Consider the following 288,358-nt stretch of genomic DNA (forward strand, 5'->3'; position numbering starts at 1 on the left):
AGTCCTGTCCAACTCTTTGTGACCCCGTGGACTGCAGCATACCAAGCTCCTCTGTCCTTCACTATCTCCCAGAGTTTGCTCAAATTCATGTCCTTTGAGTCAGTGATACTATCTGACCATCTCATTCTCTGTGGCTCCCTTCTTCTTTTGCCTTCAATCTTTCCCAGCATCAGGGTCTTTCCAATGAGTTAACTCTTCACCTCAGGTGGCCAAAGTGTTGGAGCTTCAACTTCAGCATCAGTCCTTCCAGTGATTATTCAGGGTTGATTTCCTTTAGGATTGACTGGTTTCACCCTCTATGAGTCAAAGGGACTCTCAGCAGTCTTCTCCAGCACCACAATTTGAATTTGAGAGTAGAGGGTAGCAGAATTTAAACTCCCAAGTGATACTAAAGCAATTGGAACAACTAAAGTTTGAGAACCATCATATACTAAGGAGCTAAGAATAGGAAAGAGAGAGGGAGAGAAGTGGTAGGAAGAGGAAAAAGGAGAGAAAGAAATTGAATTATTTGACAGTAGGAATTTAAAGTGCTATTCCATTCAAAATTTGTTGAGTACTTACTATTTGTAAAATATTGAGCTGTACTTTACAGGGTTACAAATATGAAAGATAAATAAAACATTATTTTTTCCCTGAAAGGAAAGATCTCCTTTGATATAATGCATGTCTTATCTTTAATACCTTTTCTAATACATATAATAATGCCATTCACTGATCAATTCATACTTGTTTAGTAGTCAGACTTGATCTGGTGTGTATTGTAATTCATCATGTATAAGCCACTCACAATTTTTTACCTAATCTTTAAAACAAAGACCCATGCTGTCTAATTTAGAATGTTTATGATTTTGTGGTTTCAAATGAATCAAGGGAAATATCTATCTAAAACTATTGGAAGCTATAGTATTTCATAGGACATAAGGAAGCATTTACTGCTTGTATTGTACTTGGCTAAACTCAAATTTACTTTACCCACTTAAATTATTATAGACAACCTATTGCATTGATTGTTAAACATTTATAAAAATATAAATAATTATGCATTTTTGAATATTGTGTTTGGGAGTTTTCTAAGTGAGGACAGTAGATATATAAAATGTAAGTCATATTCAGAAACTGATACGAGTTTTCTTAAGTAGAACCTATCCTGACAATTCATGTGCAACTCAGTGAATCTCTAGTGGGACATTCAGGTCACTCCCTCCTTAATACAAATTATTTTCAAAGTAGTTTTTAACCTTGACTGGTATCTTAAAAATTATTTTAAAACGAGGTACATAGTTTCATTAATAATCTGTAATGTTTTTCCACTACAAACCCTGTTTTCCTTTATATGCAGGAGTCATGCTCCAGTTTTATATATAAGAATATTAAATTAAGACAATATGAATACATTTTTTTATTTCATAAAAGTTCTCCACAGTGACTCAAAGGCATAGATCTCCCTCAGTAATGATGGGAAAATTAGGGACATGTTCCCTTTTGTATAGTACTTTGGGGAGTCAGATTTCACTATGAAAAAAGAGCACATATGTTTAATAAACTTTTTTTTTAATTGGGGTAGAGTTGTGGGGTAGGTGGATGAAATGCTGAGAAACACATGGAAGAATTAATTGAAAATATCAATCAATTATGCCTGGAAAATCCCATGGATGGAGGAGCCTAGTGGGCTACAGTCTATGGGGTCGCTAAGAGTCGGATACGACTGAGCGACTTCACTTTCACTTTTCCCTTTCATGCACTGGAGAAGGAAATGGCAACCCACTCCAGTGTTCTTGCCTGGAGAATCCCAGGGACGGCGGAGCCTGGTGGGCTGCCGTCTATGGGGTCGCACAGAGTCGGACACAACTGAAGCGACTTAGCAGCAGCAGCATGACCTGGATTAACATATTTGTAAGGTGTTTTTTCTTTTTTTTTTTCCTGCCCCAGAGAGAAAATGAGCACTTTTGGTAAAGTCATTACGAAATGAATAGCAAATGGTTTTTAATTATATACCATTTGTACATCTGCAAGTAATTACCTAGAAATTGCTACCTGGGTGACAGTGGTTGATAGAAAGCTACCAGGCAAGGAAAACATCTGAGTAATGAATACAAGAGCTTCAGCTGCGTGAAGACAGCAAACCAGAGCTGGGAATGCACCAGCACTCACATTTGAGGGGTGAGGTTTCCTGGCTTCCAAATCTTTGGGGTGTCCAGTTGCCAATGAAAGTCCCTAATTCAAAGTCTCTAATTAAGATGAGTTTTCCTTGAGAGTCTTCTTTTTTTTTTTTTTTAATAAATTTATTTATTTTAGTTGGGGGCTAATTACTTTACAATATTGTAATAGTTTTTGCCATACATTGACATGAATCAGCCATGGGTTTACATGTGTTCCCCTTCCCGGACCCCCCACCCACCTCCCTCCCCATCCCATCCTTCTGGATCATCCCATTGCCCCGACCCTGAGCCCTTGTCACATGCATCGAACATGGAATGGTGCTCTGTTTCACATACGACAATACACATGTCTCAATGCCATTCTCCCAGAACGTCCCACCCTCACCTTCTCCCTCAGAGTCCATAAAAATTGTTCCATGCATCTGTGTCTCTTATTCTGTCTCGCATATAGGGTTATCGTTACCATCTTTCAAATTCCATATATATGCATTAGTATACTGTATTGTTGTTTTTCTTTCTGGCTTACTTCACTCTGTATAATGGGCTCCAGTTTCATCCATCTCAGTAGAACCGATTCAAATGTATTTTTTTTAATGGCTGAGTAATATTCCATTGTGTATATGTACCACAGCTTCCTTATCCATTCGCCTGCTGATGGACATCTAGGTTGCTTCCATGTCCTGGCTATTGTAAACAGTGCTGCGATGAACATTGGGGTACACGCGTCTCTTTCAATTCTGGTTTCCTCGGTGTATATGCCCAGCAGTGGGATTGCTGGGTCATATGGCAGTTCTATTCCCAGTTTTTTAAGGAATCTCCACACTGTTCTCCATAGTGGCTGTACTAGTTTGCATTCCCACCAACAGTGTAAGAGGGTTCCCTTTTCTCCACACCCTCTCCAGCATTTATTGCTTGTAGACTTTTGGATAGCAGCCATTCTGACTGGTGTGAAATGATACCTCATTGTGGTTTTGATTTGCATTTCTCTAATAATGAGTGATGTTGAGCATCTTTTCATGTGTTTGTTAGCCATCTGTATGTCTTCTTTGGAGAAATGTCTGTTTAGTTCTTTGGCCCATTTTTTGATTGGGTCGTTTATTTTTCGGGAATTCAGCTGCAGAAGTTGCTTGTATATTTTTGAGATTAATTGTTTGTCTGTTGCTTCATTTGCTATTATTTTCTCCCATTCTGAAGGCTGTCTTTTCACCTTGTTTATAGTTTCCTTTGTTGTGCAAAAGCTTTTAATTTTAATTAGGTCCCATTTGTTTATTTTTGCTTTTATTTCCAATATTCTGGGAGGTGGGTCATGGAGGATCCTGCTGTGATTTATGTCGGAGAGTGTTTTGCCTATGTTTTCCTCTAGGAGTTTTATTGTTTCTGGTCTTACGTTTAGATCTTTAATCCATTTTGAGTTTATTTTTGTGTACGGTGTTAGGAAGTGTTCTAGTTTCATTCTTTTACAAGTGGTTGACCAGTTTTCCCAGCACCACTTGTTAAAGAGATTGTCTTTTCTCCATTGTATATTCTTGCCTCCTTTGTCGAAGATAAGGTGTCCATATGTGCGTGGGTTTATCTCTGGGCTTTCTATTTTGTTCCATTGATCTATATTTCTATCTTTGTGCCAATACCATACTGTCTTGATGACTGTGGCTTTGTAGTAGAGCCTGAAGTCAGGCAGGTTGATTCCTCCAGTTCCATTCTTCTTCCTCAAGATTGCTTTGGCTATTCGAGGTTTCTTATATTTCCATACAAATTGTGAGATGATTTGTTCTAGTTCTGTGAAAAATACCATTGGTAGCTTGATAGGGATTGCATTGAATCTGTAGATTGCTTTGGGTAGAATACTCATTTTCACTATATTAATTCTTCCAATCCATGAACACGGTATATTTCTCCATCTGTTTGTGTCCTCTTTGATTTCTTTCATCAGTGTTTTATAGTTTTCTATATATAAGTCTTTTGTTTCTTTAGGTAGATATATTCCTAAGTATTTTATTCTTTTTGATGCAATGGTGAATGGTATTGTTTCCTTAATTTCTCTTTCTGTTTTCTCATTATTGGAGTATAGGAATGCAAGGGATTTCTGTGTGTTAATTTTATATCCTGCAACTTTACTATATTCATTGATCAACTCTAGTAATTTTCTAGTAGAGTCTTTAGGGTTTTCTATGTAGAGGATCATGTCATCTGCAAACAGTGAGAGTTTTACTTCTTCTTTTCCTATCTGTATTCCTTTTATTTCTTTTTCAGCTCTGATTGCTGTGGCCAAAACTTCCAAAACTATGTTGAATAGTAGTGGTGAAAGTGGGCATCCTTGCCTTGTTCCTGACTTTAGGGGAAATGCTTTCAATTTTTCACCATTGAGGATAATGTTTGCTGTGGGTTTGTCATATATAGCTTTTATTATGTTGAGATATGTTCCTTCTATTCCTGCTTTCTGGAGGGTTTTAATCATAAATGGATGCTGAATTTTGTCAAAGGCTTTTTCTGCATCTATTGAGATAACCATATGGTTTTTTTCTTTCAATTTGTTAATGTGGTGTATTACATTGATTGATTTGCGGATGTTAAAAAAACCTTGCATTCCTGGGATAAAGCCCACTTGGTCATGATGTATGATCTTTTTAATATGATGTTGGATTCTGTTTGCTAGAATTTTATTAAGGATTTTTGCATCTATGTTCATCAGTGATATTGGCCTGTAGTTTTCCTTTTTTGTGACATCTTTGTCTGGTTTTGGAATTAGGGTGATGGTGGCGTCATAGAATGAGTTTGGAAGTTTACCATCTTCTGCAATTTTCTGGAAGAGTTTGAGTAGGATAGGTGTTAGCTCTTCTCTAAATTTTTGGTAGAATTCCGCTGTGAAGCCGTCTGGTCCTGGGCTTTTGTTTGCTGGAAGATTTCTGATTACAGTTTCGATTTCCGTGCTTGTGATGGGTCTGTTAAGATCTTCTATTTCTTCCTGGTTCAGTTTTGGAAAGTTATACTTTTCTAAGAATTTGTCCATTTCTTCCAAGTTGTCCATTTTATTGGCATATAGCTGTTGGTAGTAGTCTCTTATGATCCTTTGTATTTCTGTGGAGTCTGTTGTGATCTCTCCATTTTCATTTCTAATTTTGTTGATCTGATTCTTCTCCCTTTGTTTCTTGATGAGTCTGGCTAATGGCTTATCAATTTTGTTTATCTTCTCGAAAAACCAGCTTTTAGTTTTGTTGATTTTTGCTATGGTCTCTTTTGTTTCTTTTGCATTTATTTCTGCCCTAATTTTTAAGATTTCTTTCCTTCTACTGACCCTGGGGTTTTTCATTTCTTCCTTCTCTAGTTGCTTTAGGTGTAGAGTTAGTTGATTTATTTGATTTTTTTCTTGTTTCTTGAGGTACGCCTGTATTGCTATGAACCTTCCCCTTAGTATTGCTTTTACAGTGTCCCATAGGTTTTGGGTTGTTGTGTTTTCATTTTCATTCGTTTCTATGCATAATTTTATTTCTTTCTTGATTTCTTCTGTGATTTGTTGGTTATTCAGAAGCGTGTTGTTTAGCCTCCATATGTTGGAACTTTTAATAGTTTTTTTCCTGTAATTGAGGTCTAATCTTACTGCATTGTGGTCAGAGAAGATGGCTGGGATGATTTCAATTTTTTTGAATTTACCAAGGCTAGATTTATGGCCCAGGATGTGATCTATCCTGGAGAAAGTTCCATGTGCACTTGAGAAAAAGGTAAAATTGATTGTTTTGGGGTGCAAAGTCCTGTAAATATCAATTAAATCTAATTTGTCTATTGTATCATTTAAAGTTTGTGTTTCCTTGTTAATTTTCTGTTTAGTTGATCTATCCATATGCGTGAGTGGAGTATTAAAGTCTCCCACTATTATTGTGTTATTGTTAATTTCCCCTTTCATACTTGTTAGTATTTGCCTTATATATTGTGGTGCTCCTATGTTGGGTGCATATATATTTATGATTGTTACGTCTTCTTCTTGAATTGATCCTTTGATCTTTATGTAGTGTCCTTCTTTGTCCCTTTTCACATCCTTTATTTTAAAGTCTATTTTATCTGAAATGAGTATTGCGACTCCTGCTTTCTTTTGGTCTCCGTTTGCATGGAATATGTTTTTCCATCCTTTCACTTCCAGCCTGTGTGTGTCCCTAGTTTTGAGGTGGGTCTCTTGTAGACAGCATATATAGGGGTCTTGTTTTTGTATCCATTCAGCAACCCTTTGTCTTTTGGTTGGGGCATTCAACCCATTTACATTTAAGGTAATTATTGATAAGTATGATCCCGTTGCCATTTACTTTGTTGTTTTGAGTTCGTGTTGAAACATCCTTTCTGTGTTTCCTGTTTAGAGAAGATCCTTTAGCATTTGCTGGAGAGCTGGTTTGGTGGTGCTGAATTCCCTCAGCTCTTGCTTGTCTGTAAAGCTTTTGAATTCTCCTTCATATCTGAATGAGATCCTTGCTGGGTACAGTAATCTGGGTTGTAGATTATTCTCTTTCATTACTTTAAGTATGTCCTGCCATTCCCTTCTAGCCTGAAGGGTTTCTATTGAAAGATCAGCTGTTATCCTTATGGGGATCCCCTTGTGTGTTATTTGTTGTTTTCCCCTTGCTGCTTTTAATATTTGTTCTTTGTGTTTGATCTTTGTTAATTTGATTAATATGTGTCTTGGGGTGTTTCGCCTTGGGTTTATCCTGTTTGGAACTCTCTGGGTTTCTTGGACTTCTGTGACTATTTCTTTCCTCAATTTAGGGAAATTCTCAACTATTATCTCCTCGAGTATTTTTTCATGGCCTTTCCTTTTATCTTCTTCTTCTGGGACTCCTATGATTCGAATGTTGGGGCGTTTCATATTGTCCCAGAGGTCCCGGAGGTTTTCCTCATTTCTTTTGATTCTTTTTTCTTTTTTCCTCTCTGCTTCGTTTATTTCCATCATTCTATCTTCTACCTCACTTATCCTATCTTCTGCCTCCGTTATTCTACTGTTGGTTCCCTCCAGAGTGTCTTTTATCTCCTTTATTTCATTATTCATTCTATATTGATTCCTTTTTATTTCTTCTAAGTCCTTGATAAACATTTCTTGCATCTTCTCAATCTTTGTCTCCAGGCTATTTATCTGTAACTCCATTTTGCTTTCAAGATTTTGGATCATTTTTATTATCCTTATTCTAAATTCTTTTTCAGATAGATTCCCTATCTCCTCCTCTTTTGTTTGGCTTTGTGGGCATTTCTCATTTTCCTTTACTTGCTGAGTATTTCTCTGCCTTTTCATCTTGTTTAGATTGCTGTGTTAGGCGTGGCCCTTCTGTATTCTGGTAGTATGAAGTTCCTCTTTGTTGTGGAGGTTCCTCACTGTGGTTGGGGTTGGACAGGTGGCTTGTCAAGGTTTCCTGGTTGGGGGAGCTTGTGTCGGTGTTCTGGTGGGTGGAGCTGGATTTCTGCTCTCTAGAGTGTAATGGAGTGACCAGTATTAATTTTTGAGATGTCTATGGATTTGGTGTGCCTCTGGGCAGCCTGTATATTGATGCTCAGGTCTATGTTCCTGCGTTGCTGGAGAATTTGCGTGGTTATGTCTTGCTCTGGAACTTATTGTCTCTTGGGTGGAGCTTGGTTTCAGTGAATTTATGGAGGCTATTGGATGGTCTCTTATTAATTAATGTTTCCCCTGGCTTTCAGTCTTATTCTTGCAGTAGCCTCAAGACTTCTCCTTCCATACAGCCTCAATAATAAAACTTTTAGGTTAATGGTGAAAAGATTCTCCACAGTGAGGGATACCCAGAAAGGTTCACTGAGTTACATGGAGAGATGAGGTGGGGGGGGTGGGTTGAGGTGACCAGGAGGGGAAGAGGGGAATTCAAATGTGGAGAGAGCAATCTAGCCAGTAAGCACTTCCCTCTGTGCTTTCCACAGTTTGGAACACTCAGAGTGATTCACAGAGATACATAGAGAGGGGGGAGGAAGGTAACAGAGGTGAGCATGAGTAGCAAGGGAGGAATTAAGAGGGGAGAGAGAGATCTGGGCAGTATCCTGTTCCTGAAGTGTTCTCCGGTACCCAGAACACCCTCAGAGATTCACAGAATTGGGTTGAGAAGAGAAGGAGGAGGGTGGGAGATAGAGGTTCCCTGGGGGAGAAGAAAGAGCATCAATAGGGGGAGAGAGTGATCAGGCCAGTGATCACACTCCTGAGTAAAAATGGTTCCTAAAGATTGGGTTCTTAAATGTACAAAGTTGATATCAAATATGTAAAACAAAGATTAAAAATCTAGAGTAGAGGTTAGACTCTTATAAAACTTACAATCTAAAAAAAAAAAAAAAAAGGAAACAGTGTAAAAAGAAAAAAAACAGTAAAACAGTAAAAAAAAGAAACAGTAAAAAAATGTAGAACAGGAAAAAAACATTAAAAAAAAAGAAAACACAAAAGGTATAAGATATATGTATGTAGTTTGCTTCAAAAATAGGTTGTTTTTTTTTTTTGCAAGTTAATAGTGGGTTATGAAAATGAAAGTTAAAGGTGTAATAGAGGACTTGAAGAAAAAGGAAAGAAGAGAAAAAAAATTTTTTTTAATTAAAAAAAAATTAAAAAAAAAAAATAATAATAGTAAAAAACATATATATCCCGGACTTTCTCTGGAGCTGTTGTGAGCAGTGTGGGATCTGCTCAGTTTTAGATAGATCCTTATTCCTGCTTATACTTTTCAAGATCTATAGGTCCTTTTTAATGCAGTCGGTATTAACTACAGGGATCTTAATCTGTTGGCCTGTCCCTTCCAAAGCGCTTCCCTCTGTTTATTTGGCTTCTGTTTGGAGATCTCTTCAGTATCTAATTTCCGCCCTGCAACAAAGCGGTGGAGGTGATCTCTTTAGGTTCGCTTGTTCAATCGTGCTGTGGGGAGGAAGGAACACTGCAATTCTGGCGTGTGTGTGCTAAGCTCGCAGTGTCTCGGCCGCACTGGGTTCGCCCCCGCTCACGGCGTGTGTGCTTTCCCCGTCTACCCTGCTCAGGCTTCAGGTTACTCGGCCGGGGAACGGGCCCTGAGCTGCGTGCACTTCCCAGGTCTAAGCCGCTCAGGTTCAGGCTCCCGGTTACTCCACAAAGGCGCAGACTCGGTTTCGCCCGCGGCTTGTGCCGTTCCCGGTCGGAGCTGCCCAGGCGGCCAGGAGTTTGGCGAGGGCGCTGTCCCCTGTTGGGGCGGTGCGGCTTATCGCCTCCCTGGTCCCCGCCTCGGTTTACGGGCGCGCCCGGCTCCGGTGTGCTTTGTGTCGGTTCTGGGGAGCTGGTCTCTGGCTGCGACCCTCCCGGCGGCTGTCGACCCTCCGGGATCTCAGGCAGTCTTTGCTTAGAAACTGGGAGCCTGTTTGCAGTTTGGTAGGGGGTGCCCTCTCTGGAGCCGAGTTTGCCCCTTTCCGGCTCTGGCGGGCCCCGCCTGCCCGCTGTGTCCCGCGGGGGATGGGGCGGTCCGCAGCCGGCTAGCTCTCCTCTGGTATCGCTCAGTCCTTTGTTCTGTGAGCGGGCCGGCAGTGCCTTAGAGTTGGGCTTTTCGCGGGATAGTTCTCTCTCGCGCGCTGTCCCACAGTTTAGGTTACTATCTCACGTTAGCTCCCTCAGATTGCCCTCGGGGCACTCGGGCCCGGTCCTTACCCTAGGCAATGCCGCCCGCTCCTCTCCGTTCAGCCCCCACTTGCTGGTGGCGGATGATGCGAGCGTCTGGGGTTCTTTGCTGGGAGTTACTTTAGGCACGTAATCTGTGGATTTTATTTATTTTTTCCTCCCAGTTATGTTGCCCTCCGAGATAAAAAATCCTCCCCCACACCCGCCGGTGAGAGGGTTTCCTGGTGCTTGGAAATTCCTCCTCTTTTACGACTCCCTCCCCGGGACGGGTCTCCGTCCCTAACTCTTTTGTCTCTCTTTTTATCTTTTATAATTTCTCCTACCTCTTTTGAAGATAATGCGCAGTTTTTGTGAAAGCCTGACGTCCTCAGCCAGCCTTCAGAAGTAGTTTTGTGAAGTTTGGTCAGCGTTCAGATGTTCTTTCGATAAATCTGTGGAGGAGAGAGTGGTCTCCCAGTCCTATTCCTCCGCCATCTTAGCCCCGCCTCTAGTCGAGAGTCTTCTTAAATGTAGGCCCTTTGCTCTTCTTATAGGGGCTTTATACCTTCTTAGGTAAGGGCTTCCTAGAGGGCACTAGTGGTAAAGAACTCGCCTGCCAGTGGAGGAGACATAAGAGACATGGGTTCAATCCTTGGGTTGGAAAATCCCCTGGAGGAGGGCATGCAACCCACTCCAGTGTTCTTGCCTGGACAATGCTAAGGACAGAGGAGCCTGGCAGGCTACTGTCCATAGATTCCCTAAGAGTCGGACAGGACTGATGCCACTTAGCGTGCACACACCCTCTTAGGTCATTCTAATTTTTGTGTTTGCTTGCTCAGTAGGAGAAAGGTGCTAGCTCTAACCTCAGAACATTCTTGTGTATTGACAAAGATTCTGAGAGAATCAAACAGCAATTTCCTTTACATGATGTAACCCTAGTGGGCAAGATTTGTGCCCTAGTAGTTGTTGTTCAGTCACTCAGTCCTGTCCAACTCTTTGCATCTCATGGACTGCAGCATGCAGTGCTGTCCTTCACCAACTCCTGGAGCTTGTTCAAACTCATATCCATCTAGTTGGTGATGCCATCCAACCATTTTGTCCTCTGTCATCCCCTTCTCCTCCTGCCTTCAGTCTTTCCTAGCATCAGGGTCTTCTCTAATGAGTCAGTTCTTCACATCAGGTTGCTAAAGTATTGGAGCTTCACTTCAGAATCATTCCTTTCAATGAATATTCAGGACTGACTTCCTTTAGGATTGACTCCTTTGATCTCCTTGCAGTCCAAAGGACTCTCAAGAGTCTTCTCCAACACCACAGATCAAAAGCATCATTTCTTCGATGCTTAGCCTTCTTTATGGTCCAACTCTCAGGTACATACATGACTACTGGAAAAAACATAGCTTTGGCTAGACGGACCTCTGTTGGCAAAGTAATGTCTCTGCTTTTTAATATGCTGTCTATTGTGCCCTAGTAGGTTGAATCTTAAGGAAACTAACTTAAGCCTTTTAGTCTGTTGTGAAAACCAACTTACGTCTTAGTTTTTTTTTTAGAGAAGTTGTAAGATGACAAAATTATGGCACATTTTCATATGAAAAGTACCCTCCAGGGTTAGAGGTGGCTGCAGATTTAGCTGGAGACATCTGGGCAGCATTAAGTATTTAAGGGGTTGCAGATTCAGCCCCCCAAGACTGCAGACATACATTATTTGTCTGGAATGGTGTTCTTCCTTTTTTAAGTTGAATTTGAGTATCTTTGGTTGGTGCATGGCAGCTGTTTGCCACAATTCTGAAACTTCCTATGTACTACTTTTTCCTTGGCCTACTTCACATCTACTGAAGGCAGTTGTCTGTGTTCCTAGTTTAATACTGTGAGTACTGGTGAGACTTCCTTTCTAGAGGCTGGAATATCTCACATAAATAGGGAAAGGAAAGATATTTATTAGTTAAACTGCTAGAGCCAAGCTCTCAGGGAAACAGTAATCAGTAACCACACAGAAGGCTGGCTGAATATCAAAGGAGGTATGGAGAGCATTGATGGTGCAGGTCAGAAACCAGGCCTGAAGGACAAGGGGTCAAGGTTATAAATCAAGGCCATGAGGCCAAAATGTTGGCCGAGTGCATGGACAACAGATGCAGGGACTAGAGGAACTAGTTAGAGGAACTAGCTGAAACAGTGGTTAGGGCCAGGTCGCTAAACAAATCTTGTAGCTAGTAGTCATTCATGCTGTTTTTCCTGTTTTCTTTTTGTTGTTGTTTTCTATTTTTTTTCTGTTCAAATAATAGCACTTGAGGATAGCCTTAGAAAGAAGGGGAAAAGCACTAAGACCTTTTTCTACAGGCTGACTTATTTTTCACCTACCCATCCTTTTCTTATGATTATTTACTTCTGATTTCTACTCTTTTGATTTTTATTAGTATTTTTAAAACTCACTTTCTAATTCCTGATTTTTTCCCTGGATCTTGAGAGTTGATTATTGATATGTCTCCCACACTGCCTCCTAGCCTAGAAGACATGTTGCCTATCTTTGCTTGCTCAAAAAAGCATTAAGCACTATACCCTTTATATTACTGTTTCTTCCTATCATCATCTCAGGAAGTAGGAACATGTACCCATTTTACAGATGACAAGACAATCTCTGAGAACTGTAATTTTATAGATAGCCTATAAATAATTTTTATAGTTATTATAAAAGGCCCAGAGTGATACACCTCCTAACTTGAACTCTCATCTTCTGTCTCCAAAGTTGTAATCATTCTCAGGTAGGCTCCTGATTTTATTTGCTCTTCAAGAGCAAATTGATTATTCCACTACTCTAAAGTATGAATGTATCTGTCTATTATAGAACTTCACATTTTGCAATAGCTCTGATTTACTGCAGGCTGCATCCTCCACTACACTGTGAAAAACTTAAAGATAGTGGATCTGCCTGCAATGCAGGAGACCTGGGTTTGATCCCTGGGTCAGAAAGAGCTGCTTGAGAAGGGAATGGTTACCCACTTTGGTATTCTTTCCTGGAAAATCCCATGGACAGAGGAGCCTGGTGGGCTACTGTCCATGGGATTGCAAAGAGTTGGACTTGACTGAGTGATTAACACTTTCACTTTCATACTGGGTAAAGTTCTGGTTACTGAGTAGGGGATTAATTATTGAGCAGATAATGAATGAAATCATTCATAGCTTTTTAATCTATGTATTTAATTAACTCAATCAACAGAAGGAGCCTGGCCTTGGGACCCAGGCCTTATTTGGTTTATTTTAGGCACATGTCACCTGAGGTTGTTACTTTTCTTCTCGTTGGTGTTCATGATCTGAGCAAATCCAGACAGAAGTAATAAGCAGAGCTGCAATCAGAATTTGGACTGTCTGATTACATGTCTTGTGTTGCATGCAATACAGGTTAACATCTAGGATATGATCAAAGCATATGTAAATAATAAATACTGATTATCGTTTTTCCTACTTGCTCTAAATCAGTGGTACTGCTCTGTTTAACATTTGTTTAATCAAGCACTAAATTTTTGGAAATCTTTTTCTACATTGAAATATTTAACTGGATATTAATTTACAATTCTTCTCTTGTTTTTTAAAATGTAGAGGGCATCATTATCTCTGTTTAGTTTCTGATGTTGGAAATGACTATCCAAGCAATATATGTAGAACAGATGGTACAGTGGAAATAGTTCTAGACTAGGTGAAAGCAGGACAGGAGAGTTAGTGATGGAGATCAGAGGCCAGAAGACTGAGCCCCACTGTTACTCAATATCTATTTAACCCCTACTGTGTGCTGGGCATCCTATCAGCTGATGGTTGCACAAAGATGAATGAAGTGAGATCCTAAGCAGCTCACAATTTACTAGAGGAAGCAGATCAGTAAACAAGTGGTAATAATATAGAAAATGTATAAATTCATATATACAGAGAAGTAAAAGCAGAGGGATAAGCAGAGGAAAAAAAGAGAGGGAGTGAAAGAGCCAAGGAAAGAATTATTTTCCAACTGGAGCAGTAACTCTTGAGCAGAGGAGTCACTTTACTCCTTTCTCTAGTCTGCTTACCTGCTACATCAGTGTTTCCTAAACTTCAGTGATTTTTGGTACCATCTTCATATTTTAGATAGATCTAAGGACCGCTTTCATGCTATTTGTTTCCTCTCAATAGACTTTAAATTAGTTGACCTTTTTTTTTTAATAAATGTACATTTTTTTAAACAGCAATGTCTATGAAATCACAAGCTAAAATAGCTATTTCTTCTTGGCATATCTAGTTTGAATTTGATGAAACTCCCCACCCCAACTAAGAATAATAACTCTTTGAGTCTTTTACCTCAGCGAACTGAATTAATACACATACAAAACAAATACAATACATTCCTCTTAAAATCAACTTGTAAAGTAGTGTATTACTACCTAAAAACATCCTGTGTTCCACCACTGACACCAGAGCCATCATGATTTAGAAAATTCTAGACAAGTTGTTTCTTTTGGAGTCCCTTCTGTCCTTAGTATATTTTCTCTAAAAGTTTTGTTAGCAAAATAGGTGTATCTTCTTATTATCTGTCAGGTAATTCAAATTCACAGAGACCTGAAGGGCCAGATGAATTTTGGATTTCCCCTAAGACTTTGCTAATGTCAAAAAGGTTGAGACCAATGATCAAAAGTCATAGTGGAGCATCCTCTTCTTGCCTGGAGGAGTTTGGAAAGTTACAGATCTAGAAAAGAGGAGATCAATTTCTGAACATGTTTATTCAAAGGAGGGTGGAATAACATATTCCCATCCTTACATCACACTAGTTTTTTTTTTTTTAACTGAAAACTAGTTCCTGTCATAAATATAAATACTGAATTAAAGAGGACTAGGAGGCATTAAAGTGAAAAGCAGAAAAATTCTATTGAGATTTTGAGAAAAAGAATTATTTTATAATTTGTTTATTTATGATACAATAATGTTTTATTGTTTAAAATTCCAAAAAAGAAATTATGATAGCATATAATCTAGAAATAAGCTATAGACCTTTTTAGGGAAATTAAAAGAAAAATATATTTCTACCAATGGAAAAAATAGCAATAATTGTCATATTTATTGTATCATGTTGATATTTTCCCTTACTGACATCATAAACTTATTTTTCTTGCTATCTTATTTTCTGAAACTAAGACCCATTTCATTGTGATTTTCATAGGAGAGATAATGTGAGGTGGCTGTGTGTATTTTAAACATATTCAATATTATGATTGAAGATTGTTAAAGAATCACTAGCCTTATTTTGTAATATGAAGGTATATTTTTTAAAAAAGGAATAATACACATTTTTTTATGTTTATCAAAAAAGAGTTGTTGGTTTTGTTGTTTAGTTGCTAAGTCATGTCTGACTCTTTGCAACCCTGTGGACCCTAGCCTGCCAGGCGCCTCTGTCCGTGAGATTTTCTGGGCAAGAATACTGAAGCAGGTTGCAATTTCATTCTCAACGGGATCTTCCCAACCCAGGGACCAAACCTGTGTCCCTGCATTGGCAGGCAAATTCTTTACCACTGAGCACCAGGGAGCCCATCAAAAAGGATACAGGGTAAAAATTTATAATCTCAAAAGTAACTATGAAGGCAGCTACGTTTTTAATGAATCTTTATTCAGAGATATTAACCATCATAATTGACCTTTCATATCATCCTCAGCAAAACAATATTTCTGAGCCCCTGTGTCACTTTCAGACTTCAACTGACTTATTTAAAAACATATTGGGGCACTGTTTGGGGATGAATCTTGTCCCCCAAAAGATCTATTCAAATCATGACTACCGGTACCTCAGAATGTGATCTTATTTAAAAATAGGGACATTGATCACTTAGGTTAACTGATTAATTAGATGTAACTAAAGTTCTAAGTTAAGGTGAGGTCATACTGAAGTGGAGTGGGCCCTTAATCCAATATGACCGCTGCTAAATCACTTCAGTCGTGTCCGACTCTGTGCGACCCCATAGACGGCAGCCCACCAGGCTCCCCCGTCCCTGGGATTCTCCAGGCAAGAACACTGGAGTGGGTTGCCATTTCCTTCTCCAGTGCATGAAAGTGAAAAGAGAAAGTGAAGTTGCTCAGTTGTTTCCGACTCTTAGCGACCCCATGGTCTGCAGCCGGCCAGGCTCCTCCGTCCATGAGATTTTCCAGGCAAGAGTACTGGAGTGGGGTGCCATTGCCTTCTCCAATATGACTACTGTCCTTAAAAGACACAGAGAAACATGGGGAGAACATTGTGAGATGATGGAGACAGAGACTGAAGGGCTGAAAGCCAAGAACCAGCAAGGACTGTCAGAAAACCACCAGAAATCTAGGGAGAAGATCCTCCTCTACAGGTATCTTGGGGAGCATGGCCCTGCTGACACCTTGATCTCAGACTTCCAGCCTCCATAAGTATGAGACATTAAATTTCTGTTTTTTAACATACCCGGTTTGCCATAATATGTTAGGGCAACCCTTGGAAACTGATATAGGTACGAACAATGTATTCAGGAACAGTTGTGGATATTTGAAATCAGTCGACAATGCAAACTAAGATTTCTGCCCTGGTGGGGTTTCTATTCTCCAACAGGAAAAACAAGTAAATTGGACAGTATGTTAGGTAGTAATAAATTTTGGTATTGCAAAGTAGAGGTGGATGGAAGGGGAAGGAAAGAATGCTACAGTGAAAAGAGTGGCTATATGTAAATGTAACACTTGTGCAAAATGTGAAAGTGTAAAAATATTTGGGAAAAAACACTCCCAGGAGCAGGAAGCCCTGAATGCAAAGGCTTAGGGCTGAAACTTGTCCATTCTATTGGAGGAACAGCCAAGAATCATACTGTCTGGACTGAGCAAGAGAAAGAATAAAGGAGCTAAGGTTAGGGCAGTAGCTGGGGAACCAGTGTTCCAGAACCTGGTGTGGCTTTATGTGAAATGAACTGGGAAGCCATGGAAGGTTAAATCAGGGTCATGATGTGACCTGACCTACTTTTTAAGAGAATCACAGTGTCTGTGTTCACAACTGATGAAAAAGGATAAAGATAGGAAACAGAGGACCAATTCTCAGTCTCTTTAAACAATCTAGACAAGAGACCATGCTTAGTCCAAGGTGGTGACAGGGAGGGATAAACAATGGTTGGAGTATAGGGAGCCAGCAAGATTTCCTGATCAGGGAACCACTGATCTTTTTACTGTCTTCACAATTTTGCCTTTTCCAGAATGTCGTATAGTCAGATAGTAACATTTTGAAAAAGAAACTTTTGAAAAACTGACTTTTTTCACTTAGTAATATGCACTTAAAGTTCCTCTGTGTCTTTTCAGGATTTGATAGCTCATTTCTTTTTAGCACTGAATAATATTCCATTGTTTGAATGTCCCATAGTCCATTTACTCTTTCACCTATTGAATGACATCATGATCACTTCCAAATTTTGGCAATTAAGAATAAAGCAACTATAAACACCCATGTTTAAGTTTTTGTGTAAACTTCTGTTTTCAGCTCGTTTGTGTAAATGCCAGGCAGCATGGTTGCTGGATATAGCAAGAGAATGTATTGTAAGAAATATTTCTCTTATTTTATAAGAATCTACCAAACTGTCTCCCAAAGTGGTTTTGATGTTTTTCATTTCTACTATCAATAAATGAAGATTTCTGTTGCTCAACATCCATACTCTATGTAAGTGTTTCAGAGTTGGGCCATTTTAATTTGTGTGTGTTATCTCATTTTAACTCACATTTCCTGAATGACATGTGATATGTAGCATAATTTCATATGCTTTTCTGCCATCTGTATATCTTCCTTGAGCTTCCCAGGTGGCACTAGTAGTAAAGAACCCACCTGACGTAGGTTTGCTCCTTGGTTTGAGCAGATCCCCTGGGGGAGGAAATGGCAACCTACTCCAGTATCTTACCCGGAGAATTCCGTGGACAGAGAAGCCTGGCGGGCTACAGTCCACAGGGTCGCAAAGAGTCAGACATGATTAAAGTGACTTAACATGCACGTGTATCTTCTTTGATGAGATGTGTATTGAGATCTTTGGCCCATTTTTAAAATCATATTGCTAATGTTCAGTTTTGAGTTTTTGTCTGTTGTGAATAACAGTTCATTATCAGATGTGCCTTTTGAAAATTTTCCTCTCAGTCTGTGGTTTGTCTTTTCATTCTCTTAACATTGTCTTTCAGAGTTTTTTGTTTTAATGAATTCCAGCTTATCTCTTATTTCTTTCATGGATCTTACCTTTGGTGTTATATCTAAAAACTCAGCACCTTACCAAAACTCATCTAGGATTTACCCTATGTTATCTTCTAGGAGTCTTATAGATTGCTATTTTACATTTAGGTTTTTTATCCATTTTGAGTTAATTTTCATCAGTGTGTTTAGGTTCTTTTTTTCCCCCCATGTGGTTGTCTACTTGTTCCAAAACCATTTGCTGAAAAGACTGTAGCTTCGCTGTCTTGACTTGACTCTTTTGTCAAAGAACCATTGGGTTTATTGATGTGAGTCTATTTCTGAGTTCCATGTTCTGTCCCAGTGACCTGTTCTTTTGCCAGTATCAAGCTGTCTTGATGACCGTAGCTTTACAGTAAGTCTCAAAGTTGGTAGCATCAGTTTTCCGACTTTGTTCTTCTTCAGTATCACGTTGGCTGTTCTGGGTCTTTTGCCTCTTCATATAAACTTTAGAATTGTTTTGTTGATATACAGAAAGTAATTTGCTGGGATTTTGATTGTGATTGCATTGAACCTATAGATTAAATAGGAGAGAACTGAAATCTTGATAATATTGATTCTTTCTATCCACAAACATGGACTCATTCTTCATTCAATTAATTTTTTGATTTTACACATCAGAATTTTGTAGTTTTTTCATATAACTCTTATACATATTTTGTTGGATTTATACCTAAACATTTCATTTTGGGGGATGCTGAATATAAATGGCATTATGCTTTTAATTTCAAATTCTACTTGTTCATTGCTGGCCTATAGGAAAGTGATTGACCTTTGTAAATTAATGTTGTATCCTGCAATCTTGCTATAATTGTTTATTAGTTCCAGTAATTTTTTGTTTGCTCTCATTTCGTTAAAATTTTCTGTATATGATTATGTTAACTGTCAACAAAGACAGTTTATTCATTTCTAATCTGTATACATTTTATTCCCTTTTATCATCTTATTGCATTAGCTACAGTTTTCAATATGATGTTGAAAACAAGTGGTGAGAAGGGACGTCTTTTCCTTGTACATGATCTTAGATGGAAAACTTCAAGTTCCTCACCATTATGTGAGTTATACAGCGTTTTTACAGATAGTGCTTATGAATCTGAGAAAATTTCCCTCTATATCTGGTTAACTGAGAGTATTTTATTGGGTATTGGATTTTGTCATGTACTTTTTCTCCATTGTTGGTATGACCTATGATTTTTGCTAGGGAGGGCGTTGTTTTGATGGATTACATTAATTGATATTCAAGTATTGAACCAGCCTTGCCTACCTCAGAAAAATCCCACTTGTTCTTGGTGTATAATTCTTTTTACAAATTGTTTGGTTTTATTTGCTAATATTTTGTCAAAGATTTTGCATGCTTGTTCACAAGAGAGGTTCATCTGAAGTTTCCTTTTCTTGTAATATGTTTGTCTGGTTTTGGTATTAGAGTAATGCTGGCCTCATAGAATGAGTTAGGAGTAGTCCCTCTGTTTCTAAAATCCCTCCCTTTAATGTTATTCTTTTGCTTTATTTTACTCCAATCATTAATCTTTTTTCCCCCCTCCTTTTCCTTTTACGGCCTTTCTTTTTCTTTGGCTTCAATTTTCATGTATTTTTCCTCCCTCTATCCTTTCCTCCTTCCTTTTTTCATTCTTTCTACCTATGTTACTCTTAACTTCATGGTTTTTAACTAACTAGTTTTTAACTGGGGCAGTCCATCCCATGGAGGTGGCCACACCCAGAAAAAGAAAGCTTAGTTTTCTATTTCCTTGAACATTACAGGTGTGGTCCACGTCAGAGGGATGTAGTTTGGCTGCTAGATGTATATTAAAACCAGTGGTTATGCTCCTTTAAGACAAATTGGCACCATGGAATTTGCTTCTCAAAGATTTAGATTCCCTTTCCAAAATAAACCCATGTGCTATTGTGCTTAGTCACTCAGTTGTGTCCGACTCTTCGCAACCCCATGGACTATAGCCCACCAGGCTCCTCTGTCCTTGGGGATTCTCCAGGCAAGAATACTGGAGTGGGTCGAGATGCTCTCCTTCAGGGGATCTTCCCAACCCAGGAATGGAACCCATGTCTCCCACATTGCAGGTGGTTTATTTATAATCTGAGCCACCAGAGAAAAGACCAAAATAAACACACAGGTGACCTAAAATTAATTATAACATATTAGCTGTTTTGATGAGCTTTAATATTGAATATGTCCATGTATATATAGATGATTTTAGAAAGGTAAGTGTCCCCCTACCCCATATCTCTCTATGTGGCAGGGTAAAAATAGTCACTAATGAAGATACATCTATTTGCTGTCAACTGTAGAAGAGTTGCTTTTAAGCTGGTGAGGTTATTTGACCAGAATATGTTTTGCTGGCATGGTTTTATACCCTGGCAGGATGTATATCATATGCCTTAAGAGTTTTCATCCTTTATGTCAAGGAGAGTGCTCTCTGCATGAATACAGAGTCACACTCTGATAATCTTTTTAGTTTGTATTTATTCTATTCAGCTCAAGGCTGAATTAATTTTCTCTAAACAGCAGGAGGAATGAAAGTGTCATTGGGGTCCTAGCTGGATCCACTGACAAAGGGATGAATTGCTTCCCTATGGACCATTCTCTCCTGTAAATATGTCCATGGAACATTCCTCACCATCTATGGAAATACCCAGGCCATATTTAATTGTAGTACTTGGGCAACATTGAGGGATTCCAAGAGATTATTTCAGAGTTAGAGTTTATTAGTGTATCAGTTAATCTATTAGTGCATAATAAGTAATCTCAAAATTTAGCAATATAAGCATTTGTTATCTCATAGTTTTTGTTGATGAAGAATCCAGCAGCTGAACTGTTTTCTAGCTGCGATTTCTCAAGTTACAGTCATTTCAAGGCCTCACAGGGCCTGGAGCATCCTCTATCAAAGTAGCTCATTCATATGGTAAGTGAATGGTGCTGGCTTTTGGCAGGAGGCCTCAGTTCCTCTCTGTGGAGCTCTCCACGGGGCTGCTTAAATGCCCACTTATATGGTTACTAGCTTCACCCACAGAGGGTGAGCCAAGAGAAAAAGCACGGCTGAGGCTGTAGTTTCTTGTATAACCTTGCCTCTGACACCACACACTCATTTCTGTAATATACTGTTAGTTAGCCTATATCATCCGTATTCAAAGAGGCAGAGGCCTAACCAAGGGCATGAGTATAAGGTGGGTGACTTACTGAGGACCCTGACTGCAACTGTCTACCTATGTAGTTATAGGATATACTAGATTGAGGAAGAAATCTCAATTAGCCTTTATTTTACAGCATGGTAGAGTAGTCCCTGAGCTGGCAGGCTCTCAAAATTAAACTGATGGAAACAGGATCTGTGACACTGTAACGAACCTTTTTTCTCCTGCAGATCTTTGAACAGATGACTTATATGTTCTTTGCTTGCCATTTTTAAAAACTAAGAACAATATTTGGTCTGTTAGGAGACTTTCATGGTGTCACCAAAGCAAAATATACTCCCTCTGTTTTTTGTTTTTGTTTTTTTAATAATACCCTTTGATAGTGCTTATTATGATTTGCACTTACCGTTTATTATGATTGTGTTGTGGTTGCGTTTACCTCTATCAAGCCGCCATACCTAAAGCCATTGGCTTTGATAAAAGGTGACAGTATCATTGACTACTGAGTTAATCAGGTTTGATATTGCATGTCCCTTTCTGCCCCATGTATACACAATGAACAATTGATCTGTCAAACATAATACTGAGCTTTTCATTAAAAAGCAATGGTGTATAAGATGTCAAGCTAAAATATGCCGATAGAGCTTAATTGTTTCCATCAGATACTTTGTGTCTCTTTAGTTAAATTAATTGTGCACCACAGACACCCCAAAAAGTTAGCCTCCAGCTTTGAAATTTAATGCTTCAGTGATTCAGGGGGGTTCAGCTCAAATCAGTGCATTATCAGTATGCTAGTTTTCTGCACAAAAACAATTTGTTTTCTTTTCACTTTTAGGACAAACTATGGAATACAACCCAATTCCATTCATTTAGTGCACATAATATTTCAACCATGCTCAATTCTGACAACCAATTTCAGCCTAAAACAAAACAGAGAAAATGGCTGCTTTAAAAAAAATCAATCTTCTTTCTCTCACAAAATATATGGAAGGAAAGTGGAATGTTCAATTCTAACTTTGAGTTGACAGGCCTGAATCATACATTTTGAGGAGTTATTTTTAAAAAAGCAGTAATGTCACTACTCTACTGCATGAGTGGCCTTTGTGAAGGCTGCTGAATGACTGAGGAGAATTTAAAACATTGAGAAAGTGCAAAGCATGTGGTTTCTCTAATTAATTTTCTAAGAAAGCAAACAGTGATCTTGGTCTTTATCTTACATTTAATGCTTGAAGGCATTAGATTCTTTTGTTCTTGATTTTCCCATCTCCCTAACAATATGCCTAGGCATGAAGGGGTCCCACAAAAGTCACATAACCTTGAAGGATGTTATTTCCCAAGAAATATGTGTGGTACACCTACATGCCTATTCTTGAGATTATAGAATGGAAAGTTAGAGCAAGTCTTAATGTGAGGGAGGGGAGCTTAAACCATGTAAATCTGTAAAGATACAGATATTAGGGGCTACATATTTATCTTCATCAATAATGTTAATAGGCTACAACAGTACCCTGTTAATTCCTTAATTGCTCGTTTATATAAATGACTTTATATTCCTGCTGGTATTTTGTGTATTATATGCACATTTGATTTCATAGGGATTAAGTCCCTAATTGGAGAAGGAAATGGCAACCCACTCCAGTATTCTTGCCTGGAGAATCCTAGGGACGGCGGAGCCTGGTGGGCTCCCGTCTATGGGGTCGCACAGAGTCGGACACGACTGAGGCGACTTAGCAGCAGCAGCAGCAAGTCCCTAATATTATTGCTTTCCCCTCTGTGTCATAGATTGGATTGTGTTCTCACTCCAAAATTCATATGTTGAAGTTCTAACCCTCAATACTGCAGAATGGAACTGTATTTGGAGATAGGATCTTTATAGAGGTCATTAAGTTAAAATAGGTCATTTGGATAGGCCCCAGTCCAGGATTATTTGGGTCATGAAGATCTTTTTTGTACAGTTCTTCTGTGTATTCTTGCCACCTCTTCTTAATATCTTCTGCTTCTGTTAGGTCCATACCATTTCTGTCCTTTATCGAGCCTATCTTTGCATGAAATGTTCCTTTGGTATCTCTAATTTTCTTGAAGAGGTCTCTAGTCTTTCCCAATCTGTTGTTTTCCTCTATTTGTTTGCACTGATCGCTGAGGAAGGCTTTCTTATCTCTCCTTGTTATTCTTTGGAACTCTGCATTCAGATGAGAATATCTTTCCTTTTCTCCTTTGCTTTTCGCTTCTCTTCTCTTCCCAGCTATCTGTAAGGCCTCCTCAGACAGCCATTTTGCTTTTTTGCATTTCTTTTCCATGGGGATTTTCTTGATCCCTGTCTCTTGTACAATGTCACGAACCTCTGTCCATAGTTCATCAGGCACTCTGTCTATCAGGTCTAGTCCCTTAAATCTATTTCTCACTTCCACTGTATACTCATAAGGGATTTGATCTAGGTCATACCTGAATGGTCTAGTGGTTTTCCCTACTTTCTTCAATTTAAGTATGAATTTGGCAATAAGCAGTTCATGATCCGAGCCACAGTCTGCTCCCAGTCTTGTTTTTGCTGACTGTATAGAGCTTCTCCATCTTTGGCTGCAAAGAATATAATCAATCTGATTTCGGTGTTGACCATCTGGTGATGTCCATGTGTAGAGTCTTCTCTTGTGTTGTTGGAATAGGGTGTTTACTATTACCAGTGCGTTCTCGTGGCAAAACTCTATTAGCCTTTTCCCTGCTTCATTCTGTACTCCAAGGCCAAACTTGCCTGTTACGCCAGGTGTTTCTTGACTTCCTACTTTTGCATTCCAGTCCCCTATAATGAAAAGGACATATTTTTTGGGTGTTATTTCTAGAAGGTCTTGTAGGTCTTCATAGAACCGTTCAACTTCAGCTTCTTCGGCGTTACTGGTCGAGGCATAGACTTGGATTACCGTGATATTGAATGGTTTGCCTTGGAAACGAACAGAGATCATTCTGTCGTTTTTGAGATTGCATCCAAGTACTGCATTTCAGACTCTTTTGTTGACCATGATGGCAAGAATACACAGAAGAACTGTACATAAAAGGTCTTCACGACCCAGATAATCACGATGGTGTGATCACTCACCTAGAGCCAGACATCCTGGAATGTGAAGTCAAGTGGGCCTTAGAAAGCATCACTACGAACAAAGCTAGTGGAGGTGATGGAATTCCAGTTGAGCTATTTCAAATCCTCAAAGGTGATGCTGTGAAAGTGCTGCACTCGATATGCCAGCAAATTTGGAAAACTCAGCAATGGCCACAGGACTGGAAAAGGTCAGTTTTCGTTCCAATCCCAAAGAAAGGCAATGCCAAAGAATGCTCAAACTACCGCACAATTGCACTCATCTCACATGCTAGTAAAGTAATGCTCAAAATTCTCCAAGCCAGGCTTCAGCAATACGTGAACCGTGAACTTCCAGATGTTCAAGCTGGTTTTAGAAAAGGCAGAGGAACCAGAGATCAAATTGCCAATATCTGCTGGATCATCAAAAAAGCAAGAGAGTTCCAGAAAAACATCTATTTCTGCTTTATTGACTATGCCAAAGTCTTTGACTGTGTGGATCACAATAAACTGTGGAAAATTCTGAAAGAGATGGGAATACCAGACCATCTGACCTGTCTCTTGAGAAACCTGTATGCAGGTCAGGAAGCAACAGTTAGAACTGGACATGGAACAACAGACTGGTTCCAGATAGGAAAAGGAGTATGTCAAGGCTGTATATTGTCACCCTGCTTATTTAACTTATATGCAGAGTACATCATGAGAAATGCTGGGCTGGAAGAAACACAAGCTGGAATCAAGATTGCTGGGAGAAATATCAATAACCTCAGATATGCGGATGACACCACCCTTATGGCAGAAATTGAAGAAGAACTAAAGAGCCTCTTGATGAAGGTGAAGGAGGAGAGTGAAAAAGTTGGCTTAAAGCTCAACGTTTAGAAAACTAAGATCATGGCATCTGGTCCCATCACTCCATGGGAAATAGATGGGGAAACAGTGTCAGACTTTACGTTTTTGGGCTCCAGAATCACTGCTGATGGTGACTGCAGCCATGAAATTAAGACGCTTACTACTTGGAAGGAAGGTTATGGCCAACCTAGATAGCATGTTTAAAAGCAGAGACATTACTTTGCCAACAAAAGTCCGTCTAGTCCAGGCTATGGTTTTTCCAGTGGTCATGTATGGATGTGAGAGTTGGACGGTGAAGAAAGCTGAGCGCCGCAGAATTGATGCTTTTGAACTGTGGTGTTGGAGAAGACTCTTGAAAGTCCCTTGGACTGCAAGGAGATCCAATCAATCCATCCTAAAAGAGATCAATCCTGGATGTTCATTGGAAGGTCTGATGTTGAAGCTGAAGCTCCAATACTTTGGCCACCTCATGTGAAGGGTTGACTCATTGGAAAAGACCCTAATGCTGGGTAGGATTGGGGGCGGGAGGAGAAGGGGACGACAGAGGATGAGATGGTTGGATGGCATCACCGACTCGATGAACATGGGTTTGGGTAGACTCCGGGAGTTGGTGATGGACAGAGAGGCCTGGCGTGCTGCAATTCATGGGGTCGCAGAGAGTCGGACACGACTGAGCGACTGAACTGAACTGAATTGAATCCAGGATTGGTGGTGTCCTTATAAGAGGAGGAAATGTTGACACAGACATGTCTAGAGGGAAGGTTTGAAGACTCAGGTTGAGGATGGTAATCTGTAAGCCAAGGAGAGAGAGGTCTTCTTCATCATCTTCTCTCATGGTCCTCAGAAGGTACTAACCCTACTGTTGCTTTGATCTTGATCTTCTAGCCTCCAGAACTGTGGGGAAATAAATTTCTGTTGGTTAAGCCATTCAGTGTGTGGCTTTGTCATGGCAGTTTTAATACTTTGTCACGGCAGCCCTAACAAAACAATGTACTGTGTTTTTAAACCTCTGCATTCTCTCAGACAAAAATTCTAGTGTATTTAGTACATTCTTCAGATTCATCTGCCTCCTTATGCAAGCATCTTTACCAACCTTTGTCTCACACATTTTTACCATTCTTGTATTTGCAGTGTTAAGACAGGGAAACGCAGTCTCCAAAACTCGCAAATTTTCCAAAGAGTATGACCAATCATAATTTTTAGCAGAAAAGTAGTTTGTAGTCCAAATGGTTTTATAATCTAAAGGAAATCCATAGTATGGCAATGGTGGTATCTACTCGATATATTTTATCTGCAGGGTGTAACAGTTTCTGCCTGGCTACTGCACATCATACTCTATGCATGTCAGTATTCTTGGTATGAAGTGGGGAATTGAAGGCATGGGATAATCTTTCAGGTCAGAGAGTTTTAGATGCAAAGACCTCTCCAATAGCACCAAGATATTTATCTAACTCCTTTGGATCTCAATTTTTTCATATGTAAATAATCAGCATGATAAAACCTATCATGTAGAGACTTTTCAGGTATTAAGTGTAATGACCACAAGTGTATTTAGATTAGTTCAGTTTGGGCACATAGTAGGATGCTCACTACATGTCTTCCTTGTTCTTGTGTCCATGTGTAGGACAGTAAAATTCACATGTCATTTTTCTGCTGTTATTATCCCTAACTGGTCAATGTCTGTATTTTGATGTGATAATGTTGTCCTATCCCTATTTTACCCTGAGGTTATCTTGTTGAGAAATATCTTACTTTTGATTACCACCATGCCTCCCAGGTGGTGCTAGCGGTAAAGATAAAGAATCTATTTGTCAATTCAGGAGACCTAGGTTCAATCCCTGGGTGGGGAAGAGACCCTGGAGAAGGAAATGACACCCCACTCCAGTATTCTTGCCTGGGAAATCCCATAGACAGAGGAGCCTGGCAGGCTACAGTCCATAGGTTTGCAAAGAGTCAGACACAACTGAGCAACTGAGCACATGCACACACATATCTTGTTAGGAAAATCATCTTCCTTTTGATTACATATTGGTCTAGTTTTTCAGGATCACTTTTAAATCTAGTCCTGTTTTATTTACTATTCATAAATTTTCTGGTCTTCAAACAACTCTAAATTAATGAGTATATTCTTTAGTTGTTATTTTAATCTTTTGATTAAAAATGGACATACAGGCAATCTTTATTTTGTTCAGACCATGTTAACTAAAACTCATGCAAAATTAAGAATTGGTCAAAAACGTATTTCATTTACTATAGTGCTGGTGCTATGCAAAGGGAGGGCTATCTGTAACTCTATGGGAAAAACCAAAAGGATACACCTCTATTTATTTCACTCTATAGAGATCACCCAGTTGATAATATCAATGTGCCTGATTCAAGCATAAACACCTCAGACATTTTTAAGTATGTTTTTGATCAAAATGTATTTTTCTCAACATTGAGAGTTGTGTATTTCTCTTTTATTTAATGATTTCTCCTACCCATTCCTTTTCATCCTCCTGATCTTCCTGCATATCTCAAAGCTTAAATTAAACATAATCTTGTAGAAGTTTTTTCTTTAATTCAAGAAAATCCAAGAAAACCAGCTTATCTCTCATCTGTCTTCCCAGTACTTTGTGTATCTCTTAAAATGGATAAAACAGATAGCCTTTGGCTAGGTCAGTGGTAAGACTAAATTTTGACTGTCAGAAAGCACCACCCTCTACCAGTCTACCTGCTCTGCAGTGAACCAACTTCAATTGCTACCTTCTTGGACTGTATTTTAGCTGTCACATACTGTTTAGAAATGCAGAAAGATTCCCAGCCATATGCCTTGATGTTCTTTGAGAACCAGGGACTCTGTGGAAATGTATTAGCACCAAGTAGATAAGATATATGCAGACTTAATGGACGCAAACCTATTATATGAATGTGTTATGTTACATGGCAAAAAAGAATTTGAGTTGCTCACCAGCTGACCTTAAAATAAGGATATTTTCCTGGAACAACTGTGTGGGTCCAGTGTCATCACAAGAGTCCTAAAAAGTGAAAGAGGGAGACCAAAGAAAAGGTTGGCATGATGTGATATAGGAAGAACTCACCCCACCATTTCTGGCTTCAAAGATGGCAGCAGATGGCAATCCAAAGAAGACAGCCAGCCACTCAAAGCAAGAAAATCAAAGAAAGGGATTCTCCCGTGGAGCCTCCAGAAAAGAATGCAGTCTTGTTGACACTTTTATTTCAGTCTAGTGAAACCCACATTAGACTTCTGACCTATAGCATCCTAAGAAACAGATTTGTGTTGATTGAAACCATTGAAGTCGTGATGATTAGGTTTAGGTACAGCAGTAATAGAAAACTAATACATCTACTAATTACTGTTCTCAAGTCATGTGTTTCGTAAAAAGAAAACTCCCTTAATCAGCACCAGTCCTCAGGGCTGTGTTGAAAGTGTCGTGTCCTGTATACATGAAGTTTCAAGACTAATGTTGTACTGCACTCCCAAATCAAGTACCATGATTTGGAAATTATGAAGTTGTTACGTCTTGGGATTTCCTTTCTCTGAGTTCCCACATCTGGATGACCAAGGCCCCAGTCCACCATTCAAATAATACTTTCCTTAGCTACTCATGCGTGATTTTAATTCCCCCCCAAACTTGTCCAAAGTGCTGGTTTTAATGTTGAAAGCATGTCTTATTCTTTCTATATAGTTTCCTGCCGAAAGAGGAGATACTGGAAAGCAGGAAACTTCCTGGGCAGCATTTCTAGGTCAGCAGAGGAGTAGTATCATCTGGCTGGGAGAGGCCTCTCTCCACTTCCACCCACCCGTGGCCACTCTCCTCTGACCCTTGTGAGTTGATGGTGATGGAGGCAGGGGTTCGGTAACTATCTTTGTTTACATACAGGAACAACCTTGTTATATTTTTGGTGGGGAAGTGGGTATCTCTGTTTCCATGTGGAAACTAATTTGTAGTGGGTTTTAAAGTCAGTAAAATAAGCATTTTAAAAGGGTGTCTTAAAAATAGAGTGTTTTAAGACCAGGTGTATTGATCACACCAGGAAGCTTTTGGCCATGGCCCAGGGCAGCCCAGGATGTGGGACTGAATCACGTAAGGACTCTGTTCTAAAATTCACTTGCCTCATTTACTGCCTTTTACTCATTGACTTTGGGAAAGAGCCTGGAGCACCCTAGGAAAGCTTACTCACCCTCTGAGCCATATAGCTAGCCTTGAACAGTATGACATTCTAAACACAGCACAGACCAACAGAGTCAATGAGGACCTGTGGAACCTGTAATTTTTGACAAATGTGTCTGCAGTGAACCAGATGGCCTTGTCCCCTGGAGGGGTTGATGTTCATGTTTATGACACGCCTGGTCCCTTGCTCTCTTAAGGTTCTGAGCCCTAGGCAGATGGTGTTTCCTCATTTCAATCAGAACTACATTTGCCTTCCAGGGATCAGCCCACCTGAAAACCCACCAAAGAAGTCTTAATATTCTGTCCCCAGAAACATTCTTGTGTCCTTTCAAATTTAAAGAATGCTAAAGGTACAACACTTAGACAACGCTTACTGGATTATGATGTTCATTTGCACTGGGAATGTTCTGACACAACTGGAGATCTGGAGAGATGTAAATGGACAGCTTTGAGGTTTCCAGAATAACTGATTGAAGTGAAAGCTGTTTCCACTCAACTCCTTTACTTTTCTTGAGTTTATCTTCCAATCTCTTTGTCCTTTAGTGATTTTCAAAGGAACTGCATGAATTTGTCTAAATTTAGTATGGCAAAAGGAATATCAAAGTATATCTTAATTTCTTGAGACCAAATAACATACAGTTTCTATTTTTCAAAGGCATTCCATTTTGGGTTTATTTTAACCACAGCTAACATATGAAAATCTGTACTGAAATAAAAGATAAAAGAGGGCTATTAGTCACTGTTAAAAAAGAAATCTAGTAGCAAATACACCTTCAGTTTAATTTGATTTGCTAAATTCCATTTCTTTCTGATATTTGAAGAGAAATGCTTTTGTGATAAACAAGATTGAGGGGCATTGCCATTTATTGTTGGATTGCAAAGATTAAGCATTTTACTCTGAAATCGCAAAACTATTGAGTAAAATTTCCAGTTCCCAAAATGATTAGTTAGGTGTGTAAACTTGAGCAGATTACTTGACCTCCTTTTTCCTTTGGTTTCTTTGTTTAGAAATAGAGGCAGCAAGAATGACTATTTATAAATAGAGGCATTCTATCTTATAGGATGAGTGTGTGTGTGTATGTGTGTGTATATATATATATATATATAATCACTTGGCACACTGTCTAGCATAGAATAAGAGCATTAAAAAATAGCTATCATCAATGTCATTATCACTTAAAATTGGAATGAAAAGTTACCTACTCTTACACTCTTAAGTTTCTGGGCAAGTTATTTGACTTGAGGCAAAGGAAGACGCTACTTCTGTACTGTAGGAATAGATGATTTCATTAGCCACAACTATGCAGTGTCATAGAAGATATATAATTATAAAAGTAATACAGTTTACTTAGATAACTGACTTCACTAAAATTTTCTTTTCACCAAATAATTATTGTGAAGCTGAAAAACTAAACATTGATGATTAGTGAACCAAAATATGCTCTTTGGTCTCCTACAACTGCACACAAGTCTACTCAAGTTTCAGCCTAAAATCACATGTAAATTACTTAATTTCACTTTTTAAGTTATACAAGACTATCACATAAATAGACTAAGTTCTTTTCAGCATTTCAGGGACATAAATTGCCTAAATGTGCAAATTCTTAGAATCAATTGAGATAATTACAAATACTATAATGTTGATTTTATTAAATCCTTTTACTCTTGAATTATGTCTTTTTTGAGATTGAAAGATATATTCCTAGTCAGAAACACCATTGCCATGTATGTTATCTGGGGCTCTTTTCAATCATTACTACTTAATTCTAATTTACTTAGGGTTGGACCATAAATGGCCACTCAGCCAATTTCTTTTCCATTAATTATGGTTTTATCTAGTGATTTTAGCTCAATTGACAGGGTACTGGAGCAGCAGATGTCATGGGCTGCAAAATTTTTAAGAAGGGGGTTGGCCTCTTTTATATAATGTAATTCCTGATTTATTCTCAGTCTCCAACCAGGTAAATCATTTGACTGGATTTTTCATTTTCTTCTTTCTTGAGGTCTTGCATTTTCTCTTCTTTCTCTCTCTCTTCTTTTTCTATCAAATATCTTACAGATATTCAAAATACCTGAATGAACTGCAATAATCTCTATGGCTTTATCTAACTTGCAGATGCAACTCCACTCCAAGGTCATTTTGCTGACACAGTGGAGGGATTCAAAACAGAATTTGGAAAACTAAAGAAACGGTAAAAGTTAGTAAATAAATGCCCAAATAAGTTTATTCGTCCATATAATGAGGGGTGATAAAGGATTTTTTACAGCTCTTTGGCAGTACCAACAGAGAGACTTGATCATGATTCTCTTAAGGATTGTTAAAGTTGTTTTTTCCTGAAAATAAATATAGTAAATGCAACTGCCAAAAAGAAAAGGTAATTGAAGCTTAATAGATATGTAGATGCAAGGGTACACTTACCATTCATAGAAAGACATTATTTCTTATCCATTAATAGATTTCATAAACATTGAAATAATTGAAACCCAGTGATTAGTTCCCCACTGAATCTTTTTATTCATTTATTCAATTAGGAATTAATTTAAAGCCCCTTATATGAACTAAGTATTATATATTAATTGATTCTTACTCTTACTTCTTCATACTAAATATATCAATTTAAAAGAGTATATACATTCACAAATCAAAATCAGCAAGATGAGTAAACTACAACCAATTGTAGAATCAGCAGTAAATGATCAAATATGTTTAAAAATATATTCTAAATAATGAGAACAATTATACAGAATTTCTTTAAATGATTGTACTTGATTATCCTTGTTTTACATATCTGTGCATCTTTATATTAAAAGTAGAAACACATACCAATATACATATAACCACATACATACAGAGTGAGCCTTTAATTCACCTTATTTTTTTATTTTAAGCCTGTATCACTCTGATTATCACAGTGTCACAAAGTCTTATCTACACTATGGTATAGATTATGGCAGCAAATTCATTGTACTATGCAGAGGATACTGTGGTGAACAAGATGCAGTTATCAGGGAGATCTAGTTAGAAAGAAGGGCATGCATGCAATTATGAAACAGTTTAATGCTGTTACAAAGGCATGGGCTATATATATAGCAGAGTCAGAGCTGGGTGAGAGCCACTCTGTTTATGGTAAAGAGTGAACTTTCCAACAGAAGAGCTATTGAAACCAAGGACTGAAGCGTGACCAAGAAAGAGCCTGTCAAGTGATCAGTGGACAGGTTGGAGAATCATATTCCAAACAGAAAAATAACATACAAAATCATTGAGACATTCTACAAAAAATATAGAGCTAGTGCCTTGTCTGTGGTAAGCTTATAGTTGGGTGTGGGAAAAGGGGCATAAATAAATTAGTAAGCTAATTAACTAAGGGTGATTTTCCATAGTAAGAAATGCCATAAACAAAATAAAATATGTGATATGAAGTTACTGTGAGCACAGCCAACATATGCTGGTGTGGTCAAGGAAAGCTTCTCTAATAGAGTGACAATCAAAACCTCCATAAATGGAAACCACCCATGCATATACATGAAGGGAAAGCTACAAGAAGGTTCCAAGTGCAGAGTCCCTAAAGCAGAAATGAGCTTGGCTCATTTGAGGATCAGAAAGAAGATCAGTTTTGTTGGTGTGATTTGAATGGGAGAATGGAAAGAGGAGGACAGAGAGTAGGTGAGAGTCAGATCATATGGAGCTTTATAGATCAAGGATGGAGTATGGATTTTTTTTTTTAATTCCTAGTTTAGCCACTGGTGAATCATGCAAAGGACTGGCATGATAATTATGCTTTTAAAATTCACTTTGAGGGGAATCAAGTGGAGAATATCTTTAGGAGGTGAGAAGGAAGAAAGAAGAGGATCTTGCTTAGGGCCAGAAAAATATAATGGTAGTTTGAGTTGGACTGGTAGAGGCTAGAAACATTTTGGGCACTTTAAGTGCTTTTTTTTTTTTTTTCATTTTATTTATTTATTTATTTATTTATTTTATAAATTTATTTATTTTAGTTGGGGGCTAATTACTTTACAATATTGTAATAGTTTTTGCCATACATTGACATGAATCAGCCATGGGTTTACATGTGTTCCCCTTCCTGGACCCCCCACCCACCTCCCTCCCCATCCCATCCCTCTGGGTCATCCCATTGCCCCGGCCCTGAGCCCTTGTCTCATGCATCGAACATGGAATGGTGTTCTGTTTCACATATGATAATATACATGTTTCAATGCTATTCTCCCAGAACGTCCCACCCTCACCTTCTCCCTCAGAGTCCATAAAATTGTTCTATGCATCTGTGTCTCTTATTCTGTCTCGCTTATTATAAGCGGATTTTTATATATTAGATATATGTGGAGATGAAGGTCAGTTTGGATAAATTGCCAGAGTCTAGGCCATATATTTATTTTTTTAATGGTATGGATATTGAAATTTATTATTTTGGCAGTATGGAAATATAATGTGTCTTAAGGAGAAAATAAGAGCATAGCATGATAAGGTTTGGATTTTATAACATCATTCAGGCTGCAATGTAAAGAAAGAATTATGAGGAGGGAGACTGGAGCCAGAGAGAAAGACCAGAGAGAACCCTATGGCACTGGAGCCTGAGAAATATTGAGAGTTTGAACTGAGGATCTGTGGTAGGCATAAAGTAGAAGGGTTAGCTTTAAAATAATATAGAATCGGGGTTGGTTGGTGAGTGAGTGGATGCTGGGCAAAAAGAAAAAATAAGAACTACGTGATGGAACCTGGTATTTGTTCTGTTTGTTTAATATTACTAATTGAATGAGTGACAGCAAAATTAAATAGACTTGAAAAAAACTCAGAAGGGGGCTCAGGTCTGAGGTGTTAATATGATGAGTTTGGGATCTCTTGGGACGTCCTAAGGGAGATGTGCATTAGCCAGTAGACAAGCAAGGAAACATAATTCAAGGCTGGGAATAAGGGATATTTCTAGATTTGAGAAGGAACCTGGGAACAAGTGCTCTCATTGGGAATGGATGGAGCATATGATAGTCTGGAGGGAGTCTACTCAGATACCAAATCTTGAAGAATAGCCCACAATCCTGTAAAAAAAAAAAAAAAATGTATTGCATTGCCCAAAACATTTGTTTGGATTTTTCCATTGCATCTTATGAAAAAACTCAAACGAACTTTTTGGCCAACCCAATAGTATGAGAACATGCAAGGTGTAAGTGTTCTTCCAGTATTTGGGCAAGAATGTAGGCAGGACTGAAAATTAAGATGAACCTTAAAAGTTGATAGTTCAGAAAGTTTGGAAAGCATTGGTCAAAACTTAGATTGTTCCAGTCAATGACCCAAATACAAAAATACAAAAGGTTTTGTATGTTGATATTGAGTCAGCCTCTTGTCTCAACCTGATAACTTTTATATTGTTTACAAGCTTTAGGAAGGAAGCAGTACCTTGACATGACCAGGCCAAGCCCTCCCAGCAGACTGAATCGGAGGACCTGGTTAGCAGAGAGTAAAAGAATGAAGAAAGGCAGTTTCAGTAGTTCTGTTTAGATTCATATTTTTTAATGTGATGTCAAGGACCACCTAAAACAGCATCACTAGAAATTTCTGTTTAAAAAAAAAAAGTATGCTCCTGAATCCCACCCACATCTATTCAAAATCTCTAGGAATGAGGTTTTATTTCCTTTGTAATCAAGTCATATATTTAGTACTCTCTAGAACCTGCTTTGAGTTTGCCCCTGGTTTTAATAGGTTAGCTCAAAATTCTGATTTCTAAAAGTCAAATCTATCTGGAACAATACACCTTTTTTTTTTTATTTTGCCAGAAGAAATATTAGCTTTATTAGCTTAGTTTCCTGTCCATAATCTCTGGTATCCTAGAAAAACAAGTGGCATAAGAAGAAACTGGACCCAAGGACCAAAACCAAAAGATAAACCAAGAAATAGAAGTGGATCCTTAGGAGACTTAGATGAACAATTCACCTTTTGTAGGTAAGTGAGGAAAGTTAGCATAGCAGTCAGTGTGGCCAGACAAAGTCTGCTCAAAATAGTTACTGACCCCACACCTAAAAACCAGAACCATGCTAGTAAAATTCGAACCCTAGGTATTACTTTATGTAAGAAGCACCTGAGGAAGGCAGTGGAGAAGTCTGCGCTGTCCTTCTCCACAGCTCTGCCATTCAAGCTGCTTATTGTTCTTATATTTTGCTCATGAATTTTCTAGTGTTTTTGTTTGCATATTAAAAAAATCAGTATATTTATGGTACTAAATATAGTCTGTGCTGCTGCTGCTGCTAACTCACTTCAGTCGTGTCCGACTCTGTGCAACCCCATAGATGGCAGCCCACCAGGCTCCCCTGTCCCTGGGATTCTCCAGGCAAGAACACTGGAGTGGGTTGCCATTTCCTTCTCCAATGCATGAAAGTGAAAAGTGAAAGTGAAGTCGCTCAGTCGTGTCCGATTCTTCGCGACCCCATGGAATGTAGCCTACCAGGCTCCTCCGCCCATGGGATTTTCCAGGCAAGAGTACTGGAGTGGGGTGCCATTGCCTTCTCCAATATAGTCTGTGGTACCTATTAAGTACTTAATACATGATAGCTGCCATCACTTCTTTCATGTTGTTATTGTTATTTGTGTTTTTTTCCCCTCAGGGGAAGCTGTGAAATTGGAAAGTAATTTAAGAAACCTCTGAAATTAAGGTATCATGCAATCATGCAAATAATATATCATAGTTATAATAGAAACTTCATTTAAAAATCGCTCTCGATTGTGTTTCCCTTTCTAAGAAAGGAAATTATAGATAAAAGATTGTAGAGCACTGAAACATAATTTTCCAAAAAAAGTGTATTAATTTCAAAATGTTTTATCTGTTTTAACATGGGGAAAGGAAGGAATATTCAAAATAGGATCTCAGAGACACCAGAAAATTCTCTAAGGTGTCCCTATCCTCACAGAGAAGCTGAGCTCAAAGATGGGCAATTATATGACAGGGATGTCGAAATCAAGACTTGGAGAATGTTGACAGTGAAATGATAATCCAGGCCTGGGGCTGCAGGGGTGGTGCAGTTTAATCAAATACATCAACCTCATAAATTCTGATATGTTCTGAGATCACTGTCCCCTGAAGAGAAGTCTAATAAACGCACCATAATGTGTCTTCCAGAAATTGTAATGTGGCTCTCTTTAATAGAAAATGGTCTAGGAGGATATTTGCACTTGGATGGGAAACTGTTAGAAGAGACAGAGAGAAAGTGAAAATCCATAAATTGGATGAGTTACAGGGCCCCAAGGGTGCATGAATGAAAAAGAACCAGTGTACAGATGGGGCGATTTTACAAATATTTAATGTGTTCAGTTAAACCTTTCTAACTAAAAAAAAAATCTCAGCTCTTCTTTGAGGGGGTGGAGGGGAGATGAGGCATTGTCTAAGCAAAGCATAGAGAAGAAAACCAGTGCCTTTAAGAAATAGACTCTGACATGTTAGTGAGGTGACTTGCTCACTGTTGCGTCCCCATCCTCTAGAACATTGATAAGCCCCTGGTCAAATCTGACTTGCTGCCTGCTTTTTCAAATAAAGTTTTATTGGAACCAGCCACTCTCATTCTTTAATGTATTGCCTAGAGCTGGTTTCACTCTATAGCTGCAAAGTTGAGTAGTTGCAACAGAGATGGTATGACTTGCAAAGCTTAAAATATTTATTATCCAGCACCTTACAGTGAAAGTTTTCTGATCTTGTATACAGCCTGGCATAGAGTAAGAGTTCAGTAACTCTTGAAAAGTATACTAGCTACTTTCCTTAGGCAAGCTGATTTCATCTCCCTAAGACCCAGTTTTCCTCAATGCTAAAATGGACATAATTATACCTACCTTAGGAAATCTTTGTCTGTTCTAATATGCTGTTTAGAATATGGTTTATGGATAAAAATAGTATTTCATTCTTCCTCCTCTTATCCCTTCACTTAATGGTGGCAGGTGCTGTTTTAGTCTAGAATAGTCAGTGGCATGCTAACTGCTAGTTTGACAGCTTTCTAGATTTCCAGCCATATAGAAATAATTTACTCTCACAACTGAATCAGTAGTTTATAATTATCTATGATTGTCCTGAATCAAGATGCAGTTTCTTCTTTTTTTCTTGCCCTAGTCTTTCTCTCTTTTTAAGCTAAATGTTTGTTTTCCCATGTATCATATGTCTTATTTTTATATTTACCACACAGAGTCTAGGACTTCCCAGGTGGCTCAGTGGTAAACAATCTGTCTGCAATGCAGGAAACATGGGTTCAGTCCCTGGGTCAGCAATATCCCCTGGAGAAGGAAATTGCAAACCACTGCAGTATTCCTGCCTGGAAAATCCCATGGAGAGAGGAGCCTGACAGTCTTCAGTCCATGGGGTCAGAAAGAGTTGGATACAACTTAGTAACTGAACAGAAAGGAGTCTAATTCATTTCTTCTGAAAGACACAATGTCATAAACGTCTATAATATCTAGATGTCTTGCTGTTGAAGCAATGGAAATAACAGTATTTTTTTTTTTTGAAGAAAATTCCCTCAACCTTTTATTTTTGGTCACCCCCCTTCCCAATCTGCTCAGAGAAGGAAAACTCTAACTGGATGAATACAGTAGACCTGGACAGAGCCCAGGTGAGGTGTGGATTATGAAGGAACCAATCAAAAGGGAAGTTTGCTCCCTTTAATAAAGTCTATGGGCTGAAGGGAAGTGACCTCTGATGGCAGGGTTTGTTGGCGTAGCCCTCACCTCAACTTTCTGAGAGAAGCCTGGCTTTCTTCCTGTGCCGTATCATGAAGCAGGCCCTCTTCCTAGAAAGGTGCACTGAGACACTCATGAGCAATATTTTATAAAGATGGTGTAGGTGGAATGGCTTTACACTCACCCCTCATCATGAGTCAGTTGATGCAATGTGTCATTAGACACTACTTTTCCCCTCAAACTCCTCAGATCCAGTCCGCAGGCTCCTGGTGCTAGCAGACCTTCGCCAAACAGTCTCTCTACCTCCTCAGCTACCATTTCCTGCTTCTGAATCAGCCTGGAGCTCAGTCATTCTTCATTTCTTTACAATATCTTGGTCTTTTCCCATCTTGTAGATCCTTACCTCATACCTCCAGCTTCTCCTTAGTACTGTCATAAGTAAGGACTCCATTGAGGGTGAAGATGTGGTTTTTCTAAGCAAACAAAAGACTGTCCCCTGATTAGGTTCCATCTTTCTCACAGTAATTCAGGGCTATAGATAATCTTAATAACCAAAGCTTTGTTGTTCTTTCCTGGCTCAAAGCCAAGTGGAGGCAGCTTTGTTGGGCTTTCTTTTTTTTTGTTTTTCTTATTTTCATCCCAGAGGGGTAGGTAATAGGGATGGGAGGATTTCAAAACCTTCACACATATTTTACGTAGCTAAGACTTTAGCAACATTTCAAGTTAAATGAGACAATCTTTATCCCAGAAAACGGGACAACTCTTGAAAGCAATAGTAGAAATAAAAATGTAGTTTTAATAGCTGTCACCATTTATTGAGTCAGTAGATGTCTTCTGTTACATATACAGGAAGTGTTAGTAAAATTAATTTTGAGACAATTATGATTTACTTAAATATTTGCCCATTAGAATTAATCTGAACACTTGGAAAATTTTAATATTATACTGTAAAATGTAAATATCAATTGAACTACTGTGATCATAGATGGATTTACAGTATAACAAAACAGCCTATCGTCATTTGAAACTCTGTGAGGTATAGACCATTGTGTTAAACAGTGAGCAGAAAATGAGAGCTGGACTGTTAGGAAAGTAGTGACAGTGAAGCAGCATGTTGGTAGAAACAAACGACAAACTGTCACTATTTTCTAATGACAATTTTATATTTGGGGATTTGTTGAGCCAGCAAGGAATCTAGGGTACCTCCTTGGTGCCTCAGCACAGGTTGTTCTGGAAAGCAGGAGGTTTCGAGTCGTCCCTGCAGCTGCCTCATTTCCCATGGGTTCTTGAGGATTCTGTCATCAAGCAACTGGGCCAGGATTGAAACTCATCACTGAGTACAGTGGCCAGCACATAGTGGGTTCTCAATAAGTATTTTCCTAAGGAATAGGTAATACAAGTATTCAAAATTGAAACCTTAAGGTCTTTTACTTCCATTGTACAATTGTACACATATTTAAGTTTTCAGTTTCATAGTCCTAAAAGTCATGTGGGCTTCCCTGGTGGCTAAGACAGTAAAGAAGTTGCCTGCAATGCAGGAGATCTGGGTTGGATCCCTGGGTCAGGAAGATCCCCTGGAGAAGGAAATGGCTACCCATTCCAGTATTCTTGCCTGGAGAATCCCCTGGACAGAGGAGCCTGGTGGATTGCAGTCCATGGGGTTGCAAAGAGTGAAACACGACTGAGCAACTAACATTTTCACTTTCAAAGACATGAACCTTGAAGACAGATGACCTAGGCCTAATTCCCTATCCCAGCATTTATAGTTATTCAGGGAAAAGTTGATTACCTACTTGTGCCTCAGTTGACACATCTGTAAAATGAGGATAACTATAATATCTACACCATGGGATTGTGGTGAAGAGGCAATGAGACGGTATGTGGTAAATACTTAAAAATAGTTTTGAACCCATGAAAGTGAAAGTGTTAGTCTCTCAGTCATGTCCAACTCTCTGACTCCATGGACTGTAGCCCGCCAGGCTCCTATCTCCATGGGATTTTTCTCTATGGACAGAATACTGGAGTGGGTAAGCTATTCCCTTCTCCAGGGAATCTTCTCAACCCAGGGATCGAACCCAGGTCTCCTGCATTGCAGGTGGATTATTTACTGGCTGAGTGAGACATCAGGGAAGCCCCCATAGTAAGACCCAAAATGATATCATTATATCCTGTCTCTAACCCACATTATGAAGGTATTAATCAGAATAGGATAGGCTATACTATGTCCCAAATTAGCCCTGAAGTTTCTTACAGCAACAGAAATTCAATTCTCATTCATGGCTGGTATACAGTGTTGGTCAGTGGGGATCTGATTTCTATACAATCACCAGTGAACCCAGGCTGATGACTTTTTATCCACTTTGAAACAGCACAATTTAGACCATGTCGCTTCTTCTCATCTAGACAAGAAGGAGTTTGCTGAAAAGTCTCACACCAGTAATTAAATACTTTGGCCTGGAAATAGCATGTCTTACTTCTGCTCACAGCCCGATGGCCAGAGTTAGTTGCATCTCCTGTCTGCTTGTCCTGGGCACCCTTATGAATATTCATTGAGCACATTGGTCAATATCATTGCTGCAGTGAATAAATTCCCTAATGTTACTGTGTTTAGATCTGTTTCTGATCTCTTAAGAATCATGTCTTTTTCACCTTTATGTCTACAAGGCCTAAGTACTATTCACAATAGGTGCCCAAAAAATGTTAATGAAAGAAAGAAGGAAGAAGGAGTCATGCTGAATCTTTGAGAATTCAGCAGCTGAAGGAAGTTCTGTGCAATAGTTAGGAAATTGAAAAACAAAATAACAACAGAAAAAACCTGCACCTTTTAGAAGAATTGATTGATCTTATAAAATGGGCTCACCTTATCTAAGGAGAAAACTCAGAGGGTGAATACTGTTAACTAACATTTGATGTGCTTGACTCAGGAATAATTTATTCAATAAACCAAGATGCATCTAGAAGCAGATGAGTAGAGCACTGTTTTATTTTTTTCTGTAATTGAAGCTAAAGATCATCCTCTGAATATTCATTACACTCAGATTAATGTTGTATTATTTTTCTTTCTGTTCTTGTTCAATTTCACTTAAGACTCTTTTGTTCCATAAATGGATCACCCTTCAAAACCTGAAATTGTCTCATACAAAAAGCCTGAGTTAGATATTATTTTTACTCTTCCTGTCTTACTTTTGTAAGAGAAGATGAGCAGAAATGTAGAGATGGAGAGAATTAAGTAGGAATTGAAATACTGGTCTAATATGAATCTCAGATATGTTAGCTGAGCTAGATAGCTCCTTACTCAAAAACTAAAATCTATTTAGAACAGAGTCAAAATAAAATTATTTAGAATCTATAACTTCTAATTTGACTTTATTTCCCTTGCCCACTTATTTGTAAACTTAGGAAACTGTCATATAGTTGGTGGAACACCTACTATACAATGTAGATAGAAGAGTAGATAGAGAGTAGATAGAAGGAAAAAAGGAAATTAAGAGTTATAAACCCTACTCTGTATGAATATGGTACATAAAGGGATATTGGTGAAAACAAAGCTGCTTGATCTAAATTACCTGGGTTTGTGTTCGAATTTTCATGCTTATTAGCCATGTTACCCTATGCAGCTTCCCTAGGCACTTTCTGCCTCAGTTTATTTATCTCTAAAATAGGGAAAGCAATAATGCTTATCTCAGTGTTAAATGATGGTTCAATAAGTTATAAAATCGAGAGTGTTTATTTAAGCTTTTGGTACATAGTGATCAGTAAGTGTTTGCTAAAAATACTGAATGCTTAACCATGTGGTTTATATGGGTTATTACATTTTTTAATCCAGATTTTGAAGACTGGGCATTTGACTCAAGATCACACTGTTTTGAAAATGTGATTGGCAAAATTAAAATCCCATGTCAGTTCCAAAGCCTTCGTTCCTTCTGATCTGCCAGGGACCTTGGTGCTAAGAAGGGCAAGAAGGAAGTCAGAAGTATTGGCTTCTGGAACCTTATCTTTTTTTAGGTAAACTAGTTTTAAAGTAGATTTAGGTTCACAGCAAAATTGAGGGAGAGGTACAGAGAGCATAGATCCTTTACCTCCACACACATACAACTTCCTCTACTATCAAAATCCCCCACCGGAGTAGTATGTTTGTTACAATTGATGAACCTGCATCAACACATCCTTATCACCCAAAGTCCCTAGTTAACATTATGATTCACTCTAGACTCTATACCCTCTATGAGTTTGGACAAATGTGTAATGACATGTATCCATCATTATGATATCATACAGGGTATTTTCACTGCCCTAAAAGTCCCCTGTGCTCTACATACTCATCTTCCACCCCTAGCAACCAATGGCAACCACTCGTTTTTTAATTTAATTTAATTTTTTACTGTGTAGTTTTCCTTTTCCAGAGTGTTATATAGTTGGAAGCTTATACAGTAGTAGCCTTATCAAATTGTCTTTCCCTTAGTAATATATATTTTCATTTCTTTCATGTCTTTTTGTGGTGTAATAACTCATTTCTTTTTAGCACTGAAAATATTCCGTTGTCTTAATGTACCAGTCTATTTATCCATTCATCTACTGAAGGACATCTTGGTTGCTTCCAAATCTGGGCAAATATGAATAAAACATATAAACATCCATGTGCAAGTGGACATAAATTTTCAGTTTACTGGATCATATGATAAGAATATGTTTAGTTTTGCAAGAAACTGCCAAACTGTCTTCCAAAGTGGCTGTACCATTTTGCATTCCCAACAGCAATGAATGTAAGTTTCTGTTGCTCTAAGACTTTGCCAGTAATTGGTGTTGTCAGTGTTTTAGATTTTGACTGGCTAATTGATGTGTAGTAATATCTCATTTTTGTTTTAATTAGTAATTCCCTGGTAACTTAGACAGTATAGAATCTGTCTGCAATGTGATAGACTTGGGTTCGATACCCGGATCAAGAAGATCCCCTACAGAAGGGAATGGCTATCCACTCCAGTATTCTTGCCTGGAGAATTCCATGGAGAGAGGAGTCTGGCGGGCTACAATCCATGGGGTTGCAAAGAGTCAGACACAACTGAGCGACTAACACACACTTTCCCTAATGACATATGATGTGGGACATCTTTTCATATACCCTTTTGCCTTTTATTATTTTAAAATTCTACTTCCAAACCTTTGTGGAGACTGTCTTTTGTGGGACAGTGCACATTTTTGTGACTTTCTACCATTTATTTGCTTCTCTTTCATGACATTATTCTGAAAACTTCCTGGGGGAAAAAACATACCTTCTCAACAATTCCAGGTGTCAGATGGAGTTGATTAGGTCTCTTCCCCTATTCTGGAAGTGAGCAAAAAAGAGAAGCCTGGCCAATCAGAGGATTCAGTCCTCTGATCACAGTAATTGCTTCAAGAATAGACACTTGCCTCTTGCAGTCAATGACACATGATGAAACTTACATTAATGGTGTCAGGAAAACAGGTTCTGTTTCCTGCTGAACTTAAACTGGGAGAATATAAGTTTAAAGCTGCCACAGTCAATTTGCCACCATGAAATGAGAGGGAGAAAAATACTTGAGCTCATTTATTCCAGCAATGGCATCTGACAAGTTTATCCAGTGGTTTATGGTACTTTGACTCTCATTCTTGCCTTGATTCTTACCTTTTGTTTACATGCCGATCTTCCCATCAAACCAGTATACTATACGAAATGCAACCAGTCAATTTCTTTTCTAGTTGGATAGCTAGTTTGTTACTGTGGTGTGCAAGTAAAGTCATCTGCAGAAAGGCATGTGAAATACCACATTGCAACTTGTCTCTAATTTAGAGGAGAACTAGTCTCCTTAGAAGATATCTGACAGTTGCCACACTTGCTGAATAGAACACTATTCAGTGTGGAGCATTTGACCAAAAACAATGGACTCCAATTTTTGTGTTACTATAGACATATTTTTCTGCATTCAGCCTTTGATTTTATTCTAGTTGCCCAGCTGGTGAGATAGTTTTATAAGTGATAAGCCCTGAAGGACATAGCTAATGAATGTTTCATTAGCAGAATACTAGACAAAAGTAGGCATCCTTGCTAATGCCATAGTTCTTGAGACTGAAAAAAAAATATCCTTAGTTTAAACTTTATTAACATGAACTGTTGCAGAAGACATTCTGTCTGGACAGTTTCCTCCAGGATAGTCTCTTGGCTAGCCTGGCTGGGCATAGAGGAGACAGACAGTTCTCATTTCATTAGGTATTTATGCAATGGTGATCATGGTAGCAGCCAACTTATTACAAAACAGGCTGTATCAAATTATTCTGAGTCAATGAGGCTCCTGTGACAAGATACTCCAGGGAGAAATTGGGACTAGGGTAAGAACTTTTAGATGAAAGCATGTATTGTTACTCTGTGGAAGAGGGAAGCCAAGAAGCCCCTTTTAATTTTCCCTAAAGTCCAAACTCTACCGTATTTGAGTTCCCCAAAGAGTCTCTATTCTGCTGCCGGGAGTGTTGAAAAAAAATGAGTTTCTTCTTTATTAACAGTAAACAGTGTGCCAAGGGTATCGGATACTCATTAGGGAATGAAGTATTGAATCATGATCATGGTGATACTGTGCAGTATGATTTTGCTGACCTTCCTGTTTGGACCTAGATTTTACTTTCCAAGGACAAATTCACCATTTCCATTGCAGCTTCCTTTCAGCTAAAGAGAATCTCATGACTGTTACCACATAGTTCATGCTGAAGCCATTTGTGAGCAGTGATTGTCAGAGTGATAAGGATATGTTGTATTTATCTCCTCATATTGGCCCTTTCTCTTTCATATACTGAGTTAGTGACTCTCAACACTAGTCACCCATTAGAATTGGCTTGCAACCAGGACACCAGTATTGTTTTAAGATCTCACCTGTGGGATGCTAGTAGCATCTAACACTGGGCACCACTAATCTGTAGGCATGCTACCTATAGCACTAGACAATATTATTAAACATTTACTGTTAGTTTTGCTAATCAGTTTTCAGAGTTATCAGTACAATTATTTTACTATGGGCAACTTCTTACAGCTATGATTATGTTTCAATTTAAGATCACGATATCTTATCACTCACTGGTCTCAAGGAGACACATAAGCCACACGGCAGGTTCATGATCATGCACATCCTTATTCTGAAGTTGTACTTGTAGTGTGTACACTGAGAGGTACTCTGCCATGAAAGCTTTATAGCTTAGAGTCTGCAGAATGCTTAAGTCTGAAAGTTATTGCTAACAAGATTCTCTTAATTAAGTGAAACATAGAGATATATATAGTCTTAAAATAGTAAACCTGTCCAAATATGAGAGCCTGCTTCATAAGTCAGAGCTAGAGGAGCAAAAACAAATTTGGAAGTGGGGACACGATGAAGACCTGGACATGAATATAATTCCAGCAAGGAACCATGAGATTGTAAGCTGTTTACCATTTATGAGGAACTGTCAGGTAGATCAGACTGTAAATTTAGAAAATTAGTTTAAAAAGCACAAAGTGTTGTGTAGGCAAAAATATATTGAAGGGTTTTTAAAGTATATTAGTGAAAGCAATATACTTGTTATAAATATTGTCTTGCCCTAGACACACTTAGGATTGTGCATTTGTGTTCTAATGTCCTACTACCTCTAAGTGTGTAAAGAGAGATCAAGTATAATTATAGGTCTGTGACTTTAGGCATTTTCAAGCCCAAATCTTCATTAAATGTAGGTATGTCATTTGGAACATTGAAAAACTAGCTAACCAACCTCGAATAGAAGAGGAAGAAGAACTCTAAGACCTCGCTATGACATTATAAAGCACAGTCTGGTAGGACAATAAGGAATTCTGTGCAATATACATGGATCAATAATCTACAAGTTTCCTTGTACCTAAGTGAATGTTATAATGAGATGTACTCAACTCTGGAAGCCACTCAGCATTGATCCCATCTGGTGAAACTTGTTTCTTTCCCAGTATTTGCCCAGACTATGCATATGATTAACTCCTTCTAATATTTGCATATTTATGATGTTCCAAAATTATACGTTATTTTATGTGAATGTGATCCCAATTTCCAGTTAAATTCTGAACACCATGAGAGCAGAAACGGTACACTTTCTTGTTCTAATTACTCTCCTTTCCTCTTCAAATAATTGGCACCTATTATTGTGATTGCGGAGAAGGCAATGGCACCCCACTCCAGTACTCTTGCCTGGAAAATCTGATGGACGGAGGAGCCTGGTAGGCTACAGTCCATGCGGTCTCACAGAGTCGGACACAACTGAATCGACTTAGCAGCAGCAGCAGCAATTGTAATTGACTTGCCTTTTAATTCTGTTTATGGTTAATCCTTGTGAGCAAAATTTTAAATTTGTATCCAGACACTTCTATTGATTTTTAATCTCATGATTTCTTCTATTATCAATACTTTTAAGTTTATGTAGCATTTTTCATTCCTATCGTCAAACAAAATATTCACCCATTATTTTGTGCTGTTCTAATTGATTGATTGATTGCATTTTACTGTTCCTCCTTCTCCTCCTTAATTCTCCTGATCTCCTCATTATAATTTCTAACATTGGTTTACATTTACTAAAGCTTCACTCTCTGCCAGATCACCGACTCTGCAGGTTGATACAAGTATCGTTCTCATAAAGGATAAACTTTGCTCAAGGTCATGAAGTAATTAATCAGATGTTTTCCAATCCAGAACTTTTGCTCAGAGCAATTATATTTTTCTTGCTTGTTGTTTTTACTGTTGTCAATGGAATTATCTTGCAACCTTGACTGATAGCTCATTAAAACTATATTGAATTGTTTTTTTCCCACATCTGTAGAATAGTAGGTAGTATGGTAGCATCCCAACACACGGTGTAGCTGTGAGGATTCCATAATGCAGCACACACACAGCACAGAATACAGTTTTGTTCATAGAGCAAATGTAACTGCCTTCACATTCTGTCTATGAAGTTACTTTAAATCACAGGAAACTTGGCCTCCTCTCTTTCAAGTTACTGTGTTATCTCCCTTTCAAGTGGCCCATAAGCCTTGTTTCCTATCCTTCAACAGAGCAGGTACCTGTAGGCTCCAAGATATATCCAGTCAGAAAATTGTCGGGTGATAGATTTTTTTAAAGTGTTTTTGAATACAAATCCTGGGGTTGACATATATGCACTATTGATACTGCATGTAAAATAGGTAACTAATGAGAACCTACTGTACAGCACAGGGAACTCTACTCAGTGTTCTGTGATGGCCTGTATGGAAAGGAAATCCAAAAAAAGAGGGGATATATGTACATGTATAGCTGATTCACTTTGCTGTACAGTAGAAACTAACACAACATGGGAAAGCAACTATCCTCCAATAAAAATTAAAAAAAAAATAAAAACTTCCTGTGTTACCTTGACAACACTAGAAGAAAACGATTCTTCACCTTGAAAGAGCAGCCTCAGTCAGGGCTCACTTTGTTAAAATTCCTTGCATTGTTTCTCTTTTTGTTGACATGGTATTAATGCTGCTGTGAAACAAGAATTTTCAAAATCTCCACGACTCAGAGAATTGGACAAATTGCCCTGTTTCAGGTCTTGGCATAGTTCCACTTAAGGACATGTGTCTGCCTTGATGTGTCAAAAAATAACCTCTTCAGCCAGGCTTGGAAACTCTCACCAGCTGGCTCAAGTGTGTTGTGGGGCAGTGGGAAATATGACCTGGCATGGGGATTGGAACAGATCGGCAGTGCTGAAGGGAACAGCAGGAGAATGTAATGATCGTTTTATGAGGATGAGGTTAGCCATGTTTGTGCCAGTTCTGGAGCCCATACTGTCAAGAGTGCTACAGAACAGCAACCTCTGAATGGAAAATTCTAATTAAGGTTAAGAAAAGAACAGGACACTGACAGATTGTCAGCATACAAACCTGGAGCCCAGACCACAAAACCACCGCAGGCTCCCACTCTTTTTTTGCCCTTTGAAAGTGAAGTCGCTCAGTTGTATCCGATGCTTTGTGACCCCATGGACTGTAGCCTACCAGGCTCCTCCGTCCAGGCAAGAATACTGGAGTGGGTTGCCGTTTCCTTCTTCAGGAGATCTTCCCCACCCAGGGATCGAACCCAGGTCTCCCTCATTGTAGACAGACGCTTTACCATCTGAGCCACCAGGGAAGTCTTTTGCCCTTTGATAGGTAATAAATGCATCATGTTTTTAGTTCCTGCAATTTTAGGGTAAAGTTAATCAGTATGGGCATACAGCCTAATGATGGCTACATGAGTTAAAAAATCTGTTCTTGAATTTATAGTTTCAATGTGTTTATACAAACACCCATTTGTTCCTTGCCTCCGTAACTATAGAATAGCAGGGCTTTTTTTTTTTTTTTTACTTTATAAAAATAGCAAAAAATATTTAAATTGCAAGATGAATATAGGCAGTGTAGCATTTTAGAGAAGGATTAAAAAGTATTGGAGAGGGATTGGGCATGACTGCTCAGAACTCCTGGGATCTTATAATATGGAGATTTCAGTCAACTCAAGTATTTTTCCTTCCTATTCATCTCATTTCAGTTGCCATCCCTGCAACCATGAGATTGTCTCTTTGAAAAGAAACTTGGAAGCTCCATAGCCATGGATTAGCTTATCTTCCTTCTCCATCTCAAATACTGAAAAAAAAAGTCTGACTTTTAGTCAGCTCTTTCAGTAGTTTCTTTTTTCTGGACTCTTAAACAGACATGAAAACTATTAATTGTGCCTGCATGTTTGTTTTGCTATAATTATACATTTTTCAATGAAATGTAAAATTGAAGATTCAACTCTGTGCCTTATAAAAAAGAGGAACTCAAGGGATGAGGTCAGACTCAGGAATTCCTAGAAAGCAGATAATCATGAACAAAATTATCGAGAGCTCTGTTCAATAGAAGTCAACAAACCTAAGTTTTATTTCTTTTTTGCCGCTAGTGATTATCAATCCTAACATATATATCTAGCCCTTTTAAAATCATTCAATCATTCAATCATTATTCAATTAATCATTCAATCAATCATTATTCTCCATTGTCTAAGGAAAACCAGTGAAACTAAAGTGAAAAACTAAAACTTAGCATGTTTTACAGTAGAATACAATACCTGGCCACAGTGGTTCTGAGCTAAGCAGTACTCAATAGGATAGTGGGATAATTATTTTATTGAATGCTATTTCTCTTTATGTACCTTCAGATGTTATGACCTGCTGTTGAAATAAGGATAGGGACCAATTTTCTTTGTAAGTGTAGTTTTGTTGATACAGTAGTCCAAAGATGTTATGTAGTTCCCTTCTCTACAAAACAATAAACTAATAACCTCACTAGATGCATTGAAGAGAGCCATATCCTGTTGGGATTACATATTAGTAGAACTTGAAAGCTATGGCAGACCATGCAATTTAAGGTTGTTTTGAATTTCTGCATTTCTGTGTCATGCAAGTTGAGTATATGGTCACATAAATTCTCGAAACCTTTTCTCTTCCATCCCTCTTTCCTTTTCTTCTTTAATTTTTTCTTTCCTTCCTTCCTTAATATGGGATGTTTGTCAACAGGGCCAGCCTCATGGGTGTGCAGTCTGTGTCCAAGATTAGAAGAGGCTAGTACTTGTTTTAATGCACTGTTGTTGCTGTCTGGAAATTATAAATGCTTTTTAAACACGATACCCTGCAATTTCATTCTGTCATGGGCCCAGCAAGCTCTGTAGCTATTTCTGCTTACCAAATCAAGTTTGAACCATCTTATTGACAAACAATTGTTTACTTGGTAGCCATTCCTTTTCTCCCACTCCACCCCTCTGTGAAATACATTAGAACAGGGTTTTGTTCCTTTTCCAACTAGATTGACTACAGTCACTCCTCCTTTAATTCATTTGGCACGTGGAACCAGTGCAAAATCTCAATATATATTTTTTTTATCACTTTAATACTCAGAAAATCTCAATAAAATTGAGTTTAAATTTTGCCTGATCAGCAAACAGTAATCTTTTGCTACATTCTGATTAATCCTTTCTTAATTCCTGCTGCTCTTCCTAGTTTTATTTCTAGTCAGTGGAGCATTATCAATTCACTAAAACGTGAATATGTTATAAAATATCTTACATTTTTATTATCTTTAAGAAATCAACTTATTCAATTTGTCAACTGTTTAACAAATATTTATTAAACACGCACTCTTTGACAAATACTTCACTGGTGGCTCAGACAGTAGAGTCTGCCCGCGATACAGGAGACCTGGGTTCGATCCCTGGGTCAGGAAGATCCCCTGGAGAATGGAATGGCTACCCACTCCAGCATTCTTGCCTGGAGAATTCCTTGGACAGAGGAGCCTGGCTAGCTATAATCCATGGGGTTTCAAAGAGTCAGACATACTGAGAGACTAACATCATCTATCATGCTAGAAACAGCAGCAATGAAACGGAGAATAAAGCATCTTTGGCCCCTATCCTCATGTAATTCACAGTTTAGAATAGGATAGAGATATTTAATAAGTAATTACCTACTTGTTAAAGAGATCTTCACATAAAATAATTAGGAATTATGGGAGAGAACTAAAGGGAACCTAATTGCCTTCTTTCCTTCAATGATTAAAGTCTCATACATAGTTCAAAATCCAGATAAATGGCTCCTTCTTGCATGTAGCTTCTTGTTACTTCTCTCCCTTGCTTACAGTATGTACAGTCTGCTTATCTAGTTCAATCCCTTTTCATTAATATTTTATTTTTTGTTTCCTCAATTAGTGTGTAGTTTAGATTAAGCCTCATGTGCTTTTTGGTCCTTCAAGACTCAGAGCAGCTATTACCTTCTCTGTAACCCTTGCCTAGCTTTCCTTGCCACCCTGAATGCTATATATTTGTGCATTAATTCTACTGGAGACCATTTTTAGTCTCATTCTCAGTGCTAGCATAGCACTAGATCCAACATCTCTGATTGGATAAAAAGATGCTCAACAGCTTCTGCAGGGATGAAAAAATGATCAGTTCTATTAAGTCTTCTATGCTGATTATGAATTTAAAGTTTAGGAATATTCCAAATTATGATTGCCAAATTTTGATATTACAGGTATCTGTTATTATAATTTACAAACAAAAAGTAAGAGTATTCCTGTAAGTACAAAACATCATTCTTGGCTAGATATTTGACAATATTTCCTAGGGACTAGGCAAGTTTCAATGATAATTATTGCATAATGTATTTTAATTTTCTTTCATTACCAGATTATTTTTCTAGAGTACCTCTACTAAAGCTGCTTTGGTAGGTGGTTACATTTAGGATTACAGCTCTCTGTAAGTGAAGATATAAAAATTTGAAATATTCTGCATATTTGAAATCTAGGTAATTCATTGTCTAATATAAGGCTTGAGATATTTAGTGTTCTTTTTCTGCCTTACCTGGGTGGGTTTTACATATCATGGAATATCAGAGAAAAAGGAGATAAAGCCCTAATGCCCAATCAGCCTCAGAAATTTTCCTCTTCCCTTTATGGTTTGAGAGTTGCCATGACTGAGAGAGAAAGGAAGATTAGGGACAACTTATTGGGAATTAAATGTTTTTAGATAATTTGCTTCACCATGCCAGACTTTGATATTGTAATTACCTGCCACCGTTAGCATGGTAGATACACACTGTAGATAAATAAGACTTTAGGAGGGTGGTGTAGAGAGAGGGTTCTTAGTTTCCTTAAAATTAAATATTGAGTTGGCCAAAAAAGTTCATTCAAGCTTTCTTGAAACATTTTATGGAAAAACCCAAGCAAACTTTTTGGCCAACCCAATAGATAATCAGTAATTTTTTTTTCGTTGGTAGAGATTGGCAGTTATCTACCTAAATTTTATTTGGTATTCTTTTTATATCAGAAAATAGAAATAATGTTGATAATTGTTCATTTGAATGAGAAAAAATCTCTTAGCTAAGATATACTAGCTATCTTTAAATATTCAAGGGCAGTCACAAGGAATAGTAATTTGACTTACACAGTTTGACATCAAAAAGGAAAACTGATTAATGAATACAGAAAACAGGAAATTAGATTTCAAGACAATGCAAACAACGAAGTTTTAGAAGTCAAACCCACAAAAATGGAATGTAGTTGTCTGACAAAGTAGTAAGAAAGGCAATGCCAAAGAATACTCAAACTACCACACAATTACACTCATCTCACACGCTAGTAAAGTAATGCTCAAAATTCTCCAAGCCAGGCTTCAACAATACGTGAACCGTGAACTTCCAGATGTTCAAGCTGGTTTTAGAAAAGGCAGAGGAACCAGAGATCAAATTACCAACATCCGCTGGATCATCAAAAAAGCAAGAGAGTTGCAGAAAAACATCTATTTCTGCTTTATTGACTATGCCAAAGACTTTGACTGTGTGGATCACAATAAACTGTGGAAAATTCTGAAAGAGATGGGAATACTAGACCACCTGACCTGCCGCTTGAGAAACCTGTTTGCAGGTCAGGAAGCAACAGTTAGAACTGGACGTGGAACAACAGACTGGTTCCAAATAGGAAAAGGAGTACGCCAAGGCTGTATATTGTCATTCTATGTAGAGTAAATCATGAGAAATGCTGGGCTGGATGAAACATAAGCTGGAATCAAGATTGCTGGGAGAAATATCAATAACCTCAGATATGCAGATGACACCACCCTTATGGCAGAAAGTGAAGAACTAAAGAGCCTCTTGATGAAAGTGAAAGAGGAGAGTGAAAAAGTTGGCTTAAAGCTCAACATTCAGAAAACTAAGAGCATGGCATCCAGTACCATCACTTCATGGCAGATAGAGAAACAGTGGAAACAGTGGCAGACTTAATTTTGGGGGGCTCGAAAATCACTGCAGATGGTGATTGCAGCCATGAATATAAAAGACGCCTACTCCTTGGAAGAAAAGCTATGACCAACCTAGACAGCATATTAAAAAGCAGAGACATTACTTTGCCAACAAAGGTCCGTCTAGTCAAGGCTATGGTTTTTACAGTAGTCATGTATGGATGTGAGAGTTGGGCTATAAAGAAAGCTGAGCACCGAATAATTGATGCTTTTGAACTGTGGTGTTGGAGAAGACTCTTGAGAGCCCCTTGGACTGCAAGGAGATCCAACCAGTCCATCCTAAAGGAAATCAGTCCTGAATATTCATAGGAAAGCCTGATGTTGAAGCTGAAACTCCAATACTTTGGCCACCTGATGCAAAGAGCTGACTCATTGGAAAAGACCCTGATGTTGGGAAAGATTAAAGCAGGAGGAGAAGGGGACGACAGAGGACGAGATGGTTGGATGGCATCACGGACTCAATGGACATGAGTTTGAGTAAACTCCAGGAGTTGGTGATGGACAGGGAGTCCTGGCGTGCTGCGGTGCATGGGGTCGCAAAGTTTCAGACACGACTGAGTGACTGAACTGAACTGAACTTGCCCCATACTGAAAAGTTTCAAATATTGGTTATGTGAACTTTTACTTAGGTTAGATGTACACTCTTTGGGAAAAGCATGCGTTGTTACTATTTAATAACATTTCCTCACACCCTAATACCTAATGGCTTTTGTACAATTTCTCAAAGTAGTGAGGTCATTGTTTCTGTGAGCCTGTCAAGCAGAATGATGCTCTAGATCGTTTCTGTAGTAGTCAATACTAGACCTGGAGCAAGATAGGTTTGTCTTAGTACAGATTACATGTGATGGTTTGGAGATCTCTGTTGAAGAATAACCACTCTTACCTGTTAGCCATTATTAAGATTGTGTTTTTTTGTTGTTGTTACTTTTAGGGCAGATATTGCTCCCCAAACGTCTAACTCTCCAGTTCCTCAGCTGAGTCTGCTGCCCCCACTGAGGACAAATCAATGTCTTTTTAGCTCCCAGATTGATACCTGGATGTAGGAATAAAGTGGGATGATTTAAAACAAGAGAACTGATTGATCCTAAAAGTGCACTTTCTGGTCTAAGTGTGTTTTTGTGTTGTATTTATGGTCCTTCTGATAGCCCCATGAGATAGGTTAGGAATTATCTTATTTTAATCTGAAAAAACCTGAGAATCAGGGTGCTTTTGTGAAATTTACAAGGTCACTCATAACCGATAGTGCAAGGTTTAAAGTCCTCTGTACTTAGTGGGTTAATCCCAGGCTTGTTCTAAGATTTAACAGTTTAGGTAGTAAGAAGACAAGCCATATTGTACTATCTTTAATTGGAGTAAATGCCTTAGTTGCTTAATGCGGATACAAAGTAATGCTTGGTAGGTAAAGGTCTTGGTACCAATTCCAACATCCCCACACATCCATGCAATTCTGTGATACCAGCTGGATGTCCTAAAGTTTAACTCAATTCTGACATGGTCTACCTTAAGATAGAGTATAAGTACATGCTCAGATGCTAAGTTGTGTCTGACTCTTTGAGACCCCATGGACTGTAGCCTGGCAGGCTCTTCTGTCCATGCAATTTCCCAGGCAAGAATACTGGAGTGGTTGCCATTTCCTTCTCCAGGAGATCTTCCTGACCCAGGGATTGAACCCAGGTTTCCTGCACTGCAGGCAGATTCTTTACCACTGAACCACCTATGAAGCCCAACCTCCTCCTTGGTTTTGATTAATTTTTTAGAGCAGCTCACAGAAGGCAGAGAAACATTTTACTTACTAGATCACCAATTCATTATAAAAGGACATAACTCAGAGATAGATAGAAAAGATGTATAAGGCAAAGTTTAAAAAAACTAAGATCATGGCATCTGGCTGCATCATTTCAAGGCAAATAGATGGGGAAAAAATGGAAACAGTGACAGACTTTATTTTCTTGGGCTCCAAAATCACTGTGGACGGTGACTGGAGCCGTGAAAGTAAAAGATGCTTGCTCCTTGAAAGGAAAGCTATGACAAATCTAGACAGCATATTAAAAAGCAGAGATGTTAGTTTGCCAATAAAGTCTGTATAGGCAAAACTATGGTTTTTCCAGTAGTTATGTACAGATGTGAGAGTTCGACCATAAAAAAGGCTGAGTGCCAAAGCACTCAAAAAGCTGACAGTCAAAAGGCTGATGCTTCTGAGTTGTGCTAGAGGAGACTCTTGAGAGTTTCTTGGACTGCCAGGAGGTCAAAGTAGTCAATCCTAAAGGGAATCAGCCCTGAGCTGATTCAACCAGTCAACTCTGTTGAATGAACCAATGGCCACCTGATACATAGTAAAAGTGAAAGTCACTCGGTAGTGTCCGACTCTTTGCCACCCATGGATTATGACCCGCCAGGTTCCTCTGTCCATGGAATTCTCCAGGCAAGAATATTGGACTGGGTTGCCATTTCCTTCTCCAGGGGATCTTCCCCACCCAGGGATCAAACTTGCATCTCCTGCACTGCAGGCAAACCCTTTATCATCTGAGCCACCAGGGAAGAAGGCACCTGATATATAAGAGCCGACTTATTGGAAGAGGCCCTGATCCTGGGAAAGATTGAAGGCAAAAGGAGAAGGGGTGGTGGAGGATGAGATGGTTACAGTATCACTAACTCAGTGGACATAAATCTGAGCAAACTCTGGGAGATAGTGGAGGACAGAGGAGCCTGCTGTACTGCAGCCCGTGGGGTGGCAAAGAGTTGGGCATGACTCAGGGACTGAACAGCAACCACAAAGCAAAGATCGTGAAAAGGGTCTTGGGGCTCCTGTGCTTTTCCAGAGCACTGCTAGGCCCCAACCTTCATGTGTTCACCAACCCAGAAGCTCTTTGAACCTTGTCCTTTTGGGTTTTTGTGAAGACTTCATTACATATTCATGATAGATTAAATCTGTGGGCATTAGTGATTAAATAAGCTTCCATCCTCTCTCCCTTCTTTAAAGTTGAGAGCTGAGACTGAAATTGTCAGTCCTCTAATCATGTGATTTGTCCTCCTGGCAACCAGCCCTCAATCTTAGGTGCAGTCCCCAGATAACCTCCTTAACATAACAAAAGACCCCTTGATTGCTCTCACCATTTGTGGAATTCAGAGGGTTTTAGGAGCTCTTGCCTATGGGGAAAAGGGGACAAAGACCAACTATATACTTCTTATTGTAAATCACAATATCACAGTGACAGTTTCAAGTTGAGCCAAAGGATACATTTGTTGATGAGTAAATATTTGACTCCTGATTAGTGAGAATAAGACTACAGCTTTTGCTTTTTGTTGTAAATAATGATGCTAAACATACCTCTTGGGAACTACTACTTGAAAATAATGATACTGAAACTTGATAGCTTATACTCATTAACAAATAGCTTGTGTAAATGATGGTTGCTTGTTTTCTATATTAAGGAAGAATCCAAGGATTATTTTAAAATCAGGAGAATCACATTTTTATATGGTGACTTTAAAGCTAGGTGTATTTTCTCTTCAATCCTAAAGAAATGTTACCAAAGTGGCTAATGCTTTACAAAGCTCCATAGTATCAGTTTTTTTGAGCCTTCTCTCTGTTCTTCTGTTAAGCATTTCCAATAAGTTGATTAGTATCAAAGGCGAGATCTCATATCTTGAAGGTGTTCTTTTTAGAGGCCATTTAATTAGTTCCTGTCACAACTACTTTAGACATTTTTTTCATCTCTCCCTATCAGTTCCATGATCTCAATGCTGTTTCTAACTCTTATCAGCTTCTTACTCACATACTCACTCAAAGCGAAACACCAGGAGATGTAAGCATATAGAATGATTTATGCATATATGATACATTTTGGAACTTCTGCTTTCATTCTTTTATTCATTTATTTATTCGACATTTATGTTCTGAGCACCTGTGTGACCAAGCAGGACCCTACATGGTCTCCCAGGACAGGCCTTCCCCCATATCCTCTGCTTTAGCTCCTCTCTGAAATACCTATATGGATATTAATAATATTATTTGATGCAAATGTCCTGAGTTGTTTTGCAGATGTGAACCCCACCCCCAGCCCCAACCTCCCACCTGGAAGAATTAATTAGTGGCCATGAGCACATAGCCCCAGACATCCTGGAGCCTTTGAACTGATAACCCCTGTGATACCACCCTGATGCCTCACCATCAGCTAATCAGAGAATGCAGCACAAGCAGATCAGAGGCCCTGCAACCTCCACCCCCACCCAACCAGCTCTTTAAAAATGTTTTGCAAAAATGCTTTGGGGAGCACAAGGCTTTTGAGGTCAGGAGCCACCTCATCTCTTTGTATGACCTTGCAATAACCTTTCTCTGCTTCAGACTCCTATGTTTCAGTTCATTTGGCCTCACTATGCCTTGGGAACATGAACTTGAGTTAGCACCTATAATGAGTCAGACACCGGATGTATAGAGATAAATGAAAGCGACTATTCCTCTTCTCATGCTACACATAATCTAAAATGAATAAAGACATTATACAAATAAATATTTAAATATTAACAATTGGAATTTTGTTTTAACTATCACTGAATGAAAGTTTGAAATTTGGTGTGCCCAAACAAACCAAAATGTTGGAGTTTGGAGCAGCAAAATGTTGATTGCAAGGCCAAGTAAGAAGAATGGGTCATGCTCAAAACCACCAAACTCCCAGATGGTTTTGAGAGAGAAGTTTTTATAGGGAAAATTTGGAGTGAGGGCTGCAGGGTATGTGACTTTCTTGACTGGCTGGCACTGCAGATGGTGACTGCAGCCCTGAAATTAAAAGACGCTTACTCCTTGGAAGTAAAGCTATGACCAACGTAGACAGCATATTAAAAAGCAGACACATTACTCTGCCAACAAAGGTCTGTCTAGTCAAAGCTATGGTTTTTCCAGTAGTCATGTATGGATGTGAGAGTTGGACTATAAAGAAAGCTGAGTGCCAAAGAATTGATGCTTTTGAACTCTGTGATGTTAGAGAAGATTCTTGAGAGTCTCTTGGACTGCAAGGAGATCAAACCAGTCCATCCAAAAGGAAATCAGTCCTGAATATTCATTGGAAGGATTGATGCTGAAGCTGAAGCTCCACATTTGGCCACCTGGTGTGAAGAACTGACTTACTGGAAAGGACCCTGATAATGGGAAAGATTGAAGGTGGGAGGAGAAGGGGATGACAGACAATGAGATGGTTGGAAGGCCTCACTGACGCGATGGACATGAGTTTGAGTAAGCTCCTGGAGTTGGTGATGGGCAGGGAGGCCTGGCGTACTGCAGTCGATGGGGTCCCAAAGAACTGGATATGACAGAGTGATGAACTGAACTGAACTGAGGTAACAGGGAGGTGCTCCAGGAATCCTGTGTTCAGCCTGAAGTTACCATCCTGTACCTGCTGAGGTGAGAACCTTAGTTCCTGCAGAACTCAAAGACCTTGTTGTATATATTTCTTCAGGAGGAACCAGGACGCTGTCCAAAGGCTGCACTATTGTTTCTTAACTGGTCCTCCCTTGTTTGTGTGTTGGCTCCCTACCCTGATTAGCAACTATTTGAATCTACCCTTTTAATTTGAATTTCCCAGGGAAAGTCAATGAGGCTGAATGAAGCTTATTTGCTACAAACCAGCAATGCTACACAAAGGCTTTTGTGCCCAGGGGGGCCCCATAGGGTCCTGCTGGGTTTCACTGCAAATAAATACTACAGAATGCTGATAGAATTGATCAAGTTCTTACCTTCCCCATCTTAGTCCCATCTTTTACACAAGGGAGACATTGATACTGACCTCACTGCAGAGATGTGACAAAATGTGAGTGAATGATGCAATGCGAGTGAATACTAGTACAGTGTCACAAATGTGCATTATCTTTAATCAATGCTTTTGTTATCCATAAATTTAAGGATCAGTTTCTCTGCTTCACCAAAAAGCTGAAGACCCTCTTTAAGGATAAATGTTAAATTTACCAGTAAGTATTCATTGGTAATCATTTGATTAAATCAAAATCACGGTCCATTGCAGTATTTCAAAGTGACATTCATTCGTCATATTTCTTTCTTATGTGTTTCTATTCCATTGTTTCAAAGTTTTGCTCTCCCTCCAACACCCTCATTTCATAAAAATAACAGTCAGTAAATTAAGCTTATTGAAAGTTCATTTTATGATTTTGGGAATAATGGACTTTACACACTTTATTATGTATTCAAGCACAGTTGTTTTTATGGGAAAGGCTTCCTGTAATATATGGGTACTGATGAGTTTTCAAGTGCATTCTCCATTTTTCCTGACAGCTTATCTACCATGATTTGTAAAGAGCAAAGAGGAAGCTTCAGATTTATTGGGGCCATTGGTTCCCATTCTTATAATACAGTGAAATATAGTACAATTCATTTCAATTATTTATTTTTCATTTCAGTTGTATAAGTGTTATTTATTTTATGTTATAAGGGCAGTTTCTGTCTTGATAATCAACTTTTAAAGTGAAAATTAGTTTCATATGTAATTGGAATCAGCTAAGAAAGCCCTGATTATTCCGTTTATTCAAGAAGCCCAGTGGGTAAGATCTGTTCCTGGGTAAGGTAAGGTTCTCCTCTGACTTGGAGGTGAGCACATAGCATACTCTCTTTGCACATCAGTTTCCTCATCCCTCACAAGGAATGTAGATGAGAATAGCAACTACCTTGCAGCCTTGTTGTGAGACATGTCAGTTAATATGAGGAGAATACTTGCCTAGTGACTGTGAAACCTTGTACCTCTGAGTGGGACTTGAACCCACGTTCTGCAACTCACACTCAGCCTGAAACCACACTGGGACTTGAACCCACAGTTTTAAATTAGAATTATTCACCTGGTGACTGGACTTACTGAGGCTCAGACTCTTTGTGTCTCAGCACAGAAGGAATTCAATGAGAGGCAAAGTGATAGGCAAGAAGTAGATTTACTAATATAGGAAGCTTGTGAGAGATGAAGGCTGGCAGGTGAGGGGGCTCTGCCCCAAGGATTAAGTGGGCTACTTTTTTATAATCAGAGGAAAGTGTGGGAGGAGGAAAAGATTGTCTTCTTCCTCATTCTTCAATTGGTGTCAGACTCACATCACGGGCTCCTCCTTCGTATAGAGCAGGATGGTATCTGACCATATGAGGTCAAACTAGGACTGTCATAGCTCTTGTTCAAATCAACAGAAGGTGGTAGCATTTTTTTCTTTCACTTAATAATCTGAGGCATATCTCATGCTTTTATTTATGTCTTTATTGTTAAGCACACCTGCTTCATTTCAGGATGAAATGAGCCATCATTAACTTGCAGTTGTCTACCAAAGTTCCCTAGGTTTCCCTCTCTATAATCCCCTACCAGGACTTCTACAACCACCTGTATAAATTTCCTATTCTGTCCCTATCACCTGGTACATGGTAAGCAATCAGTGCACATTTGTGATTACTTTTGTGTATTCCAGAAATATTTATGAAGCACCTATATTTGCCAAGTCCTTTGCTAAGTGTAAGGAATCACTATGTTAAGCTTTTTTTTCTTCAATAGCTGTTTCTACCCTTGAGCTACTTTCCTTCTCCATGCCTGTTTGTTTTCTCCTTAAAAATGAAGTAAAATGAAACTCAGTCAATCATAGGAAATGGTCAGGCTTGCTTGGAAAAAGTAATGCATCTTGCTCTGCTACAAAAGTTCAGACTGCTCAATACATGATTTTATCTTTCCTTCAAATCCTGCCTCTCTTTCTCATCACTAGCATTCTTACCTTTTTTAAAAGTTTTTATTTTATTCCTTCCAACTTGTTATCCCTGCAGTGAAGTGTAGTGGAAAGAAATCAAGCTTTGAAGGCTGACAGTCCTATGAATGAATCTAGGATTCTCCCTTGAGTAGTTGCGTGATCTGGAACAAGGCACAGTCTCTGAGCCTAAGCCTTGTATTTTCTAAATTGAGCAGAAGGTCAGGTAATTGCTCATTTTGTGGATCAGTAATAATGGTAGGTGCTCAATAAATGGTGTTTATTGTTAATTCAGGTAATTTGCTGTCTAAATTATATAAATTGTCACTTCAACACATTCTGTCTTGTCATTTTATGAAAATTTCTTCATGTATGTATAATGGTTTGGATTTTAAGTTTCCATTATGGCATGTGAGGGAGAAGGCAATGGCACCCCACTCCAGTACTCTTGCCTGGAAAATCCCATGGACAGAGGAGCCTGGTGGGCTGCAGTCCATGGGGTCTCGAAGAGTCGGACATGACTGAGCGACTTCACTTTCACTTTTCACTTTCATGCCTTGGAGAAGGAAATGGCAACCCACTCCGGTGTGCTTGCCTGGAGAATCCCAGGGACGGGAGAGCCTGGTGGGCTGCCGTCTGTGGGGTCGCACAGAGTTGGACACGACTGAAGCGACTTAGTAGCAGCAGCAGCAGTATGGCATGTGAATTCTTCATGACTAGAATAATTTGGGGTAACTGCATGGTATAATTCATGTTGACGTGAGTTGTCCTCAATGAATTAAAAAAATAAAATACAAGCCTATTATGTCTTTTAAAATTGATTTTATTTTTAAAGGAAAGCAAACTTTTTAGGCCTAACATCTAAACACTCTAGAAGGAAAGGTAGTACATGCATGCTCAGTTGTGTCTGACTCTCTGAGATCCCATGGACTGTAGCCTGCCAGACTCCTCTGCCCATGAGTTTATCCTGGTAATAATACTGGGATGGGTTACCTTTCCTTCTCCAGAGGGGCTTCCAGATCTAGAGATTGAACCTGAGTCCCCTGCAGTTCCTGCATTAGCAGACAGATTCTTTACTACTGAGCTACCTGGGAAGCCCAGAAGGAAAAGAACACTCATTTAAATTTACTCTTACTGAAATCTAAGTGATAAGTGAAAAGTGAAAGTAATGACTTATTCTCCAACTGTCTACTAACAATGGGTGGGCTAGGCAGATTGCTCAGTGGTAAACCCTTATTTATTTATTTGTATAAATCATATATTATTTTCATCATTGTAAGTCTAATGACTGGCCAGCTATCTGCCAGGCATCACAGATATTCTGGTGATAGGAGGATGACTGAGACATATTTTGTGTTTGTTAATGTTCCAGTGAAGGAAAAAAATAGAAATTTAACACCACAAAAATCAAACTACAATGAAATACTTAAGGAAATTTTCAGTGTCATGCCAGCACAATGTTTGTCTCTCTAAAGTTCATAAAATCAAATTGTTCACCCATTCTATTCCTTTCTCAATTCTTCTGTTTGGAGCTCAAAAGAAATGGGTAAAATAAAACCATTTTTATGATGGACTTTGTTCAGTTTTTAGCCATGAACATTTATCTTTTATGTGTAAGTTCGTATTAGAATTGCATTAAAATAGTGCACCATAATTTTAAATGCTAATGTTAAAATGGTTTCCTTAATATAATTTATTTTATGAAAGGCCAAGGATATATTCCTGGCATTGTACTGCATACTAGTTCCTATGATTATGACTGTTCTCACCTTAATAGCTACCAGTTATTGAATACTTATTATAGGTCAGGTCCCGGCATAACCATTTTATATATATTGCCTTATTTAAGGATCTCTTCTACTGTATAAAGTAGATATTTTACCTTATTTTACCCATGAGGATACTGAGGCACAGAAAACTTAAGTAAAATTTTCCAAAGTCACAAAGCTAGAAAATAGTTAAGTTGCCATTTGAACTCAGACTTTTACACTGCAGATTTATTAAACTCTGAAATTGTTGGCCATTCTTGCTGCTGTACAGCCTTTAATGAGCATGTTTATAAATTGTTCAGTGTTTGATTTATGAACTCAGTTTTTAAAGATGATGGGTGTGCATTGCAAATTCACTTTTGGCTGTTCTGAGGGCAGTTTTTCTTCAAAGGGAAAGGTCTTCAAAGGTGTAAAGAAAATACCACTGACATGTACATGAGTCTGATTTCACAGGTGAGTTTTCTTTTCCTACTTAGAACTGGGGCAGTTATAGCTTCTTAGTTAAGGGCCTTACTTAGGACAATTTCTAGTGTCGTAAGTAGTCCTCAACATTACTCCAATTTCTCTGAAATTATGGAGAAAGGCCAATGAGGATCTTTGAAACTAAGAATACTGTTATCTGGGGAAGGATGCACACATTAATGTTAAGGTATTTGATCCTTCCTCTTCTCATCCTTCCCCAGAGACCACTGTCATCATGTTTGAGTGGCTGTTGAAATCTCAGTTATCTCATGGGCATTATATACCAGGGGCATTATATACTATTTGCATTCTTTGTATCATGTATTCATTGTTTATTTATAAGGTGGATACATGGATTTATGTTGGAAATGTTTTCTTTGAAAATGCATCTCTGTAGAGAAATATTTTCATTAAACAAATAGGAAATTATTATTCTAATATTTATACAACAATTCCAGGCAACAGAAATTTTCAGACTACTATTTTTGTGCTATTCTTGGTGTATAATATATTCAGCAATGAGTAAATTATATTCATTTTTCTGTGCAGTTGGAGTGGGAAAGGCAATGATATGATACTATTATCATTTGTAGTCTAAATCATGTACATTTCCATTAGTGAACCAGTAAATTTAGGTACTGAAATCACCAACTTTCCTGTCTGGTAACCTACTAAACACCTGAAACTAATGCCACATTGTACATCAACTGTACTCCAATAAAATTTTAAAATAAATAAATGTAAAAAATCGCCAACTTGTACAATCCTACATCTTATATTCTCAAGTTCCCATCTTATTAAATTACTCATTCCACTTCAGAATAATAAAAGAGACGAAATACACGGTATTTACTTTCTGGTCACTGGGTCATAAACATAGAGTGACTGTGGAGAGTGACCAAGGCTATTCACCACATAGGCAGTAGAGCTCCAAAGTTTGGGTGTCATATTATCCAGTGCTTCTTAAACACTTTTGATTATCATCTAGTAAGAAAAGAAAGTGGAAGTCACTCAGTCGTGTCTGACTCTTTGTGACCCCGTCAACTAAATGGTGCATGGAATTCTACAGGCCAGAATACCAGAGCGAGTAGCTGTTTCCTTCTCCAGGGGATCCTTCCAACCCAGGGTTCAAACGCAGGTCTCCCACACTGCAGGTGGATTCTTTACCAACTGAGCCATCAGGGAATATATTTCACTATAATCTAGCCTATGTATGCACGTACAGTCACAGATAGACATATACACATATACACACTAACAGTAATGAAATTTTTCAAAAATAACCTTTATCTTTACTTTGTGTAATGTGCTCTGATAGTATCCGGTCTATCCCATTCCATTCTAATTCCACTCTTTCTCTTTTTAATTCTCATCCTGACTCTTCATTAAAATGATTTCATGATGCATTAATGGATCAGGACCTGAAGTTTAAAAAATACTATTTGTAAATGGTGGGCAATTCTAAGAGGTGAATAAACAGGAGAATGTTATAATCATTTAAGATGGACAGACTGAACTGAAGGAGGCAGTTCTCCAAGAGAGATGATGAGCGTCTGAACAAACCAATACAAATAATAATGATAGTCAACATTTATTGAAGAATTTCTTGTTGAGTGCCCTATGAAAATCTTAGATTTGAGTGCATTCTATTATTTTACCAGTTAAATCCTTAAACAACTATTTATATTTGTTATGTTATTTATTATTATTATTGTTTTACAAATTTAAGAGCTGAGACTTTGAAAATATTCTCAAGTTCCTATAGTTTGTGTTTAGCAAAGCCAGAATTTGATTGTAGATTTACATGACCAGGCCCAAGCTCTTATACGTTTCATTCCTCTCTCTTTTTCTCTCAAAAATATTTTGTATTTTATTGTGCAAAGTTCAGTACATTTTGTTATGAATCAATGATGTACACCCAAAGAAATGTTTTCAGTCTCTTCCAGATTTCTCGGGAGAGGGGTCATGGAATTTTTCTAACAAGAGAGGTATTTCAAATTTAGAACTGTGAATTAGTCAAGTTGTCGATTCAGGTTCTCAAATCACAGATTAAACCTCCTGCAAGCCTACTGTTATGCCATTCCACCAAGGTGCTTATTTCTGTTTGTTTAAAAATATAATAATGTTTCACTTAAACATTTCACAAACAGGTATCATTTTCTCTGCAGGTATATAGTTAATGTCATCATGCAGGGTGACAGTGCAGAAAATAAAATGCAGAAAATAAATTGAACATGTACTAGTGTTTCTAAATTGAGCTCCAGTTGAGTGTCAGTTCTCATGGATAAACTCTCAGCATACTCATTGAACTTGGTCATTTGCTCCTGAAATGGGTGACATGTCCTTCCAAAAGCATAAATGTTACCAGATTTCCTTTGCTCTCTCCTTCCATACTCAGGGAAGGAAATTGAATTTCTGTGTACCATATCTTTAATGGCCCCTCCTGACAGTGTGTAAATGGCCCCTTGCTGACACAGTGGCTGAGTTGATTTTCTAGAGGAAAGGAAAAGCATGTTGGGAGTTTACCATCCTTTATAGAATAATATTTTTTAAATGTGTCCTTGGCAATTGTGAGATGAGGAGTTTGTGGGAATGCTGAGAATGATCACTTTTTAAACACTTGTTTATATTTCACATGAGGCATTTTGCATAATTACCCAGAGGAGAGTGCCTATTTGATGACATGCTAGGCTAAATGTCATTTTTATTCAGTAACATTTATTACTTTATCTTTAAAAAATAAGCGCTAGCTAATATTAAACATTCCCATCAAGAAATAATTCTTCATTTCATAGAGAGTGACTTTAAAAAATATCTTGAACAGAACTTCCTTATTCAATAGAGGCTGGTTTTGGAATAAGACATCTAGAGTTAAATGTAGTCTTTCTTGCCTGTAAATTGTATAACCTTGGATGTGGTGTTTAAATTTTCTGAACTGAAGTGTCTTTACTTGCAACATAGGGAATAATACTCAAAGGCAGTACTGTGGATGTTAAGTGAGATAAATAAGGCCTAAAAGAGTTCCTGGCTCAAGATCAAGCCTCAATAAAGATTCATTGCCTTTTCTTTTCAAACATTATGAACTAATATATTGAGAACTCTTGTAGTTTTTAAGTTACCTAAATAAAATTTCATGATAAAAAGATATTGCCACTTTACCACATCAATAAAAATATATTATTATAGCATAGATTGGGGCTCTTATTATTATAATTGGGAGTGATATATTTAATAGTGTAATAGTTGAGGTCAGTTTGATACTTCTTATGGTAAAATGTAATGGCTCTCAACTTATCTAAGTGTTCCTGTGTCAAAAACTATGAGTTTTATTGGATGGTGTCCCAGTTAACTAAAAAAATTATTTTTCAAAAGTAATTTTACTGTGCTATATACTCTTGTTCTGCTACATGAATCACGATAGATGGAAACATTTAGTTAAATTTTTATCTCTAGACTGAAAAGCAGTTTACGGATAATAATAATAGAATGTCATTGTATTCAACATGCGTTGACTTATCCATTGACTTTGAGAATACAGAAGTATCAATAGAGTTTGCACTCAATATGTTTCAAGGGTTTTCAGCAATGAAAAGCAGGGTTGTTGAGTGTAGTTAATTCTAGCCGGTTACTGCATCTGGAATTTTGAATGTGGAATATATGATAAAAAAATAACCATGGAAGGATAAACAAATACATGAGTGAATATATGTAATTCAATCACAAAAGAAATTAATAGGCTGCATAGCAAGCAATTTACAAATACAATATGAATAAATAAGCTTAAATCAATATTTAACGTGGTGCAAAGGAATCTGAATGAGAGTAAGGCATGGGAAAGATGCAAATGATATTCTTAATATATTCTTTGGAGATGAAATCAATTTAATGTGTCAGCGTTTACCCGAGGTAGTTTTATTTCTTTTGGACACATTGCCGGCTCATCTTGTGTTTATGTAATGCTCAGATGGCACTGTGGCTTTAAGTGTGTTTTTCTGTATTCTCAGAAAATATAAGACATTGTGTTCTGGCTTAGTGGGGAAGCTGTCATAAGTAGCAAAGCAGAGCACTGGATTTTCATGTGTCTTGGGTTTCCATCTCGTAAATAGATTTTATATGAAATAGTCTTAAATCAGTTCATCCCTCAGGATCTCTGATATAGATCTGTTTAAGTTGAAGAAGGAAGAAATGCTAAAAATGTGTAGCCTTCTAGGAGCAGAAACAAATGTTAATAAGTAGTAGCATTTATTTATTGATTCAGTAAGTCATTCCACAATTTACTGAGCACCTGCAATAGGCAAAATAGTAATATTCTCAAGTCAGTATTCAAGGTAAACATAATTTAAGAAGGTGCAATATTACAGACACAGAGATCACCTCTGAATTAATTCATTGTGGACTGTATCATCCCAATGCTGGAAAAAGCTAGCTGCTGTTTCTTTGAATACAAGGTGAAGTCATTGGCTTGACCTTCAGTGATAAGAGGTAGGGAAAAAAAGGATTAAAGACTAGGACCATACTCGAAACTGGAAGACACTCACATTCTGTGAGGTCCCAGAAGTTGACATGAGCAAGAAGTCGAGTTACCTCCCTCTCTCTTGTTCAATTCCTCTTGGTCATTCATCTAATGAGAAGGATGGTGTGTTGAAGCATCTGCCATATTTAAATCCTTTCATTTTGCTGTCTTACTTTCTGGCTCTTCCTCTTTTCTTTTTCTTTCTTTCCTCTTTGATTTTCTTACTCATATATGTATATGCATGTGTGTGTATGAGTGTGTGTATATATTTATGTATAATATACACACACACACACACAAATATATATAAAATTGCATGACCACATATCATTAAGGGTCTTGAAGTCTACACAATCTTTATGAATTGACATTTGACTTTCCTTCTCAGAGTCAAGGGTTTTCCAGATGTGGCCAACTGCTTGAAGTCCCAAGGTAACAACCAGCAAAGCACATACAAGGAACAAGTTAACACCTTCTAGCTAAAGTGGTTTTGCTTGTGTGTGATGCAGGTTATGACTAGAATAAGTTGACATTAGTTATGGTGTAGAATTTATTAACCTAAAGAAAAAATAGGTAAAACCACAGTAGGTATATAGCTGATTAAATTTTAATGAAGTTAAACATAAAACTAATATTTTAGAGGAAAAGTATGCTCAATAAACAATAAATTCTATTGCTATTATCAAAATCATTAAATGATAATAGAACAGTCTTAGAGTAAAAAATAAAATACATTGATATTTTAATTAACCTAATTAAATCTTCAGTGGTTAAAACATGAAGTATTTCAATTGAGTATAATCTCTGAAGAAATTAGCATATTAATGTAAGATTATTATCCTCATAGCACAATTATTATTATTCAAGAGCTAGAGAAAATGTATTATTGAAGAAAGTAAGAATTCAATAAAATGAATAATAAAAATTAAATAACTTATAAAAATTTTTAAGTTTTATTAATTACTAGTCAGAGACTAGTATATCTCTGACATATATTTTCAGAAATAACTTTCAGCGGAATTTCAAATAATTCCGACTGTGTTAAGCAATTTTTAGAACTTTGGTTTTAGTCAGTGTGCAAGCCTGGTCTAATGTTTCTACTTTGGTGTTCACAATTTTTCAAGGATTTTAGATTATTTCCAATCAGAGGACATCCATAACTTACACCAGTAGGCCAGTTCTTATAAGAGACAAACTCAAAAATTTCAATGACTTAACCAAATAGAAGTTCATTTTCTTGCTTGTTTATGGATAAAAAGTTTACTCAGTTAAATAGCTTTCCTCCAAGTGGTAGCTCAGGGATTCCAGCCTCTTCTGTCTTGTGGCTCCACCAACTTCAGAAGGTGAATTGTCAAGGCCATTCTACAGGTCACCTGCACTGGAAGGTCTCATGCAGGAGATTTTCATGGGCCTTTCTAAAAGTGGCATACATCATATCTGTACATATTTCTTTGGCCAGAATTCAGTAATGTGGTCACTTCTAGAAGTCTCGTAAATGAATGCTAGCTTCATGCACAAAAGAAAGAAAAGGCAGAACAATAAATCTAGGAACTCTTCAACTGTAATCTCTTTTGGAAATGACAAATTGTGTATATAATAGAAAACTTAACGTACACCTAAATAACTACTAAGAAGTAAGCTGTAGGAAAAAAAAAGGAAAGAAAAGATAAAGCAAGGTATTAGACATTATTCTCTTTCAATAGATGGATTGTTTGGAGAGTATAAGAAACTACAAGGAGATAGGTTTCCTTCTTAGGTTCATGAAAATCTAACCTGTAATATAGAAAATCTTGACTTTAATTCAAGACAAAATAGTGATGTTGTCCTAAACTTTGTAAGACTTCCAAATCATCTTGGACTCTTAATTCAGTAAGTGTTAGGTTTCTGACCTGTCATGTACTTGTTCATGTGACTCCTAATTTAAGCCCCGTGGCTGCCAAACCATCACCTCCATGACTTACCTCCTGCAGTCAGTTTGGGGGCAATACCAGCTCCACCAGCAGTGCAAGACTAAGTGTTTATTAAAGTCTTATCTGCAAAGAATAAGTGAAATTATTCTAGAACATATGTAGACAAACTTTTTAAATCGTCATATTTAATACCATAAATTGCATCATTCCATTAGTTCATGAATAGTGTTACTTAAAGCAATGGTATATAGAGTGAATTAATATAAAATAGATTTAAAGAAAGTTTTTAGGTTAACAATTCTAGAGATAATTCACAAAACTCTCAGAAATGACACACATCTAAGACAGAAATACTAAAAATGCTGAAATAAGGGGAACACAGAAAGAAGAGAATGGATAGGCTGGGCCTAAGGATTCATTCTGCTTTAGAGACAATTTTTTTCTGATTCCCTCCTCAAATCTAGTCTCATCTATTAGTCTCCATTTGTTTTATTTAGTTCCTAAAGTATATATTTTGCCTTTCAACTCCTGGTTTAAGTGTTCACCTTCAATAACTAATGATACTCTCCTTCAAATCATATTGCTTCTTTAATTTTTCAACTCTGACTATGATTACAGAATTTTATTTCATTTATAGGCCCATTTAAATTGAATTCTACCAAGTGTATAAGCATTCTGTTCCCTCAAAAGAAGTAAAACTACCTTCTTTTCAAATGACCATGAAACATAGGCAATACAAACCAGTTTGAAAGCTACCAAAAAACCTCAGTCAATTATTTAAGCATATAAATAATATAGAGACCATTCTCTGGTCTCCATGTAATAAAGATAGAAATTAAAATGAAAACTGGAAAGCAAGATGTCAGTATAACCTAGAGATTTCAAAATCCTTTTTAAAGACACATTGATCAAAATGGAAATGAAAACAGAAGTGTAAACTTCTAATAAATCATAATTTTAGTGGAGGTGATGGAATTCCAGTTGAGCTACTTTAAATCCTAAAAGATGATGCTGTGAAAGTGCTGCACTCAATATGCCAGCAAATTTGGAAAACTCAGCAGTGGATACAGGACTGGAAAAGATCAGTTTTCATTCCAATCCCAAAGAAAGGCAATGCCAAAGAATGCTCAAACTGCCACACAATTGCACTCATCTCACACTCTAGTAAAGTAATGCTCAAAATTCTCCAAGCCAAGCTTCAGCAATACGTGAATGGTTAACTTCCAGATGTTCAAGCTGGTTTTAGAAAAGGCAGAGGAACCAGAGATCAAATTGACAACATCTGTTAGATCATCAAAAAAGCAAGCGAGTTCCAGAAAAACATCTATTTCTGCTTTATTGACTATGCCAAAGTCTTTGACTGTGTGGATCACAATAAACTGTGGAAAATTCTGAAAGAGATGGGAATACCAGTCCACCTGACCTGTCTCTTGAGAAGCCTGTATGCAGGTCAGGAAGCAACAGTTAGAACTGGACATGGAACAACAGACTGGTTCCAAATAGGAAAAGGAGTATGTCAAGGCTGTATATTGTCACCCTGCTTATTTAACTTATATGCAGAGTACATCATGCAAAATGCTTGGCTGGATGAAGCACAAGCTGGAATCAAGATTGCCGGGAGAAATATTAATAACCTCAGATATGCAGATGACACCACCCTTATGGCAGAAAATGAAACAGAACTAAGGAGCCTCTTGATGAGAGTGAAAGAGGAGAATGAAAAAGTTGGCTTAAAGCTCTAACATTCAGAAAACTAAGATCATGGCATCTGGCCCTATCACTTCATGGCAAATAAATGGGGAAACAGTGGAAACAGTGGCTGAATTCATTTTGGGGGGCTCCAAAATCACTGTAGATGGTGATTGCAGCCATGAAATTAAAAGATGCTTACTCCTTGGAAGAAAAGTTATGACCAATCTAGACAGCATATTAAAAAGCAGAGACATTACTTTGCCAACAAGGTTCCGTCTAGTCAAGGCTATGGTTTTTCCAGTGGTCATGTATGGATGTGAGAGTTGGACTGTAAAGAAAGCTGAGTGCTGAAGAATTGATGCTTTTGAACTGTGGTGTTGGAGAAGACTCTTGAGAGTCCCTTGGACTGCAAGGAGATCCAACCAGTCCATCCTAAAGGAGATTAGTCCTGAGTGTTCATTGGTAGGACTGATGTTGAAGCTGAAACTCCAATACTTTGGCCACCTCATGCGAAGAGCTGACTCATTTGAAAAGACCCTGATGCTGGGAAAGATTGAGGACAGGAGGAGAAGGGGACGGCAGAGGATGAGATGGTTGGATGGCATCACCAACTCAGTGAACACAAGTTTGGGTAATCCCGAGAGTTGGTGATGGACAGGGAGGCCTGGTGTGCTGCAGTCCATGGAGTCTCAAAGAGTTGGACACAACTGAACAACTGAACTGAACTGACTGAAAGACACTAAATGAAAATTTTCATCAAATCTAAGACAACATCCATTGTGGTATGCATAGTTATTTTATGATCATTAAGAAGAAAGTTTCTGCCGATAGGCTACGACAACTCTTGTTTTTTTTAATGCCTTAGAATATTTCTTCTACTATACACCGAGTGCATTACTTAAAAGAAAAATGAAGTGAAAATAAGTGAAAGTGTTAGTCATTAAGTCATGTCTGACTCTTTGCAACCCCATGGACTGTAGCCCACCAGACTCCTCTGTCCTTGGGGTTTCTCCAAGCAAGAATACTGGAATGGGTTGCCACATTTTCCTCCGGGGGACCTTCCTGACCCATGGAGCGAACCCAGGTCTCTTACACTGCAGGCAGATTGTTTACCATCTGATCCACTAGGAGAGTGGTCCACGATTTTCTGTTGAATTGTCCTCTGATTCACTGGCATATTTTACAGTACTGCTTTCTTGATCTTCCCAGAAAGTGTCCGTAGAATATTTTCAATTGAAAAAAAAAAAGAAGATATTCAAAACAGGAACTAAACTCAGTTCTTACACACCAGTAATGCACATAACTCAACTGGAGTGATACCAGGAGGAACATCATGACCCACGCTGTGTAGGCTCTGAGAGTAGCCACTGTTTCAAAACTGTAGCCTGGCTGACATCCACTGGAATCTGATCAAAGTGAAGCTTAGTGTACTAATAGATGCATATATACATCTTTTGGTGAGGGCTTCTCTTGGTTCTAGGAAGTGTTACAAATTGAAATAACCTTGAAAAGTATGTCTCAGAATTGATGAGAATAGATTTAGATATTATGGGGCCCAACTAAGGCACTGCACCAGGTAAGTTCGTAGGCTTAAATACTTAATTCATTTAATTTTTACATTTTATTATTTTAAGTATCTAGGCTCAAACTGCTAAAAAAATGAACCTAAGAATAAAGATGGAATTTAATAGAAAAACTCAGCAATCAATGCTTTTAGAAATCAGAAAAACAGAAGAACAAATATAAATACAAAAGATAATTCCTTGGGAAAAATAAATACATATATATATATTATATAAACTACTTAAGGAAGGAAAAAGGGTGACATGAAGGCAGAAAATAAAAAATAATAAGGGAGCAATAGCAATAGATAAAGGAGAAATGAAAAGAAATTCAGTTTCCCTCAATAGTTAAGTAGGGATAATTAATTCATGCTAATCCATGGGACTTCAGTGGATTAGAGTTAATATATTTAAAGCTGCTGATCCTGTGCCTGGCACATAGGAGACATTCAGATCATGGCAAATACTGCTGCTGCTGGAGATGTAAATTCTGATGCCAGTATCACTGTTCTACTGCTCTTGTTGCTAGTACTACCACTGCTAGTATTTATTACTACTGTTGACTGTCCATAGTATTATTGCCCAGCTAAACAATGGTGATAATAATAATTTGTCCAGGATGTCCTTGGAACATTTGAGGTGGATACCTGACCCAGCTGGAGACGTCAGGAAAGGTTTGTTAGAGAGAAGAGGACCAAATTGAGTTTTGAAGTGCAGCTAAGAAATGGAGGGAATGAAATGAGAAAAGCAAATGCATAAAGTCACATTAGAATAAGAAATCTTGGTGGATTCATACATTTTTCAATACTGTTGTTTTATAAAATATGCATGTGGGCTTAAAAGGAGGATGATAAGAAATGAAGTGAATGCATGAATTGAGATGCATGTATATTAAAATATTAAGACTCATTTTGGCAAAATTATCTTATTATGGTTTTTTTTTGGCTTAATCTACATGATATTCTATACAGAATTTGAAAACGATTTGCCCTGGCTTCATGCTTTAAATTCCTTTTGCCCTAGAATTTGCATACATTATAGGATAAATAAAAGAGACCATGGTAAATTTACTTTAAACTTTTCAGGCAGAACAAACCAAGGTTTGCTGATGTATTAAAAAAAAAAAAAAAAGAAACACATAAGCATCAAATTTTGTTAAAAAAAGAGATTCAAACTGGTCATAGCCCCAAAAGTACCCCATCATAGCCCCAAAACACATACTTGTCAGAAATTTTCACAATGCACAGACTCTTTTAGAAATAGATGAAATTATTTTTGAGTACAAGTGTGTGCTTTTAAGTAATCTGGCTGTTTCAAATAGAAGAATCTCCAGCAATCAAGATGTGAGTTATAGCAATTTGTTATTGTAGTTACTAACTTAGGAAGTTTTAGATTAAAATTCTCTTTCTACATCTATAATATATATGTATCTTTATATATCTAAAATATCTTTATTTTAGGAAAGTTACTTTACATCTCCAGGATTCAGTTTCTATGTTAATAAAATAGTACACCGTACATATTGTATATGCTTGAGGCAATAATGAGTTAATAATATTTAACTTATATTGTTAATATAAGCAAAACAGCACAGTGCTAGATAAATTTTATTGGGATTCTTACAATTCCATATCTTATCCTAAGTCATTTTGCATTTGCATTGTCTTAAAACATTACAGAATTTCACAAGCTCTGGATTTTCCTTCAGTGCAATTACATCTCTTGTACCCCTGGACACCTTCCAGCTTTGGGCAGTAAGTGGCCCTTCTATAAGCCAGATGAGGTTTAATTTAACCTGCCTGCTCAGTGCTCCCTTCTACCCAACTATATTCTGCAGTGAAACCAATGGATGCGTGCTTCTGCTGATCAGCTTGGCTTAATACTCGCATAATATCTTGGCAAGAAAATGCCAGTGCACCTGCTGCTTATTTACGTGGAGGTTTTGTCTCTGGTGTTTATATGTGTCAGATAAAGAGCCAAGCCATTAAGGCTTAAGAAATAGAGCAGTTCTTGCCCATAACGTTTCCATTTCTGAGTTTAACTGTCTTTTCTTCTGAACAACTGTGATCAGGTTTGCGTGGGCATGCGGGCGCACCAGTGATAATTTGCACATATGTTAAAACAGCTGGGGCCGCTCTGTCTCAGATGTGTCCTCTGTGAGCCTCTTCTTGCCCACTCCTGGCAGCCGCTCCTGTTTATGGGCTTTACATTACCACATTCTCATCACCATCATTCAGCCTGTCATCTCAGAAGACTGTGACAAACTTAAGAAGTGAGAAGGAGGGGAAGTAATACTCAGAGGGGATTATAAATGAGCTGAGTTAAGAACTTGGAGAAGTGGCTCAAGCTGCCAGGCAGTACTTGAGTCTTAAAGTGACCTTGCTGATGAATATCTTGAAGGAATGTGTGTGTCTGGGTGACCTTTCTGAGATGTTGTAGAATTCGATGCTTAAGAGAAATGAATTTGGAGTCAGACCTGCTTCTCCCATCTAGGTTCCACATGACATTGACCAATAGCATCAACTCTGATTTTCAGTTTCCTCCTACATAAAATAGGGGTCATAATACACACTCCATAGTGTTGTCTGAGGGTTTGATGTGATGTAAGAAAACTGCTCAATTCTTGCCACAGAGCAAGCACTTGATAAAATAATATATCAATAATAGTGATAATGCTGATGTTAATAATGATAAAGTAATAAGTTTGAATAAGTTTCAACCCTAAATATTCGTTGGAAGGACTGATGCTGAAACTGAAGCTCCAATACTTTGGCCACCTGATGCAAAGAGCCAACTCATTGGAAGAGATTCTGATGCTAGGAAAGATTGAAGGCAAGAGGAGAAGAGGGTGACAGAGGATGAGATGGTCAGATGGCATCACCGACTCAATGGACATATGAGTTTGAGCAACTCCGGGAGATAGTGAAGGACAGGGAAGCCTGGTGTGCTGCAGTCCATGGGATCGTGAGGAGTTGGACATGACTGAGCGACTAAACAAGTTTGACTATTAGGAATTGTAGATACATTCTATGAAGCACTCTAAATTAATGCTACTAACCCACTGACAGATATGCAGACCCATTTTCAAAAACACTGAAGATTAAAAATGGTTTATTGGATTATCTGTACTTCCTTCTTATTGGTGTCCCAAGCAATCTAAGATACTGTTCTAGGCCTCTATTCTCTCTTTTTAGTCTAATTTCCTACAGTTCCCTCATATACACTCATTACTCAAGTTAAATAGTCCTTAAATAACTACTCTCTTTTTTGCTCACTTCACTATCTCTAGCATCTAGACCCATTTCTTGCACATATCAGGGGATCACAATCATTGACTGACCTTCCCATACATTCTAGACTCATTCTCTGTGCCCAGGTACTTCAAGTACCCCATTTTATCCTACTTTTTAAAAATCAAAACACTTACATCTCTGCATCTGTTGCCTGTTGACTCCTAGCTCCAAGCCACTTCCTTATCTTCTCTTTTCGGAGAAGCTGGTATTAAAACTCATAAAACTCAATTTCCCAGACTCTATTACCAGCCAATTTATGGGTGTATTCTGGCAAGGGAGTAGGAGGAGACAGGTTGGAGGAGGAACCTGTTTCTGGCTTCTAGGTTGGGTCTGGCTCTCCATTAGAGGCAGAGGGCTATGGCTCCAGCTTCCAACCAGTGTGGAAACTTCCAGACCAAACCTTACTCCACTTGCAGCAGGAGAAGGTACCAGACAGCTCCACCCCACTCCCTCCAGCACCCAGCCATGGCCTTCAGAATGGCTTGAGAAAACAACCAGGCCCCCTCAGTGGCCTAGTGACCCCCATCTTCTGAGAGAGCTGAGCACCAACTGTTGGGAGCCCCTTCTTCCAGACTCTCTCTTTTTTTTTTTTAATCAGCCTGAGGAATGGTAGCTGTTTCATAAGGAAACCCTGTTGAACTTTGGGTTGCAGCAGCACACTGTGAAAGACCTCATGTTCTTCTTTAGCCTCTCAGCACCTGAGTAACCACTGCCCGGTATTAAACCCCCTCTGAGTGAACCACTCGTCACGGTTTCTGTTTTCCTAACTGGACCCTGATGGATAAAATATCTTTGAGTTCTCTAATGCCAGCTCCTTCTCTGGCCCCGCAAGGATTCTTTCCACCTTTAACCCCTGAACTTTATTATATTTGCTTTGTACAAAAGCCCTTTCTCAGTCTTTGAAAATGTGTCCTGATAATGAATTCCCAAATCCCCAAATACTGTACTACTGTACTGCCAGAGTATTAAACTTGTTTTCTGTTTAGTTCCTTCTCTGCATTCACTATAAGCAATTTCTAAAGAGGGTTGTTGGCTCTTCAAAAAGCAAAGTTTTCCCCTATTTTCTCTCAAGTGTCATGTTGAAATATTCAACAAGATGGGTTTACTCATGACTGAAGTTGCTGAGAACATCAGTCTCTTAACGCATGTGGTTCAGAAATGTCTCTCAAGAAAGTGGTAGATTCCACTGAGATTTGTATTTATTTGCTGAGTCTGCCATAGCAAAGTACTACACAGTGTTTGGCTTCAATGACAAAAATCATCTCATGGTTTTGGAGGCTAGAAGTCTGAAATCAAGGTGTCAACAAGTTTGGTTCCCTCTGTGGGCTGTAAGGAAGAGTCTGTTCCATGTCTCTTCTGGTGGTTTGCTTGCAGTCAGGTTTCTTGGCATGTAGAAGCATCTCCCGTATCTCACCCTCTCTCCTCTGGCGTTCTTCTTGTGTGCACAAGTGTGGCCAGTTTCTCCTTTGTAGAGAGACACCATTTGTATTGATTTAGGGGCTCACTCTACTCCAGAACAAACAAGGTCAGATTAGGGTTAGGACTTCAACATATGCATTTTAGGGGAACACTACTCAACTATAAAATGTTACTTTGGAAAAGTTGAAACCGTGACTGTTAAATTCACACAAGTCTTCACACTCTAATACTCCTTGAATTATGTCTCTCCTAGGAAACTAGGATTTAAATTACTGTAACATCATTTCTCACTCACGTCTCTCCCTAGGGCATCTCCTCATGGAAGAATATTTGTTGAGTTGAAAGCTACTCGGTAGCACTTGCAGGGGCTATAATATATGTTGTTTATTGTCAAGTACTACTTTGTCTGTCCTTCTGGTTTATAAACTGTTTGGAAGTAAGAATCCTATCTTTCTTCCCCACTGGTACCTAGAAAAATATACGGTTTTAAGTTACCACATGACTGATCACTAGAATTTATGTGATCGAGTGTTCATTCCTCTCCTCGAAACACTCAAGATTACCATGACTGAAAATGTAACTTTTTTCCTCATCTGTTTTTCAATTTTTATTAGACTATTGGGGTGGGGATAAAAAAGTACTGGTTTTAGGGTTATATCTTCCTATAATAGTCTCTCATACCACTTATGCATTTTTCTTATCTTTGCTTTCCCTAGTTCTAAGCATAGCTATCTGTACTACTATTAATCAGTTCTGGTTGCACACATCAAAAAATCCACATAGCACTGTAGAAATTAGTGTTATTTTTTAATGTGCATACTACGATCCGCTGTAGGCTGAGCTGGGCTGATATGGAAGAGGTGAGCACTTTCTTTTTGTTCTACAAGGATGTGTATATATTTTCATTCTTGAGCTATGGCCCTTACAGATATAATCCAAAAAACAGGAAAACAGGAATGGAGCAAGGGCAGAAGGGCTCAATTTCCACAGAAGTCTAACTCCCATTAAAATATCTCCCCAGGTGCCCTACCCAGTGACTCCCATTTCTATCTTACTGACCACTTCTAGTTTCTTTAGAGAATAGAAAAAGAAAAAAAAAGGCGGCATTTTTTCCAGTCTTCAGAAAATCAGTGTTCTGTTCTTAAAATAGAAGCAAGAATAAGTATGGAGTAGGCAATTCACTATTTATGTCACAATGATTTTCAAATATAATAAATGTCCATAATGGACATAATTAAATTTTTTGAGAATTATAATTGGGAATGCTAGTTTCTTACACTGATAGTCATCATGGAGATAGTTGGTAAGTATGGCAGTTCCTTATTGATATGCACAAATCTGACATTACATAATATGGAGATATTTTGATGCATAATCTTTTGCAGTTATTCATGTCTTATATGTCTGTAGGGCTACATTTGTGGATTCTCTGATGTTGTATTAAAAAAATCTGACTCTACCCTAGCAACCAGTGTCTGCCTGTTTTCGCAGTAGATTTAAATCTCTTAATCCACCTAAAAATGGGGGCTTTAGGTCAGCTTATGCAACTCACTGGGTTATTGGGAGGATCATCAAGGAAATGGATTCAAGATCTTTTTGTAGACAAGTTTTGTTATATAAATCTTGCTAGATTTGTATTAATACCACTATCATGAATGGCTATTTAAATTTAGAGTTGAGTTGTAAGAGCCATCACATATTTGATTGTGAAAAATTAATTAAATCCTAGCATAACTTAGAATTCTGCTAGTTTGAGTTAGACAGGAATAATTTACATTTAAGAAAAGTGTACCAAAAAAGTCCAATTTCTTTTTGCTAGTATAGATTGGGCTAGGAGTCAGAGAAAAATGAGAAGAAGGCTAATATAACTGTAAATAATTATACCTTTATATTTCTTGGTTCCATCTTTTATTTCATTAACATGCCTACTTTTTAAAACTAGAAATCGTATCATTTTCTTCTTTATCTTGCCTCATATTCAGTCACCTGTACTGCTTCTGTCCCCAGATACTATCAATGTCGCTTCTTCCTTTTTACCCTCATGGTCTTGGAGCAATCCATCCACCATCTTTTGTATGGAGACTGTGATACTTGTCTTCTAACTGGTCTTCTTACCACCACTCTCTCCCTACACCAATCCATCCCTCACACTGTTGCCAGCATTAACTTAAAAATATTGTTTGGTTTTTCCAGTCTGTTTGTGTGGACCAAGAGGCCTCCCACAGTCTAAAGATCAACTCTATCTATCATTTCATTTCTTTACCCTTCCTTTCACGTGACGGATGCTTCAGTCATCCCTAATGTCTTTTAGTTTCCTTAAGTTATTTTGTTTTCTCCCACATCAGATGGTATTCTCTCTACCTGCAGCATCCCAATTCTAACCCTAACCCCTTTGTGTTAGCTGGTAGAGAAATTTTACTTGGATACCCAGATTCAGTTGAAATTTCCCTCTTCTTTGAAGCTTTTAATAATTTGCCTGGACAGAATTAGTCACAAATTTTCCCATGTTCTTATCCTATTTTATATTCCAGTAATCACTTTAGGATTCTGTGTACTCCTCACTGTCTTAAGAGTGTCTCAAGAATAGGGACTCTACCTCACACCTATTGTATATCCTTTTTTCTCTCCAGTACACAGCCTGATACATAGAGCTTTCTCTAAATGATTACTGAATAGCTATGAAACTGTAATGAATGCTATTGATATACAAATCAAAGACTTTAGTGCATATGGTGAGGGATGGTACTGATGTGGACATAAAACATAAGTAGTTGTATAACGCAAATTGTGCCAATTTTGGAGTGCCAAAATTCCAGATTTGAGGCTGGAGTGTTCACATACTTATATTTATGAAAGCTTCAAACTATTCTATGATATTTTTATCTCTATTTTCTGCGTGACTTGCCTCAGGTCCCACAGCTAGCAAACAGAATTATGGCTTTCCTCTACAGTTGTCTGAACTAAAGCTCATGCTGTTAATGAATATACTCTGATGCCTCACTTATTAAACCCTGAACAGGTGTGGAAATGAACAGGAGCCTACGTGTGAGAGGGGGCAGATGGAGGACTCCTCAAGTACCTATGATTTGGGGCCATGTGGAAGGGGAGTCATATACTCATCTTTCTCTAAGATGTGTGTTTTTCCATCTAAGTTAAGTTAAATATTAATATTTAGTCTTTTGAGCAGTAGTTCTTTGAAAGACTGAGCCAGTTCATATGTGTGTGCTCATTTTTGTCTCTGATTTCTGATTACGTCTACTGGAGAAGGAGCTACTTCTCGTTTGGGAGCAAGCACCATATTTATGTACTCAACAATTGGAAACATCAATGTAAAAATATTTAAATTAAGAACTAAAATGAACCATCATCTACTTGCAAAAGAGCATAATGGGTAGGATGTAATGGAAAGATAAGATTTTAGATTCAGATAATTCTTGGCTTACTTTCAATTTTCTAATCTATAAGTGAACTTAACAGTAATAGTTATATCACAATATTGAGATACTAGATAAAAACCTTAATATCTTAGATATATTGATTGTTCAGTAAAGGATATTTGATTATATTATTTCTTAAGCTCCTTTTCTTTCAAAAGCTTTAGGGGATCCCCTCAGTTAACTAAAGAGGTGACATACATGTGTATGATCAAAACTTGCCATACATAATCCTATCCTAGCTATCAAATGCATATCCTCCTATCAAATCAAATCCAAATCCTATCAAACCCATAACCTCCTCCCCCACGTGCCACATATCTTCTTATTTAGAATCTAGGTCCTTGTATTTCCCAAAACCAATAGTGTCACTCTATTCTTTTTTTTTTTTTTAATAAATTTATTTATTTTATTTGGGGGCTAATTAGTTTACAATATTGTAGTGGTTTTTGCCATACACTGACATGAATCAGCCATGGGTTTACATGTGTTCCCCTTCCTGGACCCCCCACCCACCTCCCTCCCCATCCCATCCCTCTGGGTCAACCCATTGCCCCAGTCCTGAGCATTTGTCTCATGCATCGAACATGGAATGGTGTTCTGTATCACATATGATAATATACATGTTTCAATGCTATTCTCCCAGAAAGTCCCACCCTTACCTTCTCCCTCAGAGTCCGTAAGACTGTTCTTTTCTCCTCTTCCCCCTTAGTCAGTCATCTTTCCCCTCCTCTGAACTCGCATAGCATTTGAACAGAACTTTTCTTATAGTGGTTGGTTACAATTTATGTTTTTCTTTCATTATCCAATTTGAGTAATTTTTCCTGAATCTTCTCTATGTTTGGTAGTTTCTTATTAAGTATTTGATTAGTCAGTGACTGATGGGACCAGCCGTTAATTTGGCATTTTGTAATTTTCATTGCCTTTTATATTTAATATCCAATTTACTTCTCATCTTAATCCTGGGAGATCTGTAATGCAAGTAAAAGCCCTCTCAATTTGGATATAATAAGGTACAGAGAGGTTAAGCAATAGGCCTAAAGTCACAGAGCCAACTAGTTACAAACCTTAAATAAAAATCTGATTTTTTTCAAATTCTTTTTCCAGTGTACATTTCATTATCTTTTTTGTCCTATCTGGAGACATGCTCCAAACACAGGAAATTACAAAGCATTAGGTTGATAGAAGTCATCATGAGTTTGGATCAATATTTAATATACTGATTCTTCCTACCAATGAATACAAATATATTTGTGGCAAAACATATCTATCTTTAATAGAATCTAATGATGATTAGCATTGTCAAGTTATGGCCCTACAGAAATTATTCCTTTGAAGTGAAAACTGGTTATTTTACTATCTGTATTCATTGAATCAAACATATTTGAAATACCAGACCAACCAACAAAGAAGTAATATTTTAAAAATCCAGTAAAATCTAGTTGACATTGATGAGAAATTATAATTTCAAATGCATTGCCCTTGTAAGATAAATCAAAGGTAATGGTAATTAAGATAATTGCAAAAGATATTTTGGGTTCTGTGTATTTGTGCAAGTGTTGAGAGGTGGAATATAAATGTGAGAGTATTTTTGTTCACTTTGGTACCTTGAGCTTGAAATAATTTTTTGACTACAACATTTTTTCTTGCTGAGTTAAAATCTGAAATTTGTTGCTGCAATCTTATCTATGTACATAGTCTAAGATTTTCAAACAAAATGCTGGTTAAACTTGGTTTGTTGTTATTATTCACCTTATATAAAATATGAAGTTCACCACATGCTCTTTTAATATTTTCTTTTCATGTTTGTTAGAAAAAGTTTTCTCATTTCTATTCCATACATAATAAACATATGATTCATTATTGCTTCTGATATTATGTCATCAAATCACCATTAGATTTCCAAATATTACATGTCATTTGATCGGAGGAGTTTAAGCATGAATGTTTATTAGACACAAACAATTAATGCTCTCTTAGTTAAAAGTAAACCCAAACTATCCCAAGAGGTGGAGGAATCATTTGGATATAATGTGCACATATGTTTATTCTTGCTAATGGCTCTTTAATATTATGGTGAAAGGCTTATCCACCTCTGTAAATTAAATGTTAATGATAGCCGCTTAAACTCTAATCATTCATTCTGACCATTCTAGAATTGCCTATATGCTTCAATAATTCTTTGATAGTCTTACATATCCCGGGGTTCAGCAGCTTTTCAATGAGTATGTTAAAGCTTCATTTTATTTCTTTTGCATATAAAAATTACCTTTCCATAGTTGTTTTCATGGTGAATGATCTTACTACTAATCTGACTAAGAAGGACAGGAGAGGACATATGGGAACAAAGAAAGTAAAGGAAATATTTTACTAGACATAGATCCACAATAGATCATCAAAAGTCTTTCACAAAACTGGATAATTTCAGGAAAAGTCCAGGATTCTGTCACACTGGTCAGACACTTGTCATCACGTGTTCACTTCTAAACCAATCATCATTATAGAGTTCTCATTAACCATCCTTGGATTATATGTTCACCGCATGAACCAAAGGATGAAATATTCCTTATAAATGGGCAGTGTGGAAGGAAGCATGATATTCCAAAAAGCAACGATGGTCTCTGTTAGCCAAAACCTGATTTGAGGCAGACTGACATAAATGATTCAGTTATATTAGGCATTTGAAACACAACATTCTGTTCCTAGTAAATAAATAGTACAAATTCATGGCACCTATTATAATCCTTTCCTTCATAATAGTAGTAAATAATACAATTATCTTAACTTTGACTTCTCTAACTTTTTTGGTTTTTGATGATATATAATGTGCATCAAACTGGCACATTTCTCCAAATGAGTAAAACCAGTGAAATCATCGCTGTTCATCAAAGTTTAAGTGATCAAAATTAAAAGGACAAGTCCTGTGAGTTGTTTCTGATATCACTTTTGAGGGATAAGGGGAGATTTGAAGTTCTGTTTAGTCTTCAGTCTGAGGAAATGATCAAAGACTTTCCTGTCTCAGTGTTGTCTAAAGACATTGTGCTTCTATCCCTTCTATATTTTGTCCTTAATGGTTTCTCCCCTTCACTCCCTCTTTCATTCTTTCTAGTCATGAAAGGGTGCAGAAAGGGAAACCATCATTGTCTAGTACTTGTTCACTTTGGAAAATGGGTAGCAAATGGTTACTACACTCTTCTTTATAGCCCCATTGATCCTCCAAAATGTCCTAAGGACAACTGAAGCTCTACTAATGGGAAAGGTTATTTCCTTGCTAATCTGTCTCTCCTCAACTTGTTCCAGTGCACCTAACTAATAAGTGTGCAATCCAGACTCCACCTATAGCAGAGTAAAATGCTCCATGCAATGAGCTCTATTATTTTTTCCCATGCAATTTAATAGACCAGTAACTTTAATACCCCCCAAAATGTTTCCAAGACAAATCAAAATGTGGTTCTAATTGTATCATTTGTTTTCTTTTTCCAGCATTGATTTTTCCATTTTAATTATGTAGTACAATCTTAGTATCGGTGAGAACAAGGCTTCATTGTTCATTTGTGGAGGCATCCACCTAGACACTTCACAGCAGTAAATGGTTTTGTACTTTCTGGCTGAACCTTCCTAGAGAGTTATAGAAATTAAAGCTTGCTATCGTCTGTGAATAATCATAAAAAGAAATATGCCCAAATTTGCTAACCTTTTCACAGGTTAAAGTCCATCAGAATAAAGTCAATCAGTGAAGTACATAAGCCTAAAATAGTATCTTTGCCAATGCATTAATAATATAAGATGATATCTTATCATTGTTTAGACATTAACATTTCAACAGTGTCCCAAGAATGAGAGCTGTATCTGCTGAGTTACCCAAATAAAATAAAATGTCTTCTCAAGCTACCAAAAAGTTGCTTAACATCAATAGAGTATACTTATGGTAGACATAACTAAGATAATCTGATACTAAGTACTAATATTATTTGGCTTTCAGTAATTTTGAGTCTGTGGTTTTGTAAAATGAGCTGATCTGTGAATGTTTAATTTTTAGAACTTTGATCTATAGTAGGCACTTATGTATTTATGGATACACTTTAAATTTTAATAAGGCTCAATTGCAAAAACAGCTATGGTCCATTTGCTGCAGCGGCCTCTAATCAGAGTTATGGTAAACAGGACCATAGAATAATCAGAAAATCAAATGCAGAGTTGGTTTTACAAATAACCCATGGGAACATGACCTTAAGGTCAGGACATTGTAAGTAAGGCCACATCAAGTGAAACAAAGTATCAATGAAGTATCATTGGAAGCTATTTGCATTTACATTATTTGCTTAATTTTAGAATATACATAAATTAACTCCCAGCTGCTGCTGCTGCTAAGTCGCTTCAGTCGTTTCCGACTCTGTGAGACCCCACAGACAGCAGCCTTCCAGGCTCCCCCGTCCCTGGGATTCTCCAGGCAAGAACACTGGAGTGGGTTGCCATTTCCTTCTCCAATGCATGAAGGTGAAAAGTGAAAGTGAAGTCACTCAGTCGTGTCCGACTCTTAGTGACCCCACAGACTGCAGCCTACCAGGCTCCTCTGTCCATGGGACTCTCCAGGCAAGAGTACTGGAGTGGGGTGCCATTGCCTTCTCCAAAACTCCCAGGCTGGGGAGCAAATTGCTATATACAGAGAATGCTGCTGCTGCTGCTAAGTCGCTTCAGTCGTGTCCGATTCTGTGCAACCCTATAGATGGCAGCCCAAAAGGCTCCTCTGTCCCTGGGATTCTCCAGGCAAGAATACTGGAGTGGGTTGCCATTTCCTTCTCCAATGCATGCATGCATGGTAAGTTGCTTCAGTCATGTCCGACTCTGTGCGACCCCATAGATGGCAGCCCAAAAGGCTCTTCTGTCCCTGGGATTCTCCAGGAAAGAATACTGGAGTGGGTTTCTGAAATACTCTCAAATGAGAAGCACCTGATTAAGAAGGAAAAAGTCAAAGTAAAATGAAATAAAAGCAAATATAAATCAAGTAAAGGTAAACATTTCCATGAAAAATGAACAAATAAAAAGTTATCATAGTAGAACTAAAATGCTGAAATTACTTCTTCCTGAAAACATATTACTTGTTTGGGAAAATAGGAGAAATTGAATTATAAAGCATGGAAATATTAGTAGATATGGATCATAGGAACTGAATTTCAGTTCCAATTCTGCCCGTAATCCGTTAGATGACCATGGACAGCTGATGTAGTTTTTTTCAAGTTCTTGGTTTTCTAATTAATAAAATGGAGTTGATACTCTCACCCTACTAGGATATGGTCCACCCTGCTCCTTTTCTTTCTACAGGACCCAGTAAGTTACCACCTTTTTTTGTTAGTTGACTTTTATGGCAGAGTCATCACTTCTTTTCTTTCATCAACACTGTTAAGACCTCCATCACGCATCATGTGCATCATTCCCCTATTGTATACTCTAAAGTGAAGAGGCAGCTGCCATCAATTATTTCTTGAATAAATCTGGGTATGAATAAGTAGTATCTATGCCCTCATGGAAAATGTACGCACTTTGAATTTCCAGTGCCTGCCACAGAGCTTAACACGTGGTAGGTCTACACTATATTGTCAAATACATTAAAAAGCTTCTTTGAGACTATTTATAACTAAGCAATTCAATGTGTCCTCATCCAAATAGTGAAAGATTTGGATTGAATGAACTCTGAGTTCCCTTTTATCACCCTTAAAAGTAGGTGATAATTATTATTGTAATTATTTCCACCCTTTATTTACTGATGATTATGTGCTACCTGCTGTTCTAAAGCTTTATATTTATTCCATTTGGCCATAAATAGATCCATTTAGGTGGCTTTTATTATCCTGCTTTTTACACATGAGAAAACAGAGGCTTAGAAAACTTTATTGTTTTGTTCAAAACAGATGGCAGAGCTTCTATGTAAATTAAGGTCCCTCTGATTCCAAAGCCTGTTCTCTCATCCACTAGGTAAAAAGGTATAGGAGAAGATCCTTATGCATGTGGGTTAACTTAGTGACTCAATGAAGTACATTGAACAGAATGAGAAGGATTAGAAAGTCACATCATCGAAGAGTAAATGGCCAGAGTAAGAACTGCTTATAACCTCACAAGCTGCTTACTTCTTTTTAATCTCCACAGACTTAACATCACAGCATCTAGTAAAGCATGATCTACAAAATCTTTGCTTCATGTTCCAATTAATTTATTATCATGGCATGGCTCTAAATAGGTGGGAGATCATTGTTTTTCTTTAGTCACTTTTGATTGTGTTATCTAAATAAATAGTGTTGATGTGCTTAGTTTGTGTACCTAGATATATCTTTTTAATGTCACTCAATAAGACTAAACTCTCTAATGGGGCTAGCAATGTATGGTCTGTATTGCTTTGGTGATTTATATCCTGAAGAAATACAGACTGCATCTCATTTGAGGTAACAGGCATGATGCCTACAGATATCCAATGTAAAGCTGATTTGTAGCCAAGCCCTTGGAAGTGGTGCGCTCTGGTTTATGATAAGTTTCTGGCAACAGCCCACCTCTCTAGCTACTTTTGAAATCAGAAAGCATCAGAACCAGATCCCTTCACAGTAGCTTCTATTCAGACTTTCAGTGAGAACCTTCATCATGGACATCCACAACCTTTCCCCTTTCTCCTCATCTGTAAGTCCCACGTGCATCTCTCCATTGCTGGTCTAGCACCTGACCACGCGTAGAAGAATCCCATTCCTTCCTCATTTTTTGTGTACCTTTTTCTCTTTTTTCCCCTAGTTTTATTGATATATAAATGACATATCATATTGGATTAGTTTAAGGTATACATTATAATGATTTGATACATGTGTATAATGCAAAATAATTGCAAAGAAAGTTTAATTTACATTCATCATTCACATAGTTAAAGTTCCTTTTTCTTGTGGTGAGGACTTTTAAGATTTTCCCTCTAAGCAACATTCAGATATGCAATACACTATTGTGAAGATCCCCTGGAGAATGGAATGGCTACCCACTCTAGTATCCTTGCCTGGAGAATTCCATGGACAGAGAAGCCTGGCAGGCTACAGTCCATGGGGTCACAAAGAGTTGGACATGACTGAGATACTAACACTTCCACTTCTTTCTTCTCATTATTAACTATACCATATTGTACATTACATCTCCAGAACTTATAACTACATATTTGTACCTTTTGACACCTTTACTCATTTCCCCCACCCCTTGCTTTTCTATAGTTACAAAATCCAGGTAAGAAAGTGAACTCACTATGGCCTAAATTTGTTAGTTTTAAGCTAATTGGAAAACATTTGACTTTGGATTCAAAATTGAAAAATAGGATATGGAATGATCTCAAGGATATACTTATAGCACTGCCTAGTATTACTCTGAATCAGCAAGTGATGCTGATGAGACCTGAGTGGTAGATTTGAATCCTCTTGGAACCAGTTTACTACTCCTCATTCCATGTCACCTGGGCAGGACCATTTCTCTGTCTAGTTTTCTGATATTAAGATGCAAAATACTGATTATCAGTTGAGTTTAAAGCTCAAATTTTTCAAAAAATCACAAATGAAATCCAATGAAATATTATTAGAATAATAAGTTTTTTCTTTTACATGACATTTTTCTATAACCATGTTAAAGGCCAAGAATATATGGGGCAATTTTCATTCTATTTCTTTTTTTACACAATAGTATATTTTACTCTTCTGATCTTTCTTTCTATTTTAATGACTGTGAAATATGCATTTCTAGTCATATCCATGGTGAAACTAGCCAAGGTAATTACATAAGTGTTGTCACTGTATAATTTACCCTGTGAGCATTTTCTGTGGTATATATTAAATCTGTAAAAGTCTGTTACTATATGGCACTAAAATTTCCATTGGCAAAGTAGTCCTTAATATTTATCTAGGGTTAAAATAATAAAGCAGTCATGTGGTCAAGCATATTTGGAAAGTGCTGTGTACCCACTGTTGGAAGGTATGTGATGCACATGTTTATATTTAAGGTGGCAGTAAGTGTTGCAGTAAAGAAATCTGTCTCACGTAGCTTAACCCAGAATTTTCCTTGACAACTTTTTAACGTTGTTTTCAGTAATGTCTACTGACTCATTTTGGAATTAGTGTTCCCCAGAAGACCCTTTGCACTGAACTGTCCAAGCATTATTTCAAAGTAACTGGCAGTTTGAGAAATCAGTAATGGCAACCATTTCTGAAATCACCTGGAAGAAAGAAAACACATCATCCCATCCTTGAGAAGGCTAACACATCTCAGGAGATTTGACTGTTTATTCCTATGTAAATTAGAAAAGGAAAGACTTGAGTTTGTGTCCCATCTCTGACACAAGTCAGCTATGAGAACTGGGGCAAATTATTTAACTCCTCTAGACTAGATGGTCCTAACTTCTAAATATGAATATAGTGATAGCTGAACCATGTACTTAACATATTTGTTGAGAAAACACTCCATAAATGAAAGAATTATGTAAAAAAGAATTACCATCTATCAACATCATTGAAATTATCCCTTGAAGTCTCCCCAGCTTGAAAGCCATTAATCTATGAACATTGCTCAATGTTCTCAAAATTCGTTTTAAAATATGTTTCTTGTCCCTGGAGGGGGGGGGATTCTGGTGACTTTACAAACATTTTGAGCAAAATTCATTTATATCAGTAGTATATTGTGATGCAACAAACCAAAAAAGATACTCTTTCCCTGAAACATTTGAGATCTGAAGTCACTCCATGGTTAACTAAGCTTGTGTTTTTTACAGCTGTGTCCACAGGCACACCTGGGTCAGCATGCTTCTAGCCTCTGATAGACCGACTAGAACTAGACCTGGGTCTGGAATTGAAATATGAACTCTGACAACCGTGGGAATAATGGGGGAGGCTGGTCACAGTGATTCTATTTTTGCCTAGATGTATTGGGTTGGCCTCTTTGTTTAGATGCTCAGGCTAAGTGTATACATTCAATATTTATTTAAAGAAAGACATTTTCAAACATGAAAGAGAAATCTATATGAAATATTTCTTACTCTCACTAATAGTTGAGAACCTATGTTGTCTCGAATGGTTCAGGTGTCTTTTTCCTTCTGTAAGATGTGCCCATCATGGTTCTGTGTTCTTATTCCCACAGCTCTCATGCTTTAACGCAACTGCACCTACTCACATTGGAGATTTCATTAGAGAAAATTCACTCAGTTTGGAGAATTTAATTCATCAAAAAATGAAGGTTTCCAAAGTGCAGTACCATGAAGGTCATGGCTGGTCGATTCATTCATGATCGAGTAATTGAAGGGAGCAGACTCTTTTCATGGCTTTGCTGTGTGGGGAGAGTGTATGGTTTTCAGATTCTGTTGATTTTTTAGAACTCAGGTGCCTGAAAATACAGCACAGCTCAGTGAGCTCAGTACACAGCAGGAGTGGAAGAAAGCAGCCCCCTGAATCACAAAACTGGCTGCTCTGTGGCAGGGATTTGGTGGGTGGCCACAGACAGGTGAATTCATCCTTCTTTGCCTTTTATCTCAAACCTAATGTAGGGAAAGTACCTACAATGCATCTGCTTTTTGAGATATTTGCAAGTTAAAAACAATAGGCCATACCTGAGAGCAATTCTAGTGAACCGTTAGAAAAATGTTTAGATGGTGTCCTGGCACTTACCCTCTACAAGATCATTAAACACCAAAAGAGAGTCTACGTTTAATTAAACAGTGAGATGGATTAAATAAATCCAGGCAGAATCAAATTACAAAAGACCAAGATTCAGTCACATAATTAACAGACATTTGTTAGGCACCCATTGTGCAATGTGCTAGTTTCTGGGACTCCAAAGATGAGTAAGACATTCATGTGACCATAAAGAACTGCACAGTTCAGTGGGGGAGTTAGGCTTATAAACAGATAGTGACAGTGCAGTGAAGGAAGTGCCCAGGGAATAGGTGCCCTGGAGCATGGAATGGAGGGTAAGTGACCTCTGACCAACCAGAGCAGAGGGAGGAGGCACTCAGGGGAAGGGCGGGCAGGCAGAAGGAATCCTTTATGTAGATGCATGACATGTTCAGTGAAGCACAAGATGTTGAAAGAAATGGTAAGAAATCTCAAATTTAGTTTTAATATTAGCAAAGAATTGCTCTTGGAGTATTGGCTCATTATTAGAGCTAATATTTGCAAACATACTATTTAAATGTTTAGGGCTATGCCACAGGTTTTGCTTAAAATAGAATGTCTGCCTTAAAGATGAAGACAGCTCTGCTACTCTCAGCCTTGCCTTGGCACCCCATCAAACTTGGGACAAAATGCAAAATCCCCCTTATGACCTGTATGCTCTTTAGTTCAGGCTGCTGTAGTAAGATACCATAGACAGGGTGGCTTGTCAACAACAGAAATTTATTCCTTACAGCTCTGGAGGCTAGAAGTCTAAGGTCAGGGCACCAGCATGGCCAGGATCTGGTGACAGTCCTCCTAGTTGCAGATGCCTGTCTTCTCATTTTGTCCTCTCATGGTGGAGGGCAGAATGAAAAAGGAAGCTCCCTCATGGCTCTTCTTATAAGGGCACTAACCTCATGACTGAGGGCTCCACCATCCTGAACTCATTACCTCCCCAAAGCCTTCCTCCTAATACTACCACACTGGGGATTAGGACTTCAACATATGGATTTGGGGGGACACATTTAGTTCATAACCACTCTCCTCATATCTTTCCCTACTGCCTTGCTCCCTTGCTGTGCTTCCAGCCACCACAACTTTCTTGGTTTTCTTGTCTCCCTGTGCATTTGCTGCTCACTCTGCCTAGGGCATATGTTCTCCATGTATTTCCATGTCTTACTCTTTTGTGATGTCATTCTTGGCTCAGATGTCACCTTTAGAAGGACTTTTACTCATTGCTTTTTCCAAAAATCATCCCCCATTCATCCTTAACCTTTGTTCTCTGGAGCACTGTCATTACTTGGCATTACATAATATGTCAGTTTATGTTCTTCACATTTGGGTTGAATTGGGGTTCCCCCAAAAATGTGACCACCTCTTAACACTGGGGAACCTATGAATGTTATCTTATTTGGAAAAGGAGTCTTTGCAAGTGTAATTGAGGTTAGGATCTTGGGATGAAATCATTCTGCTTTAGGGTAGGCCCAGTGACAAATGTTCTTATAAGAGAAAGCAAGAAGATAGAGCCCTATGCTAATGATGATGGAAATAATAATGGAGGCTAAACTTCACACACAAACAAATTTGCCTTCTTTCCAACCTTAATGCTCATAACCACCACATGAGATGGTGAATTGCTGTGATCCCATTTTATAGCTGACTAAATTAAAGCTCAGAAAAATCTCAATAGCAGGCCCTGAGATCACATACCTACTTAGGTGCTTTCTCAATCAGAATAGGGGTCTCCGGTGGGACACCTGCATCTCTGATGTCCCCAGCTGTTTCTGTGTTCCTTGTAGAGCTATGTGTTCTAGCATTGACATTAGTCCTAGGAAAAAGAAACAAAATTCTGTGAAGGTGTAAGATATGCAAATATTACAAAAGATATTTTCATACACATTATCTCGGTCAGTCTTCTCCACACTTCTGCAAGACCGCTGTTATTGGCTTCAATTTACAGATATGCTAGTGGAGATTAGCACAAAGCTGGAGAGAGATAGATTGCATTTTGAAGCTGCAGTGGTTGACCCAAGATCCTGATCTTTCTACAATAAACAAGTTTTAGGCCACACACACCTGTGCTTGCCACAATTATTTCAACTACTTTATGCCCCATTTTGAGCCTCCAGGGGTTATTTTCTACAATTCCACAACTAGACTGCATTGATTGGCCTTTTTCATCAGTGCTCTCTGCCCTTGTAAGAAAGATTTTATTTTTTCCTATCAGTCAACCCCTTGTGCTTATTTTGCAGGAGGCTGAACTTCTTGTGGCTTTCTTTTCTCAGGACAGCTGAGTAGGATGTGAGCTAGAAAGCTGAAAAACCACCTTTGATGTTTCAGAGTTTCTTCAACATCTTACTCTAAGCAGAAACTTTATTTTGATTGTATATTTTTTTCCCACAATCCCTTTATTTTCTGACTCTACTTCTTCATAGCTGTGTGAATGCCAGGAGGCCTGGGAATAGTGCATCACAGCAAGATAAGCTACTCTACGGAAAGGTCAGTCTGCCAAAAGAAGTCTAAAAAATGAGATATTTAAAAAATAGGCTTTGCTTCGGCAAGTACAGATAACACTCTGTTCTCCACATCCTCCTCAACCTCTACCCTCTTTGAAAATGAAAGTATTAACAGTCCTAGAAATTTTCAGACTCCATAGTTATATCTGATCAGAATATGGGGAGGAAATATTCCATAGGTAGGGATTTCTTATGCTTTATAATAACAGAAGAAAACAGCAAAGTGATCTCTGCACAGTATACTTATTCAGTCTTGGAATGATCAATTTTAGATGCTTAAAATAGTTCATCTGATGCAAAATCGGTAAACAATGTCAATCCTCTAAGTTGACTTCAAAGGAAGAAGAGTAAGATATTTTATTAGTATTTTTTTTGAAATTTTTACCTATATTTCTACTATACCCAGTACTGTATCCTAACTGAATTAATTTAATCAGTACTTTGATGGCAGCATCTCATGTTTGTGGTTTGAAGGAATTATCACTAAATGGTAACATTAGAAGCTTGTTTTTCTTCAAATGAATGGGATTTTGGAAACTAAGTATTTTAATTGACCTTTTCCTAATCACACAGTTCACTAATAAAGTTTTACCACATCAATTCCATGCTTATTAGCTGTAAGAATAATAATACCTTTATTTTGCAACAAATAGGCTTTTCAGAAAGCTCTCCCCTGTCAACCTACACAGTAACCCAATGAGCAGCTGAAACTGGACATACTTAAGCCGTTTGAACTTGCCTGGAATACCTGAATACTTGAACTGTATCTAAGTGTCTCTTAATTCATATCTCACAATCCAATATTTCTTCCATTCTTTGATTTTCACTGTTACCTCTGTTCTTTAAAGATGAATTGCTATTGAGGGAGGAAGGAAGACAAAAAATATTTAGGGCCAGTGAAAGAAACTAAGGTATAAAAATAGCCAGTGTGTGCCAGGCAAGGCTAGATATTTTGTATATGTTATTCAATCCTCATGAAATAGCCTACCAATGTGTCTTCTCCAAGAGAGAAATTGAGAACTCTAAAATTTCCACAATTAACAGCTTTTGGCAGAGTTGCATCCTTTCCATTGAAAGAATAATAATTTTTTATCAGGCTGTCAAGGATGTTTAGTCTTTTGGTAACAGTTCACAGCACTAAGACACATTGGACTGTCACATTTTTATGAACCGTAGCCAACTCTAAAGATCATTTAATAATTAAGTATGGAAAGTTGTTAGTGTCATAACAGTAAGGCACTATAAGACTGGCTGTGGATTTGGTTCAGGTAGAAATTACAATTATTCAATATGGAAAGATTTACCATTAAAAGCTGGAAGAACCAAGGAGTGCTAATTAGACATCTGTCAACCATATCATCTGCCTCATTGGATTCCTCTTGAATAAGCTGAGTGTGTTTATACATTTTCCAAATATAATCATGCCCTGAGGAAAAAATTTTCAGGGTATGAAGTGAAGATGTAAAAAAGCATTTTCAGTTTGTCACAATTAAATGTGGCACTAGTGGTAAAGAATCCACCTGCCAAGGCAGGAGATGCAAGAGACAAGGGTTCAATCCCTGGCTTGGGAAGATCCCCTGGAATAGGAAATGGCAACCTGCTCCAGTATTCTTGCCTGGAAATTTCCATGGGCAGAGGAGCCTGGTGGGCTATTGTCCATGGATTTGCAAAGAGTCAGGCATGAATGAGCATACCCACACATGTCAATTAAAGAATACATTTTATACATAACAATTGACTCTTAAATATATTTATTCATATATATATATGTATATATTATATATATGTGTAATATATATATTGGCTTCCCTAGTAGCTCAGACAGTAAAGAATCTGCCTGCAGTGTGGAAGACCCAAGTTCAGTCCCTGGGTGTGGAAGATCCCCTGGAGAAGGGAATGGCTATTTGATAAAAACTGTGGCTTGTGTTTTCTCTGTTATTTTCTGTTTATTTTATTTCTGTTTCTTAACATTTTTGAGATGGCAGTTGGGTTATAAAACTATCTGAGTACACAGTGAGTGACCATAAGTGACCCTCTAAATCACTTTTAGTTTTTAAATTTCTTTATTGTTGATTTACAGTGTTGCGTTAGTTTCTGGTGTATAGCAAAGTGATTCAGTTATACACAGATGTATTGTTTATCATGTTATTTTATATTATGATTTATTATAGTGCATTGAAGATATTTCCCCTTGTTATACAGTAGGATCTTGTTGCTTCATTGGAAAGTGTACTAGTGTGTCTGGTTATGGAAGGGAACGAAGAGGCAGTCTTTGGGACCAGACATAGCAGTGTGGGTTTCTGGCTTAGGAAGACTGAGAGATTGAGAACTGTATTTTGTTTTTTAAAGTTTTGTTAGTGGTGTACTTTCATAAAATTCCTCCGTCAAAAATCATAATCAATAAATTAATGTATGACATAGTTCTCCTGGACTCCAAAGATGATTTACCACGTAGATAACCATATACATCCTTGTTTTTCCATTGGAATTTGTAAGAGTACATGTCTGGGATCTTATCTATGGAGATGGAGGTTAAGTGGTCAAGGATTTTGACCCCTTAGGGATGGATGTGGTGATGGGCTTTAAAGAATTGTGAGAAATGAGTGGTAACTGTAACAGAAAGTAGTTTTAACAACAGATGAATAGGTTCATTGTGGGATAAAAGAGGTTATAGATAGGTAAACTAGTTGAAGACAAATTTTCAGTGAGGTTGTGGAATGGAATTTAGCAGGTTCTTATGCAGTGTAGTCTTCCAGAATGTTTTGAGAATGGAATTTAACAGTAGTCATCTCAGATGAAGAAACTGGCTTCTTTCAGTGTTCATTATTAATTTAATTGACACTTTCAGGCTGATCACATTTTCTGGCACTTACTTGAAATGTTAATCTTCACTGTCATCTGGCCAGCAGTTAACTCCCTTCTCCCATTGACTATGCAGGAAAAACTTAAGTGTATTCTTTCCAACCATGTCTGTGATTGGTTGTGACCTTGACAACTTTGTGAAGAGATCCATGGAGAAATCTGAAGACTGTTTTGTGAGCAGTCTCTCTTCCCTGCAGAGTTTTCTCCTAGCAGACAGGTTTTAGGAAATGTATGTACTAAAGCATTGTGGATTTCAATCAATGAAGATGGATGGCTGCCATTAGGAAGTGAGCTGCTGTAGCTGGACATTATCTAACGTGTGGTTAGCTTGCCTTTATTGAAATAAATCCAGCCAAATAGACCTGACTATAATTTAGGGACCCACAGATCCTCTGAGGTCATCTAGCTCCACTCTCATATATAACAAATGAGCAAAGATAGCTCCTAGGGGACACTGCTCATGTGTCCAAGGTCTTGCTGGAATCCTGATATACTGAAGTCCATTTCCTTTAGGACTTTCTCCCCATAAGGGGAGAAATTCCTGTGTACAAATCCAGGCTCAGTTAATACCTGATCAAGTCACTTCTTTATGCCTCTGTTAATCATCAATAATATGGAGATAATAATAATATAGAAGGCATTTCACTCTTGTGAGGAGCAAAATGAGTTACTATGCATCTGACAAATAGTAAACATCATAAAATTGTGGATATTTCAGTGCTTGTGATTAACATCCAGTGTTGGAAGAAGGAGCATACTGCATTACGTTTCTCCAGATCATTGTTTTTCTACCAGTGGTGATTTTGTCCCCAGGGAACACGTGGCTGTATATGGAGAACATCTTGGAGTGTCACAGCTCCAGAATAGAGGGTGCTTATGGTTACCCACTCCAATATTCTTGCCTGAAGAATTCCATGGACAGAGGAGCCTGGTGGGCTACAGTCCATGGGGGTCATGAAGAGTTTGACACGACTGAGTGACTAACACTCACACACTGGTGTCTAATATGTGGAAGTCAAGGATGCTGCTGAACATCTGGTGAGCAGGTCTGCCCCCACAGCAAAGAATTAGCTAGCCAAAAATGTCTGTAATGCTGAGGCTCAGAAGCCCTGCTCTAAAACTAAAGATATAACATTTGAATCTGGAATATGAATTAAAATTGAGTTTAAAAATGATGGTACCTAAATGATAATTTTATAAATGAGAGATTTCCTAGTTTCAGCCACATGGCATGGCATACTGTGCTGTCCCTACTGTTGAAGGACTATATGTAAGATGAACTTACTCATTGCCAACGCCCTTCATTCTGCTCCAGCAATTGGTTTTTATGACTTCAGCCATTTGAAACCATCCAAGTTATTTTAAACACAAAAGTTTACAAGAATGTATACATTTCACACTTTCCCTATTGTTTAGTCCCTGGGATTATGTAGTATTGCTGCTCATTGTTTTAGATTTTCATCTTGAGTAGGAAATCTTATGGTCAGAAGTCTTTATAGCCAGTAATGTGCTCTCCCATCCATTTAAATTTATTTCAACAGTGTTTTTGAAGTGTTCTTTCTGCCTTATTATTGTTTTTCTTCTGATATTATTTTGATGCAAGGGAATGTAAGGGTAACAGTTGTGACCTTGATATAATCTGTAAGTATTTTTCTGTTACATATAAAAATCAAACATCTCAAAAAATTAGATGTAATATATATTTGAAGCATTTAGAAGGTTCTAGCCTTCTAGTAATCAAATGGCAGTTTTCTACATACGCCTGTGTTTATAGTTATGATATCCCTTTAAAATTGTGAATGAACAGGAAGAAACAGTGGCTGATAAGTCTAACAAGGAGTAATAACAGTTCAAACTGTACTGTTGTTACATTTCACTCTGAACAGTGTTACTATATAAGGACCTCTTTAAATATAAATTTTAGCATAAATTATCTACCAACAAGAGTACTTGCATAAGTGTGATACACTGTTAAGAAAACACTACACATATATATAGGCATGTGCTGTCTCTCTCTCTCTCTCTCTCTATATATATATATATACACACACATATATACATATGTGTGTGTGTGTGTTTAGGGAGAGAGGGAGAGGGAGAGAGGGAATATATTTAACTGAATTAGATTTTAAATAAAATGTGTATCTCTAGATTTTTCCCTCCCTTTCCCTTTTCTATTAGTCAGCTATTTCTAGAGTAATGCTGTATAACAAACCATCCCCAAAATCAATAGGCTTGCAACAGCAACTCTTTGTCTTGAAACTTACAGGTCCGCAGGTGACTCTGGTTCAAAAAATCAAGACCAGATTCAACTGGGAGACTCAGTTGATCAGCAGACTTTGTCAGTTCTGCTTGGTATTTATGTATCCTAGTGTGTAGTTTCAAGGGGCTTAGTTTTATCATAGTGGGTCACAGAGCATGGTAGCCATGCCAGACCGCAAATATATTTAAGGCCTCTTGTCACATCACATTCACTAGAGTTCTGTTGGCTAAAGCATGACACGTGGCCAAGTCCAACATTAATAAACTAGAAATGTGTTTTTTCCCATAGTGAGAAAAGAAGGGGGATTGGAGTAGATATTTGCTTGAAAATATTTCCAACTATTACACCTTCACCTTATTTCAGGTAAAGGAGTGTTGTCTCTTTTTCCTGGGACTATGTTCTTTGCCTCCTCCTATCTCCAGAATTGAGGCCAGTTATTAGAAACTCAAGCCCAGATGTGCAGAACACTGTTCAGCCAGACGTTCTATGGCATGTCTATGTTTTCCCACACTTAATAATATGCTAATGTATGCATGGATATGGTTAATTTGTTTTAGACAATAAATTAATTACAGACTCAAACATTGCACAGCATAAACAACTTAACAGGAAAGGAAGACATAAGAATAGCTCAAAACTTCAGATTTGGTACCAGAGTGTAATTATGAAATGACATACCAATTAGGAGATGCAAATAACTTGAGAAAAGCAAACATTTTAGATATTTCATGTCTTCTTTTAGAGAACATACATTAGAAAATCAGAGAAGAAAAAGAATATGCTCAATATTTGGGGTCATGGCAAGCCTGTTTCTCTATTTCTCTCTCTTCTGCTCTATTGAACTCTTTATTTCTATCTCTTGTTCTCACTCTCTCTGCCTTACTTCTTTAGCATTATATAGACCAGGGTTTAAGCTGGGGAAAACCGTCAACTTTGACTCCTCTTGACTGGGACTGCCTATGCAAAATGAAATCATGTTACCACAATAAAATGTGTTAGGCAGAATTCTAAGAATGGCCTTCAGTGATCCTTCATCCTTGTGTAATCCTCTCCTCTTTGAATGTTGATAGAATCTTTTAATATTTTGAAATATCCTTCCAGCAATTATTACATGTCAAAGTTGACCTTAAGGTTAAGAGATTATCTGTGTGAACCTAAGCTAATCACATGATCCTTCAACTGGGGGCAGAAGAGCAAGGCAGCGAGGTTTGAAGCATGAAAAGGATTCAGTGTACTATTGACAATTTGAAGACAGAGGTAGTCTTATGAGAAGGAATGCAGAACATGCTCTGGGAGAAAAGGGCAGCCTGAGGGGACAAGGGCAACAAGCAGAGTCGGGCACTCAGACGGACAGCCATAAGGAACTGGATTCTTCCAACAACCTGAATGAAGCTGGATGTGGATTCATGTCTAGAATTTCCAGGTAATAGCCCAGTCAGCTGACACTTGAATTCCAGCCTTCTGAGATACTCCACAAGGAATTCAGTCAAGCAGAGTCTTAGCCACTGGGCCAACCAGGGAAGTCCCTGGATATATGTTTTTTTATACCTAAGATATCTTTGACCTCAAGTTACAGATTTGAACAGTTTTATAAAGAGCAGTCCATCCATCCTCTATCCATATATTGTCAGGGTTGGGGACTGCCTGAGATATTCACTGGTCACCTTAAAAAAAAATCATGATACCAAGTGAGTTCTCATTTTAGGTAGTAGTCACGTCTGTGGAAGCCATTCCTCCTCAAGGACAGCCATCCATAACTTGACTGTACATAAAAAGGGATTATGAATCACATAAATAAATCTGGACTTTCCATTTCCTGGGTTCTAAAAATGCCCTCAGCTCCTAAGCTTGAGAGACATGAGAGAAAGTGTGACATAGAAAAGTTAGGAAGGATTTTGTTTTTTTTAAGGAAGTAAGACACAATGTCACCTTGTTCCAAGTCAGCTAAGGATGTGACTATCAGGTGACTTAAATTTTGGATGCTTTCACATACGCACACCTGTAAATGACCACATGGCAATCACAAGAATTATAGGTAAATTTTAGCAAGCAGTCTCATTTACAAATACAGACGCTATGAATAATGAGAATCAACAGTATAACTTAATTGCATTTATGTATTCACTTAATCATTCATTCAACTACTCAATGAATATTTATTGGGCTCCTCCCATGTATTGGAAATTTGTTCAGGTCCTGGGACTCAGCAGTTCAGAAAGAAGCATTATTCTTGCTTCCATAAAGTGGACAATTTAATACAGATTAGAAACAGCATTAATTGAAATCCTTTCCTGTTCCATTGACAAAGTACATTTTGAATCCACATGCAAATAATTTTGTAGTTGGAAGCTTTGTGGTTTTAGAATGTAAACATATTTTTTGATAACTTTGAGGAGAATGATCACTTTAAGCTAAGCTTGCCCCTGGGGGCAGAGTTATCCAATGTTTTTTAGTATCAACTGATTTTACCTTAGATCAGTGTTACTCAAATCTGTCTTTTTCCATCAGAGATGCTAATTAATGTTAAAGCAAATAAAACAGGATCTTTGGATAAATTACTATTGGAAGCTCTCAGTTTGTTTCCTTTAATTCAGGGCTTTTCAAAGCCTTTATTCTGCTAAAGAATGTTGTGAATTTCTGGTAGAATGACAGAGAATGCAGTTTCTAAAATTTATTTGACCAGAGTGATTTTTTGTTGAGGAGGAATCAGATGTGCACAACTAGCTCCTTAAGCCTTTGACCCCTAGGTTTCCCAGAGCACTCTGAGGTAGGCAGACCTGAGGTGGTCATCCAGTAACTGTCCAGGTACCTCTCTTGTACCTTTCGACCCCACTACCTCCAGGGTCTCCAAGTTTACTTTTTGCTGTGGTCCAAGCTTCTCCTGATGGTCAGTGCTTTGTTTACATTGTATTTATATCAGAAGGGCCTTAATTTCTATGGGGAACTTCTGGTGGATGCTACAACTTCTTTGCGTAACTTTAGACTTCAGGTGGTCCCTAATGAAGAGCAACCACTCTCTTGCACGTACTCACCTGATGTGAGTCATCATGTTGAGTTACAGTTTTAGCTGTTGCTCACTGTTGGGAAAGTGCTGCTCAAATGCTGTGTACCTGTGAGATTGTCTATTTTTGTTATTAAGGGTCATCATGTGGCAGTGTGATTTTTGACTATAAAATGGAAGACTTCTTATCTTATTTGGCCATGTGCTTGTTCTGTAAAAGCTAGAAAAATATTTCCTCTCATGATAACATGTGCCTTAGGATTCGTGCAAAAATATATTTGGGAAGGCCATGTGCTTTGGTGGAAAGAGCATTTAGATTTTTCAAACAGGAAAACCTGATTAAGTTTACAGCCAGATATCTTTATCCTTATGATAGTGTATGGCTGTACACAAATTATTAAAATTTGTGAGCCTTGATTTTATCATATATAAATTGCAGAATGGCCAATAGGATTCTTTAAAAGTGTGTCTAGTGCAGCATTTGAAACAGAGTAGGTTCTCAGTGAATGTTAGCTCAGTTCAGACATTAATATTTCAGTGGTCTTTCCACTTTTTATAAAGTCTCTTATAAATCTATAAACAAAGTCATGGAACATGCACACAGTTAAAAAGATTTCTTAATTTTTGACACCAAGGAAACCAATGTTAAGAATTTGAAGAACCACTGAAATTCACTCATTATTTTTGTTTCTCTTCCATTTTTATCATCTCTCCTTTCTTCCCTCCCTTCCTTCCTTTCTCCCTTTCCTCTTTCCCTCTCTGTCTCTCTCACTTCCCTCCCTTTGTTTCTCTAAATGGAGCATTATCTGCTGATTCCTTTAATTTAGGAAGAATTACATTTTATAAAGATCACCTTATAAAAGATGGTCCTCAAGTTTGACAAAAGACACTTTAGCTGATGTGATGGGAGAGCTGAAATAGGAAAGCCTGGGAGGTCCAATGCATTTGCAGGAGTCCAATGACTCTTTTAATGCACTACATGGATTATAAAGCTATCTGTTTTGCAGTGAACATCATAGTTTTATAATAACGGTTTTGTGCTTTGGGTCCTGCCACACTCACAGGCACACACCTGTGTGTAGAAGCTTGAGAGTACAACTAGCTCAGGTGTGCTGGGACCCAAGGCTTGATAAAGCTAACATGTAATATGTTCCCTGTGGAGTGTGTATTATACATTGTGCCATTTTATTATATTGCAGGGAAAACATAAGCACAAGGTAAAACATATTGGAGAGAGAAGAAAATACTAGGAACTCTACTGTGTAAGTAGCAGTTTGTGAGCTGAAGAATGAGGAAGAGGAAGAGAAATAACGGTTTGTGGCTCTTTAGAAGAGAAGTGATAGGCTAGAGCTAAAAGGAAGAGAAACTCATTTGCTTTCTTCCTCTACACCTACAGGCATAGATATGGGCCTCATGAGTCAGGCTCATTTTTCCACTGGTCCATACTCTCAGCTGGAGAAGGAAATGGTAACCCACTCTAGTATTCTTGCCTGGGAAATCCCACGGACAGAGGAACCTGGTTGGCTTCAGTCCATAGAGTCCCAAAGAGTTGAGTATGACTTAGCGACTGAAACAATACTTTCAACACTGAGCATTTTGGCTTCCACATCAGAGGTGGATATTTATGGATGACCTATTCATTTCCTAGGGCTGCTGTAAAACAAATACTGTAAACTGGGTGGCTTAAAATGACAGAAATATATCGTCTCACAGTTCTGGAAGCTAGAAATCCCAAATGAAGGTGCTGGCACAATCATACCGCCTTCGAAGGTTCTAGGAAAGAATGTCTCCTTGCCTCTTCCAGCTTCTGGTGCTGAGGGCAGTCCTTGTCATTCTTTGACTTGTAAATGCAACACTTGAGTCTCTGCCTCTGGCTTCTCCTGACCCTCTTTTCTTTGTTTCTTTGCTTCTGTGCCCAGATTTTCCTTTTCCTATAAGGACTCCAGACTTACTAGATTCAGAGCCCACTGTAACCCAGAATGAGCTCATTCTATGTTGATTACAACAGCTATCAAGACCCTACTTCCAAATAAGGTCACATTAACTCTGTCTTAGGAGGATGTGAAATTTTTAGGCGACACTATTCAACCCAGTACGGATGGTGATTTGTTTGTTTCTGTACTGTGCCAAGAGCTGTATCTAACACACAAAAGTTGATAAGCTTCTGTGCTTTAGAATATGGGGCTTCCCTGGTGGCTCAGATGGCAAAGAATCTGCCTGCAATGTGGAAGACCCAGGTTCAATCCATGGGTCAGGAAGATTCCCTGGAGAAGGAAATAACAACCCACTCCAGTATTCTTTCCTGGAGGATCCCATGGTGATTCAGGTTTAAAATGTTCCTACTGTTCTTTTTGTATTATGGACTTCAGCACACAAACAATATTCAGTGACGTGCAGTACTGTTCATAAGCTGCTATTAGGTACCACATTAAAAGCAACCTTCAACAGTGTACTGTCTAGTGAACTTTGAGGTCCAAAATACAAATTTGAAAATGCCAATAAGAGCTTTGAGTAGTGTTTACAATGGCTAGAACCTTGATCTACTGTAGGGTTTGGGGAATAAAAGGTTATCTGGAATATCTTTGCCAATTTAACCCTCAATGAGTGGTACCCAGAGTAGACCCTGATTCTTCACTAAATGAATATGGAGTGTGACCATGAGGAAATGAGACTGTTGTGTGACTTTATAGAAATTCTCTCTCAATACTATACGGCTTCGGTGTAATTTCACAGTTGTTCTCTTTAAGTGGTATGTATTTGAGGGGAAGGAATAGAAGTAACATGATGCAGCAGAAGAGAACATAGACTTTTTCACTGGGTATAGTAGGGCTTCACATCCAGTGTTGAGTGTTCTTAACTTTGAATAAATAGCCTCTTTTTGTTTTATTTGCTTTATTTTTGTTATAAACACAGAAGTATCCTCTCCTTGGAGTGTTGTGCAGATTAAATGAGATAATAACTTAGCCGGTGCATAGACAACATTCCTTTCTTTTACCTCTTGGTTACTGTTGTCATTTATTGAAATGAAACATAAACTACAGAGTAAAACAAATAAAACCAGGAAATAAAAGCAGGATTAACAAATGCAGCAATACAGCAGAATCTGTATAGCATGTTAACTTGTAACATTGCTTAATTTGCAAAATCTCAAATAGTAGCCTTAGCAGAACATCAGCTGGGGCCCTGTGTGTTAGCATTTATGCTCTGTCAGCCCTGTTTTCTCTTATTGACTTCCTGGAAGTAAATGAAGCATCCAGGAGCCAGTGGAACGTCCTCACCTGAGCCTTCCTTGCTCTCACGGTGCCTAATTGCATGAGCTTGTAAGGGTGAGCTGCCCAGGAGTCACCATCAGATAGGTTATGGAAATCCTAGGGCACAATCACTGGACCTAATAACTATTCCAGTGGATTGGAAAACATAGAGGCTAAGATGCAACGAGGGAGAGAATTTGGAGACTTTGGCATACTAGTTTCCAAGAGCCAAGATTTTAGGAGTAAGGTAGGATCCAAAAGTAGACATTTAAAAAGCACCCCAGGGATTGCTGATTTAGATAGTACATAGGCTTATCTTCGAAAAACTCTAAAATAAAAGCAAGAGTGATATGTAGCAGAGAACGAGGAACCCAAAGGTTAAACTCTGTCCCCCAAAGCAATACATAAAGTGTCGAATGCATTTTCTTTCTCCAGTCAATTCATATAGAAATACAATTTTTAAACACAGAGTTAATGAAATGAGGGGGCTTTTCAAATCTCTGCAGAAATTAAGCAGACTGTTTCAAAAATAGAGTCTTAGAGTCTAGAATTCCTGCAAATAAAATGACATCTACATTCTTTGTTCTAGCTACCTGTGGTCATGCTGCTTTACAAAAAGGAGGGATTGGCAAAAATCACAGAAAAGTGTGATCTGTATAAAATCTAGCAGTGATGGTTTAGCAGGTTCAAAAGAAAAGAGAACTTTAATTTGAAATTGTAGACTCTGGGTCTTAGTTGGAAATATTTCCAGAATAGTGAAACTTGCCTTTCTAGTTTTCACAGTTCACTGGAAATATATCTTGAAAATGTCTTCTTTTACTCTCACAATGAAGTTCCTAAGAATGAAATCTTCTAAGTAGACTTGTCTAGGAATAGGAAACACCATGTGACTGAATCTTATATTAGAAGCCAGAAGTATTCAAAAATATTCAGATTATTTTATAATGTATTCCATTTCACAGATTGAGATATGTTGTGAGTTACTAAATAAGTTTTCGGTTTTATGAACCTATGTATTGCATGAAACATGGTCAGTCTGAGGGCTCCTTGAGAGAAAAACCTAATCATTTTCACCTTTGTAGCAACAACTGCTTCTTTCTTAGAATGTAACTTGGAATAAGTAATCAATACATTGAAATGGAATGGACTGGAATAGAGTAGTGTGGAATATAAAGGAACAGAATGGAATGGTATAGAAAAGGATGGATCAGATGGAATATGGAATGGTATGGAAGGGAGAAAGCTGAATGCATAGCATTGGATGCACCTGAGTTTTGACTAGGATCAACTCTGGATGAATTGATGGCATTGTATCCCAGGGACATAAAGATAAGGACCTGACTCTACTCAGAGATACTTCGCTCAACTTCTGTCCTCATTTGGGACCCTGCCTACAGTACAGCACCACACTTGCTGATCCCGAGCTGTCTCTGATATTTCAGCTGGGAAGATGCTCAGTTGGCCCCCTGACTCTTCTGGTCTGTGCTCTGTTAAGAAATATGCTGTGGGATGATACTCCCAACAGACAGGCATTCAGCAGTCACGTTAACTACTGGGACACTATTAAGCACTGTAAGAGCTGAAAATGCACAGGGAAGTTGCAGTTATCATTGTCACCATTCTATACCTGTTGACATTATTCCTTAAAAAGGCACCATTATGTAATTGTCAGGAGTATAAACTTAACATCAACATGTGTTTTTATTTTTTTTAATTTTTGTTTATTTATTTTTGACCGTGCTGGATCTTCACTGCTGCGCACAGGCTTTCTCAAGTTGCAGCAAGCGGGGATGACTCTAGTTGTGGTGTGTGGGCTTCTCAATGCAGTGCCTACTCTTGTTTCTGAGCACAGGCTCTAGAGCTCATGGGCTTCAGTAGTTGTGGCTCACAGGCTCAGTGCCCCACAGCACGTGGGATCTTCTTGGAACAGGGATCAAACTGGTTCTCCCAGCATTGCAAGGCAGATTCTTAACCACTGGACCACCAGGGAAGCCCCAGAATATCTCATTTTTAATACAGGCTCTTATACTCTTACACATAGCTGTGATCTGAGATTAAGTTATTAAAGTTCATTGAACCTTTATTTCTTCACCTGTAAAATGGTTATAACAGCCCTCTACATTAAAATGTTAGAATTAAAAGAAAAGAAATCCATGTAAAGCCCTTAGCAGAATCCCTTTTCCTAATAAATCCTATGTTAATAATTATTTAAAGGTCAGATGTTGCTGATGTGATATTCCAACATATTTTAGTGTTTCTAAAAACAATATAAGTCCTCTTTAAACTACACAACCACAAGGAATCTGTCTTCACAGAAATAATTGCAGCTAGAATAAGATGGTTGGATGACCTCACCGGCTCAATGGACATGAGTTTGAGCAAACTCCAGGAGATAGTGAAGGACAGGGAAGCCTGGTGTGCTGTGGCCCATGGGGTCACAAAGAGTGGACAAGACACAGTGACTGAACACAACATTATATACATGATTACTGTAAACATGGGGCTGTGCTAAGTGCTTTGCATGCATTTAGTCAAATTTCATAGATTCTATCTTGTAGGTATTATTCCCATTTTATAGATAAAGCAGCTGAGGCACAGAGATAGTAAATAACTTACGTCAAGTCACATACTTAGTGTGTGGCCAAGTTGTAATTCAAATTCATCAGTTTAGACTCAAAGACCATACTCAAATACTTTTCTATATAACTGAGCATCATTTAAGGAGCTTCAGGCTTTTATGGTTTTCATGAAGCCTTCTACAGGAGTCATCTATCTTATGTCCTATGTGTCCGCTTTCATGACTTGTCAAAGCTCAGAGGCTCTCCAGAGCATTTGTTTTACTTTGAGTCTTTTTCTTGTTAACTTCCCAATGCTTTGTGAAAATCATTCCAGATTGAGTTTCTTCTTTACCACTTTTGTCTGTCCAACCTCAAATTCGTAAGACGTTAGTTGTATAAGATTCACTGAGAAGGAGTAAACCAAATACCTAGCTCACAAAGTACCTGTAATAAATGAGGCACTTATTAAGATGTTTTTTTCTGACTTCTCTTTATTATCTATCCCTACTAAACTCCAAATCAGTTTCAGTAAATTTAAAATCAACATGGCTATTTGCAGAAAGTCATTACTGACCATATCTTCCTATCGGATATTAAATTTGTGCTTGAATATAACAGATGAAAATAGTCTAAAATAGGATAAGGCAATTAAGTCAGTTATCAAGCAAGACAAGCTATTGGTCTGGACCACATTTTGATGTCTTTCTCTGTTTGCCTCTTTTGTTCTTTAAAGTCAGTTAATCTGTCAAGCAAACACACAATTTGCTTTTATAACACTTTATTAAAGAGGAAGACTTTGGAGTGCAAATAAGGCTGCAGGGAGTAGGGCAAACACTAGGCAACCATCTAATGTGTTGGGATAAGCATTATCTTTGGAGTCAGACACACTTGAGTTGGGGTCCTGGGTCTCACTTATGCTGTTTTGAGACTTTGCTCATTTTTCATCTTTGCTAGCTTCAGTTCATCAGAAAGAGGAAAGGGGAGACTTGAGGACAGGATAGAGTGACCAATGTTTCCTGATTTGCTTGAGTCTTCTCTGGTTTTATCACTGAAAGTCCTACTATCAGGAAACCCCTCAGTCCCATGCAGTGACAGTTGATCACCCTACAAAATTGTTGTGAGGATTTAGTGAGGTGACAATGTAAAGGACCTGTAAATTGGGCTTTGAAGGCATTTAAATCATTAAATTTATGATATTGGTCATGGAGACATTCTATTTTAGGTTAGATTTCACAGAGTCAGATTCATGTGCAGGTAGTTTATTGTAAATGTGCTCAGGCAGACACATGAGAGACTGAGGGAAGCAGAGGAGGACAGCACTAGAACTGAGGTCAGCTCAGCTGAAGTTTAGCCTCAGCCTGATTATGTGGAAAATTCTGGCCTTTTATGGCACCACAGAGTTACCACACTTTGGGATGAGGCTGGCCATTTGTATGTTGCATTATTCAGGCATTGGCTTCAGCCCCTCCTCCTCAAGTCGGGCATTTCTAACCAAGGGCATGTCTTGGGAGAGGGGCACATCTATGCCCTGATAAAAGCATCAATGTGCCCTGGAGCAGAGGTGCACCACCCTGTGAAGGGGATCTGAGCACATGCCACCAGGTCTACCACAACTGCTCAGGAGTTTCCTTAGAGAACATTCTAGCAATCAGTTCAAATGAAGGAGCCCACATTCCCTGGTGGCTCAGATGGTAAAGAACTACCTGCAGTTTGATCCTTGGGTTGGGAAGATCCCCTGGAGAAGGAAACGGATACCCACTCCAGTATTCTTGCCTGGAGAATTCCATGGACAGAGGAGCCTGGCTACAGTCCATGGGGTTGCAGAGTTGGACATGACTGAGTGACTAATACTTTCACACTTTTCACTTTCACATTCACAATATGCCACTACTACATGGCTTCTGTTGTGATATTTAGATGCCTAGCTATCTCTGTGATTTCCAGGACTTTAAACATCAATATTAGTCATCTAAAAGGGATTTTAAACTCCTTTAGAAGATGGTTTAAATATTATTGTTGGTTCTGGCTGGCAGGTATAGAGGAGAATTCTTTTTCTTTAATTGGTTAGTTTTTTAATGGGACATCTAACGATCTTTTTTTTTTAAGTCTTTATTAAATTTGTTACAATATTCCGTTTTACATTTTTTTAATTAGTTTATTTATCTATTTTTTAACTTTACAATATTGTATTTGTTTTGCCATACACTGACATGAATCCACCATGGGTGTACATGTTTTCCCCTTCCAGAACCCCCCTCCCTCAAGTTATTGTCATTTATCTTATTACAAGACTTGAGCATAAGATATCTATTCCAATGAGAAAGATACAAATGTAGAAATGCTTTCACATATCTGAAAATACAGACATTGCAAGGAAAGTTATTCCTCATTTTATATGCATGCTATTTTATTTTATTTTTTTATTTTTATTTATTTATTTATTTTTTAAATAAATTTATTTATTTTAGTTGGGGGCTAATTACTTTACAATATTGTAGTAGTTTTTGCCATACATTGACATGAATCCACCATGGGTGTACATGTGTTCCCCTTCCAGAACCCCCCTCCCACCTCCCTCCCCATCCCATCCCTCCGGGTCATCCCAGTGCACCAGCCCGGAGCGCCCTGTATCATGCATCGAACCTGGAGAGGCGATTCATTTCACATATGATAATTTACATGCTTCAGTGCCATTCTCCCATATCATCCCGCCCTCGCCCTCTCCCATAGAGTCCATAATACTGTTCTATTTATCTGTGTCTCTTTTCAGGGACATCTAACAATCTTGAGATACAAATTAGATAAGAAATAAAAGCTGATTTTTAAGACTTCAATAACATAATCTGGTATATTCCTGTAATTTAAATCAAATGCCAAGGTTAAATTGAATACATCATCTCCAGAGATCCATATAATTTAGAAAATGTTTCAATTACTCAGCAGGCTTAATATTGCTGATTGCCCATCAGTAACTGGAAAACAACAAAAAAAAGAAACAACACCACTTAAGGACAAAGTGCTAAATTAGCTGTTAACAAGTTGATACACAGAGATTGATTTTAACTTTCTCAAGTTTAGAGGTTTTTCAAAAAAGTTATATTAATTATTGAAATAAATTTCTAGTAGAGAATGCATCTACTGACTTATGAGAATAGAATGTTACTGCTGTATCTGATATCTAGTTTCTATTTCTAATATTTCCCTTCTGATGTGTTTCCCAGTTTCATTTATGGCATGCATGAAAAGGGAATCCATTCATTTTGAAATAACATTATTTTTATTAAAATAATATTTTATTGTAACAGAATGTATGTACTTTAAATATGGAAAAATCACATCGCTGTAAATGTTGTGAACCTGACCACAACATGAGATGATTGTACACATCGACTTGTTTTTAAAGTGCAGTTATTCAAACCACCTAGTACTTTGGTTCTCACAACAAAGAAATGTTTTTGTTATTGGTCTTATATAAAATTATTAGCTGAAAAAGAAAAACCTTTACAGTGGGGGAAAATCTGATTTTTTTTCTTTTCTTTAATAAATGCCCATCTATCTCTTTGTATCCATATATTTATATGAACATATTCCTATTTCAATATCACAGTGACATCATATTGCAATGGAATGCAGTTGAAGACTCAAAAAGTTTATCAACACATTAGAAATACTCAGAAAATATTTATCATGCACTAAATTCAGGGTTGCTGAAAAGAGCAGTACACCTTCAATTTCCTACCTGCATCATTTTTAACTTCATGTAATAATTTTTCATATCAAGGTTTGAAAGAATAAGAATTCCTTGCACTATGACCTATCCATTATACTATTGCTGACCATTAAGGATTTATATGTATTTCTATCTAAAATAGAATAAAATAATGCATTTAATAACATTTTAACACAACATTTAGAAAATAGGGAAAAAATAATCCCACCTACACAGTAACTGTCTTTTTATTTTTTAACCCCATTACCATCATTATTTTTTCAGATGCAAGACTCCTGCCTTTTTTTAACTTTACAGTAAAAACAAAGTTAAAAATTTGCCATTTTCAAAACCGCTTTCCAATACCCCTTCTCTTTATCCTCTAATTCTAGATGAAGCAAAGCAGGCAGGTTGGTATTCACTTGGAAACCTAGGATAAGGAGCTCAAAGAGCAGGTAGAGTCTCCAGGCTCTGACAAAACTGTTGAATTGGATCAGATTTTATTTTTTTCTACCAGTGGTTTTGTACCCCAAAATGGTATGCTTTTACGTGAACCCTCAAATCACATTTTTAAGGGTTTTAACCCCAACCTTTAGAATTTAGACATGAATGTATACTTAGCTGGCAGCCTCTGGGAAGCCATCTCTGGGGTCTTTGCTTATGCCCAGCCCACCTAGCCATGTTTCTTCTCTATGAGTGTATCTCATGCCTTTGTTTTCCTCTGGTGACCTCTACTGCTATCTTTAATTTGATGAATGTGGACACAACTTCTACAGTTGTAAAAGTGCCAAGAAAGTGGAGCCTCGGTTTCTGTCTTGTTTAATATGGTCCTTAAAAATTATCAGTAAATATTTATTAAATGGAGAACAAATTCATGAATCTATTCATCTTATGATGATATTTTAATTCCCTTAGAAGCTTTTGATAACCATTTATTCAATGATCTAGAAATAGTCTACACAACGAAGCCTCTGCAGTTTTTAAGACATTTATCAAAAGATGAGAGATCTTATGTTCCATGTCCCCTTCCCCTATGTATTCATTCATTATAGCTTCAATAATAATTTTATCAAATTGTCACCAAAATTTTTGCTAATCTCTCAAAACATTATTATGTTCTTAAGCTATATTCATTAAGACAGTGGTTACTTAATCCTAGACATTGATGTATCACAATATATAAAGAAAAAACAAACATTAAAAGAAAAACATCTTTAGAAGTAGTTACTAACTAAAAACATGGTGTTGGACAAGACTCTTGAGAGTCCCTTGGACTGCAAGGAAATCCAACTGGTCCATCATAAAGGAAATCAGTCCTAAATATTCATTGGAAGGACTGATGCTGAAGTTGAAACTCCAATACTTTGGCCACCTTATGCGAAGAACTGACTCATTAGAAAAGACCCTGATGCTGGGAAAGAATGAAGGCCGGAGGAGAAGGGGAAGACAGAGGATGAGATGGTTGGATAGCATCACTGACTCAATGGACATGAGTTTGAGTAAACTCTGGGAGTTGGTGATGGACAAGGAGGCCTGGTGTGCTGCAATCCATGGGGTCGCAAAGAGTCAGACACGACCGAGTGACTGAATTGAACTGAAATTAAACAAAAAATGAAATGTAAATAAGATATTTTAAAGAATAAAGCAGTCATATTTGTGGCATTGTTTGCTGTCAGTTTCAGGTTTGTGTAGTACCCATACTTGCACATAGGGTATATGACCTCAGAGCCCAAGCTACATTATATATTTCCCAGCAGATTTTTTTGTACCAAAAATTATACTAAGAAAAATGAGTACTCTTCGAGATATCTCAGGGTCTCACTCAAACTGAGTCTAAAAGAGGTTAAGGAACTTAGCCTTTGCTGCATCTGATTCTATATGTCTGAGAAATAAAGATGGTAATGAAACCTCATATTGGACTTGGGAGGATTAAATGAGCTCAACTGTAGACATTTCATTTCACAGTGCCTGATATCCAATAAATGATCAATATGTGCTAGTTATTAGTTATTGCATAGTGGAATGATAACTAAAAGAAAAGCCTTTGGAGTAACCTGACTATTGTGAATTGTGAATTGAGCAAAAGCTCAATAGTTTCTACTCATTGAAGATGATCAAAATGTAAGTTTCTAGCATATGCCATGATGCATTTAATGTCTAGAAAGACAAGACACCCTCAGATTCACAAAGCTCTAACAGTCTTGTCTTTTATCTCATAACACCTGGGATCATACATCTGAGACCATCATGTGGATGATAATGTCTCTCTTGACAGTTGTTTCCAACTCTTTCCACTTAGAACCCCGCAGAAGAATCTAAGGTATTACTACTTCCCAGGGTAGCATTAAACAGTGTGACAAGCCTTGAAGGAGAACTGAGAATATTTCATCATGATAAACCTTCTTCAAGAGCATATAAGAAAATGAAAAGACCAGGAATATTGATTCCTATAAAATTATATAGCTCATCCTATTAGTTTGGACTTTCAGTCACCCCTGTCATCTCACAAATAAATTCTCTCAGTTATGGTGTGACATTTTTTATTTTCTGAACTAATCTTAACTTGAAGAAGTGCGCTTTAACCACTGTCTTGAACTTGTATATATTCCTAATGCTCTGTGTCCCATCTTTGGGTGAGCAGTGGATGCTGGAGCTCTAAGAAGCTTTAGTGTACCCTTTCCGTTTCCACTGTGCTTACAGAGTTTTGTCACTTCTCTTCCCATTCCAAGACTGATTGTGACCTAAATCTAATGCAATTTGCCTGCAGTAAGTATCAGTAGTCAATGCTTGTGAGCCTGATTCTTCATCCTGTCCCAGTCTCTTTGGTTTTTATCCATAAAGTGTGCAGATGGTCACTGCACTTGCACCTTCCTTATAATTCTAGACAGAAGGGAGGAACAAAAGCCATATGGAGGAAGGAACAAAACCTATGAAAATGGAGCATAATTTTTGCAGAAATCCTAAGCAGGGTCTAGGACTCATTGTCTCCAGCAGTGTGCCACATGACCACCTGTGAAGCAGCTGGGACAAACATGTAGTGTCACTGACATCTTTGCCACTTCCCCCAAATTGAGCTTTGGATTTTATGGAGGAGCAAAAAATAGATTCTGAACAGTCAACAAAGACTGTATAATCATTCCAAAAACATTTTACTTGAGCCACAGGTGAGTTTCTAAATGAAAGAGAAATGCAGAGCTGCTGGTTTAATCTGAAGAACCATTGATCTGGAATCAGTGAGAGCAATGCCCCATAATAGCTGGAGACAGCAGAGAGTGCTATTCAATTAAGTGCTTTCATTAATCATTATAAAATTAATCCTTAGCACTTGATGATAATGTATTAAAATTAAGTACTGATTAGGACTGACCCCATAGCAGTTTCTTCAGAAAGTTTTTAAACTGTTATTCTTTAGGCAATTTTTAGCTCCACTGATGGAACTTATACCTGGGAAGATATCTTCATGGAACGACACACACATAAATAGAAGCAGGAAATGTCTGGACCCTGTGGTTCTGGGGTTAAATGCAATGTAGTCTCCCTAATTTTGACTAATTAGTGACAAACACAGATTGATTTTGAGAAGTCTAGATGTGTAATATTTAATGTGATTATCCTGCTTTCACATGTTATGACTATACAAATTTGGTTTTAAAATCTGACATGGTAGACATTTTCAAAGCATAATGAATACTTTCATTACAAATTTTCTCTACCACTGATGTAATGTAAAAGTAATTTAACATTTTTGACCACTTGCTACATGTCAACTACTGTGGTAGTCTCTTTATATCCATCCCATTTCACATTCATAATAATCCTTTGAGTTAGGTTTTATCTCAAGATTACCATTAAAAAACTGAACATTGTAAGGTTACCCTCCTAGTACTATCAAGGATAGGATTTGAACCAGTTCTCTGCTGCCCAAGTCCATACCTTCATCACACTGTATTAGCTTCTATGAGCTGGAGTGTAATATATGTCAGGGAGTCCATGACTTCAAGTGGTAGGAAGCACTGATTCCCTTGTCTTTCCCTTATTTCTTGTTTTTCTTTTTTTTGTATAATTACATTTATTTATTTTTGACTGTGTTGGGTCTTGTTATGCAGGCTTTCTCTAGTTGTGGAAAGTGGGGGCTACTCTCTAGTTGCAGTGTAAGGGCTTCTCTTCGTGGTGGCTTCTCTTGTTGTGGAGCATGGATCTAGGGTGCTCTGGCTTCTGCAGTTATGGCTCCTGGGCTCTAGAGCACAGGCTTAATAGTTGAGGCGCATGGGCTCAGTTGCTCCATGGCATGTGGGATTCTCCCAGCCCAGAGATAGAACCTGTGTCTCCTGCACTGTCAGGCAGATTCTTCACCACTGAGCCACCAGAGAAGCCCCCTTCTTTTCTTTTCAATATCAGAGTGAGGAGATGAATAGGATAGAGGAATATCAGAATAAGCGAGGGACTATCTTAGAAAGCTTTCTTCAGTTTTGTATTTAGTTTTAGTACACTCAGCATATCACGTTACACATATTTATCACTGCCTTGGGAAATATATACTCATTTACTGCCATTGATGGAAATTTTACTTGGAAGGAAACTGCAGCCTAAGCATTTTCTGAATACCACAGTCCTCTGAAGAGTGACATCCTAATTAAGGAGGTTCAAAATGCTGTATACAAAGTTCTAAGGTACACAAATGCAGGTAGGAAAAGCATAAAGCAACATCACCCTGTCCCCTGAAAACACATTAAAAAGAACCCCTTTGTGATTGGTGGGTTATAATCAGTAAAAAAAAAAAAAAAAAAACTCCCCAAGTTGCTCCATCATTTTACTGAAATGCATCTCGTAGTAGAAGAGTGAGTTGCTAACATTTTGTAGGCACTTGGAGTCCTCTGTGCATCCTTAAGTAACATTTCTTTGTAAAATTTTAATATTTGTAAAAAATCTGTAGAGTTGAGAACCAGGCTGTAAATTTTATCTCTGTAAATATGACCTCCACTATGCCAGCATATGAGCTCCAGATGTCATAGAAGTCTTATTTATATTTGTGCCCCATGTGCCGTGATGTTTGGGACAATGGGTGATTCATTACTGTTAAAATGAACTGAAATTATATGTTCAGATCGAGGAAAGGCACATAGTTTCCATTTTCTTATGTTCCAATGCTATTTATGTATTTGTCTTCCCTGGTGGCTCAGATGGTAAAGAATCCGCCTGTAATGCCGGTGACCTGGGTTCGATCCCTGGGTTTGGAAGATCCCCTAGAGAGAGGGCATGGCAACCCACTCCAGTATTCTTGCCTGGAGGAGAATCCCCATGGACAGAGGAGCCTGGTGGGCTACAGTCCATGTGGTTGCAAAGAGTCAGACATGACTGAACCACGAAGAACAGCACATCCATTCCATATATCTGACATCCAAGAAATACGTCAGTAAAAAAATATCTTGTTAATTTCTTGATTTAGTAATATGATGATAGCCTTATTTTTCTTTGTAGCAATATCATTTATAAGCTTAATATAATTTAATTTTCAAATCAAGTACAGCCCTTTCCTGATTACTAATGATTATAAAGATTATACCGGAAATAATTACTGTTGATTTACTAAAACATGTCACAATAACTTGAGGATTGAATTGATATCAATTTAATTCAGTTGTATATTGTTGCTCTTGCTTAAGCACAGAATCATGTTCTCTGATGCCTTGCTACACTTCTAAATCCCTGATTTAGGGCAGCCACAAACATAGGAGTGTGCTTTTCTCAACAATAATCATTATTTGAGTGATAATATGAACACTGTTGTATCCTTACTGCCTAAAGGAAAAAAGAATGGCCTTCTGCATCCTGGGGAATGAGGCACTTCTATGTCAGTGAGTACTATGATACTAGTTACTTTGTGAAGCGTCTTTCATTTTTAAAAATTGTTATAGGGATTTGAGAAGTGATTGAATATTTTCTCTGAAGTAAAAAATGTAACCCTTTCTACTTTTCCTTCACATCTGAGTTCATAAGTACTAGAACATACATATTTTACTTCACCAGCATCTAAGATCGTATTATACATAATGTAAGAGGAATATAAGAACTCAAAAGTTAATTCAGCATTTATTTATGGAATACCTATAAAGTGTCCAACTATTACTTGGCATTTTAAAGAATACAGAGCTAAAGTTAGAACATTTGACTTTCAAAATCTTTCTGTATCATTTGAAAGACAAGATACACGAAACAAATTAGTATAATGGCATAAGTGTTTTTCCATATGCTTTGTAAGATTTATATGCAGTTATAATTAGGCAGAGAAGTCTCCTTTGAGATATTTTATGGAGTTAAATTGCTCCTTCTTTTAATAAGCAGCTCTTTCTGATGTTCTTTTTGTTAGTTGTTATTTGTCAAATGGGGCATGGAAATTCACAAAGCTAATGGAAGGAAAACATGGATATTTAATAGTTTTAAACTGGATAGCTACTGGCTATATTGGAAAACAGTACTCCGGAGGGCAAGGGCACATGATTAACTTAGCAAAGTGCATTTTTTCACATGGTATGTGATGAATTCATGGTTGTTTAGTTAAGACAGAAGTCATTTATGGATTTAACAAGTGTATATTGACTTTGTTATATATAAGGCCCTGTGTGTGTGTGTGTGTACACTCAGTCACTCAGTCATGTCCAACTCTTTGTGATCCTGTGGACTGTAGCCTGCCAGGCTCCTTTGTCCATGGGATTTTTCAGGCAAGAATACTAGAGTGGATTGCCATTTCTTCCTCCAGGGGATCTTCCCGACTCAGGGGTCAAACCTGCGTCTCCTATGTCTCCTGCATGGGCAAGCAGATTCTTAACCACTGTGATACCTAGGAAGCCCCTGTTAGGCCCTGTACATGATGCCAAATAATCCATTGGCAGGAAAACCAACAACATCTGTTTTCATGAAGCTTGCAATCTGGTGAGGGAGACACACAGCAAATAGTTCAAAACATAAGTGATAGAAAAATATGAGATGCTATGAGAGAAAATAACAAGGGACTTACTTAGAGGGTTTCTCTCAAAAGGTGGTATTTGAAACAAAATCCAAAGAATAAAAAAAATTGTTAAGTATGTGAAGAATAGGAAGACAGAGGAATAAAATGTATAAAAGCCAAAAATTAAAAAGAATGTGATGTGTTCACAAAATTGGAAGAAGAAAAGTTGTAGTGGCTGTAGCATGAGTCAGAAAGGAGCATTAGCAAAATTTGAGGAAAAGTCAGGTGCACAGTGTATTTTACAGTTAGGTAAACCTTTGGGGGGATCTCAAAGGGCTTATCAATAACTAGCACCTATTCCTATCTGAATGTGGACAAAGTGATAAAATGCTAGGGTAAACATGGAAGCCAAACTATCTGCCTAGGAGTGCTCTGTCATGTCCAATTCTTTGGGACCCCATGAACTGTAGCCTGCCAAGCTCCTCAGTCCATGGGATTTTTCAGGGAAAGAATACCAGAGTGAGTTGCCATTTCCTCCTCTAAGGATCACTTGCATCTCCTGCATTGGCAGGAGGATTCTTTCCCACTGAGTTACCTAGGTTCAGCCTAGTGTGGGAGCCAAATGGGTTCACGCATGGAACACAAAAAGATGAACACTTCCAACCCATTCATTAGAATGATTGGACCAAGGCAGGCCTAGCTGGGGGACAGGTGAAAAGGGACTAAGCATGGCAGAGCATGCCAACTAGTTCTTTGCACGCTTACCATCAGGTGTGTCTCACACCTTCTTGAGGGGGGAGTGAATTAAGGAGCAGGGCAGGATGTGACCCACACCAAACCTGAGTCCTTCACAGGAAGGAAACATCATGCTGGCAAAGAAATAAGGCAAGAATATTATGCAACATGGATGCTCAGTCCACTTAAAGATTTTAAGGAAGATATACACGATCCAGTCAGTTTATGTTGTTAAAAGAGTAAAGATGACGCTTGAACAATGCAGGGGTTAGGGGCACTGACAGTTCAGCATTTGAAAACCTGAGTGTAGCTTATAGTTGTCCCTCCATATCCATGGTTCCTCCATCTTATGACAGACTGTGTAATATTTCATTATTTAGTATTGCCAAAAATCTGCATATAAGTGAACCCATGCAGTTCAAACTTGTGTTTTTCAAGGGTCAACTGTACCTCAGGGGCTTGATATAATTGTGTTAGAGAAAGGTCATAAATATTATTTAGAACTAATCATATCAGATCACCATTACCAATGTAATTTCACATTTAATGTAGCATCTGACAGAGGAAAGAGTGAAAAAAAAAGCCCTATAGAATTAAATAATTAATCATCTCTAACATCAGAGGAATTGACACATTACAAAAAAAGATCATAGAAGTAAAAATAAAAAGCAAGGTATCTTTTACTGTGTGCTATACAATATTCCAGGTTCTTTACATATATTAACTCAATGCACTTTAATAACTTAATGAAGTAAGAATTATGATTTTTCATCTTCACTTTAGAGGTAAAGATCCCACATTAAAAGATTTGGAAGTTTAGTTGATCAAGCAGGTAGTAACTAATGGAGACGGGATTTGATTTTAACCATTCTGCTATAGATGAATAGGGTGGGGGTGGGAGAATTTAAAGACTTGTTTGCATTTTTCTGGTCTTTATTTTTCGCTTCACTGCCATGGGTAGAAAGAACTAGTCATAACAAGAATATAGTGTGACAAGTGAAAATGTGTTTTGCTTTATCCATAAATTGCTTAAAAAATTGTATCACAGTACTATTCATTGAGAAAACATTTATAAAGAGATTTTTAAATCCAGTGCTTACTCTTCTTTCCTGGAGTTTTTGAAGGGTTAAACATGACTCCTCAAGTCAATTGGCTTGGGGTATAATATGCAGACTGAAGTAAAATATCTTAATGCATATTATATTAAGATAGTCTTTTATTTTGCAATCACCTGTCAACTCATTTGCCTCTATTAATGAAACTTTAAGGATGAGAGACACAGGTTGAAATAATTAGTGTTTAAAATGTCTCTCAAAATTGTGCTACATTTCCCCATCATCCCCTAGAGGAGGTAGATGTGTTTATACATTGTCTTGATAGACAGCAGGCTTCTAAGAGCTATTTAAATGGCCTTTTTTTTTTTATTGTAATGTTCCTTACAGGTGTGTCTTTTTTTTCCCTCTTTGCAATTCACATATGTTTTCCAGATTGTCTGGAACTTTTAAGAAAGACACATCATTGAAATAACTTCCATCCGCTTCATGAGTAGAAATTACTTTGGCTGCTATAAAGACAAGGGTAGAAGGTAATTAAGATCGAAAGTAGAGGGTACAATTGCTTAAACTATGTCAGTACTTCAGACATGAGTAACGGTGCCTAAGAGAGTGAGTAAAGGTATATTTTTAATAGGCACTCTGAAACTTCATTGGTCAATGCTAGAATGGAAGAATTAGAAGGCATCCCTATACTCAGTTTTTTTTTAATTGAAGTATAGTTAATTTACAATGTTGTATTACTGCTGTATAGCAAAGTGATTCAATTATATATATACATTTTTTGTATTCTTTTCTTTTTATATTCATTTCCCCTATGGTTTATCACAGGATATTGAGTATATTTCTCTGTGCTATACAGTAGGATCTCGTTGTTTAGCCATTCTATATATAAAAGCTTAATTTGCTAACCCCAACCTCCCACTCCATCCCTCTTCCAACATCCTCCCCTTTGGAAACCACCAGTCTATTCTCTATGTCCACGATTCTGTTTCTGTTTCATAAATAGATTCATTTGTGTCATAGTTTAGATTCCACACATAAGTGATGTATGGTATTTGTCTTTCTCTATATGATTTACCTCACTTAGTCTGATAATCTCTAGTTGTGTCTACTACTGCTGCTAAGTTGCTTCAGTCATGTCTGACTGTTTGGGACCCTATGGACCATAGCCTGCCAGGCTCCTCTGTCCATGGGATTGTCCAGACAAGAGTACTGGAATGGGTTGCCATGCCTTCCTCCAGGGGACCTTCCCCATCCAGGGATCAAATCTGCATCTCTTATGTCCCCTGCACTGGCAGGCAGGTTCTTTACCACTAGTGCCAGAAGCTACTAGTTGTGTCTATGTTGCTACAAATGGCATTATATCATTCTTTTTATGGCTGAGTAGTATTTTGTTGTGTATATATGTACCATATCTCCTTTATCTGTTCATCTGTTGATGGACAGTTAAGTTGTTTCCATGGCCTGGCTATTGTAGATAGTGCTACTAAGAACATAGAGGTGCATCTATTTTTTTTTTTTAATCATAGTTTTGTCTGAATATATGCTGAGAAGTAGAATTGCTGGATTCTATTTCTAGTTTTCTGGGGAACCTACATATTGCTTTACACAGTGACAGCACCAACTTACATTCCCAGCCCTCACTCAAGTTTTTGATATGAGGTAGATGATGATGGTAATATCATATCTGAATAAAGGAAGATAGGAGTGGGGGCTGTGGCAAATAACCTTAGGAAATAGGATGATTTTAGCTTTAGATGGGCTTCCCTTGTGGCTCAGCTGGTAAACAATCTGCCTGCAATGTGGGAGACCTGGGTTCGATCCCTGGGTTGGAAAGATCCCCTGGAGAAGGGAAAGGCTACCCACTCCAGTACTCTGGCCTAGAGAATTCCATGGATTGTATATTCCATGGGGTTGCAAAGAGTCAGGCATGACTGAGCGACTTTCATTGCACTTCACTAGCTTAAGATATAATAATTTTGAGATCCTTGTGTGACTTCAAAGTAAAAAACAAAGAAAAAGAATAAGAGCTGACATTGCATAGAACACACTATGTTCTAAGTTTGTTCATAGAGTTTGTATTGTTAACTCATCTAACCCTTACAAGGTCTATATATGGTCATTAGAGGGACTATTGTAATCCCCATTATACTTGTGAAGGTAGTTGCTCATATAATAAAAGTAAATAATCTATGTTAAAGTACAAAGATCAGTGATAGGCACTAAGAAAATACTCAGAAAAATATATGCAATAAGTTTCTTATTTAGAGCAATCACTGAGAATATTTTGGATGCTGCTGGATGCCTACTTGTTGAAAAAGTGTTTCAAGCAGTGTATTTCAAACCTGGGTGCAATTGTAGATGGTAATTAGAGACATAAAATAGATAAAGCTCAGAAGGACAAATTAATTGAAGAAGATTCAGTGATTATGACAAAAGAACTGGATGCCAAATTCTATGGTCCAACAAGCTCACAATTCCACTTCACAAAAAGATAATAGAGGGCAATTTAATTAAAAGATAATGGAATAAATTAAGAATGCTCCAGCATCTTTATATGCCTCAAAAGCTTACATTTTCACCTCATAAAAGTTAACTCAGGAATCTTTCTTACCCAAATTGAAGCAGTCTATAAATATCACACATTTGGGATAAAGTATATTGAAACAAAACTGGTGGAAATATTTTTCCAAGGTATTTTCTCAGATAGGCAAACAATATTTCTCATTTAAAAAATGAACTGAGTTAAAGATAAGAACATGAATGAATTGCCTTGTAAAATTTCCTCTTTTGACTTCTTTCTTAAAATATTATTTACTGAGTGGCAAGTACCTTGCTAAGACTTCAAGCCAAGTGCCCCATAGAAGATAAAGACTCTGTCAGTTCCAGATTGGATCTATAAAAGCAGAAACACTATTTTATTTCATAAAATATAATGGACTTCCCTATTGGTCTAGTGGCTAAGACTTCATGCTCCCCATGCAGGGGCCCTGGGTTCAATCCCTGGACAGAGAACTAGATCCCACATGCTGCAACTAAAGATTCTGTATGCTGCAACTAAAGATTCTGCATGCTGCAATTAAGACTTGGCACAACCAAATAAATAAATAAACATTTAAAAATGTTTAAAAAAATGTTTTTAAAGTGAGAGCTTGAGGTGCCTTGGGTTCAAATTCAAGCCCCAGTAATTTGTAGATCTGTGACCTTGGACAAATTATTCAGTCTCTTTGTCCTCTACTTTCCTCAGTAGGTTAAATGTAGTAATGGTATTTTCTTATGGGATTGTGTATAAAGTGTATTAATAAATGTGTCAAGTGTTCAGAACAGGGCATGGTTCATAAGAAGCACTCAATGATATAAAAGAAATTATATCTGATTTTGGCCAGGGTTCATAGTCTTTCTTCCTGGGCTCAAAGCAAGTTAAGAGGTTTTTAGGTATCTGTTTTAGTGTCTCCAAATATACCCTGAGAGGTCACTTGGGATTGGCTCGTCTACTTTGTCCACTTCGACAACTTAAGGGGATTCTATTGTGTAATTTCAGATACAAGCCTATTAGAACCTTCTTGATGATCTAGACAAATGACCACTTCACTTTCTGCAAAAAACTTTGTAGAACCTATAAGGATTTTAAGAATCTCTTCTTGGAGGTAAAGAAATGTTGTCATTAGCTGGGACACTGGTATTTTGCCAAGCTTAGCCCTTAAGGACCTATGCTCTAGCAAAGAAAATCATATCTGTCTCACAAGAAGTAGGACCACTCCCACATTATAGAATCTTTCAGGCACATTGCTGATGACCCTATTGGAAATACTGTTTATTGACAGGTTCCTCTGGTGGTCTCTCTTCCCACCCTGTATGGTTGGGGTACGTCTTTTCAGGTCCTTTCTACATCCTGACACCTCACTGAGTTGAGAGATTGAGAGCTGAACATGAACTGAGAACTATTGGGTTCAATCTTTTCATTCTTCTGCCTTCTTCTCGTCTGCTCACCCTTACCTGCTACCCACCCACCCAAACCCCACCACCTCAGCTGTCTCTCCCATCAAAGTTTCTGTAAAGCCTATTTGTGTTTTTTTGATGATTAGGGAAGATTAATGTCTCCTACCATTATAAAGAAAATGCAGTGGTTTATCTTAATGTCTTAGAACTAATTGCTGAGAAAAAGAAAGAATAAATGGGTAATAGTATTTTTTTTTGACTTATTCTTCAGAGCAGTATTGAACTTGAGTTGTAAGTGTTCACACTTGTCTATACATTTGCTCAAACCACTTAATCGGTTCTGTGGAAAGTCACTGAATATTTGATAGAGTGAGTGGGTGTGCTATATTTGATTGTAATGAAAGTTCAGAGGAGAGACACTGTAGAAACATGTGGGAGAGTGGAATAGGCGCAGGATTTGGAAGAAAAAAGCCCTGAGTTGAGAAATCTCATTTCGTATCTTATTGGCTACATGTCCTTGGGCCAGGCTTCTAACTTCTCAAAGTTTGTTTTTCTCTGTGTGAGATGGGAATAGTAATACCTAGGCATGGAATCTTATGTGAAATAAATGGAATCTTATGTGAAATAAACAGGAATTGAGTATATAACAAACCCCACAATAAATGGTCGTAGTTGGTACAGAAGTCTTGTAGTTTGAGTCTTCTATGGTGGGTCACAGAAGCCTGTGGATACAGAGTGTAAGTGTAAAGTGAAGTACACTAGTGGTGGCATTGTATTCACATCACCGGGTATTTCCTCAACCTTCTGTTTTAATGAAATTTGAGTTTATGTGAAGTGTTCTTCGTTTCAGCAAGTACTTTCTGAATGTTACCAATGTATCAGCAACAGGGGTAAGTACTGTAGGTGAAGAAATTAGATAAAGTCCTTGACCATGAAGGTGGGTAGGAACATAGTAGTTCATACTGGGTAAGATAAAGATCTGGAATAGATAGAAACATAGCCTGTTGATTGAAAAAAAATCTCAGCTCTTACAGAACAAAAATGTGAGACGCTTTTATTTCTTTCATTAACCACCTCATTTTAATATGCATTCTCCTTTCTGCCCCTTAATGACATCTTGGGAATCTTCTAGAATTTCTTAATTAATTTCAGATATTAAAGTTTAGTACCTTGAAATTCTTATTGCATGTTTGGTTCAAAACTTTCTACCTCCCTTCCTCTTTCATTTATGACCAAGCTCTTCCAGCACATGAGCAGAGTGAAGGAGAAAGAAAGATACTTGACTCCTATGTTAATGACTGTTTATGGGGAGAAAGTCCCTGATTCCATTGCAATGTAGCTCTTTCTGAGTGTGTGGTGCTCACGGTTTTCCTGGGTGTTGATATTCAGCTTCCATGGTCTTGCCTCCACTGAGAACTCTTTAGCTATATTAGACTTACTATCTGTTCAGGCAGCCCCATTTCCATCATTATCCTCCAAATGGAGGCATAGACATCATTGGGATCTTCTCTTATACATTCTATTAGTGCCTCATGGACTAGGAAAAGTTGAAACTATTTTCCCTAAGGACACTACACCACATTCTTTGCACACATGGGCTGTTCTAGCAATTTCCAATTTTCATTTTGCTTCAGACTGTAACTAGGCATCAGTCTCTATTATCACATATGCTCCTAAACTGTCGATCTTCCCAGGCACAAATAATCAGGTTCTTGTCTGATTTGTTGGTTGTGCTAAGGAGGACCTGAGTGTTCTGTATCTAAGCAGCCTATAGCAGAAGAAATCAATGCAATTCTTTCCTTCTTATGGGCACCCTAGGTGTTGACTAGTGACTCATGGGTGTCACCAACCAGTTTAGTTTGGAGGGTTCTGAGAGAAAACAGGGATGGAATTCTACCAATCTTTTCTCTGATGTTTTCTCCCCCAAGTTATCTCATCAGTTTTCTATGGGTAAAAGTGAAGGAGGTATTTTGTCAGTAGGACCTGTCCTGCTCTTTTGATCTGCACTTGGAGTGGCATTGGACCTCAATTATAGATAATTCATTAGAATTGAATTCCCAGGGGGCTCAGTGGTAAAGAACCCACCCACCAGTGCCGAAGACACAGGTTCTATCCCTGATCCAGGAAGATCCCCTGGAGAAAGAAATAGCAACTGATTCCAGTATTCTTGCCTGGGAAATCCCATGATGGAGGAGCCTGGGGGGCTGCAGTCCAGGGGGTCACAGAGTCAGGTATGACTGAGAGAATAACACAGCATTGGAATTGAGTTAGTTAGCACTTTGACTCAGTTTTGGGCTATTAGAAGAGACCGTCTCAACATCATCAGTTCAGTCGCTCAGTCATGTCCTACTCTTTGCAGCCCCATGAACTGCAGCACACCAGGTTTCGCTGTCCATCACCAACTCCCAGAGCTTGCTCAGACTCATATCCATTGAGTCCGTGATGCCATCCAACCATCTCATCCTCTGCCAGCCCCTTCTCCTTCTACCTTCAGTCTTTCCCAGAATCAGGGTCTTTTTCTAATGAGTCCATTCTTCCCATCAAGTGGCAAAAGTATTGGAGCTCTAGCTCCAGCATCAGTCCTTCTAATGAATATTCAGGACTAATTTCCTTTAGGATGGACTGGTTGGATCTCCGTGCAGTCCAAGGGACTCTCAAGAGTCTTCTCCAACACCACAGTTCAAAAGCATCAGTTCTTCAGTGCTCAGCTTTCTTTATGGTTCAACTCTCACATCCATACATGACTACTGGAAAAACCATAGCTTTGACTAGATGGACCTTTTATGGCAAAGTAAGGTCTCTGCTTTTAATATGCTGTCTAGGTTGGTCATAGCTTTTCTTCCAAGAAGCAAGCATCTTCTAATTTCATGGCTGCAGTCATGCAGTAATTTTGGAGCACAAGAAAATAAAGTTTGTCACTGTTTCCATTGTTTCCCATCTATTTGCCATGAAGTGATGGGACTGAATGCCATGATCTTAGTTTTTTGAATGTTGAGTTTTAAGCCAACTTTTTCACTCTTTTCTTTCACTTTCTTCAAGAGGCTCTTTAGTTCCTCTTTGCTTTCTGCCATAAGAGTGGTGTCATCTGCATATTTGAGGTTATTGATATTTCTCCCGGCAATCTTGACCCCAGCTTATGCTTCGCTGCAGGTGGATTCTTTACTGACAGAGCCACCTGTGAAGCCCAAGAATACTGGAGTGGGTAGCCTATCATTTCTTCAGGGAATCTTCCTGACCCAGGAATTGAACCAGGGTCTCCTGCATTGCAGGCAGATTCTTTACCAGCTGAGCTACAAACTGCCTGCCTTCTACATCATAGAGCAGATACAACTATCATTCTTTATGGCAATGAAGGGGAAAAGTAACTAATTTTTCTGAAGATACTTAGATCCTTAGTTCCTCCCATAAAGACTCCTTTGCTTTGCATAGCACCTTGCTCAAACTTACAGCTTGTTGTAGATCTTTATGCTTGATATTTTTGTCAACCCTCAGTCTCTTGATTTGTTTATTCTCTCATGCAACAGTCATCTGTTGAGCTACTACTCTGTGAAACTGGTCTGCAGGAAAATGAGAGCACAGCATGCTAGAGAATAGGACAGATACAGCCCATTGAAGGAGACACTTACCTCTGCAGTGAGTATGATACTAGAAAAGAAGAGAGTTCTTCCAGAGCAGGGGTACCTGTCACTAAGAGCAAGCCAAGTTGAGGAGTTTCTGGAAATCTTCTTTAGAGAAAGTGATGGTTTAAGCAGGGACCCAAAGGATAAGTGAAAGCTAGTGAGGCAAAGGGAGTTCCCTGGTGGTGGCTCAAATGATAAAGAATCTGCCTGCAATGAGGGGAGACCTGGTTGAATTTGATCCCTGGGTCAGGAAGATTTTCTGTGAGACAAAGAAGGGAACAACACTTCCTGACAAAAGAAAGTACATGTTCAAGCCACTGAAAGAGATTTAAGATGGGTGAAATAGTATAGAGAGTGAGTTGTGTTAGGTAATATTGGGAAATTGGTACTGAATAAATAGACTTCATAGATCATGTTTAGAATGGAAGTAAACATGAATGAATGAGTGAGTGAAAGGGTAGAAAATGAATGAAAAGTCTTATTTCAGGCACAAATCTCCCCCAAAAGAATGGATAGATCAGGCTTAGATGGTGATGCTTCCAGTGGGAGAGAGTAAAATCACCCTACTTTCTCCTCCATTCTCCATGTAGGGTGTGGGGATGGACATTTGGGAATAAATAAATGAAAAGACTCTGATGAGGAGAAAGCCTTTTCTTTGCTTTTTTTTTTTTAAGTTATAATTTAATGTTAACTTTCTACATCTATCCCTCTTTTTACTTTATTTTTTAATTTTATTTATTTTAATTGGAGGCTAATTACTTTACAATATTGTAGTGGTTTTTGCCATACATTAATATGAATCAGCCACGGGTGTACATGTGTTCCCCATCCTGAACCCACCTCCCACCTCTCACCCCATCCCATCCCTCAGGGTCATCCCAGTACACCAGCCCTGAGCATCCTGTATCATGCATCAAACCGGGACTGGAGATCTATTTCACATATGATAATATATATGTTTCAAAGCTATTTTCTCAAATCATCCCACCCTTGCCTTCTCCAACAGAGTCCAAAAATCTGTTCATAATATCTGTGTCCCTTTTGCTGTCTTGCATATAGGGTCATCATTACCATCTTTCTAAATTCCATATATATGTGTTAATATACTGTACTGGTGTTTTTCATTCTGACTTACTTCACTCTGTATAATAGGCTCCAGTTTCATCCACCTCATTAGAACTGATTCAAATGCATTGTTCTTAATAGCTGAGTAATATTCTATTGTGTATATGTACCACAACTTTCTTATCCATTTGTCTGCCGATGGACATCTAGGTTGTTTCCATGTCCTGGCTATTATAAACAGTGCTGTGATGAACATTGGGGTATACGTGTCTCTTTCAATTCTGGTATCCTCAGTTTGTATGCCCAGCAGTGGGATTGCTGGGTCGCATGGCAGTTCTACTTCCAGCTTTTTAAGGAATCTCTACACTGTTCTCCATAGTGGCTGTACTAGTTTGCATTCCCACCAACAGTGTAAGAGGGTTCCCTTTTCTCCACACCCTCTGCAGCATTTATTGTTTGTAGACTTTTTGATAGCAGCCATTCTGACTGGTGTGAGATGGTACCTCATTGTGGTTTTGATTTGCATTTCTCTGATAATGAGTGATGTTGAACATCTTTTCATGTGTTTGTTAGCCATCTGTATGTCTTCTTTGGAGAAATGTCTGTTTAGTTCTTTGGCCCATTTTTTGATTGGGTTGTTTATTTTTCTGGAATTGAGCTGCATGAGCTGCTTGTATATTTTTGAGATCCATTCTTTATCAGTTGCTTCATTTGCTATTATTTTCTCCCATTCTGAAGTCTGTCTTTTCACCTTGCTTATAGTTTCCTTCATTGTGCAAAAGCTTTTAAGTTTAATTAGGTCCCATTTGTTTATTTTTGCTTTTATTTCCATTACTCTCCGAGGTGAGTCATAGAGGATCCTGCTGTGATTTATGTCAGAGAGTGTTTTGCCTATGTTTTCCTCTAGGAGTTTTATAGTTTCTGGTCTTACACTTAGATCTTTAATCCATTTTGAGTTTATTTTTGTGTATGGTGTTGAAAGTGTTCTAGTTTCATTCTTTTACAAATGGTTGACCAGTTTTCCCAGAACCACTTGTTAGAGAGATTGTCTTTTCTCCATTGTATATTCTTGCTCCTTTGTCAAAGATAAGGTGTCCATAGGTGTGTGGATTTATCTCTAGGCTTTCTATTTTATTCCATTTATCTATGTTTCTGTCTTTGTGCCAGTACCATACTGTCTTGATGACTGTAGCTTTGTAGTATAGTCTGAAGTCAGGCAGGTTGATTCCTCCAGTTCCATTCTTCTTTCTCAAGATTGCTTTGGCTATTTGAGGTTTTTTTGTATTTCCATACAAATTGTGAAGTTATTTGTTCTAGTTCTCTGAAAAATACCATTGATAGCTTGATAGGGATTACATTGAATCTATAAATTGCTTTGGGTAGTATACTCATTTTCACTGTATTGATTCTTCTGATCCAAGACCATGGTATATTTCTCCATCTATTTGTGTCATCTTTGATTTCCTTCATGGATGTTTTATATTTTTCTATATATAGATCTTTTGTTTCTTTAGGTAGATTTATTCCTAAGCATTTTATTCTTTTTGTTGCAATGGTGAACGGAATTGTTTCCTTAATTTATCTTTCTGTTTTTTCATTGTTAGTGTAAAGGAATGCAAGAGATTTCTGTGTGTTAATTTTATATCCTGCCACTGTAGTATATTCATTGATTAGCTCTAGTATTCTGGTGGTTTCTTTAAGGTTTTCTATGTAGAGGATCATGTCATCTGCAAACAGTAAGAGTTTTACTTCTTCTTTTCCGATCTGGATTCCTTTTATTTCTTTTTCTTCTCTGACTTCTGTGGCTAAAACTTCCAAAACTACGTTGAATAGTAATGGTGAGAGTGGGCATCCTTGTCTTGTTCTTGACTTTAGGGGAAATGCCTTCAATTTTTCACCACTGAGGATAATGTTTGCTGTGGGTTTGTCATATATGGCCTTTATTATGTGGAGGTATGTTCCTTCTATTCCTGCTTTCTAGAGGGTTTTTATCATAAATGGATGTTGAGTCTTGTCAAAGGCTTTCTCTGCATCGATTGAGGTAATCATATGGTTTTTATCTTTTAATTTGTTAATGTGGTGTATCACATTGATTGATTTGTGAATATTGAAGAATCCTTGCATCCCTGGGATAAAGCCCACTTGGTCATGATGTATGATCTTTTTAATATGCTGTTGGGATTCTGTTTGCTAGAATTCTGTTACCTGCTTTTACTTTAATATTTCTTTCTTTCTGTCCTTGTGTCTAATTCCCTTCTCTAACCCTCCAATGACCCTGGGCTGATCGTGTTTGTTTATCCACAAATGTAATTTTAATTCTTTTGAAGAAATAAAAGCCATAGTCATTTAGTTACTATTTTTCCCATTAGGGCTGTGTTTGTAGGCTCTACATTCTCCATGGAAATATACACTTGGCTTGAAGTGGTTGTTTTTTATTGTGTGGAAATCAATAATCTGATGATGTCTTTTCTAAAATATCTGTCATTTTCCTCTGTGTGCCATGTGGAAAAAACATTAGGCTTGTAGGGATCCAATTGCCTTGAGTTAGTGACAACATGCTTTTCTCTGCTGAACTGAAAATGTTTTTACCTTGGGAAATATAACTGAAGATATCATGTCACTGTCATTTTTGAAAGCATAAATACAACTTAGGAACAGTATCAGAACATGCAAATAACTCATGGTTTGTTTCTAAGGTTATTTCAGGGAAATCTCATTATCTTTAAATGGTAAAGATGCATCTTACAGTTAAGATTTTTCTGGTTTCCCAGGTTTGACTGTCTCACATTAGAAATACTGAGTGACAACACAAGGCTAGCGTCCTCAATTTCTCAGGGACTTCATTATTCTCAATGATTTATGAAGCATCTTTGTTGAGAGGACCTACTACGTTTATTTTATGAAAGGAAACCATACTTGGATCTGTTTACAATTTTTAACCTGTTTTCTTGGATATGAGGTGCCACTTTGGCACCTCAGTTAAACTTATTAGTAAATCTAGCTCTCCTAAATCTTTTTCCTACCTTCAGGTCTGACTGATAGATAGATCTGGCAGAATAAATCAAAGTTTTCCTGTACCCTTGTTCAAGCCAAAGGTTTTGCTTCTTTTTATTCCTTTTGTGGATATCTAAATGAGATCTAACTGAGAACAGCCAAGTAGCAAAGTTGAACAAGTCGTGAGCTAACAAGTAGTTAGCAGAGAGAAATGATTAAGATGATAATAAAAACGTATTGGGCATTTAGTGCATGCACCATAAAGGCTAAATGATCTGCCTATATTCTGATAGTCAATTCTCACAACACACTGTTGTGATGAAAACCATTAGTGAATGAAGAAATGGGATTAAATTTGTTTAATAAATGGAACAAAATCCCACAGATGTTAGAAATATCTAAGATTCAAGCCCATGTTTTTCTGATGCTATTATATAAGTGATTATGGATTCACGTGTGTATCATAAAGACTCCTCAACATTTTTTTCATTTAAATAAAATCTATGGCCTTCCCTGGTGGCTCAGATAGTAAAGAATTTGTCTGCAATGCAGGAGACTCCAGTTCAATCCCTGGGTTGAGAAGATCCCTGGAAAAGGGAATGGCAACCCACTCTAGTATTCTTGCCTGGAGAATTCCATGGACAGAGAAGCCTGGCAGGCTACAGTCCATTGGGCTGCAAAAGAGTCAGACATGACTTTGTGACTAAAACAACAATATATACTACTTAAGTTTGAAAAAAAGCTTATACTATACTACTTCTTACACCAGAATTGTAGACCTGATCTTTCTCCTGCTTTCTGTGTGGTACTGAATAAAGCATATAAACTCTCTGAGTCTCACTTCCACTTCTGAAAGCATTAAGGGGTTGAATGTTTCTTTGTAAAATAAATGAATCTTTAAAAAATAACACTATTAATTGGCAAGAATATTCACACAGCAATTTATTTCATTAATGTGAAGATGATTACTTTTGTAATTACAAATAAAAGTACAGAACTGTATTCATAATGATGTCCTCAAGTTATTGTCATTTATCTTATTACAAGACTTGAGCATAAGATATCTATTCCAATGAGAAAGATACAAATGTAGAAATGCTTTCACATATCTGAAAATACAGACATTGCAAGGAAAGTTATTCCTCATTTTACATGCATGCTATTTTATTTTATTTTATTTTTTATTTTTATTTATTTATTTATTTTTTAAATAAATTTATTTATTTTAGTTGGGGGCTAATTACTTTACAATATTGTAGTAGTTTTTGCCATACATTGACATGAATCAGCCATGGGTTTACATGTGTTCCCCATCCTGAATCCTCCTCCCACCTCCCTCCCCATCCCATCCCTCTGGGTCATCCCATTGCCCCAGCCCTGAACATTTGTCTCATGCATCGAACATGGAGTGGTGTTCTGTTTCACATATGATAATATACATGTTTCAAAGCTATTGTCCCAGAACGTCCCACCCTCACCTTCTCCCTCAGAGTCTGTAAGACTGTTCTATGTATCTGTGTCTCTTATTCTGTCTCGCATATAGGGTTATCATTACCATCTTTCAAATTCCATATATATGCATTAGTATACTGTATTTGTGTTTTTCTTTCTGGCTTACTTCACTCTGTATAATGGGCTCCAGTCTCATCCATCTCAATAGAACCGATTCAAATGTATTTTTTTTAATGGCTGAGTAATATTCCATTGTGTATATGTACCACAGCTTCCTTATCCATTCGTCTGCTGATGGACATCTAGGTTGCTTCCATGTCCTGGCTATTGTAAACAGTGCTGCGATGAACATTGGGGTACACACGTCTCTTTCAATTCTGGTTTCCTCGGTGTGTATGCCCAGCAGTGGGATTGCTGGGTCATATGGCAGTTCTATTCCCAGTCTTTTAAGGAATCTCCACACTGTTCTCCATAGTGGCTGTACTAGTTTGCATTCCCACCAACGGTGTAAGAGGGTTCCCTTTTCTCCACACCCTCTCCAGCATTTATTGCTTGTAGACTTTTGGATAGCAGCCATTCTGACTGGTGTGAGATGGTACCTCATTGTGGTTTTGATTTGCATTTCTCTGATAATGAGTGATGTTGAGCATCTTTTCATGTGTTTGTTAGCCATCTGTATGTCTTCTATGGAGAAATGTCTGTTTAGTTCTTTGGCCCATTTTTTGATTGGGTCGTTTATTTTTCTGGAATTCAGCTGCAGGAGTTGCTTGTATTATACACATACTATTTTATACTAATTATGTATCCTATGCCAGCTCTCTAAACTCTCTAAGGCAAGCTGTTGATATGGCCAACATGATGGGTATTTCTGGAAATTCCTTTAATTTCTTGAATTTCCTATAACTATCAAGTTATTTGCCTGGAAGAATCTCTTGCATAGTAAAGGTATACTAATGAAGACAGCAGAATAGTAAGTCAGTGCAACATAAACAGTATATCTACAGGGTAAGAAGTAATTTCAGTCCTCATTGTACAACCTACATACAGAGTTGAATGGTTTTGGTCTCATTTCACATACTAACCAGGTTACTTGATTACCTGCTCACATCTACGGCTAAAGAATGAACTCTTCCACATCAGGGCTCCCTCCTAGCCATTTGCATTTCTCTACCTGGAATAGAGTAGTGCCATAGCAGTGGAGGTGGGAAGGTGATGGTTGTGGAATGAATGGTAATACTATACTGGTTTTTATCTACCATTCACTTCCCACTTGCCAGATGAACCACAGCACACTTTCTGAATTGCTTCTATTTTCATTTCACTAATCTGTCGTAGAGTTTGCTTCATTGTTTAATAAAAGATTCTTACAATTAATTAGATCTTCTTTCAATAGATTTATATAATGTAAGTCAGCTTACTGTGTTCACCTTTACTTATTCCAACACTAATTTTACCTACTAAAAACTGAAAAGGAATTTCATCCCTCCGTGAAGTCATTGAGTATGTTACAGTAAACGTAAGAAGCTCATTAACCAATAGTTTCTTTTGTCAGAGTTTGAAGCACTAAAAATTGATTGGCATTTTGATCCCCATGCATATCCTAGCTGAAAACTGCTCTGTGGGCTGGATCTCCCTGAACCAGACTCTTGTATGAATATTCCCCCAAAACACTGGTGGCTTTTCCCACTTCTTAAGTCTCTGCTGCCACACTGTGGGGAAACACAGAATAATATACTAGCTTACATATATTTGTCATCTTTTTACCAAGGAGCCATTGTCATTTACAGTGCCTCAAATTCAGTTTGAAAAATAGCATAAAAGTTAAAAAGAACTTTCAGATAAAGGATGATGTTAAATAAAGTCATTACAGAGTGGGGGATTGATGGTACTATTATTAATAGAGTTGCTTTATTGACTACTTGGGTAATGAGCACAGTTCAAAATGTAGTTACTTTAAGAGAGGTTGTCTGGTGTAGTGAAACAAATACGAATTTTTGGTTCTAATTATATTAATGATATAGGTTCCTTTTTATTATACTTTCAATTTTTCTTCTTCCCACCCTTTTTTTCCCCTTTCCTCCTTTCACTAAAATTTATTGAGTATCTACTATTCTCTTCCAGACATATATAAAATCGAATTAGGCATTGTCCCAAAATCTCAATAGGGACATGCTTTACGTGTATAAAATGAGAATTTAGAATATAAAGCCAGCTTGAGAGAGTTATGCACAAGATGTCATGAGACTATAAAAAAACAGCTTCCAAAGCCACAGTTTGAATTATTTGCAGCAAAATTCTGACACTTTCTCTTCTGAGAGTCAGAAATCGTATCATTCAATGACTGTGGCAAGTACTCTCTGCAGATACCATGAGCTCCTGTTGGCCTCCTTACAATAAGAGCGATCATTTGTCCTCTGTGTGTTTGCCCACTTTGTGTGTTTGCCTTCTTTGTGTGTATGTGTGTTAAGTTGTTTCAGTCATGTCCCGACTCTTTGCCATCCTATGGGCTGTAGCCCACCAGGCTCCTCTGTCCATGGAATTCTCCAGGCAAGAATACTGGAGTGGACTGCCATGCCCTCCTCCAGGTTGCCATCTTTGGTGGGAGGCAATTGGAATGGATAGGGATTAAGGCAGGTTATTATCAAACAAAGGCTTTCTCTATAACTTAATCAGGGTCATTTCAAAATAATTGAAAGAGCTTTTAGATAGAAAGGTAGAGCTCTTAAAGGTAGACCAGCACAGAAATATGCTGCTTTTTGTACACATGTATTTTATCATCTATCATCTATATAATGCAGTATCACTATTTATGTAGTTCTAAGCATTTCAAGGAAGCAACACCTAAGAATAAGGAAATTCACCAGGGTTTAAAGATAGAATGCAAGTCAATAAAGTCTTACCTTAAAGAACATAGAAAATGGTCTTATGATATTCAGTCTCAACTTTTCCTTTGGGTCATGAAAGTTGTAGCTTTATCCTAAAAATTACCTTTATTTATTGTTTCTTTAATATACTATTTCTTAGTTTCAAGGGCCGAGAAATACCCACATCTGTTTTAAGGCTTAACAAACCTAGAGAACAAGATTAAAATGCCCATGTTAGTTGGAGAGGCTAAAGGAAGGAAGAATGTTAATTAATATTGGTTAAGTGTATGTTATGCAAAGACATATGCCAATTTGTATCTAGTCATTTATTTAAACACTCAGAAAACAAACACACACACACACACACACACAAAGAAAAAGGAGCTTGATATGCTAGGTCCATTTCAGAGCTCAGGAAACTGAGGTTTAGAGAATACGAGAAACTTGCTCAAGGTCTAATAATTAGTAACTGACAGAACTTCGATAAAACTAGATCCGTGATGTCCCATTTCACTATCAGAAGCAAAAGTAGCATTTATAAATCAACGTCCAAGTGAAAATGTGCATTATCTAAGTTGCCTGAGTTTACTTTTTAAGAGTAATATGGTATCAATGATATCAGAAGGTTAAGTACAAAGGCCTTGTTTTAAACCATATGAAAATGTATTTGCTTATCTTTGAAGTGGACACATTTTTATTAAGTACATTTTAAATTAAGCCTTCTTCTTGGAAGTGAAAGGAAACTCTAAGCTAATTTAAAAGTTAGGGATCCATGGAATTCTTTTGAAGCACAGGTTCTCAGAGCCAAAATTCATTAACCTTAATTCAATGAGAAAATCAAGTCAAATAATTTAATGCTGAATCTTTTCATGGTGTGAGACAGATGGTTGCCATTCTTAAATATAAGTGAAATTTACCATCCAGTCACAATGGAAAAAACAAACAAATGCAGCAGGTGGGGAGGGTCTAAAGGCTTGATTTGGGCTCAAAGACAAAAATTCAGTCTCCTTGGATAGAAGGGTAGGAATATACTATGCAGCGTGATTAAGGTGAGAACAGCTTGATACAAGGGTAAGGCTGGTGGATTGTCCCTGGACAGAACCTCACTTTCTTCATATGTTATGAAAATGATAACAGCACCAGGCCATAACGTCATTGTGAGCACTGAACAAGCCAATATATGTAAAATTCTTGATGCAACAGTGCTGTTAGCACAGAGTACCTACTTGATAAATGTTAATCTTTATTATTATGTTCCTACAGACAGTGGTGTTAAGCAGGCATGATATAAGCTGTGATATTGTCATACCAGGTTCCAGGAGGAAGTTTATATCATAAGGGGCATGTCACCTTCAAGAATAACTTAATTATTAGGTTCAACTTCCATACCTATAAAAATGGAGTGTTAATCATACCTATGGTGCCAAGTTGTTTTGTGGTCAAATGAAAGAGTATTTGTGAAAGGCCTCTGTAAAGAACTACTCAAATGCTGGTATCATTATCTCTTTCTATTCCTTTCTGGTTTTCATAGACGTCTCATCTTTAAGGTTGTTAATGAGTCAGATTCATGGTAATAATAACCTTAATAACACAATAATATAAAATATACTTACTAGCTGGGATTAACTTTCTAGCTCTCCTCCATGAATACTGAACTATGAAGGGAAAAAACTCTGAAATTATCCAAGTGACAACTCGGGATTAGAGGGGAGGACAAAGAGAAAGATTCATATTGATTGGATGGAAGGAAAATGAGGACTAGGGAGCAGAAACAGGGCAAGTGCATATATTAGGAATCTATTTGGCGACAAATAACACAACGTTCAACTAACAGTTAATTAAGTGAATGAACTAGTTTTCTCATATAGTAAGTTTAAAGGGAGGTAGTCTCCTGGTTTTGGATCAGCTGGTAGCATTGCCTTCTGAGAACTAGAATTTCTCTGATTCGCTGCTCATAGATTTCATCCCCATCCATGGTCATTGCCTTGTGGCAGCAGACAGCTGCATCAACTCCATTATCCACATTCAAGGCAGGAAGCGGGTGAAAGGAGTGGTACCAGCCCTATTTGTCCTTTACAAAGAGACAAAAAACTTTCCCAGAATCCCTGGCAAATTTTTATTGTATCTCAAAGGGCAGAGTATATCAGATGACCACTCTTGGATGCAATCGACACTAATAAAATGCATATTTAATGAGGCATGTGGCTACTCCTAGCAGAAATCTGAGTTATGTTAACAAGCAACATGTGAAGAGTCCCAGGGTGGCACTAGTGGTAAAGAACCCGCCTGCCAATGCAGAAAACATAAGAGCTGCAGGTTCGATCCCTGGGTCAGGAAGATCCCTTGGAGGAGGGCATGGGAACCCACTCCAGTATTCTTGCCTGGAGAATCCCATGGACAAAGGAGGTTAGCAGGCTACAGTCCATAGGGTCACAGAGAGTCAACATGACTGAAGCAACTTAGCATACAGCACATGGGTAACTAGTAGTACCTGTCACAGTGCAATTCTCAGAGCTGGGAACCAGTCTCAATTGGAGGTATAGGAACTTTGTAGCATAGTAAGCATGATGGCATTAACAATGAGCTTGGAAACTTAAATTATTTTTGCATGTGTTTTTGGGCTGAGAGTCAAAGAGTATAATAGGATAGATGGAGACTGAGAGAATTTTGAATTAAAGGGATGGAGGAAGAAATTTGCTTTAAATAATACTTCCCTTGCAAACCATTTCTGTTATAGCTGTTAGAAAAATAATACATGCATTTTCAAGTGCCTACATCTTTAAGTAAAAATATCACATTGTTCCTAATCCAGGTTTTTTTGTCAACAAAATAAATACCATCTACTCTATTCTCCAGGATAGCTGTCAAAATGTCGAGGTGCTATGTTAAGTGTTGTTCAAAATTTTAACTGAAAAATAAATTTGGCTACATAAACCATGGCTCTAGACTGTGGTTCTAAGCTTATAGGGATAAAAAGAGATCCCATTATATGTGACCTATCTGGTAAAATTGGATATATTATAGAAAGTAGTTCCTCCGAAATTTTTAAATCTCATAACCTTGCCCATAAAATGAGTCTGGCAAACTTCACAATATCTCTTTGAAGAGAATTGGGATTTGCCTGATTTTTAGCACTGATGGTTTCTTATGATGATTTTTATCCCATTGGTTCATCATAACTATCTTTGTAGGATTTAAAATCTGTATAACAATGGAGCAATGCACTAAGCAACGAAGTTTAGTGAAACTAAACCACATCATTTTAAGAACTTTACTTTATTCAAGAACAGTATTTGGCTCCAGCACCACCCAGTGACAGATCTAAAAACTGCATGTTATTGAGTTGGATGGCGTCTTAGATATTTTTTCTAACACACTAGTCATTGACCATGTGCTTAAAACATGACTAGTTCTAATTGAAATTTGCTGTAACTGTAAATACACATCGGATGCCATGAATAAGTTTTATACTGATTGCATGTTAAAATGAAAATATTTAGACATAGTTGTTTAAAGAAAATACATAGTTCACTTTTTTAATATTTTTATGTGATATTTAGAAATTTTAAAATTACACTCATAGTTTGCATTATATTTCCATGATACAGTGGTTACTTAGAGACTTCACTGGGTGATTTTGTGCAAATAGGACATTTGGCAGAAGTATGGAGATAAACCATCTGAATTTATTTTAAAAAAATGAATAGAAGAGATAGGAATAAATATATCTAGCTTTCCTTTGTATGTATAATTCTGATCAAGGGAATTAATCATGTTATTAGATTTAATGACTCTTAAAGTGCCTGTATTGAGAATTCACTTGGTTCCAGGCATTGTTTTAAGAATTCTGAGTGCATTTGCTCCTGAATCCCCACAGAAATTCTGAGGCAATTACTGTTACTTTTCTAGTTTTACACACAATAGAGTGAGGCCCTGGATGTGAATGCCTTGGTCATTGTCACGTGGCTGTAAAGAGGTAGAGACTGGATTTGAGGACAGTCTGTCTGGCTCTAGAGTCTACATTTCTAACTGCTCCTCTGTCCTCTTGCTAAAGACAAAATGTGGATGAATAATAAAAATGACACCGGCTGTAGGAAACTACTTTCAGCACATTTACCCCAACATTAGAAAGTAGTCATGATTGCTGCCAAATTTTTGGTTACTGCTAAGTTGTTTTAGTTGCATCCAACTCTTTGCAATCCTATGGACTGTAGCCCACCAGGCTCCTCTGTCCAAGGTATTCTCCAGGCAAGAATACCGGAGTGGGTTTCCATTCCCTTCTCCAGGGGATCTTTCCAACCCAGGGATCGAACCCACATCTCTTATGTCTCCTGCATTGGAGGCAGATTCTTTACCACTAGCACTGCCTGGGAAGCCCAGTTATTGTGTTCTTATTAATAAAATTCAAATAGATTTAGTTAGGAATGTAGTAATTTTAAATACTATGTTTTAGGTAGCCCATGAATTATTTAGCAGCCACTGCAATTGAGAGATGATATGAGGATCCTAAAATGATTCAGACCCATGATTTACCTTTCAGGCATTTAGACTTGGGGGAAATTGCATCCATAAACAAATAACATAGATGAGTTATGCAAAAAGAAGGTCCCAAAGGGAAATGGCACTTAGGCAGAATTTGGAGGAAAACTAGGATTTGTCAGGCAGAAAAGAGACGGAATCCAGGGTTCCCATGCAGAAGGGACCATTTGGGCACAGTTATATGATCACGAAGCAGTGTGACACAAGTGGCAAACTAGAAATGGTTCCATATTCCTTGTGTTTACCACTGTAGAGCGAAGTAAGGGTTCATCTACTAGGCCAGTCGTGAAGGTACTTTTCACCCCCAGACTGAACTCAGAAGTGTGGCAGCCTGCCAACCTGAGAGGAGAAATTATTTTGTAGGGAAGATGATAAGTTCTGAGTTTGATCTAATTTTTTCACTTTAATATTGCAATTTCTATGTGATGAGATGAGTGCCTTGGGGGGATAAAAACCTATGAAACTGAAGTCACAGAAGTAGTTCAAGAACATGTCTCTCTAAACTTTGAATGCTTTCTAGGCCTTGTGAAGATCAAATGAACTCATGTATTTGACATCGCTTTGAAAACAGCCCAGTGCCACATCAGTTCAGTTCAGTTCAGTCGCTCAGTCGTGTCTGACTCTTTGTACCCATGGACTGCAGCACACCAGGCTTCCCTGTCCATCATCAACTCCTGGAGCTTACTCAAACTCATGTCCATAGAGTCAGTGATGCCATCCAACCATCTCATCCTCTGTTGTCCCCTTTTCCTCCTGCCTTCAATTGTTCCCAGAATCAGGGTCTTTTCCAATGAGTCAGTTCAGTGACCAAAGTACTGGAGCTTCAGCTTCAGCATTAGTCCTTCCAATGAATATTCAGGACTGATTTACTTTAGAATGGACTGGTTGGATCTCCTTGCAGTCCAAGGGACTCTCAAGAGTCTTCTCCAACACCATAGTTCAAAAACATCAATTCTTCAGCGCTCAGTTTTCTTTATAGTCCAACTCTCACATCTGTGACTACTGGAAAAACCATAGATTTGACTAGACAAACCTTTGTTGGCAAAGTAATGTCTCTGCTTTTGAATATGCTGTCTAGGTTGGTCATAGCTTTTCTTTCAAGGAGCAAGCATCTTTTAATTTCATGGCTGCATTCACCACCTGCAGTGATTTTGGAGCCCCCAAAAATGAAGTCTCTCACTGTTTCCATCAAAATTGCCGGGAGAAATATCAATAGCCTTAGATATGCAGATGACACCACCCTTATGGCAGAAAGCAAAGAAGAACTAAAGAGCCTCTTGATGGAAGCTAAAGAGGACAGTGAAAAAGTTGGCTTAAAACTCAACATTCATAAAACTAATATCATGGCATTCGGTTCTATCTCTTCATGACAAAGAGATGAGGAAACAATGGAAACAGTGCCACATAGGTGTAGGTTTTATGGTTATCGTCACCTGGGAGTTGAATCAATGAAATCATTTGAAGATCTAGGAGACCGTTATTTTTAAAATAGAAGTTTTAGATATTCTTTTTATTGTGACTATAGTGAATGTTTTTAAAATTTTTATTGACTACATTACTCTAAGGGTGATAGATTTTCTTTGAGGATTTTTGATGTCACAACAAATTGCTACTTTGATTTTGACTAAAATGAAAAGCAAATTTGGTAAAATGGTCAAAATGCATATGTATGTATGCAGACAAGACTAATTAAAAATAATCACAGTTTGGTCTTGTTTGTGACATTTTTAAAAGGACCTTAAGTATCACATATATCGCCTATGCATATATACAACATGCAAGTTGAACCTCAGCAATCATTTTAATATCAACTTGAGGAACTAGAGAGACTCAGCATAGACTTCCTTCCAACTGAATAACAGGTAAATTTGCCTCCCTAAAGAATAGCCCCCGGGACTTCCCTGGAGGTCCAGTGATTAAGACTCCACGCTTCACTGCAAGGGGGTTCGATCCTTAGTCAGGGTTCTAAGATCACACATGTTGTGTGATGCAGCCAAAAAAAGAAAAAGAAAGCCCTCTCATGTAGATAAGCAACACAGAGGCGATTCTGTCATCCTAATGGCACTGGCCCAGGGCTGGGTGCAAACAGGTATAATATCTGATGATAGGTAGGTTGAATCACCCTAGTGATATTTAAAATGCAGATCTTTGAGCCCTACAGAAGCAGGTAATGCAAATCAGGGGGGTAGGGCATGGGAATTAGTATTTTTAACAAATGTCCTAAATGACTTTAATGCTTTCTAAAGTTTGAGAAGCTCAGGATCAGATTGTGATTTATAGATAGTCTGTGTGATTGAGTACAAGTCATGGGTCCATGGGATGCTCACTGACTACATTTCCATAAATCAAGCACTGAGAGCTACTGCTAATATAGCTTTTCCCTTAGCAAACTTTGAAACACTGCTAACGTGAAATTTGAAGCCTAGCTTGGTCAATGCTGTTCATTCAGTCTGATTTCATTTCAGTCTGATTTCATTCAGCATTCTAGGGCATTAAAGCTACACCATCTCTCTGCTGACTTGCTCCATTGCCATCCTGGCAAAGCCTTCCATCAGTCATTTTCCTGCCATAAAGGAAAAAAAAAATACTAAGAGAGTCTTAGAAGTTCTCATCAAAAGAAAAAAACTGTAACTATGTGTGTTAATGGATGTTAACTAGACTTATTTTTGTGATTATTTTGTGATATATAAGTTTATTGGGATTTCTCTGGTGGCTCAGACAGTAAAAAATCCACATGCAATGGGTTTGATCCATGGGTTGGGAAGATCACCTTGAGTCATACCGTACACCTGAAACTAATATAATGTTATATGTCAGTTATATCTAAATAAAAAAAGAAAAAGTAAAAGGCTTTTCAGTCCCTCAGTATAAGTACTGTTTTCTGAAAAAAAAAAATATATGATTTCAATACATGATCTGAAATGAATAGTTCATCTAAAGTTTCCTGTTTGATCAATAATTAGATAGATCCATTCTGCACTTCTGGTATTTTCAGTGTAAAGTGTAGCAGATTATGTTTCTTATTATAGCAATAATTGCTTTGTAATTTATACTTTATCGAGATGGTTGAAGTATATAATTACAATTTTGCTTGTGTATCTACCTCAAAGAACTTTAGGTTATGTTAGGTAGTTGTTTGTTTTGAATGCCTCCCTCCATCTTCACCCTGCCCTCCAAGACTGCTGTATACATGGAGAAAGGAATATTTAGGAGAATGTGCCTAAAAGACTAGTATTAGAGGCGAAGAAAATACAGGACAAGACTACTGGAGTAAAATGTTGGATGAAATGTTACAGCTCAGTTTATGTTTTGCTTTAATTTTCATTCCCATCAAATATAATATTCTTTAAAGAAATGAAATATAGATGCAGTATACCTTTTAAGGTGTTGTAATAAACCCAAGTTAAGACAGTGGGCTAGAATTTTATTACACTAAATAAGTACCAGTTTTCCAGACCACATTAATTTCATGCCTACAGAATGACACAACTGATGTATATGATTGTAAAATCACTTTTAATAATAAAGAAAAGGTGTTTCTCAAGAAGAACTGGTCAATATTAGATTCCTCAAGCTAATACTGGTTATACATTTCTTATAAAAAATTACAATGTATTAGCAACTATGTCATTTTACATAAAGATGTGAAAATCCTCTTAGGACAAACCAAGGCTTATACTGAGCCATATATAATGTGAAAAATGTGATCTGGTTTGTACCTTTTAGTCTAAATTCTGCCAACTTTCAAGTCTTTTTAATAAAAATAAATGAATCCCTTCATTAAAGATAAAAATCACATTTCTGGCTTAATAATTTATTCCTGAAGGGGACGTTATTAGAGAAACGAAGTAATGAGATTTCAGATATAAAGATAAACTTTAGAGGAAATTTTGGCAGAAGGAAAGATAATCATGGATTTAGAGAACACTGACGGAGAAGGCAATGGCACCCCACTCCAGTACTCTTGCCTGGGAAACCCTACGGACGGAGGAGCCTGGTAGGCTGCAGCCCATGGGGTCGCGAAGAGTCGGACACGACTGAGCGACTTCACTTTCACTTTTCACTTTCATGCATTGGAGAATGAAATGGAAACCCATTCCAGTGTTCTTGCCTGGAGAATCCCAGGGACAGGGGAGCCTGGAGGGCTGCCGTCTATGGGGTTGCACAGAGACGAACACGACTGAAGCGACTTAGCAGTAGCAGCAGCAGCAGAGAACACTGAAGAGGCAATATTGGACTTGAGTAAAAAAACAAATTGTAAATTTGAAAATAAATCTTCTCACTCAAAAACTGAGATCCTCATATTTATAGGTTCTTGGGGAAAAAACTGGCAATGACAAAGAATTGTTTGATAATTTCTCACTTATGATAACTGTTCAGTATCAATTCGTTTAGATAACATCTAACCTATTTTATGTCTGGTGGTTAAGTCCTTTATTAAAAGAGAACTCCCCCTTTAGTCCAGTTTTCTCATTCTAGACCAGGCTGTTAATTAGGGAAAAAATGCTAATTTCCACTTCCAATTTGAACATGTATCAGACCTTGAAATAGAGATGAATGTGCCTGCCCTGTTTTCAGCTTCGTTTTGATAGTAAAGGGATTTGGGTTACTACAGTGTTATAATTTTCATAAAGAAAATGTCTCTTTTATGCTGCCTTCATTATTTTGATTCTTAGTTTGGGGATCTGGAGAAAATTGGATAGATACCATACTTAGAATTACAATCTTCAGCAAGTGATCTGCCTTAGGCTATAGTGTGTGTGTGTGTGTGTGTGTGTGTGTTATAAAATTCTCTCTCTCTCTCATCTATTTGTGTATCTATCTAGGGAGACAAAGTGACAGAGACAGACAGAAAGTTTTTTTTTTTTTTTCAATTTCAGCAAGGGAAAATCTGAACCTAATATACAGGAAGGAGGTACATTGCATTGCAAATACTGGGGCAGTGCTGACAGCAATGTTTCAGCTTGCTTAATCTAGTGCTTACAGACAATAGGTCTACATAGTATTGTGTAGACTGCCTCTTCCAGAAAAGCATATTTTTTGCATTTCCAAAATGTGAAATTTGAAAATCAGAGCACTTAGTTGCAGCAGAGTTGAAGATCATGGCCATCCAGGACTAGAAGCACTGCTGAAGACCTCTGAAAGGTACAAAACCTTTCCATTCATTTTGCCAGACTTTTTTTTTTTTTTTTTCCAAATGGGAAATTAGGTAAAGCTTAACATATAAGGCTCACAGGGGAAATGGAGTCATCTCAGACATGAATGAGAAGATGGATGTGTGGATGTAATGGTGACTGTTTTCATTCAAATAAAACTAAGCAGACAAAGGTAAGGGTATAGTGCTATGTTCCTTTCCAACAGTGATTTCTGTAACTTTTTTTCTTACATGTGCAAAGTCATGAAAAGTTATTTGTTTGCAGATTCTTGAAACTGTGATTTGCTCAAGTTAGGGCAAGGGGTGTGTGTGGGGTAGATATGCTAGAGCGAGAGAGATCTAGTAATAAATTCTGCCATCAGTATCCATGGACACTGAATTATGGCAGTAAAGCAGTTTCAAACTAAGTATTTTTCAACTTAAATATTTCCACTGACTCAGACAGAATCCCATGATTAACTATAGAATCCTAACATCTTGGGAAGGCAAGAGAACATGAGGTTGTGTGGCAAGAATGTAAAGAATCCCAAAATACCTTGAATTATAAGAAATTCAGAAGTTCAAGTTTAGAGATCTTACCTAGATTTTTGTCTTAAAGACCTTTCTATATTGACGAAGCTTGAAACACAGAAGTTAAAAAGATGAAGCAAAGAAAAAATGAAAACCACCATGCACATTGAGAATGGGGCAAAAATGTGACTAGCGTCATCATCATTTGGGAGTCAAGATATAATTTTCAACTCTTAACAGTCAATAGTTTTAATCTGGGTTCCATGAGTTTAATGAGTTCTAATTTGACAAAATGTCAAGTAAAATTTTAAGCCTGAATAATGAGCTCAGATGAAGACTTACAGGCATTTTACATAGGACCCATTAATTTTATTGCTGAGTTTGAACTAAAAGAAATGCTAACTCATTTACTTCCTGAATTTATTTTTCTATACATTAAAACAGGATTTAATACTGTGATAAACTTATAAATCTCTAATAAATCAATTCCCTTATACTTGCATACACTTTGTAGTTACCAGAATAATGAATCAATTCTATATCAATTCAATATAGTGAAGTGAAAGTCACTCAGTCGTGTCCGACTCTTTGCGACTCCATGGACTATACAGTCCATGGAATTCTCCAGGCCAGAATACTGGAGTAGGTAGCCTTGTCCTTTCTCCAGGGAATCTTCCCAACTCAGGGATCGAATCCAGGTGTCCCGCATTGCAGGCAGATTCTTTACCAGCTGAGCCACAAGGGAAGCAGATTCAATATAGTATGTCTAATTTAATCCCTCTGAAACAAAGATCATTGTTAATGTTTTTTGATTGTTTTGTTTTATTTTGACCCAATGTTGAATGTTGAGTTTATTGTCTTTTATATTTCGAAAAAGAGCATCAATGCAAATCTGTGAGAATATAGGGTTTGATAGAAGACACATCCCATGTTAGTTTATAAGAATCAGTCTCTTCCTGGATGTGCTTCTTGAAAATGTGCAGGAGCTCAGGTCAAATTAGCAACAGGTGACTCTCTTGTTGACCCTGAGAGGCCATGCTGGTGGGGAACTGCAAAACAGACTCCTTGTTGGATGGTGTTGCAGATACTGCTCTGTCTTTGAGCTAAGTCAGGGGTATTGATCTTCACTGCTCCTCCAGGTAGGTGGTCCTTTCTGTCAGTAGGTTTGAATATCTTATTTAAGTCATTTAACTCTCGGTATACTGAGGACTCTGAGTCTGTGTCCAGGCTAGTCAGCAGGGGGAATTCCACAAAGAAATCCCTTCTCTCTCTAGAAGTGGTGAGGTATGTCTCTCTCTTTTTTTTTTTAGGAACTAACTAAGGCTTTAGGAATTTCTTTAAGTCTGTAAGTTGGAGTTGCTAAACATGAAATAAGCTAATGAGCGTAAATTTCAGAAACTACTGACACCCAGGTCATTTGACTCCCCAGCCAGTTCTATCACCTGTGCACACGTCAGATTAAGGTGGTACAAGTTTAGAGTTAAGTGTAATTGTGTCTTGGTAGTTTCCATGATAGTTTTTTAAAAGCAAGCATTTCCAAGATGAACACAAAAGACTGAAAAACATAGAAATGTGAGGACTACAGGGATTGAATGCTTAAATGCCTTTTAGTTGGTTTTATTTGCTGTCTTTGTAGTTGTGGTACCTCTTTTAGTTTGCTACCTACCTGTTAGGGTATATAAAAGACTCCAGGTAGGAACTTGCATTGCTGATTATGTCAAATATGTTTTACCAACCTGTAAATTACTGTCTGTGTTAGCGGATACTTCATTTTCCAAAATTCCAGGGATAAAACCTTCTTTGTAAACATTCATTTGTGTATGTTTGTTTGTGTGTGTGTAAAGGAGGGAGGTGGCAAAGAGAGACAGAAATTCAAGAAACAGCCTAATATATCCTACTTGGAAAAGAAATCAACTTCTTAAAATAATGATTATATTCATCAACTCTGAAATCAAAGTCTTTGTGTACATTATAATATTCTATTTCAAATTGATTGTATACTTGTCATTTTAAATAAGCTTTCTGAAAATGAAATAACACTATCACATATGCTACCAGAATTCCTCTGTATCCTCAAAGATATGATTTATTATGCTATATTCAAATTATTTTTTACTTTATATAAACATATACTTCATGTATTTGTCAAATAAATACAATCTATTAAGAGATTTCTATGAAGGAAAATAGGAAACTACTTTATTCAAGTTTTTTTGGCCAACAATTTGTTTGATCTTTAAAGTATACCATTTATGTTATCACATAGTTCCATTAGTTTTGAATCATCAATGCTTATATAGTGTTCTTAAAGACTTTAAAAATTTAAATATAGTTGATTTAAAATATTATTAGAAAAAAATATTATTAGTTTTAGGTGTACAGCATAGTGATATAATATTGTTATAGATTATACTCCATCCAAAATTATCATAACATATTCTGTTATGTATGTACAATACATACATTGCTGTACAATATGCCCTTGACTTGTAATTGATATATGTGGAAGATATTTTAAGAAAGATAATTATAATATTGTGTAGCCTCATAAGTAAGCCAGTTCCCCATAGGAACAGTGATTTTATTGTTTTAAGCGGCAGAGAAAACCAATTGCTCCTTTCCTGGCTGTGGGTCTGCCAGCTAGGTTATGTTTTCTTGTTTCCTTGTTAATCAGAGTCACTATTTACTCTTTAGTGATTCAGTGTACTTTGCACTTCATTGTGAGATAGGGTGTGGGGTCTACTTAATTACATACCTACTGCTCTTCTCTAGGGCTTCCCCCATGGCTCAGACTGTAAATAATCTGCCTGCAATGCAGGAGACCTGGATTTGGTCCCTGAGTCAGGAAGATCCCCTGGAGAAAGGAATGACAACCCACTCCAGTATTCTTGCCTGGGAAATCCCATGGACAGAGGAGCGTGGCAGGCTACAGTCCATGGGGTTGCAAAACACACAGGACTGAATGACGAACAAACACCCAGCCCACCTTTAGCACCTCTCATTTGCATAGCTGTTTTTCCTTGATTGGTGCCAAGAGTCTCTGCCTTCAAACAAGAGACTAAGTGGAAAGAAAAACACTGTCCATTGAGGGGCTTTTTAATTTGTGTCTTATCCCATTGTCACTCTCTTTACTAATTGTGCCCCAGTTGAACTAGTGAAACATATAAGGATGTCTCACTATGGATCATGACCTTGCTTAGTTGTCCAGCAATTCATTTATCTGTTAATTTGATTATTTAATTAATGTAACTGTTTATCTGTTTCAACAGAAATGTTAGATAACTTATAAGAAAAATATAAGTTAAAATAATAAAACATAACCTGAAAGAGGGACAAGAGAATATCAAAAGGGAAATAACAGTAGCAGAAAAAGAATGTGGAAGTGTGAACTATAAGGTTTTGGGCTATTCTTAGGGTTTGTGCACACATTTTTCCCTGATATATCTTCAAGCCAAAGATAATTTCACAGCTGTTCATATCCAGAAGGAAAAAGTAGTAATTCCTTAGGGGTAACCAAAGTTTCTTTTAATATTTAATCCATTGAATTTATTTTTTCATCTCATTGCCTTCATGTAAACAACCTGTACCTTCAACTGTTGTTGCTGTGAGTCACTCAGACGTGTCCGACTCTCTGTGACCCCATGGACTGCCTCCCACCACGCCCCTCTGGCCATAGGATTCTCCAGGCGGGAAGACTGGAGTGGGTTGCCATTTCCTTAGGTTTGAAAATTCTGATTCCATCAACAAGTGATATTTAGGTGAATTTGTTCCCACAAAGCCTCACTCTACTAGTAAATTAAGTTTGTAAAAATCTGTAGTCCTCATCCCCCTTTTTAATGTCAAGATTCGAGGCCAAGGCTTTCTGCAAGATTGTAGCAATTCAAGAATCATGTGCTTTGATCATGCTGTTTGCCCAACATTATAATAGATGCTAGGGATATCAAGAGAGAGCTTGCCACGACCAAAGAGTTATTCTATACTAGTACAGAATTTCCCACCAGAGTGCTGGGATCAGATGGGTTAACTGGTAGATGTGTTACCCACCCTTTTGAGTGGACCCCAAACAAGGGTCCTACTGCCTGGTGTCACCTGTGCCAATTAAGGGACTCTGAGTTTGACTAAGAAGCATAGGAAAGCTTAATTCCTTTTTTTAAGGTATTTTTCTCTATTCTTTTTGTTTGTTTATTTTTGGTTGTGCTAGATCTTCATTGCTTTGCACAGGCTTTTTCTAGTTGTGGCAGCGAGTGAGGGCTACTCTCTAGCCACAGTGCATGAGCTTCTCATTGTGGTGGCTTGTCTTGTTGAGCAGCACAGGCTCTAGGCTATATGGGCTCAGTAGTTGCAGTTCCCGGGCTTTAAAGCGCAGGCTCAATAGTTGTGATGCAGGAGCTTAGTTGCTCTGTGGCATGTGGGATCTTCCAGGACCAGGGATCAAACCTGTGTCCCCTGCATTGTGCAGGTATATTTTTATCCACTCTGCCATTACAGAAGTTCAGGAAAGCTTACACTTTGATCAAACAATAGAGAGATTTGAACTCAGCTCTGGACAGGCTGTGGGCGGGGCCACCTTATTGGAACTGTTAGCCGGGAGGAGGTGGGCTTCTTAAGCTGTGGCACCACCGTGCTTGCTCACAGCTTCAGATCGTAGTGCCAGGCATAGCATCTTTGATGCAAGGCCTGCAGCTTTCATCTTGAATTGAGGTGCTGGACATCGAGCTTTGCTTCTGCAAAAGTCCTTATGAAGCTGAGGCGTCGGCCTCGGTGCAGCAAATTGGCACTGGAAATTCTGGTCTAAACTGCCCGGTGCACAATCTCTTTCCATGACCCCTGTGAGCAAGTGACGCTAGAGTAAGCACAAAGGAAAAGAAAAAAAGATTAGACTTTATTACTGAGAATCTCTATTTTCTGGAGATTAATGGTTGCTTTGCTGCTGACAGCCAGACAAGGATTTTTTTGTTGTTGCAATTATTATTTATTTTAGCATAATCTATGTACTGGTTTTCTCATTTATGATAGTCATAAAACGTTTCCTTTGAAATAAATGTATGTGAGTGAAATTGCAAGTTGATTTAGAGAAAGGTATTCAATTATAGTAAAGGTTTAGGAGGGTGTGGCATCCGTTTTGGAAGTGGTATAATTCCTGGCATCACTTGAGGGCATATTCTTCTTTGCTGTACTGTGCTCAGTCTCTTGAATCTTTATGACCACATGGACTGTAGTCCACCAAGCTCCTCTGTTCACGGAGTTTTTCAGGCAAGAATACCAAAATGGGTTGCCACTTCCTACTCCAGGGGATCTTCCGGACACCCAGGGATCGAACCCGTATCTCTTGTATCTCCTGCATTGATTGCCAGGTAGATTCTTTACCACTGCGCCACCTGGGACTATAAATGTGAAAGACTCATGACAGTGGAAGGATTTACTATAACAATGGAGGTGTGGACTTAATGTAGGGTTTAACGAAAGTTGAGTGTAAAAACTGGGTGCAGTTTGGGAGAAAGGACAGACCTGTTCATCATTTGGGCGAGGGGATGCATTTGGGCTGAAAGGTAGTTGTGCTAAAGCATGAGGTATGCAGCTGTACTGATTATAAAATGATAAAAAACTTGATAATGTTGGAAAATGAGAGACATGTGGAGAAATGACAGAAGGGTAAAATAGAGACAGTTCTTCCTAAAGGCCCGTACTTCCTATGCATCAAAGTATTCATCTTCCTGACCGTTAATTATGTGAGGTATGCATCTTAAGATTGCTCCGTTGTCCTGCTCCAGGGGGTGATTTTTACATCACAGTTCGTTTGAATGATGTGCTATGTAATTTAATACATTTGTTCTATAGATGACAAGACTTCAGCACAAGGCAGTTAAATAACTTGTCCGGTATTGCATACTTATAAGTGTGAAGTCCGGATTTGACCTCAATGAATTTACTGTAGGTAAAGGACAGAAGAGCCTTTCTACATGGCCATTAAAGGGAGACTGGATATTATTCTCTGGGCAACGGGAACTGAAATATTTTGACATGGACTACAGTGACTAGACGCTAAGAAAGTCATATCTGGCTAAGCTGCGTTGAGAGGACTGAACTGGGGTGAGCCTGGAGGCAAGAGACCAGTGATATGGGATCAGTCAAGAGCAGATGAAGGCCAAACCTTGATCAAGATGGCAGCACTGGTTGGGAGTGCGTCGTGTGTTTGTCAGCTGCCAGAGTTGGGATAGGTCCTTTGATTCTCTTAGGGTTTAAGAATCCAGGCTCTGAATCTGTATCCCCAGGCTGAACTGTCCCACTGGATTCTTAAACAAGGAAAGAAAGCAGTTGATTTACTCCTGTCACAAATCCTTGCTTTTTTCCCTATGTTCCTATGATTTTTCTTTGTTGATTCTTAGCAACATGTGTCAGCCTATATCCAGCACCAAGACATCCCTTCCCTGTTTCTCTGATTATCTGTAGTCTTACTCCCGCTCTCCTGGCTCCTTCTACAGGCATAAACTTCCATTTGAAGTAGAATCCAAAGGTTTTGGATGGTGTGAGAGCATAAAAAATTCTTTCCTTGCTTGTTCGTTTTATTTTGGCTTGTAACATCTTTTTAGTTTAGCTTGTAACATATGAAAACAATAATTTACCTTAGAAGTAGTTCTCAAAAGAGTGGCCCTTGGACCATCTGCATCAAAGTCAGCTGAGGGTGTAAATGGTATACAGACCTCTGGGTGTAAGTGGGAATTTGCTATTTAACTGACAACCCCAGTTATTTCCAGTGCTGACAGTCAACAGACTCTACTTTGAAAAAGACTAACCTTGGGCCTAGCAGTACTGAAACACTATTTTGTTAACACTAATTTATTCAAACTCTAACTCTGTATAGCACACATTTCCTCTTATGGAAGAAACAGGAAATAAATTACATCTATTTGTTTCAGCAGCCTCCAGTACTAGTCATAATCAGAACTAGTGGAGAATGAAGTTTCTGTACAGGGAAATGCAAATGTTGCACTGATTTGTAGATTGCATAGGGATCCAGGCTGTACTACAACCACCACCACCACCACCACCAAAAATCAGTGTTTTACAATGTTGTCACTCATAATACCCATTCCAGGTTCCTAAGTATCCCCATCATTCATTATTATCTGCAGTTTTAACCTCACATTCTGGGGTTGGTTCCATATTCTGATTTGATCCTATCTCCTGCTCTTCTCCAACCTCACAGAGTCTTCCACTGCATCCACTGGATTGCAGAGCCTGTCCTTGGCAAAATCCCATAAGACTACACCTCCTAATGTTCCTTTCAGCTTCTCCTCTGGTCTTGTCAAATGGTGCTACTCTCTAGCCCTCTCCATCAAAACCACAGAACCAGTAGAGTGTCTTCCTTCACCTTGATCGCTACTTTCAAAGTTTGTCTCTCTCTCCTTCCAGAAAAACTCCAGCTTCTTTGAGATACTTACTAAATGAGTGCCCCTGCCCCAAGTATTGGGTCCTGACCTTATCGAAGAGGGCACTGCAGTGATTCTAGGGAAAGCCACTGACGAGGCACTAGAGGCAATTACTAGAGGCACTCTACTATAAAACTGCCTAAAATAATTGTTTCTTCTCTCTGTCTTCTCATGACTTTTTTAACGATGAGGCAGTTAAAATGGTATCACCCAGCTGTGGGGCAGAGTCCCACCTTGATCACTTATAAGGTGTTTAGTTAGCTGGAGGAGGTGCTGGCTGCTATGCCCAAAAGGAGATGGTTCAAGAGAAACCATGTGTACTGTAGTATTCTATCAAGCAAGCACACCAGAACTAGAATGGAAAGACTTTCCTCCTATAATGCCTACTCAGCCCTCTAGTGACTAAGCTTATCATCCAATCAACTGGCAAACAAACAATATTTAAAGGGATTAGCTTCATTTTCAAATAACGCTAAAGAAAGAAAGATATGGAGTTGAAAGTCAATAAATCAATAACCAGAACACATACACATTTATGTTTTTTAAAATGTATTGAAGATTTATAACTTGCTTTCATATTTTTGCAAATGTCTCGCCTTGGTTATCTTTTTGATTTTTTTAATTCACATTTTCTTCCAGAATTCATTATTGTGTCAGGATCAAAATTATTTTCCCCTAGAATACTTTAATGTTGCATTGTGTTAAGTCTACAAACTAATATGGAAAAATGTGTTAACTTTGCCTTTTTCAGACTTGGCAGATAAATATATAACATATTTCTCTTTAATAGCTTTTATCTCAGGCAAGAATACTGGAGTGGGTTGCCATTCCCTTCTCTGGGGGATCTTCCCTACCCAGGGATCACACCTGGGTCTCCTGCATTTCAGGTGGATTCTTTACCATCTGAGCCACTAGGGAAACCATTGTATGTTTTACTAAAATTTTATTGGGATTTACTTTTTTATAAAAGACTTTCAGATTTCTAGTTAGATGTATTCCTAAATATTTTAAGTTGTATTATTAGTATTGGTGATAGTACATTATTAGTATATTATTAATATTAGTGGTAGTTTTGCATTAGATCTTTCCCCCTATTTTATTTTGTTTTGTTGTCATTGGTATTTATAAGATTATTGATTTTTGAAGTTCATCCCTTATGACTTCTAATAGGCTTCTAGTTAATTGGCCAAGATTTTTAAGGCCAGCACTCATTAATGACAAATAATTGTCTCTCCTATTCGTATTCTTATGAATCTTTCAACATTGAGGTAGTTAAAACAGCACCACCCAGCTGTGGAGCAGAGTTCCAGCTTGGTCACTTACAAGGTATTTGATGATCTGGACCAATTTACTACGCTACTATTTCATCATCTGTGACATTGGGGAGTAACTCTCTCTACCTCATAAAATTGTCCTAAGGATTAAAGGAGATAATGATTGTAAAATCCTTCATACAGAGGATATAATAAATATTCTCTTTAAAATATTTAATAGGAAGTAGACTGAACCTTTTTTCTGTTAATCTTTATATTGGGGCTTTAGCTGTAGCTGCCAGACAACCCCTCCCAGAAACTTGCTAAGACGCTGTCTGAGCGATCATTTGAACTGCCATCTATTGACTCAGATGGTAAAGAATCTGCAATGCGGAAGACCCGGATTCAATCCCTGGGTCGGGAAGATACCCTGGAGAAAGGAATGGCAACCCACTCCAGTATTCTTGCCTGGAGAATTCCATGGACAGAGGAACCTGACGGGCTATAGTCCTTAGGTCACAAAGAGTCAGACATGACTGAGCAACTAATACACATACACATTACCCTATTAAAAACAAGCCGAAAGTCTTTGGGAGATGGAATTTGTTACCATGGTGGTAGTATTAGCTAGCTCTGCTGATGCAGGTCTTTGGCTTTTCTCCTACCCTCTCTGAATGGGAAGGATATGCTCTATTAAAGTGAAAGGGGATTTTCAAAAGATTATCTCAAAGATACTGTGTTGTTTGCCTGCGGACTGGGCAGACAGGACTCTTATTGCCCTGCCAGAAACTTGCTGGATAACAGAAACTTAAGGAACAATTTAGTGTGTTAGAATGGAGAGTAAGGATACTGTTCTTTGGAGACCTTAAACTTTTCCTCAGGAGTAAGTGACTCTAGAGCTGGGAATGATTCCCAGATATTATCCAAAGATAGGGAAGAAATAGTCTACAGAACATTTAAAGGCAGTTCTTGAAGAAAACTCAATTTATTTCCAGTTATACCTCATGAAGTTAAGACCATTTAATTAACCAATCCCACATGTATCCACTCAATGCTGTGAACTCACAAAATGGAATCTTGGCAGAAGGACTGGTAGCATATCATCAATAATGATATTTTTAATATCTGCTCAAGGAAATCATTGAGGAATGAATAAAAATGACACATCAATGGATATATTATATTTACAGACCTTCCTTCACTTACAGTTAACCCCTGATATCATAAGTTGAAATGCATTCAATATACTTAACTTCCCAAACATCATAACCTAGTCCTCCTTAAATACATTCAGAATACTTACATTAGCCTATAGTTGGGCATAATCACAAAGCCTATTTTATAATAAAGTATCGAATAGCTTATGTAATTTATTAAATAAAATACTGAAAGTGAAAAGCAGAATGGTTGCCTGGGTGCAGAATTGTTGTATGTGTATCAGTTGTTTACCTTTATGGTTGTATGACTGACTGGGAGCTCTGGCTCACAGCCACTGCTTAGCATCATGAGAGAATATAATTAGCCCCTAAAAAGATAAAAGATTTGAAGTATAATTTCTACTGAATACTTATTGTTTTTGTACTACCATAAAATTGAAAAATATTATAAGTAGAATCATCATAAATCAGGAACTATCTGTACTAATACTTCCATTTCAATCCTTTTTTTTTTTTTAAATAGCCATCTACTTAGGTTGGAAATTATAGTAATCAGATTTCAATTGTTAAAGCAAACTTTCTATCACACTCTTTTTCATAACACAATTTGTTGTCCTTAGTAGGTAATCTATCCTTGGAGGTAAAATGGCTACTTCTCAGGTTTTATTCTGGAGAAGGAAATGGCAACCCACTCCAGTATTCTTGCCTGGAGAATCCTAGGGATGGCGGAGCCTGGTGAGCTGCCGTCTATGGGGTCACACAGAGTCGGACACGACTGAAGTGACTTAGCAGCAGCAGCAGCAGCAGGTTTTATTACTCAGGTTATATTACTTCTCCCTGTGCCAGGGAGTTAGAAAAAATTAACTTTTACCCAGTGAATCTATGATTCTGTGATTTTCCTAAATTACATGATCTTTAATTTTTTATTTGATCAGTTATTGCCCTGCATTTACTATTTCTCCCTGGGTTTTTAATTTTGGGATTGCTAGCAGTTTAACTATGACTGTGTTATTTGAAGTCATACCCAAACCTATAGCCAGTGCATCTTAGTATATTAGTTAAGGTAACACTTAGCATATTAGTTGAGGCAACATTGTTATGACAAGCAAATCCAAAAGTAAACAGAGGTGGAGAGTCAGAAGAAGAGTTTATTTCTAGTCCTTCGTAACATCCTGTTAGGTGTTTCTGATCAGCATAGAGCTCTGTTCCCGGGACCCAGGTTTCTTTCAGCATGTGGCTCTGTGGTCTTTAATACATGGCTTCCAAAATTGTCACCAAAGTAGGAAAAGCATGGAGGATCATGCTGGGAAGTTATCATAGTCCAGGTCTGGCTGTCATCACTTCTGTGAGAATCAACTGGTCATTATTTATTCACAAGGTGAGACTCTTGACCACCTGAGTACCTGAGATGTGCTGTCTTGTCTTAACATGTGCCAGGAGGAAGAACAGAAAGAGCTTGGTCCATAGCTAGCCAGTCTCTGCCACACTTGGCATTTTCTGTCTCCATTCAAGCCATCCTTTTTGTAATCATTTTTTTAAAAATACGCATCACTATAAATTGGGGAGTAATGGGGAATATTTGCCCCTTTTCAGGCCTTTGCACCTGCTGTTTTCTTTGCTTTAAATAATCTTTCTGTGGATCCTTAGGTCTCAATTCAATTGTTACCTGTTCAGAGAGGCCTTTTCCTAAAATTTCAGGTTGATCAAACTTCCCATGTACTCAGACACACATTAATACACACTCTATTTTTCCTTCATCTTAAATATATATGTAAAGCTTGTAGGAAATGAGAAACCTGTGATAAATGCCAGTTCCTTCTATTTGCCTCAGACTGTTAACTGGAATTTGTTTCTGGCCAAAGCTAAGAACAATATGTTTTAGGTTAAGTAAAACTACTTTCTTACAAAGAATTTTCAAATATTAAATGGATAAAGTGTGTACTACTGACTTTTGTAGTTTTTTTTTTTTTTTAATGACTCTGCAAATGAATTAATCTATTTGTTAGGAATTCTGTTTCCTAAATGAGATATAGAACATGAGTATTGGGTAATTCATGTTTGTAATATTTTCAACTGTATCCATAGTTGTTTCCTTTTTTTTCCTTCAGCCTTACTGCTTAGGTAGTATTTTTAAGTCTCTTAAGAGAGAAAAAGTCTTTATGAGTTTTGGGGGTGGTGATGGGGTAAGCACGGATATTTGTGGAGACTATAAGCACAGGAAAGTAAATAAATGTGTTTCATTAGCTGACTTTTCTCCTATCAAATTTAAGTGCTCGAAGAAACCTCAGCTGCTGTTCAAACCTTCTTTCTGCAAATAAAGAATATAGTCAATTTAATATTATCTACTATTCACAGATGAGCTGGCAAAAGCCCAGGGAGCAAAATGACTTTTCCAATGTTACCAACCCAAAACCTGTAAGTTTATGAGAATGGAAATACTTCAAAAGTTTTCTTTATGTACATTACCTACCCACTTAAAATTTAAAAAAAACACATTTCTAAGCAAAAAAGACCATTTTCCCATGTATTCTACACCCTCAGATATTTCATACAAGATTATACAAGTTAAATTGTTTGAAAAATAAACTGTAGTCAGCCAAGAAATTGCAAGTCTTACTAAACTTATCAAAGTTCACATTTTCTCTCAATCAAAGAACTTTGGGATGACATATTTTTCTTCATCCAGTCTGAAAGAATGTCAAAATCTCAGTGTTTATACTAGCTCATTCTGTGAGCAGCTTGAGAATAAAAGTTCCCAGTGATAAAAGTTGCCCATGTTCTGAGAGTACAGAAAACTAGTGACATCTTTTAATTAGAGGACAAACTCAGAATATCTACCCTCCAGTCCTTTGCCTCACCAAAGAAATTTCCAAAAATGGAATTGTCTGCAGTAAAGGATACTGCAATGAAATGTATTCTCAATGCATCAAGTGCAAATTAGAATACAACTGAAATGCCTGATATAGTATAATATCTTAGCTCTATTCCCTGAAAAAGAAAGATATAGGATTCTAGTGAGCTACCCATTCAAGGGACTGCTAAATAATAGGATTAATGAAATGTGCTAATATAATTTATTTTCATCATATTTTAGTCATTTCAGACAGATCACTGAATTACCTCTCATTGCATTATAAAAATTTTTTTAAAAATTTCATTGAAAAAATCATCATGCCAAGGGCCCACCTCCTTAATCAACTGGAAGGGCACTGACTTAGTGCTGGAGGGAGTTTTCTTGAACTCTTTGTTCATAAACCCTCAGTGTCTGGGATCCTCACTTTCTCTTTGTTCTATTTCTTCAACATGTACTGAGTTACTGCTTGTTGCCAAGCACAGTGCCAAGTGCTGATGATCAAAAGGAACTAAGGCATTGACCTTGTCCTTACAGACTTCATTCTCTAGCTCACAAACATAAGCAAATCATTACAATATGTGACGAGAACTATAAGAGCATGAACATTCTATTGTGTGATATAAATGAGGAACCCTTATCCATGAGCATCAGAATGCTTCTTAGGGAGACTATATTGGATCCTAACGGATATTATTCAGTGCTTAAGTTTAGCCAAATGCTCTGCATTTCTTTTCTTATAAGCTTTAATTCATCCATACTTAGACTTTTCCTCATTTGACTCATGTAAAGTCCCTGAAACAAAATAAAAATGGGATTGTTTTCCCACATATCAACAGTTCTTCCCTTGTTACTGATATCTGCATTCTGATATTCCAACCCTTTTGCTCTACTTCTTTACTTGTAGTATTTCTCCTAGCTGCTGTCTATATAATTGATCATTATAATTTTACTTTTCTCAGCTCTCTGGAACCTGTATTCTCCTGGTTGGGTTCATTCGCCCACTGCCAACATTCACTCATGCTCCTCTCTTTGTGTATATCTTAATTCCTGCTTCCTATATGATTGTGCTTTATTGGTTTTATTTTACTGTTAAAACTTACCTTAAAATAACAGTAATTCACATACCTTCTTCCCTATTTTTTAATCAAGTTTCCTGATTCTGCAACTGCCTTAATATAGGGCTTCTTTACCACATTCAAATACTTTGGGTTTGCTTCATTTAACTCGTCTTAACATTAGCTCCCTCTTTTTCTTACACAATTTCTTTCAAAAAGTCCAAAAAAATCCAAAATTAGAAATGAAATGTAGTTTGAAAAATATGGGATATGGGTTAGCAACATGTATGTGTGTGTGTGTACACACACACACACACACACACACACACACACACTGGAATTGAGCAATTACATGAACAGAGGAGGCTAGAAAAATCCATGTGGTAAAGGATTACAGTCAGATACACTGGTATGAACTCATATTTACCCTAATATAGGTACAGGTAACTAAATATAGACATATCTATAGATATGGGTGTGTATATATATTTGGACTAGTATTTAGACATATTTAGTTGCTGTGTCAACTGACTGGGCTGAGATATAGCAGCACCCCAGTAGCAATGAGTACACTTATTGCCTAGAATTTGATTATTAATACCATTCTTCAATAAAAGGAACCAGGGCTCCTTGGAGAAATAGCTGATACTAAGGCTGAGCAGAACATATACAAAATGAGGCTGGATCACTTTGTCATGACAGAGAGTAAGAAAATGCTGAATTAAAACAAACTACAGTGCTTTCAAAGAGGCACAAAAACCAACTGAATTATCTCACAAGGGCCAAAGCTGGAATAATTTGAGCAGCAAAATCATGTGGTATTTTATTAGAACTTAACATATGAATTTCCATGTTGAAGTAAATAAATGAGTAAATAAATTAATGGAGGTAATAGACAAATCTCCATGCAGAAAATTTCCAAATACATTTTATAGATACCCTGTCCTCAGAGAGATGGACCATAACTCCCTATTCCTTAAGTATGGACTGTACATCGTGACTTCCTTTCAAAGCACACAGCATAGAAAAAGGAGGAAGGGTATAATTGTACAGTGAAGCACCCTGACAGATGCTACCTCAGCCAGGTGATTAGGTTAACATCTACAGTGATAAGTCATGTGGACAGTATGCAACCTTGATATGATGTGATGAAAATATATAACCCCAGACTAATTATCAGACAAATATATAACAAATCTTGATTGAGAAATTTTGTATAAAATAACTGGATCAGTACTCCTCCAAGTATCCAAAATAGGGAAATTCTGAGAAATTGTCACAAGAGGAACTTAAATGGACGTGACAAGTAGACATGAATTGGCATTCTGCAAGGGATTCTGAAAAAGAAAAAGGCTTTAGAGAAGTAAGAAAATTTGACTAAAGCATGAATGTTAGTTAAGTGTTGTAACAAATGTGCTAAAGTAATATGTGCTAAAGTAATAGGGTAAATTGAATGCATGTCTATTGGCTCTCTTCGTACATCTTCACAATTTTTAATATAAATATAAAACTTCTAATTTTTCTTTAAAAAGTTGCTTAAAAATGGCATAGCTGATAGGAAATGACATATGGGAAGAAAGTAACGTTTGGGGCTAATATTTAGAATGAGAGCTTGGTTGACAATATTGAGAAGTTCTGTCCTAAGTGAAGTAGAGTTCTTAAAAAGGAAAAAAAAAGTCCTTTCTATTTTCCTTTATTTTTCAGTCAATAAATTTAGGTAGAGCTAGAATTATACAAAAGACAAATACGAGCCAAATTCATAGTTCTGCTGATGGTTCTTGAGATGAATCCTTCTATTTCCTTTGATCTTGGGGGATAAGAGAGATAAAACACTGAAACTATCTAACATACATTAATTATTTCTTATCTCCTGTGTTCAGAGCATCTTTCAATTTATAAATTCAGCTTTTATCTTGGAGGTTGCTTTTGAGTTGTGAAATTATTAAGTGTGTGTCCTAATCCAAGCCCAAAGCATACTTCTAAGTCTCTGCCTGCAACTCCCAGCCACAACATTGAGATTCACTGTAAACAAGAGTAGGAGACACACATCGGGCCATTCCAATGTTATACCATCTAGAAGATTCTTCATAATAATCAAAATCATCAGAACTAATACAGGAAAGGAAAAAAAAAAGATAAATAATCACAGCTCATTTCTGCTGCTGAGTTTCCAGGAAGCTGCTCTGAGATGGTCAGCTGTGTGATACACAGGTGTGGAGAAAATAGAAGTTAATTTTCCTGGAATTCTTTCTGTGAGTTTCCTTCCTATGTCAGAGATAAAAAAAAACAAAAAAAAACAATAAGGTAAAAATCAAATCCCCATCTGGCCCAGCAGAGGAAGGCAACAGTGAGCTTTTTCCAAGGGGGGAAAAACCAGGGACTTTCACAAAACTAGGAACTGGGGATAGACCTAAACCAGATTCTCCCTTTTGTTCCTTCACCACTCACTGATTAAGTAGCTATTATGAGACTGCCATCAGTACTTATCTTGGATAGTGGGGATTCACAGATAAGCAAGTTTCAATTCTTGCTTTCAAAGAGGTAGAAGATAGACGAGAAATGTGACAAATAGACAATTACAAATACTGTGGTAAATACCATGGAGTTTTATTTCCCAGAACCAGAAAAATTGCAGGCAAGGTGTCCATGATTCCACTGGTTTTGTGGGAGGAGGTTTCACAGAGGATTTGATGTGGCATTTAAGCTGAAACTAATAATGAATAACAGCATGAAGTTTTACAAGAGTAGGAAGGATATTCCTGGCTGCGGTGACAGGATATGACAGAGCATGAAGTTGAGAGATGATTTAAGGAGTTGAGATTGGATCAGGGCAATTTTAAGTTGCAATTTCAAGTTGCAAAGTGTCTGACTGTGTGTCACATGTACAGTGTGGCAATCATGAGAGTGGAGGGGATAGGAGGAGAGAAACTTAGAGAGAGAGAAAAGGACCAGGTTATAAATAGTAGTCTGGGCCATATTAAGAATTTTGGATGTTACCCAGGGAGGAGTATTTGAAGGGTTTAAATGGAGTACATATTAGCATTGAATAATTTAAAAAAAAAAACAGTGGTAATTATTTTACTTGCTAACACTTTTATTTTCACTGCCACAAAACATAATGTTGCAGTATTTATTTATAATGTTTAATAGTAAGTGCTGATAGGGGTGTTTTCCTAACTGTAAAGATTTCATAGCTGAGAACTTCCTCTTTGCTAATTAATGTGTGATAAGACAACTATATGCCCTCAAGGAAATGTTTGATAATACCTCCAAGTAGGAGCAAAGAAAATGGTATCTTGTGGTTTGCCATCCAGTAGAGTATCTCTGGACCTTGTTGCATATTCAACAGATTTATTAAATACTTACCATATACCCGATCCAGTACCAGGAACCATTTATAAAAAGATAATTAAGAATTCCTGATCTCAAGCAGCTTACAATTTAGTAGGGGAGCCAAGAGGGTAAATAGATAATCAAGATGAAGAATTAAAAATTATCATTATGGTAAGAGTTGTATGTCGAAGAAATGATGGGAGGACAGAGAAGACAGAGGTCAGAATCACCTTGTTCTAAATGCCAGGAAAGACCTTTTAGAGAAAGTGCCTTTGAATTGAATCTTGAACGCTAAGCACCTGTTCATGATGTAGGTGTGGGGACACAGTTCTTTAGGGACTGTAGGGTGAAGGTGGCAGGACCTCAGTGAATTTAGGAACTCTGGAAAGCTACCAAGTTCAGTTATACAGCTGATGTGCAGTACCACCCTGGAGGGTGTGACTCACATCCAAGTCTGTGAGAATGCCACTCGCCCCCAAAAATTCATGCCAGTGAAGCTGTGCAGTATACAAACTATACAACTTTACTTGGCAGTCATGCATATCAATTTAATGTTATTGCGTTATACAATTATGTGATTAACTGTGAAATAGGAATAACAACAGCTAGCTCACAAGTTGGAGTGAAAATTAAATGACTCACTATACAGAAGCAATATTATAAATGCTATATCAGTTCAGTTCAGTCATTCAGTTGTGTCCAACTCTTTACAACCCCATGGACTGCAGCACACCATGCTTTCTTGTCCATCACCAACACCTGGAGCTTGCTCACACTCATGTCCATCAAGTCGGTGATGCCATCCACCATCTCATCCTCTGTCATCCCCTTCTTCTGCCTTCAATCTTTCCCAGCATCAGAGTATTTTCCAAGAAGTCAGTTCTTCGCATCAGGTGGCCCAAGTATTGGAGTTTCAGCTTCAAAGTCAGTCCTTTCAGTGAATATTGAGGACTGATTTTCATTAGCATTGACTGGTGTGATCTCCTTGTAGTCCAAGGGACTCTCAAGTCTTCTCCAACACCACAGTACAAAAGCATCAATTCTTTGGTGCTCAGCTTTCTTTGTGGTCCAACTCTCACATCCATACATAACTATTGGAAAAACCATAGCTTTGACTAAACGGACCTTTGTCAGTAAAATAATGTCTCTGCTTTTTAATATGCTGTCTAGGTTGGTCATAACTTTCTTTCCAAGGAGCAAGCATCCTTTAATTTCATGGCTGCAGTCACCATCTGCAGTGATTTTGGAGCCCCCCCCCCAAAAAAAAGTCTCTCACTGTTTCCATCGTTTCCCATCTGTTTGCCATGAAGTGATGGAACCCGATGCCATGATCTTCATTTTTTGAATGTTGAGTTTTAAGCCAACTTTTTCACTCTCATCAATAAGCTGTTTAGTTCTTCCTTGCTTTCTGCCATAAAGGTGGTGTCATCTGCGTATTTGAGGTATTGATATTTTTCCCAGCAATCTTGATTCCAGCTTGTGCTTCATCCAGCCCGGCATTTTGCATGATGTACTCTGCATATCGGAGAAGGCAATGGCACCCCACTCCAGTACTCTTGCCTGGAAAATCCCATGGATGGAGGACCCTGGTAGGCTACAGTCCATAGGGTCGCTAAGAGTCAGACACGACTGAGCGACTTCACTTTCACTTTTCCCATTCATGCACTGGAGAAGGAAATGGCAACCTACTCCAGTATTCTTGCCTATAGAATCCCAGGGATGGCGGAGCCTGGTGGGCTGCCTTCTATGGGGTCACACAGAGTCGAACATGACTGAAGCGACTTAGCAGCAGCAGCAGCAGCAACTCTGCATATAAGTTGCATAAGTAGGTGACAATATACAGCCTTGACATACTCCTTTCCCAATTTGGAACCTGTCTGTTGTTCCATGTCTGGTTCTAACTGTTGCTTCTTTACCTGCATACAGATTGCTCAGGAGGCAGATAAAGTGATCTGGTATTCCCATCTCTTTAAGAATTTTCCACAGTTTGTTGTGATCCAAAATCAAAGGATTTGGCATAGTCAATAAAGCAGAAGTAGATGCTTTTCTGGAACTCTTTTGCTTTTTTGACGATCCAACAGATGTTTGCAATTTGATCTCTGGTTCCTCTGCCTTTTCGAAATCCAGCTTGAACATCTGGAGGTTCATGGCTCATGTCCTGTTGAAGCCTGGCTTGGAGGATTTTGAGCATTACTTTGCTAGCATGTGAGATGAGTGCAAGTGTGTGGTAGTTGGAACGTTCTTTGGCATTGCCTTTCTTTGGGACTGGAATGAAAATTGACCTTTTCTAGTCCTGTGGCCGTTGCTGAGTTTTCCAAATTGGTGGCATAGTGAGTGCAGCACTTTAATAGCATCATCTTTTATGATTTGAAATAGCTCAACTGGAATTTATCCTGTATTGTTCCCACCTATTTCATGCAGAGATGGGCACAATAAAGGATAAATGCTATATAAATATCAGCTATTATTATCTATCCTCATATAGGACTTTAAACATATTATACATAAAATTCAACTTTATTAAGTCAACTTTAGTTTTTGAAAATATAAGTCTTCTAGGTTTAGGCTTTATCTACCTCAATATTATAAATTTATTCTCCTATATTTCTAACATTATTTTTCATGTAAATCAATTCTAAGAGGTATGTGAAAAAAGTATGGTAGAGATGGCTCTTACACATTGGCACTGAGAGTTTTTTAAACTCTATTTTGCATTGGGGTATAGCTGACTAACAATGTTGTGATAGTTTCATGTGAACATCAAAGAGACTCAACCATATATATACATGTATCCATTCTCCCATAAACTCTGCCACACAATATGGAGCAGAATTTCATGTGCTATTATACAGTAGGTCCTTGTTGGTTATCCATTATAAATATAGCAGTGTGTCATGTCCATCCCAAACTCCCTAACTATCCTTTATCCCCACCCTTATCCCCTACAAATGATAAGTTCATTTTTGAAGTCTGTTTCTGTTTTTTAAGTTCATTTGTATCGTTTCTTTTTAGATTGGCCCTAAGATATTTTCACTCCAGTAGCTGAGACTCATCAGCTCAAAATCTATTACCAAATTTTTACACATCCAGCTGTTTCAAACCTAACCCCAGTGAGCATATTTTAGCCATTTAGTGGTGGTTTGCTTTGCACACCCCACAAAACTGCACCCACCTCTGTGAGACATAAATAAGACAAACTGCAGAGCTACAGGACGTGCAACCATGCTGCCCTTCAGGTTAGTGAGATCCCCAGTGCTGCTCAGCAATATTATGTAGGCAAACCACTCTCCCACTTCTCCTTCCAGAAAGTTCCCCTGCCCTCCTGCCTTCTTGAGCTGTGACTTTCCACCACTACCTCAGGAAAATCTCATGCTGGTAGGGGCACTCCCTCCTGCAAATCTAGTCAAAGCACTGACCCAAGTAATATTGCATGCTTCTACAGGTTTCTCTGGTCGCTCAGATGGTAAAGAATCCACCCGCAATGCTGGAGACCTGGGGTTTTGATCCCTGGGTTGGGAAGATCCCCTGGAGGAGGGCATGGCAACCAACTCCAGTAGTCTTGCCTGGAGAACTCCAGGGACAGAGGAGCCTGGTGGGCTACAGTCCATGGGGTCACAAAGAGTTGGCCACGACTGAGCAGCTGAGCACAGCACAGCACCACTTCTTAGTCTTATCTTTCTTTGACCTCCCCCCAAATCTCTTCAACTCTCTACAGGATCTAATATTTTAAAATTTAATTTGAATAACCAGTTATCCAGTGATATACATTGAGAAGTTTATACTTTCTACAACAATTTTGATTTTCAAATACTTATTGTTCTATTTCAGAACTTTTAAATCTGTTCCAGTGATCAAGTTTGCTGTGTTTGTACCAGTATCTCACTGCTGAAAATATTATTTTGATAGCTGGAAGTATAGGTGTCTGCCAGTTATTATTAAATTTCTCTTGCTTTTCACTTTATTCTATAAGTCCTATTTTTAAATTGACATGCCTTATGCAATGATACAGATCCCATGGGATTTTGTCAGGTTTGTGAAAAATTTTATAAATTACTAGGTTGGAGGTAATATCTCTATAATATTGAATCTCCACAATAGAAATAGCTCATGTATTTCTACTTACTTAGGTCTTCTTTAATGCTCTTCATTTATGTCTTATAGATTTCTACATATGGGTCTTTATTTTAAATAAGCTTATCTTACATGCTTCATAGATTTTGTTATTTTGCAAGCTGGACTTTTTTATATATTCTCTGATTTTATACATTCTCTGATTATTGCTGAGGTGCACAAAATTATAACTTTTTGAATGATTCTTTTGTACCTTACTACCTTATTCAGCTTTATTAGTTCTAAGTTTTTTATTTGCCTGGTTTGATGTAAGCAAGTATTGTCATATTTTAGTGGAACTGACTGCTTCTGGTGAATCATTATTGTAAGGTATGATGTTTTGATGAGGTTCTTTAATTACCTTTTTATCAAGTTAAGGAAGGTTATTTCATAACCCCACTAAGATTTTTTTTCCATTTTACATAGAATTTTTATCTATAGGAAAAATACTTGGTTTTCTACTTATTTGTTGTTTTAACTATCTTTTTTTTATTTGGGTTTATTTTTATTTTTAGTGTCAGAATTAGTAGTTGGTAGGATTAAATGAATAGGAAACCTAAAAAATAGTTGAGTTTTGAAAATTTGATTTTGTTTTCCTCTTAAAAATATTTTACACAGGTGTTTAGGATCCAGGAGGATGTGATTGTGTGACTACTTTAAAATCTCTTCTGTGATTCTTAGCCTGTTTAGGTTTCCTAAAGTTTTGAGTCATTTTTGTCCTAAAAAACGAATCATTTCATCTACATTTTCAAATTTAACTATTTAAATTTGTATATTATTATAAAAATTTTTAAGTCTATGTCCAAGTTCTCTTTGTGTATGCTTTCTTATTCCTAATATTAGGTATTTGTGTTTTGTTTGTTATTGATAGTTTCAGATAACTGGCTTTTTATACAGTTCAGCTTTTCTGAATTTATTTTATTTTCTATATTATTAACAATATTTATTTAAAAATATTTTTTCTTATTTTGTAAATGTTTTCTCTATGTTATTTAAACATTTATTTCAATATTGTTTTCTACGAATGTGTATGAAACTATCTTTCACTCTGAATCATTTTACTCACTGCCCTATTTAATATTTTTATTTTTATATTTTATCATTTTATATGATGACCATATTTAGGTTACATAAATACACATATGCGTGTATATGTACATGTAGATATATGCATGTGTGTATGTTTTATAGACTAATCTTATGCTTGAGAATTTGTACAAATAGTCTTCCATTATGAATCAACTCTGGTTCATGTGGTCCTCTGTTCTTAAATCTTACGGTTTTAGAGTCTTAGCCATGCTGCTGCTGCTGCTGCTAAGTTCCTTCAGTCGTGTCCAACTCTTTGTGACCCCATGGACTGTAGGCCTCCAAGCTCCTCTGTCCATGGGATTCTCCAGGCTATAATACTGGAGTGGGTTGTCATTTCCTTCTCCAGGGGATCATCCCAACTCAGGGATCAGACTCAGGTCTCCTGCATTGCCAGGCAGGTTCTTTACCACTAGCTTCACCTGGGAAGCCCCCCTTAGCCACACTACTTATAATCAATCCTTTTTTCCCTTTAACTTGCATTACTGATTCCATGTGAATAGTGGAATATTGTTATTGAGGACAAGAACTATGCCAGACGCATTTGCCTTTACACAGAATTAAACACACGGCCAATACTCAGCAAATTATTTCTGATTTATTGTCATGATTTACTATGGTGTCTCATATCAGCCTTACCTTCAGGTATTTTATATTTTGCTTCATCTTTTGTTCTATTTTGGTGGTGGCAGGATGAAATTGACTAGATAATGTAAAGAGCAGGTGTTGGTAAGAGTGAATGGCTCTGGCCAACCTGAGCCTTATGGAAATGGGCTTTTCCACATCTCTGTTCCTTTTTAATCATGAGGTCTGGTTCAACAGCCTCTAAAGGGAAATGGCAAGCAGCCTTAAAGTTTATCCATTGCACCTAAAAGATCATCTACTGCACTTAACAAGGTGACTGGCATATTGTAGTCACTATGTATTTGTAATTAATAAAAATTTCACTTTAAAATTAGAAAACTGAGCAGGGTAAGTAGACACTTACCTAACTCTAAAATCCAATTTTTTTTTTTCCTATAGGATATTGTCATCTAGATCAATTCTGCTGAACATACTAATGAAAAGCTCTCCTTCAGAAATATGTAAGGATTATGATTGAACTGATAAATCCTAGATTGATCAACCTAGAAAGATCAGAAACCTGTGCTGAAAGAGATATTGCTTTTTATTATTGCATTCACTGTCCTGCTTTCTCCTGGACATTCCTATTCTTTAAAAGGGAACGAGAGATGACTAAAATCAAGGTCATTCCCCGCTTCAGGGTTTTAGGCAGCTTCCCCAGTGGCTCAGCAGTAAAGAAACCGCCTCTGCAATACAGGAGATGCGGGTTTGATCACTGGGTCAGGAAGACCCCTTGGAGGAGGGCAGGGCAACCCACTCAAGTATTCTTGTCCAGATAATTCCATGGACAAGAGGAGCCTGGCAGGCTACAGTACATAGGGTCACAAAGAGTGGGGCATTACTGAGGCGACTGAACACACGGTATTTAAATGGGCAAAATAACTGTGCAATTGGAATCTGAGTGGTAGCAACTTGAGGAGCCAGCTGATCTTTCTATCTTCACTCCTTCAATGACTTTGAAACATACTTTTATTGCAAACTCTTTGATGTCGTTTTGTTTTGGTTTGCTTTGTTAGTTTTCTTTCTATTGAGGAGAATTTTACTGCTTTACAGATCATTGTTTTTTCTACATAATAGAGATTTTTGTGGTACTACAATTGTAGAAGACACTGGGGAAAATTGTACTTTTAGGTTTTAGAGAAACTATTTTATTATTTCATACAATTAAACTATTGCATCCTATTTTATTAATGGAGCAGAAAGCAGGAAGTAGTTACTTAGGTCTTAGTTGGGATGATGAAGCAAAAGTAACATGTGTCAGACTGGGATATGTCAACAGGAGAACCACCTTTGAGACTTCTGAAGGTTCAAGTCCTAAGTAGAAAGAGGTCATGGAATCTCTATTGAGACAAAGACTGCCTAAGAAATAACAAGGGACTCAATAAGTAAATAACAGTGAGACAGACCTGGGGCCCTAAGTCTTCTGATGCTGATTTGAAATGCTTCATAAATGGAAAGTTAACCAGATTATGGAATTTACAAAAAGACACATCAAATAAAAATAGTAAAAGAAAAAAAAAAAAGTAAACCAAATGTCACTTACAAAGAGGAAAATGCAAAATTTTTTCTAAGAGATAAGAGTGGGATATTTTTTGTATTTTTAATACATTTTTATTGATGTATAATTGATTTACAATGTTAATTTCTGCTGTACAGCAAGGTGATTCAATTATATATATATACACACATTCTTTTTATATTCTTTTTCACTATTTTATCATAGTACACTGAACATAGTTCCCTGTACTATATATAGTAGCACCTTGTTGTTTATCTTTTCTATATATAGCAGCTTACATCTGCTAACCCCAATGTCACACTCCATCTCCTTCCCCTTGGCAACTACAAGTCTGTTTTCTAGGTTTGTGAGTCTGTTTCTGTTTTGGTGATAGGTTCATCTGTGTCATATTTTAGATTCCATATAAGTGATATTATATGGAATTTGTCTTTCTGACTTACTTAGTATGATAATCTCTAGTTGCATTCATGTTGCTGTGAGTGATGTAGTTGCATCCTTTTTATGGCTGAGTAGTGTTCCATTGTATATACTTCACCATATCTTCTCCATCAATTCATCTGTTGATGGACATTTAGATTGCCTCCATGTCTTGGCTGTTGGGAACAGTGCTACTATGAACATAGGGGTGCATATACCTTTTTGAATTACAATCTTGTCTGGATCTGTGCCCAGGAGTGGGGTTGCTAGATCATATGGTAATTCTATTTTTAGTTTTCTGAGGAACCTCCATATTGTTTTCCATTGTGGCTGCATCAACTTACATTAAAATGGGATATTTGAATGCTAGGAGGATGTGTCGATAAACTGATAGTAAAAGATTAGTGACACTGAAGACAGGTGTTGTTTAATGAGTTTGTTTATAACAACATTTCAAATATGGAAAAATAAGGAAATAAAATGTGAATGGAGATTATAATAAATTATGTAGTAATACACCTGCAGGCTTGTATTCTTTGGACAAAAAAATACTGTGGTTATTGTGACACTTGGGAGATACTTCAGATTGCCTTGGTGCCTGGACAATGAGTCCCAGTGGGATTTACTGAACTTCTATACACAGTGCACTCATAAGATATTAATCACAACATGGATTTACTAATGTTTTGAGAGGTCCTGATGAGAACTAACTTAATGATTTTTCAAATAGCACAGCCTCTTACTGTCATGAATGAGCAAGTTTGGAGTGTCAAGGAAAGCCTTATTAAAGCTCACCTTCCTTAACAGCAAGGCTACTGGTTTTGCCCCATGGCATGCTTCAGTAAGCTGTGGAATTGTGGTCCCCGAGATACATGGATTAGTTGATATATTGTTGAACTGGAACGTTCTACCTAGAGAGTGGCTGTTTTTTTTAATTCAGAATGTGAGAAAATTCAGTGGTATTCAGTGAGAATAATTCTTGGCCCCTAGATTTAATATTTTCATCAAGACCTAGAGAAGAGACTATAATATGTGCTCATTACATTTGCTTCTGACACTAAGTTGGTGGTATCAGGTACAATCCTGAAAAATAGCTCGGCAATGCAGCTGCCCTAGGGAGCTGCAGAAAGTTTAAAGATAGTTGTTTGCAAAAGAAAAGGAACCTGAATAGACAAGCTAAAGAATAATTGGCTCTAGGGATACAGTCAAAATAAATAATAGGACTCTAATACATTATATTCCGACCATAGATCAGAGCTGTAGATCAGAGCTGTAGCACTGAACTTTTAAAAATACACATTGATTTTTAAAAATGTATTCAGCACATATTATTCAAGTGAGAAACTGCTGGCGAGAATCACTGTTAGTACATCCCCTGGGGGTCAGGGGCTGTGTTCAGGCTGCTGTTGTTGAACCCTGAGCCCCTAGAGCAGTGCCTGGTGAAGAGTCCTGCCTGGCTCTGTTGAAGGAGACAAGGGAAGTGGCAATAGGAACACAGAGAATGAAACATCACCCTGTACTCTAAGGGCATAGCTCCTTCAGAAAGAGGGAAGAACTTGGTCCTAGAGTCTAGTGGAAAACACAAGAGTATTAAAGTGCAAGAGGCTGACGACTCAAGTTTGACTCTTCAAGTTTTCTGGGTTCTTACACATAGGCTATGCAAACTCATCCCTGTGTTTCAGAAACTTTTAAAAATAGGGCTAATAATCTCTACTTTCACAATGTTATAAGAAATTTAGATAAATGACAGATAATTTTGAACCTTTCCTCTCATTTTACCTCCATGAAATATAGAATGTTCTTGGTTCTCAAGTGAAGATAGAAACACCTGAGGTGAACCTTTCCTTTTGCTTTTGGGTTGGAGATGTTTATTATTTGTTAATACCAGATTTGAACTATGCTCCATTAACGTAGAAGGCAGGATTCTGGGTCCTCATATGAAAAGAAAGTAGATTTTATATATATTTCTCCCCTCTAGAGAACTAATCTATGAGAAGATGCTGCAGGAATAAGAATTTAAAAGCATAGCATCGACGAGAAATATGTTCTTCATGATAAAATGGTTTATGCATTTTAAATTGAGTTTATAGAAATTAAAAATTAAATAACATGGCTACATCATCTAGATTCCTAATCTTCTAAAACTGGGTAAAAATATGCATGTAATTTTTACATGTCAACATCAGAAATCACCGGTGAAATGGAGATTAATAGTTCCTTAGCTGTAATATCAGCATTTCACAGAGCTTTCATCTGTGTAGCTGCAATATAGAATTCGCATTTCACAAAATATACTGGGGTACAGTTTTGCAAGCCCCGAAACTTATTTTTTATCACCCAAAATGTCTCTGAAAAATATGCCAAGGGTGGTTAGTATTCAATATGTGGTCTGTTTCTTGATTGTTGGAAAATTTATTAAATCATGTTTTTTTTTTCTGATCATCATTTTAACCCATAACTTGTATTTGTTAGGAAATGTCAGTTAACAGAGTATTGAAACTCATCAAGCTCTCAGTTGGTTGTACACGTAGCTAGGGCCATTCCCCATGTGGTGGGTGCAGTGGCTTGAGTTCCAAGTCACTTCTGTCACGTCTTCTCCAAGCTTCCTTCCAGCTGCAAGGTGAGAGTAAACATCAACCTTAGGCTGCAACTTATGAATGCAACTCCATGTTAATTTGGGTTAAAGTGCAATCTGAAGTGTTAGCATTTGGCAAATTATAAAGCATCTTTAAAATAAACATAGAGAAGTATGTATTCTTCACAGTGTGCCTTTCTCTAATATTTGTGAGAGAAGAGGTTGGCATGGTGTCAGCTAAGCCCCTAATAATTTATGTAACGATAGAGTGTGAAAGGAAAGCTCTGAAAAACCTAAGCAAGGCAGCGTAGAGCAGAGCTTTTAAAAAAAATATGCTTGTTTCCTCCTTACACACAGGCTCTGCCACTTTTCTTGCCCTGTCCTTTCCTTTACCCTTAGCTGATCCAGGCCAGCTTTTGCATAAAGGTATGAATATTATAGATGATGTCATTTGAAAAATGCTCTGTTTTTAAGGAATCTTAGCAACTGAGGGAGAAAGAGGGCTGTGAATGACTTCCACAGCACTGGAGTCCTGAAGCAACCCTTTGGTTTTCCAAAGAATGTCCCACAAAATAAGGACATAGCCTGTGGCATGCATTGCCCACAGGAGTTCAGGGAATTTATCTTCTATGTTTCACTATTAGTACAGAAAAATCAACATGAAAACACTTTTTTTTTTTCCATCTGCAGACTCTGAGTTAAGAGGACTGTGGAGTAGCAAATTGCCAGGTTTACATTGGTAGCTCCCCCCAACCCTCCAAAAATTAATGACAATAAAAATAATGAGGAATGTATAGTTATCAACAAAATGCTCAGTAAGTGACACTTTTTTTCATTTTGCCTGCTCTTAAGTAGAATTTAAGCTATTTCTCTTCAGTATAACTCCTGATAGAAATAATTAGTAATAATAATAATAAAAAAAAAAATATATATATATATATATATATATATAAATCCTGGGCTTCTTGCCATTTGAGTAAGAGATATAGAATTATTCTAGAGAGATGTCAATTTTCTATCAAGTTCTGTTACTCCACAGCCCTGTTAAGAATTCCAAGTCTTTTGTGTTATTCCCCAAACAGTGACTTTGCCACACTGTAAAGTATGATGGTCTTATCCAAGGTTTCATTTGTACTCCCTGAAGTTACATAGTCTAAGAAGATAGTATAATTTGAATTTCTGTAAAGACCTATTTATTACATATGAACTTCCAAAGGACATCACGGAAATCAGATCTCATCTTCATTTTTTGAAAATTTTTAACTTTTCTTCTACTATCAGAAAATACTTCAGTCTCTGTAAATCATACAGCCTCTTACAGGGCAGAGCCTACATTGTTTTTATTGTAAAATAGTTATCCATAGGAGGAGGGACAAGGAAAGTGCTAGATATCCTGGTTCTTGGTGGGGAGTTAGAAAACTTTTATAAGATTTCCCATATTCTCTTGTTGAGACACATGCATTTGTCATAAAAGCTTGGAATGCTGTAGTGATGGCCCCCACATCCTCACGTCTTACAGCATCAAAGGTTTGTCATTTGTTCCATTGTCAAGCATCTCTGGCTTTGCTCCATGTCATCTTCATTTCAGGACTCAGAGTTACGCAGCAATTTCTAATTAGAATAGTGTCAGTCATCATGTCAGAAAGAAGAGAGGCCAAGTTTCAACTTCTAAGTGACACATCTTTTCCACTTATATTTCATTAACCAAAGCAAGTCATATAGCTAAACCCAAGGATAATGGGGAGAAAAGTTTAATTCTCCCACAGGAAGGTACAAACTCTGCCATCAATTGTTTTAATACTAGCTGTAAGACAGGCATTACACTAGGCATTAACAGACGTTAATTCTAATATTTGTAATAATCAGAGTATAGGGATTTGTAATCCTTACTTTGCCAGAAGTGGAGAAAAGCTCATCACTTTGCCTGGGCTCATACGTTTAGTGGAAGAGCCTAATTAGATCCAAATCTATCTGAGTCATATCTCATATAGTGTACTCTCCTTGAAGAGGAACAAAGAGGGGGAAAACCCTTCAGTCTCAAAATCAACAAGGAAAGAATGCAGCTCTCGAAACTATATAATCCATATTTTTCCAAACATTGAAATTATCCTCAGTAAAATTATCTCAGAGAGGAAATTAAGTGCATTAATAAGGGTATTAATTGTGTGTGTGTGCGCTTGCGTGCATGCACTCAGTCTTGTCCAACTCTTTTGCGACCCTATGGAGTGTAGCCCTCCAGGCTCTTCTGTCCATGGGATTCTCCAGGCAAGAATACTGGAGCAGGTGCCATGTCCTCCTCCAAGGGATATTCCCAACCCGGGAATGGAACCTGCAACTGTTGTGTCTCCTGCATTGGCAGGTGGATCCTTTACCACTAGTGCCACCTGGGAAGCTCATACAAACCCACAAATTTAAGCAGATGAACACAACAAGATTGATTTTCTCATTCATAAAACTGGTTGATTTGTGTTTTCTATTTCCTTTCTCTAAATGCAAACTATAATAGTAAATATACATGCTTTTGTCGGGAAATCTGTTTAATGATCTTCCATATCAGGTAATCAGATGCTTTACTAGATAGTTCTAGGGATATAAAACTAAGTATGATACATCGTCTGCCTCCAAAAGGATATCATGGACTTTACCCATTTGAATGTCGCATTCAAGGACAGAAGGCATTCTGTTTGAATCTCATCCCACAGCTGAGCCAGTAGCTGTAAGAACCTATGTCCTCACCTGTGAAATGGAAGCAGTGACATACCTGTCTGGCAAATATAATATGGGATTAAAATTATATAGTGATCATAAAGCCTTTGTGAAAAAGCAAATCAAGTGGACTGAGTGTCCCTCTTCCACAACCTGCAGAAACTAGTTTATACAAATGTTTATGAGCACAATATCAAAATACAAGGAAAGTCGTTCAGCTCCATTAATATAATCATGACAATATATAAAATACCTAACTTCAAGAACTTTAGAGAGAAAGACCATCAGTAATTTTCTCATCGTTCTTACCTAATTCCCTAAATTTTTAAAATTGAAGTAAGTATAGTTGTTGTATAATGTTGTGTTAATTTCTACCATGCAGCGAAGTGATTCAGTTAGACATTCTTGTTTATCACAGGATATTTAATATAGTTCCCTGTGCTATATAATAGGACCTTATGGTTATCCATTTTATATATAATAGTTTGCATCTACTAATCCCAAATTCCCACTCCATCCCTCTCCCACCCCCTCTACCATGGCAACCACAAGTGTGTTCTCTATGCCTATGAGTTTGCTTCTATTTCATAGATAAGTTCATTAGTGTCTTATTTTAGATTCCACATATAAGTGATATCATATGGGATTTGTCTTTGTCTTTATTTTTCTGACTTACTTCACTGTTTATAATCTCTAGGTTCATCCACATTACTACAAATGGCAGTACTTCATTATTTTTATGGTTGAGTAGTATTTCATTGTATATATGTACTACGTCTTCTTTAGTCATTCCTCTGTTGATGGTGATTTTGGTTGCTTTCATATCTTGGTATTGTAAATAGTGCGGCAGTGAACATTGAGGTGCATGTACCTTTCTCAATTACAGTTTTGTCTGAGTATGTGCCCAGGATTGGGATTGCTGGATTATATGGTAGCTCTACTTTTATTTTTTTAAGGAACCTCTATACTATTTTCCATAGTGGTTGTACCAGTTTACAGTCCCACCAACAGTGTAGGAGGGTTTGCTTTTGCTCTAACCTCTCCAGCATTTATCGTTTGTATACTTTTTTTTTTCATTTTTAATTGGTGGATAATTACTTAACAATGTTGTGTTGGTTTTGCCGTATAACAACGTGAATCAACCATAAGTATGTATGTAAGTGTGTGTGTGTATCCCTGTGTGTCCCCTCCTTCTTGAACCTCCCTCCTATCCCCACATCCCACTCCCTCAAGGTTGTCACAGACCACTGGGCTGGGCTCCCTGTGTTATACAGCAGCTTCCCCCTAGTTTTCTATTTTACAGGTGGTGGTGTATGTATGCCAAAGCTACACTCTTGATTTGTCCCACCCTCTCCTTCACCTGCTGTGTCCACAGACCATCCTCTTCATATGGGTCTCTGTTCCTGCCATGCAAATAGATTCATCAGTACCATTTTTCTAGATTCCATATATATGCATTGACGTGATATATATATTTTTTTCTCTCTGACTTACTTCACTCTATACAACCAGGTTCATCCACCTCATTTCAACAGACTCAAATTTGTTCCCTTTTCTGGTTGAGTAACATTCCATCGTCTGTATGTACCTCACCATATTTACCCATTCATCTGTCAATGGACATCTAGTTGTTGACATTTTGATGATGGCCATTCTGACTAGCAATGGCACCCCACTCCAGTACTCTTGCCTGGAAAATCCCACGGATGGAGGAGCCTGGTAGGCTGCAGACCATGGGATTGCTAAGAGTTGAAAACGACTGAGTGACTTCACTTTCCCTTTTCACTTTCATACATTGGAGAAGGAAATGGCAACCCACTCCAGTGTTCTTGCCTGGAGAATCCCAGGGACGGGGGAGCCTGGTGGGCTGTCATCTATTGGGTGGCACAGAGTCAGACACGACTGAAGCGATTTAGCAGCAGCAGCAGCAGCATTCTGACTAGTGTGAGGTGGCATCTCTTTATAGTTTTGATTTGCATTTTTATAATAGTTGGCAATGTTGAACATCTTTTTCATGTGCTTTTTCATGTATCTTCTTTGGAGAAATGTCTGTTTAGTTTTACTGCCCATTTTTCAACTGGGTTTTTTGTTGCTTTTGAGCTGTTTGAAGATTAAGCCCTTGTCAGTCAGGTTGTTTGCAAATGTTTTCTCCTATTCCATAGGTAGTCTTTTCATTCTGTTTATAGTTTCATTTGCTGTGGAAAAGTTTCTAAGTTCAATTACATCCCATTTGCTATTTTTGCTTTTATTTATATTGCCTTGGGAGACTGCCCTAAGAAAACATTGGTATAATTTATGTCAGAGAATGTTTTCCTATGTTCTCTTCTGGGAGTTTTTGGTGTCATATCTTATGTTTAAGTCTATAAGTCATTTTGAGTTTATTTTATTTTTTGTTTGGTGTGAGGGTGTGTTCTAATTTTATTGATTTACAACTTTCCCATCATCCCTTGGTGAAGAGACTTTTTCCTGTTGTATATTCTTGCCTCCTTTGTTGAAGATTAATTGACTGTAGGAGTGTGGGTTTATTTCTGAGCTCTCAATTTTGTTCCATCAATCCATGTGACTGTTTTTCTGCCAGTACCACACTGTTGTGATTACTGTGCATTCATGCTAAGTCACTTCAGTCATGTTTGACTTTTTGTGACCCTATGGACTATAGCTCTCCAGGCTTCTCAGTCCATGAGATTCTCCTGGCAAGAATACTGGAGTGGGTCCCCATGCCCTCCTCTAGGAGATCTCCCTCACCCAGGAATCGAACCCATGTTTCTTGAATCTCCTGTATTGGCAGGCAGGTTCTTTACCACTAGCGCCACATGGGAAGCCCTTTGATTACTGTAGCTTTGTAATATAATCTGACATCTGGGATGGTTATGTCTCCTGTTTTATTCTTTTTCCTCAGAATTGCTTTAGCAATTCTGGGTCTTTCATGCTTCCATATAAACTTTAGGATGATTTGTTCTAGTTCTGTGGAAAATGCCATGGGTAATTTGATAGGGATCACATTAAATCTATAGATTGCTTTAGGTAATATGGCCATATAAACAACATTGATTGTTCCAATCCAAGAACATGGGATGTCTTTCCATTTCTTTGTAATTCCCTAATTGCCTAATCTCTTTCCTCTACCCAATTAGGAAATCAATTAGGACCTTAGAAATGGTAGTTTACTGTCCTAATTTCAATCAATTCACAGCTAACACAAGGAAAGGGGATTTGAGTTACCTTCCTCCAGGAGAACAGAGCATTTTATTAAGTCTACAGCAAAAGTTTTCCCTCAGTACCTACAGCAGGACCCCTTAAACTCACCTGATGGTAAAAAGAACCCAGAACATGCTCTACACAAAGTAAAGGACTTGTCCAAATCTAATTCTCAAACTTGAGCATGCCCCTAAGTCCCCTGCAGAGCTCGCTAAAACACAGGTTTCTGGGCCTCACTTCAGAAATTATTACTTAATGGATCTGAGAGTGGAGAAGTGCTGACATTTATAATAATTCCCATGTGATGCTGATGCTGCTGGTCTAGGGACCACATTTTGAGAATCACAGAACTGAAAGCATTGATACTCAGCCCTAGCTATTCATCCGTGTCAACCTGCTGATAGACAGCTGGAGTTGTTAGTAGTATCCCAATGAGTACAGGCTTCCGGAGAGGGCAGTCTATTTGTTAATCTTTTTTATTAGTACCTGGGCCTTGAATCAGGAATCTGGCCAAGAATGCTCTTGTAACACACTTCCTCCCTGTGACTTTTCAGTGTGTCAACAAAGGCTCTTTGAATTCGTAATTACGCTTGCTCTCTGGGACCCAGGAGGTTATCTGGTCAAAGCATTGAGAGACGCAAGATAAGCCACATCCAGTTGCCTTTCCTTTCTGTACTTGGCTCTGCCACTTAACACCTATATGACCAGAACAAACCAGCTTTCATCTGTTAAAATATAAGTAACACCTTACATGTTTATGTGAACAAATAGAAGTACGGAGTGAAAAGTGGGGGCACGATAAATGTTCTATATTGCTTTATATTCCCTGAATTGTTGCTTTCCCCTTTTTCTTCCCTTCCTTTATTCCTGTCTTTCTTCCTTTACTCCCTGCCACACTTTCAGTGTAAAAAAAACAAACAAGAGGGAGTTCCCCCCCATGTCCTACCTCTTCCAGATGGTTCCACAAGGCCTTCTTTTTGCCCATATCTTGTTTTCCTTCTCTGGAACAGTGCAATCTATCCTCAGGTTTAAGAGTCTGACAGCACTTAAAGATCCCAGACTTCACATGTCCCAGCATACACTAGTAAGATGATCCTGTGAAGCAACATAGAACATGTTCTGAAACATAGTTTATGTACTGTTTCTTAGATGCCATTCTCAGTATTACCTGCACGGTCTCCAATTCTTTCCTTGTAATGCATCACTGTCATAATTATGGCATAAGTTACATAAAAGCACAAAAACACAATTTAGAAACATCCCAAAGGATTGAACGTTTTAAAATGCAAATGTCTGGCTACTAGTGTGATTAGGTCATGTATTAAAATATGAAAAATAGGGACCCATTTAATAACTCTGGCATCAGGGATAAGATAGCCTATCTTCTAAGTTCTCTATTCTATATCAAGTCTTCTCAATTGTAGACCTTGCATTAAAGCAGATGTGCCTTGCCACACTGCACTGAGACTGGGAACTAATGGACCTCATTCTCTTTGGGGTCTCAGTAATTCTGGTATTTCAAATGAATAAATTACTGCCTTCCAAGGAGAGTTGTCATGTTGCTCTTGAACTTTAGAGGGCAGTAGAGGAACTGTATGAAAAATCCTTAGCTAACCAGGAAAAACATTTTGCTTTCCCAAGTTACCTCTTCGGAGCTTTATCTTTATAAGGCAAGTAAAGGATTATATTTTAAAACGTGCTTGTAGTTTTTTTTTTTTTTTTTAATGAAGAGACTGTATTGTAGTATAGTTCATATATGAGACATTTATTTTCTCTGAAAAAAACATACTGATTATTGTGAAGAAATTCAAACCATTTTAAAAAGGAATTATTGACTATAACAAAATGATATAGATTTTATTTTTAAAATGTTTTATTCTGTGCACGTTTTACAATATAAGTTTAGTAGAACAAAAATAGTTTTGGAAACTTGTGGCTGTGTGTAAACAGTTAATAGATGATATTGAGCAATGTGTACAAAAATATGAATTTCAAAGGTAATAAGAAAACTGTTTTGCTTTAAGAATTTAAAAATGTTAAACAGCTTAAACAGGACTTACTCTTTTTGGTTGGAAAGTTAGAGTTCACTTAACCAAATCAAATTTTGTCCAAACATCGAGACTCACAATGTCTGAATTCAGCCATCATACAGTTGAAGAGAAAATTATTCAGAAAGCACTTTCCAAGGTCTTACTAAGCCAGAAATGATGCTCAGTCTGGATTTCCTTTTGCTTTTTGGGTGACCCTAGATCCACAGGCACACAGCCATCACTGTGATTCCAGTTCCCATAAAGAAGGATACTGTTAGCTGTGAAGAGCCACGTTCACAACCTACACAGTTCCAGGTATGAATTACTGCAAGTCTACAATGCAGGAGAACAAGAATGCACTGCATAGGATGAGTGATCAAGGCAGAGCCTACTGAGCTTTCTCTTGATCTGAAATATTTCCTTTGGGGATTGGGTCTTTCTTGCCCTCTCTGCACTGGTGATAGCGGGTGTTGCTCAGAGCTAGTGTGCTTGCAGTGGAAGCCCAGAGCTTACACTTTGCAATAGACTTGTCCCTTGTTTGCTTTGCCCAGATTATTTCCCATTGCTACACAAGAGTATAAGCTCAGGACTTGCTCACACACTTGGCCTTTCTGATGTTTATTGCCCTTCCTAGTACATTTTAATTCTTTTAGTAATTGTCTGATCATCCTGGTCTTCTGGCTTACTTGTCCCTTTTGGCTGTTCATCTGGGAATCTATCTTCTCCACCTCTTTAGAACCTGGGTTTAAGAAATCAGGCATGTGATTATGTAGCTCTGCACTTTCTCCACTAAACTAACTGAAAGCTGGTCAGTCTGTCCTATTCATAACTCTCACAGGGTATCCTCTGGAGTAGATTTTCTTGATTCGTTACCATCAGTACCATCTGTAAATATAGCAGGATCTTTCCGGATCTGCTGATGCTACCGAAGCCTCTATGCCCATGCAGATATCAGGAGCTTTCCTAAAGTTTTATGGCTCTCCTTTGTCAGTATGACCACACCCTCAGTGACCCTGAGCCACCTAGCTTTAAGAATATGACCTGACCAATGTAGCATGCCCATCTGACACAACAAAGTGGGAGAGGTCCTCAGAAACTTCAAAAATGCATCATGGTGGCCTTCTAATTTTCAAAAAATGCCATGCTCCTTTTATTCAAAAGTCATAGTCATTATAACACAGAAGGATTCCAGGAGTTTCAAAATTTCAATTTCAAAATTTTCTTTAAAAAAAAAATTCTATTGAAATATAGCTGATTTATAATGTTTTAGGTGTACAGCTGCCATGCTAAGTCACTTCAGTCGTGTCCGACTCTGTGTGACCCTATGGACTGTAGTCTGCCAGGCTCCTCTGTCCACGGAATTCTCCAGGCAAGAATACTGGAGTGGGTTGCCATTCCCTTCTTCAGGGGATCTTCCTGACCCAGGGATCAAACCAGCGTGTCTTATGTCTAATCTGTATTGGCTGGTGGGTTCTTTACCACTAGCGCCACCTGCTGTACACCTTGAAGTGTACAGCAAAGTGATTCAATAATTTATTTGTATTCTTTTTCATTACAGGTTATTAGATTCTTTTTTCAGATTCCTTAGATTCTTTTCATTATCAGTTATTAAAAGATACTGAATGCAGTCCTCTGTGCTTACAGTAGTCCTTGTTGGTTATCTATTTTATATATAGTAGTGTGTATATTTTAATCTCCTCGAGAAGGAAATGGCAACCCACTCCAGTATTCTTGCCTGGGAAATCCCATTGACAGAGGAGGCTACAGTCAGTCCCTGGGGTCACAAGGAGTCAGACACGAATTAGCGACTATACAACAACAACATATTTTAATCTCAGATTCCTAATTTATCCCTCCTCTCCCTTTCCCCTTTGGTAACCATACATTTATTTTCTATGTCTATAAGTCTATTTCTGCTTTGTAAATAAGTTCCTTTGGGTCATTTTTTAGATCCAGAAATAAGTGATATCATATGATATTTGTCTTTCTCTGATTTCATTTAGAATGATAATTTAGGTCCATCCATGTTGCTGTAAATGGCAGTCTCTCAATCCTTTCATGCCTTGGCTACGAGTACTGCTATGAACATAAGGGTACATGTATCTTTTTGAATTATAGTTTTCAACTTTTCCACATAGGCCCAGGAGTGGAATCACTGGATCGTATGATAACTCAATTTTTAGTTGTTTTTAAGGAACCTCCATACTGTTCTCCATAGTGGATACACCAATTTGTTAATACATTCCCTCTGACAGTGCAGGAGGGTTTCTTTTCTCCAAACCCTCTCCATTTACTATTTGTAAACATTTTGGTGGTCATTCTAACCAGGAACTTCCCTGGTGGTCCAGTGGCTGAGACTCCTGTCCTCCCAAGGCAGGGAGCCCAGGTTTGATCCCTGGTTGGGGAACTAAGATCCTACATGCTACAACTAAGACCTGGCACAGCCAAATAAATAAGTATATGGGGTTCCCAGGTGGCTCAGACGGTAAAGTGGCTGCCTGCAATGCGGGAGACCTGGGTTTGATCCCTGGGTCAGGAAGATCTGCTGGAGAAGGAAACGGCAACCCACTCCAGCACTCTTGCCTGGAAAATTCCATGGACGGAGGCGCCTGGCAGGCTACAGTCCATGGGGTCGCAGAGAGTCAGACATGACTGAGTGACTTCACTTTCACTTCTAACCAGTGGAAGTAATATCTCATTATAGATTTGATTTGCAGTTCTCTAATAATTAGTGATATTGAGCATCTTTTCATGTGCCTGTTGGCCATCTATTTGTCTTCTCTGGAGAAATATCTGTTTAGATCTACCCATTTTATGATTTTTTTTAATTGAGCTGTATATCCTGTTTTTATATTTTGGAAATTAATCTCCTATTGGTCACATTGTTTGCAAATATTTTCTCCCAGTTTGTATGTTGTGTTTTCATTTTGTTTGTAGTTTCCTTTACTATGAAAAAGCTTTAAGTTTAATTAGGCCACATGTTAAAATTTTTGTTTTTATTTCTGTTGTTTGTTTGGGGAGATGTATCTGAAAAAATATTGCTGTAATTTATGTAAAAGAAGGTTCTACCTATGTTTTCCTTTAGGAGTTTTATAGTACCTGGTCTTGCATTCTTTAATCTAGTTTGAATTTATTTTTGTATGTCGTGTTAGAGAATGTTCTAATTTTATTCTTTTGTATGTAGCTGTCCAGTTTTCCCAATATACCACTTCTTGAAATGACTATCTTTTTTCCATTGTGTATTGTCACCTCCTTTGTCATAGATTGACTATACGTGTGTGGGTTTATTTCTGGGCTATCTATTCAGTTCCATTGATCTATATGTCTTTGTGCCAGTACTGTACTGGCAGAAAAACCAGTTCCAAATTTTAATTGTATATTCTGATATCTTTCTCGGCATGTCTCCTATGAGTTGTGTGTGGTTCTCCATTTGAGCACGGGCTCATGAAGATAAACATCTTGTGTTGCTTCTTTTCACATATCATTTTGGGGAATAAGATGGTCTTGGTTTTGTGTCCCATTCATTCTAGTGCAGTAACTCGCAAGTGGCTCCACCATTACTGGAAAAGGGGTACCAGTTCTCAGGGGAAGCTGCACATATTAAGGCAGAGTGTCTATAAACAAATAAGCTCCCACAGAAAATCTAAAGAGAGAGAAAGGCAGAGAAAGTTGTCAGGTTGAACAGACATTTCTTTTGACATCTGTCACATTTCCTCAGCCTTTTTAATCAAACCAAAATGTATACTATATGCCCAATAGGGCAGCAGTTCTGTTGTGGTATCATCTTTAAACAACAAAAATAATATCAAACCCAGATGAAAAGTTACTGTATCAGTTTTCTTTTTATTTTCTGTTTAGATCTTTGCCATGCTATGTGTCAGAAAAGATTTCTGACTATTTATGAAAAGTCTCAGGGTCAAAGAAAGAGGGGTTGTTTCCTTAAAGTGTAGTGTGGTGTCTATAATAATAGACACTGACATGTTCTTTCTTTCAGGATTAGGTAAGTTTGTTCCACTTCTACTGACCAATGCTCTGGATGGTTCCATGTTATGATTTTAGGGGGGGGGGGTGCCAGCATACATTTTGGGAAGATCCAGCCAACTCTATTTTGATTTTCCTAATATAGGAGCTCCATTTCGAAGTATTACATGGGGTATTTCTGTAAGTGGGATGGGGTTTTGAGGACATCACAGAAATGTGTTGTACCTTTATTATTAAAACATGCTGAGTATTATTTGATCTATTTCACTGTCCCTCATACTTTTTTTTTCTCTTACTTTCTGTCACTCTGTATTCTGAAGTAATTTCAAGATTTTTAGTGATACGGGTTATCACTATGATAATTATCATTGAACTGGCAGTGAACATGTTAGTTAATGAATGGTATTTGTTGATAAAATGCCAGATAACAGATAATTATTTATAACAGCTCATTTTGGGGAAGAACAAGTCCATAAGAATGAGGTTAATGATCGATTTGTCATCTGACCTAGATTAAGGAACTGTCTGGATCACTGTTGAGAAACTAAGTTCCCTGAAGTGTCAGATATCTATTGCATATTATTAACACTGTCAATATGACCCTGGAATTCAGTGTTTACTCTACATTATTTAGCTGGGTGAATCCTAAGAATTTGGGGATTTCAGTAACCTGAATAAATGGAAGAAGTACAGCAGCAACAGAAAGAGGCAGGAGAGTGATCCTGGCTTCAGGTAGCAGTACATGCAGAGGTGGTGCTTAGAATATAAAACATCATGGAGAACTTGAGTGTTACAGGGATAAGATGCTAATGTCAAGCAGCTGTATGGAACCAGGTGATCGATCCATTCACAGTGGAATTCTAGCTGATAGCCAAAGAAACAGGAAGATGTTTGACTCCACTCTTACCCATCCTTGCCTACCAGTACCAGTTGTTTGCAGGTACTGGACAGGTTGAGAAGACAAGGTCAGCAATTTTGGCTTCAGAATGAGCTCAAATTCTTTCTTCTGAGAGTTTGAGGGTAAAAAGAATTCAGAGTGAGAAGGTAAGGACTGTTATTTGTACATTTTAATCTACTACTTGAGGAGAGTGCTATTATGTGCCATGTAGTTTAACATTTATTACAATCCTGTAAAATTTGTTTTCATGTCTGACTTCCAGATTGAAAGACAGAGGAACAAAGAAGGTAAGCAAATTGTTCAATATCACATACCTTGTAAGTAAGTTCTAAAGTCCAGTTTTTATCATAAATGGGTGTTGAATTTTGTGAAGAGCTTTTCCTGAATCTATTGAGATGATCAAATGGTTTTCATTCTTCAGTTTGTTAATGCGGTGTATAACACTGATTGATTTGTAGATACTGAAAAGTACTTACATCTAAGTGAGTACATAAATCTCACTTAATCATAGTGTAAGATCCTTTTAATGTGTTGTATTTGGTTTGCTGATATTTTGTTGAAGATTTTTGCATTTATGTTCATCAGTGATATTGGTCTGTAATTTTATTTTTTTGTGATACCTTTTTCTGATTTTAGTATCAGGGTGATGATGGTCTCATAGAGTCAATTTAGGAGTGTTCCTTCCTCTGAAGTTTTTTTGGAATAGTTTCAGAAGGATGTGTGTTAACGCTTCTAAATATTTGATAGAATTCACCTGTGAATCTGGTCTTTGACTTTTGTTTTTTGGGACTTTTTAAATCACAGTTTCAATTTCAGTAATTGTGATTGATCTGTTCACATGTTCTATTTCTTTCTGGTTCAGTTTTGAGAGATTGTCATGTTCTAAGAATTTGTCCATTTCTTCCAGGTTGTCCATTTTATTGCACATAGTTGCTTATAATAGTCTCTTATGATCCTTTGTATTTCTGCGGTAACTTTTTTTTCCAGTTCTAATTTTATTGATTCCTGCTCTCTTTATCTTTTCAAAAAACAAGATTTTAGTTTCATTGATTTTGTTTATTGTTCTCTTCATATCTATTTTGTTTATTTCTTCTCTGAGCTTTGTGATTTTTTTCCTTCTGCTAACTTTGGGTTTTGCTTGCTCTTCTTTCTCTAGTTGCTTTAGGTATAAGATTAGGTTGTTTATTTGGAATTTTTTGATTTCCTGAGGTAAGATTATATTGCTCTGAAGTTCCATCTTAGAGCTGTTTTTGCTGCATCCCATAGACTTTGGATCATCATGCTTTCACTTTCATTTGCCTCTAGATTTTTTTGTGATTTTGTCTTTGGTCCATTGGACATTTAGTAGCATATTGTTTAGCCTCCATGTGTTTTTATTTTTTTAGATTTTTCTCTTGTAGTTGGAAAAAAGATGCTTGTTTATGACCTCAGTTTTCTTAAATTTACTGAGACTTGTTTTATGGCCCAGAATGTGATCTATCCTGGAGAATGTTTCATGTACACTTAAAAAGAATGTGTATTCTGTTGCTTTTCATTGGAATGTTCTATGTCAACTAAGCCCCCACGGACATTAACCTAGACTACTGATGAAAATTAAGTAAACTGAGCTCTGATTCTCACTGACTTGTACACTGGGGTATTCGGTTAAGCAGTCTTTTGTCCTCTGACCTAGAACTGTTTGTTTGATTGAGGCAAGGGAAGGGATATTTGGTGAATCCTGTGAGTAGAAAGCAGCCATTAGTCCAGCTGTAATCTGGAAAAGAGAAGATCATCCACCCATTGATTATGCCAAATTATTTCTTATTTTACTGTTTTTATGAGAAATGGAAAAACAGAATTAATGTATTATATTTTAAATGTATTTATTAAAATTAAAAATAAATTCTCAAATAGTCAAAAGATCAAGGAAATAGAAGACTTAAACACCACTATATAAATAGGAGAATACACATTCTTCAAGAGCACATGGAACATTCTCTAAGATAGACCATATGTTAGCACATAAAACAAGACACGATAAATTTAAAAAGATTGAGATCATACAAAGCATAGTCTTAGATTACAATGGAATGAAATTAGAAATGTATAATAAAAAGACACTTAGAAATCTATAATTATGGGAAATTAGGCACAAAACAAATAATAAATGGGTCAAAAATTACAAGCAAAATTAGAAAGTACTTTGAGATAAAATCAATACTAAAACTTACTGGATGCAGCTAAAGCAGTGCTTAGAGGGAAATTTATAAGTGTCCATATTAAAAAATGAAGAAGAATCTCAAATTAATGACATGACTTGCCAACATAAAAAAATTAAATATGTGTGTGTATAAAGAGCAAGTTAAACCCTCCAAAGCAGAAGAAAGTAAATAAGAAATTTAGAAAGAAGTCAAACAGGAAAACAAAATCAATGAAATGTTTTGCAAAAGAAAAAAAATTATCTATTTGGTCAAGAAAAAAAGGCTGAAATTAATAGGTGTGAGAGAGAAGACATCACTAGGGTTTACAGAAATAAGGGGAACACTGTAAACATCTGCATTCTACAAAATTAAGTATCAGATTAGATGACATAACAAACTTTTAGAAAAACGAACTACCCATATTGACTCAAAGTGAAATAGAAAATCTAAATAGATCTGTAACATGAAATGATATTGAATAAATAATTTAAAAATCATTTATTAAGGCTCCAGGTCAGATGGCTTCTTTGGTGAGTTCTGCCAAATATTTTGGAGAAGGCAATGGCACCCCACTCCGGTACTCTTGCCTGGTAAATCCCATGGACGGAGGAGCCTGATGGGCTACAGTCCATGGGGTCGCGAAGAGTCAGATACGACTGAGCGACTTCACTTTCACTTTTCCCTTTCATGCACTGGAGAAGGAAATGGCAACCCACTCCAGTATTCTTGCCTGGAGAATCCCAGGGACGGCGGAGCCTGGTGGGCTGCCGTCTATGGGGTCGCAGAGAGTCGGACACGACTGAAGCGACTTAGCAGCAGCAGCCAAATATTTAAAGAATTAGAAGGTGAGGAAACAAACTCCAAGTCATTTTAGGAGGCCAGTATTATTACCTGATACCAAAATCTGATGAAGACATTGCAAGAGACCAATATCTTTTACATATTGAGAAAAATTCCTAGAAAAATATTAGCAAACTGAAGACAGCAATATATAAAAAGAATTATACACTATGAACAAATGAGATTTGTCCCAGGAATGTAAGGTAATTTTAACATACAAAAATCAATTAATGAATAAAAAAATCTATAGCATAAAAAATAAAAGCCATATGATCCTCTCAATAAATACAGAAAAAACATTTGACAAAACGCAACACCTCTTCACAATAAAAATCCCATTTGTTCATAATACATAATCCATGGAAGAAGCTAAGAATAGATTATATGCACAAAAAACCTATAGCTAATATCATACTTAATGATGAAAGACATATTTTCCCTCTAGAATAAGGAAAATCAAGGATGTCTAGTGTTGCCATTTTAATGTGACATTTTAAAGAAGTTTTAACCAGGGCAGTTAGGCAAGGGAAAAAAAATAGAAATACATCCAGACTGAATAGGAAGAAATAAAATTATCTCTTTTTTGCAGATAATGTCATTTTATATTTGGAAAATCCTGAGGAATCCACACATACACACCAAACTATCAGAGCTAATAAACAAGTCCAGAAAGCCTGCAGTATACAATGTGAATATACAACAATCAGTTGTATTTTTTCTCATCTTTATTGAATTTTTTACAATATTGCTTCTGTTTTGTGGTGAGGCAAGGTATGTGAGACCTTAGCTACCTGATCAGGGATCAAACCCACACCCGCTGCATTCAAAAACAAAGTCCCTATCAATATATACTACCAATGTATAATCAGAAAATGAAATTAAGATAATTCCATTTGTGACAAAATCAAAAAAATATATTAAGAATAAATTAAAGAAAAAAATAAAACTTATACTCTGAAACTACAAAATATTGTGAAAGACTAAATTGAAAGGTATTTCATGCTCTTGGATCAGCAGATTTAATATTATTAAAATGATAACCTTGTCTAAGTAATCTATAGATTTACCACAATCCCTGCTTTGCTGGTGACTCAGATGGTAAAGATTGTCTGCAATGTGGGAGACACAGGTTTGATCCCTGGGTCAGGAAGATCCCCTGGAGACAGGGATGGCAACCCACTCTAGTATTCTTGCCTGGAGAATTCCATGGACAGAGGAAACTCATGGGCTACAGTCCATGGGGTCACAAAGAGTCAGATGAATAAGTGACAACATTGTCACTGTTTGCTTTCCATCATAATCCCAGCTGGCATTTTTTATTTTTTTTGGCAGAAATTGACAAGCTGGCCTTAAAATTCACGTGGGAATTAAAGAGACTAATAGAGTAATCTTATAAAAGGACAAAGAGAACTCATATTCCAATTTTAAAGCTTCCTAAAATGCTATAGTAATAAAAAAAGTATGTGATAAGAAAGGACGCAACTAAAATAAGGATAACAAATAGGTAAATGAAATAGAATTGAAAAGTGCAGTAATAGACCCTCAGACTTATGGTCAGTGAATTTTGACAAGGTTGTTAAAACAAAGGATGCCAGAAAACTGGATATCAACCTGAAAAAAAATAAAATTGGATTTCTTCTTCATAATGCACATAAAAATGAACTCAAGTGGATTATATTCCTAAATAAAATTCATAAGAAAATAGAGTATATCTTCATGACCTTGATTAAATGAGAGGTTCTTAGATATGACACCAAAAGCTCAAGTGACAAAAAAAGAAAAATAAGTTCTACATTAGAACTACAAGCTTTTTTGCTTCAAAGGACAACATAAAAAAGTGAAAACATAACCCACAGAATGGGAGAAAATATTTGCAAATTATTATATAAGATCAGGAAAATTTGTATAGATAACAAAATAATCATAAACTGATAATGAAAACAGTCTAATTTGAAAAATGAGCAAAAGATCTGTATAGACATATCTCCAAAGATACATAAATGGCCAATAAACACATGAAAAAGATGCTAAACATGATTAAGCATCAGGGGAATACAAACTAAAACTCAGTTGACAACAAACAACAAGTGGTGGGGATGTAGACCGGAGAGACCCCTTGTGCACTGTTTATGGGACTGTATGTTGGTGCAGTCACTATGGAAAACAGTGTGAGTGTGAAGGTTCCTCAAAAAATTAAAAACTGGAATTGCCTAATAATCCAGAAATTTCATTTCTAGTTATTTACCTGAATAAAACAAACACTAATTCAGAAATATATATGCACATCAATGTTCATTATAGCATTATTTACAGTAGCTAAGATATGGCAAGCAACCTAAGTGTCCACTGATAGATGAATGGTTAAAGATGTGGCATATACACATACACACAATGGAATGTTAGACATAAAAGATGAAAACGAAATATTGCGATTTGTGATACCATGGATGGACCTAGAGGGTATTATGCTAAGTGAAATTAGTCAGAGAAAAACAAATGTTACTATATGATCTCACTTATATTTGGAATCTAAATTACAAAACTAAAGAGCCTCTTGATGACAGTGAAAGAGGAGAGTGAAAAAGCTGGCTTAAAACTCAACATTCAGAAAACTAGGATCATGGCATCCATCCCATCACTTCATGTCAAACAGGTGGGGAAACAATGGAAGCAGTGACAGAATTTATTTTCTTGGGATCCAAAATCACTGCAGATGGTGACTGCAGTCATGAAATTAAAAGACACTTGCTCCTTGGAAGAAAAGCTATGATCAACCTAGACAGCATATTAAAAAGCAGAGACATTACTTTGTTGACAAAGGTCTGTCTAGTCAAAGCTATGGTTTTTTCAGTAGTCATGTATGGATGTGAGAGTTGGACTATAAAGAAAGCTGAGCACCAAAGAATTGATGCTTTTGAACTCTGTGGTGTTGGAGAAAACTTTTGAGAGTCCCCTGGACTGCAAGGAAATCAAACCAGTCAATTCTAAAGGAAATCAGTCCTAAATATTCATTAAAGGATGGATGCTGAAGCTGAAACTCCAATACTTTGGCCACCTGATGCAAAGAACTGACTCATTGGAAAACACCCTGATGCTGGGAAAGATTGAAGGCAGGAGGAGAAGGGGACTACAGAGAATGAGATGGTTGGATGGCATCACCGACTCAAAGGAGATGAGTTTGAGCAAGCTCAGGGAGTTGGTGATGGACAGGGAGGCCTGGCATGCTGTGGTTCATGGGGTCGCAAAGAGTTGGACACGACCGAGCAACTAAACTGAACTGAAATTACAAACAAAACTAAATAAAAACAGATTCATAGATACAGAGAACAAACAAGTGCTTGCCAGAGGGGAAGGCTGGGGGGCAAAATTGGTGAAGGAGGTTAAGAGGTACAACCTCCAGTTATAAATAAACCACAGGGATATAATATATAAGCATAAGGAATATGATCAGTAATACTGTAAAAACTTTGTACAGGTACAGATGGTTACTACGTTTATCCTGGTAACCACTTAATGTGTGCCAATGTCAAATCACTACGTAGTACACTTGAAACTAGCATACTATTGTATGTCACTTATATTTCAATTTAAAAAATAGAGATACTACTTCACACACAATACTATAGCTGTAATCAAAAAAGACAGATAATATGAAGTATTGACAAGGATATGGAAAAACTGAAACTCCATGCATTGCTAATAGGAATGTAAAACGGTACAGACTGTTTTCAAAAACAGTCTGGAAGTTCCTCAAAACATTAAAATAGCCTTGCCGTATATATTAGTTTTCTAGGGGTGCCATAACAAATGACTGCAAACTCGGTAGCCTAAAAAACAGAAATGTATGTTTTCACAGTTCTGGAGGTCAGAAGACTTAATAAAATCCATTGATAGTGATATACTTCCTCTGAAGTCTCTAGGTGAGACTTCTTCCTTGCCTCCGCATTTTTGGTGACTCCAAGTGTTTCATAGTTTTTAGTTACATAACTACCATCTCTGTTTTCATCTTCACATGGCTTTTTCATCATTTTTTCCTGTCTCTTACAAGAACACTTGTCATTGGATTCAGGGCCCATCCAGGTAAAAGATGAGCTCATCTCAAGATCCTTAGCTTATTACATCTGTGATAATTTCCCACTCATAGATTCTAAGAGCTAGCTGCTGTCAATATATTTTGGCAGGGTCTCATTACATCATGTGACCCAGCGATTCCCCTCCTAGGTATATACTACAGAGAAATGAGAACATATTTCCATGCAAAACTTTGTATATGAGTGTTCACAATAGTATTATTTTTACTAGCCAAGAAGTAGAAACAAACTAAATGTTCATCAATTCATGAATGCATAAATAAAATATGGCATACCCATGCAATGGAGTATTATTTGTCAGTAAAAGGAATAAAGTACTGATACATGCTACAATGTGGTTGAATCTTGGAAAATATTATTCTAAGTGAAATAAGACAGGCACCCAAAAAAATATTGTACAATTCAATTTATAGGGAAGTCCAGAACATGCAATCCTATAGAAACAGAAAGTGGATTAGTGGTCCTCCAGGGATGGAGTGTGGGGTGAGAGGGAAAGGAACAGACTACTAATGGGTCCATGTTTAGGGGGATGATGAGAATGCTCTAAAGTTGATTGTGGTGATGGTTATACAACTCTGGGAATACTTTAAACACCACGGTATTAGGTGAATTGTATGAGAATTATATCTTACTAAATCTGTTAAACAATAAATTTTGAATACTTACTTAGTAGATGATGCTGTGTTTGCTAGAGAGTGAATTCCCAAGAGCAAGAATTTGGACTTATTTATTTCTACCAGTGAGACTATAGATCAGCAGTCCCCAACTTTTTTGGCACCAGAGACTAGTTTTATGGAAGACGACTTTTCCACAGACTGGGTGGAGGGATGGCGTAGGGATGAGTCAAGCACATTACACTTATTGTGCACTCTATTTCTATTATTATTACATCAGCTCCACCTCAGATCATCGGGCAACCTCAGAGTTTGGGGAACCCTGCTATAGCCTGCACACTGCAGGTGAACGGTGCATGTTTGTGGTAAAGAAAATAATTCAAGAGAGTGGAGTCAACTTTGTGATAAGCTGACCAGAATGTCATGGAAGCAGAGAGAGACAACAAAGATATGTTTATGGGAACCTGAGGATTTCTTTTATAGAACCAGACTTTGGAGCTGGGTTTGGAAGGATAAAGAAAAGTGCACCAGGCAGGCAAGAAGGACAAAGGCTTATCATGCAAATAAACAGCCTGGATAAATGTGAGGCACAGAAAAGCAAGTTGACTCAGTTGGCATACAGGATGCAACTGGAGAAATGGCAAGAAAGTAGCCCAGACAAAAGTGGCCGCTGGATCTCAAAGAGCTTTTTATAAAAATACTTTTAGACATGAACATGTTTCCCAATGTGTGCTTTAAGAATTGCTTCTCAAATGTCTGTGGAAAGGACCAGGCTTTTTCTTTTTATTGTTATATTTAGTCTATCATGGGCTTCCCTCATGGCTCAGCTGGTAAAGAATCTGCCTGCAATGTAGAAGACCTGAGTTCAATCCCTGGGTTGGGAAGATCCCCTGGAGAAGGGAAAGGCCACCCACTCCAGTATTCTGGCCTGGAGAATTCCATGGACTGTATAGTCCATGGTGTCACAAAGAGTTGGACACAACTGAACAACTTTCACTTCACTTCAATCTGTCATGAATGGATAGTGTTTAAAAAATATAGTAATATCTATGTTTCAATTCCTGCCTTGCAAATAGATTCATCAGCACCATTTTTCTAGATTCCCTATGTATGATTATACAATATTTGTTTTTCTCTGTAGACGTAGAGAATAGATTTGTGGACACAGTGGGGGAAGGAGAGGATGGGACAAATTGAGAGAGTAGCATTGAAACATATACATTACCATATGTAAAACAGATAGCTAATGGGAAGTTGCTGTATGACACAGGGAGCTCAACCCAGTGCTCTGTGACAATCTAGAGGTGTGGGGTAGGGAGGGAGAGAGGGAAGTTCAGGAGAGAAGTGACATGTGGGTACTTATGGCTGATTCACGTTATTGTATGGCAGAAACTGACACAGCATTGTAAAACAATTACTCTATTAAAAGTAATTTTTAAAAAACCAAGATGATGATTTACTATAAAAGTGAAGTGAGGGGGAAAAAAAAAGCCCACTGACAATGCTCTTGACAGCAATATCAAGTAACAACAAAATTTTCTAAATCTTTACTCTCAATTTTTGTATTTTTCTCATTGCATATAAGTAATAATTTCTGAATGAGCAGTGGTATACAAACTACATTTTGAGCAGCAAAGGTCTAAGAAACATATCTCATAAGATATCCTGAGAGACCAGTGATCAAATGTGTATAAAAATCATCAGGAATTTTATCTGCTACATCCTCCCCCAGGAGATGCATAAACTGCATTATTGAATTTGAAAGCCCTAAGAAATCTTGCAGTAATAGACTGACTTAAATTTGCTTAAACTGGCATTACAATTTTTTTCATATTTTAATTTGTTCGTGAATACATTCATTTTATCTTTCGTTAATTGGATGTTTGTTGAGAGCCTACTCTTTGCCCAGAAACATTCTAGGCACTGAGGATACAGACAAAAGTCACTGCTCTCATGTACTTTATGTCCCAGTAGAGGAGCCTGATGGTAAACTAAGTAAGTAAAGAAGATTAGAGTGAATTTGGTTATGATAAATGCTGGGGTGACAAATGAGGCAAAAACAGTGTCCAAGAAGGGGTGTTGAAGTTAAATATGTTCTTACTGAAAAGATGACATGTGGGTAAAAACCAACGGTGAGAAAGCAAGCTATGCAGATGTGGGGTGAAAAAAAGAGTGATTAAAAAGAGAATTATATACAAATGCCCTGATGCAGGTGGATTACTGTAAATTTTAGCAAGACCTGGAACAAAATGTGTGGGAAGATAGATGTGAGGGTGTCAGAAGGTAAGAGGGGGCCAGATCTGCAAGACCTTGTAGGCCTGTGTAAGGGTATAGCTTTTACTCTGATTAGGATTGGAAGCCACCGGAGGGTTGGATCAGAGGAGTGATATCATCCAACTTGTGTTTTCACAGGACCATTCTGGCTCCTCTGTAGAGAAGGTATTAAGGGAACAAAGCTTTAATCAGGGATACCATCTCCAAAAATTGCAGTAATTCAAGCTTGATCGCTCAGTAGGTAAAGAATTTGCCTGCTATGCAGGAGACACAGGAGACTCAGGCTTAATCCCTGGGTTGCAAAGAAGCTCTGGGAAGAAAATGGCAAGCCACTCCAGTATTTTTGCCTGAAAAATCCCATGGACAGGGGAGCCTGGCAGGGTACAGTCCAGTGGGTCACACAGAGCCAGACACTGAGTGACCAAACACAAGCTTAAGATGGACAAAGTTTAGGGTGAAGTATAAGAGATGGAGGTGGTTAAAGTGGTTGTATTGTGAATATAGTATTACATATTGTAAGGTAGTTCTAACAGGATCAGCTCATAGATTGGATGTACAGTGTGAGAGAAGACAAGAAAATATTGCTACTAAAGTGTTTGACCTCAGTAAGTAGACAAATTTAATTAATGACACGGAATACCACAATGGTGTGGTCACTCACTCAGAGTCGGACATTCTGCATTTTGAAGTCAAGTGGGCCTTAGGAAGGATTACTATGAACAAAGCTAGAAGAGGTGGTGGAATTCCATTTGAGCTATTTCGAATCTTAGAAGATACTGCTACTAAAGTACTGCACTCCATATTCTAGCAAATTTGGAAAACTCAGAAGTGGCCACAGGACTAGAAAAGGTCAGTTTTCATTCCAGTCCCAAAGAATGTTCAAACTACCACCACACAAATGCATTCATTTCATATGTTAGCAAGGTAATGTTCAAAATCCTTCAAGCTAGGTTTCAAGAGTATGGGAACCGAGAACTTTCAGATGTACAAGCTGGATATAGGAAAGGCAGAGAAATCAGAGATCAAATTGCCAACATCCATTGGATCAGAGAAAAAGCAAGGGAATTTCAAAAAAAAAATCTACTTCTGTTTGTTGAATTCACTAAAGTCTTTGACTGTGTGGATCACGACAGTGGAAAATTCTTAAAGAGATGGGAATACCAGACCACCTTACCTGCCTCTCAAGAAACCTGTATGCAGGTTAAGAAGCAACAGTTAGAACTGGACATGGAACAACAGACGGGTTCCAAATCAGGAAAGGAGTATTGTGTATTGTCACCCTGTTTAGTTAAATTACATGCAGAGTATATCAGGCGAAATGCCAGGCTGGATGAATTACAAGCTGGAATCAAGATTGCTGGGAAAAATATTAACAACCTCAGATATGCAGATGATACCACTTTAACGGCAGAAAGATAGAGTAACTAAAGAGGAGACTCTTGATGAGGGTGAAAGAGGAGAGTGAAGAAGCTGACTTAAAACCCAACATTCAAAAAATGAAGATCATGGCATCTAGTCCCATCACTTCATGGCAAATAATGCAGAAACAATGGAGACAGTGACCAATTTTATTTTCTTTGGCTCCAAAATCACTGTAAACAGTGACTGCTGCCGTGAAATTAAAAGATGTTTGCTCCTTGGAAGAAAAGCTATGAGAAAACTAGACAGTATTAAAAAGCAGAGACATCCCTTTGCCAACAGGGGTCCATATAGTCAAAGCTGTAGTTTTTCCAGTAGTCATGTATGGATGTGAGAGTTGGACCATAAAGGTGGCTGAGAGCCAAAGAATTGATGGTTTTAAACTGTGGTTCTGGAACATTGTTATTAGGCTATATTACAATACAAAATATTTTTGTCATTATAAAAAATAAGAAAAAGAAAATTGTGGTTCTAGAGAATAGTCTTGGGTGTCCCTTGTATAGCAAGGAGATCAATCTAGTCAGTCTTAAAGGAAATCAACCCTGAATATTTATTGAAAGGACTAATGATGAAGTTGAAGCTCCAATACTTTGGCTACCCGATGGGAAGAGCCAACTTATTGGAAAAGACCCTTATGCTGGGAAAGATTGAGGAAAGGAGGAGAAGGGGATGACAGAGGATGAGATGGTTGGATGGCATCACTGACTTAGTGAACATGAGTTTGAGCAAACTCACAGAGATAGTGAAGGCCAGGGAAGCCTGGCATACTGCATTTCATGGGGTCACAGAGTCAGACAAAACCCGGCAACAGAATAACAACCTGTACTGAACTGGAGGAGGAGCAGATTTGAGATTAGGACTATCAGGAGCTCAGTTTTCAGTGTGATAATTTTGAGATGACCGGTAGACAGTCAGGTAGAGGTACCATGTAGGCCATTAAACATATGAGTCTGGAAGGCAAGGGAGAGGTCTCGGGGGAGATATACTTTTGAGACTTAACAACATTTTACATGGTATTTAAAGCCACAAGACTGGATGAGACTACCATGGATGTGAGTATAGACAGAATAGAAATACAAGTCTTCCCTGCTGTACTGCCTCATTAAAAGCTTAAGAAGTAAATTAGTTAGGAAGAGAAGCTAAAGAAATAGGAAGACCAATACAGTCTGATGTCTTAGAAACCAACTAAAGAAGATGTTTTTAGGAGAAAGGAATGTTAAACTCTATCAAATACTGTTGATGATCTGGTAAGCCTGAGACTGAGAAGAGATTGTGAAGTTTAGCAAAATGGACATCATCAATGACTTTAGCAAGAGAAGTTTTGGTGATTATAGAAATGAAAGTCTGGTTGAAGTATGTTAAAGAAGGATTTGGAGTAAAATAACTGAAGAGACACTACAGAAACTCTCTTGAGTAGTTGGGGCAGTTCCTTGATGGGAAAGGAGTGTAAGTGGAGTTTTGATGATGATGGTGGTGGTGGTGGTGAAGAGAAAGTAATAACAACACGTTCATATGCTGATGAAAAAAGTGACAATGTAGGGCGAAGCAGAACAATGTGTTTGAGCAGGTAAGAGGAAATGTAGTCTTTTGCACAGGTGGAGCAATTAATTGATCTTATCTAGTAACAGCTTCCAAAAGGGGAGAGGTAAGAAATACAAAGGATCATAAGAAACTATTACAAGCAACTATATGCCTTTAAAATGGACAACCAGGAAGAAATGGACAAATTCTTAAAAAGAGGACTGAATCAGGAAGGAATATAAAATATGAACAGACCAATTACGAGTACTAAGATTGAACCTATGATTCAAAAATTCCCAAACAAAAGTCCAGGACCAGATGGCTTCATAGGCAAATTCTGTCAAATGTTTAGATAAGAGTTAACACATAGCCTTTGGAAACTATTACCAAAAAGATTGCAGAGGAAGGAATACTCCCAAATTTATTCTATGAAGCCACCGTCACCCTAATACCAAAATCTGACAGAGATACCACAAAAAAAGAAAATTACAGGCCATTATCAGTGATGAATATAGATGCAAACATCATCAACAAAATACCAGAAATCAGAATCCAACAATATATTAAAAAGATTATACATCAAGATCAAGTGAGATTTATTTCAGAGATGCAAGTATTTTTCAGTATCTTCAAATCAGTGTGATACATCATATCAACAAATTAAAACCATATGGTCAACTCAATAGATGCAGAAAATTTTTGACAAGATCCAATACACATTTATGATAAAAACTCCCCAGAAAGAGGCATAAAGGAAACTTACCTCAACATGATAAAGACCATATACGACAAACCTGCAGGTAATATTATTCTCAACGGTGAAAAGCTGAAAGCATTTCTTCTAAGATCAGGAACAAGACAAGGATATCTGCTCTCACCATTTTAATTCAATATAGTTTTGGAAGTTCTAGCCATGGTAATCAGAGAAGAAAAAAGGAATCCAAATTGGAAAGCAAGTTAAACCATCATTGTTTGCAGATTACATGATACTATATGTAGAAAATCCTAAAGATGCTACCAGAAAGCTACTAGAGCTCAGCAATGAATCTGGTAAAGTTGCAGAGTACAAAATTAAAACAGAAATCTGTTGTGTTTTTATACACTAACCATGGAAGATCAGAAAGAGAAGTTAAAGTAACAGTCTCATTTACCATCACCTCAAAAAGAATAATATTCCTTGGAATATATCTAAGGAGATGAAAGACCTATACTCCAAAAACTATAAGACACTGATGAAGCATATCAAAGATGACACAGACAGACAGTGAGACATACCATGTTCTTGGATTGGAAAAATCAACCTTGTCAAAACAACTATATTTCCCAAGGCAATCTACAGATTCAATGCAATCCCAATCAAATTACCAATGGCATTTTTCACAGAATTAGGACAACAACAACAAAACTCTTAAAATTTATATAGAGATGAAAAAGACCTAAATAGCCAAGCAATTTTGAGGGGGGAGAAAAACAAAAAAAACAAAAAACAGAGCTGGAGGAATCAGGCTTCCAGACTTCAGATCATACTAAAAGATCATCAAAACAGTATGATACTGGCACAAAAATAGAACTACTGATCAATGGAACAGGAGAGAATGCACAGAAATAAACACACACCTATGGTCAACTGATCTACAATAAAAGAGGAAAGACTATACAACGGAGGAAAGACAGTCTCTTCAATAAATGGTGCTAGGAAAACTGGAAAACTATGTGCAAAAAAAAAAAAAAATGAAATGAGCATATTCTTTAACACCATACACAAAAGTAAACTCAAAATGGATTAATGACCTAAATGTAAGACTGGATACTATAAACCTCTTAGAGGAAAACATGGAACATTCTTTGACATAAATCAAAGTAATGTCTGGGACCTGATGAAACTCAAAAGCTTTTGCACAGCAAAGTTAACCATAAACAAAATGAAAAGGCAGCCCACGGAATGGGAGAAAATATTTGCAAATGATGAGACCAACAAGGGATTATTCTCCAAAATTTACAGTTTATGCAGCTCAAAAAATCAAAAAATTGGCAGATGACCTGAATAGACATTTCTCTGGAGACACACAGATGGCCAAGAGGCACATGAAAAGATGCTCAGCATCCCTAATTGTTAGAGAAATACAAACAAAAACTACAGCCAGAATGTTCGTCATCAAAAAGTCTGCAAACAGTAAATGCTGAAGAGTGTGGAGAAAATGGACAGTGTTGGTGGCAAAGGAAATTGGTGCAGCTGCTATGGAGAACAGTATGGAAATTCCTTAAAAAACTAAATAGAGCTACCATATGATCCAGCAATTCTACTCCTGGGCCTATATCTACAGAAAAACATGGTTTGAAAGGATACGGGCACTCATGTTCACTGCAGTGCTGTTTACAATAGTCAAGTCATGGAAGCAACCTAAATGTCCATAGACTGCTGAATGGATAAAGAAGATGTAGCACATATATACAATAGAATATTACTCAGCCATAAAAGGAATGAAATAATGCCATTTGCAGCAATATCGATGGACCTGGAGATTATCATACTAAGTGAAGTAAGAGAAAGACAAGTATATGATATTACTTACCTGTGGAATCAAAATAATGATATAAATGAACTTATTTATAAAACAGAAACAGCATCGCAAATTTGGTGAAAGAACCATTTATGGTTACCATGGGTGGAAGAGAGAGATAAATTGGGAGTTTGGGATTGACACATACACACTGCTATATTTAAAATAACCAATAAGGACATATTGTATAGCACAGGGAAGTCTGCTCAATATTATGTAATATCCTGAATTTGAAAAAGAATAGATAAACATATATGTATAACTGAATCACTGTGTACACCTGAAACTAACACAATATTGTTAATCAACTATACTCAATATAAAGTAAAAGTTAAAGAAAGGAGGGAGGTATATGAATGTAGATAAAGCTAGGCAGGTGACTATAGAGGTGGGTAATTCCTTTTCTGATTGATTGTATTTTTCAGGAGACTTTAGGCCAAGAATGAGGATGAGGCAGATACAAAAAAGGTGAGAGTCAACATGAACCAGTTAAGAGAGTGAGGAAGTAATGGTACATAGCAATGTGGTTTAATGGCTAAGCAGCCTTGAGGAATCTCAAGTTAGTGACCATTGTCTTAATGTGATACTTGTCAGCATGGCTGGGTAATTTAAGCACACCACCCTTTTTCATGCAATGCCTCTTGCCAATCAGCTGAAATTATCTGTTATATACTATTCTAGGTCATTGGTGAACAGTTTTAGGCAGGATATAAAAATGATCAAATTTACATAGTAGAGGGTCAACATGGCATCAGCATGTAGATGGATTCCTAGGGAATAAGATAGAGGTTAAAAATTTAGGTATTAGGCTATTGAGACAGTCAGGAAGGAATTGAGGATTAGTAGAGATTCTTTTGTCTGTGTATATATATGGTTCAGAGAATGTCACATTTAAGAAGGTATTCTCTTTTTCCACAGAGCCATGAAGGAGTACATTCCCAACAGTCCTCTATATAAGATGGTTTTGGCATGTGCTTTTGATCAACCTTGTTCTGGGACTGCCATATGCCAACTCCGCAGACCCCAGCATCATCCACCTGCCTTTACTCTCTGCAAGAGGCAGGTCTATAGGAAAGAGAGATGCTGGCCAGGTTGGGTGATTTTTATTTGCATGAGTGAACTAGTATGTATTGCTTACCTTCTACTGTTTGCTAGCCCCATAACTCTGCAGTATCAGAAGAACTTTCTCATTAAGATGAAGGCATTACTGATTATTTTGTGGACGGAGAAGCTCAGAAGATGAAGAATTAAGATAGTAAATGATGGTGAAATACTATCTGAAAAAAGTTGCTCACTGAAAATTGGGAACTGGAGATTTGATTTTTTTTTTTTTGGTCTCATTTTGGAAAAATTCTAAAAAACATAGCTGGCACACTAAAAGGCATTAAACCTGGTAGGAAGGTAGAGAAAGGGCCAGCAAGCTGCCAACAAGGAATTAAAAGAGATCATGGAATATAGCCCAGAGCTCTGTCAGGCTGCTAGGGGTGGTCCAGCAGAAGCAGCAGCACATAACAAATGATCATAAGCTGAGACCTGATTCATTCAGTGGGAAGTGAAGATGGAAGCAAAGGAAGAAACCTAGGCTTCACTAAATGAAAGATTGATTTTATAAGGCAACCTTAGTAACATGGATGGAGAGGGAGAATAAAACTGTTAGATACAATAGACACGATGGTGTTTCACATTCCTGAAGAAGAAATGTGCAAAGGCCACAAAAAGATCACCAGATTCAGAATGTGACTCATTAGTAATGCTTCATCAGAGGAGGATGTAGGAAATGCTCAGGACAGCCTGGATTTTCTGGATAAGCAAAGAGTGTCATAGGAAGAGATGTCCGTTGGAGTTCTTAAATAGCCTATCTTGAGCTCTTTTGGAGTCTGAAAATTCATGAATAGCATCATACTTTGTAATCCACCCTCTGAAAGAAACTAAATGTAACTCTGTAAAGGAATGATTGCTCTGGTTATCTGGCCATGATGGGGGCTACACGGGAGTAATCAATGAGCAGCAAATTTACATGGAGTTCGATGGATGGATCAGACTAGCTGATCCACAAAGCAGCTTACTGAGCTTACATCCCTCTCTTGGAAACTGATTCAAACATATTCCAACAGTGACTTAAAAATTAAAGCAGTAAATATCAAGTTTCCCTAGACCAAGCAAACTTTCTTCTTTAAATTATTTGAATTTACAAAATGACACATCTGACCCAAGCCAATTCAATTTGTTGAAAGACAAACACTAGGAAAAATTGAATCAGATTCACATTAACTGCATTAGCTGTGACTAACTGTCATAGTTTGTCTGGAACTGAGGGAATTCCTCAGACCTGGGGACTCTCAGCGCTAACAATGCAACCGTCCTGGATAAACTAGGGTGCTTGGTCACCCTATGAGCTGCCTTGGTCACTACCCTATTTAAAGACTGATTTGTTCAAATCTCCCTTGAATTTCTACCCCAGAATTGAACCAAAAGAGTCTTTTAAAAAATTGCTACATGAAAAAGAAAAAATAGCGAAAGAATAGGAAAAAGAAGAGAATGTCAATGTAAAATAGAAACTGTTAACTCAAGCTGTCAGCCTTGAACAGAAGTCTTTATTTCCCCAAATATTTGTGCTAGAAAACTACTGCTTAGTTGAGCTTGCAAAAAGGATGCCTTTTCTAATGCTCCTTAATATTTGGGGAATTATGTTAGTAAACTGAGAAGGATTATCTACTTATTCTGTTTGGAAAATTGACTCATTACCTCTGTTACAGAAAGGGATGAGGGTGTCTTAGAATCAGAAGCATTTTACCCTGAAGTCATGATGATGAATCAGGAATTCAATCAGGCTGTGTCTCCAGTGAATTGCACTGTCAAATAATGTTAATAGAACCAACTGAAACCTTGCTCACAGCATTCTCAAGTTTTAGTGTGCCTTAGAATCTCTTTGAGAACAAGGTAAACACTTCGTCTCTCAGACCTCCTCCCCAGAGTCTAGGCAGGGCCCCTGAAACTGTACTCTAGTTCCTTGCTGAGATTCCCAAGGGGCGCAGTGGTAAATAGCTGGTGCAGGAGATGAGGGTTCAATACCTGGGTCAGGAAGATCTCCTGGAGTAGGAAATGGCAATCCATTCCAGTATTTTTGCCTGGAAAATCCCAAGGAGAGAGGAGACTGTTGGACTACAGTCCATAGGGTTGCAAAGAGTCACTAGTTCCTTGCTAATCAAAGTATGAACTGGTCCAGCAGCACTGGCGCTACCTGGAAACCTCTGAGAAAAGTGAAATCTTACACTCCACCCTCAGTTCAGTTCAGTCGCTCAGTCGTGTCCGACTCTTTGTGACCCCATGGACTGCAGCACGCCAGGCCTCCCTGTCTATCACCAGCTCCCGGAGTTTACTCAAACTCATGTCTATTGAGTCAGTGATGCCATCCAACCATCTCGTCCTCTGTCGTCCCCTTCTCCTCCTGCCTTCCATCTTTCCCAGCATCGGGGTCTTTTCAAATAATTCAGTTCTTCTTCGCATCAGGTGGCCAAAGTATTGGAGTTTCAGCTTCAGCATCAGTCCTTCCAATGAATATACAGGACTGATTTCCTTTAGGATGGACTGGTTGGATCTCCTTGCGGTCCAAGGAACCCCACACTAGACCTACTATTAATAAATAGCATAAGGTTTGAGCCATCCTGGCCTAGAAGATTCTGAGGCAGTGGTCCAAGAATAATGACAACAGCAAAAGTTAATGTATTTGAGTGCTAATTACGTCCCATATATTATTCTAGTGCTTTACTATGGCTTAGCTTGGTTAATCTTCCTAACGAACCCCTAGAGGTCCTTATTTTTAGATGAAGAAATGGAGGCTTAAAAAAAAGAAGTTCCCCAGTTCACCAGCAGGTGAGTAACTGGGACCTGGCTTCAAAGGCAGGTGGTCTTGGTGGGCCACAGTCCATGGGGTGGTGAAGAGTCAGACATGACTTGGCAACTAAACAGCAGTGGCAGCTAAGCAATAACATACATTGTGTACCATGGCAAACAGGTTTGCAAAGGTGAAAGGAGATGGGAACCGTGTTTAATTAGCAGTTTAGGGAAGATACTCTTCAAAGCCTAAAAATCAAAAGCTAAAAGGCTTCGTTTACTGTGTACTGCTGCTGCTGAATGATCTATGCTTTCTGGGGATTCTGTATTGCCTCAGGCCCCTTACCTATGACCTGTGGATCCTACACCTTACCTCATAGCACTGTTGCAGCAAAGGGCAGGGCTGAGGGTAGGGTTGGAATGGATGAGGGCGCAGGGAAGTTTCACAGTGTAGAAAGTGAGCTTTTTTAGTCTAAGAAACCTGGATGGGAATTCCAGTTCTGCTGATCAAACTGTACCTCATTTTCCTCACCTATAAAATAAGGTTATTAAAACCATCATCTAGGATTGCTGGAGGAACTGAGACTATGTTCATTAGGTATGAAGCTTACAGTTCCATATAAAGAACTCATACAGGATCATTGCTTATGTTTTCCTGTCAAAATCATTTTACCCTGAATTTTAAACCATTATCCTCTTCCAGATAAATATGAAGTCTCAGCATTGGAAGGCATTGTAAATCTTTCTCCTGCTTGTCTCACTCTCAAGCCTGTAAATTCTATCAGGACAGCTGACTCACACATTACTGTAAAATGAACCTCTGTTCCCTAAACAAAAGAACCTACTCTTTGAGTCTAAAATGACTGCCATAGGCAGCGAAAAATAATGTATTGATGGTTAAAAGAGACCTAATGTATGGGTAGCTCCAAGTGTCTTATCTATGAAAATAGTTTTTCTTCTTGAATAAGCACATATCAAGAATGATACAGGTTTATTAGTATTAATTAAATAACAATTCAATCCCTGGGTTGGGAAGATCCCCTGGAAGAGGACATGGCTACCCACTCCAGTGTTCTTGCTTGGAGAATCCCCATAGACAAAGGAGCCTGGCAGGTTACAGTCCATTGGATCACAAAGTCAGACAAGACTAAGCAACTAAGCAAAGCATACAAATAACAACGAAAGTGTATATTCTCTTTGTTAAGGAATACAGACTCTCTTTACACTAAAAATTTTCATGGTATTAACTATTTTTAAAAGTTAAAGTAAGTGTTAACCTCTCGGTCAAGTCCGACTCTGCGACCCCATGGACTGTAGCCCACCAGGCTCCTCTGTCCATGGGATTTCCCAGGCAAGAATACTGGAGCAGGTGGGTTGCCATTCCCTTCTCCAAGGGATCTTTCTGACCCAGGGATTGAACCCAAACCTCCAGTACTCCAGGCACATTCTTCACCTCCTGAGCCAACAGGGAATCAGGTTTTAAAAGGCCTTGCAAAATGGTTTCCTTCCTCCCGCCCGCCAAGATAGCAGAAGCTTTGGCTTTCTTCCCATGCTCTGACCCGTCCAAACACAATTCCACATGCAGGACAAATGACAGTACTAATGAGGACAATGATAATGATAATGATAGCATCTGTCATCAGGGTAGTAGTTACAGTAATGGTGACTGATATTTATCATGTGCTTATTTTGTGCTCGGTGCTGTTCTGAGTACTTTATTGCTTTAAGTATTTGTTAAGACCACCCCATGAGGGAAATGTTAATACTGTTTTCCTCATTCAGGTTAAATAAAATTGCCCAAGACCAGGTAGTTGGTAAATGTGGAAGCCAGGATGGGAACCTAGACAGTGTGATGACAGAGCCCAAACCCTCAATAACACAGCAGTGCCAGCTCACATAAGACAGACTTGGTCCAGTCCCAAAATTTCTACCCTCTACTCTCCAGGATTCTCCTCGCTCAATAGCTTCTGACTTCCTTCCTCCCTTTCCATGTGGGCTGGATCTTGGATAAGGACTCCTAGCTGCTTACTAGAGAATTAAAAAAAAAATAATATTTCCAATGCAGTGGCATTAATTCATAGAATTATGCTTTTTACTTTCTTCTCTCAGAATGTTAAATTTCGAAATTCTCTGGTTTATTCCCCAACCTGTGCAGTGATCACAGATTTGCTCATTTTCTAAATCCCCAGTGGTAGTTCAGGAGGCAGATCCTCCCTGCTAGCTTTCTGGAAGGTTAGTAAAAGAAGAAACACTTTTTTTCTTTTTATTTAGCTGTTTACATATTAAACTTATTTCAGTTAGCTTAGTTTTTATGAGGAATCATTGTATTTTCTTTTAAGTGAGTGAGAGTCCTCAACCACCTTAACTGTTCAGATGCTCTAAGAATTGCTCTCTTACGGTTTCCTTTTCCTTCAATCTTCTCTTGACTTTGGACCAGAAAATGGATTTGAAATTTCGGTACACTGTAACTAGTCAAGATGTTTGCACATTTTCTCACATGTCTTTTGGTGAAAATTACCAAGACCACCTTACAATCATTTTGATTACTGTTACCACAGCACTGATATATTTGGTAACCTTGTGACTGCATGATGTGACTTCATTAAGGAATCCTTCATTTGTCATTGTGGGGGAAAAATTACTCTTGAGTTATCTTCCCTGCAACAGAAATGGCGGTAACCACTAACTTCTGTATAGTCTAGTACAATTTAAAGGGCGTTCACATGCTTTTGATTCTTCAAACAATATTGCAAAATAGGAATTATTATAATTTTGTTTTATAAATAAAATCAGGAATCAAGAGATTAAGCGACATGTTTTCTGTAGTGGAACCAGGACTCAAAACCATTTTTTTTTTTCTGAGTTTAATCTCTTTCATTACGCCACAGGCTTGGATTCGCTAGCATTAAGGTATTTTCTGGGATTTTATACCACCATTGATGTTTGGGTCTATGGCCATATTTTACAAATGACATAAACCACCTTTTGTTACCACTGACATTTCACCTTATGCTACTGCTATTTTCAGCTACAGAATGCCAGATGGAAAAGTGATCTTGTTACTCATTACCCAGGAACAGCAATAACTATGGAATGAAAACTAGCTTCAGATTATAAACAAACAGTAGCTCTTATTACAGGTCTAAGAAATTTATCCCATTGCCTGTGAATAGGACATTGAATTTCCATGATCAAAACAGAGTATTCTTTTCAATGTATGGAATACTTCTCGTGCCAATTACATTCAATTTTATGTCATTTTTGCTCTGTGTTTAAACCCACCCATTTGTCCTCATATCTGTAAGCAGAATATACAAAGTTTAATGTGCTGAATTCTCACTTTTTCAAATTCCAGACTTTGACTTTGAAATTACTGAAAATAATGATCACATGTGGTAGAATCATAATAAAAAATTTTCGTGAAAAATAACTTACATTTGAAAGCAATTAAGATTTGTAAAGTATTGTCATGTGCTTTTATTTAATCCCTATAATAGTCCTATGAGTAGGCAAGGGAAATATTTTTTAAGCTCAATTTATAGATGCTGAACAGAGGCACAGATATGAGAAATGACTTATCCAAATCCACTCAGCTATCAGGTATCAGAGTGGAAAAATCAAATGGAAATGTGATTTAGAGGAAAAATTGAGAATTTGGCAGTGGCCCTGTAAAGTTGTAGGTGCCTATTAGATATCTAAGAGGAGTTTTATATAAATCATGAGATGCCCAGGGCATAGATATGAAATTGGGAGTTTTTAGGATATTGATGGGTTTAAAGCTATAAGCCTGGATGAGGTCATCAAGAGGATGAGTAAAGACAGAAAAAGAATGAGAGGTGAACTGAACCCTGAGGCACTCCAACATTCAGAGGTAGGAAAATAACAAAGAACCAGCAAAGAAGAATACTCAGAGGTATTCAGTAGAAAAAATAGTAAATTGTATCCTGAAAAATAAGAAAACTTTTATAAGGAAAAGACGTGGTCAGCTGATACAATATGCCAAGTAAGATAAGGGCTGAAATTTGCATCTTATATATAGTGATGCAGCAGTCATTATGGACTTTACTAACAGAAGTTTTAGATTAGAATAAATTCAAGGGAGTATGGGAGGAGAAGAACTGGACACAACAAATATAAACAATTCTACTGTAAAATAAAGGGTGGAGACTAAGGGTCTAAAGACTAAGTCTAAGGAGTCATTGCATTTTACTTGAAGCTTAACTGATCTGTTAGTCCTCAGTGGATAAAATCAGTCAGGGATTTTGGTATCACTGATGACGTGAACCACAAGTGCTAGGAAGGGAGGATTATTAACGGCATCACTTTTCTCTCCTGGGGAAATCTCTGTAAGCCCTGGAGAATAAGGTGTCCATAGTCGCCTCTAACTTGTCAGTTACAATCTCTCATTGGCAGGGCCTGGAGTTGAAGACAGTATTACTGAGAGTAATTTCTTGATCTCAGCAATAATGGAAAAGAAAAAAGTGGGGAGAGGGGGTAAAGTTGAAAACCTGAGAACAGGTAGAATCATAATACACAAAAGTAAAATATAAGTTAATGAGTGATGGAAAGTAAGACTTGTTTTGAGTAAGTGTTAGTCACTCAGTCATGTCCAACTCTTTGTGACCTCATGGACTGCAGCCCACCAGGCTCTTGTGTCCATGGGATTTTCCAGGCAAGGATACTGGAGTGAGTTGCCATTTCCTTCTCCAGGGGATCTTCCCAACCCAGGGATCGAACCCGGGTCTCTTGTACTGCAGGCAGATTCTTTACTGACTGAGCTACAAGGAAAGCCCCTTTTTTTCAGTAGATATCTGTAGGTACTTCTTAAATGAAGTAATGAAGTAAAGTTGTCAGTAGGTTAGATGTTCAATAAATATATCTTTTTCCAGGACCTCTGCACCTACATTCTCCCTCAGATCCTTTGTCTCCAGTATATCTAACAAAATATTTGAAATGAAGAGGAACGTGTGGTAGATTTGAAAGTCATCATAGAAGGATGAGTGTTCATAACAGAAGGATAGAGAAGGGAAAACTGACTTGTTAGTAGCCTTTGATCTTGTTTGTTTGGGGGGGATTAAAAAGATTCAGGGGGGTTATATAATTTATTTGCTCAAGTTCTGTGCTTTCTGATTCTTAGTGTATCATTCTTTCAAGCAATTATACTGCAGTATGAAAAGTCCTGTGAATTAGATGGACTCTAGTGAATGGACAATGGGGAAAGGGAAATTGAGAAAGGCCTTGTAAACAAGGGCAGATGGAAGCCCCTCAAGCACTGAGAATAATTTAAATTTGATACAGAAGGTGACAGGCAGCCCTGGAGGTTTGAGAAAGGGAAACATGCAGTCAAAACCATGAGCACGGAAGATTATTTTGACAGCCTTTGGTACTGATCTGAAATTTCATATTTTAAAACAGTTTTTGAGGCCTTGGGGAATATATTTTATATTCATTGATTTAAAAAAATATTTCCACTATTACATAAATTGCTATATATTCTAGGAATCAGACTCTTTGTTTTGATTTGTTTTGCTTTGTTTCAGGAGGTCATGCAATTGAGTTATGTGACAGATACTTATTAGCTCAAACCCAATCATCTCATTTGGCTCAGCATAATTTTCACAATATAGAAATGATTTGGGTATTTATTCAAGTTAAAGAGAGATGTATGATTCCATCAAGTTACTTATTAGCAAGAAAGAAAAAAAACTAAAGTGTGATATTGTTTGAATTGCAGATGTGTTAATACAGAATAATTATGTTGACTGAAAATGAGCAGTTCCTTCAGGCAGACACTGAATTTTTTTCCCCTACCAGAGTCAACACTGAATGTCTTTTAATACACTGGAAAATTACTGGGCAGATTTGAAATAACAAAGCAATCACTGAAGACTTTGTTTAAAATTCCTCTAGAGAATAAGACAAATAAAATGATTGCAGTGATTTGAGTAGTTGGAATTTTATATATATTCACTTAGAAAAACAATATCCCAATTAGTTGACAATTGGTAGCTTCTGTTATTTCCTGAAATGGTTTCTGCATTAAGATTATTGATCTGTACTTCTGTTCAGTAGGTTACCTGAGAGAAGGTTATTCTCATTGTAATGAACACATGCAAAGGTTGTACTTATAAATATACCTACTTTACTATTTCAAATTTATGATCTAAATGTATTACCCTTATAGGAACTTGTATTGCTTGTACTATTAACACTACTGCAACAATATTATGGTGAACATTAGTGAATTTGGAAGCTTTATTTTCTTCCACTCTAGTTGTCTTGGCTAGAGTTCTGAATTTAATGCTTTCATTTTTCTCTGTAATTTCAGTAGAGAAATAAGTAAGTTCACTGGATTTTCCAAACTGAGTGTTTGAAAAGTCTAAGTGCGGACTGTGATTTTCTAAAGAGAAGCATGTTAGAGTTAGAAGTAGTCAAGATACTTGCTTATAAAGTGAAATGGATGTACTGTGAAATGAATACCCTGTCATCAAGTCTATTAAATACATGCTTCCTCTCTAATGAAACACCAAAAAAATGCTGCCTTAATCAAGTAGACCTTAAATTCCTCTCACACCAAGAAGTTTGGAAGTAGTTTTGTGGATCAACCATGTTGAGCCATGATTTGGTATCTCTTGTATCTTTTATTCATACACACAAGACAAATGTCTCAAGTCCAGGCATAATATCCAAGCTCAAGGCAAGGAGAAGGAAGAAGGGGCATGTAAGCTCTGAGCTTGTCAGTCCCATTTGTCAGAAAGCACTAGGTTTACCAGCAATCCAGCAGACTGCAGATTATATCCCATTGGCTCCAACTGTATCACATGACCACCCCAACATGCAAGGGTGTCTGGGAAGATATCATTTTCACAGTTTTTCTAGTGGAGGCAGGCAAGGAAGTGAGTTTGGGAATTAGTCAGCCAACTAATTCCTTAATTAGTCAGCCAACCATGTCTGGGACAGTTAGTGGGTTAGATGAAAGAATTTTAGAATCCAGGGTTTCATTGGTCTGCTATACCTAATTCTGTTTAAGATTCCTCTAGAACTTAGGAATAGATTTATTAATGCAGATATCCAGGGATATGCATGAACATGGCCTTGAAGTAGTAGCTACTTCCCCACAAGATACAAGAGCCACCAGCAAGTCTAGGTCAGGTCAGGGTTCAGACTCCCTCTTTTGATCATTTCTAGTATTTCACATAACTTGGCTGTATCCCTGGAGTTCTCCTGAAACCATGTTTTTGTTTTAAAAAGCAACGTTCTCTAAGTTATAGCCTCAAATGTGTATTTGAAATTAGCATAAACATGTGAAACATCTATAATTAATAAAATCCCTACATAAATGAACCTCAATTTGAATTTATATTATTTCCATGTCCACATTAGTTTAAATATCTACTTATGGTATTTCACTAATAGTTTATAACTACCTTTCTCATTTTTTCATATAACCATCTAGGTCCTTTATGAAAATCCCCTGGTTTTTTTTCATATACAATATTGGTAACTCAATTGTGTATATACCAGCTCACTCATGTTTACAATAACTAGCCATTCTTGAAAACAGAAAGTCCCCAAAAAACATATTTGAGCCATACTTTTGCACATAAATTATTATTATATGCATTTCTTATGCTAAATATTTCATAGAAATGACAAAAATTCTGCCTTGATTTAAGTTTAAAAAATCATGTCTCTACACATATTACATAAAGCTAACTTTACACTCACTTACTAAACAACAACATATTACATAAAATTATGTTTGGAATACTTAGAGAACTCTTGCTCTAGAAAAGAAATACTGCCTTCACCAGCACCAAAATGGCCTCATCATATCGCCTTCCTTGGGCCTTATTTGAGCTTTGAGGTGTAAGTAACCTGCTTTTGGCAGGTCATCTTCAATCAGAGGGCTAAACAAATAAGTTTAAGATAGAAAAACTTTGCTTTTAGGTGAACAAACACTTTGAAAATGTCTGGCAAGGAGCACTGTCTATTAAGAGCAGCCCAAGAGCAGAATGTTTCATCATCATAAAAAAGACTCTAGAAGCCTATTGTCAGATAACAGAGTTAACAAGTATGAACAAAAATAACGAGAGCATAAAATTTAATCAGTGCTCTTCTTCAGACCACTAACCAAACAAATACACACACACACACACACACACACACACACGGAGCCATTTGTAAAATAGAAAGACATAAAAGCTTAAGTTCCATTGACTTCATGTTGACTAATCACTTTAGCCACACAAGCTTTAATTAAAAGAAGATTGAAAGTAATGAAAGCTTTATCAGCCCTTTTTGTTACAAAGGAGTTAGCATTTCTTTGCTGTCTGGCTAGCAACCATATCGCTGAGAGTTCAGTTAAGCCACTTTGTAAGATCCACAATACCCTTATGTATATACACATCAACTTGCCCTATAGCTGGACACAGTTCTATAACCCGTGGAAGGAAGTTAGGTTAATGGGAGCTGGGGCATCCACAATTACTGAGCCCCAGGAAGTAGATTTAAGGTGGTGCTTCCCAAAATCCTAAAGGTTAAACAAAACTGCCTCCAGGGCTTAGGAAAAGGGAGAGAGAAACTAGAAAGAACAGCTGCCTGGTGAGTCCAAGTTTCCAGAATTCTTGCTTTTGAATTCCCTGGAGGTCTCTTTCAGAACTGTGTTGTCTAATTTGGTTTCTTTAAAAGATTTTGTTTGAAGAAAGTGTGTTTTGTTTGTCTGTTGTTGAAAACAATTGTGCCAGGGGAAAACAGAAGAAGAAAAAAAAAAAAAGGCCTGAGAAACTATTGTGAGACATAGTGAAACCACCCATTATCCTATGCTTTATTTTAAAATACAAGAAAACAGCACCTAAAAGAGAAAATTCAGTCCAGCAAGTTATGACCAAGCATCTCCATTGCCTAACACTAAAATGTTCAGGGAATGAGACAAAATAAGTAATTTATGAAGGGACTGAGGTAGGAAGAACATTGCACTTAAATCGGAAATTTGGTTTCCTCTACTGACTCCACCTGAAGGATTGGAGGCCACAGTCACTCGTCTTAGAAGTGACTTGTCACAGTTATTGTTGAGCACCTGCTATGTGCCACGCACTCTGCCATGTCCAGAAGATTCAACAGTAAGTTACATGTGATCGGGCTTCCCTCAGAGCTCAGTTGGTAAAGAATCTGCCTGCAGTACAGGAGACCCGGGTTCGATCCCTGGGTTGGGAAGATCCCCTGGAGAAGGGAAAGGCTACCCACTCCAGTATTCTGGCCTGGAGAATTCCATGGACTGTCTAGTCCATGGGACAGTCCATGGGGTTGCAAAGAGTCGGACACGACTGAGCGACTTTCACTTTCACTTTAAGTGTGATCTCTGCTGTCCTGCACTGAAAGAACTCACAGAATAGTAGTAGTCACTGAACAGTAAACCAGGAAACATTTATTAGGTAATTGTTCTGGGCCCAGCAATGTTCCAAGCACTTTTATAAAGATTACTTTTTTAAATCTTCATAGCAATCCCACTAGGTACATAATATGTGGATTCCCATCTTATAGGTATGGAAATGAGGCGTTGATCAGTTCAATAACTTGCCCTCAAAGTGCAGAGATGTCTCTGAGCTTAGTTCTCGGGATTCTTTTGTAAACCCTGAATGTAGCAGATAGAGAAGGAAATAGTAGTGGTTTTGTGAGTGCATTTTGGAAGCGGTGTTCTGTGCAAGTGTGAATAATTGTTAAATCAAGGAAAGATAAATGAATCAAAAGTTTAAGTCATGAGCCCACAAACCACAGCTACTGAAGCCTGTGTGCCCTAGAGCCTGTGCTCCACAACAAGAGAAACCACCACCATGAGAAGCCAACACACCACAGCTAGAAAGTAGCCCTACTCACCACAACAAGAGGAAGCCCCCATACAGCAACAAAGGCCCAGCACAGCCAAAAATAAATAATACAATTTCTAAAAAATAAGTCACAATTGGAAGTGTTTCCCTCACCCAAAATATAAAGATGCAAGCAAAATATAGGATTGTTAAGAGGAACCACCTCTGGCTTCAAAATATAAGTAATTTCTTATGAAGTATTCCTGAGCCATCAGAGTCCCTTCTGGATTAAATACTGGTAGGAAGGAAATTAAGAGCCAGGTATTTCTCAGGCTTGACTATGTAAATCTCATCCTCCCAGCCAGCAAGACAATCCAGATGTAGCTACATACAATTTTCATGGAATTCACCTATGCCAAGGAAGAAATGGAGCTGGATATCAGGAATGAAACAACGAACCCCCTTTGAGGTAGAGGGTGAAAATGTACTATCCAAATGATTTCACTTATGTTCTAGAAATAAGCCACTGGGCATTGTCAAGATCCAGTGGTAAGAAGATGTTTGAGGGCTAGGCCTTTCCCTTCTCTTCTTGAGTCAGGATTTTGTCCTGCTGTTGCATCTAAAATCTGTTCTGGTCAAAGCCTATTTGCAGAAATTGTGTTTGTAAATAGAAGCAGATTAGAATAATTTAAAGGTCAATGGCAAAGCTGAAATATTTCCAGTGTTAAACACAGAAGAAGACATCCTCCATAATAACGTGTCTGAAAACATCTGAGGTTAGAAATTGGTTTTAATTTCGCTAGTGGGGGAGAAGAAAAATCTTGTCCATATTTGTGATTGTGGTATAGCTTCTAGAAAATGTGCCCTTTGTTACAACATGAAAACAGACATTTTAGAAATTTGCTATCCACTGTCACTCTTCAATTAACTTCTATTCATTCTGCCAGCAAGATATGGTGTTCAGCCCATTAAAAATAAGAGGCTTCCTTTTCTATCCCCTTTGCTATTATTGATATTGTTAATCATTTTAATTAGTGGCTTCCCATGATTCCAATCAAGGCCAATTAGGCTCAAACCCGATAAACTATGAAGAGGTGAAAACAGCAGCTCAAAACATGGATGAATCTCACCAGTACAAAGTGGAAGTAGCTGCATTTTAAATTGCTTCTATTCACCTCTAAACAATGGCATTTCCTGGTCCTATTGACTATAATGGCACTAGGTAGCTTATATGAAATGTAATCTATAGTCATACCTTTCAAAGATTTTTACCCTCTATGCTGCTTCAGACAGCATTTTTGTTTGTCCAGGTATTCTCCATCATGCCTTGGTTTAGAGTTTTCTACACCAGCTACCAAATCAGTTTAAATTTCTTGCACTTTCCTTTTCCACCTCCCCTTCTGTGTACCTGTTTCTCTGTCTTTCTCTGCCCTTACAAAAATCCATTCTCCATTAGCAAAGAATAATTCCCATTCTCAGTGATATTATAGAAAAGTGACAGTGTTAGTCGTTCAGTCGTGTCTGACTCTTTGCAACCCCATGGACTGTGGCCTCTATCCATGAAATTCTCCAGGCAAGAATACCAGAGCGGGTAGCCATTCTGTTCTCCAGGGGATCTTTGCAACCTAGGAATCAAATCAGGGTCTCCCGCATTGCAGGCGTGTTCTTTACCATCTGAGCCACGAGGGAAGCCTGATATTATAGAAGTTCAATACATATAGTTTCAGGCAACCACATTATATTTATCCAGATACAGTGTTAAATTATTTTCATAAGACACTTTTCATTTAATTCCCTCAACAACTCTATGACGTAGTTATTACTGTTAGCCCCATTTTATGGATGATAAAACTGAGATTTCAGGAATATAAGTAATTTTAATAAGCCAGAGAAATTTAGACTCAGGATGTAAACTCAGTTCTATATTGTTCCAGAGCTCAAGCATGAACTCTTATGTTCAGACTTGCGCTGGTCTTTACTTAAAAACAGAATCAGGACAGTCAGTTGGAAAATGTCCGAACACTAAAACTTTACCATTAATTTTTCTTAGAATGGCTGCAATGAATAGTATTATTTTTTTATATAAAAATTGTATCACCTAATCCAACCCATCCTCACTTGTCTGACCATACTTGCCAAGTGACATAGTACATACCATCTTTTAGACAAGCCAAGGAAATTTTATCAGTACTCTAAGGTCTACACAGTAGACAGTTTTTTTAAAGCATAGTTGGTTTATAAAAACTTTGGAATGCTCCATGAATTTGTGTCACCCTTGTATAGGGGCCATGCTAATCTTTTCCGTATCATTCCAATTTTGGTATATGTGCTATCAAAGCAAGCACAATAGTAGACAATTTTTATCCCTTGGAAACTATTCAGACATAACATGGGCATGTATCTTATCACTTCAAAACTTCATGATTCCTCCATTTTAAATGTGTGACAGGAAACAGCCTAGAAAGCAAAACTGAATTTGGATCATGGTTGTAATATTTACTGTCTGAGGTGTCTTAAGCAGGTTACTTACCTTTTCTAAGTCTAAGGCCTTTGTAATATAGAAATAATAAAAATGAACGAATTTAACCCAGAAAATGGCAATTATAAAAGTTACCTTGCATTTTTAAAAAATTTTTAAAGAATCAATGGAAATACATGTCTAAATGTGCCTGACCTGTAACTGTTTCTTAATAAATGGTGGTATTATAGTTGTTACCATTTATGTATCTCACATAATGTGTAAAGCATATAATGATATTTTTATACAGAAGCAGGTGGACAGTAGGTTTCAGTTAGGCGGAGTATCCAGAAGTAGTATAGCCTGTAACAAAAATCCAACCAAAGGGACTCAGATTAGAGAGGAAATTGATTGTAGTAGAGCATTAATCTGGTTACTGGAGATAAAGTAGAAGGCTGAGCTTGATTGAAAAGAGCAAGGTAATTAAGACAGCAATTACTAACACTCAAAAGCATTTGTATCAGTCAGCTATTGCCACAATATTGCTGAAAAACAACTCCAAAATACAATGCTTACAAGAATAATTATTCTCACACTCATTTTGTCTTACCTAAGATGGGCTCAGCTATATCTCTGCTTCATAATGTGGGTCAGCTAGCCTTGGCTAAAGACTGAAGATCCAGTTTAGATCCGTTCCATGAATTTTTGTTCTGATGCTCAGGCTTAAAAGGCAACGGTTTTTAGAGAATGTTTTCTTTTCATAGGAAATCACTAAGTCATAACAGGAAAAGCTCATTTATATAGGTACATTTTAAGCTTCAGCTTTCATCAGATCTTCTAATATCTAGTTTGGCTAAAGCAAATTACATGGTTTCATGTAGTGAATTATACTCAACTCACCATCAGACAATAAATAATATGGATAGACAATTTTATTACAGGGGAAGGAAAAACTACAATCAGTAAATTAATCTAACATACAAAACTGAGAAATTGCTAAACCTTTCAGCTATTCATCTAGAGATTCTCCTGTCTGCTTTGCAGACTTGTTCTAGAATTTAGACTTGAAACTTCGATTGGTTTGGGAGATGTCAGTTCTGGAAACTGGATGAAAATTGCATGAGTGAAAGAACAAATCAGCCTGATTGTGACTGTGGTTTAAGTATTTGACCTGATCCATGTAATCTTCTGTTTGTGGTATGCCCCACTCTCAAATGCTTTGCTTTGGTTCTTAAGGTTTCATTTGTTTGCTTTTATCAAGGATGCTGGTACACATTAATAGAGCTATTGATTACATATCCATTTGCTTTCCTAAAGTTTTTTTTTCTCCAGGAATTTCATGTCTAACTATTCATTTTCCATTTCTTGAGTTGCACTTGTACAGAATGCAGAAAAAATCAGTTGCTTCACCACTGTCCTGGGCTTTTCCCCAACTGACAAATTTGAACAGTGATAATGAAGATTCGATAAGATTTTATCTCCTTGTTTTGTGCTTATGAATTGATGCACTCTTTAGAGCTTTTAAAACATCATCCCTTGTTATACATTTACAGTGCATATCTTTCCCCAAATCAATATATGTGGAATCAATTCTGATTTATTATAAGAATAATCAGAATCAATTCTGATTTTATTTATTTTAAATTGATCAATTCTGATCAATTCTGATTTCAATTTTCAGGTACCATTATGTTTGTTAAATTGAGATGTTTTCTTATGATCAAAGTATGAGAAGCAACTTAGACTAAGTTTTGTTGGGAACTTCTGCTGGCTCTAGGGAGAAATGACTGTGATTATTTCATTGGGTAGCTTGAGCCCAATCTAGACTTCTGAGTTTGCTTAGAGTTATGCAGTCTCATCTGGCGTAATGTCTTCTTCATATAGTTTTCTTCAGCAGTAATTGAAGACAATCTCCCTGCTTTCAGATTTCCATGCCCCTTTATTACAAATATATGTATGTAATAAACATCCAACCAGTCCACCCTAAAGGAAATCAGTCCTAAGTGTTCATTGGAAGGACTGATGTTGAAGCTGAAACTCCAATACTTTGGCCGCCTGATGTGAAGAACTGACTCATTGGAAAAGACCCTGATGCTGGGAAAGATTGAAGGCAGGAGGAGAAGGGGATGACAGAGGATGAGATGGTTGGATGGCATCACCAACTCAATGGACATGAATTTGTGTAAGCTCTGGGAGTTGGTGATGGACAGGGAAGCCTGGCATGCTGCAGTCCATGGGATCGCAAAGAGCTGGACATGACTGAGTGACTGAACTAAACTGAAACATAGGTTTCCCAGGTGGCTCAGTGGTAAAGAACCCGCCTGCCAATGCAGAAGGCCAGGAGACGTGGGTTCAATTCCTGAATCAGGAAGGTTCCCTGGAGAAGGAAATGGCAACCCACTCCACTATTCTTGCCTGGAAAATCCCATAGACAGAGGGACATGGTGGGCTACAGTCCATGGGGTAGCAAAGAATCTGATACAACTTAGCAACTAAACAACATATATGTGTGTGTATGTGTACACTTATATCACTGTGAATCAATTATGAATATTCTTTTATCTCAGTTCCCTAATTAACTTATGAGAATAATATGGTAGATACAAAGCATTTATTCATATGTGCCCAGTACTTACAGTAAAATAACATTTTATGAAATTACTGTTGTGGTGCACCCAAAACCACAATGAATAAACTTTATATGATCAAGACTTCAAACATTAGTCACACTATTTTTGTCTATAAGTTTTCCTATTGTATTCCTTACTACTCTGAGAAAGTGGCTGGTAGGCACTAATCTGTCCTAGCAGCTTATAGTTCAATTTTTAATTGTGTTAATCAAATGAACATATACAAAATATTAATCTGTCTTGAGATTTGATCTCTAGTTAAAACATTCCCCTATATTTTCTTGAACATTTCCATTCTGTATCATCTTTGTGATGATGCTTGCTCTGTACTTCTCTGGGAATGTATCACTCTTTCCTGGTTGTTATCTGAGATATATACAGTACATAATCTATAACAAAATTACCTTTAGGGACCAGTTATGAATTCATATATGTCTGAATATCATTTACTGACATCTTATGAATGCATTTCGATATCGTTGTATATAGTACATATACATTCATAACCTTTAGTCCGAGAAAAATCAGAGTCAAAGCAAACCAGAGAACTGTTGTTGGTACTATGGGGTTAAAAAGACCAGTATTTTATCCATATCCTCTTGTATTTATTTGTTTCTAATTTCACATTTTAGTGATTGGAATGTTCTAAGATAGATCTTTCATTTATTTAGAATTTTATTTTTTGTTCTTCACTCAACTTTTTACTGAATTTTTCATAGTTCTCTTTGATATTCTTCTGCATCTTCTTACATACAGTTCTGAATTCTTTGCCCTTTCTTTCCTTGAATTTATTGGGTATCATGGCTCTTATCCTCTGTTCTTTAATATATTTTATTAAAGAGATGTTCATGGAAAGTTGACAACAATCTGCCTCATCCTTCATATTTCCTTCTATCTAATGAGGTTGTTCTTGTAAGAAGTGCACACCAGAAGCACATTTCATTCCATCTTTTACATTGCTTTGATGCTTTGTTTAAATTTCTTCTGTAAATAATATCTTGAATCAGTGCCTTTCTTTTGAAGGTCTTTGAATCTATTTGGAATAGCATGACTATTTTTATCTTTGACTCCACTTATATTTCATGATCCAATTCAGAAGCAGTATAGTGTATTATAAAGAGCTGGATATACTCAGTCTAAGGTTTTGAATCCTAGGTCAGCTACTTAACTATCTATGTGACCTTGGGTAAATTGCCTTCTGGTTTCCTTTGCAAGAAAAATACCTGACAAATGGTATACCCTTTGTAAACAATGGTTAAATGATGCTGACATCTGCTTGAAAGATACCCAGAATATTATCTCTGAGTCATTACCCACAGAATTAATCTGGGGTAAATTGATTTAATTGATGCTCTCTTTAACATCATTGCACTATGCTGCTAATGGTTATGTGGCAGGCTTCCCTGAAAGTAAAAGCAAGACCTCCTTCATACTATGCTGATCTCTTTCTATTTCCATAATAGAATATTGCTGATAGCCTTTTCCCTATCAAGCTCTTCTGGATATCTTCCCTTTGAAGAAAAGCCATTCATAAGAGTTTTTACCACTTTGAAATATTTGTGCAAATCATTAAAATATATGCTAGTAAGGATGCACTGTGATGCAAGAAGAGGCTACTATGAAGTCATTTTTATTTCAGTTCATTAAGATAAATCATGTGTCAAAAGGGAGATAAACTGTACTAAATAAAAAAGGAGAGACAAGAAAAGCAGAAAAAAGAAAAGAAAAAGTTAACTCTACGAAGACTTACTGAGAACATATTTTGTGCAGGATGCTGTTTTAGGTTTCTTAGTGGTACCAAAGTGTTTCAGGCCTGTCAAGAATGACAATTTTTGTCAGGAGAAAGTCTCATTGTAATGGAAGTTCCTTTCCTAGCCCTCACAGTAACTGAAAAAGGATGGGTTTTGAGTGCATTTGGGGTTGAAAGAAAGATCAAATGGAAATGGTTAATCAATGTTACTTTGGAGGTAGCTGGATTGGAAGAAATGTTACAAATATTGTTTTGTTAAGAAGAATGGTCAAATAATGAGATATGAATTTTTTTAAAATATTTTTTTCCAGTTTGTGGGTTAAGCAAATAAACTTACAGAATTATAAATGATCAAAATAAAAAAGGGATCTTAGCAGTTATTCTAGTCTACTTTATTTTAGAGGCTGAGTTTAAATTCATGCTAGAAAATAGGTGCTTTAATTCCCACCATTTCTACCTTTTATCTTGGCCAATTAGCCAGCAGACATTTAAGGCATTTACCACTTTAAATGATACTTAGATGCTGTCAGTTTGAATTATTTTTATAGGGATCTCATTTGTAAATTGTCTAAATAATACTGTGGATTCCACGATAGCTTCCTCCTACCACTAAATATAATTAGGGGTTTCATTTGCTCATGTCAGCTATAGTGGTTTTTGAGGCTACAGGCTGATTTTAATGCTGGCCAAAGTAAGCATAAGTTACATGAATTCTCCTGATGAAAAAATATCAACTTTTATTTCATGGACTTTTTTTTTTTTGCCAGTGGTAAGCTCTTTTTACTTTTCTTCTCCGTTAATTTTTAGAAACACTTCAATAATGTCCTGACCAGCAGCAGTACAAACACTAAAAGCAAGGGTTGTTTTTTTTTAGCCCAGAAAAACAAACAAAAACAAACAAAACCTCCAAACAGAAAAACAAACAACAAAAAATCCCCCCAAACCACATATTAAAAATGGCAGGCTTTTTATAACAATAATTAAAGTAATAAAAACATACAAAACTTTGTTTTTTAATATATATACACAGTACAAGGCTGAAGCACCTTTGACTTTTCTCTCAAAATTTACGTTTGTATGAAAACACCCCCCACCGCGGTAACAATCGGGTGGGTGTGGATAAATGTATACATAGAGCTCTGTACATTTTCCCCCACGAAGGAATAAAAAGGTACCTTCAGTTTGTTGATTCACTTTAGGTGAGAGCTTTTCCGGGGAAAAGCCTTTGGGTGAGACTTCAGTACTGTTGCTTTGTGCTCCTAGGACCTGTTGCTTTGAGGAAGACTTTTATGCCTTATCTTACTGTGAATTATTAGTATCACAGTGGCCTAATGTCCCTACTGGACAACTATGTGACTGGCAATACAGAATATTACATTTAAAAAGGAATGTATACAAGTAAAATCATTACCTTCTGGTGTGTCTGCTTTAAAAATGATAACAATGTCCTTCTCTGATTCAGAAGCAGTAGCATGAGAAAATAATAGAGATAGCCCCGTGCTTGTAATAATTGTTTTGGACACCCATTTGTCTGAGTCCTACACACAGAAAAGCTCAAACACTTCCCAGCACCAGTTTCTTGCCGTAGGTTACCATATCTGTTACTGCTCAAGCATGTTACCCAATTTTCCATGAAAATGGAAAATTATTATTATTCCCCATACCTTAGTTTGTTTTATGCTTATATTAGAATGAGAATTAATGTTGGCTATGGCTAGTGTGAGGCTGTAAGTTTCTTAAAGAACTTCAAACTCTTTGTTGAAAATCCTTTCCTGTGTCTGTCCTTCCTGGATAATGCTTATCCACATAAGGGCAAGACTTAGCTTATGCCTACTCCTAGTGCCTCCACCTTCCTCTTCAGTTCAGTCACTCAGTCGTGTCCAACTCTTTGCGACCCCACGGACTGCAGCATGCCAGGCCTCCCTGTCCATCACCAACTCCCGGAGTTTACCCAAACTCATGTCCATTGAGTCAGTGATGCCATCCAACCATCTCATCCTCTGTAGTCTCCTTCTCCTCCCACCTTCAATCTTTCCCAGCATCAGGGTCTTTTCCAATGAGTCACTTCTTCGCATCAGGTGGCCAAAGTATTGGAGTTTCAGCTTCAGCATCGGTCTTTCCAATGAACACTCAGGACTGATTTCCTTTAGGATGGACTGTTTGGATCTCTTTGCTGTCCAAGGGACTCTCTAGTTCCTTATAAACCCTAAAGTAACATTTCCCCAGCCATATGCCTCAGGATTTCCAGGAATCTTTATTTTGGTGAGCCTGCAGTTGGTTTTTTTACAAACACCAGATTTGAGAACCATTGCTCTTCAGTGAGACTTCCCTTGAGTCACCCTTATTCAAAGCTTGGACTCCAGCTAAAGACTAAGCTTGTTGCCCTGCAGAGAATCCCCTAGAACTTCTGACTATTGTACACTCTTGTTAGACTGCTGTACTCCTCAACTGAGGAGCACCATAGAGGAGGCACACTGTAGGGAAGGCTGTATTTTGCTTCACTGATATTTGCCAAGCATAGGTCTTCTAACTGCCCGCATGGTAGCAACGTAAATGTCCATTGACAGATGAATGGATAAAAAAAAGAAGTGGTATATTTACACAGTGAAATACTACTCAGTCATAAAAAAAGAATGAAGTAATGCCATTCATGATACTGAGCAGAGCCCTGTGGAGCTCTTGGGCACAAGCTTGTGTCTCCTATTTCTTTAATTACAGACAATAGCCTTCATTCGGCCTCCATGACCTTCCCTGAGTTCCAATGACAAATTCAACAGTTGTTAATCAGGGAAGAGAGGGGATGTGAGACTAGGGAGAAACAGTCAAGAGGAACAATAGTGCAGCCTTGGGACAAGGTCCTGGTTCCCCATCAATGGATAAACACAACAGTATCTTTGAGTTATTTTGCAGATAAACCCCCTCCCAGGTGGGAGAAGTTAACAATTAACAATGGTAGGCTGCCCATAAGCACGTAGACCCAGACCAGATGGACCTGAAGATTGGTGATGCTGACTTCTACTTACCTCACCACCAATCCATCAGAAGAATGTCCACGAGCTGATCAGGCCCTCTTTGAACAATTACTATAAAATTTCTCATTATCTTCTTCAAATTGGGACACATGGTTCTAAAGGCATTAGCCTGCTGTAGCCCCCTTTGGCTGACAAAGTAATAAAGCTACCCATTTCTACCTCACCCAAAACTCTTGTCTCTGAGATTTAATTTGGCACCAGAGGAGCTGAGCTTTCAGTATCAATTCTGGCACAGACGGGAAGTGTGTCTCTTCAGATACACAGCATATGTGTTTTCTCAGACAATTCAGAGTGTTAGACAAGAACCCATTCTCGCCCTAAAAGGGGCCTCCCTTCCTGCAACATTCAAAACAACATCGATGGATTTAGAGATTATCATACTAAGCGAAGTAAACCAGACAGAGAAAGACAAATATATGGGTTACAGGTGGAATCTAAAAATATGATACAAATGAACTTATATACAAGACTGAAATACACCTACAAACATAGAAAACAAACTTATGGTTATCAAAGGGGAAAGTGGGGTGAAATGGGATAAATTATGAGTTTGGGATTAACATATACACACTGCTGCTGCTGCTGCTAAGTCGCTTCAGTCGTGTCTGACTCTGTGTGACCCCATAGACGGCAGCCCACCAGGCTCCGCCATCCCTGGGATTCTCCAGGCAAGAATACTGGAATGGGTTGCCATTTCCTTCTCCAGTGCATGAAAGGGAAAAGTGAAAGTGAAGTCGCTCAGTCCTGTACTACTCTTAGCACTACTATATATAAAACAGATAATCAACAATAGATAACACAGGAAACTATACTCAATATTTTGTAATAACCTATAAGAGAAAAGAACCTGAAAATATATATATAATTGAATCACTGCTGTACAATGAAACTGACACAACTTTAAAAATCAACTGTACTTTGATAAAAAATAAAACTGAAAAAAGACATTGAGAAAGTTGCTAAGAGAGAGACCTTAAAAGTGTGAAAGTGTTAGTCACTCAAACTTAACATGTGGTAATGGATGTTAACTAAACTTATTGTGGTAATCATTTTGCAACATATACATAAATCAAATAATTATGTTGTACATTGAAAACTAGTATGATATTATCTGTCAGTTTTATCTGCATTTCTTAAGAAGCCATTAAATATTTATTTACTGAAAATATAGAATTAATGAATTGAAAATAAAAACCTTAAAATTAAACTTTCTGTTCAGTTTTATCCTCCGTGCCTAAAGCATTGCCTGACCCATAGTAAGGCTTCCCAGGTGGCTCATAGTAGATACTCAATAAACATTTGTTCAATAAGTAAATGTCAAGTACAACTATTCCAGGGAAATAAATTATGTCTTTACCTAAAATTTCCCCATAGGCATACTTGTTTCCTGGCACAAAGTCCTTATATTAAGGCCCACTTTTCTTAGTCTGGCTTATACTAAGCCAGACATTTGCTTAGTCAGCTGCTGGAAATTTCAACCCCAGTTTAGGAAAACCCTAATCCCTAAGCAAAAAGAGAGTTTGTCTTGCTGTCAGAATGAATTAGACTGCATTTGTGAGAACAGAAAGATAATGATCAATATGAAAGTTATTAAGGATGTAACTTGATATAAAATATATTGAGGAAAAAAGAAAAAAATGGGTTTAAATGCTCAATTGTTTCTTTTTTAAAAAATACTTTGGATTTTACAAAAAATAAGCCCAGTTCATGTCTTAAAGTATGTTGATTTATTTTTATCAAATGATATGTTTTTTCCACATATTAACCAAAAGGATTTGCATTTTAAAATAACTCATAGGAAATTCATAAAAATAAACAAAAAACAGTCTGTTCTAAAAGAATAATAGAACAATGAGTATTTCCAGACTTTTAAAATCTTGTTGTTATATACTTTTCTTTCTGTGCTAGTCTAAATATTTGACTACTTCTTCCAAGAACAAATGTACAGACTTTTAAAATAGTCTTATTAATGGGTAATTTACATGTAATATGATTAAGTCATCTTAGGTGTATAATACTTTTCATTAAACTTACAAAGGTGTGCAACCATTAAAACCATCCGATTTTAGAACATTTCCATCATACTCAAGAGATCACTAGTGTCCATTTGCAATCTCTCGTCTTCACTGTTGGGCCCTGACAACACTGACAACATTTAAAATACCTTGTCTTTGCTTTTTCTAGAGATTTAATATAAATTGAATCACATAATATGTATCTTTTATGCATGTTTACTTCACTTAGCATAATGTTTTGAAAGTTCATCCATGTTTTATCATGTATTAATACTGCACTCTTTTAAAATTGGTGAATGATATTTCCATACACTGCCTTCAATATATATTAACATGAAATACATCACTAAAGCCAAATGTGTTTGAAACTCTAGTTTTTAATGTGATTTATGTCATAACTTCTGAAAGAATTACAGTAAATGTTAATAATCCATAAATTATATATGCATAAAATCTGAGTATACAGAAGAACCTTCCTAAATTTTGTGTATTCATTTTATCCATTAATAATTAATTCTTTAAATATTACTTTAAAAAAATATTACCTTTACTTAAATTCTCTTCTAAACTTAATACAAATAAACACTTACATATTTCACTTCAAATATGAGTTATAGAAAGATATGGGTGAGTTAAGTTTTATCTTATTAACTCATATAAAGAAAAAAGAAACTGTGTGTTATTATCGTAGAAGTTTTACTTGTCTCTTAAGAAGACAAACTGATGATAGTGCTTAACTGAGAAATGATGGCTTGGAAAAATTAGCCATTTTTTTTAACCCTATAACATTGAACTTACAGTTATGTTAGAGAAAGGAAGTATTTTATGTAAATTCATTTTATTTCATTAATAATGTAAAAGAGTTAGAGCAAGACAGAGAAAAGGCCAGATATAATCAAAATCCTTCAAAGGTCAAGTGAAAACACATTGCTGAGGATTCTTATATTTCATTGATCTCTCCTGGTTTTCATTCTTCTCTTACTAAATATCTCTTTCCACATTTTAAAATTTTTTGTGTATCATCTTAGACCTGGATACATTTCTTCTCTTTTATATTTTACCAACAAAATGAAACAAAACAAAAAACTTTGTTATGAAAGGCAGGGTATTTATGAAGAGTAGTTAGAAAATAAAAATAAGAGAGCCCATGCACATTTTAGGGCTAGATCTAGTCTATCCAGCTTTTGTATCTCCTAATATATGGTAGTGGCTATCCTATCTGGAATACATGCAATGTTCACAAATTAAAAATTATGCAATAGGGGAAAAATGGAAAATCTATAATATCCTAATGTTCTATTTTTTAAAAAACACTTGTGTTTCTCTCTTATATTTTAGAAATCTTAGGTAAATGTTTAGTAGAAATTTGTGAGATGGGTCTAAAAAAGAAACTTCCTTCAGTATTTTTACTGAATATCTATTATAACTAGATAATCCAAATGTAGCGACTCCATTCCTTTACTGATGCAAAAGATAAATGTGCTTTTACACATCCCTTTACCTGTCTTCCATCCAGCTTTGGCAAAATGAGGAACCACTGAATAAAAAAACAAACAAACATAAATCACACGGCTCAAATATAGGATGCTATACATTCAAATAAAGTGCAAAGCTAATAGTATAGCTTTACTCTGTGAAACTTAAAAAAAAAATCAATTAGGTCAAACAATGTGATATGGACATGAAGTGCAGGGATGGAAAAGCGTACAGAAAGAGTGACGTGGGAAACAGTTAAGGAAACAGAAACCAATCACTAAAGGAGCATTAATCACTAAATTAGCATTACCAAGTTACTTTGTCATTCAACACATGTTTACAAAAGGTCTTTTCTTTGGTGGTAAACCCAGTGTTAAATATGCAAGGAAAAAGATGAGGCATAGGGCCACAGCTTCTGTAAGTAGAGCAAAATGAAAATTTAGAAACTACATATAAGTGAGTTCATATTGTTTTCACTCGGAGCATCAACCCCAAGAGGGAAAAATAACTTCCTGTTTCTCTCCTACATATCTTCTCTTTTGATAGCAAGTGACCCTCTAATTCTTCTTTTGGTCTTATGGGACCTTCTCTTAAATCCTGCCAATTCTCTCTCTCCAAACTTTGGCTTATAATAAAACATTATTATAAAAATATACTGGAGAAATTTTTAAATTTAAAAAAAAAAACCTTTCCATAATTTTAGTACCAGTTTTTCATGATTGTGTTCAGGCTCTGAGCTTCAAATTAGTGTTTATGAAACCAAAAACTTCATTTTATGCCTTCTAGTCTTACCTATGGGATTAATCTCTGTTTAATGACAGAGGTTAGGTTCAAAGAATTGATACTATTATATAGTCTTTCACAGGGTCTGTCAGAGACTACCCAAGCTACATAAATAACACAATGTAAAGAGTGATATGGTATTAAAAATCTTCCAACAAACAAAAGCCCAGGATCAGATGGTTTCACAGGCAAATTCTATCAAATGTTTAGAGAAGAGCTAACATCTATGCGTCCATGAAAGTGAAAAGTGAAAGTGAAAGTCACTTAGTCGTGTCTGACTCTTTGCAACCCCATAGACTATAGAGTCCATGGTATTCTCCAGGCCAAAATACTGGGGTGGGTAGCCTTTCCCTTCTCCAGGGCATCTTCCCAATCCAGGGATCAAACCCAGGTCTCCTGCATTACAGGCAGATTCTTTACCAGCTGAGCCACAAGGGAAGCCCATACTCTTCCAAAACATTGCAGGGGGAGGAACCCTCCCAAACTCATTCTTCGAGACCACCATCACCCTGATAGCAAAACCAGACAAAGATAGTACAGTAAAAGAAAATTACAGGACAATATTACTGACAAACCTAAATGCAACATTCCTCAACAAAGCACTGACAAGTATAATCCAACAACATGTTAAATGGATCATACACCATGATTAAGTGGGGTTTATCCTAGGGATCCAAGGATTCTTCAATATACGCAAATCAAGCAATGTGATACACCATATTAACAAATTGAAGGATTAAAACCATATGCTAATCTCAGTTGATGCAGAAAAAGCTTTTGACAAAATTCAACACCCATTTATGATAGAAAAAGAAAAAACTCTCCAGAAGGTAGGAATGGAGGGAACATACCTCAACATGTTGTGTGTGTGTTAGTCGCTCAGTCGTGTCTGATTCTTTGCGACCCCATGGACTGTAGCCTGCCAGGCTCCTCTGTCCATGGAATTATCCAGGCAGGAATACTGAGTGGGTTGCCATTTCCTCCTCCATACCTCAACATAGTAAAGGTATATTTATTGACATATGACAAACCCACAGCAAACATTATTCTCAAAGGTGAAAAACTTAAAGCATTCCCTCTAAGATCAGGAACAAGACAAGGATGCCCACTCTTGCTACTATTTTTCAACACAGTTGTACAAGTCCTAGCCATGGCAATCAGAGAAGAAATAAAATGAATCCAGATCGGAAAATAATAAGTAAAACTGTCATTGTCTGCAGCTGACATGATACTATAGATAGAAAATCCTAAAGATGCCACCAGAAAACTACTAGAGCTAATCAATGAATTTAATAAAGTTGCAAGATACACACAAATTTCTTGCATTCCTATACACTAACAACGAATAATCAGAAAGAGAAACTAAGCAAACAATCTCATTTACCATTGTAATAAAAAGAATAAAATACCTAAGAATAAACCTATTTAAGGAGGCAAAAGACCTGTATGCAGAAAACTGTGAGACACTGATGAAAGAAATCAAAGGCAACACAAATAGATGGAGAGACATACCCTGTTCTCAGATTGGAAGAATCAACATTGTGAAAATGACTGCACTGCCCACAGCAATCTACATTTTCAATGCAATCCATATCAAATTACCAATGACATTTGCACAGAACTAGAACAAAAATTTGTATAATTTTTGTGAAAACAGAAAAAAACTCTGAATAGCCAAAGTAATCTTTTGAAGAAAAAATGAAACTGGAGGTATGAGGCTTTCTGATTTCAACACTACTACAAAGCTACAGTAATCAAGACAGTGTGGTTCTGGCACAAAAACAGAAATACAGATCAATGGAACAGGTTGGAAAGCCCAGAAATAAACCCACACACCTATGGTCACTTTATCTTTGACAAGGAGGCAAGAATATACAAAGAAGACAGCCTTGTCAATAAGTGGTTTTGGGAAAACTGTATAGCTACATGTAAAAGAATGAAATTAGAAAGTTTCCTAACACCATACTCAAAAGTAACCTCAAAGTGGACTAAAGACCTAAGGCCAGACACTATAAAATTTCTTAGAGGAAAACACAGGCAGAACATTCTGGGACATTAATCACAGCAAAATCCTTTTTGCCCCACCAAGTAGAGTAATTAAAATAAAAACAAAAACAAGTAAATAGGACCTAATTAAATGTAAAACTTTTTGCATAGCAAAGGAAACCATAAACAGACTAAAAGACAACCCTCAGAATGGGAGGAAATATTTGCAAACAAAACTGGCAAAGGATTAATCTCTAAAACATACAAGTAGCTCATGCAGCTCAACATAAGAAAACAAAAAATCTAGTCAAAAAATAGGTGGAAGACTTAAATAGGTATTTCTCCAAAGAAGATATACAGATATGCCAACAAACACATGAGAAGATGCTCCACGTCACTAATTATTAGAGAAATGCAAATCAAAACCACAACGAGTTACCACCTCTCACTGGTCAGAATGGCCATCATCAAAAAGTCTACAAACAATAAATACTGGAGAGGATGTAGGAAAAAGGGAACCCTCTTGCACTGTTGATGGGAATATAAATTGATATGCCCACTGTGGAGAGCAGTATAGAGGTTCCTTAAAATACTAAAAGTAAAACTACGATATGGCCCAGCAATCCCACTACTGGGCATATTACCCTCAGAAAACCATAATTCAAAAAGATAAATGTACCCCAGTGTTTATTGCAGCACTATTTTTAATAGCTAGGCCATAGAAACAACCTAAAGATTCATCAACAGATGAATTAATAAAGAAGATGTGGTACATATATACAATGAAATATTATTCACTCATAAAAAGGAACAAAAGTGGGTCATGTGGATGAACCTAGAATCTGTCATACAGAGGGAAGTAAAGTCATAAAGAGAAAAACACATATCATGTATTAACATATATATGTGGAATCTAGGAAGATGCCATTGATCAATCTCTTTGCAGGGCAGGAATAGAGAGCAGACATCGAGACTGATGGTGTGGTTGGTGGGGAGTTATGGGAACGAAATTGAGAGAGTAGCATGATTCTCTGTCCATGGAATTCTCCAGGCAAGAATACTGGAGTGGGCTGCCATTCCTTTCTCCAGGGGATCTTCCCTACCCAGGGACTGAATCCTAGTTTCCTGCATTGCAAGTAGATTCTTTACCATATGAGCCACCAGGGAAGCCCTAGATATAACTACCATGTATAAAATACATAGGTAGTGGGAAGCACCTGTATAGCACAGGGAACTCAGCTTGGAGCTCTGTGATGACCTATAGGGGTGGAAAGGGGGGTGGGAGGGAGGATCAAGACAGAGGGGATACACACACACACACACACACACACACAGCTGATTCACTTTGCAGCTCAGCAGAAACTAACACAACATTGTAAAGCAATTATACTCCAATTAAAAACAGAATGGTATGGTTGAGGAAATATAGATTCCACCAGAGGAAATGGCATGCATTCATTTTGGTAGTGGTGGCTCAGTGGTAAAGAATCTGCTTGCCATTGCAGATGTGGGTTCAATCCCTGGTTCAGGAAGATCCCCTGGAGGAGGAAATGGCAACCTACTTGAGTATTCTTTACTGGGAATTCCTATGGACAGAGGAGCCTAGGGGGCTATATTCCATGGGGTCACAAAGATTTGGACACAACCTAGTGACTGAACACACACCCATGCACATTGGTCTAGAATGAAGAATGATTTTCTCAGAGACAAAAACATTCTTAAGCATTAAGTTCTTAAAGTTGAATAGCAGTCATTTTCCTTAGAATTTCATATTTTAAAGGGGAAACAATGAAAGATGAAAAATGTGTGAAATAGGTAGTTGGTGGAGGGTCAGGGGCAATAAAGCACATTGCATAGAAACCAGTCCAGAAACTGGAAAATCTCCTAAACCATTTTAAGGATTTTGGACCTCCCTAATGGGAGGTTATTGAAACTTTTCAGCAAGATATTGACTTTATGTGTTTTATATGTCACACAGACAGCAGTGGAGAACAGACTGACTAGAGGGAAGGAACAGACCAAGACAGTAAAGAGGAAAAATCATAAGCAGCTATTAGAGCAGTTCAGGAACAAGATGATGGCAGCTTAAACTGGAGTGAAGCAGAGTGGGGACAGTGGGAAGGGGAGAGATGCAGGAATACAAACGAGTTAAATAAGATACATTTTATCCATTTAAAACAGTTGAAGTAAAAAAAAAAAAAGCCTAGATATCTAGTACAAAGCATTCCTCAATTATAATAATATTCTGTTGTGTTTCTTTTTGTTGTGTTTCTATTCTGTTGTGATCTTGGAGCATTTCACCGACATTGGAAATTAGGCATAGAGTCAATTTCTACTTCATGTGGCCACAGAGGGCAGCTTTTACAAATACTATATTTGGACTTTTTGATCTGTGCAACCAAAACTAATTAGTATGGAGTATAGATAGCCATGGACTTCCCGGGTGACTCAGCGTTAAGAATCCACCTGCCAATGCAGGAGATGCAGGTTTGATGTTTGGGAAGATCCCCTAAAGGAGGAAATGGGAACCCACTCTAGTATTCTTGCCTGGAAAATCCCATGGACAGAGGAGCCTGGCGGGCTACAGTTTATGGTGTCACAAAGAGTTCGACATGACTTAGCGACTAAATAACAATAGGTAGCCATATGCTTAGAGCTAGGGAAACAAAGGTAACTAAAATGCAAAAATGGTATGGGAGACTATGGGAGGCTACGACTATAAAACCAGGACTTGTTTTTTATTCCCACCCTCAAAAGTCTAATATAAACTGAAAAATGGATGAGGAAAAAAGCTACATTTGAAGACATGATAAAGACATGATAGAAAAAAGTGAGTCTGTGGCACTTGTGAAAGATCTGACCCAGCTTGTGCGTAATGTCAAAGCTGCAACTGAAGGCTCGTTGCTTGTAATTACTTTTGACGTCAGGATGACCCCTGTACAAATTCAGAAGGAAAATCAAAATTACAGCTCCTTTATAATTATTCATTCATCTCTGCCCAAATCTAATAGCTGTAAGCAACGTAATTTCTGCATGAACTGAGAGTCGTTTGGTCTCAGGTTTTTTCTAAATCTCTTCTGCACAACCCACCTCTTTTTCAGATTGGTTGTAACAATGACTTGGTAGGGAGCAAAGCCAAGTAGAATCAAATCAAAAAATTTCCTTTACTTTTTTGCTTGCTTGCCATCCTATGCTCTTTATCGCCTTTAAAAAATAAATCAATAATGATAATTAATAATAGTAATATTTTTGAGCCCTGCTAAGTGTTTGACACAATGCTAAGGACTGTACATACACCATTTCTTTTAGGTATTCTAAGGTAGATATTCTCATATTAAATACAACAGATATTCTTATTGTTATCATTGTTCCTACTATGTAGATGAACAAACAAAGGCTTCTAAAAAAATAAGTGACAGAAATAGTATTAAACACAGCCTTCTTTGATTCAGTGTAACTGATTGTACACATATACTCTCAATTCTTTTCCACCAAAATCATCATCTTACCATATATGTTTGTGTGGGGGTATCATATCTTGAAAATCAGGAATATGCTCTAGGAAGCTGTTTCTTAGGATGAAAAGGTATAGTACTTTGGGTCATTAACTTTTCAACACTTTTCACATTTGCAGATATTGTATCTGGTACTAAACCTAGAAATACCATTATGAGCAAGTTTCTATCTCATTATAAAATAGTATGGAAAAGAGGAAAACTATCATGGCAGAATGCAAGTGCAGCAATTTGCATCAGCTTTGGTTCACATTCTTAGAAAGGTACAGTGCGGAGTACAGGTGAAAACTTCCCAGTGGAAGGCCCTGCATGGGCTCGGCTTTTCCCCCTTAGACACTGAAGGAAGCACACGTCTCCATCTCTTTCCTGGCTTGCCCTTGTTTCCCTTTGTTTTTTGTCTCCATATCTATATAATCTCATTCTAGCTTCAAACCATACTTGGAAGAAAAGAATTCTTATTATCCCCGTTCTTGTGGGGAAACAACTCTCCGTGAGTATTTTCATGTTTCTGAACAACTGGGGCTTTCTGAACAAAGAACGCTGGCACATGGGCTAAAGGATGATTGACTAGCAGCCCTCAAGGTGGAGTGGTCCAGAGAGAAATAAAACTGCTCTCTCCCTGGAGACATTTGATTACATCCCAGGATGCTGAAGTAGAGACCTTCCCCTTTCCCTCCACAAATACCAATTTTTACATTGCAGAGCAAAAGTTGCTTTTTCTGTCTCCAGAGGGCAGAGGGACAGATGAGAAAGTCACCCTATATAAGCTATAAGTTCATAATTTTAGGCTTCCTTTTCTAAGTTACAAACCCCAACATATGCACAGGGCACACCTGGCCCTCACTGCAATACTTGGGCATGAAGAACTGATGTAAGCTGCTCTGTGAGTAAATAAAAAAGCTCAATTCCTGATCCAGTAGTCCTGTGTTCCTATTGGTGTGTATGTGTGTGTATATATGCCTAGAAAGATACAGATCATAACGTCACAGACCCCTTATAGTTTTAACAAATATCCAGATAAACAAATCATGGCTAAAAAAACGTATTACTATGTTCTAGAGGAATTCCTTTGTTCTTCTAGTCTTTGAGTTTCTGTATGGAGGTTCAAAAATTACAAGGGCTAACTCTTGGGGCTTCCCTGGTGGTTCATCAGTAAATAGTCTGCCTGCCAATGCAGGAGACACAGGAGACACGGGTTTGATCCCTGGGTCAGGAAGAATCCTTGGAGTAGGAATTGGCAACTGCTCCACAATTCTTGCCTGGGAAATCCCATGGACAGAGGAGCCAGGTGGGCTACAGTCCACAGGGTTGGAAAGAGTCTGACATGACTTAGCAACTAAACAAGAGCTAACTCTGCCATTAAAGGGTATTGATTCTTGCCTCTGCCTTCACTTTTAAATACTCACTTCCATCATCTGTTCTAATGTCTAACTTAGGTCACACTGACAAACAGTTTTCTGGAAAGGAGAGAAAATCTCAGAAATATATGTCCTGGTCCAATGGCTCCATTATTATCTGTGAGCAGATACAGAAAGAACTTACTTTCCTCCCCAAAGACAGAAGAAAAACTGGAAAGCTGCTTCATGACCTCTCCTGCTAAGGAAGGACTTGCTGTTCTGTGGCTCTGTCACATAGAATGGGTCAGCGTGACCTCCTGACTAGATCCTGCTCTGATTGGGTCCCTCAGGAGATCATGAGCTCTTCTATGTCCCCTTTTCAACACAGAAAAGAGAAGAAGGACTTGGGAAGGCTACTGTATTTATTTCTAAATCCCACAAAACTAAGAAGAAAGTCACACATTTCAAATCCTTAGAGACAGTCCCAGCATTTTATCTTACCACAATCTCTTTTCAAGTCCCTTGTCTGGTGTCCCATCCTTCTGCTACATTTTAAGGAACTCTAATGCAGGTCTCAGTCTCTCAGCTTTCTTGTGCTTTGCAAGTGCTTCCCTAATGTTTAGTAGGCAGGATGTTAAACAAGGTTTCCTTGCATATAGACTTTGGTGAGAGGGAGTGCGGGCCCGATCTCTGGAGGGACAAAGTCATGATGGGTGCTACGGTTCGAGCTCAGACTTTTAAAGAGTGAAAGCTGCCATCTGTTTCCTTACAAAATACCAAAGGCAAAAGCACTTCGCTGAAGCAAATATGATTCATTTTTGTAAAGGCAACACAATTTCATATGGGGAAAGCAAATTCCTCCTATTAGTATGACTTTGACCTACTCGTTTCAAAGTAGTAACCTTGGCATCACTGTTTAAGGAACATGTGATTTTGTCTTCCATATAGCCGAAGTGGAATTCTTCCCAAATCAACTCTCCTCAAATAGGATTGACGTATATTCCCCTGACGGGGTGGGAAAGAGGACTATATACTGTAAATCACTTTCAGTGAACTTACATATTCTGCAGGATTCCTCCCTTGGTCCTGCATTTGAAGTTAGCTAGAGGCCTTCCCTGGTGGTCCAGTGGCTGAGACTCCATGCTCCCAATGCAGGGGCCTGGGTTTGATCCCCATTCAGGGAACTATATGGAGAAGGAAATGGCAGCCCACTCCTAAATACTTGCCTGAAGAATCCCATGGAGAGAGGAGTCTGGCGGGCTACAGTCCATGGGGTTGCAAAGAGTCAGACACGACTGAAGCAACTTAACATACACACACAGGGAACTGGATTCCACATGCTCAACTAAAAGACTGAGTGTAGCCAAATAAATAAATATGTAAAAACAAGTAAAAAGGACAAGAACGTTTTTTATTATTTAAAAAAATGAAAAAAGAAATAAATTCTCATGTTAGCTTATATTTGTAGATTTGAGGGACCTTTAAATGTGTTTAATGCTCAGTGCACTTCATTCATTTTCCCTTTTTCCTACCTTCAAACCATTTTCCTTTGCATATTTAAATGATGGTTAACTACGAAGAAGACCAAAATAGACAAAGTAATTGCCACTTGTTCCTTTGTCTCTCAGTGGCTTGCTGTGCTATAAATGTATTTAATCTCGACCAAACTGGGGAGGTAAAACCTAATTTAATAGCTATCAATCACAGGCAGCAGGCCTGCAAGAGGAGAAAATAGAAAGGTGGTTCTATTATGCTGTCCTCTCCCAGGAAAAACAAAGTGAAACATTAGACATTCTATCTCTTTACAAGATGCCTTCTAACCCCTCTATCACGTTACACATAATTTGAAACTCTGTGTATTTCATTTCCACTTATATGCCACCACCCTTATATTAAAAAGTGTGTGATTGACATGTTAGCTAAAATATTTAATAAGAATTAAATATGCTGAGCTTCGTTAGAAGGAAACAGAGCAACTTGATATGAAGTTCAAATACTAATTAGATAAAGCCTCCCTACATGGAGCTAGGCAGATGCTTTTTTGAGCCTCAGAATGATACTCATGGCTATGCCTTCCAGCCTTCTAATGGTGATACTGTCATCCTGTGTTGTCTGTTAAATCCTTCCAGAAGCTTCTCAATTTACTCTGATTAAAAAGCCAGTCAGACAAGTTCAGTGGCTTACCAACCTGCATGATTTCTCTGATACTATCGTTCCCTAACCTTCCTTAGTGATTTCCTTTGGGTTCATTCTGTCCCCATCTCCCTGGCCTCCTGGTTTTTCCTCTCATACACCAGGTGCCCACTTGGAATCTTCACACTTAACATTTCCTGTCCTTGAACACTTTTCTGTGAGATGTGCATGCAACTCCCTCACCTCCCTCTCTTGTCATCATCTCATTGAGGCTATTCTGATCATTCTGTTTAAAACTGAGATCCAACTACCTCTACCATTCCCTGTCCCATTTCCCTTGCTTTTTCTCTACAGACCTTATCACCATCTAACATACTATATTTATACACTTTTTGTTTGCTTCCCTCTGCTAGAATTCTTTTTTTTTTTATTTTAGTTGGGGGCTAATTACTTTACAATATTGTAGTAGTTTTTGCCATACATTGACATGAATCAGCCATGGGTTTACATGTGTTCCCCATCCTGAACCCCCCTCCCACCTCCCTCCCCATCCCATCCCTCTGGGCCATCCCATTGCCCCAGCCCTGAACATTTGTCTCATGCATCGAACATGGAATGGTGTTGTTTCACATATGATAATATACATGTTTCAAAGCTATTGTCCCAGAACGTCCCACCCTCACCTTCTCCCTCAGAGTCCATAAGACTGTTCTATGCATCTGTGTCTCTTATTCTGTCTCGCATATAGGGTTATCATTACCATCTTTCAAATTCCATATATATGCATTAGTATACTGTATTGGTGTTTTTCTTTCTGGCTTACTTCACTCTGTATAATGGGCTCCAGTTTCATCCATCTCAATAGAACTGATTCAAATGTATTTTTTTTAATGGCTGAGTAATATTCCATTGTGTATATGTACCACAGCTTCCTTATCCATTCATCTGCTGATGGACATCTAGGTTGTTTCCATGTCCTGGCTATTATAAACAGTGCTGCGATGAACATTGGGGTACACGCATCTCTTTCAATTCTGGTTTCCTCGGTGTGTATGCCCAGCAGTGGGATTGCTGGGTCGTATGGCAGTTCTATTCCCAGTTTTTTAAGGAATCTCCACACTGTTCTCCATAGTGGCTGTACTAGTTTGCATTCCCACCAACAGTGTAAGAGGGTTCCCTTTTCTCCACACCCTCTCCAGCATTTATTGCTTGTAGACTTTTGGATAGCAGCCATTATGACTGGTGTGAAATGGTACCTCATTGTGGTTTTGATTTGCATTTCTCTAATAATGAGTGATGTTGAGCATCTTTTCATGTGTTTGTTAGCCACCTGTATGTCTTCTATGGAGAAATGTCTGTTTAGTTCTTTGGCCCATTTTTTGATTGGGTCGTTTATTTTTCTGGAATTGAGCTGCAGGAGTTGCTTGTATATTTTTGAGATTGCTAGAATTCTAAGGGAAATTACTTTGTTTACTATTGTATCACCAGACCAGTGACCAATGCAAGGTAAGCTTGAAATAAACACTTGTTGATTAAATAAATGCATGTACATGAAAGCAATCTGTTCTGCAGAAATTAAATCTGTTCTGCATTTCATTTCAAAATGAAATTGAGCTTAACAGGATTGGTATAAAGATGACTTGGGCCAGAGACTAATAACTCTGTGATAAATAGGTTGAATCACTGCAGACTGCATTATGCTAGTCCAGACACTTTACTTAACATTCTAACTTTTCCCAGCTATTGAACATGCTAGTTTTTTTCAGAAGCTGACATAAGGAACAAGGAAAAGGAGCCAAAGATTCATTCATTCACATATTGATAACTTCTAAGGCAAGGAAAGGGGCAGTATGCAAGGCTCTGTGGATATCATGCTGAATAGGATCTGGTCTCTGTTCTTAATGAGCTCATAGTGTACCCAGGAAACAGATAATAAAACAGTTCATTACAGTTCAACACTTTCAATAGTATGAGTGCTGTATAAGCAAAGTTCTAGGAAAGAAAAGGGTCAATAAGTTGACCTGCCTATAGAGATTTGGAAAAGCCTTACAAAGGAAGCTAAAGTTTTATCTAGTTTTTGTTTAGGATACTTTCATTTACAAGTAATGGGAAACTCAATTAGGCTTAAGTAATTAAGGAAATATCTTGACTCGAGTAGTAAAAAAGAGCCAGAGAGGATTCAGAGCTACAGATCAGATTTCCACGGCCATCTCTCTGTTGCTCAGGTCTGGTCTTTTCCCCGTGGCAGCTTCAGCCCCAGGCTGGCTTCTCTCAGGAGTTGAAAATGACACTACCAGCACCACATCTCATATCTGCCTACCCTCCCCCCATGTTATCCACATCAAGAGCTGGTTCTTCCCCAGGTGCTGAATAAAACTGCAGTGGTTAATCTACCTGGTTCATCTAAAGCCACTGCCCGCTGTTTCCCCAGTTATGTACCCAGGAAATGTCATGGATTAACTGACCTATGGTGAATTCCCTGCCTAGCCCTATACCCACTATTAGAGCAAGGATAGTGAAACTATGGTCTCTGGCTTTTGACAATGAAGATCCATCTTTGAAGCAGAGAGTTGCAGCTGTTTCTACCCAAACTGGGAGCAGCTACACAAAGGAGAAACTTTGCATAGCAACTTCAACATGCCCTATGAGCTTAAAGGATGTGTAAGGACTTTCCAGGGAGGTGGAGAAAAATAATGTTAAAGTTAGAAGAACAGAATCATCATATGAAAAATGATGAAAATAGAAAACAGCATGAGCCATTGTGGGAAAACTGTGCTGGATGTGGGGGAAATTGAAGTGTCTGGAAATTTTGGAAAAACCAAAATCGAGGCTATAGACAGATCAGAACGGCTCCTTTGTGACTTTTAAAATCAAATAAATATATGAAAATGATTGATTACCAATAATCAACAAGATATGGAGGCGATCACAGAAGCAGAAATTATAGCCCCTATTCTCCAAAAGCCATGGAGACAATCAAGTTGTTAACCGAAGTCTGAAGTGCTTCATTGCACAAGGAACTGCAGTCAATATCCTGGAATAAGCCATTGTGGAAAAGAATAGCAGAAGAATGTGTGTGTGTGTGTATACATATGATTCAAATTGCTGTACAGCAGAAATTAACAACACTGTAAATCATCCATACCTCAAAAAAAAGTGAAGTGCTTCATTGTCAAGCCATAGGTCACTAACTCTCATTTAGAGGTCAGATAAAGTTCTTTAGGAACTGGCATTTCAAGGAAGAGTTCAAGGAAGAGGCAAGAATGTGGAGAAACTATGGAAAGTGAATCCGTGTGGAATAAGTGGAAAAGAGCAGAAGACATCCTTTGTGAGAGTGTATCAGGATATTCAGGAGAGAAGGTTAGGTAAGAACATTTTACGAACAGAAAATAAGAGAAACGGTGCTGGTTGTGTATATAAGGAGCAACCATTTAAGAGCTATAGAATGGTAAGACCAAGGGCTTCAGTGTCTTCAGCCCAGGCTCTGGACACTTAGTTTTTTTTTATTCTCAATTCTCTCATTTGCACATGATAACAAGCATTTTCTTCTGTAACAGTCACACAATTAAGAGCTAAGAAAAGCCAAGTATATCAAATGCTCCATGAAGTGAAGTGAAGTGAAAGTCGCTCTGTTGTGTCTGACTCTTTGCGACCCCATGGACTATACAGTCTATGGAATTCTCCAGGCCAGAATACTGGAGTGGGTAGCCTTTCCCTTCTCCAGGGGATCTTCCCAACCCAGGGATCAAACCCGGGTCTCCCGCATTGCAGGCGGATTCTTTACCAGCTGAGCCACAAGGGAAGCCCCCAAACAAATTCTCCACAAACAGAGGTAATTTGTGATCAACATACAGAGCTCTTCTGATTTCTCCTCTAGTGAAGATGAAAAGAAGGAGGAGGCCCATGATGACAACGAATTAATAGAGACAGGACTTAACTACTCAATAATAGCAAAGTGGAAAAAGAAAAGAAAAAGATGGTAAGATAATCCTGACTTCTCATTAATAAGAACTGAGGGAAGATGCTTTCTTTGACCTCCACTGTACTTTGATAATACCAGTGGTGTTGATCTTCATTTACAGTTTGTAACATCAATAAGCACAATCAGCTAAAGGTCCATTGACAGATTTTCCAGCATGATTGATCTAAATATGTCATAAGAGACCCAAATGATTGGTCAAATATTGATAGATTTTCCTCACTATCCAAAAATTAACTTTTCTGCTTTTTTTAAATTGACAGTTATATTAAAGTTCACTTTTCACTACCATAGACTCTTTACCCTCTTCCAGCCTCAAGTCATCAGTAACCCTGAGTTTTACTCTGTCCAAAACTGAACCCATCTGCCTAAACACCTATGGATTTTAACCTAAGGAAGTGTCAATCACTAAGGTACTCTAGCTCAAAAATGTGGTGTCATCTTTGAATGAATAATTTCTGACATTTGTTGGTTCCACCTTTCATTTCTCTCTCTCTTCTACTGCTGCCCTTCTCGAGGTCACCTCTACTCTGGGAGATTAAAATAGACCCAGTCACCTTTCAGTGTAGTCTGTCTCTCGGCCATCTGATCTTTTTGTCAATGTTACCAAACTGGTACAGCCAAGATGACACCATCATCATGACATTCCCTATTGCACGTACCTACAGAGTATCTGAAAGGTCAGAAAACATAGGATCTATTTATAAACAGTATGCTTTCATTGGTTATTTAGTGCTACATAAATAAGTACCACAAAACTTTGTTGTTCAGTCACTCAGTTGTGTCTGACTCTTTGGGACCCTATGGACTGCAGCATGCCAGGCTTCCCTTCCCTCATCATCTCCTGGAGTTTGCCCAAACTCATGCCCATTGAGTTGATGATGCTATTCAACCATCTCATTCTCTGTTGCCCCCTTCTCCTGCACACAACTTATTGGTTTATAATTGTCATCATTAATTATAATTCAGTTTCCTGGGTGTCAAGAATTTGAAAGCTGCTTGGCTGAATGATTCTGGTTCCATATTCCATGAGGTTGTGGTCAAAATGTTGGTTCAGGCTTCTGTCACCTAAAGGCTTAACTGTGACTAGATTATCCGTTTTGAAGACAGTTTACCTATGTGGCTGGTAAGGTGGTACTGGCTTTGATCAGCAGGGCCCAGTTCCTCTCCATGTGGCTTCTCCACGGAGAAGCTTGTGCGTCTTCACAACATGATAGCTGGCTTCCCTCAGAGAGATGGATGCAAGAGAGAGACAGGCAGAAGCTATATCCTTTTGATGACTTTGCAAGTCACATAGCAAGTCACTTCTACATGCTGTGGTTAGAAAGGAATCATTAAGTCCGACCCACATTCCCAGGGAGGGGAATTAAGTATTGCCTTTGGAAGGGAGAACTGTCAAAGAATTTGCAGACCTCTTTTAAAATCACTCCAACCTTAATTACATTTTCCAGGAATATGTTCAATATAATTCTCTTCAATCTCCAGCATACCTTTTTAGGTAAAATACATCTAAATGTAAAGAAATAAGTTCCACTGTTAATCTGAACAAAGTATAGTAAGTATACTATTTTCTTCATGTTTCCTGGCTTATTGAACATGCTATAGTGTATTTAGTATATTTTGGGCTTCCCTAGTAACTCAGATGGTAAAGCATCTGCCTGCAAAGCAGGAGACCCGGTTCGATCCCTGGCTTGGGAAGATCCCCTGGAGAAGGAAATGGCAGCCAGCTCCAGTATTCTTTCCTGGAGAATTTCATGGCCAGAGGAGCCTGGCAGGCTACAGTCCATGGGGTTGCAGAGAGTCAGACATGACTGAACGACTCACACACATAGTGTATTTAATGTACTCCAATAAAAGGAGTCACATCAACCACATTTAATATCACAAGTGTTCTTCATTACTTTTTCTTTCACTCCTGAAAAATATATTCCAGTTCAGCTAGGCTGGTGGTCTCACTCTTCCAGTGCTTGTGACTTTTATTGCTGCCTTCAGGGTTTTATTGAGACTATTCCTCCTTCCTCTGTTCTGTCTTTTAAACCCTCTTATGACAAATTCGAGTCTCATTTTTTCTATGACCATCTTTGCCACGTCTCTTTCTATAACAATGCTTGTTCATAGCAAATACTCATTAAATATTTGTTGAATGAACCAATCAATATTAGATTAAAAGATTTTGTTTAATTATTCAATGTTTTATCAACTTGTAATCAATATAAAAAAGATATTTTACATTATTTTGTACTAAATTTTCCAAAATTCTGTGTATTTTATATGTCTGTTATTCATATGCTAAATTTTCATCAGAAATACCTGATCTGTATATAGAGTTCATAAAATATATAGGTCAAAAAAGTAGATCCACAAACACATTATTGTAAAAATACTTAAAAGTTTTCAAAGAACTAAATTTAGTATCCATTTTATAGTTTAAGTGAAGTAACATAAAAATTAAGTTTCTCTATCTCAATAACCACATTTAAGGTGGTTAATAATAGTATAGGACAAATGACTACCATATTGGGCAGTGCAACTCTAAAATCATAGAAGAAAAAAACAAATTTGGCATGTTTGTGGGCTGTAAACTAATCCTTACTTAAAGCAATACCTATAAGTGAAAAAGTGAAAAGAAATATAGCTCATAACAACACTTTATATGACCAAACTCCACCAATTAAGTTTGGTTAGCAAATTCCTATAGCAATAATTAGATTGAGTTTCCTTATGCAAAGATCTATAGCTTGCTTGTTACATATAAAATATAATAATTCCAAGTTCAAAATAGAATAGCAAAGTAATTTGGCTTTCATAACATTTCTCAAAAAAGGATCTAAAGGATTAAATTCATTGTATGGAAACAAATGAATTGAAACAATTGCACCCAAAACAATTATGTTGCATTGAACACAGCAAAACATCTCTTCCAGATACCTTTAAACATCTCTTTCCATGAGAGAGATGAGAACTACAAACCTGCCCACCATGAGAGCTATACCTGAAGTCTCCTCCTCAAACCTTCCTCAAAAATCCTCAGCTTATACTCCGCCAGTTTCTCCTCCTCTCTGCTCGCTTCCAGAAGCTTTATAAAGTCAATCCAAATACCATTCTTGTACTTGGTCTCTTCACACATTCTCATGGTTAGTAAAACAAGCTATTTCCCCAAGCCTGCAGATCAACACTCAATTCTACCTGGGTAGGGAAGACAGAAATTAAGACAAAGGATTTGGGAAGTCTCTGAATGGCAATAGTTTTACACTATCATATTAGTATAAGGCACATCCTAACTTGTGTTGTTATTAGGTCTGAAAGACACTCATTGCCCTTTAATGAAAAATTTGTATTAAAAATTGCAAAAGATTTTGCAATGGACCAAAACAATTACTGGTCATATGTTTGATGTCTAAAGATGTCTTATTTTGTTTTTTGATTCTATGAGGTTTCTGTGTCTGTGTGTTTTGAGTATTTAAAAATTCTGTAAATTATCCATAGAAAACCAAAATCGTATCCCAGGGAGATTCTGTTGCTTTTTGCCCTGTGAATATTGATCTGTGTTGCAAGTTTTCATCTATTAAATAGCTTTATTCCAATATGCTGGATGGCCTATGTATGCATAGTCTGAAAGTCTTCTTATAACTGCCTATACATCTTACTCTTTCTCTCCTTAATTAAATTACTTGAAAGAGGAACAGCTTCCTAACCAAAAAATATGGTCTTTTTAAATTAAGTTGTATTATATTGCCTAAAATAAATGGCTTTAAGAGAAATAGAGAGATAAGTACTTGTAAATTTAGAGAACTCAAAATGTAGAAAATGATACTATTTAAGACTTTCAATTCTGGCATTAAGCTGATATAAATTCTAACTTTGTCACCAAAAATCTATGTGAGTCTGTTCCAGGTATTTATTCTTCTGACCCTGAGAATAAAAAACTTTAAAATGTTTATTCACTCGTTGATCCATTCATTTAACCAACATTTATTGAGTACATAATTTACCCTAGACATTGTTATTGTTCAAGTCTCTGGCTAACATTAGTGAAAAAGACAGACAAGTTTTCTGCTGCTTAGAGCTTGCATCCCCTTGGACAAGACTGGAAACACTTGGTTAACTTGTTAGGGAATGGCTAGTAGTTATTAACTATTACAATGAGGAAATCTGAACATAGGGAGGGAAGCTGATTTGAATAGGGCTATTATAGATGCTTCTTTATGAAAGGGGCATTTGTGGATAGATCTGAAATAAAGTTCCAGCTGAGCTATTTCAAATTCTAAAAGATGATGCTGTTAAAGTGCTGCACTCAAAAGGCCAGCAAAATTTGAAAAACTTACCAGTGGCCATAAGACTGGAAAAGATCAGTTCTCATTCCAATACCAAAGAAGGGCAATGCCAAAAATGTTAAAACTACTGTATAATTGTGTTCATTTCACATGCTAGCAAGGCAACGCTCAAATTCCTTCAAGTTAGGCTTCAACAGTATGTAAAACAAGTACTTCAGATGTACAAGCTGGATTTAGATAAGGAAGAGGAACCAGAGATCAAATTGCCAACACCCATTGGATCATAGAAAAACCAAGGGAATTCCAGGAAAACTTCTGCTTCACTGACTACACTAAAGCCTTTGACTGTGTGGATCACAAAAAAATGTGGAAAATTTTAAAAGAGATGGGAATACCAGACCACCTTACCTGCCTTCTAGGAAACCTGTATCAGGTCAAGAAGCCACAGTTAGAACTGGACATGGAACAAAGGACGGTTTCAAATTTGGGAAAGGAGTGTGTTAAGGTTGTATACTGTCACCCTGCTTATTTAACTCATATGTAGACTACATCATGCAAAATGCCGGGCTGGACGAATCACAAGCTGAAATCAAGATTGGCAGGAAAAATGTCAATAACCTCAGACATGCAGATGATAGCACCCTAATGGCAAAGAGGGAAGAGAAACTAAAGAGCTTCTTGATGAAGGTGAAAGAGGAGAGTGAAAAAGCTGGCTTAAAACTCAACATTCAAAAAACTAAGATCACAGCATCCGGTCCCATCATTTCATGTCAAATAGATGGGGAAAAAATATAAACAGTGACAGATTTTATTTTCTTGAGCTCCAAAATCACTGTGGACAGTGACTGCAGTCATAAAATTAAAATATGCTTGCTCCTTGGGAGAAAAGCTATGACAAATCTAGACAGAATATTAAAAAGCAGAGACATCACTTTTCTGACAAAACTCTGAATAGTTAAAGCTATAGTTTTTCCAGTAGTCATGTACAGATGTGAGAACTGGACCATAAAGAAGGCTGAGTGTCAAAGAATTGATGCTTTTGAACTGTGGTGTTGGAGAAGATTCTTGAGAGTCCCTTGGATGGTCAAATCAGTCAACCCTAAAGGAAGTCAACCCTGAATATTCATTGGAAGGACTGATGCTAAAGCTCCAATACTTTGGCCACTTGATGCAAAGAGCCAACTCACTGGAAAAGACCCTGATGCTGGGAAAGATTGAGGGCAGGAGAAGGGGATGTCAAAGGACAAGATGGTTGGATGGCATCACCAACTCAAATGGACATAAGTTTGAGCAAACTCTGGAAGATGGGAAAGGAGAGGGAAGCCTGGTGCTCTACAGTCCATGGGAATGCAAAGAGTCAGACACAACTTAGCAACTGAACAACTAACTAAACTTAAGATCTGCTATGTAACTCTGTTCTCCAGGCAGAGGATGTACCATGAGCAGAGCCCAGAGACATGTTAATGAAAACAAAATATAAGGAGTTCAGCCTTGCTGGAAAGCAGTGAACAAAGAGTAGGTGAGAGGAGAGATTTGTCACAACCGTGTAGAATTGCAGTCACTCTAAAAATCTACTAGATGCACCTTGAACCATGGATCTTTTACTTATGAATGGTATTGTAACATCATGCATTGGTCATTTGGAAAATACTGGGTCACAAGAGTTATGCTCATTTTTCAAAAGTTGTCACATTTTATTATACAATATAAAAATCACATTCATTAATATTACCACCAATCTCATGAGAAAAGATGGAAGTATTGCAGAACTGCCAAGCTCATGGTGGAAGATTGGAGTTTTCTGAAATTCTAATGTCTGCTTGAAAACTCAAACTTTATCATTAACTTCAAATACTGTCAGTTGTTTCCTGAAGGATTAGGCCCACGGATCATTCCCAAGAATAATGATAGTTTCTCAGTTGTTCTCTCAAGTAAAAACACTGGCCCTTGTAAAAGGTGACTAATTGAGCTCACAATTCAATTATACAAGTACCATTTCTTGTGATAAATATACTTAGGTAGGCAACAGAATTATGGGTGTTGTGTGTGTATGTCTGCACGGTCATGTCCGATACTATGGACTATATAGCCCACCAGGCTCCTCTGTCCATGGAATTTTTCAGGCAAGAACACTGGAGTTGGTTGCCATTTCCTCTTCCACAGGATCTTCCTAACCCAGAGATTGAACAGACGTGTGCTCAAGAGTTGAGATTTAATAAGTATACTTATTGCTCATTCAGTACATTATAAACTGAAACTGGCCTACTAGTTCTCTGCCAATGTGTGATGGTGAAGAACACAGTGACTACTAAAATACTTGATGCCACAGCTAAAACATTAGTTGTTTTACCCACCTCTGACTTTCTACTATTAGTACAAGCATCAACTCAGTGGAAAAAAGCCAGTAACATTTAGCATAACTACGAAAACACTTTTGTCTATTTTGTCAATGATAATATTTACATACTCTGTACCTTGGATTAGGAGGAAAAGGTAAAAGAATGTCTCAGTGTGCCCTTTTATAGAAGTTTTTCTAACCAAAAAAAGTATCTTTACAAAGTTCTCTAAGTTTTCATCTCCTCAGCCACTTGCCTGCAAGAGAGGTTGAGAAATGTTGACTTTTGCATAGAGAGCAAGGCCTTCTATCTTTAAGACTTAAAAGATGACAGACAGTAGCTGTGATGGACTGAGACTTCCCTGATAATTAGGTGATGGGATCTTCGACTGGCCCAACAAACGATAAGCAGTTTACATATTTATAGCTAATACTTGGACTGAGAGTAATTAGAATAATAAAGATAGTGACTGACATTTACTGGCTCTATTCATGTGTTATACATGATGCTTAGCGCTTTATAGACATTATTTCATTTCAATTCTCTTGAAGCACAGAAAAGAAAGAAGTTGTTGCGCTAGAAGGTGGCAAAGTAAAGATTTGAATTTATGTCTGTGCAGCTTCAGAAACTGATTGCTTTACCCCACGACTCCAAGCACTTCCTTGCCTAAGACATTGGGCTCCAGTATTATAAAAGAAATAACTACTGGTGTTTCATTAAAAAGTTCTAGTTTAGAGGATATAATATCAGAAGTTTCTATTTTTATTTATTAAATTATACCAAAAATTTGATATCTTAAATTTATTTCATAGTTTAGTTACCAGTGAGTTCTGATGTTTGATAAATCAACTGCAATTACCATATGTACCGATCTAATGTTTTACATTAAATCTAAAAATGTTTTCCCTTCAAATAATGTGGATAATTCACTTATTGTTTGGTCCATACACAATAGCTAGAAATTGCTCTAACATTTTTAAAATATGTCTGTAACATCTTTCATATTAGATGTTGGTTTGATCATTAGAAAATTGTTTATATTTTATATATGTGTGCATGTATGTAAACTAAAATCTATTAGTTCAATTGTGTATGAGATTAGGATATTTGGAAATAAAATAATTACTCAAAATCTGGATGAGATTCACAAATATTTTGGGTTAGGAAGTGAGACAGATACAGATGATATTATACAGCAGGAATACAGTCATTTAACCAGAGATATTTACTAAGTAGCTGCTAAGTGACTAGCACCATTCTAGACTCTGTGGGAACAGAGAGAATAAACAAATTCCTGCTATCATGGAGCTTATAATCTCCATGGAGGTAGAAAACAGTAATAAACAATTTTTTGTTATAGTAAGTACTTTAAAAAAAAAGAAGGTTGAGGGGAATAAAGAGTGATGGGGCAGGAGGTATAAATTTATTGGGTGATATCTGAGTTATCCGGTCCCATCACTTCATGGCAAATAGAAGCAGAAAAAGTGCCAGACTTTATTTTCTTGGGCTCCAAAATCTCTGAAGATGGTGACTGCCACTATGAAATTAAAAGACACTTGCTCCTTGCAAGGAAATCTATGACAAACCTACACAGCATATTAAAAATCAAAGACATCACTTTGCCAACAAAGATAAATATACGCAAAGCTATGGTTTTCTCACTAATCATGTACAGATGTAAGAGTAGGACCATTAAGTAGGACCATTCTTAAGAAAGTGGCAGCTTGGTAACTTCTTAGAACAATATTTGAATTGTACAGAGGTGAGAAGACAAGGATATGGACTAGAGTGACAGCAGTGAAAATCCTGAGTCATAGTCAGCTCCTGGATATATCTTAAATGCAGAGCCAACATAATTCTGGTTGAATGTACATAGACAATAACAGAGATTGGAGGACAGAACCCTGAGGCCTTCCAGTGTCTAAAGACCAATAAACTGTTTAAAAATGGAGCCTGAGAAGGAATAGCCTGGAGGTAGAGTCAAGAACATCTTAGTGAAGCCAAGGGAAGAAAATGTTTCGAGGAGGAGAAAATTATGAATTGTGTCAAATGCTGCTGATCCATCAAGATGAGAACTAGAAAAGACCACTGGATTTAACAAAGGGGTGTTGTGCATAACCATAGCAATGGAGTGGTACAGACTAAATTCTGACTGGAATGGGCTTATGGATTCATGAATGAGTAACAAGAGATATTGAAGCAAAGGGTTTCATTTCAGAGGGGCACAGGAAACCTCTAAAAGCAATGAGGGGCCTAAGGAAGGCTTTATTAAAAGTAGGATTTGTTATGAAAAGTAAAAGCATTAGTTGCTTAGTCATGGCTGACTCTCTGTGACCCCATGGACTACAGCCCACCAGTCTCCTCCGTCCATGGAATTCTCCAGGCAAGGATATTGGAGTAGGTCTTCCTTCTTGTCTCCAGGGGTTCTTCCTGACCCAGGGATCAAACATGGGTCTCCTACATTGCAGGCAGATTCTTTACCGCCTGATCCACCAGAGAATCCCTAGGATATGTTATAGAATGCTCCTATACTAATAATCTAGTGAAGAGGGGAAATGATGATGTAAGAGAGAATAGATACTTCCTGGAGAGCTAAGGAGATCCACAGAATGAGTAGAAGAGTAGCTCTAAGATCCGAGCCTGGCTGTGTTTTATCTGAAACTAAAGAGAGAACCCTGCACAAGTGGATGCAGGGGAGAGACTGGCAGGTGGGACTGTGTGTGCATTTCATTATGAAGCTTCCATTGCAGCGCTAAAGACTTTTAGAAACAGCAGTAAAGGAAGAGGAAGAGAGTTTTGTTTCTGTCTGCAATGAGCTTTGTTAGGAAACCAGCATAAGAAGGTAGTCAGCCCACCTACCAGGAGGCACTGGGGGATTGACAAGGCCTATTAGCCATTTAATGCTTTGGTTTTCTCTATGAACAGAATTCCATGATGAGATATTCCTGTTTGATATGACCATACCATATTCATGACTATGGTAATATGAAGAGACAGAGCAGTGGATGAGAATTTGCTGTGATTCATTTACTTTTCAGGGAAGAAATAACCACGTGTGCTTCCATTGAAGAAATATGAATTTGCAACCATGAGAAAACTATCTTTTTTGAATAATTCTGCTTTCTTAAAAAATGTAGCCTTCAGATTTGGGGAAACTGAAGTAAATCCAGAGAATCCATCCAGCCAGTGAATATGAAGACGGTGAAATCATTTTTTCCCCTCACTCTGCATTCCAGAGCAGTTAAAAAGATTTCCACTGTAAGTAACCTGGAGGATAAAGTATATGCTTTTTAAAAGATGAATTACATCAAAGACCCTTTAATGCCTCATTTAAAATTAATAGGTCATTTCTTGCCTTTTCATCCATGACATGCTACAGGATCCTTTCCATGCATGTGGAAGTGTATACTTTGAGGACAGTAAAAATCTGCACTATTCTTTCATTATTAAAGTATCAGAGGCTGGAGGTATAAATAGCATGAGCTTCTGAAAAACAAAGACCTAAAATCTCCCTTCATCAAAGGACTACCCTCATGCCTGTCTAGCACCTCTATTTTCTGGAACTTGCCCTCCCTAGAGAAAGGCCCCAGAATCTTTCTAAATTATATAATGAACCCATGACATAAGTATAGAGAATGAGCTATGAATTAGCACATCAGACTCATTTTCACTGGTAACCTGGTTTTACAGTGTGCATCTTATTGCCATAAATAAAAGCAGACAGGATCCTGTGTGCCTTAATTCTCTGCTGCCAATCTTTCTTAAGTACATTAGTCTAGTTTTAAGAAACTTAAAATGATTCCTTTTCTTGCCACACTCACATCTGAAACAGGCAAATGATTTGTCTCAAGTTCAGCAGACCCATATCCAACACAGGCAAGTTCCCTTGCTGCTGAGTGTTTTGAACAGTGACACCTTAATAGGTCTGCCCCAGAAAAAGAGAAGTGGATGTGTTTGGGGAGCCCCTTGGGTTTCCCTTTGAGCACGGGCATAGGAGATTTGCAAAATGGGCCAGTCCTCACACATCTTTATTCCTTAAAGAGAAAGTCCATGCTTTTCTTGATTTGATAAAGATCTAAATGAGATCATTCTAAGTTGTTAGAAAATAAAGTGAAAATAAAGCTCAGATATATATTTTTACTTGGCAATCTTTGAGAGGCACTCATATTGGAGCATAGAACCTGCTGGTTAAATGCCCTCATGTAAGGCAGAACAAGCCTGGATTTTAGAGTCAACCTCACTGAGTTCTAGTAATAGTCCCAGATCCACAACTGTCATCAGTTGTCTGATTTCCCATGTGTTCTCTCACCTATAAAATCAGGATTTTGTATAGGTCTTTTCCAGCTCTTAAATTCTATGGATTTGAGGGCTGCAGGATCATTCATGAGCCCTAACCAAGCCAGAACCACTTGAGCCCACTAGACTCCACCCTAGTGTTTAGCTTTGCCCTTGACAGTGCTAGTTTGCTAAAAAAAAAAACATCATTATTATTAGAAAGGCAGAAGGAAAGCGGGAAAAGGATATGGCAAAGAAGAAACAGAAGGAGAAGGAAGAAAATAGGAAATGTTAAGAGGGCATTTTTCTTTTCAGATGAGCAGGAACCCTCCCCCCTCCCCCTCCCCCCCATAATACCTCTCCACCAAGGTCCAGTTCAAATGCAATCTCCTGCAAAACTGACCTTCTTATTCTCTCTGTACCAATGTTATCATGTTTCCACCTCTGTCTGTTCTTCTGGACAGATTAGGGCCTTTGAAATGGAAGTTTTGAGACCTTCTTACCCACTTTCCCCAACAATGCCTTGGATATCTGAGGCACAGGCAATCCTCTGTGAGTGACTGGTGAAACAGAGTGAGCGAAACTGAACTCCGGGAAAAGTCCTGTTTAAAATAACTTTGTGCCTCCTTCCTTAATGGATGAATTCCAGGAGCTTGGCTTGAAACCAACAGAGAGATAGGATGGGAAAGAAAGGATTTGGAACATCAGCCTGATAAATACCTTGCCTTCTCTTAACTCCTATTCATCTAGAGAGAAGTGTACACTACCTCGCCTTGTCGTTATTCGTCTCTATGCTGTGGTCGCAGATGTCTTTCCTTTCTTCTCTGGCCTTGCTCCACGTCTAGAAATTGCTTGCTCTAGCAGTTAGGATTAAAGTTGTCTTATTTCCTAAATATTGCATGGGACATACTTATATTGAAAAGTTATTTGCTGTTTTCTGAAATTCAAATTTAATGAGACCTCCTGTATTTTATCTAGTACTCTTAGGTAAGACTCAAGTGGCCTAAAACCCAGCTCCACATGGCTTCACAACAATTTACTGGTCCACATAACTGAAGCCCAGGTGGTAATTCTGGGCTTCAGGTGGCACTTAATTTAATATGTCATCAGAAATCCATTTAATCTCTCAGCTTTGGCTTCTACCCTAATGGCTTTATTTTCTGGCTTTCCATGGTGCTAGGTGATTTCTAACAATGCTTGCCTCATATCCTGCTAGGGTCAGTCGAAGTGGGTAAGAGCAGCTGCTTCCTGCCTACTGGGCAGACTCAGAAGAAGATTCCTCATGCCCACTCTGGACCACATGCCCCATCCTGAATCTACACTCTGGCGAGGGCAACACATACTCCAGTTGCTCAGACCTGGGCCACATGTCCCACCGTTAAGCCCCACTGGGTATGCCTGGGCTGACAGTGGGAGTCATTCCTTACAAAGTAAATTGTGGTGGCTATGTTGTTTGTTTTTTTTTTTTAAGGAAAATGGATGCTGGGTGATAGAAGCAAAATAAAAACAAACAAAAAAACCCCACTCATCTCGTTCGTTATAGATTCCTAAACCACATAATTATTTTTTGAAGAAATTTTGAAATAAGAGACAACAGCAGAATGTTCAGAGCTTCTGCTGTTGTCTCTTATTTCAAAATTGAGTTGCTTTAATTTTGTGGATCAATTTTCACACATCTAAAAGGAGGAGCTGATAGAAAGAGTAGGTGATTTATGAAATTTTTTTTTCTAGTCTATTTCCCTGTACCATGAATGGTAGCAAGAAGATTATGAGAGAAAAATATACAGAGAGAGGAATCCCTGTGCATATTATGTGTTTAGGATCAAAGTGCTGGTGGGATAGTCAGTATAAATAAAATATAAGTTTTTACTATTTACTCTAGTTAGACTGTTCTCTGCTTTTTGTGGGCTCTTTGTGGCAATTAAAAATATAAATTTAACTCTATGCAAATCTGCATGTGATGTGTGTATGCATTAAAATTACGGTTCAATCATTGACACTAAGTTGGTTTTTCTCTCCAGATTAATTTATTAAAAAGGAAAAAGAAACTGAAATGTCAGAAGAATGATCAAAACTTGTGATTTTATTACAACATAGCATACCATTAAAATGGCATAGATCATTTTTGTGTTATGGGATTAATAGTAATTTTTGAGCTTTTGAAAGCCCTTTGAAATGTTCAGATTAAAGAAATTAAGTCAGATTTTAAAATAACAAATCTAATTACTGGTTTTTCTGAACAGCCAAATGAAGAAAAAAGTAAGTTTTCCTCTTTCCCGTCTTCAGATGTCTTTTAATTTGTTCTCTTACCACAGAGCCTTCAAGTTCAAAGGCAGTTTTATCATTTTGGTTTAAACTCTGGGAAAACAGACCTGAATAGACTTGGCTAGACTTAACCTTGACAAAAAAAAAAAAAAATGAGTCAGAGAGGCCCAGGCCTTAGTTAAAATTGCAGCTGCCTGTAATAAACTTGTGAGGTCTGGTTTTTCAGACTCCCTTCCTCTAACTTTCCAAATCATCCCTGCGGGGAGTGACCCCATGGTGTGTGTGATTGTGTTTGCTTCCAATTTTTGAAAAGTAGCTTAAGTAAGAGCTGACTTGGGCTTTTCTGTACCCAGCCATCTTGAGTAACATGTTATTTTTGTGACTTAATTATGTAGTCCAATGCCTCCCTTCAATGGATAGGTGCAAAGCAGAGCCCCCTTTATGGAAGAATAACGTGCCCAAGGGCAGAGAGCTATGGAAAATAGGAGCTCCCACCTCTATTTAGACTGACAGCCTCTATTCTTTAAGAGTTAAAGTGAACACCGATCTACTGCCATCTTTAGCTTTTTGACAAGAGCATCAAATTCATTAAAGTAACTCGAGATCATTGGGTAAGGCAGAGGCAATGTTGTATTTTAAATATTTAAACTATTTATGAACTCTGATGATATGATTTGATGATAGAAATGTGAATCTCAATGTTTCTCTCATTTCAAGTGTTCCCAAGATCCTTTGTAATAACTAAAACACCAAGGGAGACTTTGAAATAGATACTGCAGAGCCAGATAGGTTGCTGTTTCCCAGAAGTTGTCCCCTAGCTATTTGGATATAACTTATTAAACAGAGGATAAAGTGTCACCAAGGGCTCAGCAGGTAAAGAATCCACTCACAATGCATGAGACGTGGGTTTGATATTCCCAGGGTTGGGAAGATCCCCTGGAGGAGGAAATGGCAACCCACTATTCTTGCCTGGGAAATCCCATGGACAGAGGAGCCTGGAATACTACAGTCCACAGGGCTGCAAGGAGTCAGACACAACAGAGCATACATACATACACACATCAAGTGTCAAGTCTTTTGTTTCAGATTTAATTTTTAATGATTCCGACTATGAACACTTGGCTTTGTCTTCTACATTCCTTTAATATGTGCATATTTTATTTAGTTGCCTCAGCTAAAGATTCTAAAAGAACACCTTGCAGATGCAGAGGCAGATGCCATGTAAATATTGTGTTTTAGTTCCCTTGCTGGGAAAATATGTGAAGCTGTATTAGTTACCCATTGTCATGGTAATGCATTACCTCAAACTGAATGGCTTAAAACAACACAAATTTATTTTTTATAGTTCTGCGCATCAGAAGTTCAAATTTGTTTCACTGGACTAGAATCAAATTGTCTGCTAGACTAGGCTCCTTCTGGAATCTCCAGGGGAGAATCTGGTACTGTCTTTTTCCAGCTTCTAATGACCTCCCACATCCCTTAGCTTACATCCCTAATTACTCCAAACCCTGTTCCAACATACCAGTTCCTTCTCTGACCTTAAGCCCCTCTGCATCCCTCTTGTCAGAGCCATATGATTACTTGGGCCCACCAAGCTACTCCATACAGGGTCACTGGTGAATTTGACAAGACCTGGCTCTAAACTTTACTATCCATACAACTTTCAGTGGGGTGCCAAATCAACTTTGTATCAGAATCGTCACTTTTGAGATTAGGATAATAAGAATGTATCTCATATGGTTTGGGAAAGATATGCAATCACATATAGACAATATTTATCACTAGTCTTTTCCACAGAGGGAATGTGGAATATATATATTAGCCATCAACATAAAACAAAATATCAAAATGTAAAAGCATTTTTCCACTTTGAGAAGTTTTGTGTAAGAAGGAACTGAAGTGACAGTTTGTGCAAAATAAACTTCATTTAGACTGAATAGGTAGTTTAGAACTTTGACATGACTTAAAGTGTGAAATTAAGATGCTTTGAAGATCACTTCCACACTCGTGTCATTTACAATGAGATTCTTTGATGATGATGATGATGGCGACAACATATGTGTATATGACCTTCTCTATAGATGTGTATATGACTCTCTGTAGACGTTTTCTCTGTACACAGTTTCTAACTCTCATTTACAGACTAAACATTCAAAACAATTCTCCATGTTCAGAGAGCATACTGTATATGTTTTAGTAGAACACACAAGTTTTTATTATAGTTAATGTTTTATGTGTAGTAAGTTTCTCATAGAGTGAGAACTTCCTAAATATAAGGATTATTGCTTTGGTTTTTGTGAGGCTAGTGTTTGGCATATAATAGATGCTCAATAAATGTAATTTTAATAAGAGTGTTATAGCATGCAAACCAGTCTGTTGCAGGAAAAGGGATCCCTTCCAGGGCCTGAAACTGGGCTCTTGTCTAACACTCGGAAATGAATTGTCTGAGGAGACACGTCTGCTGACAAAGCAAGAGATTTTATTGGGAAAGGGCACCCGGGTGGAGAGAAGTAGGGTAAGGGAACCCAGGAGAACAGCTAGAACAGCTCTGCCATGTGGCTTGTAGTCTTGGGTTTTATGGTGATGGGATTAGTTTCTGGGTTGTCTTTAGCCAGTCATCTGACTCAGAGTCCTTCTTGGTGGTGCTCACCTTGTTCAGCCAAGATGGATGCCAGAGAGAAGGATTCTGGGAGGTGGTCATACATGTGGTGTCTCGTTTTGACCTTTCCTGAACTCTTCTGGTTGGTGGTGGCTTATTAGTTCTGTGTTCCTTAGCAGGACCTCCTGTCCTAAAACAACTCATGCAAATGGTTACTATGGTGCCTGGCCAGGGTGGGCGGTTTCAGTCAGTGTGCTTCCCCTAACAAGTCTACTCAGCAACATTAAAGGAGAAGCGCAAGCCAGGACTATTTTTTCAGTTATAGGGGAAAAATAAATCACTGAAACAAAGGACATTGATTGGCCTATACTACTAGGAAGCACACTGTGGTTAGTTCAAATCCAAGGATGATCTACAGAGATAAGGAATCTAGACACTACAACTGGGACTCAGAAACAGCAGGATTCTTTCCATCAGTCTCTTATCTTTTGTTTTATCTGCTTCCCATTGCATTTTGGTATCACCCTAGACTACTCTAGTTAGCCTTCTTTAGTAGTATGGAACATAAGTCCTATATTCCCAGGTTAGCAGCCTTACAGAATAAGAAAGGGTATTTACTTGGGGGTCCATATGAGTAATCCCAAAGAAAAACACTGATTGAACATGATTTTTAAATATGTTCATTTCTTTTTATGAATCACTGATAGCAGGAAAATGGAATCCTCTGGTCATTTCTGGGTCACATGATTTCTATAGCTGCGTATGTTGAGATAGGGAGAACTTGAAGAATTACAGGTAGAATTGTCTCCAAAAGAAAAGGGGAAATGGAAAGAAAAAATAATATACTAGTTACTATGGTCTATTATAAGAGTTAAGGACTAGCAATGTTTTTTAAATTTAAGATATATTTTTCCTTTTCATATAATAAAACAGACATTGTTTTTATGCAAATTGTGGTAATGCTGAAATAATCCATTGTCTCTAAGGGACCAAAGATTTTTATTCTTCTTCCTAAATATGTTTCCTAAATTTGTCTGTGTGGATCACAATAAACTGTGGAACATTCTGAAAGAGATGGGAATACCAGACCATCTGACCTGTCTCTTGAGAAACCTGTATGCAGGTCAGGAAGCAACAGTTAGAACTGGACATGGAACAACAGACTGGTTCCAAATAGGAAAAGGAGTACATCAAGGCTGTATATTGTCACCCTGCTTATTTAACTTGTATGCAGAGTACATCATGAGAAATGCTGGGCTGGAAGAAACACAAGCTGGAATCAAGATTGCCGGGAGAAATATCAGTAACCTCAGATATGCAGATGACACCACCCTTATGGCAGAAAGTGAAGAAGAACTAAAGAGCCTCTTGATGAAAGTGAAAGAGAGAGTAAAAAAGTTGGCTTAAAGCTCAATGTTCAGAAAACTAAGATCATGGCATCTTGTCCCATCACTTCATGGCAAATAGATGGGGAAACAGTGGAAACAGTGTCAGACTTTATTTTTCTGGGCTCCAAAATCACTGCTGATGGTGATTGAAGCCATGAAATTAAAAGACGCTTACTCCTTGGAAGGAAGGTTATGACCAACCTAGACAGCATATTTAAAAGCAGAGACATTACTTTGCCAACAAAGGTCTGTCTAGTCAAGGCTATGGTTTTTCCAGTAGTCATGTATGGATGTGAGAGTTGGACGGTGAAGAAAGCTGAGCGCCGAAGAATTGATGCTTTTGAACTGTGGTGTTGGAGAAGACTCTTGAGAGTCCCTTGGACCGCAAGGAGATCCAACCAGTCCCTCCTAAAGGAGATCAGTCCTGGGTGTTCATTGGAAGGACTGATGTTGAAGCTGAAACTCCAATACTTTGGCCACCTCATGCAAAGAGTTGACTCACTGGATAAGACCCCAACGCTGGGAAGGATTGGGGGCAGGAGGGGACGACAGAAGATGAGATGGTTGGATGGCATCGCTGACTTGATGGACATGGGTTTGGGTAAACTCCGGGAGTTGGTGATGGACAGGGAGGCCTGGTGTTCTGCAGTTCATGGGGTTGCAAAGAGTCGGACATGACTGAGCGACTGAACTGACCTGAACTAAATTTGAAGAATCTGAGACTGTCTATAGGCTCATAATTATTCCTCCAAAAACTGCTCAATAGATAAACAAAAACTAGAGATTTGTGTTAAGATAAATTAATCACACATCATAGAGCAGGCACCTAAAATTTCATTATTTGGTGATTAAATGGATTACCCAGACATTTTGATCAGCGAATGTGGGACCATAAGTTTTCATATAGATTCTGTAGATTTTGGAAATCTAATGACTAATTATTGGACTGTTAATTAACACTGTACTAAGATGTCTTTAAAATTAGGCACTTAACTGTAAAAGAGATTATGCATTAGTTCAGTGGAAAAATTCAATTATGCTATTAGGGAACATGATAATTTCAACTAAAAAATCCTAAAACACTCTAAAGATAACATTACAACATGAGTGAAATAGTTTGAAAAGTTAAGATTTTGATAAAACTATCAATTCTTAATAATTTGAACCTCTTGGGGTTCAAATCAATAGTCACCATTGGTCTACAGGATGACTCTGTTTGTATACCAATACAGCATAGGATTCAGGGGCTCACTGCATAAAGTGCCTTCTTCTTCACTCTTTGTGATGGAGTTTTAAAAAAAAACATTAGTATGTTCTAATATCATATTTTGCATGTAGCTGTCCAGTTTTCACAGTACCATTTATTGAAGATACTGTCTTTGGAACATTCTTTAACATCCTACACAAAAATAAACTCAAAATGGATTAAAGACCTTAATGTAAGACCAGATACTATGTGACACTTAGAGGAAAACATAGGCAGAATGTTTGACATAAATCTCAGCAATACCTTTTTCAATCCATCTCCCAGAGTAATGGAAATAAAAATAAAAATAAACAAATGGGACATAATTAAACTCAAAAGCTTCTGCACAGCAAAGGAAAGCACAAACAAAATGAAAAGACAACCCACAGAATGGGAGAAAATATTTGCAAACAATACAACAGACAAGGGATTAATCTCCAAAATTTATGAACTCTTGCAGCTCAAAAAAAAAAAAAAATTAATCAAAAAATGGGCAGAAGACCTAAACGGACATTTCTCCAAAGAAGACATACAGGTGGCAAGAGGCACATGAAAAGATGCTCAGCATCACAGATTCTTAGAGATATGCAAGTCAAAACTACAATGAGGTATCACCTCACATCAGTCAGAATGGCCATAATAAAAAAGATCTACAAACAATAAATGCTAGGGAGGGTATGGAGAAAAGGGAGCTCTCCTACACTGCTGATAGGCATCTAAATTGGTACAGCTATTATGGAGAATAGTAGGGAGATTCCTTAAGAAACTAAAATAGAGCTACCACATGATCCAACAATCCCACTCCTGGGCATATATCCAGAGAAAAACACTATTCAAAAGGATTCATGCACCCTACATTCTTTGCAGTGCTGTTAATAATAGCTAAGATATGGAAGCAACCTAAATATCCATTGACAGATGAATGGGTAAAGAAGATGTGGTACATATATACAATGAAATATTACTCAGCATTAAAAAGAATTAAATAATGTCATTTGCAGCAACATGCATGGGCATGTAGATTATCATACTGAGTGAAGTAAGTCAGACAGAAAAAAGACAAATATATGATATCACTTATATGAGGAATCTGGGCTTCCCTGGTGGCTCAGATGGTAAAGAATCCATCTGCAATGTGGGAGGCCTGAGTTCAATCCCTGGGTTGGGAAGATCCCCTGGAGGAGGAAACAGCACCCAGTCTACTATACTTGCCTGGAGAATCCCCACGGACAGAGGAACCTGGCAGGATACAGTTTATGGAGTCGCAAAGAGTCAGACACGACTAAGAACAACACAGCATATGAGGAATCTAAACAAAGTTATACAAATGCACTTATTTACAAAATAGAAACAGATTCACAAACTTAGAGAATGAAGTTACGGTTACTTACTGGGGTGAATGGTGGATAAATTGGGAATCTGGGATGGACATGTACACAGTGCTATATTTAATATAGATAACCAGCAGGGACCTATTGTATAGAACAGGGATCTCTGCTCAATATTCTGTAATAACCTAAATGGAAAAATAATCTGAAAAAAGTGGATATATGTATATTTTTTATAACTGAATCTCTTTGCTGTATACATGGAACTAACACATCATTGTTAATCAACTATAATCCAAATTAAAAAATAAATAAAAACAAGTGGAACATCTCATATTGTTATAGCATGACTCTGCCCTTCCTTCCTTTGCCTCTCTATACTTGAATTTTCTTCTGTAATGTGAACTTTGTTATCCATTTTGAAGATAAGACTTCAGAGTTAAATTAATTGGGCAAGGATCTTCTAAATCTTCTTTAAAGGGGGGGAAAAAGAAATAAAGAATGTAACACTCAAGGTAAACTATTTTTGTCTTGATTTTAGACCTTGTGATGTGCCCTGCCAATGATAAATATATATATTAATGGATATTTGAAAGAAGTTTTCTGGTAATGATCTGACAGTCTTTTCTAACAAATACATCTGAGATACAGTCATATGTCCACCCACTGATTAAATTTTTCCAGGAAGGAGAGACAAATCTTTGAATAATATATCATCACAACAAATTTGATTTCCTTTTATGTTTATATTTCAGTGACAGGCTTAATACCTAAATCAATGTGTTTAAAAAGAAGCCCCCTTAGTTTTCTTTACATGATTTATTGCCTCAGTTACATTATTGCTTCAGGTGTAATCAGGAATATTTGTCTTCATGTCACTGCAATGGAGATATGGATAGAATATGCTAATGTGCCTGTCTTTGTATATAATGTCTTATTAGTTTTTTGTTTGTTTGTTTCGTTCCCTTAATTACTGACAGTCATTTAAAACCATCCATCTTTGTTCAAATTTATGCAAAGATTGTAAGTTAATGATGAGAGTTTCAAAGGACCCTGTTTATCAGACTTTATTTTGAGTTTATTAGTCTATTAGTTTGTTCAGCTAAACAAAATGTCTTTCTTTAAAGCTATAAAGCTAAAATTCATCAATAAAATAATTATTAAAAGTTCTTAAGGATAACTGTGCATTTCACATCAGAGTACAAATACGACTTGTGAAATCCAATAGCTCTTTATCCTCCCATTATTGCTTCAGCCTCAATGCAGCCCCCACCCATGTCTTAAATGACTGCTCAGGAAAATGATAAGGTTTTGTTAACATTTACTCCCAAAATATCATCTGGAATTTACTGACTCATTGCAGTTTAAAACAGAATCCTCATAGTTTACTAATGGTAATTGGAGTTTATGCTATAGAGATTGATTAAGATGCTTGTTGGTACTATAAGAGATGCACCCTAATTATGACCTTAGTAGCTAGCTCACACAATCAAGGCAAAAATTATCACTTAGTTTACAGCTTTGCATATTCATTGTGCACTCACACCTTCACATTTGGGTTACATTGTTTTGTCCTAAAACTCACATAGCAAATAGTTGGAAGTGTTGATGTGCAGCTCTCAGCAATATAATGCTGGATTTTCTCCCCATTTACTGTCATTTGCAAGAGTCTTTCTTCATATGTAATATGTGAGGGTCAGTGGTTCCAGTAAAATATTGGAATTATTTTCCTTAAAATCCAGATTTTTCAGGGACTGTGTTTGGTGGTGAGATTAATGGTACAATCCCTGGGCTCAGATCATTTGTAGGATAGTGGTGAAAACAGACACGGATCAGACTTTAAGCTTTCTAGGGTCAGGGACTGGATCATGTCCACTATGATATTTCCACTGCTTTGCATACATCAAGAACATACCAGCTACACAAGCAATGTTGTCTGGATTAAGAAGAGATACATGCACAGAGGAGGGAAGGTAATGTGACTGCAGGGGTCAAAATGAATGACACATTTTGAGCAGATGCCCGCAGAATGAGTAGAATCTTTCTAGGAAATAAGAGTGCAAGTCCCCATTAGGAAACTAGGAATCTTGCGGTTTTCCAGATGTATTTTGTGCAGGGCTAAGGGATGGCATAGAGTGAGGCTGGGGTGATGGGGTTGCCAAGAATGTGAAGGCTTTTGAGTGGCATGATGAGGAGTTAAAGTGTTAATCGCTGTGTTGCAAAAGCCATCAAAATTGTACTTTCGGGGCACATTCCTAATAGAAACTGAAGGACCAGAGAAGGCAGCAGAACAGAGGATGAGCTCAGATAGCTCAAAAGGCTCCGGTGGCCACCTAACCTCAGAAAAATAAGCATGCAGGCTTGTGTTAGCTAAATCCAAATCTGCCACATTTTTAGCTGGATAAATACTCCACTCTCTGATCTTTAGTATCCTAACCTAAAGGGGTTACAATACTAATTTGAAGGGTTACTTTTTAAATATTCAATTCAGCTAAGTCACTCAGTCGTGTCCAACTTTTTGCGACCCCATAAATCGCAGCATGCCAGGCCTCCCTGTCCATCACCAACTCTCGGAGTTTACCCAAACTCATGTCCATTGAGTCGGTGATGCCATTCAACCATCTCATCCTCTGTCGTCCCCTTCTCCTCCTTCCCCCAATCCTTCCCAGCATCAGGGTCTTTTCCAATGAGTCAGCTCTTCGCGTGAGGTGGCCAAAGTATTGGAGTTTCAGCTTCAACATCAGTCCTTCCAATGAACACCCAGGACTGATCTCCTTTAGGATGGACTGGTTGGATCTCCTTGCATTCCAAGGGACTCTCAAGAGTCTTCTCCAACAACACAGTTCAAAAGCATCAATTCTTTGGTGCTCAGCTTTCTTTATAGTCCAACTCTCACATCCATACATGACTACTGGAAAAACCATAGCCTTGACTAGATGGACCTTTGTTGACAAAGTAATGTCTTTGCTTTTTAATATGCTGTCTAGGTTGGTCATAACTTTCCTTCCAAGAAGTAAGCGTCTTTTAATTTCATGGCTTCAATCACCATCTGCAGTGATTTTGGAGCCCAGAAAAATAAAGTCTGACACTGTTTCCACTGTTTTCCCATCAATTTTCCATGAAGTGATGGGATTAGAGACTATAAAGTACGTGGAACATAGTAAGTATAGTAAGTGCTCTTTAAATACTGGAAGTATAGGAATGAATTCATATTAATAAGAGTTGATACATAAATAGTCCAAGTTTAAAAAGGGCACAGGATCTGGAAGGACATTTTTCCAAAGAAGATATAAAATGGCCAGTATAAACATGAATAGATACTCAACATCATTAGGAAAATTTTCATTAGGAAAATGAAAATCAGAACCACATGGAGATGCCACTTCACACCCACTAGGATGGCTATAATAAAAAACACATAAAAACAAATGCTGGCAAGGAAGTAGAAAAATTAGAACCCTCATGAACCACTGCAGGAATATAAAATGGTACATTCACTTTAGAAAAAAAAATGTCTGGCAGTTCCTTTGAAGGTTAAACAGAGAGTTACCACACAACCCAGCAATTTCACTCCTAGGAATATACCCCAGAAAAATGAGGGCATAAGTCTGTACCAAACATGCATGAGACTGTTCATAGCAGCATTATTCATAATACCTAAAAAGCATTCAAAAATACCCAAATACCCAAGAAGTGATGAAAATATCAATAAAATGTATTACATACATAGGAATATTGTTCAACAATAAAAAAGGAATGAATTAGTGACAAATGCTATAACATGGATAAACCCTGAAAACAATATGTTAAGTGAATTAAGTCAGTCACAAAAGACTGTATGATCCACAAAAGTTTATATGAATCTATTTATACGTATTATATACTAGGATAGATAATTCTATGAAGTGCTTGGGGCTGGAGCATTAAGGAGCAATGGAGGGTGACTGCTGGGGGTACAAGGTTTTGTTGGGGAACCAGGGTAAACAAGATATTCTAAAATTGATTGTGCTGATTACTGCACAACTGTGAATACACTAAACATCATTGATTTCACTGAGTACAATTCAAAGGGTGAACTGTATGGTACTTGAACTATATCTCAATAAAGCTATTACAAAAAATGGAAAGGTAATATAAGTACTTCGTACATGAAAAATAATATACATAAATTATCTCATTTACTCATTGACGCAAACTTCCCTATGACAAAGGGACATTTTTAACACCATTTTAGAGGCAAGAAAACCAAAACTTAGAGCTATAGTTTGTGGGTGGGATAGCTGTGAAATATTACATATATGTTTTATATGTATTATAGCAAATTATAATTATGCAGTATATAATATGCTACTATACTAAAAATATATTGTAAAAATGTTTTTTTTAAATAGTTGTCATCATCATAGTTTTCTCACCTGTGGCTAACTTCCTAGCTCCCCTCGTTCTTGCTCAGGAACCTATTATCAGACAAGTGGCCTCTCTAACCCTCCCTTCCAGTTGTGTTGTGTATGTAAATACCCCCATCTTCACCTCAGAGAAAGGGATATACTGACCTCTACTCATTTCCCTTTCTGAGTTGTCTCTGACGTCAGTTATGCTAGCTGAGATATTCAGGAGCAGAGAGGCTTCATGCAAAAATAACTGTTTAACATATAAAACCTGTCTCTAGGAAGCCCTTTAACAATAGCTGGCCTTTTTAATGCTTATAAGTACTAAGCTTTTTTTTAATGATATGCCTTTACTAAGCATTGTTTTACTTAATCATTACAACAAATTGATGAAGAGAGAGGTAAGGTGACCAACTCATCCTGGTTTGCTGGGGACTTTCCCATTTTAGCACTGAAAATCCACAGCCCCAGAACTGCTTTAGTGCCAGGCAAACCAAAATGCTTGGTCATCCTGGAGAGAGGATTCACCTGGACTAATCTTCCCAACCAGGAATTTGACAGTGGGCATTGTTCTTCTTTAAAAATAAAATGAAAGTGTAACCTCTAACTCTTAACCCATTTGCAAGTTATTTTTGATGACATATCATTTGTTGATTGGATTACCAAGCTTCATGAAGAGAGGCTAAATACATTCTCTGAATAGTAACCAAATGTATTTTAGGATACATCAACAAAAGAGTTGATAGAGTAATTAAGCACACCTAAAATCTTGTGTAAAATATAATTAAACATTCCATAGAAACTTTTATATTGAATCAAAGAAAAACATCTCCTGTTTAAAATGTCAAGCTGATCATGGTTCCTTATTTTTCTCTTGGATATAGAGTGACATTTCCATGAACGCTCATTTCTGGTTTAGTGATACAGAAAAACACAATAGCTATTACCAATTATTTAGTTCCTACTGAGCTGTCCATAAAGGACTTGTGAAAGCGGTGGCATCAACTGATATTCCTTCCCTTCCTCTCTTGCCTGCTCTATTTAAAGATAACATAGTCTGAGTCTTGGTATGAAATTAATCTATCTTCAGCCTCTTGTCTCTAAAATGCAGTTCCTACATCTCATACCAAAGAGAAGTTATTTCTCTATGGGGTTTCCCACTAAAATGAGAATTTAAAGTTTAAGATGTGTGAGAGAGGGGTAAGTGTGTGTGTGTGTGTGTGTGTGTGTATGTGTTCAGTTGTGTCCTACTCTTTTGTGAGCCTATGGACCATAGCTTCCAGGCTTTTCTGTCTATGAAATTTTCCAGGCAAGAATACTGGAGTGGGTTGCATTTCCTCCTCCAGGGGTACTGTCTAGGAAATGAGCTTTTGGAATATTCTTTTCTTCTTCAAGTTTGTATAAATTATTTTTTTGAAGATAATGAGACCAGATGGACAGCCACAGTGGTAAACTAGTTGCCCGGGTATACTTGTCAGAAGTAAGCGGTCCCTGCAAAGATATGTAGAGTATGTACGTGATGTCTAGCTCAATAAATGCTCAAGAAGTGATAATCTATCTCCCCTTCCTCACCTGAGGGATGAAAGAAGTAGTATGTAGAACTCAGTACTCTGTGTTGAAGCTGTTAAAAAAGTAGGGTTCATGAAGGTAGAGACTAAGTATTTCTATTCACTGCAGCCTTGGAATTGCATAGCAGTGTGCTTAGACACATTACTAGGAATGCTTAGACATATTAATTAAGGAATGGATTAATGAGTTTCTATGTCAAGGTATATCTCACCAGAGGGAATTGCATGGTTTCCCAACAAGTAGTATAGAAGGTATGGAGAGTATTTTCCCTCATTTTTTAAGAAAATCACTCATAAATCTGGGAGGAATATAAATAGCAATCAAATTGTGGTCCTAAATGTAGTCCAATTTAGGGACCAGGTGATTGAGAGCAAGCAGTGGAACAGAGATCATCTCTCTCATGTACTCTTTGAGGAGCTTCATGTTTGTTATGGGGGGAAATTCATTGTCTCAGCAGTTGTTCAATTTCCCATTATTGTCTAAGAGGGGAGTCGATTCCATTTCAAGAATGAAGACAGATACAAGACCATAATGAAAAAAATGCAATTACATACAAACCATCAGTTTCTGAAAAGTTAAAAGTCAGCTTCTTTGTTGTTTCTAGAGCATCTGCTATTAAAAAGTCATTCCCCAAAATTTATGCCATCCATTATAGACTAAAATACAGTTTGAGAAGGAGATTAGAGTATATTCTTTCCTTGGTTGACAAATATTAGATCATCAAGTTCCGCTGGCATGGTTTGTTCCAGTTCTCCCAAAGGTGTATATACTCTATTCCTTATTTGAGCCAATTTTGACGTGTCCAGGAAATTTATAAGTGAATGGGGAAAATTGTTTAGTGATATTTGGAATAAAATAATTTCTCCAGCAGATTCTTTAAATCTAGCATTCCACACATAAATCCTGTGGCATCTGATTGCAACATTCCTGGTTAGTGTTATCCAGCCCTTGACCCATCTAAGCACCCTCTCTAACCTCCATCATATCAATCCAGTACTTAATGATGATGATAATGAAAAACATATACTGAGCACTTGTTATAAGTTTGAAACCAATCTAGATATGTTTAATATGTGAATCATTTTAATCTTCACAACCATCCTATAGGTTCTAGCATTGGTCCCTGATGGAGATGGAGAAACTGAGTCTCAAAGAAATCAAGTCAGTTGCTTGAGGTCGCCCCGTATGAAATGGAAATTCAAATGCAGGCATTCTAGTACAGGAGCCCACCCTTCTAACCACTGCACTACATGCCCTTCATTCTGGTGGTCTTATTTCCTCTAGACCCAGTATCCTTTAGGGAGCCTCAGACACTGGTGGAACATTGTTTACCTAACTCCTACACCACTCCATCCAGTTGCTCCCAGTACTGTCCTTTAACATAGAGGGTCTGGGTGTCTATCAATGATGTCCCAGCAAGCTCTGCTTTATTATGGCATTGAAAATGTATGAAGTTTATCTTCAGGAGGGAGCAAAGCACCCCTCCTAGTGCCAGGAATAACCCAGTAAATCAGTGTAAATTATGTTGCAGATATATAGAGCTAACGATTTGACTTCAGTCTTTTTCACCTCTCCTTCCCACCTTCTACTCAGGGAGCTCAGCTACTTAAAAAAAATATTCTGTTACCCCTGAAACTATTTCTATGTGATAGGGACATGGCCAGTTATTGTCATCTATAATTCACAGAATACTTTCTATGGTTAAATGCCTTTCTCAGAGTCAAATGGCAATGCCAGTTGGCAAATCCTTTGGATCAATTCCTGTCCCTTTGGATCACTATGATTTGTGGACAGACAAGAAATGATCAACCCGTTATAACAGGCATAAACTTAACAACCTACCACATGTTATTACATGTCAATCTGGGATGGGGTATTACTGATGCTTCTATCTTCTTATACCCAGGGATTAAATAAGTCTCTACTCTCTAGGAATGGTTCAAAATTTTCCCACTTTTTGCTGTTTTATTTTAAAGATAGATGATGTGAATTTACAGTCAGAGTGAGTTTGAATGACATTACTCATTAAGCATGTATTTATTCAATAATTACAATGTGCCATTGCTGTATTTAAAATGGATAACCAACAAGAATCTATTGTGTAGCACATGGAACTCTGCTCTATGTTATGTAGTAGCCTAGATGGGAGAGGGGTTTGGGGGAGAGTGCATATATGTATATATATTGCTGAGTTCCTTCACTGTTCACCTGGAACTATCACAACATTGTTAATCAGCTATACCCCAATAAAAATGTTCAAAAATTTTTTTAAAATAATTACAGTGTGCCAGTAACTATGCTGAGGAGAGGAGTGGATAAATAGATGAGTCTCCTTTTCCTTGAAGTTTTATAGTGTGGGGAGAAGGGACAGTGGAAAGTCAGGGGAAGCACTTAACAATATGGTTTAATATAAGTTCTATATAAAAGAAATAAATAAGAGTCATATGATGGATATCACCATAGAAGAGCAGGAGGAAGTGCAGTTAGTTAAGTTAGATATGACTTTTCTGAGGGTGTAAAGTTTTAGGTGAGACCTGAAAGATTAAGAGATAGACATGCAAAAACCTGATGAAAGAGTATTCCAGATAAAGGGAAGAGCAAGTTTATTTCTAAGGCAGGAGTAAACCCAGCAAGCTCTTGTGGAGAGACAGGAAAAGAGACAGCTCTTTTCCCTGGGATGGGAAAAGAGGATGGAGACTGGCATTAAAGGAAGAATGAGAGGTAGACATGTACTAGATCACAAGGAGCTTCACAGGTAAGAAGTCATTTATTTACTTGTGAGTAATGTGAGAAGTCCCCAAGGCTCTTTAAAAAGGGCGGACCTTACCTAATTGGGGTTTTTGAAGGCTCTTCCGGTTGTTGTGGTGGGTCAGGGTAATACAGAGCAGGAATGAAATCAGTGAAAACAAACTGTAGGAACTTGCATCAATCTAGATGAACTATGAGGATCTTTTAACCACAGTATAATAGCCAAGCCTATAAAAGAGTCAGCAAATATGCACAGAGGGACTTGGAGCAACGTCAGGTGTTCTACTTGTCCTCTGGGCTCTGCACACGTTCTCGTCTGTATTCTTTTTCTGAAACACACCTCTACCCTCTTTCTTGCCTTGTTACTTCTACTTAGCCTTCACCCTGGGTATCAGTTTATCCAGGGAGCCTTCCCTGACTCCCAAATTAAGATGAGTTATTTCATAGCAATGTACACCCTCCCTTATCATGAAACTCACTGTCTCTCTGTGTCTTTGCTTATCTGTTTCCCATGAAACTGTAAACTGCATGAAGAAAGATCCACAGCTTTGTCACTGCATTAGTTTGCTCAAGCTGTCATAATAAGATACCACAGAATGGGAGGTTTAAACAACAGACATTTATTTCATCACATTCTGAGACTGGAAGTTCAAGATCAAGGTGTCTGCAGGTTTCATTTCTTCTCAGGCCTCTCTCTTTGGATTGTGGATGGTGGTCTTTTGTAGCCTCACTGGACTTTCTCTTGTCAGATTCCTTTCTGGTGTTTATTTTGGTGTCCAAATTTCCTCTTCTTATAAGGACATCTGTCATTGGATTAGGCCCCACCTTTATAACCTCCTTTTACTTTATTTACCTCTTTCAACACCCTATCTCCAAATTCAATCAACATTCTGAGATCTTGGGAGTGAAGATTTCAATATATGAGTTTTGGGGAGATACAGTTCATCCCATACTAGTCGTTGTTGTATACTCAGTATCTGGGACATTGTAGGTACTTAATAAGTATGTGTTGATGAATCTTATTTTATAATTATTATCTTAATGATAATTATATCAAAGGGTATATGGTTATATCTCATTTACAACTCCAAGAATATTCATTCCTGGATGATCTGGGGTTTGAGCCATAGGTTCAGCTTCCTTTTCAATAAATAAAATGTTAAGTGGCAATAGGCTTTTTTATTACAAGGATTCAAGGATTCTTGTGGGTGAACATGTTACTAAATCCTGAAGTATTCCATTAATGCTCCATTTTTAGAGCAGGTTTCTAAAGTTTGAGCATTGGTCTATGTTTTGAATAATAGATTGAACCATATACTCTCACAGTCACACCCTGAGAATACATCCACTAACTCTACTAGATACATCACAATTTTAATTTTTACTTTGAACTCAGTTGAATTTATTCATATGGTCCTTTTCAGTCATCATACTCATCCTTTGAATCTGCCAGTATAAGCTATGCATGCATGCTTAGTTGCTCAGTCTTGTCTGACTCTTTCAACCCCATAGACTACAGCCCGTCTGGATCCTCTGTTCATTGGACTCTCCAGGCAAGAATACTGGGATGGATAACCATTCCCTTCTCCAGGGAAATCTTCCCAACCCAGGGATCGAATGGAGGTCTCCTGCATTGCAGGCGGATTCTTTACCATCTGACCCACCAGGGAAGCCCAATACAAACTATAGTGTTAGTCACTAAGTTGTATCTTACTCTTTGCAACCCCATGGACTATAGCATGTCAGGCTCCTCTGTTCATGGAATTCTCCAGGTAATAATACTGGAGTGGGTAGCCATTCCCTTTTCCAGGGGATCTTCCTGACTCAGGGATCGAACCCATGTCCCCTGCATCACAGGCAGATTTTTTACCACTGAGTCACCAGGATAGCTAATACAAGCTATATTTATACTCAATTTTCAGTCTGGTGATCTCTTTATAATATAAATCTGGTCAGATGATTACCCTGCTTAAAACTCATCTATGTTTCCCATTGATCTTCAGATGAAAGCCATAATACTCACCGCATCCTCTATGATGCCCTGGATGTTTTCATTTACCTCACTGGGCTCTCAGCCTGCCATTCTGTCCTGTCCCTTGATTATTCCAAGTGTTACCGACTTTTAGCATGTGCTGTTATCTCTGTCAGGAAATCTGTCCTTCCATCATTCTCATCCTACATTCATCTAAGGTTACACAACATTTCCTTAAAGATAACTTTTTGAAATATCACCCCTTCCCTCAAACTAGTTGCTATGCCATCTGGTCTGGGCTACCTTAGCTCCAGCTAATTCTGTACCCTTTACAACACTGTGATTCTTTCAATTATTAACTTGACTTATTAATGTTTAATAATTAATTATCAGTGCTTGACTGATAAGCATGCCTCCATGCTAGATGGTCAACACCACATGGGAGTTTCTGGGTCTCTTTTTGTTCACTGCTGTATCTCCAGGACTTACCTATTTGAATAATTAGTTGGTGCTCAATGAACAGCTATTGACAGAAAACAAATCTGGCAGCCATGGAAACGTTAACTTACTCCTTGGTAATTCCAAAATGGTAAGAAGATTGAAACTCCAATCTCTCAATTCCACTGCACTCTCTGATATGGTTATAAGCAGTTAATTTGGGGGAGAATATGAAATCTAAGTAAGACTTTAAAACTAAGAATAAATCAACTATAGTAAATTCAAAATTTTAACTTACCTGCACTAATCCTCAACTCGAAGAAAGCTCTACTACACATGACACATGATTTTCCCCTAGGTTTACATTTTTCCTTTATCTTGTGGGGTGGGGAAATAAGATAAATGAAATTAAAATTCTCAGTGATTTCAGTGACAAATTTAAGTAACTTTAAAATATTTTAGTGAGAATAATGTAAATTTCTTTTCTATATACTAGAATCACCCAAGAATGCCAAGGACTTTTAAAAGCTAAGGAAAAATTCTACTTGGAGTGCACATGTATATGAATGACAAATCTAGCCCCAAAATAGCGCATGTCATTGCTAATCATTACAAATCTACTCTATGTCTGCAATGCTATGAAAACTATCCATTTCGTGTTTGTTTCCTCCTGAAGAGATACAGAGATCTTGAAAAAGTAAAATAAAAGCTTCAAGCTTAATTGGGTGACAGTGAAAAGAGCAGAGAATTATTGTTTAAAGCTGGGTTTTCAATAAAGCCAGTGGGATAGCTGGGAGAAATGGCATCGTGTACCTTCCCCCAAGCTGACATTTAGTTATTAATGAATGTTCAGAACACCTCTTAGTTGTTTACTTAAATTCATTGCCAAAGCTGTAGACACTGACACGGCAGATCTCACCCACAGCCCCCTTTCACTACCAGTAAACAAGAGCTTTGACCCTCAGACTTAAAGGAGCAGAACAGCAAACACACTGAGGTTGCATCCAAAGCTTAAGAGGGCTGAGGTTAGAACAGGCACCTTTTGACAAGTTTATCAAATGCCTCTTTCCACACTGTAAAAATCAGTGGGTTATCCCTCAAGTCAATCAATGTTATCTGTGTATCAGCAACACAAATGGAAATATGGTACATATGTGACTGGTGGGGGAAGGCACTGAATGATGGAGAAAAGTAGATTTTAGAGATTATATATGAATGAAATAGATATGTCCAATATGGTAAACAATATGTGGTTGATCTATATCTAAAAGTTTAACTGTTAATTCAAGTTAAAAAAATGTCTGATTTTCTTCACTCATAACAACTTGGTCAGAGTAAATTTTAAGATGTTCCATCTCAGCATTTTCATGAATCATTCTTGGAAACCAGTTCATCAATAATCATCAAAAAATCCTCAAATTAAAAATGATCTATACTTTACCTTAGATGTAAAAGGAATATTCAGATTCCCTCAATACCCACCCCCCCAACACACACAGAAGGGCTGACAAAAAAACTATTTTTTTTCTAGTTGTTGAGGCTATCTCAATAAAGTACTTAAGATCAAAGTAAATAAAACATTCACAAAATTTGATATTGGCTAAACAGAGCAGAACTCGTCAATATTTTTATCGTATCATCTAAGGAATTTATTCAGCAACTATATATGAAGTACCTCCTGTATATTGGACAGGAGATATAAGAAGCACATGGTATGGTAGGATGAGTTTAGGTTGTAGAGACTGGCAATTTTACGACACAGGCTCTTCCTTCTTCTAATTCTGTTAACAGTGAGAAAATCATGGCCCTCCATTGTCTCATCTGTAAAATGGGAATAATAACAGTATCTATCATCAGTAATAACTATAAATATGAAAACATTATGTGTACAAGGAAACTTCCCTGTGCTTGGCCATAGATGATCCACAATTAGAGAATTTTCATTTTTTCTTCTCAGGTACTATGATGCAATGAAGACCCTGTCCCTGTGGTCAAATAGGTCTATACGTAGGAGGGGGAAGGGGAAGTAGAAATACATACTACAATATGAAATGCAAATACAATAGTAATAGTAAAAGTATTTACAAAATTTTCACAGAAGGCCAAGCATAATCCTTCTGAATGGATTATATAAGAAGAGTTAAGGTTGGGTGGGTGTTGAAGAACTGTCCCTTGAAGGAGGAAATAGTTAAATAATTATTTACCATCTGCTGTGTACAAGGCTGTATGCCAGGGTGTTACGAAAGCATAAAAATGATTTATGAGTTGTTGGTGTGATCATAAATTGGTATAACCACTTAGAAATTAGCAAGGAGGAATGTAGTGATATTGAAAAAATGTGCGACTCAGTGTCAATAAGCAGAATTTCCTCTACAGGAATTTGATCCTAGATAACAATAAAAAGAGACTCAATGCAGCATTTTCTGAAGTGTCTGCTGCTGAAGTGTCAGTGAGAGGCAAAGTCACTTGAGGATTTTGAATAGGTGAGTGACACAATATGACTTACATTTTAAAAGAATACCTCTGATTACCTTGAGAATAGGTTTTGCTAGACCAGTTAAAAGACTGTTTAATAATGCAGATTAGATTGGTCCAGAGTGATAATAGTAGAGATGGTGAGGAGTAGATGAATTCTGTATATGCATTTTGAAGATAGAGCCAATGATATTGTGGAAAATTCCTAAAATTCATACAATGACACTATTCAGCAGTTAAAAAGAATGTGGCAGACTGATAATCTAAAGATTCTAAAAATCTCAAAAATAAAGTTGAACACCAAAAATAATATATACAATAGTATTAATCTGATAGAATCTCTATGAATCAAGAAACCCCTCACAATACTATATATTCATAGACACATGTCCATACAGATGAAAAATGGATTATAAGGATAAACAATAAATTCATCGAGTGGTCTTACCTATGGGCAGAATAGAAAGGGGGAAGATATTAAACTGGAGGAAAGGAAAAAGATGATTTCAACTATATGTATTGTTTTATATCTTGAAAGATTGAAAAATTGTTAGTAAATATTATGTGGGCAGCTGTGTAGTATGTACACAAGTAGTTTGCCACATTTTTAAATTTAAGAAAATTCAAAGAATATAGAGATCAATAAGGCTAAATCTTTATAAACACTCAAGTATTGATAAATACAAGGCTAATCATCTGAAGAGATATCTGGAAATTATTTCTAAATGCTATGAGGGTTGAAGATGTGACCTGATCAAATGCAATCTGGAGGGACAAGGACAGATGGTTTCAGGTGATTAATAAATATTTGGTAGTATTTCAAAAGGTAAAATTGCAAAAGAATGATTCTGTCAAACAAAAACAAGAGGAAAGACAGGAAATCACAGGCCAACTTTTGGAAAGAGCCTTGACTTTCAGTTTATAGAATCTGGGCTCAACTGATGCAGACTCTATACCCACATCCTCTAAAAGGAGAGAGCTGAATTCCATCACTGCCACTAAGAGATAATATTGTACAACAATTTTTTTCAAATGCATCCATTGGAGTATTTTTATTAGAGGAATTTATTATGGTTGTAGATACCAACAGATACTATAAAATAAGACATTAAAAGTGACCCACCTTCTAGAATAATGAAAATAAAAGCAAATGCAAAAATAAATAAATGAAACCTAATTAGACTTAAAAGTTTTTGCCCAGCAAAGAAAAATATAAACAAGAAGAAAAGACACCCCTCAGAATGGGAGAAAATATTTCAAATGAAGCAACTGACAAAGGATTAACCTCCAAAATATACATGCAGCTCATGCAGCTCAATAACAAACAAAAAAAAACAACCCAAAAAATGGGCAGAAGACCTAAACAGACATTTCTCCAAAGAAGACATATAGATGGCCAACAAACACATGAAAAGATGCTCAACATCGCTCATTGTTAGAGAGAAATGCAAATCAAAAATACCATGAGGTATCACCTCACACTGGTCAGAATGGCCATTATCAAAAAATCTACAAACAATAAATGCTGGAGAGGATGTGGAGAAAACGGAACATGCTTGTATTGTTGGTAGAAATGTAAACTGATACAACCACTATGGAGAACAGTATGGAGGTTCCTTAAAAAACTAAAAATAGAACTACCATATGACCCAGCAATCCCACTACTGGGTATCTACCCTGAAAAAATCATAATTCAAAAGGACACAGGTACCTCAGTGTTCACTGCAGCACTATTTACAATAGCTGGGACATGGAAGCAACCTAAATGTCCATTAGGTTGCTTCCATGTCCCAGCTATTGTATAAAAATAGAAGGAGAGAGAGAGAAAGAATAGTGAAAGTCACTCGGTCGTGTCCGACTCTTTGCGACCCCATGGATTATACAGTCCATGGAATTCTCCAGGCCAGAATACTGGAGTGGGTAGCCTTTCCCTTCTCCAGGGGATCTTCCCAACCCAGGGATCGAACCCAGGTCTCCCACATTGCAGGCGGATTTTTAACCAGCTGAGCCACCACGGAAGCCCATGGAATGTTACTCAGCCATAAAAAGGAACAAAATTAGGTCATTTGCAGTGATGTGGATGGACCTGGAGTCTGTCATACAGATTGAATTCCATATAGAATGAAGTCAAAGAGAAAAACAAATATCATATATTAACACACACACACACACACATATATATATATATATATATATATATATATATATATATGGAATCTAGAAAAAAATGGTCCTGCTGCTGCTAAGTCGCTTCAGTCGTGTCCGACTCCTAGCAACCCCATGGACTGCAGCCCACCAGGCTCCTTCATCCATGGGATTCTCCAGGCAAGAGTACTGGAGTGGGGTGCCAGTGCCTTCTCCAAAAATGGTACAGATGAACCCATTCACAGGGCAGGAATAGACACACAGACGTAGAATAGACATGTGGACACTTGAGGGGAAAGGGAAGATCAGACACATTGGGAGAGTACTACTGACACATACTCTACCATGTGCCGGAGTCCAGCTCCAGCAGGTCCAGGAGTACCCAAGGGATGAACGGCGTCGGCGAGAGGAAAGAAAGACAGAGTTTTTCGATGGTCCAAGGACCATAATCTTTATTGCTTTTAGTCTCTACTTATATAGCACATGTTTTTCTACGTAATGACTCTTACAATATTTTTCCATTCAGATCAACATCCCCTGATTCTAAGATGTGTTAAAAGTTTTTTCCTAGTCCTTTGTCATATTTTGGTTACATGTTTACCCCGAAACCTATTTTTATTCTACTAAAACATGGTCTATGAATCATGTTATTCCATCTACTTATTCTGTACAGCCTGCTATTACAGCAAATAGAGTGTCTTGCTTCAGCAAATAAGCCCTATAGCGGCTTCTAAGGTCAAGAGTTTCTCATAGTACAGCCATTGTCAGTGGTGGTTTGTTTACCATCTACCCACATACCACAAGACTGTTCCTGGCAGGAACAAGTCTTTTGCAGTTTACCTTGAAACCATTTACAATACAATTCATATATTTCTTTCTGTTTACGCTTAGATTCTAAGGGGCACAAATATCTCTAGCATCCCAATCTTTATGAGAAAAGGTAATTGGCTTAGTTTCTGTAATTTTCCCTGATACATGACCCAAGTTTTACAGTCATCAATAATAATCTCCTCATGAGGCCAGGTCACAATAGGCTTAGGGCTTGTTTTCCAAACAAACATGGCCTTATTCCCTGGCTGAGTGTTAAGGACCCACCAGCCAGGGGCCCCAGTAGGTTTGATCATTTTTGGAATGTTTCTCGGGGCAACGGATCATTTTTCTTTTCCCTGAACTCTCATGACCTCGTCATGGAAGCCCCTACATCTCCAGCCATCAAAGAATGAAACAGAGTTAGCCACAACAAAAGCATAGATACAGAAAGGAGGGAAGATTCCGATCCTGGAGAGAAACCGCTTTGCAGTTTCTTCTTGAGTGGTGCCGTGAGTTTGTCATCTAGCAGGAGTTCCAGAACGGTCCCCAACAGAAGAAAGAAACACAGCTAGCCACAACAGAAGCATAGAAACAGGAAGGAGTGAAGGTTCCGATCCTGGAGAGAAACAGCTTTGCAGTTTCTTCTTGAGTGGTGCCGTGACTTTGTCGTCAGGCAGTAGTTCCAAAATGGCTCCCAACAACCATGTGTAAAACAGATAGCTAGTGGGAAGCTGCTGTATAGCACAGGGAGCTCAGCTTGGTGCTCTGTGATCACCTAGAGAGGTGGGATGGCAGGAGCGGGAGATTCAAGAGGGAGGGGATATATGTGTATATACAGCTGATTCACTTTGTTGTACTGCAGAAACTAACAACACTGTAAAGCAATTATACTCCAATAAAAAATAAAAGCAAAAATTAAAAAAAACATAAATAGCACTAACTTTTTTTATTAACCAAGGAGTAAGATATATGAAAGTTTGAAATCTTAAGAAAATTTTCAAACAACGAAGTTGAGCTGAAAGAGCTCAACCTGAGTTTCTACTAGGTTTAAGGTAAAATAACTATGTGGTAATTTGGCAATCATCTTCAGGAATTTACTATTACTTGCAAGTGTAACGCAGGCAGACTAGCAAGTATAACCCAGGCAGCAATTCAAGATCAAGTTTAAAGAATGTTGAATACTTGGAGCAAATGTTTGAACAAGCTTCTTAAACTAGGCTATTGATGCCAGTGTTTTCCTGCTCAAACAACAAATATCATCACCACTCGCATCGCTACCATCACAAACTCCCATCTCTCAGTGAAACACCAATTGCTCAGCCTTGGGTGCTGCTGGCAAGTTCAGCCATCAGACTGAATTCTGGGACTGTGAGGTATTTTAATTTAGAAGTCTGGTTTACAGAAATTAATGAACATTGCACAACTCACTTCTCTCTCTCACCAGTACCCCAACCAGAGGAGTTGTGATGTGCTTTCAAGGGCATGAAAACTGACTGTGCCGCTGCAGCTTTGTCTCAGTTTCTGAATCTTTATGTCCATGTGGCATTAATTTATCACTTCCTTTTATGTGTGGTTAATATTCTGACAAATTGCTTGATAAACTTGAATGCTAACAACCAGCAATAAGGGAGAATGAGGTACCAATTCTGTGCAATGATGTGGTGCCTGTAACATCAGACTTGAGTTTTTGTTTTCATCCTTCAGCAGATCCTTTGTACAACAAGATCTGATACAAATATTTTATTTCTGTAAATTATCCTTATACTTGCTATATGATTATTTAAACCTTGTTGATAATTAATGGACAGGGGAGCTAGAAAGCAGGAATTTATTATTATTATTCTTTTCAGTAACTGTCCCTGTATTTCTGTCACCATTTATTTGTCGCAGGTGGACTTAGTCTATAAATAGCTCTGTGAAATGATGGACAGTTTTTAAGGCTCGTTGGCATGGAATCAATATGTGGCAAAAGGGACCATATGAATCAATTACATTGTCCCTGGCAGGGTTACCATGGAAGCTTTAGCTTTCCAGTCTATCTTACTTCTTCTGTTTGGGTAGTATTCTGCATATCTTTAATTAGAATGGATGCAATTTATTTAGTAATGGGAAGCTTACTTGAGCGAGTTCTGTGAAGGTGTCAGACAGAATTCAACCAGCCATGCATATTCAGAGAAGACTAATGTGAAAATGCAAATGCTTCCTCTAATTTAATTCCTTTCTTTAAAAATAGAGGCTCTCCTATCATGGAAGGTAGCTTATTTTGATGATAAAGAAATTACATTTGATATTCCATCTTTACTTAGACACAAAACAAGCAGTGGTTCTTAAAATAACCTCTTCTGCTGTGGACATAATAATCTGCTGTATGCGTTTATTCAGTTACTCTGGCATTTCTCAGTGTTAATGTTGCCTACAACAGCTTTGCTTTGGATGTAAACCACAGGGCCAAACAGGAATAATTACTGAGTCTCACTGTGCGCCTGGCCCTGTGAGGATATAAAGACACACACCTGTTCTTTAGGCATGAATGAACGTGCTGAGGGGAGGGAGGCAAAGAGGCAAACCTAACACAGAAATAAGCTGCCTGGTGCAAGTCTGCAGGGAATGCTTTAGGTAAAGAGAGGAAGAGCCAGAAGTCCAGCAAGACAAGGCGGGTGGGGACAACTAGAACACAGTTTATTGTGGAAGTGATTTTGAAGGACAGGCCGTAACTGGCTAGCCAGGTGAGGTGGTGAAAGGACAAATGGCCAGAAGGAAAAATGTTTGAAAAGGCAGGGATTCCTGAAAGACCAGGCTATGTTTGAGAAACTACAGATAGATAGGCTGTAAGGATTGGAGAAATGCTTTGTATGATCTAGCATCCAAGCTGGACATGGATCTGAAAAAACTTGCCTAATCCTGTCCTCAGGTCCTCAGTTTCATTTTGAAGGTAGGGAAGCATTTCTACTTTAGGGAAAAGTAACATGTTGCTGTGTGGGAAGAAGTAATCTAGTTTTAGCAAAATTGTGCAAGTGGCAATTTTTTGTCAATGTTATTACCTCAAACTCCTGGAATGGGTTGCCATTCCCATCTCCAGGGGATCTTCCCAACCCCGGGATGGAACCCTGGTCTCCTGCAGATAGTAAAACCCGGGTCTTTACCAGATGGTAAAGAATCTGAACTGCTGGCTCAGATTATTTACCATCTGAACCACTAGGGAAGCCTCCTTTTCATTATCTCAAACTTCTTTAAAATGAATTTTTACCTATAACAAAAGTTTTGAAAGAAGAAAAAATAAATTGTACAATAATTTGGAGAGAAGATATATCTGTACTTCTAATGAAAAGTACACAAAATTTTTTTCCCTGAGGTATTGAGATATTCCTGAACAGAAGCATGAAGAATCAGACTGATTTCCAGGAGATGATTTCCAGCCATGAAAGTAAAAGAGCTTGCTCCTTGGAAGAACAACTATAACAAACCTAGACAGCATATTAAAAAGCTGACAAAGGTCCATCTAGTCAAAGCTGTGGGTTTCCAGTAGTCATGTATGCATGTGAGAATTGGACCTTAAAGAAAGCTGAGTGCCGAAGAATTGATGCTTTTCAATCATGGTGTTGGAGAAGACTCTTGCGAGTCCCTTGGACTGCAAGGAGATCCAACCAGCCAATCCTAAAGGAAATCAGTCCTAAATATTCATTGGAATGACTGATGCTGAAGCTGAAACTCCAATACTTTTGGACACCTGATGCAAAGAACTGACTCCTTGTAAAAGACCCTGATGCTGGGAAAGATTGAAGGTAGGAGGAGAAGGGGACGACAGAGGATGAAATGGTAGGATGGCATCACAGACTCGGTGGACATGAGTTTGAGCAAGCTCCAGGATTTAGTGATGGACAGGGGAGCCTGGCGTGCTGCAGTCCATGGGATCGCAAACAGTCAGACACAACTGAGCAATTGAGCAACCAGGAGATGAGACACCATGGTGAACTTCTTGTTTTTAAAATCCTTTCTCACTCAGGGGGAGATATGCCTCAGTGGGTGAAATACCTTTTGAATGTGAGACATTTTCACTGCCCTACAATCTTATTGTGAAGGTGAATACTAATAACTCTTACTTAATTCAGTTAATAAAATTCTCTACAGTGGACCTAAGAAGCCCTTTGCATACCTTTCCCATGTTATTTTTACCGCTGTGCTGTGACAGCATTGTTAGTCCCTCAGCTTACAGATAAGAAACTCAGGATCAGAATATAGAAAGCAATGGCCAAAGATTAATAGGCCATCCTAGTTCAGAAGTGGTGAATTGGTATTTGAGCCCAGGCTATTTTTACTTTGAAGCCCCATTCTTATTCCACTCAGAGGGGCTCAGTTCCCACAGACATTCTTGGATGCAATCAGGCACCCATGTACCATCCTGTTAGACTGTGAGACTCAGGGTGAGACAGACTGTGAAAGCAAACAATAAACATAAAAAGCTACATTCTGTGGCCTTTATGACTAATGTACCTTCAGAACTGCTGCCTTGAATACATAAGCAACCCATTTGCAAGCTGCTGGGACATTTAAATCTGCATGAAGTTTATACACACTCCTTAAATTAACACACTAAGTGCTTCTGGTTCCCCATTACCTCTGAATTCTGTGCCACTTCTTTTGTGTGTACTATCTTTAAGGGAAAAAATGAATATAAAATAAGCAGTATTTCTTCTGTCATTAGGGTACTGTACAGTCCTGAGGTAAACATGTCATGGGCAAGTGGTTCTATCTCACTTACAAAAGGAAAACAGAATTTTCTTGATGGCATAAATAACTTCACAGAAATATCCATGATCGTGCTCACTAGACATTCATGGTGAGCAGCCTGGGGCTCTCTGCTCAAGCCCCTTACCAGGCTGCACTCCACTCCCAAGAAGCGAAAGCCAATACAGTACACCTGGGGTGACCAATGTCTCCCAAGTGTCAGTCTGATTCATGGGGAATGACAAATGGGCATTAATCTGATGCCTCATTTTACATAAGATACATTTATTATCCTCATGCCAATAATGAAAAGGCAACCCCCAGATGAAAATAAGCTGTTTACACAACAATCTACTAAGGTATCATGTACACACTGTAAAATCCACTAATTGTTGCTTTCATATTTTTTTTAACCTTGTAATAAGCTTACCAATCAAGGTAGGTCACACTGAAATACATTAGCAAGCATCCCCTGGGTATTTTTAATATCTGTGCAGCAACGCTTTTTCATGAATGACCAATGTAATCCTTAAAATAACCCTGGAAGATATTTATATCAGTACTATTAATGGTATTGGTTTCATGCTAAAAATGAGAAACCAAACCGTCAGAAAGCTTACATGACTTGCCCAGAATTACACTGAACCAGAGCCTGGCCATGGACCTCAGTCTTCTGGCCTTGTATCCCTTGATCTTTCTCTTAAGTCTCACTGATACCAAGATAACATGACAGTGTGCAATGTCATGGGATTGAGGCAGTTCCCCAAAAGATAACCCAGCATCTCTTATCAAAAAAAAAGAATATATATTCTGAAAAGAACCAAACACTAGATGTTCATCATACGAGCGTCTAGGTCCCCCAGACCATCCTGACTACAAGTTGTATTAAACGGGCTATTCTTTCTATCTCTACTTTCTAAAATTTCACCAAAAATTTCTTATATCACATCTTTGTATTTTATGGATATTCTCACAGATATATTTGCTACCAGGAGAATTGCTCTTCAATATAATCTGTTTAATGAATCATTTTATTCAATACATTAAGACTAGTTAATGGAGAAATTATGTTTAAATTACTTGTTATGCCCAATAATCTGGTAGGCTTGCATTCACTTAAACTGAGTCTTCTCAACACAACCATACAAAGTACAAATTTTCAGAAGTTAAGTGTCCCTTATACCCAGGAACCTGTCAACTTGGGAATGAAATTTATCTTGCAAACTTGATTAAAGCTGTCATATTTTCTCCTTAACATTTTGGGAGAGCTGGTGTTTATTTTGAGAATTGCACACAAAAGCTGATATCTGCCTGATAACTACCATCTAGTTGTTCCTCTGGTGGCCTCTCAAGATTTGTTTAGTTCAAATTCCTTGTAGTTGTCTTTGTGATCAAAGGGTGACATTTCATGAATTTACTACAATCCAACATCGCTTTTGACAAAAATTCTTAATACTGAGAGTTAAATCTGTTATCATAAAACCAAGTCAGTTTCTCTTTCCACTTTCAGTGGCAGACATTAGCTGAGTAGCCCTAAACAGAATAGAACTTTATGATTACATTTTAAAAGCCTACTTGCTGTGATCCTGAATGCATAAACCAGAACTGAGTGATAACTGAGGCAGTTTCTCAGGGAAAGCAAGGTATATATTTCTACTGAGATGGAAATTTCAAAAAAAAGAACTCTGTCCAATTTGATTCATTAAGCAGATATTAACTTTAATGAAAAGTAATTTTAAGATAAAATTAAGATACACGTAGGTAGCAATTTATTGTTGTGATAGGTGAGACTAAGATTCTATTTATCATTTGGGTTTCTGGTAAATGTGAAGACCCCTTACAAGAGAGGCAATGGTACAATGCATGTCCTTGCTGAATCCAACACATTGGTGCCTGCTGTCACATTCAAATAACTCTCATTACAGAGAAATGACCATCAATCAGACATTCTTCTGAAGCAGTGAAGTTTGTTCCTAGCCTATTTGAATTCATAAAAAATGAAAATTTGGCAGCAGTAAGGAGATAGGCATTGTGTTTATTTAAAATGACACTTTTTTTGAGCTACTCATATCTTTCCATTTCCAAAGCTCAAACTTCCTAATTATTAAATTTTATTAGAGCTATTTTGACCTTTGTGTTATCTCAAGGGTTAGTCTACATTAAACTGTTATAAGCCTTGGCCTTTTAGATTATTAATTTGCATATTAGAGATGAATATTTAGATTTATGTAATATAATCAGCCTCCTGAAATCACAGTACTTTCAATCATATTTCCTTCCATAACAATCCATAAACCTGGGGCCAATCTCTGCTATACCCTCCCAGCTCCCAAGATACTGCATATAGTAACCGCTAACCTTTTGTGAAAATTTACTGTGTACCAGGAACAAAAGTAATATTTCATCTGTATTATTTAGTGTAACTCTTCTTATGAGGGAGGTGCTGTATTATCCATAACTTTTGTAAGGGGTGACTAGAGGAAGAGAAGTTAGGTATCATGCTCAGTTTCCCAGGAAGCTAATTGCAGAGCCCTCCAGATGTAGTTCCTATGATCCAGGCTTTCCCCAGAATGGCCTGTTTTCTACTAGTTTCTCATACACCAAACTCATTCTCATTCCAGCTCATCTCTAGTAAATTCGTGAAACTGTGATGTGTTGACATTCTTCCTTAGAATGTTCTCTCCTCACCCTCTCATTTTTTCCAACCCTATAAATGCCTCAAAGCTCAGTCACAGTCTCATCTTCACTGTGAAGCTCATTTCAGTCCCTTTTTTTTTTTTAAGACACCCATTTCAAAAGGACAAAGTCTAAACCTCTGAGCCCAGTGTAGAAGATCCTTCATGATTTGATCCCTGCAGCACTCATCTCTCTGCTTCACTAAGCCTTCCCTGTCTCCTGAAAAATAAGAAAATTTCCCTGCTGTTAGCATACGTGGACCTCTTCCCTGCTTCATTTTTCTCAATAGTAATTAGAACAGAGGTTTTATAGTTTACTGTATTTTTATATTTTACTTTATAAAGAACTTATCTTATATGAGTATGTGTTGCTTTGGTATCTTTCTCCAAAGGAATAAAGTCCAGACAGGAATTTCAGTCTGTGTCTCTTAGGCTTCATATATCCAGCATCTAAAAAAGCCCCTGGCACATCACAGACACTCAATAAGTAGTCCTCAAGTGAATACTGAATTACCCAAAGTTTCTAAATACATCACACGGTTTGATTTCCTTTTGCCATTCTTCTTACTGCTTCCAGTGCCTTGAATATCATTTGTTACTGATGTGCTCAAGAACACCTGGTCATCATTGAAGACTCAGCTTAAAGGCTTCATCTTTCATGTTAGATATAACTTGGGTTAGGGTCTCCACTCTTTTCTCCTGAGTATATGATTCTGGGCAGACAACCTCATTTCTCTAAACTTATTTTCTTCATTTGTAGAATAGAGATAATAGTTCTTATTTCTTAGGGTCATCAAGAGAATTAAAGAAGATGGCAAGTGAGGTGCCTATGCACTTATCTCAGTGCTTGACACATTATAAAATTTCAAATTATTAATCATTGTTTCTATTCCTGACTCCTCTGTACCTAAACCCTTGTAGAATTGACCATTCCACATCTATCATACTTATGTCATGTCTCTATTAAAACACTAGATCTTGTAGAGGGCAAGAAGTGTTTTATTCATCTTTATAGGTTCAGAACATATAAAATACTGAATGCTAATATTAATAACCATCATTTATTGAGTTTAATTTTGTACCATGTACTGTGCTTAGAGGTCTAAAACATCATATCATTGATTCTTATAATACCCCATTGAAGAATACTTTAGAAAAGACTCAATCAGGTAATCTTGCTTTCTCAAGGTCACACAATTAGTGAGTGGTAAAACTGGAACTAAGAGTGAGGTCTACCTAGCTAAAAACTTTGTTCTGCATCACTTTTCTACAACCAGAAAGGATGGATTGATGGATAAGTAGGTGGATAGGCAAATGAAGACTGTTCTTGGACATTCCAAGTTTACTCTCTTAATAAAGAGAGTAAATAAATAATAAATAAATAAAGAGTAAATAATAAATAATAAATAAATAATAAATAAATAAAGAGTAAACTTGTGCTCTCTGGAGCACATACAGATTATCCTACAGCGTTTTACCAATTAACCACACAGACACTAGAGTATTTTATGTTTTTCTTTTCATCTTAAAACTACAAGATAAGGATCATAATTAAGTTGACCCTATATGGGGCTCCTTTCTTCTTTAGAAAAAAATGTCAACTTATTTAGGAATGATATAGGGAGTATAATACCATTGGTAAATGCACAGGCTCTAGCACTAGACTGTTTTGGTCTACTTGACCACAGCACTGACTACCTGTGTAGTGTTGATAGAATTATTTTACCTCACTGAGTGTTAGTATCTACAGCTGCAAAGTGAAGATAATATTTAAATAATAATAGACTTAGTAAAAATGGTTGAATTAATACATGTAAATTATTTAGACCAGATCCTGGCTTATAGTGTGTCTTATGAAAATAATAATTAGACTTAATAAAAGTGGTTAACACATATAAATTATTTAGGATAAGTCCTGGCTTACAGTATGTGTCTTATTATATATTTTGCCTAATTATCCTTTGGATACATTTCATTAATGCATGTATATTAGACATGTTTTATTCAATTACAAATAATTTTAGATATCACTAGGAGAAGCAGATTTAACCATAAATATGAGCTTTATTCTTTCGTATTGTTCAGTCAGACCACTGTTACTGTAACTCACCATGTTTTTTCTTTACTGAAAACCTCTAAAATTCTAGTTATTCTAATAATACTCTCTTATACATTGTTTCCATTCATCACCCTAAGCTCAGCAGGTACCACTACCCCAATCAAAGTGGACCTTACAGATTCTCATACTGGCAGTAAAGGAGCCTGGATTCAAACTCACATCTTTCTGAATTCAAATCTGGCCTTCTTTACAACATCCAGGCTGACCAGTTTGAAATGGTATTTTATCTCAGCCCCAGAGGAGGTGTTTAGGGTTAAAAATGTTTAGATTTCAGAATCTCTGCCAGTTACAAACAATAGCTACAAGTCTGCTTGTACATGGAGTCTTTGGGGACTTGCTGGCATTTATGCTATCTCAGATCAAATGCAGCAGACATGGAAAGATGTCAGGATTGTGAATGTTCCCAGCAGACTCGGTGTTTACAAACGGGTAACAGCCTTGACTTTGCATATGTAGACTTAAAATTTTCCTGACAGGTAAAATGTAGCTCTGTGTCTTCTTTTGAAATGAATTCCTACAGAGGTGCATTTCCACTACTGCAAGCTCCTCCTGGAGCCCTGCATTTCCATGATGTGTCTAGTTTCTCATACAGCTGCCCTGGTTGGGAGACGTTTTCATGACAACCTTTTAGGAATGGTAAATACTCTCCAAGTTATAAAATGCTTCTGAATATACAATGCCTGACTTTTCTAGAAATGAATATCCTGGCCCAGACTTGATTTTGAGCACCACCATCTTTCGTCACTACTGTCTTTTGAGCTCTTTTGAAAGGGCAAGAAATATGTCCAATTTTATGAGGTTTCTAGCATACAGAACAATGCGTGGCTAAGACCCTGACAAAAAGAATAAAACAGATATAGACAGATATAGGCAGATAATTAAATGAGGTAGTTAAAACAAAACAAGGTAGGATAGAGTGGATATACAAGGTACCAAGAAGACAAAACTGGTATAAAAAGCCAGGTGATGAATCCCCTTCCCCAGTCCACTTTAGGGTCACTCAGCCAAAGTA

The 288,358-nt window shown here is 37.6% G+C and overlaps 1 long non-coding RNA gene and 1 other non-coding gene across 3 annotated transcripts; one reads left to right on the forward strand and one right to left on the reverse strand.

Moving 5' to 3' along the window:
* The first annotated feature begins 28,696 nt into the window (after nt 1-28,696).
* Nucleotides 28,697-202,990, forward strand: LOC145528964 (uncharacterized). Of its 2 annotated transcripts, none has more exons than XR_014070822.1 (5): nt 28,697-28,836; nt 185,600-185,624; nt 188,947-189,128; nt 201,263-201,305; nt 201,756-202,990. It is a non-coding gene; the product is annotated as an uncharacterized LOC145528964 (long non-coding RNA). The 2 variants fall into 2 exon arrangements; XR_014070826.1 differs by lacking the exon at nt 28,697-28,836 and adding an exon at nt 168,413-168,474.
* A 13,726-nt stretch (nt 202,991-216,716) lies between these two features.
* Nucleotides 216,717-216,822, reverse strand: LOC145521677 (U6 spliceosomal RNA). Its single transcript, XR_014065580.1, has one exon. It is a non-coding gene; the product is annotated as a U6 spliceosomal RNA (small nuclear RNA).
* Nucleotides 216,823-288,358: the final 71,536 nt, after the last annotated feature.

The sequence above is a fragment of the Giraffa tippelskirchi genome, chromosome 1, assembly GCF_054371585.1.
Source record: "Giraffa tippelskirchi isolate mGirTip1 chromosome 1, T2T-mGirTip1v1.2.pri, whole genome shotgun sequence".
NCBI lineage: Eukaryota > Metazoa > Chordata > Mammalia > Artiodactyla > Giraffidae > Giraffa > Giraffa tippelskirchi.